This window comes from Phalangium opilio, unplaced genomic scaffold, assembly GCF_054372755.1.
Source record: "Phalangium opilio isolate 3A_F unplaced genomic scaffold, DU_Popi_V2 ptg000014l_1, whole genome shotgun sequence".
In the NCBI taxonomy this organism is placed as follows: domain Eukaryota; kingdom Metazoa; phylum Arthropoda; class Arachnida; order Opiliones; family Phalangiidae; genus Phalangium; species Phalangium opilio.
Genome location: NW_028324149.1, coordinates 3,012,981 through 3,234,886, shown reverse-complemented (window position 1 = coordinate 3,234,886; position 221,906 = coordinate 3,012,981). Strand labels below are relative to the sequence as shown.

The 221,906-nt window shown below is 37.5% G+C and overlaps 10 protein-coding genes and 3 long non-coding RNA genes across 22 annotated transcripts; 7 read left to right on the top strand and 6 right to left on the bottom strand.

Moving 5' to 3' along the window:
• The first annotated feature begins 6,931 nt into the window (after positions 1 to 6,931).
• On the top strand, positions 6,932 to 7,894 carry LOC149705115 (uncharacterized). The gene is made up of 3 exons (XR_016381444.1): positions 6,932 to 7,227; positions 7,284 to 7,436; positions 7,516 to 7,894. It is a non-coding gene; the product is annotated as an uncharacterized LOC149705115 (long non-coding RNA).
• Positions 7,895 to 25,583: 17,689 nt separating this feature from the next.
• On the bottom strand, positions 25,584 to 28,256 carry oaf (BRICHOS-like domain-containing protein out at first). The gene is made up of 4 exons (XM_089865301.1): positions 27,614 to 28,256; positions 27,421 to 27,555; positions 27,171 to 27,354; positions 25,584 to 27,106 (listed from the first exon to the last, which is right to left on the bottom strand). Exons 1-4 carry the CDS (start codon positions 27,845 to 27,847, stop codon positions 26,817 to 26,819), a joined length of 843 nt encoding a protein of 280 aa, XP_089721427.1. The 5' UTR covers positions 27,848 to 28,256; the 3' UTR covers positions 25,584 to 26,816.
• Positions 28,257 to 28,495: 239 nt separating this feature from the next.
• Positions 28,496 to 33,666, top strand: LOC149705113 (uncharacterized). The gene is made up of 3 exons (XM_089865300.1): positions 28,496 to 29,550; positions 29,633 to 29,732; positions 30,657 to 33,666. Exons 1-3 carry the CDS (start codon positions 28,978 to 28,980, stop codon positions 30,905 to 30,907), a joined length of 924 nt encoding a protein of 307 aa, XP_089721426.1. The 5' UTR covers positions 28,496 to 28,977; the 3' UTR covers positions 30,908 to 33,666.
• A 1,714-nt stretch (positions 33,667 to 35,380) lies between these two features.
• On the bottom strand, positions 35,381 to 43,924 carry LOC149705112 (inactive phospholipase C-like protein 2). Of its 2 annotated transcripts, none has more exons than XM_089865292.1 (23): positions 43,154 to 43,924; positions 42,944 to 43,093; positions 42,674 to 42,880; positions 42,568 to 42,604; positions 42,247 to 42,376; positions 41,787 to 41,899; positions 41,665 to 41,728; positions 41,394 to 41,599; positions 41,242 to 41,327; positions 41,053 to 41,153; positions 40,975 to 40,991; positions 40,717 to 40,885; positions 40,471 to 40,648; positions 40,227 to 40,406; positions 39,983 to 40,161; positions 39,634 to 39,919; positions 39,465 to 39,562; positions 39,304 to 39,384; positions 39,053 to 39,241; positions 38,867 to 38,989; positions 38,705 to 38,797; positions 38,539 to 38,634; positions 35,381 to 38,459 (listed from the first exon to the last, which is right to left on the bottom strand). In XM_089865292.1, exons 1-23 carry the CDS (start codon positions 43,467 to 43,469, stop codon positions 38,046 to 38,048), a joined length of 3,513 nt encoding a protein of 1,170 aa, XP_089721418.1. In that variant the 5' UTR covers positions 43,470 to 43,924; the 3' UTR covers positions 35,381 to 38,045. The 2 variants fall into 2 exon arrangements, with proteins under 2 accessions (XP_089721418.1, XP_089721419.1); XM_089865293.1 differs by having other exon boundaries at positions 43,166 to 43,924.
• A 523-nt stretch (positions 43,925 to 44,447) lies between these two features.
• On the bottom strand, positions 44,448 to 49,814 carry Pex23 (tectonin beta-propeller repeat-containing peroxin 23). 2 transcript variants are annotated; one of them, XM_089865288.1, is made up of 17 exons: positions 49,453 to 49,814; positions 49,122 to 49,374; positions 48,684 to 48,866; positions 48,199 to 48,625; positions 48,032 to 48,132; positions 47,836 to 47,958; positions 47,033 to 47,720; positions 46,858 to 46,979; positions 46,631 to 46,804; positions 46,429 to 46,563; positions 46,223 to 46,371; positions 46,029 to 46,159; positions 45,629 to 45,965; positions 45,386 to 45,569; positions 44,981 to 45,322; positions 44,808 to 44,927; positions 44,448 to 44,747 (listed from the first exon to the last, which is right to left on the bottom strand). In XM_089865288.1, the coding sequence occupies exons 2-17, from the start codon at positions 49,338 to 49,340 to the stop codon at positions 44,697 to 44,699; spliced, it is 3,486 nt and encodes a 1,161-aa protein (XP_089721414.1). In that variant the 5' UTR covers positions 49,341 to 49,374; positions 49,453 to 49,814; the 3' UTR covers positions 44,448 to 44,696. The 2 variants fall into 2 exon arrangements, with proteins under 2 accessions (XP_089721414.1, XP_089721413.1); XM_089865287.1 differs by having other exon boundaries at positions 49,122 to 49,812.
• Positions 49,815 to 70,493: 20,679 nt separating this feature from the next.
• Atpalpha (sodium/potassium-transporting ATPase subunit alpha) lies at positions 70,494 to 92,010 on the top strand. Of its 5 annotated transcripts, none has more exons than XM_089865296.1 (16): positions 70,494 to 70,645; positions 74,632 to 74,834; positions 81,902 to 82,018; positions 82,105 to 82,164; positions 82,232 to 82,435; positions 82,494 to 82,607; positions 82,676 to 82,928; positions 83,005 to 83,273; positions 83,345 to 83,543; positions 83,620 to 84,233; positions 84,316 to 84,927; positions 86,288 to 86,382; positions 86,575 to 86,749; positions 86,826 to 86,956; positions 87,481 to 87,582; positions 88,495 to 92,010. In XM_089865296.1, exons 3-16 carry the CDS (start codon positions 81,965 to 81,967, stop codon positions 88,613 to 88,615), a joined length of 3,003 nt encoding a protein of 1,000 aa, XP_089721422.1. In that variant the 5' UTR covers positions 70,494 to 70,645; positions 74,632 to 74,834; positions 81,902 to 81,964; the 3' UTR covers positions 88,616 to 92,010. The 5 variants fall into 5 exon arrangements, with proteins under 5 accessions (XP_089721422.1, XP_089721423.1, XP_089721420.1 ...); XM_089865297.1 differs by having other exon boundaries at positions 81,860 to 82,018; XM_089865298.1 differs by lacking the exon at positions 70,494 to 70,645 and adding an exon at positions 71,946 to 72,559.
• A 142-nt stretch (positions 92,011 to 92,152) lies between these two features.
• Positions 92,153 to 115,552, top strand: LOC149705109 (uncharacterized). Of its 3 annotated transcripts, XM_089865290.1 has the most exons (28): positions 92,153 to 92,966; positions 93,188 to 94,778; positions 95,172 to 95,567; positions 95,819 to 96,280; positions 96,694 to 96,954; positions 97,016 to 97,238; positions 97,304 to 97,351; positions 97,429 to 98,308; positions 99,213 to 99,335; positions 99,893 to 100,003; positions 100,064 to 100,201; positions 100,268 to 100,598; positions 101,738 to 102,043; positions 102,121 to 102,189; positions 102,465 to 102,529; positions 102,612 to 102,689; positions 103,405 to 103,611; positions 104,062 to 104,196; positions 104,280 to 104,565; positions 104,702 to 104,780; positions 105,657 to 110,620; positions 110,651 to 113,089; positions 113,148 to 113,357; positions 113,444 to 113,524; positions 113,587 to 114,089; positions 114,214 to 114,309; positions 114,396 to 114,463; positions 114,536 to 115,552. In XM_089865290.1, the coding sequence occupies exons 1-28, from the start codon at positions 92,799 to 92,801 to the stop codon at positions 114,639 to 114,641; spliced, it is 14,424 nt and encodes a 4,807-aa protein (XP_089721416.1). In that variant the 5' UTR covers positions 92,153 to 92,798; the 3' UTR covers positions 114,642 to 115,552. The 3 variants fall into 3 exon arrangements, with proteins under 3 accessions (XP_089721416.1, XP_089721415.1, XP_089721417.1); XM_089865289.1 differs by having other exon boundaries at positions 105,657 to 113,089; XM_089865291.1 differs by lacking the exon at positions 95,172 to 95,567 and having other exon boundaries at positions 105,657 to 113,089.
• A 913-nt stretch (positions 115,553 to 116,465) lies between these two features.
• Positions 116,466 to 221,537, top strand: LOC149705103 (uncharacterized). Its single transcript, XM_089865647.1, has 11 exons — positions 116,466 to 116,625; positions 116,747 to 117,325; positions 118,022 to 118,043; positions 118,160 to 118,281; positions 201,096 to 201,301; positions 219,168 to 219,303; positions 219,383 to 219,516; positions 219,942 to 220,155; positions 220,258 to 220,391; positions 220,488 to 220,722; positions 220,812 to 221,537. Exons 1-11 carry the CDS (start codon positions 116,466 to 116,468, stop codon positions 220,925 to 220,927), a joined length of 2,058 nt encoding a protein of 685 aa, XP_089721773.1. The 3' UTR covers positions 220,928 to 221,537.
• Positions 118,618 to 120,008, top strand: LOC149705108 (uncharacterized). Of its 2 annotated transcripts, none has more exons than XM_089865304.1 (3): positions 118,618 to 119,109; positions 119,173 to 119,273; positions 119,361 to 120,008. In XM_089865304.1, the coding sequence occupies exon 3, from the start codon at positions 119,420 to 119,422 to the stop codon at positions 119,816 to 119,818; it is 399 nt and encodes a 132-aa protein (XP_089721430.1). In that variant the 5' UTR covers positions 118,618 to 119,109; positions 119,173 to 119,273; positions 119,361 to 119,419; the 3' UTR covers positions 119,819 to 120,008. The 2 variants fall into 2 exon arrangements, with proteins under 2 accessions (XP_089721430.1, XP_089721429.1); XM_089865303.1 differs by having other exon boundaries at positions 119,173 to 119,282.
• LOC149705107 (uncharacterized) lies at positions 123,080 to 125,846 on the bottom strand. Its single transcript, XM_089865299.1, has 5 exons — positions 125,693 to 125,846; positions 125,513 to 125,629; positions 125,159 to 125,448; positions 124,921 to 125,097; positions 123,080 to 124,625 (listed from the first exon to the last, which is right to left on the bottom strand). The coding sequence occupies exons 3-5, from the start codon at positions 125,439 to 125,441 to the stop codon at positions 123,298 to 123,300; spliced, it is 1,788 nt and encodes a 595-aa protein (XP_089721425.1). The 5' UTR covers positions 125,442 to 125,448; positions 125,513 to 125,629; positions 125,693 to 125,846; the 3' UTR covers positions 123,080 to 123,297.
• On the top strand, positions 128,258 to 132,019 carry LOC149705106 (uncharacterized). Its single transcript, XM_089865302.1, has 2 exons — positions 128,258 to 131,228; positions 131,445 to 132,019. The coding sequence occupies exons 1-2, from the start codon at positions 130,697 to 130,699 to the stop codon at positions 131,726 to 131,728; spliced, it is 816 nt and encodes a 271-aa protein (XP_089721428.1). The 5' UTR covers positions 128,258 to 130,696; the 3' UTR covers positions 131,729 to 132,019.
• On the bottom strand, positions 161,093 to 163,715 carry LOC149705105 (uncharacterized). The gene is made up of 3 exons (XR_016381443.1): positions 163,438 to 163,715; positions 161,734 to 162,893; positions 161,093 to 161,583 (listed from the first exon to the last, which is right to left on the bottom strand). It is a non-coding gene; the product is annotated as an uncharacterized LOC149705105 (long non-coding RNA).
• Positions 195,919 to 196,388, bottom strand: LOC149705104 (uncharacterized). The gene is made up of 2 exons (XR_016381523.1): positions 196,285 to 196,388; positions 195,919 to 196,202 (listed from the first exon to the last, which is right to left on the bottom strand). It is a non-coding gene; the product is annotated as an uncharacterized LOC149705104 (long non-coding RNA).
• Positions 221,538 to 221,906: the final 369 nt, after the last annotated feature.

Below are 221,906 nucleotides of genomic sequence, written 5' to 3'. Positions count from 1 at the left end.
CAATTTGGGCTATAATTTTCATAGATTGGCAACCATGCTGGTCTTCCAATACAATACAGTTCCCTCGTCTACTTGAAGTGATCCCTGTGGCTAGGAATGTGTGATGGGCATGGAAAAACGGCCAACTGGGGCCGGACCACTCACACACTGCCCAGGGGTTTGCAAATTAATTCCATGCCCCAATACGTTAGACCTTATAACTTCCTTTTGATAGAAAGTCTTTCTTATATATATGGCCATATCTTTTTCGGCTAAAGTCAATACTTCAAAAGAACGCGCTCGAAGAATCTATTAAGGTCGACTCTCAATGGAATTATTAATAAATAATAGCCATTGACAAAATATACTTTTGTTCAAAGTTTTCAAAAGTTTCGCGACGCGATCGTGTTTTCAATTCAATATAGCTCTGTGTAGGTGTTCGACTTAAAGTTGTTTTCAAAATGGTGATATTTGAAATTGACCTTTTAACCCACGCTCTACCTGTACTTAATACTTAAATTAAATATAAGGCATACAAGCCTCTTAATCAATCAGAATAAATGATATAGGAGATTCGAAGTTTGATTTATTATATTATTTATACCTAGTTGCTCTATACATAACTTTCACTATTCATTTCCCAAAAGAGTTATATAAATTCTTCCATTAATATAGCTAGTCGATATATATTTTCAAAATTATTAGGTAAAAATATAAGATACTAAAAGCTGTCTAAATTCATGAATAAAATCCCAAGTTAAACCTGACTTTACTTTCCAAAAAAATCTTTTAAACCTGCCTAAAGTCTTGATGCTTACCTAATTTTAATTAAATAAACTGTACAGAAGCCGGCACTAATTAATCTATAGGGTTCAAAATTAAGGTTAGTTAGGTTATTTTTTTACAAATGTAAAACACAATGAAAACATCTGCCGTAAAAATTTCATTTTCTCAACAAGATGAAATGAAAATAAAAAAAAAAGGTTTAATAATTTGCTCCGCGTGCTTAACGGTGATTTTAAACGAGCACGCGCTTTCTCTATTAGACCAATTTGATTCAAAGAGATAGTAAGTTCATTCCTAGCTTTGACAACGCTGTCAATTTAAAAAAAATTAACTTTGCGAAGACCGGGCGAGTTTAGGCGATAAAAATAGTCTATCATAGAGACCTTAGAGTTAAGGTTCGTGTCGGTAAACGTGTTATGCAAATTCAATGATATTGGGAGGGATTTTGCCACGTCCCTTTTGAGGCAATATCACGTGTAAAAAGAAACGTCTCCCTTTTTTTTAGACAGGTTAAGAAGCTTTTTTACGCTTGAATGATAATTGAGCGTTACGAAATGGGGAAGCAGCTTAAACTCTCCATTTCTCTGGATCATATTCTATTCCGAGAACGGAGACTATTTCTACGATGTAACATAACCCTATAATAAAAATACGTAAGTATGGGTCTGCCGTAGGAGCTTATAGTATCAAAACTAAAGAGATTGCAGCGCCATCTCCACTTGAAAGACTAATCGAAATCGGAAAAGAGTAGAGGCGTGGTCTACCGCGATTTCCTTCCTCGGTCTAGTCGGGTTACGGATAGAGATCGCAGTAGGCTATAATGGTTTCCGATTCCGGTAAAAAATTCACCATACCACTACGGAAGACGCCCCGCCCCCTCTACTCTTTTATAAAGGACGCTAACTCGTAGCAAACACATTCTTTCAAGCCATACTTACGAAGATTACTATAGGCTTATGTCAATTCCCATCCCCAGAAGCCGAAAATATTCACTAGCACGATTTTGAATGTGCAAAGAAAAGAATTTTTCCGTTCAAAATAATAAAAAAAAAAAAACAAGAAACTATCGATATAGTTCACATAGCATTCCTTTTTGAGATATAACCCTTTTTCGATATTGAAAAAGATCGAAATTTATCGATAAGAATGCATTAAGAACTCGAATAAACTTGTGAAAATTTCGTATATATATGTGTGTGTGTATAAAGAAGAAATATAGTACCAGCAGAAGAAAAGCCAGACTTTGCTGTTAATACAACGGGAGCTTAAAATAGTATAAATTTGGAAAAATAGTTAAGCCTATTTCAAATTTAACTAGGCCTACAAAACAATTCGCAATTTCACGAGCTTTATCAAAACATCAATACACTCATTAAGCCTTTGCTTTTCAATTTTTGAAATGGCGCGAGATTTTAAACTATTTATAGAGTATTGTCACGTGCCCGTTCATGACCTGTATAAAAATTGGTCACGCGCAAATTGGCTAATGCACGAGGATTAAGGAAAATCAAAAACCCGCGTAAAAACATTGAACCGATTCGTGTCATGGGGAGAAAAAACCCCCCTTAAAATGAGGAAGGTTATAAGCCAAAAGCGAGCTGTAGGAAAATGGGAAATCGGGAGAAAAGGGGGAATTTCAAATTAAAGTCTGACATTGACTTTGATTACGTCCTTCGTAAGGTCGTGAAGGGGCAATTTAGATGGAAGGATGAGGGGGGGGTGGTTCAGGTGGCCTCCCAATAATTAAACTTAAAGGAGTCGGACACGCTCTCGTGAATCTCATCATCCCACCCAGAGCTATATCAGCATCATATATATTAATATCATACGTTATAGAATAATCTACGCTATAAGATGCCATCACTCTAAATTTCAATGACCTTCCGGCTCTTATTATTAATATTCGTATAAAGGAGGGGTCATACTTCCCGATTTTAAAAGGGATACTTAAGTAATTTCCTGACATGATTTCCTTTAACGGTAAGCCTGATTTTTGTCAATTCCTTGAAATGTTTTACTCCGTATCTTTTGATAAAATTATCCTTAACTTCCTTGACCAGTTATTTCGTGGTCAGTATCCGTTATTTCCTCTACCAAATATCGCGAATTTAAGCAGATCTTTATTCTCAAATCTCGTAAACAGAGATTTGGAAGATCAATATCAATTTGATTGGAATGCCTTTCATTTATATAGGTATCACTCTTGGCGATAATTTTAATTAAAAAAGAACCCATGGGCACCCCTTTAATTGCGAGTCCAGAGCTTTCTAAAATGATTAAAACAGAAGGTTAGGGATAATTCAACGAGCTCTAATCAATTTAACTAAAATTAAATTAGACTCGAATTAATTTCAGTACTAATTGTCTAAGACGAAATCATAAATAAATATATATAATCAAAATTGATTATTATACATCCATCTTTGTCTAATTAATATAAAACGAATTCGATTTCAAAATTACAAAATCCATCAAACCGGCAATTTCTTTTCTCCATGACAACTTTCTTATATCGACTTAGTTGTAATTTAAAAGCACTAAGCAATGACCCCTTTACAATTTAAATTCAAAAAAGCCCCCCTTTTTAACAAAAGTTTTAAAGAAACTTCGTTAATTGCTATAGTAAAACTCACATCAGTAAATTAAGTATACGATAAACGGTAAAAAGACTCGGGGAAAAATCCACCAGTAAAAGTTGCCAGTTTGAAAGCGTTCCCACTGGACAAAGCTGCCTGGCTTTTTGAAAAGGGTACGATATATCAAGTCTAAATTCGCGCATTTCAACCGCAATTTACATCGCAAGTAAACTTACGCTATTCTTACGAATTACAATACTGATTAACCAATGCTTAAGTATCTACGCGTTGCATTCATTCATTAAGTTCCTAGATCACCTGACGCGATACAAAATGAACTAGGAAGGCAACGCAACCTTTACCTTCACTGTCAAGTCAAAATAATAATCAATATACGCGGGCGAATTTCGACCAAATTCTGGTTCACCTTCCACTCTGTAACGTTGGTTTATCAAGGTAAAGGCTTACTAAAGGCGGGCGAATTCGATGTAGTGGTTTTATATCGAAATGGTCTATGGGAAAACGAAGGGATTTGCGGCAAATCGGTTCTACATTCTTAATTGAAGATGTTAGTTAAGAAAAGAAGGCGAGGCTTAACTGCACGAGAGAGAGAGAGAGAGAGAGAGAGAGAGAGAGAGAGAGAGAGAGAGAGAGAGAGAGAGTATCTTGTCCAAAGTCTGAAACATTTCTCGCACGTAAGAGGAAACCAAATAAGATTTAGCGAGAAGGAGAAAGTCTTGGATTCCAGAAAAAGGGAATTAAGTAAAAAGACCTCTCTTAGATAAATACAATATCGGACTGGTGGTTCTAGCGCAAGTACCTAAGAATTAAAGAGAAGGCGTAGCTACCTACTCCTAATCAACCCAAAAGTTCGGAGGAATAGACCCTTTCGAAAGAGGAGTGCGTCACATTCTTTGAAACGGTTATCTTCCCTTTAATCTTAGGGAACTGTAAGTATACATACACCGGCATTGAAGAAAATTTGATGGTGGACCAATCTTAGAGCTCTGGATTCGTCAAGGATCCAGTTTTCTCGCTGGATACCTTGAAGGAGGTAGGAATTCGATCGAATAGAGAAGGGGGGATCATAATTGCAATAACCAACAGGCCTCAATTCATTAGAGCTCTCGAGTCCTCTCCACTGAGAGATGCTAGGAATAGCATCCCGATGGAGAAGCCCGGCCGCCGTCGCCGCCGCATCATTTTACCTATTTGTTCACCGAATTAGAGACAATTGGTATAATAGGTCGACTCCATCGAAAGCGGGTTGCCAAGATGTTAACCGTATCTCTAGTTCCGTGAACTTCTCGCTATTAGCTCATAGTTAGCGGTCCTCAATCCTCATATTGACAATCGAGCCGCTCTCCAATTCCACGTTCGATCTCAAAATCAGTAAGTAATTGGTATAGCTTCTGTAGGATGTCAGATGAGGTTGGAAATGGGTCCAATAAAGGGTTAAGGGCATCTTTACCTTAAGGATGTTGTCCACCGAAATAGTGTACATAGTTAATGAAAAGGTTAAAACATGCACCAAATAAATTCATGATTTTCTTACAAAAATTGGTTTCTGAGAAACTTTTTCTCGAATGTACTGATAGATCATGTTGAGCTTACAAGTAATTACTACACTTTTGGTCCAAAGGTCATGACCCCTACGATTAACTCGTTGGTCCTAGATTCTAGATGAAAATAGCTAAAGGGGGTTACACAGGGTGTTGGTTCCATGGCCGATTTTCAGTCTTTTCCAAGTTATGATTGTAGTGTTTTAGGGATGACCCCTTAAATAATTAGCGTTTCTATTAATTCCATACTTAAATATAAGGGGTCATCCGTAAAACAGTCCAATCGTAACTTGGAGAAAATATCATAGATCTATTTAGAGTCCAGTCCTATATGCTTTGGTCCGACCATTCTTTATGGTACACACCCTGTGTATAGCGAGCGGATTAATCCAGAAGAACGTTACATATTACATACACTATCTATCGGAAGAGATACACAGTCATTCTATGATCAAGTTTATATACTTTGCTAGTGATTTAGATGAAGCAATGAGGCCTGGTGTTTACTTTCAGATATTTTTGGCTTCTAAAGACTGAGCCCTACGAGATCCCTATAGCTATAGTCTCTCGTCTTATCTTGATTTTCTTTACCCCCGTAAAAGCGAGAAAAAGAGGATATATGTCTAAGAGACTTCGCTGCTGCTGCTACTGTTGTTGTTGTTGAAAAAGACCAAAGTGTAAGATGTTAAGCAACTTAAGGCATTTTCCATCCACCCCTGAAACCCCCCTCCGTGTTTTTTTCTCGGCTAGTTGAGCGATGAGAGCTAAAAGATCGGACCTAAACCGAACAAGAAGAGCAAAATGGTACATTGACCAGAATGGCGACCTTCTATCCTGGTGCCATAACTTATGCACATGTCAACGAAATTAAATGAAATTTTGTAAAAAGGTTTAACATATTCTAAGGAAGGTGCGTGTAAAGTTTCGTTTAAATCGGCAGCCATCTTGCAAAATGGCGGAGAAAAATGCAAAATTACTTATTGTCCAAAATCGGGAACATTTCTTAATTCAGGTGTAACATTGGAAAATTTCAACGAAATTAAATGAAATTTTGTACAAAGTTTTACTATATTCTAAGGTAGGTACTTGTAAATTTTAGTTTAAATCGGCAGCCATCTTACAAAATGGCGGACAGAAAAGTAATTAAAATATTTAAGTCATCAGATCAATAAGTCGCGAAATAAAAAGGCAAAAGCCTGAAATAGAGTCCGGGGTTAGGATAAAGCGAAGCCTGTTTTTCATGTATTTCTTTTTTATTTCTGAGCCTTTTATCAGACACGAGGGAATTTCACCCGATAAGAACATCCCCTAAACTCCGTTTTCGCTGTCAGTGAAAAAGCTGTAGCGATCAGCCCGGGCTCTTCAGTCTTCACCAATCTTAAGTCCTTACACACCCTCGATAAAAAGTGAACAACACTGATGTACTGCAGCAGTATGCCTTGGCTAAATGCTAAGACTCACAGTATAACTTCAGAAGTTCATGGTCTGCAGTGCGAAACAAGTCGAGAGAGGAATATTGTAATCTTAAAATAAATTTTTATGGACAAAAAAAGATTTTTCCATTTTATAATTATAATTTTGGCCGAGCTTTGCATCGTTATTAACCGCGAGTCTAAAGCTAAGGTAACCCGTCATCATTATTTCAACCCTATTCATTATAACGTTTATTTTAAAAGCCTAGTAGATAAGTTACGCTTTAATATACAGGGTGTTTGTGAAAAGTCCATCAATAATGAAAGGGCGTATTTATTGGGCCATTTTGAGTCGAAAATGTTCTATGACATTTTGCCGTCCGAGCCACGGTTTTCGAGTTATGATTTGAATATTTTAGGGATGACCCCTTCATTAAATTAGCGCTGTCTTTCAATTTCTTAATTAAATTTAAGGGGTCATCCGTAAATTACTCCAATCATAACTTGAAAACAGTGGCCCGAACGGAAAAATGTCATAGAACATTTCCGACTCAAAATGGCCCAATAAATACGCCCTTTCATTATTGATGGACCTTTCACAAACACCCTGTATACGCTAGTAATTATACTTCCTTGTCAAGTTTGAAAGCGAATAACAATTAGGCGGGTTTAGGTGTAATTAGAGGACGCCACGTGTCCACGTGCTCCAGTTTTCCCACCAACCCGGTTATTACCCACCCCCTTTCCATATGAAGAACAAACGCACTTGCCACGTGGTTTTGAATAAGTTAGATAATATTGACACATATGAATAGTATAACGAGTTGCCATGGAAATGTTACATAGTTCACTCATTGTTTAACGACGCTGATTTAAATCCGTTTAATTAGGATTATATTAAATCACATTTAGGTAGGTTATATAAGAATATTATCATTTTGGGATGACCCTTAATATTCTGGAAATAGCCTTTGTGGCTCATCTTTTGTAGATCTACGAAATTTAAATACTAAATACACTGCATGAACTTGGGGAAAAAGGAGTTGTACGTGAATTGGAAAAGGAAATCATCGCGTTGTAGGATATTCTAAAGGATTTCTCTAGACTGTTCGCGATTAAAGGTTGAATAGAGATAAAGTATTTAAGAATACGTTCGTACGACGTCGACTTTCATTTCAAAAGGAGTATTCTTTGTTAAAGGGGTAGCTGCGAATAGAAGTACAAGAAGGAAAATGGATAATGATACGTCTCGTTAAAACGTCAGGCAAAGCGAACACATTTTCTAGACAGCCTTTCCGAGATTCGGGGTTTTTAGGTAAAGAAGAAAAAAATTTAAGAAGAAATAAGATTTTTCTTTTAGGAAGAAATGGCGGCTCAAGACTAGCCTAGCCTACCACGAGGATGAATAGGGCTTTCCAGTTGCTTCTTACGCATATCAGCCACGATAACTTGATTTTATGAATTACGTCTTCGCCTATTTACGCGGGAAAACAAAGTGAGAGTCTCTCTTTGTACCGATAACATAGGCATTAAGCCTTGGCAATCCCTTCTATACTTAGACGTAATGGCTCGCATTCGTCACAACGTCACGATTGATACCCATCAAATCAAACCCTAATAAAAGTCGAAGCTATTCGCTGCCACGCACCGGAAAGTGAGATTAGTCGATGCACTATTGAAAATATCTTTCCGGTCCTCCTGTTCTAGCCTAAAAGGCTAAAACACCAATTTGCCCCCTCTATTGGTAACCCTCTCCCAACCCTTTCGTTATCAGCGAGAGACTGTCTCGGGCGCGCGCTGCAAATTTAAATATTTAAACAACGATTAATAAAGAGCAATTTCACGGACAAAGACATAAATATAATCGAGAGGGCGAGCGCCAAAAGGGGTTTCGGTTCAGTTGCATAAACAAAGACAAATAGAAATTAACAGAAAGTGAGAAAAGATCTTTGCCTTTTGAGGCTTTGAGTCAACGAGGGAGAAACGTACAAATATCCCGCGCACTCTTTTAAATTCTATATATACTCTTGATAGATGGGATTATCCTTCCGCTCCCTCATGCAAAATAAAGAGAAAGCAATCGAAAGCGATCTACGAAAATAGAGGATGTACAATCATTCTATTTTTCACCCTCGTAAGTCAACCCAGAGCTAAAATTCCACAGTAGTAACTAAACTGCGAATGGATACCTAACACAAACTCACTATAAATATAAAAGTAGTTCGGTACCCTCAAAATGAGTTAGACTATAGTCCCGTACCAATACAATCAAAGTTAGTCCTAAATGGTCATGGTTTTCGGTGAATCACGCAATTTTGGGGGGTGGGGGTGCGTGGTTTCTAAAGAGAAGTGGTGTCAAGGGAAGGGGATCACGTGATTGGATATGGAATAGTCCCGGGAAAGGGAAGGGTTCCCAGAAGTTTCCGGTTGGCGGAACAAGGAGGATTTATATTAGGGGTGATATTTTGAAACCAATATCCTATTATATAAAAAAGGACTTGGTTTGCCCAAGCCTAAAAAACAAAACGATAAGAGTTTTTTCCAGTTGACTGAAGCGCGGATATTTTATTTTTCTATATAATTTTAAAGACAATCCGTATTTTACTACTCTTTAGAATTTAATTCAATCTCCTGATTTTACTGGTAATGGATTTATTTCCTATAAATTAATTGAAATAAAAAATTACTTATCTCAGATTTTTCAGGACAAAATTTTACGAAAATGGAATTGTTGAAAAATCTGAGATAAGTAATTTTTTATTTCAATTAATTTATAGGAAATAAATCCATTACCAGTAAAATCAGGAGATTGAATTAAATTCTAAAGAGTAGTAAAATACGGATTGTCTTTAAAATTATATAGAAAAATAAAATATCCGCGCTTCAGTCAACTGGAAAAAACTCTTATCGTTTTGTTTTTTAGGCTTGGGCAAACCAAGTCCTTTTTTATATAATATCTGTTCCTTCAGTCTGCATTTGTTTTAATCTATTATAAAACAATTTTTTGCCTGAAATGCGAAATTTTTCACTTCTAGGACGAGGTTAAAAATGGTTCTACACTTCTACTAATTCTTATAAGATACGGCTCACAATTCGTTTTAGAACCCGAGCTTAATAGTCAACTTCAAAACCAACATCCTGCCACGATTTTTAAACTATCAAATCCGTATCTTTTACAGTCCACTCTACGATTACAATTATCCATGACATTGCGTTCACTGCCCTTGTACGTTTACAGTGAGTGGCACCGTGGCCAGTTGTTTTAATAAAAATACCTAGGCCACAGGTCCAGTTTTAAAAAAAAATCCTTATTTCCAACACTGATCCATCTATCCTTATGCCTTACTGAAGGCTACAGTGAAATATCCATGAAGCGTAAGCTTCTATTATAAATCCATGGCCTAAGTAAGGCAACTTAAGCCTTGGTCGAAACTAACATCTAAAATATAAATTAAAAAGGTATCTTAAGTATATAATTTCAACCGAGACACATAATTAAACGAAAAATAGACCCGCCAAAGAAATTTTTAATAAATATAGTGTTATATTTATTGAAAAATATCAAGTTAAAGTTTCAAGGCGGTGAAAGGGCAAATTAGCGTCGTCTACTGTAGAGTAATGAACAATTAGCGTCGTCTGCTGTAGAATAATCTTTTGAGGTACTTACATTTTTAATTAAATTAACATACTTAGACTTAATTAATTTTGATGAAACTTGAAAAAGGCACACCTTGAATAGTTACTTGTTAATTTGAAAGTATTCCGAAACGTAACTTCGCTTTAGTTTTTAAATGATTCGATGTACAGGAGCACCAAAAACCCCATGTTATTCCTATGGGAAAATCGGCGAAAATCTGTGAATTTTCATTTAACATTACGGGAGGGTGTGGGATCTTATCTAGAAGGGCCTACCGGCCCTCTAGAATAGGGCCGCTTTACACTGAGCATTTGTAATTTTATTTTATTTATTTAATTTTTTTTTTTTTTTTTCTGTATGGTTCTCTTTATTGTTGTCTCGTGTTGTCCCGGTAACCACCACATATAGGCTTGCCTCTGTGGTTGCCAGCGAATTATTTTTGCGAAATAAATATTATTATTATTATTATTATTATGATGTTTAGCGTGGTAAACATTTCTACAGGGGCTATGGAAAATTAAGTAGAGATGCCACAGCCTGGATGTTGGCTTTCCATTGAGGATTCATTTTAAGTAAAAATTCAAAACTGACTGACCTATAATCAACACCCAGTTCAAACCCAAATTAAAATTACTTTACACTATAGCGTTAATTTGCAGGGACTAAAATTTAATTATTTCAAGTAGTAGCTGCGTACTATGGAAAGACTTAACTCTGAAACAGTTATAAGCGTATTAGATGGACACATCGGGGAGTAACCAAGTTGATTCAACGTTAATTTCAACCTTATACTTGTTGATTTCTAAAGCCTATAGACGAACTTTATGCTAAATAAACTATTGAATGTACCCTTGCTTCGTCTCCATCAACGGAGGGCAACTTAACTGTTACCCAGTTTCAGCTCCAACTATCCACATCCTCCTAGCAACTGTTAAACTCGAGCATCGCGCTGAATATGGTCGCGTTAGTTTAATTTATAAAAGCGAGATAGCTACTATATAAGAATCGGGGAAAATCGGGTAAAGAAAGGGGTCTCCCCCCCCCCCAACCCGGTCTATATTCTATCTTCAGTGTTTGCTAGCTGCTAGGGTGACGGCCTGGCCAGGGTTGTTAATTGAACGTGTGGCGAGGCAACGATAAGAACACAATGCGTAGACGAGTAAAGGCTATTTTCTATCAGGACCCACTGACTTGGGCACATACAGGGTGTTCTATAAAATGGGACGGTAATTATAGAAGTGAAGTACAAAGGGATATAGTTCCATGGGCAACTTTGAGGCGAAAATATATAACTTCTATGACCTATTTTGTTCTAACAAGGGACATCTTAAAGATTAAGAAATCATTGTCTTTCACTGTTTCTTACTTAATTTTAAGGAGGCATCGATGAAACACTTCAATAACAACTTGATTGGGGGACGTCCATTGTGGCAAAATGTCCAAAGAAGTTATTGATTGCCCAAGGAGTCATGTCCCACTGTACTTTGGTCCCATAATTACTCTCCCTTTTTGGAATACCCTGTATAGGATGATAAAGCCATATAGAAATAGGACTGGGGTGATTTTTATGGGGTTAGGCTATAGCAATCCCTTCTATTTTCATTCGACTAAAGACCTCTACGTTATTAGGCGAACGCGGAGAGTGTTGGTAGGTTGGTGCGCGCGGGGGGATTGGATTGGGATTCCGAACGAACCCAACTGATCGAAGGGTTCCGTTCCTTTAGTTTCAGCTGCTGGTGGAATTACGTATCGTTTTTCCCAACAAAATCGACTCACCATCAAAAGGGACGCTTACAAACCTTAAGGCATCGCGCTCGAAAAAAAGGTCAAAACTACAAGGAACTCTGGGTAAAGATTCATCTTGGCCAAAATATTACTAAGCCTAATGCGAAGCTAACACCGTGATAAAGGTGGCAACAAAACAAACCCATATCTGGGACCGAATTATGTCACCCTCTCTTTAAAAACTGAGGTTAACTCGTTTACTTCCGTATATTCAACTTGACACTATACCAGCTAGCTAATCTTTCAGCCCGATAGAGGGGGGGCTAGAGAAAAGAAAATTCCCCCGTAATGGCGTTGAGGGAGTCGAATTAAGCTCGTATATGGAGCAAAGAGTGAGTTAGGATTTAAGGCTGAACCGTCCCTTGGTCCATGTACGTACCTCAGTGCATTGTGGGTATACGAACCAATATAAACTGAATGACCTTAAGAGTCTAGACACCTTCATAGACGTTATCGTAATAAGAATAATCATCGTGTACTAGTAAATCGGGGATATCAATATAAACATCGAGCTGTTATCCTACCAGCCTTCAATAGGCATTTAATTTTAAAAATTAAAGGTCTGAAGCGTATTAAATTGAACCTATCCCTTTCGCTGCCACCCAGAACAAATTGGTCCCATAAGGCAAAGGCTAAGTAAGATAACTTTTCAACTTGGGACTTTACAATTAGAAAATCTGGTTGATATTAGTAGATTGGATGGTGAAGGTATAACCGTAACTTTGCCTTAGGATCCTCGATTTTTTAGCTTTTAACAGTTTTGCGTTATTTCAAATGATCTTGATATACTAGATCCCATATGTTATGCTTTTTACAATCGTTTGCCCAAAAAGGAAAACCTTAGCTATATTTTCTCTGCTTTAATCAACTAGTCTCTAATTTATTTTGTATTTCTTTGTACCAGTGTTTTCGTTGTTGTCTCAAATAGAATACAATTAAGCTAGTACTCAAATCTCCAAATTAACTTCCGAAAACTGCGTGACAAAAATTTTAATGACACCTTCAAGTGTTTTTAATATATTTTCTTTAAGTCAAAGCCCACAACGCCATACGTACTTCGAAGAAAATTAATTATTAACGCTATTTTACGTATTAAAAGTCCTGGAACAAATTTGCTTCGGGAATTTTTGAAGCTAATTTAAATAGTCAGCTAGGCTCATTTCCCGCGACTAATAACATCAACAACAATAATAATAATAATAATAATAATAATAATAATAATAATAATAATAATAATAATAATAATAAGGCCTCTATGAGTTATTGAGGCGTGTAAACAGGCAACTAGAAAAATGTCATTTTACCCCAAATTAAAGTCATCGCGCGCGCCCGAAAGCGGGCTTTCACCTCCATCCTTCTTTACCCCGTTTTCCCGCCTTTTATCCGGTTTGTCACGAGCGAATTCCCGCCAAAAGTTACAACGCGTAAACGATTAAAGACGAAGTAAAGCTATAACTAAAGAATCAGTTGGAATTTCCAGCACGTGCCAAACTTAAATCGAATGATTTCATTTAGATAGAGACGTATGGGGGGCTCTAGCTTTGGTCGTGTTGCAATTTCAATCCGAACTGATTGTAGTACAACTTTCCCGGAGCTAATATAGACTTTTCTGTTTTATAATCTAGTTCAACTCCAAAGGAAGGTTAAGAAGACACTACAGTAGAGTTGTAAACAAATGTGAATTGTACTTTCTACAGAATAATGAACTAACTGAAAAATATATAAATTTCTTATTTCAAACTCTCCATGCAGTTGGTACGTTCAAGTTTTGAGTTCTTCTTTCTCAGCTTTCTTAGGACCCTATTTCTTAAACTCTCTAAAATATTTTCGGGGGAAAGCGAATTGGAAGGAACGTCTTAAGACGTCGACGTTAATTAGGTACCGCGAGTTGTTCAAAAGGCTAACTTAACTTGGAAGAATAGTGGCGTGTAATTACAATGCTTAAAGGACCTTGGATCCATTTTGAATACATTCCGTTCTTACAGGAACGAAATTTCACGATATTCGTGGGATAAATGAATATTTTATCTAAAATTAAAATAAGAAAATCGCTTACCCAAATGATGAATCTTGAAGAGTCAAGGGGTCCCGGGTCAAAGTTGAAACGCGCGCACTATGAGAGTTCGGGAACCGAGGATTAACACTTTATAATCCTTTAGCTGCTGAGCTGGAGTAAATTTTGATTGGTGTTCCACGAGTGTCTTGTTCTTTCTTTCTTTCCTAAAAACTGAGGAGTCACTTTTCAGGGGTCAAAGTTGAAACACGCGCAATGAGAGTTCGGATACGAGAAACCAAATTCTGTTCTTTCTTTCTTTCTTCCCTAAGCAATTTTAACGCAATTGTTATAATTATTATTGCCATAAACAGAATAGCATTCCAGTATATTATAAACTGGAATACTATTTAAAAAGTAATTTAAAATTAATTTTCAATCGCAATTAATCCATAAAGTTAGCTGTGGCCTACTACTAGGCCTACGTCAAATGCGCCCTCGTGCACCCCGTGAGACTCACCTTTGCACCCATCCAGGGTAATTGCCACAGTTAAGTAGTGGCTACGCGCTTTTCACCGATATATGCGCAGCCATATTGGAAAATGGCGGATGGAACGAGCAACCAACAGATCCTACATGACCGGAAAATATTTTACAACAATTTTAAAGGTAGCTTTACACGAACTATACGCGGCCATTAACTTTCTATACTAGTTATCGTTAAATCTTTGAAGTTACATCATTTTAGAAATGAAACGGGACGATTTTGTAGCCGTTACGGGGAGAAAGTACGCCATTTAAAAGTCGCTTTTATTGAATACAAAATTCCCTTTAATGGACTTTTCGTTTCGATCGACTCCGTCCTATCCGTAATTGGATCCCAGAAGTATACTGTACAAGTATACGCAATAACCTATATCATTTTACACCACTACGAAAGACTGGATTCGGTTTCTAAACCACATCTTCCGTTGCAAAGATAAAATTGTTATACAGTATGGCACGTGGGGGAATTGAATAAATTGATTTTGTAGATGGCATAGTTGAGGAACATAGTAAAATTCGTAAAAAGCAATTCCTCCCGAAACGTTTATACTTTAAAAATAATTATAATCGTAAATAGAAATTTTCCTTAAATTTCAGGTGAATCAGGTACAACTTAAGCCTTTAATTCGCTAGATACATGGGGGAAAACCCGACCCTCGGCCACCCCAACTATTAAATTTGATACGAGTCTAACCCCCGAGTCGAAATTTCGTATCACGAGCCATTTCTCGATCGCAGTTTCGCATTTCCCCAAATGAATATTATATAGCCCGGATTTTCTATTGAAACTTATCCCTAGTTCTGATCAACTATTTCAATATAAATGTCGTCATTCGCTCGTGCAGTCTTTGTATTTCATTTCGATATTAAGCTTACTAAAGGGGGCGGTGAGATGGCCCAGGTTTTTGATAGAAAAGGTCGATTCTAAAGCCAATGTATCTATAATAAAGTTGAATTTCCGTTTTTGGGGTTTTTTTTTTCTCTTTTTACCTTAGATATAGAATAGAAATCGGATAAATTCTCGGGAAAGGGAATCCACGGAATATAAAGAAAGAACGTATGGGGAAAAGGAGAAAGCTCTGGTCACGAAAATCGACGTCTAAACGTTTCGCAACGCCACGTTCATGGACTACAAATGATAGCTGCTGTGAAAAATCTTTAACCCCTTGTCTTTTGGATATCTTACGGGGGTACCTATCGGTGTCCGTCTTTCTGCGCTTGGACCAACGATGGATACGGGCAATAGAGTGGTACTGAGAGGGGATGAGCTAAATTGTATGGCATAAGCTGACCAGGTGTGACGTCACGAGAAAGTTCGTAGAAGCAGACTACACGCTGGTGTTTTAGAGAGGATTTACACCGTCGGGTGCGTGGTTTTAAGCTTCGTCTGCTAGGATTTGAATGCGTTTTAACATTTGGGTTTCTGTAACCTAAACATATGGATAAAATTAAACCGAAAACTAACCTAACCAAACCTAAAATCTCACATTCTAAATTAGCCTTAAGAGTCTGCATGGGGCTAAGGAATGTTTAAACATACGAAACTCTGGTGTTAAGGCAAGTATTAGTTAGGGAAGGCAATGATGGGTGATCTAAAAATACTATTAAAATTCCTCGCCCCATGGGACGGAGTTTCTCGGTTATGCAGTTTCCGAAAATATTTTTTTCTTAGGACACTGGCATGACAAAATTTTATTGAAGTTAACATTCAGCTCTACTGTGAAACTAGTCTTTAGCGCATTAAACGCGTATATATTACTCGTCGCAAATTCAAACTGGGATTAGATAAAAGTATCTGGCGGCATCAGCTACCGTATCGAATTGTAAAAAGCATTTCCTTGCCAACTTCCGCTTTGTCGAGTTTTCCGAAAAGATTCGATATATGTAGCGTCATAACCCTGTATCGAGTAAGTATCAGACTGCCATAGGTGTTTATTGAGGTCACGTTAAAGAGAGTGCAGCGCCATCTTCGTTTTAAAAGTTAACTGTTCTTCAAATCGGAACCAAATAGAGGCATGACCTACTGCGATGATTTATCTTAGAGTAGGCTATCATGGTTTCTGTCTATGGAAAAATCCACCACCATAGGAGACGCCTCTCTACACTTTCATAAAAGACGCGCGCTAATGCCCTTTGACGCGTACTTACGAAAAGTATTACAGGTTTATGGTACCGTTATTTCAAAGAATTTAGGATCTAGCTTTCTACAAAGTGTCTTCAAATCAGCCTGTCAGGGTTGCTACACTCTACCGTAGTCGTTTCCTACAAACCATAGGGATTATTTTGCAAAATACAACGACTATTCCTGGACTTAATAAATTAAATAAATAAATAAAAGCCTGAAAAATGAGATCGGAGCAATTTCGAAATATGTTCTTTCCAATTTTTAAGCGAGTGACATTTATTTGTCACTGGAATTTTTGGACTTCACCAGGAAGGGTAGCGACCCTCTTTCAAAATGTGTTTCGAATGGGGGTAGTAGTAGTGGAACGAGAGGTATTTTTACATGAAAAGAACGAAGTTGAAATGAAAAGAGAGTTTTGGTAATGCAGTCGCCATTATATATCTAAAAATACGCTTCTTTTTTTGGGCGATTTTAAAAGGGTTTCAGTCGAGTCCAAAGAAGCCAGCTAGCGAGCAAGAGAGAGAGAGAAAGAGGGTTTCCCTTGGGCTAATGGAAGTCCAGAGCTTTTCTTCTGCCGCCCATTTCGAGACGCGGGATCTCACGTCAAATCAGAAGTAAATAAAAGTTCAATAGAAGTAAAGAACTTTAAAACAAATTTAATTTTAACGTAACTAACAAAAGGAATTACCTCTATTTGTCAGCCATTTTCCAAGATGGAAACCTATTGGAACGAATCGTACTAGTTAAACTATATAGTTTCAGTTTCCTATGTAATAGTATTTGGGTTTTAGGCTTGACATTCGATGCTCAATCAAGCGAGACTTTTACTTCAATTGATCTACATCCATTACGATCCAAGATCGCTCTGGAAAAATTTCCCGTCAAAAGACGCTCTAAAATATCGGCACGTGTTTAGGAGAAAATTACTCGCTGTTTTCGCGAAAACCAAAAGACAGAAAGGATTTTGGGGAAGGGGGGGCGAACTGCTATCAGTTTGTCATCAATTTGGCAAAGATTCCCGCTGGAATATATGTTTTATATAAAACCCACAAAATATCACCGAAGTTCCACCTTGGAAGGAAGAAGACAAGCTCGAGAGAGCTCTTTAATTCAAACCGAGAGCGGTTTCGCAGTTGCCTTTGATAGTATCATACTATCATTTCAATTCCAACCTTAAACAGAATGTACTAAAAAGATCATACTCAAGAACCCATATTAGACCCGAGAAAGTTCAAGATAGCTAGGAAGCCAACACAAATCTTCCTTACGTTGCTATAACGTTATAGACTTATAGAAATAAACTTAGGACGTCACTAAACGCGTCTCTGTCAACAAGCTACGTGTAAAATTGCCTTTGGATCCGCGAACCCTCTGGAGACTATCCAGAGTACATCACTCAAAGGGAGTTTATTGGCTAACAGCCCAATTGCTACGTAGGTTTTTTAAAACATTTTGAAAACAGTCGAGTCAAGGAAGGAAGGGCCGCACCACCCTCTCAATTCCACTCTGTCTCCCAGGGATCAACTCGGCAAAAATCTAATAACATTTGGGCCATCAAAACCTTACCAAGAATGTTTTCTTTAACAGTCAGCTATAAGAGGGTCGGGAATTTAAACTATAAACGATCTAATATCCCGTAAAAATGGTTCCCCCAAAAGTTATCTCTGGAACAACAAGATCTCCAGTACAGATAAAACCCTTATAGACCCGCTGATGCTTACCATTTCAGTGTGTATCTACGTTTTGTTGACACCAAAAGAAACCAAACTGTTAAAGAGAAAATTCAAAAGAAATCAATGAAAATCACGTGTATCGATGGTTTGTCTTGACCTTCGTAACCCCGAGGTCAAAACGCATCTACTAGAAATCATTTTCAAGCCAGATGACCTCAAACCAAAAGTATATAGATATAAAAACAAAAAATACACTTCGTTGAAAGTTGCTCGCGCCCCGTGTAATATGAGAAGCCCCCCTCTATCCAAGAATAATGTAGACTCCCCTCTGCGTATGATTACCTTTCCAACCAATGAAATGGCTCATGATGGTAGCTCTAGTACCGAAAAATAACATTTGAATCGTCTGCATCATGTATACTACTTTCTATAAACCTATGACGTCAAGAAGCTCTTCCCTGATTGGTTAGTTCCTGCAGTAGTTTGTTTCTCAGTTTACATGCTTACACATTGTTAATGAAGTGCATATTTTGTTTTTATATCTATACACTTTTGCTCAAACCAACAATCAAAAGAATACAGAAATCCCAAGGATACAATATATTAAATAATTTCAATAATATTTCAAAAACGTTATAGTAGTGCCATCTGTTAAAAGCGGATATTTAATACCACTTAAAATTACTTTTTCTTCCCCCCAGACGTTCTTATATAATAATAATAATCAATTTTATTCAGGGGGGAAAAAGGTTATGGGTGCTTTCTACGGTTTATACCTTGGGGCTTAAAATCGTTAATGCATTTTCGAGGGTCCTCATTCATCCTTAAGGTAATGGATTTTTTAGTTAAACTAAAAATTTGATGAAAAAAATTCAAAAATAATAAGAAGAGTTGAAAAAAAAAAACTTGAGATTACAATATCCGTAAGATTTTAATTTCCGTTTTAATGGAAACTTGAGTAGGCCTACTTAAAATAAACTGGCCCTAAGACGAATTCCCGCCTTTGAAACGCCGCGGAATATTGAAAAGTGTTACATTGTAGCACGCAAAACAAATCTGCATTGTAAACAACCCTAAATAACTATAAGTAAAACCTGGCAAATGAATAAAACATTGGTAAACCTTGTAAAAATAAGAGTGGACTGCCTAGAAAAATTGAAGAAAGAATTTTAGGGAAAAAAACTGAAAATATGTTTGTATACGCGTTCTTAAAAAGTCTGCTAAAAAGAAGGCCATAGCAGCAGTCTTATGCAGCAGCGTATTCTAATAATTCTGTTAGCAAAACATCTTTTTGTAAATTCAGGGTTGCGTTGGTTGCCGAACGGGACGGAAACATCCGCCAATAAAAAGATCTACATAAACATTACACGTTGAACACTCTCATCGTAAATATGTCTTCAAGAGTCCCTTCTATAAATATTCCTGCCTCCGACAATCATAAAAAAGAAACTAAAAATATACTGGGATGCGATACAAAAAGGCCGCACGTCTTCAAAGAGAATAAGTACTTATTACATGTACACGCGTAAACATCCCCCCTTTTTCTTAAACGCGTTGTTTGCTCAAGTCTTTACTTCTCGAAAGTGTGACAAATATTTACGATATATTTTGCGATAAACTAATTAATTAAATCAATTATTAAATATTTTCTAATCAACAGATTATTTTTTGGGCGAAGAGAAATTTCAAAAGAAGAGTTAAATTATGAGAACTTTATTATAGCACGATTGCCTCTTTCAAACAGTCTAAAGACAATGTTTTTACCTCGCGAAAATTAGTGGAAGATGCTGAGGGATGAAAGAAGTTCAAGAGCGAGGAAAGGGATAAGGTGTGATGTCGATAAACTTTTGTATTTCGAGAAGGTCCTTTTATATACCAGGTAGGTCTACACTATAGGTAACGCTGGAGGGTTTAGGCACGATTTCGTAATATGTTATACAATAGGCGTATTAGCCGGTCCAACGACTTCTAAAACCCCAAAGATCCAAACCCTCCTTTACAGAACGTAAATTGTAATAGAAAAAAAAATAAGGTGTCTCTCTAACCCCAAATAGACTTCTTCGATTAAAATAGTTTCTATTAATTTTTAACTTGGCGCATTTACAGCCAAAGGTAACCGTGAAGTGGCGCCGAGGCTGGGGCGAAATGGTCCAAAGAGGAGTTGCGCCACGGTGTTCAAATAAGAGTTCATGGAAGGTTGACTCTAGCTGTGGTGGATTCGTTGGGTTTTATGGACTAGAAACCTTTGATAAGACCAGCGTTGCAAAGGCTTAAGGGGGAATCGAAACGAGTACTCGTTTTACGGTGAAGTTTTTACGTTTTAGTCGCGTATAGATAGGAGTGGACGACGTTATGGACTATTTTTCAAACACGCGTGTTCGCATTACCTGACTTGCCAAGCGTCTTACCATATTTAGTCTACGTATTTCTCTCGGACCCATCTTGTTCTAGAAACCATACTTTTCTATTTAACCTTAAACTAAATAACTTACCGTTTCAAGGTGGTAGAACTTTCTGGCAAATTATAGGACAAAACGAAATGTCAGGATGGGCATAAAACACAGCAGGGTCTGTATCGCGTTCATTGATTTTTAAGTGGAACAAGCGAGGCTAACCCGACTAGTGTTCGAGACAAGAACCCTGATTGAAATACGAATGGGCGTGTCCTAAAACCGCGGGGAAAATCCCATCCTAACTCGGCAAAAGAGAGAGGTTAAAACAATTTCAACTATGGGTATACAACGAGAAAGTTTAAAATTTGGAAATATCTTTACTTTAGTATAGCGAGAAAAATATTTCAATTGCTAAGATATCGTGGTCAATTTCGGCGCATCTTTTAAAATTACGTATTTCTTAACCTCTCTAATCTACTAGAAAATTCTACATGGCACGCAGTTGGACTTTATTAGGGGGGAGTGTCAGAAATCTTTTCGGTTTGCAAGCACGATTTTGTTGGAAACGTTTCATGATGGTAGGACTGTCTTTTCTCCACTCTTCTCTTCCGGAAGATTTTGTCCAAGACAGACGATGATTTCTGTACTTCCCCCTTTGTCCCTACCCCTGTCCCTGTCCATCCTACGTTACTTAGTGTCTCAACAACGTAACTTCCCTTCCAGGACATATCTCAGAATCTAACCCTTAAAATTCGTTCATTAGCAAACTCAATCAACTTAATTCAGTCCCGAGTAAGTAAATAAAATCACGTGGGATATGCTAACAGCCAAACACTTTTCAATTCAAAGTTAGGCCCACCTGACTTTTCATCAAAGTAAAATAAGGTATTTTTGGGACTCCTAAGGAGTTAAAAGGACCCGTGTTTGATGCCGCGCATCATTTAGTTTACCATAATAATTCAAAGGGTTTTTGGCGGGATATCCCAAAGTAAGAGGAAGTCAATACTGGTACGGAGTTCTTTCAGCTCTAGACATCATTGAATGAATAGCACCAGCACCAGCACTCCAATTCGCTAATAAAGACTACGAAAGAGAACCCCCTGAAACCTCGTTTCCAAATAGCTTTGTTTATTTTCCGAGCGCGGGGTAACTAGGTTTAAAGAAAGAAAGAAAGGAGCTGCGCGGGAAAGTGCCCCTAGCGGATAAAAAGTTTTTATAGAAGTTTCTATAGAAGGGAGCCCGCCATTCCCCTAGCTTTCTGTGGAAATAATGAGCCCGGGATACTTCTAAAACGAGCTCTTATTGCATTAAGAGGACTTGTATGCTATCCTCTATTAAATTACCAGCTCTATACTGTTTCGCTAACTATGCCCCGTATAATACCGGGCAGAAAAAAACACCGATTTTATACTAGCGAAAGAACATACCTTGATGTAAAACGTCGAAATGGTTACGAGTATTACTTCCAGAACTAGTGGCTAGCTAGTAGCCTTCGTGCATTTCGCTAAGCCTAATTTGAAACTTAAAAATGCGTGAATAGTTGCGCAGACAGCTAATTTTCGTCCAACTGTACCCCCCTCTCCCTTTTGAACCTATTTTTTTCATTGACTATTTCACCGTTTTGAAGTAGTTTCCGGACCAAAATTAATTACACAATTCAAGCCCGAAACTTGTATTGGGCTATTAGGCTTAAAAATTTTATTTATTAAAAAATTTAATAAGTTTTAATCGAAATAAAATGTGTAAATTTAATCTAAGTTGACGAATTAATTGCGTTCAATTATTACCTCGAACTTGTTAAATACGAATTTTATTTAAAATAATGTTAATACGCGCATTAAAACTTGCATATTAACTCGCGAAACCACAACAGGCGCACATTTAGCCGCTCATATTTTGGTAGGATACCTAACCTATTCGGCCTCTTAAGTGAAAATGAGCCTATCAATATTTTGGAAAAGGTGGCAATTCTTATGGGGGATAAGACTTTTTTTTTGGAAATTTGAAAAAAGCGGCGGCCATTTAAGATCTAAATTTTACGCTCTATCGAATGGTGTGCTTGATTTTGCTCTAAAATGATTTTTGATCTTATTCACTCATACCGAAATTGTACCCATATTTTAATCGCTACGGGATAGAAAATTTAATAAATGTATAACTATAGGGAATCAGCACCAAGCAGTTAGTGACGTCATGAAAAAAGGGCGCGAAACTGTATTTTGAGATTGTGGATGCAAGCGCCATCTTGGAAGTGAAAAGATAGACAAAAACCAGTAGAAAATCGGTAAAAGGCCTAAATTATAGAAAAATGGTTAATTATTGTTGCATTTCGGGATGTAAAACGAAAAGTAAAGGGTTTAAAGTTCCGAAAATAATTTGTAATCAAGGAAAGAAAACCTTAGAACTATCGAAAAAAAGAAGATGCGGATGGCTTAAATGGTTAAAACCGAGGTTTAAGAATCTTGCTCGTTATGGTGACTGTCTGGTTTACATCATAGATTCTAACCATAATGTCTCTAACCCATCCTTTCCCATTTATTTATAAGCGTCTAATCCTTTGTACGCTTTAAAGTCGTCCAATGTATAGGCACTTTTAGTGAAAATCAAATAATGAATCAAATCTGGATATTCAATTGCTGGGAACATTTGGAGGTTTTCTAAGCCTTGCAACCAGGCTGATTTCGGAAGCGCATATGGATCATCACAGTTTATCACGTTTATTTTGTTTAAGTACCTTTCTTTAGCAGTTTTTTCAAGTGATAGAGTGTAATTCGATAATTTTCCGTCATATTCCATAGTTGAAATTAATCAGAAATAATAAAAATCCGAGAAACAGCCGCGATTCTGCGTTAAAATTATTTACATTGCCCTTCAAGATGGCCGCCGTCATTTTACCGGAAACTAACAAGTTTGGTTTCCATGGTAACCAGCTTCGCGCGCCCCTTGGTGCCGATTCCCTATTCATACTGTTTTTGGTAGATATTCTCGGGGCTTTTCTTCAAACTTCACGTTTTTCCTTTCATTTTCGTTCATGAATGCTAACATATTCATGGAAAATCATGCTTTTCAGAGTTCATAGTTACTCAACTAAACTCGCTGTATAATTAATAGCAGACAGAAAACTCGAATGTCTCATCCCGTTTTCAATTCCAATTGCCATTTTTCATGGAGTAGTTTTTTGGGAGTGATGAAGGCGTGCCTAAAAGTGCATTTGAAAAGGTATAGGCCTATTGCTCCATGGTGGCATATTGCTAGCAGCCAATGAGAATCATGTTAGATTTAGTTAGAAATTTTTCTTATTTCCGGCCCTGGGAGCAGAGTGACAGTTTTCGTTTTTCCTCCATTTTCAGTTTTCTCACAGCCCACTCGATCACGCATATGCACGCGCGTGCAGCTTGCGTGAACGAGTGCGCGGTGGTTTTCTAAAGAGTTAAGGGAAGGCTTGGCACTGTTGGCTTCTTTCCCGCCAAAAAAATTCGTTAGCCAACTTGTTGTTGTGACACCTCGCAAGGCTCGCGTATTTCGGGCTGTTTGACCCGCTGTAATTATGTTAATACAGTAATTAAAGTTTGGTTTTATTTATCATCAAGTGAATTAGAAGTTTCTACAAGTGTTGGAAAGCCAGTAGTATCTTTATGGTATGTTTTTGGAACTTCATTATGTCGTAAACTATACCCTTTCGTTACGTCGTAGGTGCCCCAAGCTAGCTTTGCGCAAGAAATATTTTTACGTCTTTGTTTAGCTATCATTATTGCTGTTATTAGACTAATATTGAGATGAAAGCGAGACCCAATAAGGAACAGTTAACAGCGAAATCGTTCATAATTGAACAAGACGTACTTTAAATTGTAATACAAAGCAATGGCCTTGAGCCTTGGGTTTGTTTATGCAGCGTCATTACATTAGGTCGTCTCAACTGAATAAATAGTGTTCAACTAGAACGTCTTAATTGGATAAATTGTGTTCAACTAGAACGTCTCAATTGGATAAAAATTATGTTCAACTAGATCGTCTCAATTGGATAAATTGTGTTCAACTAGAACGTCTCAATTGGATAAAAATTATGTTCAACTAGAACGTCTCAATTGGATAAAAATTGTGTTCAACTAGAACGTCTCAATTGGGTAAAAATGGTGTTCAACTAGAACGTCTCAATTGGGTAAAAATGGTGTTCAACTAGAACGTCTCAATTGGATAAAAATTATGTTCAACTAGAACGTCTCAATTGGATAAAAATTATGTTCAACTAGAACGTCTCAATTTGGATAAAAATTATGTTCAACTAGAACGTCTCAATTGGATAAAAATTATGTTCAACTAGAACGTCTCAACTGGATAAAAATTATGTTCAACTAGAACGTCTCAATTGGATAAATTGTGTTCAACTAGAACGTCTCAATTGGATAAATTGTGTTCAACTAGAACGTCTCAATTGGATAAATTGTGTGTTCAACTAGAACGTCTCAATTGGATAAATTGTGTGTTCAACTAGAACGTCTCAATTGGATAAATTGTGTTCAACTAGATCATCTCGGGAAAGTGGCAAGTGTTGACGCATGTTTTGTATTTTTGTTTACTTGTTATTTTCTGTAATTGTGCATGTTCGTGTTTTTTGGATGGGAGGGAAGTCATTTCATAATAATTTTGTCACAAGTTGTAATATCCCAACGCAAGTTGGCCCAACTTAACATATAACGCTGAACCAATGTAAAGTCCATTGAACTCCTTGATCCTAGTGGTAGCGTCTTCATTCACTAAACAAATTTGCCACGTGTGATACTTCGTTGCAATTTCCAAGAGCTCTGGTTGTTTCTGTTGGTATTAGTTCGTTAGTTTCACCATTTTGAGAATCCATTTTCCTCCAAGAATCCGTAAGCTTGCTGCTTGCATTACTGTTAGTATAGCTTGCAAAATTTTCGTCGGATTTCATCTTTGCCGCTACGACGATATTTGAAGAGATGGACTGAATGTGGCGACATCTAACAGTTGCTTTTGGAACTAGTACCTTTTTATAATAGCGCGGGAAAATTGAATCTCCGATGATTTCTCGATAAATATTACCTAAGTACCATAAAGGGGTACGAAAACATACCTTCAAATAAGTGACGCAACACAGTTCTATTAAACAAACGACATTTTTTTTATTGAAAAACTCGATTTTTAAAATTCAGCTTGATACAAACAGTAAATTTCAAATTTTTTTTTGTTCAATGAGCTTTCAATCTTCTTACTGTACTTCATCAATAATATTTAAAGTCGTACCTAAAATTTAATCTTCGTTAGCGTTTTCTCTCATAGGGTTACAGTTTTTACAGTTATAAATTTGATCGTGCGATAATCGTCACCGCCATTGACTAAAAACACTGAATTCTATGTTACTAAAAAAAAAAAAAATAATAATATTAAAAAACTATCTAAGCTATAACAAATAATTGTGAAATTAAGGTTTTGAGTATTTAAAAACTGTAAAAAACTTCTATCTGCCAAATTTACTATTAATTTAGTCCCCACTCTCTACTCTATGTATAAAGAATCGCCTATAACGGCTCGTTCAAATATAATTATTATTTTATAATCGTAGAAAATAGCTCTTTTTGTATATTATTTTCAATTGCAGTGGAAGCATTTGGGTCATGGCATACAGGAATGTTTTTACTTTATTTTTTGGTTGAAACATTTCTCTTGATTATTTTTAAGGGAAAGGTGCCCATTTTCATAGTATTTTATTTAAGCTTTTACGTTAGTTTGGTAAAAGTTTAAAAATTAAATGAAAATCTTTTAACCAATCTCGCGAATATTCAACTAAATTTAGCTTTAAACGTCTCCATTAATTATTTTCATATATTATTCATATATATATTTATGGTCATCGGTGACCGATGTGGTTACCTTTTGTAAGGATCAACAATGGCATAGTGTAACTGGTAATTAAAAAATAAATTTACCAGTCGCCAAAATTAGTTAAGAAATTAGTTTAGGTAATATGGTACATTTAATTTTTTCCAATTTAATTAATATATATTATTTGTTAAATATACTAACAGAACACTAATAGCGGCTCTAATATTAAAGTAAGGTAACGTAATATTTGCTTATATGCTTATGTATTTGTTAATTTTTATTGTTTTTTTTATCGCGGTACCGTTTTAATTAGAATTATAAATAAATTTATAAACTACGGTACAATATATATATGTATATATTTTCCAGAAATATTTCCAGAAATGATAGCTTTTTCGCAGCCCCCTTAGTTTATTATTACACAAAAGCGCTACACTAACTAGGACATTTTTCTTACTCGTTAATATAGTTCGTGGAAGATCATTGTACCGAATTTTTATTTTGAAATTTACAACGTGGTGCTAGATTCGTCCCACAAACATTGTTGTTTTTGGGCCGCGGAATATTCGAAAATGCGACATTTACGACAGGATTTTATACCGCAACGGTAACTAATAGTTTTGCCAAATGGGTCTTTGCCCCGGCAATATTTGAGGCCGCAAGGGAACCAGCCCACGCAAGCGTCTAGTTGACATTGGCAAGGCTGATACCAGGAAGTGCTGTTATTGCAACGGACGGGTTTGCTCGGAGGGAACCGTTTGACGGAGGCTATCAATGATACCACGTCTCGGTTCAAAGCTAAAAATAATTAAGATAACCTTAGCTCGGAATTTAAATTTAGGCCAATTAAGAATTGACCGACCTTTAGGGCTAGCCCAAGCGCGAAGGTCAACTTCCCTGGCAAAGGTTGCGTTAACCGCTTCCTGACAAAATTCAGGTAGGAAAGGTGATAATATGGAAGACTTGGAAAGCTCGACACTTAAGTCCATTTCTAGTAACTCTTTTGGTTTTTCCTCCTCAGGCTGCCTTATAGCCCCTGGATTTCTCTGTCATTAAAAAATCACCACGCGCGATTATTTAATTTTTAATTAAACTCAATTATATTAAATTACTTGTCTTAATTTGGACATGGCGTCTGCGGAAATGAACTCATTTTTAGCAAAACGAGTTACGAAACATAAAACTTGATACTGGCTCTGACCCCTTTCTTCTTCTCCAAGAACGAGTAATCGGAAAACTTGTACTTCCTAAAGTTTTTTAAATTAATTTTAATCAAATTTAAGCCGAATTTAAGTATAATCTTACCGATTTGAAGTCTATAAAGAGAGTTACTAAGGTGCCATCGGGTCTTTGAAACTCTAAGATGACCGTATCGGTTGTAGTGTTGGCTACTATTGATTCTTGAATGACCTCTCCCCCTAAGTTTTTTACATTTATAATTAATTGGCCCCTGATGTCTTGAATGATTATAAACAGAAGCCACCACGCGAGAAAGGCTACAGCCGCGGTACATCGATAAAAAGGAAATTCCATAGCCATTCTTAATTTGCATGCTATAAAATAGCTCCAGTTAATAATACAACTATGTTGGTTCTCATGTCGGAAAACGGAACAAAATTCAAGTTTTTCGTATATATTTTTACATTATTTTTCTATATATCCGGGTTGATATTATTTAATTTACTACCGTTATTCAAAATTTATACTAAAACCCGCGACCTAGGCCCTATCTTCCGTCCTCCATCTTGGTAATACGAATCTATCAGATGCGTTTTAGACGAGTATAGAAGCCCAAAAAAGGTATTAGGTCAATATAGCCTTGAAAATATTATAAAGCCCAATTTTGCCTATTAAGGAATATGAATTGCGTTGTTTCAATTATAAATTCATTAGCCCAAGTGAATTAATCAAATGTTTAAGCGTTCCTTTTGAGCCCAAGTGTAAGTAGGAACTCGTGTCGTGTTACTCGTGTGATATGTAACCACTATTGGCCCTGTCTTGCTACGTGTTTTTGGCACGATAATGAGTATATGACAACATGAACTTCAACCTCAAGGTTGGAAACCAAAGCAGTCTCGCGCTATCAGTAACGAAACCAAGTGGTCTATGCTTAACCCGAAGCGACAATAAACCTGTAGTTTTACGCGGCTAGCCCGAATTCCCCGTAGAAAGTAGCCCAATTGGGCTCGAAAATACTTGAAATGGTAGAAGCGACGACAGCGCTCATTAGTCATAGGCGGATAATTAGGAATTTATAGGGGGATAGCAACGAAAAAGAAATATTTGAGCTTGAAAAGTTGTGGAATGTTTCGTGTGTCTTTTGGCGGATGCCATTTTCCCTTTCTAAATATATTTCAGTTCGCGATTATTTATCATTCCGTGAATACGTGTTTTTTTTCTCTTTTCTTCCTTTGATAAAATTAAATTGTTGATTTAATTAATTGTGATGTTAATTGGTGATCGCTCGGTTTTTGGCGGGTTTTTGTGAATAATCGGGCGCTTTCGTGGAAAGTAATCGTGAGAAAGTGCGTGTGATTTTATAAGAAATCGCTCGAGGCAAGATCCGCGTTAGTTCGACAACTTTATAAGTTTCCCTAGACCAAGGCTTAGTCGTAGTGGTTAAATTCGTCGTAAAAGTTAAGACTTTTGTGGGTTATTTCGAAACGCCCATGGCTAATTCCGAATTACCCGCGGACGCTCCGGCTCCTAGATTATGCCATTTAGTTAAATGGCCCGATTTCGACGGGTATGGATTTAATTTACACGCCGAAAAGGCCAAAACTGGACAATTTATCGGAAAAGTCGACGAGGGAAGCCCGGCCGAGAAAGCCGGACTAAGAGAAGGTGACAGGATCGTCGAAGTTAACGGTGTTAATATCGCGAATGAAAATCATCGACAAGTCGTTGAGAGGATCAAGGCCATGGTTAATGAAACAAAACTGTTAGTTTTGGATGAAGGGGCGGATAAATGGTATAAGGAACGTAACTTGGTGGTAAAAGGAACCCAAGCCAATGTTATATACAAGAAAACCCCAGCCTCTCAAACAGAAACATCCAAAAATGAAGAAGTTCAATTACACCACGTAAATTCGACAAATGGCATTGTGGAAGTTGCCGCCGAAGTTGTTACACCACCCGTAAAAGAAGCCAAGAAGACGGAAGAAATCACGAAAACGTTATCTCAAACCTCCATTGAAGAAAATGGTGGTAACAAAAGAGTTGAGTCGGAGAAGAATGTCGTGGTAAGTTTAATCATCCTCCTACACATTGGAACTCGACAGTTAATTATTGGAAGTTGAAAAATTGGAAATTTGGAATATGTAGAATGGTAAAACGCCACCATCTCAACCGGCTAAGAAAGAGGAAGTCAAAGAAACGGCACCACAGGCAAAAGTTGAACCACAGAATGGAACAGCCACTAATGGTAAATGTTTCTCCATGGTCATCTCAGGGAGGGGGGGGGGGGTTTGTGGAGTTGCTAACCACTTATTAATTGTTTACGCGTAGTTTCCCACACATGTATGTACCTCAATCATAATGTAAATACATAATCATATTCAGACCTAGTTTTGTTTTTTAGTGATTAGAGATTATAGAATTATATGTAACGTACATGCTTTTATAGGAAGGTACTAGGCCATTTTCCAATTTCCATCACTAGAAAAGTTATTTGTTTCTATTAAATAGGGCGAAATGAAAGCTAGTTGTGATTGGTTGGTTAAAAATTAACCAGCTGGGCTGGTAGAAATATTGTTCATCAATGTCTTAATCATTGAATGTCACACTTATTGTTGTAATGTTACTTATGGTAAACTTAATAGGACAGCTGCCAACTCTCATTTAATTAATAATTAAAAATTAACAAGCGGGGTTGGCAGAAATGTTGTTCATCTATGTGAGAATGTTTGAGTGTCACAATTTTTGTTATAATGCATGGTTCATACAAACCTGGAAAACTCGTGGAAATAAATAGTTGACAAAAATACAGAGGGATTTTAAGAATTTTTAGTAAAATTCAAGCAAATCAGGGAAATTTTGGAGGGGTTCCCGTTGTTATTACTCCATATATGGGAAAACTCAGGGAAATCGGTTTTTCCATAAGTTGTATGAACCTTGTAATGTTACTTAGGACAAACTTAGTAAGACAACTGCCAACTATCATTTAATTCATTATTAAACTAATCAAAAATGTAATAACAAATGAGTGGTTAGCCTCCTCAAACTTTATTCATTTCAATTACTTTCCAACCAACCAACCCACACTCCCACGTAAATGTTTTTAAGCTCAGTGTGCTACGCTACTCCATCATTATAATTATGAAAAACATATACGAAATTCTTGCTGTAGGTTCAGGAGCGATTATCAACAATAATAACAACAGTCTTAAAAAAGCTAACAATGCCAGCTCCCAAGGGGCGCCTCTTTCTCAAAACACAGCCAGTCCACCTGCACCCGCTGCCTCTAGCGGAAAAGACGATCTAAATCTAAATATGAGCGCCGCTCAAATGAGGGAAATGTTAGCTAATCGCAAAAAGCGTGATCCCAGAAAACAAAACTTAGATATGAAAGAGAAATATCAAATTGTCCAGCAAATGTAAAAACAGGCCCCCAAAACCCCTTATTTTTTTTTTCCAAATTCTTTGTCAGGGTTTCAAAGCTTTTTACAGGACTATACTTCGCATATCGAACATTAAATACTTCTTATTATTATAGTTAAAATTAAATAATAGGAATTAGAGGTTAAACTTAACATCAAAATTATTTCTGTTTAAAAGGAATTATACATATATATATTCTTTTCAAGTTTAGTTTCGTTTCGTTTTTTTTTTTTTTTTTGAAGGTTGTAATCCCTTTGAGGAAGTAGTTTTATTTTTAAATAATAAAATTAGAGACCAATTTTCATAATTATACGAGTCTGGGATCAGTACTGTTAAAGAAATATCGGTTTTTATAATATATATTATAAGAATTGATAACGTATGCTCAAAAAAATTTTAATGTTTCATTATATATATTATATCCTGCCTAGCGGGCTCAAAGGTTAATTTTTTGGTTTCGTGCCTCATTGCGCGAGAGTCTACTGGATTATATCACATTTATAGTTATAGATTAAAGATTAAATATCCCCTAATCAGTCATATGAATAATTTGGAATTTGAAACACGCCCCCCTACAAGTTGTTCATTTACCAATTTTTGAAGTCATTTTTGGATTAAAGGTGTAATGTATTGTCATTGAAATGTTTTTATGATAAACTAAAGGGAATAAATTATGCACGTTGTTTTTGTTTGGTTTGAGGGTCGTCCATAAAGGTTTTTTTTTTGGTGGGGGTCATCCTTAAAGTGTTTTACGCGGGTTAAGGGGGCTTTTGTGGGGGTGATACATAAAGAACACGTAGGCTGTCATATACCCTTAAAATCAGATAACAGAATTAGGTACATAGAAAAATTAAATTAGCCGAGTTTAATTAGTGTTTTGGGAAGTTAATTAGCGAGAATAATTATTATTTTAAATTTAATTTCCGTAGTTTTGGGAAATATCAGAGCCCCTTTGGGTAAGTAATTTTCGAGGTTACCATTCAGTTCGTTTAATTTAATAAACCGTGACATTACACTACAACTTTAATTGCCAACTAAACATTCCAAATTATTGGTATGATAAATAATATTTTGAGGATGGTTTTTGGCGGGATATTTTTTTAGGCCAAACCTTATTGGTATTCGCAGTTATAAGGAAAAATTCCGCGCGGAAAGCGAAATACAGAAGAAAATGAAAAAAAAAAATACACTAATAATAATCTGCCATAAAAGATATAGAGCATCACAAAACGTTAGCTCTTATAAATAGGATCACTAACCTAACATCCCATACCATAAATAAAACAAAACGAACCCCCCCCTCCCTCCTCCAATACAAAATAAGAGATAATATAAACATTATTTGAACAGTTGGCTGCCACACCAATAAATTATTTGGTATTTTCTTAACCCCAATATAAAGAAAAAACAAACGAAAAATTTACACACGCCGGTGAGTAAACCGTAACGCAAAACGCAACGCGTATTGGTGCCATTATTATTATATATTGAATTGTTCAAAGTTAATTTTAAGGTAATTTTTTATTTTTTTTTTTTTTGAAAATACAGGGTGATACTGACAGTGGGATAGTTCTATGGGATACCCTAAGTAATTTATGAATGACCCCCTTAAATGTTAACTAAAGGTTTGTCCCTAAAACACTGCAATTGTTTAGGGTGTCCCTTTTACTAAAAATTGATTGCCCAATTTGTAACACCCTGTACTGTTAAATTTGCAGACTTTAAATTTAACGTAAGTTTAAATGGATCAATTTTAACATAAGTTCATAAGATACGTTAAATACTTATCTTATAAACTTATGCTTTTAATAAACGATCGCATAGAGCTGAAAAGCTAAATCGAAAATTTGTTTTGTACGAAAACTATATGTAGTTGAGTTAGGTTCCATCACCTTTTTCTATTATACCTAACATATGGTATTATATTGGCGACGTACCAGTAAATATTGCTCTAACTCGGGGCCTTGTAAGTTTACACTGTTATTGTGCAGAAATTGATAGGGTAATGGTGTTGCCCTAGCAATCTTCCGGCGAGGGTCCAATAAAATTTGTGAATTAAATATTGTACTTCCAAAAGAAATATATATATTTTCTATGTGTAACAAATATTTTCTTTTCTTTTTTTGTAATATTAAATAGAGTAATGGCAAATCTCTTACCAGATTCTATGGAAAAGATAATATGGGGTGCTATTACTCTATAAATTGGCCATACTTTTACGGCCATATATATATAAATATTTTAACTATTATTGGGAAATAATTGCCATGAAAAAAAAAGGTTACCAGGGAATTTTACTAATTATTATATATACATATATATAAATATTTCTATTAAATAATAAATATACCAATGTATTTTTTTTTAATAAATAAATTGATCAGTGCCTTAAATTTAATAAATGTTGGAAAAGTTTGTTAAAGTATGTGAAAAATAATTTTAAATTTGTGAAAAATCACTTTTAATTATTATTTTTTATTCACGATGAATGGAACAACTTTCAACCAAAACCTGCCTTATTGTTGTGTTGTTTTTTGGAATGGTTAATATGAAATAACTTTTTACTCGCGATTATTTGTATATCTACGTTTAAAAAACAAATTGTCTATTTCAATTTAATTTTTTTTTGTACTGGGATGAAATGACAATTTTTCCATCTTTTTTATGAATGATTCTCCGAATATCATTGATATATATTGTGTAATACGTAATAATCTACGTATTGTACTTATTGTTAATAAACCTCAAAGATAAGATAATTATTTTTTCTTCATTCTTTTAGGTGATGGTATGTTACTGAAAAAGTATGGTATATACTTGGGTGCTTTATGGATATGTAATGTTTAAAAGTGTGGGTTTTTTTTACGCCGTTCTTGCCCTTTTTAACCTCAAATACCTCCCAATAAAACACAGCGAGAAAACTGGTTACTGAAGAAAAGTGAAAATTCGTTGTGGTCGTTTTGACATAGAAAATTCGGGGAATTTTTTTTTGCGCCAGTAAAGAATAGGCCAAATACAGGGAGGATAGAGTTGATAGAGTAGAAACGGATTGTATGGAAGAAAGAAGGCGGTTTCGATGCACGTGCTTTCTCACGAAATACTTTAACCAAAAAATGACCACGTGGTAGGGATGGGCTTGAACTTCTTTGTTCGACGTTTTGGTCGTTGATGTATCATCTCTAGACGCGATGCTGTAGGCCCTAGCGAGGGGGTAGACACTTGAGAACTCAGGTGTACAATATGTCTTGAACTCAATGCACTGTCAAAGCTGAACTCTGAGTTCCGAAGGCTTTGAACTCAATGCACTGTCAAAGCTGAACTCTTTTGAACTCAGGTGTACAAAGAGATCCAAAGTGTCTACCCCCTCGGGCCCTAGCTACAGTAGGCAAATTTATCTAAGCCTTTTTTCGCCACATTTCGCAACCAAAACGTAATGTTTTTTTCTTGGGAAGGAAATATTGATCGAAGCCTCGTGGGTTCTAATTTTTATTATGGCGCTATGACGTATGTTGTTAAGTATATCATTTACATTTTGCATCATGCTCGCGAATTCCATATTCTCAAATTCGATTGTTTTACGCTCATCCTATTTTGCTAAGTTAAAAAAGAAATATAATAAAAACCTTTGCACCTCATCTCAATAACGCTACGTAGGCGTAAATGGCGTAAGGTATTTTCACGGATCTGTACCTTTGAATTATTGCCAAACGCTCGATTTGAGAAAAATAACATCGAATAAGGGGAATTTTTTTAACATACTTGGCTATAGGTAGTTTTTATTTAAATAGTCTTTCTTAAAAATTACGATATCTTTGTAAAATCTTAGGCAAGTTAGCAGTTACTAGCCCTTCAAATTGAAACAAAAATAGTAGAGTTGACTTACAAATATTTTCCCCGAGTCATATTTTTCCTTAAATTCGTAGCATCTGTTAATACTAGTTATTGAAATATTATCTGGAATTATTTCACAAGTCGTGAAAACCCAGACCTTAACTGTAACTTCATATCATTGGCCTTAAAGGGAATATGAAGCGAATATTAAAACATTAATTCGTAATTATCCCCTTATATCAGTATCGTTTTTGTTTAAATACTCCCTTTAGAAACATTTTACGTATGTGGAATATATTTTGTTTAATGCACGACTTCAGAATACAAAATTAGATATGACTCTACTTATTTTTATTGCGTAATTTAAACGGATATCCAGTTAGATATCGAAGAACTCGCGTCGTAATGAAGAGTTAATTTAGAAATTAGTTAATAGTTTTTTTTTAAATATTAGGTGTTTAGGGCAATAGAGGTTAAAATGAAGTTAGTGAACCGCGTAAATTAGTAATAGTAATGTGCCTAGACAAGGATGTAAAGGACCCATTTGAACAAATTTTCTCTACTTCCAAAATCTCTCTGTTGGCCTAACAAAACACAATCTTTTTAGGCCTAACAAAATACACCAAAATGAAAACACAAATATTGTAAATAATCACAGGTTCAAATTTTATTTTTCTATGCAATTTTTTTTCGGTTAGTTTTTCTTTCTTATAATTAACACATAATTTAATAATTAACAACGCTAGTTTATTAATTATGATAAGACTGAATATAGAAACACATTTCCCAACAACTGTCATGAGCTGAGGTTTTGATTCCTTAATTTTAATTACAATTGTTTTTAATATTATCTATAAACTATTTTCCAATATTAACATCAACGATAGTTTTATTTTAATCTATTTTTTTTTTTGGTTGCTTTGATCAATTTTATTTCATGGAGCAAACTTGACTATAGTACCATATTTTTTATTTTATTACTAGCTCAATCTCAATTAACGTTAATGAGATTCGTAATTAATTAATTAACACTTTATAATACTTATTTTCCTTTATTTTGAAAAGGGGCGGGGCCAAAATTTATTTACTTCACGGTAAAGGAGTGAAAGAGAACCCTTTAATTTACTTTTAGTAAAAATCATATAATTAACATTTATTTATTGTACTTTCAAGGTCAAAAGTTTAAAAAAACCAAGTAGGGTTACGTACACCTTAAGTAACCTAACAAAAATAAGTATGCCATTGAATAGATTTGATTAGATTGGGGGAATATAGCCTTAGGTTAGGTTAAGGTTAATTTAGGTTTGGTTGGTTAGGCTTAAGTTTGGGTTAAGGGAAGTGGCATACTAATCGCTATTACGTTACTTATGGAATACGTGTGTGCACGTGAATTTTTTTTAAATTATTCAAATTTTTTCATCCTATATACATAACTGAATAATAATATTACCGGCATAGAATAACTTAAATCGTAAAAATCGTGAAATAGTTGCAATTTTTTCGTTTTAATTATGGGATTGGATAAAGATAGCGCAAGTCGAAAATTAATTTGAATGATGAGTTTCTAGTTTTTTACTTTTTAAAAAAAAAAATAATTTCGTTTTAAAAGAAGGGTAGCATTGAATATTTGAAATTTACCTCTTTTTTTAAATATTTTGAACCATTAATTCACATTTATAACTTAGCATTTAAAACTAACAAAACCTTAGGTTAGTCAAGATTAAACTTTAATATTCCCATAAATTAATTAACATTACCCATGTTTAATTACCACTGTAAATTACGCTAAGCGCAATTACTAACACCTTTAAAATAATTATTTATCAATTTATCCAAATCCAATCCGCATAAATCTAAAAATCACAAAATTCCCTTCAATTATAACAATTCCTGTACATTCAAAAACAGGCACCATCCATAGATAAATCGAATATTTACAGGCTCCCGTTTTTAATTTAGAAAATTAACTCATACGCAATAATTGTTATCTTCCAAAAATTTACTTATTCCAAAACCATCGAAACTCCATCCCTTGCATTTGGTGTTGATTATAAATAGATTAAAATTAGGGCAATAACTTTGATAAAAAACGAACATTCGGGACCACCCTATGTGTGTGTATAAGTTTTGTTTTAAACCTCTAGATTACGGTACAACATTGCGATTGCCTTATCTATATATTACAATTGCCATTTAAAAATTTTTGGCTTATATAAAAAAGAAATATGGAAGAGTATTTTTTTTTTGAGATTCTATAATGTCTATTCAAGAACGTATAGTAATTTCCAGGATATCAAGTGTTTATTTATTTAATTGTTGAGTATTAACGCCGGAGTTAGCAAACGGCACCGTGCTAAAATTGCACCGAGTATTGGTTTTTTTTTAATGAGCTATGACTATTTAAAATAAAATTATTTAATAAATTTAAAGAATTAATAGCCTTATTATAGACGTATTTGATCTATAACTGTTGGCTACACTTTGTTGCTATTGCACTCTTTGCTATGAATTGCACCGCGTTCTAATATTGAACCTTAAAAATTAGTTTACGCATTGATATTCTGGAAATTACAATATTATACTAACAAATTTAAATACCAGGAACTTATGTATTGAAAAGAAGAAGGAATATCTTGCCTTACTTAGTGGCCACGCCTCCCTTACAAAGGGGGAGGGGTTGAATAATAGGCCAAACTTATTTTTTAGGCGATATTGGAGTAAATTGATAGTTATTCCTTCCTTTTCTTCTAATTAAACAAATTCCTGATTTGATCTAAAACGGAAACACCCAAATTTCGCTGCAATAACTTAACTTACAATACACGTAACAATTAATAAATTTATTCGAAATATATTAGTAATAGTAGAGACCTTTCACTAAATAGCGTCATCATTATTTGCATAGGATTGCATAAAACACTGCCTTTCTTTTTTTTTTATTTCGTTCCTAAAATTTTCCCTTCCCACGATAATTATAAATAATCTACAAGGACAACTAACTAACCATTAAAAATGAGATAAACTTAATTAACATTTAATTAAACTTAGAATTTAAAATATTAATATAAAAATCTTTAACTAGTACCTTTGGTAGATTTGAAAATTTTCCCCCACATTTCTCACTTTAAGAAATAACTTAGTTCACCGTATTTATTTTTAATCTCAATTAATTTCGTTTGCCCCTATTATTCTAGTTGTGTTAAAATACCATTGCCTATAGTAGCTTCTAGTTTTTACGTTGAACTTTGACCCTATTTACGATTTCTTAATTGAAATTTCACCCTAAATATGATAATTTTATTCAGTGTTACGACGAAGCTCTGTCATTATTACTATCAGGAGGCAATAAGGTATTGTTCGATTGTGTTGGTGGTGGAAAAAATTGAAACACTTTACCGTCTTCGTGGGGGCCTTCGTTAGGTTGAGGCGGCGCTGGGGGGATTGGTACCGGTGTTGGTAAAGGACTGTGTCCTTTTTTAAGGATTCCTTTCAATTGTTGACCGGAATCGCTGCCTTGTGAGGAAGAAATGGTTATAGACGTTGGTATTCGCTTTTCCGGGCTGCAATTGCCACTGGCCCCCATTGAACTGCCGCAACTACTGCCAGGCAAGATTATATCGTCCGCTGTTAAGACTGAGCAGCCCGATTTTTGACTAGAGACGGATTTAGAGTTTCGCTCGTTTTCAAAGAGCTTCACGACAGCCGGAGCAATGTTCTCCAACTATTAACAAAATTTAAATATATTTAAATATATTTTGTTAAGATTTCTTGACGCCGTTTCAATTTTCTTGACTCTTTACCTGCTTCAACATGGCTTCACTCTCTTTTTTCGCAGCCAACAATATTTTTGTTAGGTATCCAACTATGTTCACATTCCACAGAAAATTTTCCGTTGCCTAAATCACCAAGAAAGTTTAATTGTAACTCGAGTTTAATTCTGGAATAATTATGTTAGTTAAGTTTTACCTTCTCTGCTTTTTTCCCCTTTAATCCGGCTGATATGCAAGTAGCGCGAAAGTCTTGCCATATTGTAGTAGCTTGAGTAGTGCAAGCTTTAAGCTAAGGATATAATAATCCAATTGGTCTCTTATTCGTTTAAAATACGTCATGGGATGAACAATTAATTACCTTTTGAACAACGTTGTCAGTGTTTTCCTTGACGAATTTGCACTCCATAAGTACTTTTTCAAAGCTCAGAGAAACCTTTTTTAGATGCAAACTTACGTCGCCACTCAGAACTGGCAAGGGAATCTGCAATGGCAATTTTACGCGATTAAGATGCACTTTTTTTCTTACTAAAAGATGGTGATTTACCCCATTTGTCACGACGATTTCGCATGACGTCACTCCCGCTGAATTAGCAGCTCTCACGACAAAAACCCTAAGACATTGAATGATATTGGAACTTATTGAGAGGCCGCAATCCTCGCACAGTTCCATCATGGCTTGTTCGATGTCGTGGCGAAGTTGTTGAGCGTCCGCTAATCCAGCCAGTAAAGGCCCCTTTGTGTAGAACAGGATTTTAAGCGTTTGTAGTTTTATGTTATCAGTAGGTTTTGATTTACCCTAAATATATTATCAACTTCTTTAAGTCCAACAACTTGCATATCAACGGGAGGTCTGTTGGGTCTCTTCCTTTTACATTTCTGTAAAAAAATTGCGGTAAGACTTAACTAAACGTTATTCGCGAGTTCACGACAAGGCTTAGTTAACACTCGAACCTTACCTGATCGCCAGTTTTACTGGTTAGAGAAACGTGAACGAATAATGTGGCATTTTGCAAAGGTTCTCCGGTATTTGACATTAAAGAAATATGGTGGTAACCTATAATAAACATAAAGAACCTCTAAGTTTTGTCAAGCTTAGTGATGTACGCGTGTCAAGCGATTCTTTACCCGTTTGAATACAAGTTAGTGGAATTGTATTTTGCCCAATGAACTCATCACCGATAAATTCATCATCTAATATGACAAGTCGTAAGAGCGCCAACTCAGGCATTGCAATATCAAAACGGAAGCTCTCATTAAAAATGGGGCAATGACCATCGCTGGAAACACTCTTCGTTTTTCCTTCTCCCCAGTCAGAGGAAATCCCAAATATTTGAACTACGACGTAGGGGTCAATGGTTGAGGCCTTTTTGGAAGCTCCTTTTGGTCGAGGTAGTTGCTGACCACTAATGACCTGTAAAGAACAGTTAGGAACTTTTTTCACGGGAACACGTTGAATTCGGATGAACTAGCTTACTTTGATCTGTAAAGTAACTGGATCAGTGTAAAGAAAACCTTCTCTACCCGGTGGATGTGATAAAACCATTGGATCTCGAAGACCCTCTGGTTTCAGGACATAGCCGCAATTACCATTTTGGGCAAACCAACCAAGATACAAGTCCATCATTTGGCCGGATGTTTGGAAGTTCATAGAAACTGCGGAGTAATTAATAAGTTACGGGACCGTCTGGACTAATGGTTTTTCGAATGTGTTCTTTTACCAATTTGGCAACCGCAACGCCAAAAATCTATGGGATTATAGTTGGATGAATCAACCCGTGTACTATTAGGATATACGTAGCTGAGAAAATGTTTATTATGAGCACTGAAATCTTCAGCTTCGTTTCGGCAAAGTTTAGACGCCTGGGCTTCGTTCGATGAGCAAATATCACAAAATGTATCTGCGAGAAAAAGTAGTTAGTTTGCGCGTCACAACTTGCCAACTCGGAGCATTCGTCTACTTACGACTATTGTCGCAAACTGGGAAATCGATGAATCGAACCCTTGGAAAACTGATTAAATCAGATAGTGTTCGATTAAGGGCAATCTTCCTTAATACGTCCTTAGAGTTGACGCACTCGGCCGCGTCATCTTCGTCGGTGACGTCACCAACTTCGCGAAAAAAACTTGGCAGCTTCTTTCCCTAATTAAGTTTAGTTAGTGGACGAAAATAATCGAACACCATTCGCGATTTTAAATATGACCACTCACGGTAAATATTATTTTGCCCATTAATTTGCGAGGTGTAAGTTGAGAAAGATCGCTAATACCGCCGTCAATGACGTGTAGAGCTTCACCCAATTCGTCTCTCAATAACGTCAGAACTATATCTTGTTGCTGAATACTGCAGTGGTTTTCCAAATGGAAAAATAATGGGAATCTTAAAGATAAAAAGGATATTTAAATGAATGTGTCGGTTGAAATAGTGAACTGTTGAAAGTTAATTAAGTGAATTAAGACAAAGCTTACTGAGATGCAACAAAGGCCTGAAAAAGGATAAGATTTTATGTGAAATTTAGAATTTGCATTACATGTTTGTCGTTATACCTCGCGTCTAATGGTCTGAAGAACACTGAGCAAAGAAACCTTAGACGTTAGCGTATTTCCGTGATAAACTACCGGCCCACAAGGACCATCCCAACAATCAACTACCAGAAAACCCAAGAAAACAATCACCAAAGATCCAATTTTAAAGAACCAATCCAAAACGCGATTTAAAAATCTACTCTATTATACCTTTTACGTATCTACCACCAAGTCGAAGAGCCCTGGTGTATCCTTCGATACCAGAAGGACCCTTGAGTTGGTCGGCAAGAAGATACCTAAGGATATGACGTTACCATTTGAAGTATATTCGAAAAAAATATGGAAGCGTATTATTATATTACGTATTATGAGATGCGGCAATGAAATAATGTGAAAGTGGTTGATTCATGTCTTGGCAGACTCTTTTATGCGTAGCCAGCATAATATCCTCCGATAATAAGAACTGAGTGAAGCCATCTATTAGTAATCTGTTGTTTTTGCGAGCTTCTTCGGAGGGTTCAAATTTATTGATAATTTCTTGGCATTGAGTTAATGTGATTCCCACCATCTATGATGAAATTATAATTATTGCAATTAAGTGATTATAATTCGTAATTGTTTAATATCCATTACTCCTTGTTCACCCTCCAAGAAAAATTGTAAATCCTCACAATTAATGTAATCTTTTCCGGAGTACCTTTAAAATCAATCGCGATGTTAATTACTCGTTAAAGTAATTAGGGAAACGGAAGTACCTCAATAAAAGGAAGTATATTTCTGGTCTAGTTGAGGTTTCTTTAAATATATTGACAAAATCCGTACTGTCAATTTTACCACGTTCATCCGCAGTTTTGTCAAATTCACATTCCTACGTTTAGAGGTCAATTTTGTTTTTTTTTTAAAGGTCAATTAGCAATTGTTAAACTAAAGGAACACTAGACTTTACGATTTTAAAAGTATCTTAATATTTTTTCACTTCATTCATTACCAATTTTAGTGCCCCTTTAAAACCCGAATTCATAGGGGCTGTCCGACCCCATCTCCTTTTTTACCCACCCGCTATGCTAAGCTCTATGAGGAAGATCGTCGTTTGTGCCACGGCCCGAACAGCCCCTTTAATACCCGAATTCAGTGCCCCTTTAATATCCCAATTCACTGCGCCTTCAAAACACAATCTAGTGTTCCTTTAATTTATTTATTTCCGTTTAAACTAACCATAATTCTTTGCTTGAACCTGACAGCATTAACTTGACTGTTAAGCCTTTTTAGTAACGTTATTGTTTCTCTTATATTTAATTCTCCTTTTTGATCAGTGTCGGCTTGATCAAAAACTTCTTTTAACCACGTAACAAATCAATTAAGGATTTTCAGCTATATTTTCTTATTGCCTTGACTAAACTTTAAATGATAACGTTAAAATTTAAAATACAGGAAATAATTTCAAATCCTTGAAAACAATAAAATTAATATGAACTTCCTTATTATCTTTTTATTTTTCCATAAATTAAATAAAATAAAATAAAATATAAAGGATATCTTTCTCTAATTCTTTGGCTTTCTCCCAAACTATCAGCTTAAAGAAAAATAATTTTAAATTAATTAACATAAATTAAACACACTGATTTTAATTAAAACGGCGTACTTTTCGACGCCGCGATTAACATGGAAAGCCCCGTAACCCATATATTAGCTTCTTCCGAAGATGACGCGATTAAATCGAGCGATCCGTAGCTTTCCCCGTGTATTATCGAAAAAGCGCAATCGTCCGAGAAACTCCCCATGGTTTCCTTGCTCCTTAAAGCCTCTGTACATTTTCCAGTTCTTATTTCGTGAATCATATTGATCGAAACTACAAAACAAATTAGGTTTAATGATAAACAAACAACTGAAAATGAACATTTTCAATTCATACTTCGCGCTTTTTCCGCCTTTTTCGAAGATGGCATCCATCTTATAGCTGATAGGTCATCCTCGAGAGTAAAATAACGGTGATATTGCCTGGAACTATCCTTAATTTTAACCAAACTAGTACCATTAATCATGCACCGTAGGCAATCAACGGCTATTTGAAAATGGAAAACATTAATTAATTTTATTGAAATCTGAGTTTATAAATAAATACCATTTATTATACGTTTTTCTGTTGAGAGACTCGAAGCGCTATGAAACGAAACTGATTTAACGGGAGGGCTTTGTTGGATTTTTATTTCTAGCGTATTCGGTTTCTTCGACGGGATAGCGTCTATCGTCGTCGTCGTCGTACTTTGATTATTTTCCACCGCATCATTTTCATTCACGCATTTTTGATTTGTTATTGGCGTTGCGATATTATTGGAATTGCACGGTTTCACAATCACAATTTTCTCATCAGGTACAACCTGATTTTGATCCATTTTTGGAGGAGGATCGTCAGGTAAAAGCACCCGATTTTGATCCATCGAGATTCAAATACGCGTGGGTGGACACCACCACTCTCGAATCTCGATTCAAATTCAAGTCATTTTAATCATTTGAATTGATAATAAGGCATTAAAAGCATTAATTTACGTCTGGCGCATCTCGAAGCGAGGCTAAAACCGTAAAACAACTAATACTTCTTCAACCACTATACCGACCTTTTGCGATAGTTACGAAATAAATTGTTAATTAAAACGTTACGTATTATTTACAATGAAATTAAATTAATTTACAGCGACATTTTATAGTTAGTTTGACGCCTGGACTGGAGCTAGAGGCTAAGAACTAACTCTCTTTTGGTTTATTTAGCTTAACTCAATATTTTTCCTAAACAAAAATTACTGGGCTTGAAAAGCCTGGAAAAGGGGGTTTGGTTTTTATCGGTCCATAGGGGGAGAGAATTATGGGTCAGCGTAGCATAGCAATGGCTTCCCGTTGAGATTTCTACTCGATTGAGTAGGGTAGGCACTGAGGGGGTCTGTGATGAAAATAAATGTATTCAATATAAGGACTATACATACCCTGGGGTTTATGCTAGTTGTAAGTTTGGCTGTCAGGAAAGCGTTCAGACGTTCTGACTAACTGAATCAACGTCAAAACTGACAATTTAAACTCATATGGAAAGGTGAAACTAGCGTTACACGGACGTAGGTTCTAAGAAAGATTTTGCCCAATCCGTTTCCATCTTGAAAAATGGCAACCATCCAGAAATGTTAGCTTCAACTTCCATAGGAAACAACATTGATTGCAAGTTTCAACTGTCTATTTTTAGTATACTGGTTGATAGTTATACTAATTATACCATATACATGGGCTTTATTATTGGGTTATAGTTCAGAAACCAAAACTGTACTTGTGGACATAAAAACATTGACATTGCACAGTGCTCAACCTGTGCTTGAACAAGCGTTCTATACCTTATTTCTAATATGTGTTTGGGTGAAATAATTGAACACAAATGAGACGTTTAATTAGTTTTTAAATAAATTTATAAATATTACAACAACATCAACAACCATATTGACAATAGCGAAATGTATATATAGGCCCTATAGGGCGTAAATTACAATATTGCGCAAATTTTCTTAGTTCATGGTGTATTTCTTACAATTTATTGAATAGCAACCATTTTGTAATCGTGAATAAGTGTATATTTATATATATATAATTATTTTAAAAATTATCACAGTATATTAAGTTTCTAATATTTATATGGCAGTACTTGAAATTCCCCTACAACTGATGTACTCCAGACCTCCCTGCAATATACGAAATTGATTCTAATCAGAATTTTTGGTTACAAACTAATGATATCTTACCCCAATGACAGTTTCCCATGATGTACCAATTTTATTTTCATCCGTTATACCCTTCCGCCTGCATACTACACCATTTAGTTGTCCACTTGGCGTTTGGATATGTTCAAGTACCGCCCATAACTGCGTTAAAAGTTCATTACGACATCGTCAAGTTTTCGAAATGTTTCACTTACATTATCATCTTTATTAACTGAAAATGCTTGAACTTGTTCGGAGACTAATTTCCAACTTGTTCCTTCTGGAAACATTTTCACTATTTCATTACGATACCAGAGTTTGTTGTCTTCGTCCAAGGCGAAAACAGAATTTGAGCCGATTGATACTGATTTTAAGGGACAACCCGCTTGGGGAGCTTCTATTTGGAACCATACTTGGCCAGTTGGACACGTGACAGGATGGATTCCGTGTCGATAAAATGCGGTCCCTTCCCTAGCAATTGCCCAAACGCAATATCCACTACCGATACTTATGGCTTGTAACGGTTGTTCAGTAGGAACTGGTATCCAATGGTCCCCCTACAAGAACTCAATGTCTTGATCATCTTATACCATCAACAAAAAGTTTAGGTAGTTACTCACTTTTGGCGTTTTCTTCGTAACTCCTACTCTACAGAGAGCATCGCCATTAGCGGCAATCGCCCAAACTGCAATTGGATCTTTGTCCGATTTGTGAGTATCATCATAACCAACTTGGATGGATACGTCCAACAGACGCGTTGATCCAGAGGGAACCCAAGGACCCGTCGTTGTTAACTTGCACCTCCTTAATCATAAACAGTTAAAATTGGCAACAATACTTTTACCTATCTGTATTAACATTACCTAACCCAGCGACGTCTTCTAACATAATCCGTGAAACCTTTCGATCCATGATAACTTCGAGGAAAATCGGAGGCGTATTGCCACCCGTCATTATCAACACCACCAGGCGTTTTGTAGTCAATATCCCACTCTCCAATCCACTGCCAATGCACTGAGGGTAATTTTGTATTCCCCTTTGTACAGTGGTGGCGACCAGATTTGTCGCTCCACATGTACCGGTCAGTTGGCAAACCACGAGCCGTGAAACCAGTAACTGGATTCCATCTTTGGTTTTCGTAAATGTACATACATTTCGCGTCGACAATGGTATGGATATCTTTGTTTCGCCCAACAAGCCCTAGATTGTAAGCCTTGTTAAGTACTTACCCATGACTCAATTAGAAAAAGTGGTAATACTTACCAACGAACGGACCTCCACCAATTCCACCTGTGTAAACCCAACACATATTATTAAAACCCAATGCCCAGACTACTTGTAAAGGACTGGCTTCAATTTTTCTGAAATGTCCACCACCTAGCATTCTCCAAAACCTGAAATATCATAGTTTACGTTCTACCGTTTCTCTAACTCTGGAATTTTTTATGTTCAAGTACATTTTTGACGGATTTATTTGATTCAAATCTTTGTTCGTTCCATCCATGACGTATACTTCCCCATTAGAAGCAGTGACCCATAATGATGATTCGCGTTTTATGATATTAAAGGATGCCAAATCGCTACAAGCCGAGTTCAATGTCGCCAACTTAAATTTACTTCAATTAGTATTTAATTTTGAAGTAATTGACGAGCATTTATATACCCAATCTTCCAAATCAGCATTTGACATTAGCGCTAGCTGCACAAGAGGTTTACCAGCTACGTGTAAACCCAGGACTGGTTTGAAAGCATTGCTCAAATTGACAATGCATAGAATGTCACATAAGTTGATGACAAACTTGACGACATCAAAATGAAGTCATTTCATCAAGGAGTTGAGTACAATGTGTTCTGTTATCCCTTACCTTTCGTTTACCTAATTTACAAGTCAGCATTGCCCATTCGACATCACGGTCTTCGGTGGATAAGGATGAATTGTCTGAAACGGATGAGCTTTGTTTTTGTAGTTCCATCATACCATCGGCCCATGTTTTGTTATCAGTCCAGAACAGGCAACGACCCGACTTAACCCAGGCTCTCTAAAACATTTCAGTTAGCCAGTTCTACAGTTTTCAAATAATGTTAAGAGTACTTTTTCAATGGCATCAGGATACAAATGCTTGTACTCCAACATTTCTTTACGCGAGCGTTCTTGAAATAACTCAAAAACCTTCCTTCTCCATGGCGCATTTATGGATGCGACTTTACTGCCAACTACCATATGGTTTTAAGTAAATTATAATTCAAATGAAGACATTCATATTTACTTTCTCCACTTGCTAAAAACCATTGGTTCGGTGGAGCTGATCCGTCAATATCACATGCACCTGCACTGAACCATACCCAGCACGCGCTAGCTGGTTGAAGGAATGTTGTATCAACTGGGTTGAAATGATCTTGACCCCAATAATCTTTTGGGTCTGAGTCACCACCAACAGGCATGTACGATTGGAACGCCGTTTCCTCTAAATTTTCGTGTAAGTTAGTTTCACTTGACGACCGAGGTCCCACATCTGGTATGGATGTTTTCATTGGAGCACTGCTCGATAAGGTTTCGACAGATGTTAGACTAGCTTGTGGACTTGTCGTCGACATGAAATCGCATATTGTGTCTGACGCGACAGAGCTAAATGAAGAGTTACGCGTGTATGAAGCAAAACCCGTTTTCTTGCAGAGCATTAGTTTCTCCATTGATATGCCTTCATCCAGGTCTTTGAAATGGTGTGAGAAACCACTCGCGTGACTGTCATTCGACATTGCAATATCGTTCGTTGCCAAATGCAAGGAGGAATAGCTGCTACTCCTGCTTGTTTCTTTACTGCTAAATCCTTCTAGTTGAACCTTGGCCGTTCTGTTTGGCAGTTTAAGAAGCTTCCACGTTTTACCGCTTAAGTCCACTGGTAAAACCCCCGTTCTGAAGTACAAGTTGCTGTCCTCTCTTCCCAGCGCTAGGACCTGTATAAATGTTGCGTCAAATATATTGCCCTATAGTTAAATTTAAATGCGCAACAATTATCCATGCATACGCATTGGAAATTTTGGCGTAATTGCTGCGAGTCTGCAAACATACTTGGTCATTTTTCCCAACACTGACAACACTCATTTCACCAACCATCTCAACCCAGCCATTACCAAATGCGAATGAGTCTTCAGTACCCGATAATTGTCCTTTAACTCCTTTGCGAAACCACACCTATAGTTAGGGATTACTCAGCATGAATACAACGCCGAAATCAGCTTAATAATTTAAGGGTCGCTCCAATTACTTTTCCATCTGTACTCGTTGCCCATACAACGTTAAGTCCGACTGAGATTTGTAGCAAACGATGTAAACCAGGCGGCGCTGGTACCGTAACCCAACTCAACCCTAACAATGATAATAAAAGCCATTTCTACGCTGACCTCTGGTCATCCTTTCAAGACTTATAACTACCTTGAATGTTTTCCCTGGTGACGTTTGTTCTAACAAGGGCGCTTCCATCCCAACATATTGCCCAAACTAAACCAGTTGGTCCGACGGATATTTGATGAACTTCAGAGCCCCCTGGTGTTGGAATGTGTACCCATTTTACCCCTTCTGGACTATCATGGCTAACCCCTTGTCGAAACACAACCCTTCCTAAAACAGTCACTGCCCAAACACAGACAAAGTCATTTTCCGCCCTTGGAATCTCTTGTCCACCTATGGCAATGTCAATAAATGGTTCTTGGACAGGGTCGTCATAAATGCTGGGTACCGGAGACCAGACATCCATGTTAGCATAGCATCTATGTCTGACCCATTTTCTTCTTCGAACCATTGAATTCCAATGACTCTCAGGACCATATGTCATTGGAAAGTCCACAGAGTATGTCCATCCCTGTTAAGACAAGTGACTTTTTAAACCCAAGTTCTTTGTCCATCATGGATATTCATACTTCAGCTGTTAGTGGATGCCCTTTTAAATTAGTTTCTATATACCAGTCTTCCTCCCATTTCCAGTTGACCGTTGGAAGCAGAATATTGTCCTTATATCGGGTGGTTAAGCCATCTTTACTGCTCCAAGATGGTCGGTCTGTCGGTAGCAGTCTGCTTGTAAAACCTTCAACTGGATTCCATCTCTGTGATAAAATTAATTTTTTCATTTAGCTCGTCCCTATCAGTCGATAGATGGCGCCATGTGCATGAAGACTTTCTGATTGGTTGGAATGGTTTCCAGTAATAAAGGGGACATTTATGATTAGAGGTAGGGGTTTACAACGCAGCGCCATCTAAAATTATTTGAAATTCAAGCCCTTGTTGTATACCAGCGCCATCTAGTGACTCGTATTGTTACAAAAGCTAGTTTTATATCAGGGCAAATCATAATTACAAACCTGATTTTCGTAAGTGACTTCGCGAACTCTAATTGGCACTTCTTGATGAGGTATAAATACGTATATTTTGTGGTCCCCTCCGATAGCCCATATGGTCTCTTCTAAGGCTGAAACCCTCTTGACTTCTATACCATTGTAAGGTGCCAATGACCAAGATTGAGCTAATGTTGATAGAGTATAGACTCTACCTTCGCTGTCCGTGGCCCATAAAAGTGACATTTCATCGCATAATCATACTCAATACGTGAAAACCCTATTAATTTATTTTTTAAACCAATAACAATTGAGATTATATTGCGTTTATTATCACAAAGTCCTTGGTGTGTCGCACTTAGGGGTTTTTGACTTTGTTGATAAAGACGTGACTTGATTGTGCAATCAATGTTGTCTGCTTAAGTATCAAAATCTCTCCCTCCGAGACATTGTAATTAGTAGAACTGAACTGAATTGATTGATTTTTATGGGGTTTGTGATCAATACACGGCTCACTTATGAGTTGGTGTTATTTCTGGCTGGCTGGCTGTCTGGGTTTCTGTCTGTGTGTGTGTGCGTGCGTTTCAGCGTTTTCTTGTTTGTTATTAAATATTAATTATAATAAAAGATATTTCTTAATTTGATTATAAATTAGGCAAATGTTCAAAATAAGGAACCATGCCAACACGTCGATTATCGTAAAAGTATTTTTTATCTTGTTTTAGTCGATAACTGTCCCGTTAAGTGGCGCCACCAGTTCCGGTCTCGTACTTAATTTTATTATTTTATAAAAGTTTAAAATAATTATCAAATTAAATACTCAGACTATAAGAAAATATAAATTATTCGAAACGCTACCGACTCGCGATGCAATTATTAACTCGTAATTATTACTCGTAACCCTTTACTAAATTTTAGTTAAGGGAGGTCTAGTAAAATGTAGGTCAAACGATCGAAGTTTGTCCCGGGTCTGCCGAGTGCTGACCCACATTCTAACGGGAGTACCCCATCGATTCTCAAAAGCCACCAAAACCCTTCCCTTTACCCTCTCTCTCTCTCACTCGGGAGTTTTTCTGCCATTAATTTCGAAAAATGTTTCTTGAAGCAACGCCCGCCTACGATTATTTTTGGTAACAGCTAATAGTCAAGCTCACGGACTTAATAATAAATTGTGACAAACAGTAGCCCATATTGATATTTATCCATTAGTTTCGGAGATTCTGAAAAAATATTGCAAACTATCACTTTGTTTAAGTGAGCGAGGTTATCTTAATTCCCTGAAAAATTGGTAGTCTGACCTTACGATACGTTGTCTGTGCAAAAACATAAACCATGATACTCCAACCCAGTTCGACTTAACTAAGGTTTAATTTTAAATAAAGATGGCGCTGCAATCTCTTTAATTTTGTCTTGCACGACAATATAAGCCCCTAAAGCAGACCCATACTTATGTCTTATAAGGTTATGGTTCAACATTAGTGATTTATACGATTTCGCCAGTTGCTATTTCAGGTTTCTATGAATAGAAACATTCTTTATAATTTAAAATACCGTAATATTGTATCTCGTTATTACTGATTATAAAAAAATACCTTCTTTTTGAATTAAAGGTAACGGATCGCGTTATCGCGTGCGTCAAGTTCATCACGCGCCACTTAAAACGTTAAGAACCATGTATTAAAAAACATTAAAATAATGTTGCTATTATTGTACGCGTAAAGGGAGGATGATATCGCTATTTATTAAATAGGCAATAACAAACGTTTCATATTCCCTTTAATGCGCTTGGAAACATTTACCAAGACCTTAACGACATTTAAAAATAGCTTTTATATTCTGAACAAATAAATTTCTCTTCTATGAACGGCCCGGGGAAAAGCAGCAGCCTAGAGATATATACACTTTGCGTTATGTCAATAGCGAAAGAAATTAAAGTCAGAACCCGCTCTGCCATTTGAATTACGCCTCTATGGGCCGAAATAAATGTCATACGTATTGCAAATTCGAGTTGAAATGAACTTTGTAGTAGGAGAAACAATTTATATTTCTCCCCTAATCTCCGTACCGTTTCTCTGTAGCTCTTTCCTTCTTTCGGGAACCGACAGGCGGCGTTCTAGTCTCGTAGATGTTACTTGAAGCGTTGAAAAATATGCCTCAGTTCAGAACCGTATTCAAACTATTATAATTAACAAGATGAGCCAGTCTGCTCAAAACCATAAAGGTTTATTAATTAAAATAACATACTTAGAATTGATTGTTGCTAATGAAAAATGGGAAATACATACCTTGAATAGTTACTTTTTAATCTAAAAGTAATTCGAAACGTAACTTCCCTATAGTTTTTAAGTTCTTCGATGGAGTGAACCAGCAAAAACCCCATGCTATTTCTATGGGACGCTAAGCCTAAAATCTGTGGGTTTTTGTTTAAAGGTGTCAGGTCATATCTACAAGGGTCTAACGGCTCTGTATAATTAGTTCATTCGTAGGAATATATTAAGTTGGTTGAAGAAAATCAATTAGACTTGTTCGTGGACTCGCACCAACTCTAACGTAAGCCATCTCCAATAGTTCCTGCCATCCGGTGTCAGTTCAATAATCCTCGTAAACCCTCGTAAACCTAGGGTTTAAAAAGAGGCTAAACTAAAAATAGGTCAACTTTGAGGGCGGCACAACGAAGATAGCTAACCGTGGGGTTTACGGCGGCAGCTAAACTAACGTAGACGCGTAGACGCGCAGACGCCCGGGCCAAATTGTACTACCCCGGTAAAATTTTGGAACCCAAAACGTACTAAGTCTACCAGGCATACTGCGCCAAGATACAGTGTTTTGGGTGTAAAATATAAGTATATTTTTTGTTTTTTTACGGTTGCAAAACCCCTTTATTTTGCGCAACCTCCCCCCCCCCCCCCCCAAAGACCAAAGTGGATGAAAAGTCGGTCGAAGTTAGGTTCGTCTACTCTTTTCGACTCGATCTTTACTTCGGTTAGGTGGGGTTTAGTTTACGATGACTGCTAAAATGGATTTGATCCGTCTACTTAAAATGTTTTTCAGACAATTTGCCATCGTAATTTTCCTTTTTTTTTTCTTCTCGCCGCCTTATATTATTAGCTTTTGAAAGTTTTGATATTCGTTGATATCAAGAAAAGACAGTCAGTTAAAGTCAGGGTTTCTTTAACGTTTTAGACCGTTGTAATGTTTGTTACGCTCTTATACTACCTGAGCATTTCTAAGTGAATCGAATGTTTTTAAGACATTTAACGACTCCATTAGGTCATATGACAATTAGAATTTTGTAGTTTGAAATACTCATTTTGTTTTGCCTATATCTAGACAAGTATAAGTTACGACCAACACAAAAAATGTTTAACTTACAGTTGGAAAAGGAATTTAGTTTAAATTGACTTCAAAATCCAGACTGTTTGTTAAATAAAAACCTAACAATAGACCTTTTAAACGTAAAATAGGTGGTAGGCAATCCTCGGTACCGGAACGTACAAAGGGGTTGATACATTACTGTCTCTGCGCACTCTCATGATACGAAAAGACTAACGCGCAGGCGCCAAAAAGCGATATGAAGGCAGAGTTTTACCCTCGTGTCCTTTCCTTTTAGTTAAATTGAAATAGTCTATAGACTAAAAGACTTCAGTTCTCGAGATTTACCGCTTCAACAGTATAACTGTAACCCCTAATGATCTACTGATTTCTGTCTTTACAAATACGAGCCCCTGTTGGATCTTTTCATAACCACGTTCATCCTGTTTTTCGTGTATCCAATCTCCACTAACGAACAAACAGACAAACACACTCGTAACCCCGTTCCTATAAGCTACGTGCTGTAGTTTATAATAACGACACACGTAGCTAAAAATGATTTGGGTTTGGTTCGGATGGTGTATGTTATGTTATCGATTGCGGAACGATCCGTAGACGGCGCATGTCCAATATTCTTTCTCCTTTTAGTTCGTCGGTAAAATCGATCGCTTCCATATTTAGAGCGTCTAGAATCCACCCCCACCGCCCCCCCTCTTCTTCTCTATCTCTTCTTCACTCTGGCCGTTTTTGAAGACGACCTTTCGGAGGCTATACCCCCACTGACGTCGCCCCCGCCCCCTCGCCCTCTCTCGTGGCTCCCTCGCTCGCTCGCTCTGGGGCATCAGCCTACTCTCCCAGGAAAACTATTTCTCCGCGTGACCTCCTATCATTTCGCTCGCTCTACTCCTTCTCATATAGGATATCTACTTCATTTTTAAACCCTAGGAAAATATTAGTCAACTTGTCTATTGAAATGATGTGATCGGTTGGTTGGATGGATTTGTTTTGGTACTGAACACATATACGCGAACTGTGACCGAGGTTTGGGATAAAACTTTACTTACTTTCAGACATTATTGGTATTAGCGTAAGCCTATAATACTCTCTGTAAGTTAAGGGCGTCTCTTTTGCTTTTTTGTATTTCTTGAACTGAAGGAATCTCGTGGTGGAAATAAGCAAAAGTTCTCAAGTTGGCCCGCTCCTCTTGTTGTCCAGTTTTCATATTCGAGCACGCTTGTAAGACGAGCTATCCCATTTCCGTAATAAAAAGAGATATAGGGTAACTAGGCCTAGAAGAAGGGGGGGGGGGATGAAAAAATCTCGGGTCAGTTTTTCCCTTACCATATAGATTACGAGCAATTTCCCAAACGACCCTGTGATATTCCCGACTCGTTAAATTTGTCATTCACTTTCATAGAAATTGACTCCAATTGGCATAAAACATTACTACCCTCCTTTACTTCGCAGTTAACAGACCGATCTGGAACTCTGTGCTTTTAATTTCAGTTCATTTTTCACATGCCTTGCAATGTTTTCTTTATTTGTTAATTTAGACATATGGTTCCCCCCTTACTTTCCTACACAATAAAAGGTTTATTAGATCCATTTTATCGTAATAGTTTTATTCAAATCTAATTATAATCGTGTTCTTATTAAATTAGAAAACAATGTAGTACAAGAAATGTATTCCTACAATATTATAATTTTATTAATTTTTTTTTAAAACATTTCTTGGGTCGAAATAAATCGAACATAAGTCTGGATGAAAGAAAGAAAGTGTAGTGTAGTTGGTTGGGGCTTTTCGATTTGTCGGCCCCGTCTAGGCGGGCGAAAACCCCTTCCCAGGCGACGCCGAGCCCAGTGACCTATCTCGACAAACCGGCCAAACCCTTCTTACACTTATTCTCCCGGAAAACGAAGAAAAATCGCCGGTGATATTTTTAAAAGAAACTACCATTAGTAAGCTCGGTCACTAGTTATATCGCAAAAAAAAAAAGTAAAAGGGGGGGGAGAACTAAATGGAACATTAAGAGGCGCCCCCTAGTGGTGGTGCCGAAAATAAAGAAAAATAAACTTCACAAGAAATTGAACAACTTCTCTTCTCACCCCCTTATGTAAAGGGAGTATAACCAAATGCAAATAGAAAATAATTGAAAGTAATTTGGTACTGGGCGGGAGTCACTTCTTTCGCTTTTACCTCTTTGGTCGACCAATCAGTGATAACTCTACTGTCATAGATTCAGGGTAAAGCGACGCCTGGTGAGGCGCTGCTGTCAAAGGCTTAGTAATGCAGACTAAATAGGACTAGATGGACTGCAAAATTAACCACCGAGTGTAGTACTTCATTACTCGCTTAATTCGTTCTCGAACTAGATCGGGCTGTAAGTCTCTAGCATTACGAACTTGTAAATCAAGTGACATACTTATGATCATACTAAGATTTCTAAGTGCAAACCTATTGGGTAAATAATAACTTTCCCTTATTTCTATTTGCCATTGATGGTAGGGTATACGAACAGTTTTATCTTTACTTTCAAAATTACCCTCGAATTCTGGAAAACATTTTGGGCTAAGATCCAAAGTACTTTTTTTTAAACTAAAGAAAAAATGTGACTTTTTTTTTTTGTTTTTAAAGAGTGCGATGATTATCATGGAAAAGGGCTTTTTAATAATGAAGCTTTAGTTATTATCTCATCCGGGTTATCTTAAATGGACCATTTTGATTCAGTACACGAGATATTCCACCCGTAGGAGTTACGCATTGTCGTCAAAGGAAGGATGAGTTGTTCATAACGATTAGGATTCTAAATTATTGTTTTCTCCCCTGAGAATTTTGCTTTTGTACTTAAATAATCATTATATTTAATGACTAACAGTTGTATAGCTTTCTCCCTATCTTTCTTTGGGTTAAGAAAACTCATAATTAAGTAAATTTTTAATTGCACAATATTTCGGCTGCTGTATTTTTTTTTGTAATGTCCCAGTCATGTTTGCGTAAGAGGCTATAGCTATAGTGGAAATCATTTTGAAAAATTTAGGACGACCATGAACGATTGGAGGCAACGGGTTCATTAAAACGGGAAACGCCGTTTCAGCTTTCTTCCCCCGCTGTCGAAATTGTTATTAAAGCGTTCCTTCAACCCTTTCGCGCTGTCACGCGCGGTCATGTTCCGCTTTCAAATTTAACTTCACGTTTCGAACCTCCCCCCCCTGTGATACGACTTTTTATCAATTTTAAAACTGCCATGTTTCTTTTTTCCGTTGTGTTGCTGCTCATATTTTTGAATTTTTATTATCGTTCGTTGGTTTGAAGTTTTGAAACCTCTGGAAATCACTCAGTAAACGATTTGGGTATTTTTGAAGTTTATTTTTTTGACCTTTATTTTTTTGAAAAACAAAAGTCAATTTTTTGTACATTTCTGTTCTGGTTATCTGCCATTTGTAAATTCAAGATGCTAATCTTTCCTGATTAGTCTGTTTGTAGCTACTACTTAAAATAATTAAATGAACATCCCCAAAAAAAGACTATGGGTAAAGCAATTTGGGTTTTTGGGAAAATTATCGTTGATTTTCCATCGGGTCTTTTACTTGTATGTATAGATTTTAGAGAAAGTGCGCTACCCCTTGTTTGGACCTAATTGAAATTGAATTGACTGCTTGTATATCCGGTGTGTAGTCTCTTATGCAAGGTCGTTACACTCGAAAGTGAAAAGAATACGCAATTGTTGGTTCACTTACATTGAGTTAATGACTAAAAAGCCTTAAGTATAGGTGCTAGTTTCAAGTTTTCAAATTTCAACTATAAGTCCCTCTAACATTAACTTATTGAATAAAACAAGATGAACAAGGACCGTTGAATTTTGGCCCAGTCTAAACCGCTTGTGTCTGGTTTCAAACCCCTCAAACTGGCGATTGTTTTTGTCTTTTAGATAATATCTATTCTATAGTCGCGGCTAATGTAATTTGCCATTGAGGTTTAATGCCGCTAAAGCCAAAAGGTGCCGTTGCTCTAATACGGATGAAATTGTATCTTTACGAAGTCTGGGATTATAAAAGAGATACTGTTTCATCACGTGATACTACCGAGACTGTGTTAAAAGTCTGACGTAATTTAGATAATATTAAAAAAAGTTGTTTTTAGCGGTTTAGAAAGAGTTTTAAATTTTAATAATAAATTTTTGAAGTATTTTTTTTTTTGAATAATAATGATTTGACCTCGATTGTTTAGAAATTTAATAATTGCAGGGTTGCCATTATATCTGGTAATCCTTTGAAAGTCAAGGATTATTTTTTTTAAATGGGCGTAAGCGAATTCTAAATTTGTAATATTGAAAGTCACTGAATAAAATTTTTTTTGGTAATTTTTATATTAATTTTTATTTTAATATTACCATGAAGTAATATATTTTAAAGCTCATGGTACTAGTAATTTTTAAACACAACATTCTGACCTTTCTACAAATAAATAAAAGTGGAAATTGAACTGAAAAATATTGGGCAACCCTGAATTGTTTGTTTATTGAATAGAACATCGTTCTAGTAGCTAGCCATGTCTGCAAAAAAATAAACCTGTCTGGTAGAACTTACACTTCTAAATGAACAGTTACAGAACTCGTTTTTAACCTGTTTGCATGCAGTGTCAATTAGAAAGATTAAGCTACTTCAACCCCTACTTTACTTCCGAAGTTCCTTTTTACACTTGTAAAGTCGCTTAACGTCTCTAAAATAAACTAGCCTAAAATTATTTTTCTTTGAAATTTATGTGAAAGAGGTTTTAAGAGAAGAGAAACTTCTTAACGTTCAATTTAAAGTGTCGTGAAAATATATAGAAAATATGAAATAGTATGAAAAGTGCCAACTGTTTAACCAGAAACCGTTAAATTAACGCCTTCAGTTTATTTTTCTTGGAATTGTCAGCCATAGATTGCGCTAGGGTTTGGCTTCTTAAGTGTTACTTGGCCCGGAAAATAAACCAGTTTTGCTTTCTAGCTAACTTTCAATTAATATTATTATTATTCCACCGACAACTTTATTTTTTTCCTGAAATTATATTGCGCAAACTTGAGTAATATTTTTAATATAATAATATTTTGAATTATTTCCGTTTTATACGGCTTGATTCTTATTTAAATTTATTTGGCATTGTTTCAAACCTTTAAATTTGACGACAAAATAATAGGTGTATACTAATTTGTCACACGCTATTAATTATAAACACATTTTTATGCAAATTTTTATACCTTTACCTATCAGAATTTAAGACCGTACTAGTTGAATTAATTATTTATAATTTTAAGAAGAATTCCTTTAGAGTTTTCTTAGAATTATTTTAAATTAAAAATGTGGGTTCTTATTTATCAAAGAGATGCAATTTTCAACGGGTTAAACTAGAATTCTCCTTTAGTAATTTTCTTTGCTTTTTCTCTGAGAATTCTTGGGAGGAAGGTTTACGTTTATTACGTCATGTCATGTTATTTTTGAGAGTACACGAATACCTTATGGTTTGCTCGACTGGCAGGCCTTTTAATGCAGCAATATTACTTAATTTTTGTTTAATTTATTCTCAATTGTTTTAGCAATATTTAAATTAATATATTTAAAAGTTATTTTTGGTACTATTTATTTTTAAACCCACAACCTTCTGACTTTTCTACTATTCAAAGCTTGAAAATTAATCAGGTAGAATGACTTTAGACGATCAGGGAAAACGTAAAAAGTTAGGGAAATTTAAAATTAATATCTTTCATAAGTTCACACACGTATCCAAGTTCTATACCCCATCTCCAACTTGTTTCGTATTTCTCCTTAAAAAAAACCTATCTGGCACTGTGGCAGGCATCTCTGAGAATCGGATTTTTCCTTACTAGCACGTGAAACTCACGTGTTGACGCCCTTTTTAGCGTTACGGAGACGCGTTTGCTTATTAGCGTCGTAAACGGGTTATCTCGATCCTCGCTTTAAAAACTTACTAATAATCCTCGCCGCGAGAAGCCAATAATATTTTATGGGTCGTCATATAATTAGTATACATAATTATTGTATACCTTTTCGTTCTTACGTCAGCGCCATTAAACCCTTAGCTTCGCTTTCATTATATCGATAGCGCGTGGGATGTTAGTAGAGTAACGTCATTGAAGTTGCCTATTTTGAAGACGCGCGAGCTTTTATATTTATATATGCAAAATAAGCGCGCGCGCAATAATTTAAGCGGGAACACGAATATTCTTATTTTTCTTTGATTAAATACACGTATTGGCAATTTTCCAACTGGTATTTCGATAGAATGATTTGGTAGTTTGTAAAAGAAAGTGGGTCAAACGGGTGCTGTTAAACTTTTATTAGAAATTGTAGTTGCGTTTTTAAGGTTAAAGGTCAAGGCACTAATTACTCTCTAGACATATTTAGAATATATTTATTCACACACGTATTCGTTAAAATATGCAATCCATTTGTAACTAAAAAAACATACTTGGGATTAGTGTTTTTTTTTTTGTGAAGTATTACGTTTCAATTTTCATAGCATCATATTTTTTTAATAGTAATTTTAAACCACAGAGAGACATCCGAATAAATGATCTCACGAAGATATGTTCCTGTTGTTTATTATTTAAGATGACGATTTAGAGTTGTGGGGATCGTTTTTTTTTCTTTTCTTTATAAACTATTTCGTATTATCCGCTGCGCTTATCTGGTTTCAAAAACATTGCGTTATGAAACGACATAATCCTAGCATATCACAAGGATGCCGACCGCTTTCTGGAATCTGTTGTATAGGCCTAAATATTTAGAATTAAAAGATTCATACTTCCTTTTCTTAAAATTGAATAATAAATATTTAGGAAGTTGTTTTAAAGAAATAGTAAAGCCTGAGAAGTGCAGATTTCATTAGTATTCAATTTTATTCATTTATTTTATTTTATTTTATTTAACTGAACTGAACTGATTTGGGTCACGATTTATAATTTCCCCTCTCGCCATTTCATTATACATACGTATCCATATACGACATCTTGATCTTTATTTTAATTAAAACGTGTCTTTATAAGCTTTTGATAAATCTGTTAATTATAGTTGAAGAAATTACGAGAAGGGAAGATTTTGCGTCTTGGGAAAGATAAATTAGTTTTAATTATAATCGTAATTAAATATTAAAGCCGCGTATCCCAACCAACCTTTGCATCAAAACTGATTCAATATGTTTGGTAATATAATCCACCTTAGTTGAGATGGTTAAGCATTATCTCGCGTAATTCTGGTCCAAATTAATTCGAATTTTGGTAGGGTTTAAACAACAATATGTTTTTCATTTAGTTTTAAAATTTGGTGAAAATTGGTTCAATTCAAGATTAAAAATTACCGAAATTGGGGGGTAACCACCTTATCTAGTAACTGCAGGCCGCCGGTGCAATATCTGCAACATTATGTAGTTTAATATGACCAGCCAAATGTCCCACGTTTCCTCATATTAAATCGAGGTGTGGTATAAGGTTAAAGGAACACGATATCTTGGCATTTTATACACCTTTCCCTTGTCCCTTGGCACCGCGTACGAAGGTTAATCGTTCCTATACGTTAAGTGACTTTTCGAGACAGGTGTCTGAGGTGAAAAGGCAAAGGAGACCGAACGTTTAATTAGTTTAACGCGCTGATTCGACACGCGCTCCTTTTTGCCAGCCTAATTGAGATAATGTCGTGATCTAGCGATTTTTTTTCTTCTTCGCCCCATCCGAGTGTGTTACAGTTTCTTTAGTACAATTGCTTAATCATTCACTTCATTCTTTGATAGCCGTATTCACAGGCACGCATGCGCCCTCCAAAGAAACAGCCTTGTCTCTTAAAGATCTGCTCAAATATCTTATTTCGCTTTAAAGTATAAACTTTAATTTTCTAATAGGTGAAAATGGTGTTCTCACACACTTATAGATGACGACTAAATTTGACAGCTTTCAATTGGTGTATTTTGAAATCAGAATTGAACTTGGAGAATCGCTTTAGTACATCAAACCTTAGAAAGGGTACAATTTATTGTAGAAAATCTGTATTTCCAATGCGAAATTGAGCTAATTTAAAGGTTGTATCGCAATAATTATTGCTAGATGGAGACTTATGAAAATAATCTTATGTTAGTGCACCTAGAAAACTACTAAATATAATCGATGGACAGATATGTTTAAAGCTGTACGTTGTCTCGCGGTACACGTAGGCGTTTGAAACGGGGGGGGGGAAGGCCAAAAGAGCTTAAGCTGTCTATATACTTTGCAATTTCAAGCTTGAAAGCGGCAAGGTGCAATTTTCTAGCGAATAATAAGAGCTGTCATATAGTCTAGGTTTTCAATTTGTAAAGTAATTTGCGATTGATGTTCTAAAATGTTAAGCCCGTGGCACGATCTCGAAATAGGCGGATTAAGGGAAGACATCTCGAGCAATTTCAAATTTCTCCCTCAATTCTCGCGCTTTTGTAACGGAAAAGCTCTGTTCCCGGAGATCCCGGGAATGACGTCACTTAGTTACGGCCTTACCCGCCATTTGACGTCGGAGCTTTTACGTCTTCGGGTTCGTTCTACGTTCGTCCCGGGCTCGGACCAATCGTCGACGCCCGAGAGCGCCGGCAATCGTCTCCCGGTGACGTCACGCTTAATCCTTTTGAATTTTACTGTATCGGAATCAAGTAGAGCTAAGATTGCCCCGAAGAACTAGATGAGTTGCGACTCGAAATATTGCAACAAAATTCAATTAATATTGAGTTTGCACCTGAATATTGTAACTTGTAAATTCATTAAATCCTGGAATTGAATAATCAGGGATTTTTGAAAAGTCGTGGAACCTAAACCATGCAACAACAATAATCACTGGCCAAAATTAGATCATTCGTAGGCTTAAACTGCATTTTGGTAGACTAATATCCCTCTATGCATCGGGAAACGATACTTTTTTTGACCGCGCGTCTTGTTGAGTGCAGCGAGGAGAAGCTCTTTGGCGCCTGTACCATTCTTTTCTAGGCGTTTTTTGATAGAGATACCAACGTTGTAATTCGTGACATGGATCGAATTGGCTACCATCCAAAATGGTTACGAAAAAGAAGGCCTCCATAGCGATCGACGCGCTTACTTTACTTGCCTGTCTAGCCTCGTCATTAGTCCTTACTCTCTCGTATGATCGTATTAGACGTTGCTATAATTTTAAATTCATCTACTGTACTGCAAAAAAGCTCAGCTGGGTTGGTTCTGTTATTTCTACGTATAATGTTCCTCTTTCTGTGATTCTGCGTAGCTACGTTTATGTAAAACTTATTCTGACACGGGCGAGCTCCAGTTCTCTCTCTACTCAATCGATTTCACGAGCTAGGGCCGCTCTTAAAGGTTAAAGGTCAAATTGGAGAATGGCAAAGGGCTCTAGCCCGTACTCTCTCTCTCTCTCTATGGCCCATTTCTGATTTAGGTATTTTGACCGTACTCTTGATTGCTAAGTGATTTATAAGCGTTTAAGGATTTGTTAATTTAAAAAATTAAAAAAAAAAAGAAAATCAATTTTTATTAATAATTTTTCTTGCGCTTGTAATATATTTATGATAAATTTCGTTACACGTTTTAATTAAATTATGCCATAAATGAATAATTAACGACAATAAATTAGCGATATATTCTTTTTAATAATAATATTTAATAACCAATTAAGTATTTTACGGTAGAAGAATTTCACTTAGGTAATTAGATATTAAGCCAATTAATTTTTTTAAAATATAAAGCTCTTTGAAAATTTGACAGCCGTGGTTTTAAAAATAAATTTGGAGGCTTTGAAATCTATTTACGCTTCCAAACACGCGGGAATTATTTCGCGCGTGAAATGGATGACACGTGGAGGGTGCCTCGCGTTCATAGCGTGAAGCGAAATTGCAATAGTTAGGTTCTATTTTTATTGCGTGTGGAAATTTGAAATTGTCGCTCTGTACTGTAAAATAAGTTCATAAGATATGTTCCATAAGTTTGTCACTGTTTAATGAGAAGTTGTCATGAAGTGACGTAGGTGGAACGTCATAGATTCGAGGTAAAGCGACGCCTGTCAAAGGCTTAGTAGGGACTAAATATGAAGATGGACTGCGTGTACCCAATTCTGTCGTCGTTCTCGAACTAGCTGTCAGTAATTAGCCTTGATTTTGCATTGTTTTGTCATACTTATGGAACGTATCTTATAAACTTATGGTAATATCAAAGGGATTGCTTTTAGCGTTAAATATACAACCGTAACCGCCATCTTTTTAAATGGCCGCCCTATAACTAGTAACAAATATGTATACTAACATTCAACACCGGTTCCCTATATTACCGCTAGTGCAGATATAGAGGCCTTTAGAGATGTGGGAAAAAATCTTTTTTACAAGATGTAGGGGTGCGGACATTCTCGGCGAAATTCTGGGTCTTTTATATATCGGACCCTTTATTAGAGAGGGAGCGAACCCCCATTGGAATGTTCCAAAAATATCTTCTTATTCAAGGCGTCTTTCATATTATATCGCTAATACGCGCAAAAAGAGGGCTGCAGTTGTATGATGAAGCCGGGCCCGCTCTAGAAGTCCTAGCTCCGTTGGTTGAGCGCCCGCTGACGGAAGAAATTTAATAAAGGACCTTCCTTCAGACCCCCCGAGCTTGCCTTTAACCCCTAGAGTCTCCCTTTCCCCTTACCACCACCACCACCACCACGCTCTAATAATTTATTAAACGTCCCAACTTCTACCGACTCCAAAATAATTGGAAGGCTCACTCCGAAGCAATAATATTTAGCATAAATCAAGTCGATATTATCAAAAGTATACGCCGGAGATCGTTAACATTACCAAAAGCAAATAGGAGTAGCTGAAAGTGGGAACACAACACACGTCATGCGGTAAAACTCGGTTCTTAAATGTAATCATACGTTTATAAGATATGTTCTATACATAAGTTTGTCACTGGTTACAAACTGGAGCTTGTCATGAAGTGAGTGAGGTAGGTCATGGATTCGATGTAAAGCGATGTACGCCTGGTGACTGGGTGCTGTCAAAGGCTTAGTGAAAGCAGACTAAATAGGACTAGATGGAAGTGCTGCAAAATTAACCACCGATTGTAGCCATCAATTCTCGCTTCCGTCGTTCTCATAGGTAGTTTCTCATAAGTAGTGTCATACTTATGGAAGGAACATATCTTTCAAACTTATGATGTAATACATGCGGTTCTCACTAAAGAAAAGTGGGGAAGTAAGTGTAGTTTCTTATTTCTATTAAACTCAATTCCGCTTCAAACTTCAAAGACATACTTACAATTATAACCTTACTTATAGACATATCTAAGAAAATTTGCCACCCACGTTCGCTAATCTGATGATCGTCTTTATGCCCTTATCTTCAATGACAAGAGACGATGTATATATGTATATATATATATTTCGCTAGTAATTACCTAATATGTCGTTTCGTAAAGGTTAGGTTACGCTAAAATGATTCTGTACGCTTCGTTCAAATACGCTGACAATACAGTTTTTGTCGCGAGTAATTCAATTTGAAGGCCTATAGGCCTAGAAAATGAAATTGTTGAAAAAGAAATTTCAATGAAAGTCAAGAATGTATATTGTTATTATATATTATAGTTTAAGTTATTTAATTTAAAAATTAAACTCAGTTTAATTGCTGACAATATTTAAAAATTTTCATTGAAGACTATGAAAACGTTACTGCCATTTTAAATTAATTTCAAAATCTATTTGAAATGAAAAACCTTTTTAGAAGTTTACGAGAATATCGTTGCAAGCGCTAGGGACAATCTCTTTTATCTAGGTCCTAGAGTTGATATTTTAGGTTAGGTTTTGAAATGTCACGTATACCGTTAACTTATGATTGGTAAATGATTGCGTTTAATTGGTAAATTGCTTGGCAATGCGTAGCAGCAGTAGCAAAGAATAAACACGTCACTTTTTGAATCGGGTTAGCTAGGGCCCTGTTAGTATTGTATTTTACAGTATATCTAGAACTTGAGAGCTGAGCTGTACCCTTATGTGTGTCTAAAGAAATAGCACGCTATCTAAGTTATAGATAGTAAACAGGAACTGACCAACTTTTCTTATATAGGAAAGAGTCCATAGAAAAAGCAATTCGTTTTGATTGTACACTACCACCAGAATTCTATGGGCAAGTTTTATGGCATTTATACGAACCAAGGTGTCGGGAACTTAACTTAATTGCAAGGATCAGGGGCTATATTTTAATTCGAAATATTCCCGTTGGAACTTATAGTTAATTTCGAACGTAACACAGTTGAGGAAATTGTAGTTAAAATAGAACCTAATGATAAAATGTCTGATGAAATCTTTGTAAATATCCGACCCCTCCGAGTAAACGAGCCCACTATACTAATTCACGGTTTTATTCGAAACGTCGAATCGCGATAAATGGGCAGTCATTCAAGGAAAAGGTTGTTTATACGAGATTGTATCGAAAAGTCAACCTTTGGTCAATATTTTCGAGTGCTTTTAGGAAGTCAAAAGAACATTTTTGGCGCAGCCATCTTGTTTCTAATGGTTAGTTTTAGTGACATATTACGGGGCTGACATACGTATAGACAGGGACCCAGACTTACTCTCATTGTGATAAACTTACGCTCTAAATCTGAATTCTGATCAAAATCGAACATTTTCAGCGCCTCGTCTCGGTATGTTCAGCTTCGAATATCATTTGAAATATTTCAATGTATTTCACTTTTTCAATCTTAAGAGTACAATTACGGGTCATTCTTCCTCCCTCATCTCGCAGCGCAAACAAATCCTCTTAGACAATTGCCTTTGCCTTCGTAAATGGTTCAAACTTAGAGTCAAAATTTCTCCAAGATCGTTTCCATGGTGATAGTACAGCTCAGTCGAATTTCTGGCGTTTTGCCCACTTATCCCATAACGTGTGTGTGTGTGATACAGAGGTAATGTCGCCAACCAATTCTACCCAAGACGCGAGCGAAAATATTCTCAACCCTGACTTTTATTAAAAATATATCGAATTTAAATATAGGCCGACGCCACTCTTTTACCAAAATCGAAATAGTCTATTTGTATTTTATTATAGACGAAACAAACGTCGCTTTACATCATTATCTAAGCCTAGTTGACCCTCTTAGCCCTTTAGCATTAGTGTCAGGTATTATTAGTGAGCGTTTTATAGACCTTATTAAATATAGGTCAGTATAGGATCGAAGTGTTTCGTACCTTATACTCGATCTTAGATTGTTACTCGACCTTTGGGAAATTTTACTCTCGGATCTATTACTTTGCTCGTTACTACATAAATCGAAAGGCTAAAGGGCGCGAAGCTATTTTTAAACCACGTGACTCGGTGACAATTCTAAAAATAAATATATTTTCCCTAATTTTTAAGGAAGGGCTTTCGATACGAGCCAAGTAATTTTAATGAAGCTAAAACTTCATTAATTTGCGAATAAATATTAACGTATTCCTGGAAGTCAAGGAAGTCCCGGAAAAACATGGAATATTTAAGGAATTTTGGAAAGAAAAAAAATTATAATAAAAATTTGTGCCAACCAACTTTGCTTCTGACTTTCATTTCTGAATGTAAGGGATATTTTTTTATTTCAAATCAAATTCTATATATCCATGGACAGGGACAATCTCTGACGTCATCCGCGTATACGTCAGTCGTTTATCGTTTATATAAATAAATGAAGCGTATAAAAGAAGAGAAAACAAAACACGCTGTTCTTCTCCGAGAAACACTAATAAACTAAAAGATTCATCTCATTCCGAAAAACAACCAATTTAAGAGAGTTGAATATTTAATATACTTTGTACGCGTATAAATAAAAAGAAGTACTTTGTTAGAAATGTTACCTCATTTATACTCCCAGAGCAAATTTAGTATCGTCCACCATTACTCTAAGATAGTATACAAGATATCCATTATTCGAAGTATACAGCGTACACCGTACAAATCGGTCGAAATTTTCGGAAGTTATCGCGACACTAAGTTCAAGGATGATGCTAAATCTGAGAGGAATAGCCGAGCTAACTGTGGAACGGCTCAGGTTGGGTGGGACGCTAAAAAAGGGGTAGGAATAGTCGGGTCAATTGTAATTGGTTCGTCTGTAGCCCTTCTTGACCAATTACAATTGAATCCGACTATTCCTCCGCCATTTTTAGCGTCCCATCCAACCTAAGTCGTTCCACAGTTAGCGCGCGCCTTATTTCCCTCAGATTTCGCATCAGTTAAGGTTACTTAACAGACCGCCATTTTCCAAGATGGCCGCGGATTAAAACCAAAAAAAAAACTTATCTAATGCAAAATATAACGAACTTGTATTAAAAAATTCTGGCAAATCGGTTTAAATTCCAAACTTCTGATCATGGACCTTCGGTTGGTTTGAAAATGTATACCATACCATACCGTGTCGTGTGTACGAGTTTATTTCACGTTGTTTTTAAACAATGGAGCGGTATAACGTAATAGGATTTAGGATAGAGTGCGTTCCGGTGCGGGCTAAAAAATTGATTTATTTTATTTTTTCCGTTGGCCACGTTCCTATCATACCTAATACTCGAATTCTAGATTATATATCCCGGTCAGCTCGCGTGCTATCCTAGATTAAAGCGAGCCTCCATGCACTTTTAAATTGCTATTCGCTTTCAGGCTATCGCCCGCTATGGACTTATACCTTTTTACTTAATTCCTATATATAATTTTGGCTGGGTCTTTCTTTAAGTTTAAACGGACTATAAACAAAGGCTAACAAATGGGTACACATTTCCGAGAATGTAAAATGTAATTTCTAACTCATTCCCAGAATGCTTGAGCTTCAATAAATAATGTAAAATTAAAGTAGATCGGTGATTGGTCGACCAAAGAATCTAGAGAGAAGGAAATTGAGATTCAGAGGGTGTTGGTGTCATCATACTGGGCACTTTCATTATCATCTTCAGTGTATTCATATGCCTTTGGTATAAGACATATAGGCATACCAATAAGTTACCGATTAAAATTAAAATTACCATTACTCTCTCGTTACTATCACACACCCTATTATTTCTATTCGCTTCTGATAGCCACGGTAAAGAATAAAATATTCGATACTGTTAATATAAACAACAAGTAAAATATCATTTTATCAGCTTTGAAAAGTTCGAAGGAAGCGTCGCTATCTTTTAAAGGAATAGCGACGTGATTTAAAAATTATCTCAAATCTAAAAAAAACCTTACTTTTTTGAGAGTTTAAACTCTTCTGATTCCAAAAATATGCTTGATTAATATTTAAATATGAGGGAAAACACGGGAAAAACACTTTGAAAACTTGAAATTTGGGGGACAAAGGCAAATTTGCGGAGAAGATTTTTGGCGGGTTTTTCTCCTCGATACGTCACTCACGGCATCTCGCGGAAAAGCCAAGCGCGAGACTCCCGAGTCTACTAATGCTGCGCGCGCGCGAATCTGAATAAATTAGGCTTAACGCAGCGCGGCGACATTAAGAGGCGCGTCACGTGAGCGACATCTAGAGTAAAAATTTCTCCTTACTACGTCATCAAACGAAAGAAAATCTCAACTAGGCCTTTTCCAAACACATAACTTTGATTTCAATTTAATAAATTGCTACGAAACCAAATTCAAAAGTAAACATATCATAATAAACTAGATTTTTCAAGGATTTTTTTCGCATTTTAAGTTTGAGGATGACGAAAATTATGTCACTAACACTTTAAGTTTTAAACAAGCAGTGTCGAAAGTGTCTCGAAATGAGGACAAATCGATTCCATTGAGAAAATCGAATTTTGCAATAGAGTCGTCGTCGTCGTAGTGTTAAGTCGTGGCCCGCTAGTGACGCCCCTACTATTCAGATAGGGTATTTCGCGGCGATTGTCAATCTAGGCTTTCATCGTACATTACGTTAATGGGTTTCCTACGCGTCTATGTATCATCCCCTAAGTTGAGTTGAAGCGCTCTTTCCATGTTGAAAGTCCAATCGCAACAATGATAGCGTAAATATAAGAAATTAGTATACCATAACCCTATAATAATTATACCTATAAGTATAGGTCGTTCGCTATGAGCCATTACCCATTTCTAAAATGAAGGGGCGTCCCCTGGTGGTAGATTTCTAAAAAAAAATAGAAAATTTACCGTTGATATTTATATTTTTAATGAATGGTCGCCATTTTACAAGATGGCCGCCATAATAAAATAAAAAGCTACTCAGAACTGGTGTGAATTAACCTTTATTCAAAATTTAATCGGTTGAAAGAAAGTTAGTGCCTTTTAAAACACTTAGTTTTATTGAACTAATTTTGTACATGATATTTCAAATATCTATGATCACTTGAAACCTATTATATGATCATCATAAAAGCTACAAGGCGCGGACAAAAGATTTTGAACGACGATTTAGAGGCAATTTCTATTATGAACTTTAGCATCTTACTGATGATGCTAAAGACATAATAGAGGCTCGCCCGTTTTCGAGTGTTACTGGGTCCGTTAAATTTCTATTGATATGAAACGATCTCGTCCAGATATACTTATAAAAGCGTGTTCTTCCTTGCTTATATGACCGACCGTATTTAATAATCACGTGGAATATTAAAATGCGAAAACAAAGGCTTAGCAGGCTTATTAATAATTTATTCGCAAAGCACGTGACAATTTTTAAAGCGCGCGAAATACAAATTCAAAAATAGGCTTAAGGAATTTTTCAAATTGTTTACTCAAGATCTATAGTGAACAAAGAAACTAACTGAATTGAACTATTTGCAAGGTCAAACGACAATAATTCTCAAGACCTATGTAGTATTTTATTACACCGCGTTCGATGATAAGGCCTTTATAACAGACGTCGAATAATTTCTTCGAAATCAAGTTATCTCAATTTTATGACTAAGATTTGTAGTTAAAAGCTAACCCTTGGTTAAACGGTAATCCTTCCAACTGGCAATGTTTAATTTTTAAAAGACTGATAACAGAGAGAGAGAGAGAGAGAGAGAGAGAGAGAGAGAGAGAGAGAGAGAGAGAGAGAGAGAGAGAGAGAGAGAGAGAGAGAGAGAGAGAGAGAGAGAGAGAGAGAGAGAGAGAGAGAGAGAGAGAGAGAGAGAGAGAGAGAATAAAGCTTCCTATTTTTTCGGTCAAGGCTGCGCGGATTTTCAATGTTACCTAAGACTAAAACCAAGGCTTAGGAAAGCCTTTCATCTTCCAATGTTTCTTCTCCAGTTTCTTTGTAACTTTAGATAATCACGTGATCTTAACTAAATCTCTGATACATTTTATGCCCTGTAAGATACTAAAGGATTTTTATTAAAATTTGCGTAAAATCATCTTTCGTTTTGGAAAATTTATTGATATCATCAAATTCGAGTCCAATTGAAAAAAATGGTTATTTCAAAATCATAAGAAATATCTGACTAAATAATTTCTTCAAAATTATTGTTTCGTTTCCCGAACAACGGCGTATTTTTTTAGTAAAACATATTACAAAGAAAGCAGAGTTAACAATTCGTATTTGCATTGCAAATTGTTGAAATTGCGGAAGAAATAGAGAAAAAGCATATTTCGGTTTGCCCCTGTAAGAATACCTTTCCCCGAACACTTCCACTTTAATTTTAAATTAGTATAATCCTTTAAACTAATAGAGAATTTAAGAAATTGACTTCTCACGATATTAAATCTTAACTTTCTAATATTACAGTTTTGGATTTCAGTTACTAAAATAATATTATTGACAATCGTAAAAGAGTAAAATGAATTTTCCTTTTATAGAAGTAATATTCTTATGCATAAGTCTGCCACTAAGTCAGCGAGATTATGGGGTGGTTATGGTTGAAATCGAAACCCGTTTGGATCTTTTCAAATCAAAGTATCTAAACCCAAAACTAGGGATTGACATAAAAGCCTAAAAACTTAAAAGCCGTAACGTTACGTAAACCCTATGAAAAATTGAAAGACAAAAGAAACGCCCTTGAGTCTGGCGTTAAATTGGAACACTAGGTGGCGCGCGTATCTTATCACGAACCGGCGAGCGGGTTCCGCGCACACCCCCCCTCCATCCCGTTCATCTCTCCCCCCTCGCTCTTCTTTCCTCCCCCCGCATCTCGCGCGCTAAACTTGGTTCTCTGGATGTGATGTCACAAGCGCGAGCTCGCCACAGGATATATACACACCAATCTCGCGGCGCGTCGGTTTTTCTCGTTCGGCGGGGGTAAAAATGGCGTCCAAAGGGAAATTGGACGATCAGGTATGAAATATTTTACTTAAATACTCTAGTTTTAATCTATTTTAACTTTTAAAACTCGTAAGGAAACTCGAGTTATTTCGTTTAAACCACTTTTAAACGAAGTAAACCCCTAAGGTGAATAAAAAGGCGCGCTTAAGATAAAAGCCGCCCTAGTGAGCGCCGGCTCTAACATTTTGCCGCATTGGAACGGAGGTTGGGATTAAATGGCCGCCCTACAATACTCCTTGCCTTTAAGGCAATGCCTCCAATAACTAATTAAAACGTAATAACCCCGTTGAATGAATGAAACTGGTTCCGTTTTTCAACTCCAGTTATTATTCATCCGAGTTATAATATAAAAATATTTTTGAAAAGTAACTTTTTTTCGCGGAAAATTTACTTTCATCTAGGGGTAGCTATGGCTTCCCATCAACACACCTAAGAATTTTTAGGCTCGCTTCGCTGCTGTACGGAGCGCTTAAGCCTAGCGCTCTTTTTTAAATCTTAGAATTCTTAGGATAAAATTTGTATGGAAACAGTTGATACCGCATTTTTTTAAATTTATCCTAAATATTATCGAAAGAAGAAAATATAAAGTATTTAAAATTTTAAGTGGGGTGAAAATCCGAAGAGACTTTTGGACTCGGAGATACTAAACTCGGGGAACTGGTTTTTCTAGGCGTCCTTTCTTAATATTATTTAAGGAAGCTAGAACTCCAGGGGTCTGTCTGTAGAGATACGTTAAAAAATTTGAATTTAGGGCGGGGACTGTTCTAATATCTAACAACATGTATTTCGTTGTTTTTATAGGCCTAGGTCTAAATTTTTAATTATTTTTTGTTTTTCATTCTTTACTTGGACTATGATATTTAATTGCAATAAAAAATTGTGTAGAGTAATTAATTTATCAACTTGTTTTAAAAATGGGAGGAACCATGCAGACTGCAGTTCCGTAACATTTATAAATTAGGCTTAGCAAATACTAAGCCTAATTTTTTTCATTATTAAATTTCAAAATAGGCTTAGGTTCGTTTTCAACCATATTTTTATGGTTGTAACTATATTACTTAATACCTTAATTAATCTATTTATTTATTAAATACTGTTTATATCTTTTGTTAGTTTAAAAAAATAAAAGTTCGAGTAAAACCAGACCAAGGCTTAATTTGTCGCACAGCGCCATTACAATTGATTTTTTAAGCCTAGAAAACCCCCACCGAAATTAGGGTGGGGCATGAATTGATTTTTAGGGTTAGCCAAGATATCGTAACCCTTAAAAATCGAAGGGAAAAGGGAGGGGGGGGGGGCTAGAAGTAATCGGTTATCGCGAACCAGTAAAAAAAAATTCATTCTATTTTTAATCGAAAACGAATTAGGTTTGGTTTGTTGAATCGGAAAAGGCTCGATTTTCCGAGTTAGGCCTAAAAGTTTGTGCCGATGATTCAATAGCGCATGCGCGCCCGGTTTTCTCTTCCACCCCCACCTCTCCCCCCCCTCCGTTACTCGGTTAGCCTCCGAAATTTCGCTGGATTCGATCTATATTTTGCTTAGTCTAAAGCGTGTAGTCAACTCCGGCCTTTTAAACGTACGAGTCTTCCTCCCCCGCGCTTAGCAACCTTTCACATTTTGTCATCCTGACAAACATTGACTGCAGTCGCGCGCGGCCGAGCCGACTTGGACTTTGAAGTTTTTCGGGATTTTTAATATGCAAATGAGATTGAAAAACTTATAACGTTAAGTCGCGCCTTAGGAAGAAGTGATTAACGATATTGGTGGACCAATTTTAGTCGTGGTTTGTACGCCATCCGAGAAGGATATCCCCCTCCCTCAGTCCGAGTTAACTCGCAAAGTTAAGCGGACTTAAACAACCCGGTTTAAACTTAAGCCTTTTACGGGCCTCGCCTTGCTATCATCTAGATCTTTTATTTCAAATTGGTAAGCTTTAAACATTTTCATCAAACTATAATTATTAGCTTGAATTAGTTGAAAATATTATAAACCGAACGAGTTCTAATTTTGGAGAGTTGAATCTCGCCTAAATTCACCTTTGACCCTAAGGTAACCTTAGAGAGAGAACCCAATTCACGCTCTACCCGATAACCAAGGAGTGGCCCTTCCAATATTACACGTAATGCAAAGAAGCCAATCTTGGATATAGCTAGCTATAAACTGTTTTATAATTATGATATAAGCGTAGCAACAGTATCTGTATTTGTTTCTATTTAAAATATCTGATTATTTTAAAACTTTATAGCTTGATATATTGTGTAACGGAAACCACAAGCCTAGACGCCCCGAGTCTCGAGTTTATAACTAGGAAAAGTTAATTAAAAAATGGGGTTAAGATTTTTATCTTTTCTCTTTCTTTTTGAGATTATAGTCAATTTTAGAGTCTCATAACACGTATTTTATGACCTATTAAATTGCTTTGGAAAATGCTTGAAATTTAGATAAAGAAAAGACTAGGGGTTTTGGTTACGAATCGCCCTAGGGTGCTAAGTAAGGGTTCATGCTGCTGATAGCTTTTCCAAAATTTAAATGGACCACTCGTTTTGTGGAAATTAAATTGGGTGAACAGTTTGAGCGAGTTATTGAGTTAAGAGTAGCTAGTTTGAATTTATAGAGTTTGTAGGTTATATTACCGTTTCTAGCCTAAAATAACGTAATATAGATAAGTCTGCCGATTGAAATCTGCCAATACGATAGAAGTATGGGAGGGGCTTGGGTCATACCATTTGACATCACGTGACTCTAGCGTCCATTTAACCAAAGTACCCGCCCATATTTCAAAGGTGCATCCTTACACACAGGCAGAGTAAGATTTCCCGCGTTTCGCTTAGTTACTCGGGTTCAAAAGGTTAAGATTAAAGGTTTGTAATGGTTTTCTAGTTTTAAGCGTTATTCTTAGCCAAGGGTTAACTCTAGGAGTAATCTGAAATATTAAGGGAGGCGCGTTGAAGATGGCTTTTGGGTATATAGGCGGTTGGATTTATTGATTCTTTGGTTAATCGATGTCTTAAGAGAGAGAGTTAGGGTTAGGTTCTCCTCTCCAAGGACGCAACGAAGCTCCAGGTCGAATTGGGGTCTTTACTAAGGCGGTGTACCAAATTAATATTTTCATAATTCACGTCCACGAGTTCTAAGTGAAACCACTCATCTCCTCGTGCTGTTAGTAATCTTTAAAACGCACCTGCCAATGGCTCAGATAACGAATTTACATTGAGATTTGAAGATGGAAGGCTAAAGTTTAAATTGTTGTACACATTTGACCTTCCTTATTCGATAAAGGTCAAGGAATGGAAAGCGTTTCTGGCCCTTTAGGATAGGAGCTCGGTGTAATTTTACAGGGTTGCCACTGTACCGCGGGAACTTATGGAAAATTCAATGATTTTTAAAATGGTTATGGGCATAAGTTTATAAGGTATGTTCCTTCCATAAGTATGACGCTTCGTAATGCTACTGAGAGACTCACAGCCCGATCTAGTTCGCTAACGAATTGCAGAATACACTCGGTGGTTAATTTTGCAGTCCTATTTAGTCTGTACTAAACCTTTGACAGCAGCCCCTCACCACCAGGCGTCGCTTTGCGAGAATCTATGACTTCAGTAACCGGTGTCAAACTAATGGAACATATCTTATGAACTTATGGTAGGGAATTTTAATGCATGGTCCAAAAGTCATGGATTTTTTTTAAAAACGGCTAGGAAATTTTAAATAACAAGCCCTAATGTAACTGTAAAGTTCTTTCAACGAGCAAAAAAATTTATTTCGAATTAAATCGATGCCTTTCATCGACCTATATTTTCTAAAGCCGGGGAAAAAAGTATAGGCGGCGCATCTGTTTCCATACAAACATTGAAAATCTATCAAGCGTGCGTTGACGATTTAGTTCAATACGGGTATCCAAGGTACCGCGGTCGTACAACATTTAAACTCGTCGTGTTATGTAGTGTCGAGTTTTTCGGTCCATTTTTTAGAAACACTTGTGTATCTTTTTTCAAATTTAGTGAAAACGTTCCGTGGAGAATTTCGACGTTCGTTGCCACTTTTGGGAGCGAGTTCACGTGTTGTTTGTTTTTTCGACAAATAAACACCTTAAAAGAGAGGCGAGGGGGGTTTAAAGTCACCGTATTTTAAGTGTTACCGCAAATAAACCAACCAACCGTTATTGTGTTTAAACATAGCCCAGATATAAAAGGATTTCATAAAAGTAAGTGATTAGTTAGTGAATAAAGATAAACAAACCCGCCCGCTCGGCTCGCTCCTCTCTCATGTCGTTTGGCGCTCGCTCCGTCCATTTGAAATTTTTCGTTCAAATTTGTTTTTATTTATTTAATAATTAATTTTGTCAAATACCAGCTTCAGTTTTAGTTAGTAGAATGTAGTTATTTTCGTTAATTACTTATATGCAAATGAAAGCGTGTTACTTAATTGTCAGTAGTGTTTTAGTAAGTACGTCATGTCACAAACACACACGTGCATGTATTTATTTATTTATTCATGGTAATGTCTTCGCATGTATTTTTTTAATAATACGTTTCAACGAATTATGTTGAAATTTCTGGTAAGTGTTTAGTTTAATTGGATTGGATTGGACTACACGCGCCGTCAAGATTGGATTCACATGTTGGATTAATTAATGCGCGTGAAATGAAATACCGCACATGGATATACCAGATATCTACTTAATTTTAAAAATTATAAACTTGGAGTAAATGATTCTAGTACGGTGTTTGTAATAGCCCAGGGAAACCTAGTGCACATCTGAAACTTCGAACTACAGAGCTATAATAATTGAAATATTTGTAATTATATCCTCAATTAGTTTTTAGAAATTTCCGTATAGATGAACTCTGACCTCAACCCCTAATAAATCCACGTGATTATTATGGTAGTAAATCGTTAGGGTAACATTTCACAATTTGAAATAAGAAATTAGGTTGAGTTTTACAACTTATGTTCAACACGTTATCATCAGAAGTTAAAGGTCCGATAAACTAAACGCCAAAAAGCAACTGGAATGAAAAACACTTAAAAAACCTTGGCTAGATTCTAAATACAAGCCGCGATCTATTTCTTTAAATAAACAGCCATTGACGTCACTGAAACGGCGTCCTATTCAAGAAAGATGCTCTCGCTCTTGTAGCTGGAAGATGCGGCAACGCTGATTTCATAATCTTATAGCTGCTGATAAAGATGCCGTTAAGTGTTTGGTAGCTGTTGTAATAGAGAAGGAAAAATTCCACTCGTTTTATCTGAGCTTGGAATGATCCCAGAAAGAGAGAGAATTGAAAATTGATATGTTATTACAATTTTATTTTACTGTTTGATTGATTTCTATATAACAAATTGGGACTCGGTTAGAATTGATAGGAAATCGTTACACCATTAAATTTAACAAGAGCGAATTAACCAGGAGTGTAGAGCCAGGAATTAAGTTATAGATGTATCGGTCGAGTTTGCCACCAAACTCGGCAATGTCGAGTTATATCGAGTTGATAGTGTAGAGTTTAATTTAACTACGGTAATTAGATTGTAAGCATCGTTTTCTAAGGTATCTGCCATAAGTTAGATAATGGTAATTGAGAGCTATAGTTGTGGCTGTAATTAGTCAAATGTCTTTGGATTGGTTACTAAAAGCTAGTTTCGAAGTGACGTTGGTGGAACGTCATAGATTCTCGTAAAGCCCGCCTCTAGTTTCAAATGCATTTCTAAGCTAATGGATATTCGAGGGGCTATTCACTCCGTGGTATACCTTTGACTATGCATATGGAATCCTACCCATAATAATTACGCGTAATCCGAGAGCCATTAGCCCCTCATCTAAAAGGGAGAACGTTTTTTTTTTCTAATTGAGTATTTATGTAAATTGGCATTGGGAAATTCCGCTATTATGTAGTAACATCAAAGGATATAAACACCTCTCTAATTACGTGCAAAGAGGATTATCTTCTATCACAGTCTCAAAATTAATATTTTTCGTATTCAAAACCGCGTTTATAAATGCGTATTTAGGCGTATTTCAAGCTTGGAAATATGTATATGAATTGTATAGTGTTACGTACACTGGTTGACCCATATTTGGAATAAATAGTAAAACTCGTTTCACGGTACACTTTTTCTTTTTTCTAAATTGCTCAATAGTTTGAATGAAATTAACCCTCTTGTATTATTAATTTTTAGCTAAAAAACTGGAAAATTACCTTTATTTTTTTAACTAGAGCAACTTTATCTAGGTACGCGTAATTTAGTTAGGTTAATTTGTGATATTGTTTCACAATTATTATCACAATGTTTTGAAAAGTCAGGGAATCTAAAGACGTTTCACCAAAGTCGGAGATAATTTCAACGTTGTCCGATATATATGCTTTAAAACTTGATTTCCCGAATATTTAATTTATTTATAAACATTTTAACGGATATGCAGTTAACATTGTCAACTAGCTTTTGGCCTGAAAACATAGGGAAAAATCACGGGTAATAGTTAAGGGAGCCCTGGTTTTAACTATTACAACTGTACTTAAGTAAATGTAGATAGTTTAGAGTAAATGTAGATTGTTGTCTTTCATAAAACCATTTGAAAACGGTAAACAAGTTCCTAACGCAGCTTTTTAGAACGAGTATTTTATGTCAAAGATTATGTATGATGTCGAACTGTTTATGTATGTTTACGTTTAGGAGAAATATGCGTTCCAGATATTTATGTACGTGTTCAATAATCCCTAACCTATTTAAATAGCTGTATAATAATTCGAGGTGTTAACCACTGTCGATGAACTCAAATTGGAAATTTCCCAATTAATTTACAAGTCAAATATAAAACCAAAATTTGAAAGTAAGAGTTAAAATTTCGGTAATAATTTACTCAACTTTAAAAGCTCTTAAATTCTATCCTGTAACAATTAAGACATAGTTTAAAATTAAATACGTTCAATTATTAATTTGATACCTCATTAATTTCCAATTAGTAATCAATTAGTCTAATTATCTGTTGTATTTTGGAAAACGCCCGTACAACCTAACCTTACGCTGAAACGAAGCGCCGAAGTAACCCGACTTATCAAAGTCCTTAATAGTCAGGTGATATTGTTTCAATTACGTAAATAAAAGACCTTTAGACTTGAGCTGAATCCTTAAGGGCCGGTCGTGATGGTCAATGTAGCTCAATATAATATAATAGACTATGAAACTGATGGGTTTGTTTTATTGCAATCAAACCGTTGGAGAAACGGTACCTCCAAAAGATAGGGGTGCAATTTAATCTTGTTCCCTGTGTGTGTTGTTATCTTTCTACTGTTCCATTGTTTTCACCATCCTCGTGGTTTTTTTTTTACCTTTCCATCTCGTATAGGGAGGGTATAAACCACTTAGCTCTGATGAAATTCGAGCCCACTTTTAACGTTATTAGTTATTACCCAATACTTTGACCCGTTTAAAACCTCGGTTTCTTTTCAAATTAACTTATACTAACGACCTACAATTTAAAAGCGTACATTTGTTTATGAAACCTCGTGCCCAGCCAAGTGATTTTTTCTAATTCAAGGACGTCTAGATTTTTAGTAATTTAATTTTTCTCAAAGAAAGTTTTTGACCTAATATTGTTTTCGAGTTAAAAACATTTTTTTTCTTAGAAAATTTGGAAATATATTATGAATTTTAATCGGTGATAATTTTAATTAATAATATTTAGTCTTAAAAATGAGTTCAATTATCACGTGAAGTTTATTAAGTAATTTAGATGCCTAAATATATATAGATACTTGAGTGAAATTATTGCAACGTAGGTGAGGGATGTTTTAGTAGCTTATCTTACCGCCATTTTCTAAGATGGCGACTTATTAAGAATGGATTTCTTATTCAGAATATAGTACTTAAAAAAGCAACCGAATTTCCTTGCTGATATAGTTACGGTATCGTAGGTCAAGAGGTTATGGAGTCTTAACCATACATACGGAAGTAAAGAAATTGATAAAGTTAAAACGACAACTAGCTTATGTTTTACGAGTATTGTCCGTCTTGATCAGAGTTTAGTGGTTATAACAAAAGCCTCCTTACTTATTACCACACCATTTAAACAAAATATCCACGGTAAAGATGTAGAGAGGAGATCTTAGATGGCTTCTTTTTACCATGAATCAAATCAATAATTTTATAGTAATACCGTGAATTTAGGGTTTCTTCCATAGCCACACTAAATCGAGCGCTTTACCAAAGAATTAAGCGTCACTCTTTAAGGCTTTTCCGTCTCGAGCGCGTGATTCAGAGTAGCTGTGTCGTAGTCAGACTGATTACCACTTGGGCCTGTTTGAGGGTTATCCTTTTGACCTTCTAGCCGAGATGAAAACTCTTTTTGGCACAACTATATTAATTCTAAACCGGAAAAGGAAGTTGGGAAGTATATTGGCTTAGATTCGAAAGTGGGGGAAGTAATTCCTTTTGTTTTTTGAAAAGGGAAAAACGAGTACGGGGATATTACGAACTTACAACGAGACCTTACAAGTTTTGTTCATGACCTATACGTTAGATAATTTTTACGTTATGTGGAACTGTAGGCCAAGTACTAAAACGTGATCATTCTTTTTTCTTTCAAATATTCTTTGTCCAGTTGTTCCAGTTACTTGTTCTTTTAAAATTCATTAAAATTTAATTTTATTTGGTAGAAACTTGAAATATTTTCTAATTATATTAGAAATGTGGATTAATTTAATTAGGCGGTTAATCAAATTTTATTTCGATTAATATTACGTTTTCTCTAATGGAGGTTATTTTGTACGCGTACCCATAATACCTAGCAAAACCGTAATTACGTTCGTAGGAATACTCGATGTAAACGCTAGGTAGATATAAAAGTAGTTCTAGACGAAGGCAGGCAGCCGTCTTTCTACGTCTTCCGGTACATGGCGTCGGTTATATTTTGGCTGTTTATAAATAGAACCCGGCGGCATTATGTGGGCCAGCTAACGGTTAGGCTGGGCCGTTTTAGAAAGAAGTTGGCGCGAGTGATGTTCGATCCAGTCGTTGAGATAGGAGACGGTAGGTGTCCATGGTGCGCCCTAATTGAGTTAATAAGGTTGAAGCTGATGTTAGGCGTTTTGTTTATCGGTTGAACTACATTAAGTAGCATTAACGTATCGAAAGTGTACGAAGGTTATCTATAATATAATTCCCTTCATCGTTTTGGACTATTCCGCCAATTTGGCTCCCATTGCTGTGACGTATCTAGCAACTTTTATACGTGGTTTCATTGATTTATAAGCCAACTATAAGGATATGATATAACTGTAGTTATTAGGTTTTCATTCAGGCAAAGAACAGTTTTAGTATCTGTATACCTTGCATACGTAGTCGGTGAAAACAAATTACCATCCATTTCTTTTACGTAAATTTGAAAAACATCAAAATTTTTGAATCTGTTTGTAACAGCAGTTTACGATTTCGAATAAGGGTCGTCTTTGTTATCACAAGTGAATAAATTTGCTTAGGGGGATCTTTATCATTAGGCGTGGGCGTATAAACCTAATTTAAAAGCCTAAGAAATCTTTTAGGAAGCCTAAATCAGTTCGACCTTGAGGAGAATGCGTCGGGCTTTTCTTGGCGTTCGTTCGTCGTAGCCCGTGTTGGGCCAACGGTGTACGCAAGCGTAGTTGACGCTCGGCGTTTTCTCCCTTGGATTTCTGCGGCACACAGTGTCGATTGATGCTCAGACAGACTGTACGGTCCCGTCTTGGTGCAGTGCGTCCTTCGCTTGCCAATGGCTTTTCCTATAAACTCTAAAACCGACTCCGCTGACCGTTGCCATGGTTACCGGATCTCTCTTTTTTTTTCCTTCCATTTCTTCCCGTCCGTCGCCAAGGACGCTCTCTTGGCTAGCTCCGCGATGCGCTCCGGGAATTGATTTTACCAAGAAACCGAAGCTATCCACTATGTAGGCCAACAAAACGTCTCAACATTTCAAATACGTGATATTTGCCCCTCGGTTTTTCTTACATCGGGGAAAAAAATTGGGCTTGTCTCGTGTCCCTTTGTATGTTTAGAATCTTGTCTTACCAAGTCACGAAATGTTTGACTAGTCAATTATACAATGTTTTCTTTTTGGTAACGGTATGACCGTTTATCTATTTACTTCACTAGAAACCGTTTCCAATCTAAGAAAGTATGATAAAATTACCCTAAATCGAGTTTTATGTTGTAGGGAAAACATTAAGTTGACCATGGAGTGACCCATAGTATTAAGGTCTCGCTGAAATGCTTCAGATGTTGAACATGAGTTTTTACATCATGCCGTGTGAATTTATGAAATCCTCTTTGTGATTCTTTAGGCGTATTTCTTCATTGTTGGACAATTGAATTTTTATGATCTAGCCTTTCCGTAATTGATTCGGTTTCCATGGAGACCAAGAATAACAGGTGTTGTTTTTATTGTTCATGTAGGAGTATACGAAACCGCCGCGTACTTGACAAAACACGAGCCTGTAGAGCTTTACCATAAGCTTCGAGGGTTTAGTATAAGCACTCTGTCGTCTCGAGAGCTTATTCTTCTTCAGTCTGAGCGTTTTTTCTTCCACGCTATTATTATCTCCTACGCTCGGAGTTGATATTCCTGAAATAGAACTAACGAAAGCGAAAAAAAATATTTGGCACCAAACGGAAAAGAAGCCAAAAAGAAAGAACAACTTGGATTTATTATTTAACAAATGCTATAAGATAAATTTTCTTCCCCAAGTTATAAGAACGGTAGTTTGGGAATTCCTTAATTACACGTGTTTAAAAACTAAAGAATGTTTCAAACAAAACATCTTAGAATTTAAGAATTTCCCTATCTTATCTTATCTTCAATCTGATAATTCTAACTTTCGCATCGTAATTTCTCGTAATCGACGTAAATTTAAACTTAGTTTTTGATGTAAAATATTTGTTAACATCAATACGAATTGAAGTCCAACTGTCCAAGTAAGAACTGGTGTTTGTTAAGAAAATGTTTGTTTGGTTTTTTATAATTGACCTAAACAACGCGTCGCTTTTGTTAAGCACGTTGTTTTTATATTTTATTAACGTTGTAATTAATGAAGTTGATGGTAGTGTATGATGTATAGTAGTAGTAATAATTTTTTAGGCTTAAAATGCATTTTTGAGTTGATGGCTTGTGCATGACGTCTTGCCGTTTATTTTTTTATTTGTGTCCGCTTTGACTCGCCGCGCTGTTCTGTCCGTTTCGTTAAATTGGACGCGACGCAGTATGGCAGATCTGACAGCTATCGCGTTGCTGTAACACCTAAGGTTCCCGACGATAATAGAACAGCTGAAGGCTTACCTAAATCCAGACGTAGACGACCTAACATCATGGGGAAGAAGCCTAAAACAAATTTGGATGATTTGAAACAGGATTTAACGATCGTGAGTTTCGTTATTAACTAGTACCTCCTTATTGGTAAAAGGGCGTCGTGGAGTAACTAACGGTTCGCGTCGTAATTTCTTTAAAGGATGACCACAAAATCACGTTACAAGAACTCTATGCACGTCTTAGCACTAATCCAGACACTGTAAGTTAGGATAATTTGTTAGTTGCCACGGGGATTTCGTCAACCTAATTTATCCGTTACTCGAAAGGGTTTAAATTCACATCAAGCCAGAGAGGTGTTAGAGCGTGATGGTCCAAATTCACTGACCCCACCAAAGAAAATACCAGAATGGGTCAAGTTTTGCAAAAACCTTTTCGGTGGTTTTGCGCTTTTGTTATGGATAGGTGCTGTCCTTTGTTTTGTTGCCTACTCCATACAGGCGGGTACCTTCGAAGAACCCCCGGATGACAATGTAAGATAACGAGTAGGTCGTAGGTCTACCGAGATTTAACACCCGATTGTCCTTCCAGTTGTATCTGGGTATCGTATTGTCAGTTGTAGTGATTGTCACTGGATGTTTCTCTTATTACCAAGAAGCGAGAAGCTCAAAGATTATGGAATCTTTTAAAAACCTTGTCCCTACGGTAAGATCGCTACTATGATAGAAAATGTCTTGGGACTGTTCCTTACGGGTGGGTATCTTCGCGTGTAGTACGCTACCCTCATCAGAGAAGGTCAAAAAGTGACCATTCCCGCCGAAGAAGTTGTAGCGGGTGATATTGTCGAAGTGAAAGGTGGCGACAGGGTGCCGGCTGATATTAGGATAATTTCGGCCCAAAGCTGTAAAGTTGATAACTCTTCTCTCACGGGAGAATCGGAACCTCAAACAAGGTCGCCTGAGTTAACGAACGATAACCCGCTAGAAACTAGGAACTTGGCTTTTTTCTCTACAAACTGCGTTGAAGGTAACGTTTCGAGATCCTTTAAAGCTCCATTTACCACGTTCCTAACGCGTCCCGTCGCGTCTTGGTGTCAATGCAGGAAATGCTAAAGGCGTTGTAATCAATACTGGTGACCGAACTGTCATGGGACGAATCGCTGGTTTGGCATCTGGGCTGGAAATGGGTGATACCCCGATCGCTCGCGAGATTGCTCATTTCATTCATTTAATCACCGGTGTGGCTGTTTTCCTCGGTGTCTCTTTCTTCGTCATTGCTTTCATCCTCGGTTATTACTGGCTCGATGCTGTTATTTTCCTCATTGGTATTATTGTGGCCAACGTGCCTGAAGGTCTTCTTGCCACCGTAACTGTAAGTATTCCCGAAGAACCCTTTCAAGCGGACCAAAGCGACCAGCGTCATCACGCCTATGTCCTTTTCAGGTCTGCCTAACTCTAACTGCCAAGAGAATGGCCTCGAAAAATTGCCTAGTAAAGAATTTAGAAGCTGTGGAGACTTTGGGCTCTACCTCCACTATTTGCTCTGATAAGACGGGTACTCTCACGCAAAACCGAATGACTGTGGCGCACATGTGGTTCGATAACCAAATCATCGAAGCCGATACCACTGAAGATCAATCTGGTAAGTCTTAACTTTTAAAGGCTTTTTTTGACGAACGCCGGTTTTTTGACGAGTTTCTCATCAACCCCGAAAATAGGCGTACAATACGATAGGTCATCTTACGGATGGAAGGCGCTATCCAGGGTGTGCTGCTTATGCAGCCGCGCTGATTTCAAGGGTGGTCAAGAAAACGTTCCTATTCTAAAGAGGGACTGTACCGGAGACGCTTCCGAATCCGCTATCCTAAAATGCATGGAACTCGCTATTGGCAACGTTACCCAATACCGAGCGAAGAACCCCAAAGTATGCGAGGTTCCCTTCAACTCGACCAACAAGTACCACGTTACCATCCACGAAACGGAAGACGCCAACGACCCCAGTTACTTATTATGCATGAAAGGTGCTCCCGAAAGAATTCTGGAAAGATGTTCGACCATTTACATTAGCGGCAAAGAAAAGGTCTTGGACGAAGAAATGAAAGAGGCGTTCAACAGTGCCTATCTCGAATTGGGAGGACTCGGAGAGCGTGTCATTGGCTTCTGTGATTACATCTTACCCACTGACAAGTATCCATCTGGTTATCCTTTCGACGCTGACGAAGGAAACTTCCCGCTTTCTGGACTTCGCTTTTTGGGTCTCATTTCTATGATTGATCCCCCTCGTGCCGCCGTACCCGATGCCGTTGCTAAATGCAGAAGCGCCGGTATTAAGGTAAGCACTCGGCCTTCCTTAAGACTAACGGTTCCCCGATGAGGTGGCGTTCTTAAAACGGTTTCTAAATCTAATCAAACAGGTTATTATGGTTACTGGTGACCATCCCATCACCGCTAAAGCTATTGCCAAGGCTGTCGGTATTATTTCGGAAGGAAACGAAACGGTTGAAGACATCGCTCAAAGGCTTAACATCCCAGTCGAAGAGGTCGACCCGAGACAAGCCAAGGCCGCCGTCGTTCACGGTTCCGAACTTCGTGATATGCAAACGGACCTTCTAGATGACATCTTGAAATACCACACCGAAATCGTCTTCGCCCGAACATCGCCTCAACAGAAACTGATCATCGTCGAAGGTTGCCAACGATTGGGCGCCATCGTAGCCGTAACTGGTGACGGTGTCAACGACTCTCCCGCCTTGAAGAAGGCTGACATTGGCGTCGCTATGGGTATCGCCGGAAGTGACGTCAGTAAACAGGCGGCTGACATGATCCTATTGGATGACAACTTTGCTTCTATCGTAACGGGTGTCGAAGAAGGTCGACTTATCTTTGACAACTTGAAAAAATCCATCGCTTATACTCTGACCAGTAACATCCCCGAGATTACTCCATTCTTATTTTTCATCTTGGCTGACGTTCCACTGCCCCTCGGTACCGTCACCATCTTGTGTATTGATTTAGGAACTGATTTGGTAAGTACATACCCCTTTTTTTTATTAAAAAATATCTTTTTATATATTATATCAAATATAGTACTGTACCATGATAATATAGAATGTAGAATAAGTATCGTTTGAGCAGTTTGAAAGTTACCAATATTATTAATAAACCAGCCAGCCACCGTGGTCGTAGCGATACTTTTGCTAACCTCAAACGGGTCAAAAGCAAAAACTGGTTCTTTTTAACCTTTCAAACCACTCTAATACTATAATATTGGAAACTAAATTAAGGCTTACACTGCTAGGCTTTCTAACCCAAATATGTGCACCTAAACATAACAGCAGCTCAAACTAACATACCTACTACTAACCATCCATCAGTGGCGTAGTTCTCTAACGCGGCTTTCCATGCGCTTCATTATTAAGACCCTCCCCCCCCAAACGTTCCTTGAACACCCAAACGGAATTTTCATCCTGATCGCTACGCCACTGACGCTCAACTTTGCTTATAATTCTTCCCTATTAAAACTAATGCCATTTATTTGTGCCGTCATCTTTCCCCGTTGAATAATTCGCCGACTAATAGGTCCCTGCTATTTCTCTGGCTTACGAACACGCCGAGTCCGATATTATGAAACGGCGACCAAGAGACCCCAAACATGATAAACTTGTAAATGAGAGGTAAAACTTATCCCAACAAATATCAACCAAAACAAAAAAATAATTTTTTTGGTGCGAACGATCCATTTATGCCAGAGAAATTAACTTAAAGGACCAGTAACTAACACAGATAAAAATATTTCCCTTTATTACCTATGAATTTTTGACCTAATTCATAGTTTAGTAAATTTACTTGAGCTCATTGAGTTTTAGTTAGGAAAACGCATCCATTTCAAATTAAATATATTCTAATTGTTTAAGTTGTAGTTGCCAATAATGTTGTTTTAATAGTTGCTTTTCAATTTCGAACCCGTTGGTAATGTGGTATTTTTACTCTAATTTACTCTTTGACCTTTGTTTGACCTCTGCTCTCGTGATGTGTTTGCTTGTGCATGAATGGCACGCGTAATTACGTAAACCTTAAGTTGTTCTAGATTTTGTTATGAACCCATTTTGATAATTGAGAACGTCAAAATAGCCTTTGGTTTCCATACAACTCTTACTTCGCATCTTGCCAAAAATGGTGCCGAAGCGTCAGAAACCCGGGAATGTTTTAGAATTAGATAAAATTATGATCGTTCTCGGTCTTAAATGGGTTCCTTTATAATTTAAATTTAAATTTCACTTTATGTACATGGAACTAAGTTGATAATTATTTTTAGTTAGTTAAGTTTAATTTAAATTATGTTAAGTTTGTGTTGGAACGTTATTAGCATGTTAATACACTCAACAGGTACCCGCTATTTCTCTCGCTTACGAAACAGCTGAGAGCGACATTATGAAAAGACGACCACGTGACCCTAAAAAAGATAAATTGGTCAACGAAAGGTAATGTCTTCAACTTTAATTTTTTTTTTTTCCATATTTCGCGGATCTCCGTTCGGTAATATTTAAAAATCGCTTAAACTTCGATACGAAAACGAATTCTCTTTTAATAAATGGATAATTTAACCCGTACGCACCAACGGAAAATAGGCCCAAAATTAGTTAATAACAATTTGGGGTTGGATAATGTTTTAGGTTGATTTCCATCGCCTACGGTCAAATTGGTATGATGCAAGCCGCTGCCGGATTTTTCGCCTATTTCGTTATTATGGCTGAAAATGGTTTCTGGCCAAGTACCCTCCTAGGTTTGCGAAAATATTGGGACTCGAAAGCTATTAATGACTTGAAGGATTCGTACAATCAAGAATGGGTAAGTTTCTTCGGTTTAATTCTCGCTCATCTTGGGTTGGGAATTGTCCCTAACGTTTGGCGTTTTAATCTGACAGACCTACCAAAACCGAAAAGTTTTGGAATACACTTGTCATACCGCTTTCTTCGTGTCTATTGTAATTGTACAATGGGCTGATTTGATCATTTGTAAAACTCGTCGAAACTCTGTCGTTCAACAAGGAATGAAGTAAGTTATTTCGTATTTTTTTATTTTTTGCATCTTTTTGAAATTTATAGTCATACTTAGTAGTTGTACGTTACTTATGTATATATTGGTGATTTACCTCTTTCGGGGGAATTGGGAGCGGTTGTAAGATTTGTCTAAGATAAATCTTCTCTTGAATAGAGGAAGCGGTCAACGGGCACAGCGGGGGTCACCCCGTTTTAGAGTTTTTCAAAAAGTCTTGTAATCCTTTTTGCACGGTTTTATCAGTAAAGAAATCATCCCATTCCCAATATGCATTATGTTAGATACGGTTTGAAAGGTGGAATTTGTTTGAGTATAGTATGGGTTCTATGGTAGTTCCATAATGGGATGATAGACTCCAATTTATCGACTCAGTGTTAACCAACACTTGACTTTAATTTATTGACAGTTTAACTTCAGTATAGTACCAAAGGGATACTGAAATAAATAACAGAAGATGAATCTAGTTGAGTGTTCTGTTAGATGATCTAATTTTGTGTATTTTCTTATTTTTTTTTCTTAAGGAACCATATTCTCAACTTTGGCTTAGTGTTTGAAACCGCATTAGCCGCTTTCTTATCCTATTGTCCTGGTATGGACAAAGGTCTTCGAATGTACCCACTCAAGTAAGATTTTATTACCATTTTTATTGCTTGAACTCCTTAAATTTTGACCCTACTGTTAAACTACTTTAAATGTGATGATTTACAATAGAAAATGCGCGCTATATGGTCTAGATAAATTTCCTTCCTCCCCCTCCCCGGTTTCTTAATTTTAAGCGCTCTTCAGAGTTGCTAGTAATTTGTCAGAGCGTCTGAATGATATGAATTGAACCGAAGTATAAGCTAGAGTTAGGCCTAGGATTTAGCAAAACGGTATTCAATATGGCCGCCGCGCTTGAGTTGAAATGTTACGAACTTTTGTCAAAATGGCCGTCGTGCGAGAACTTAAATTTTGCAAAACGGTATTCAATATAGCCGTCGCGCTTGAGTTGAAATATTTTAAACCTCTTTTCAAAATGGCCGATGCGCTAGAACTTAAATTTAGCAAACTGTATTCAAAATGGCCGCCGCGCTGGAGTTGAAATATTGTAAACCTCTTTTCAAAATGGCCGATGCGCTAGAACTTAAATTTAGCAAACGGTAATCAAAATGGCCGCCGCGCTGGAGTTGAAATATTGTAAACCTCTTTTCAAAATGGCCGACGCACTAGGAGTTAAATTTTATAGAACGGTATTCAAAATGGCCGTCGCGCTTGAGTTGAAATTTTATAAACCTCTTTCCAAAATGGCCGACGCACTCGAACTTAAATTTTGTTAAACGGTATTCAATATGGCCGTCGTGCTTGAGTTGAAATATTATAAACCTCTTTCCAAAATGGCCGACGCACTAGAACTTAAATTTAGCAAACGGTATTCAATATGGCCGGCGTGCTTCAGTCGAAATGCTGCAAACCTCTTTTCAAAATGGCCGACGCGCTAGAACTTAATTGTAATAACTTTCCTAATTGCTTTTTCCTTGATATTTTCTTTCGATAAGGATCGGTTGGTGGTTCCCAGCTCTACCTTTCTCAGTTTTGATCTTCGTTTATGATGAAATTCGACGATTGATTCTACGTCGAAACCCCGGTGGTTGGGTAGAACAAGAAACTTACTATTAGTTGCGTTCGTTCATTAATTGCGTTTAAAAAAAAAAACAACCCAAAAAACAACAACAAAAACAAATTTCTTTCGTCCCAAAAAAATCTCTTCACCAAAAAAAAAAAAAGAAAAAAAAATACAGAAACAAGATTTAAAAAAAAAAGATATATATATATAAAAATTGCGGAAGAAGAGAAAAATAATAAGATAAAAACAAAACAAAAACTGAACAATTGTTTTTTGCAAAAAAAAAATATATATATATATAAATGGCTATTCCCGCCTTTTCTCGGCAAGTAATATAAAAAAAAAATATACAAAAACCACGCGGATGAATATCGAATTGAAAAAGTCCCGCACACTAACTTTTTCTGTTGACGACGGGCTAAATGGCGGGAACAGCGACTTAGTAGCGATTTATCATTCATTATAACCTAAACAACAACAACAACAACAACAACAACAAAGCTGTTAAAACCCTGCGGAAAGTTTTATTACTCCTCAGTAGATGGCGCTGCCAACATATTCTAGAAAAAAAAAGAAAAAATTACACTTAAAACCGATAAATACGGACATCTCAACATCGTGGTTATCAATTTTTTGTAAGCTATTTTTTTTTTTTTTTTTTTTTTTGAGTTTTAAGGTTTTGTTATTGCCGCTATTTGATTGGTTAACCGTTACGGTAAGAACAAAGAATTATGGGAATAAACATCTGTGTGCGCGCGCGCGGTAAAGGGTTTTTTTTCTGTTAAGACTTAATTTCTTTTTGTGTGGTAATTACACCTTAAGGCAGGGACTGAGAGAGAAAGAAAAAATCGCTAATTAGTTTGTGCGCGAATTAATTATAATTAGATTAAGATTGAGTCGTTTTTTTTATTTTTTTTTTCTGGAGAATGAGAAAGACAATTTTTGGAATAAAGTGATGATAAGGTTTGTAGAGGGAGGGCGCAGATGGCGCTACGTCAGGGTTTAAACAAAAATTGACACCGGTTATTTTCGTCTGCTAATTATTAAAAAAATATTTTTTTTTTTTTTTGAGAAAATCGTTTTAGAGAAATACACAAAAATATTTAAAAAATGATGATAAAATAAAATACAAAAAAGAAAATTTGTTGTGAAACAACGCTATCGTAGAAAAACAAAAAAAAAAAATATGAAAGGACATGTCGGTATTTTAGCTGTTTGACAGTTTATTTGGGAAAAAAAATACAAATTTAAACTAAAATACATATAGGCTATTATAATTATATAAATTAAAAAAAAAAAAATAAATAAAAAATTAATTTGGTGCGAATTTTCTAAAATAAATAATTACCCACCCCCCTTTCCCCCCACGGAAGATTTTTATTTAAACAAAAACCCCCAAATTATATTTACCAAAAAAAAAAAAAATTAAACCCAAACGTTCTTAGCTATTTAGAGAGAGAAAAAAAAATTAAATTAAAATATTATATCTAATAATTTTTGCACCGTTTTTTTTTTAGCATTAATAATTTTAATTTAGAATTTTTGCATGTTGTGGAAAAAATTATGATGAAAAAAAAAATAAAAAATAATTCTGAAAATAAATATAAAAGAAATTAATAAATTATCCCCGTAATTAATTCAATTATAACAAAATGATTTTTGCGGACCAGCTATTTAATATTTTAGACCTAATTAAAGAATTAAAAAAAAAGAAAAATATAAAATGGCATTTCTGGTTCTGGTTATGAGAAATAACTACAATAAACATAACAGACTATTTCCTACCCCTTTAATCCCCTTCGGCTCGTTTAAACACATTCCATTTGTGACCGATTTAATTAATTATGAATTAAAATAACAAAAAAGTATATTTAGAAAGAGTGGAAATTTAGAAAAACAAACAAACATTTTTCATTAATTGTACAGGCAGATTAAAAAATAATAAATTAAATTAAACAGAGGAGCACAGATCACAAAAGAACGCTACGGCGGTTTTTTTGAATTAAAACGACGTCGTGTTAGGTTAAAACTATAACAAGTTGGATGTAGGCTTTACATAAATACAAAAAAAAAATAAAAAACATAAAAACAAGTTGGTTCAGCACTGTTGTAGTTTTCAGAAAAAAAAAAAAAAATTCAGACATAACTTATAGCGTACTTTTTAATTTTTTTTTCCGATTTTTGAAAGAACAATTTTAAATTTAATTCAATTCAATTCAATTCAATTAAATTAAATTAAAATTAAGCCTAAATACAATATCCCCTTCGATTTAAAAAAAAAAAAAGTAAGTGGTAAATTAAAAATTGCTTGAGCCTGAAAAATAAAAATAATTATAATATTTAGGGGCCGTTGCATTAGACATTAAATAAAAAAAATAAAAAAATCTGTATCTATCAATATATTATAAAAGTTTGCACTGCGTAGGGGTTTTTCATTTTAATTAAAAAGAAAACTAATTAAATAATTTTAATGATAAAAAAAAGTAGCCATATCTGTGGACAAAAGTTGCTAATTGTGATTTTGTCAAAACACTAAGTTTCAGTACAAAAAAATTTGAAAAAAAAAAAATAAATAAATAAATATATATAGTCGGCTTTGAAAAAAAAAAAAACAAAAACGAAAATGGTGGCCGAGAAATTACAATTACAAGCCAATTTGGGTTTAAATAAATATTTACCTCTGTTTGAGAGGTGTAATTAATTAATTAATTAACAGCTATATATCACCAACAACAAAACATGGTCTAATTAAAAAATAATTAAAAAGTGTTGGAAAAAAAAATTGTTTTTTTCAATCTGTAGATAAAAATGCACTGTTTCGGTGGTTATTCGTGTCTCTAGGCCTCTATTCCCCCGCCCCCCCCCCGGTATCGAGTTACCCCCCCCCCCCAGTTTTTTGCTTTTTCATCAAACCCATCGCGCAGGTTTCCACGCATTTCCCGAAAGTAATATATTTAAAAAATCTACCGTTTAATTTTTATTCACGGCTAAAAAAAAAGGTGTAGGTTATATTAGAGAAAATAATTAAAAAACCAAAAAAAGTGGAATAGCTTAAAATAGTATTTTAAAAAAAATATAAAATCTGCGCTATTATCTCTGGGCAGTGGTTGTGTTAAAGGATACTGTCATACCGATGAGTGCATTCGACTCTCGCAGAATACGATTTTTAGTACTCTGAATCATTTTATTAACATTAACGATATTTTAAATTAAAAGGCAAATAAAAAAAATTAAAAAAAAAATACCAAAAAAAAAAAAATATTAAAAATATTGTAGGGATCATTTTGTAGAATATATTTCATGCCAATATTGTTTTGGTAAACAAAAAAACAAACAAACAGCATAATCAGGTCTTATTATTATTATTATTATTATTATTATTATAGTTTGTTTCATCTATTTTATAGCACATAATTTTTTGAGAAATAAAAATCTTGTTTTAATTGTTCGATGGTGGTATGTTATAATAATGAAAGAGAGAGAAAAATTAAAGAAGTTATAGATAAACACATTAAATAAATAAAATATTAATTAATATGGTTGGGGATGTGTACTATATCCATTTGCGGTCTTAATGAGGATAAAAAAAATTAAAAATAATATTATAATTATGCGATACTTAAAAAAAAAAGATAAACTGCTACAGATATAAATTAAATTAAAAACTGAAGAAATAAAGGCTTGTTTTCAATAAGAAGTGGAGTTCTACTATCGTATTTTAATATCTGGAACTTCAACAGTCAACTTGTGATAACCCCATTCTTATCGTTGTTTCTTAAGCCTTGGTTAAAACTAAGACAGTTTTAATTATTTAATTATTGGTGTGTTTATGTTAATTAATTTTTTTTTTCAGGTGTGTTTCGAAAGGTAAGTCTTACAAAATTAATTTTTATCGGGTTTCAGCTCAGCGTTTCAGTATCACTTTAAAAAAAATGGCGGTGATACAGTATGGATGGTTGAGTAGATGTGAACTGAGCCCTTTTTTTTGCTCCGTGTTTAGCCTTTAATAATAAAGTTTAATTAAAGTTTAAAGCTAGGAATATTATTTAATTTAAATATTTTAAGAAGAAAATTTTATTTACTACTACAGAGGGCGGTAAATAACTGTAAATTCAAGAATATTTTGGACATTATTTGAAGCTTATTTCCCTTCCTGTTCGAAAACCGTTCGGATTGGAATGAGTGGGATTCGGAAAGGCCAGAATATAATGTAGAGGTAAGCCTAAATTAACAAAAATGGCGCGTTTACATTTTCCTGGTCGTCCAAATCAAAGAATCGGGAAATTGTGCGTGAAATATGTTCGAAACACGGATAAAACTAAATCGGATCCTTCGTTTAAAACTTTGGATAACATTGTTAATGGTTGGAAAACGTTTTACGATAACTACGGCGTCTCTAGCGAGGTAAGAAACATTTTTTTCCTTAAGCCTTGGCCATTGGCCTTCGTTACGTTAAATTCTTCAATTCCGTTAAGATTTTACCACTGACCTAATAATGGCTTGTAACTTAATACATTAATTACTAAGCCTAAGACGCTTGTCAGCTGAATATTGTAGCGTTTAAAACTATAATTATTAAGCCTATTTTATTAGAAGTAAATGTCGAACGCGTCTGTAATTTTTAGGATGAAGAATTCGAGGGGTTTGATAGGCAATCTGAGGATATTCCCGTTGTAAATACAGAACCTCCTAAAGAATCCGCGCTTCCCCGTGAAACTAATAAACTTAATACGACTGAAAATACTGTTAATCCAATCATCAAACTATTGCCAGTTCAAGTTGGAACTGATATTTTGAAAGATGCCTCTCTTACAACAACTGTGTTTACGAGTAGTTCTTCTGATTCTGAGGGATCAGGGTCTAATTCTAGAGGTAGGAGTGGCATGAGAGCGATCGCGCGAAAGGCTTACGATAAAATTATTAGAGAGGGTTTGTGCGTGCCGTCAGAAACGGACGAAATTAGTTTAACACGCAAAGAACTAAACATCGGTGTAAACTCAGACACGTGTAAAAGTGTTCCGCGTAAAAAGGACCCAACCAAGAAATTAGTTGAGAAGGAATTAGCTATTCCGTTACTCGAGGATAAGAATGTTGACGGTAATAAAGGCGAGACGCGTAAAACCGTATCTAAAGAACATTCTTCAAAACATCCGTCAGAAAAATTATCAAAAGGTGTTGAAAAGAAAGAGAAATTAAGTAAAAGCGTTCTTCCCAAACACGTTAAGAAAAAATCGAAAATTTCCTCAAATGAAAGCGTTAATATCATCACGAGTAATATCGAAACAATAAGTAAGCACGTAAAGAAGAAGTCTAAAAATATCGCGAATGTTAATGCGATTTCTACAACCTCTGACAAAAGTGAAAGCGTACAAACCCCTGACCAAAGTCATTTACAAACCATAACGACATTCGGGAAAAGTATAAACCTACCCTCCGTTAGTTCCCATTCCTCGAGAAGAATAATCCCCAAGAAACATTTCTTAGAAGATTACGACTCGCCCATTCGTTACTACGACAAAACGTCAAAATTTGACGAAACAACACCGCTAACCAGTAAAGAATCTAGTCCCGAACCGGTATCGAGTTCGATGCCTGATAACGAACCACCGGTTAAAAAACTAGGTTCCCTAGAACAACCCTTAGTTGTCGAAGGGAAAAGATCGTGGAAACCGAGTTTAAAAGTTCAAATGCAATTTTCGGAAGTCTCTTACGACGAATTGTGTCTTTTAAATCGTAAAAACGAACAGAAAAGCGGTGGCGCCAATTCCGTTAAGGACGTTATTAAAAAGGATATGGTCAGTCGTTACGCCAGTATTATCGCCAAAAAATCGAGTAAAGATCGATTAAACGAATCTAACGCGGGTTCCGCCAGTCCCACGAGTTCCAGTAAAGAGGATGACGTTAAGTTAGAGGAGAAAGTCGCTGCCAAGATTGAGAAACTTTTGAAATCGCAATGGGAATCTAGATTAAAAACTGTCGATAAATGCGCGATAAGTTTACCTCTGTCGCGTAAGAGAGCGGCCCAACAAACTCAAAGACATACGAAAAATATCTTAAGGAAAGCCAGACTTCAATTAAATAAACGAACTTTAATGAAGTTAAGAAAGGCCGAGAGTTTTCTAAACTTACCACCCGATAATAATGATCAGGACAAAAGTACTACGGAACAATCGCAAAAGATGTCCAAGAAATCCCTCAAACTTATGATGGCAAAAAGTGAGTACCTTTTTGATGTTGTTCGCGTAAATACGCGAAAACCTCGTTTTCGTTTATTGTTTTGCGTTTTTTTAAGTTCCGTAAAACATCAAAGCCTCGCGTTAGTCGCTATGCAATAATTGTAATTAATTTTAATTTATCGCACGTATAAGTTCATAATCATCGCTGCCTAAATTAAATACTTGTAGAGTGCTTTGATTATATTTAAAAACTAGTCATTTTTTATCACGTGATTACGCTATAAGTTCACTTATATTTTTAAATGCAATTTTCACGCCCTAAGTTTTCAATAAAATTCAATATTTCAATGTATTCACGCAATTGCACGCAAAAAAGAAAAAAAAAAACAATGATCCAGGAACAAAACGTCCCCGTTTCATATTTTTCACGTAGACTCATCTACACTAGCGTATGGCAAACCAGGCAGCATAACATGCGTAATTTGTGGCCACGTAAAATTCTACGCTCACGTTCAAAGGCGTTACAAGCGGCTAAGTTGCGAATCTTGCGGCAAATTTTTCGCCAAATTTATACGAAAACCGCGTCAGTTTTATTGCGCCAAAGAGGGTTCTTGTCCTATTCGGCCTCTAGTCGAATACTCTGATCCTTATAAACCCAAAAGAAAACTGCTCGATGGAAATAATACCACACGATGCGATGCTTGCTGGTTGAAAATTTGCATGGAAAAATTTACCGTTGAGAGTAACGTCTGGGACGAAATTTCTCAGTATATTCCCAGATTGGAAAAAACACCTCATAAACCCCTCATTGAGCACATTATTAACAAAGGTAATCAAATCACTTACAAAAAAGGCTTTCCGCTTCTTTCATTCGACCTTTTCACCTTTTAGTTTAATATTAGTTAAGTTCCCATTCAAAACTTCACCATGACATCATCTTGAGATAGTTTCGTGACTTTGCTTGATAGTTTACACCCTGTCTAATTCTCCCCCCCCCCACCCCCACTTGTCGGATGACCTATTCGTGACCTTTATCGTCGTTCTGGTCCCCCATAAAATAATAAATCCAATTTTTGTTAGACTCCCCATCTTCTATGGAACCAACTTCAACTACTGGCTCAGTTTCCGCGTTTTTAAGCCCAATCGAAGACTGTCTTCATAAAGCTAATAAGAAAGACGAAAATAATTCGTTGGAAATCAAACTACCACCCAGAAAAACCCCTAGACTTCGAGAACAGATCGAAGAACCATCTGTTTTAATTGAAAATAACGCTGACAAAAAGAAAACTCCTAAAATCGGGAAATTACACGTTAATACTGGTTTTGGCGGAGTTGCTTCTATTACCAACGTGCAACCGGATAGCACTAAAATGAGCGCCGATATTAGGGAACAAAATATGACCATTTTCTCTCAAAGCGACCCGGCTCGAGAAGAACTACGAATTGAAATTGGAAAATTTCCTAATGATGATTCAATCAAAACTAAAAAATTCTCTAATAAAGCAACGCATTATCATAAAGATTCCATCAGCCCAGCATTGTGTACGTTTAATGTCGTGTCTAGTTAGCACTGCGGATGACGTCCTAATGTGACGTCCTCCGTTTGCTACCATAAGTTTATAAGATATGTTCCTTCCATAAGCATGACACTTCCTATACTTCGTAATGCTAGGGACTTACAGCTCGAGCTCATTCGAGTACGACAACCGAGAGTTGAAGTCCCACACTCCGTTAATTTTGCAGTCCATCTGGTCCTATTTAGTCTGCACTAAGCGGCCTTTGATAGCGCCTCACTAGGCGTCACTTGACCTCGAATCTATGACCTACCTGATTCACTTCATGACAGGCTCCAGTTTCTAAGTTACCAGTGACAAACTTATGGCCATCATATCTTATGAACTTACATTGCCACTTAATATGTTCCGACACACTTTCATAATGAATTGTTTATTTAGTATCGCCGGCTATCGCGGCTGGCAGTCCCACCCCACCCTTTTTAACATCGTCAAACGCTAGCCATATTCAAGATTCCACAAACGCCGTCACGTCGATTGAACCCCCACCAAGGGGTCCTAGAATAAAACACGTATGTCGTAGAGCCGCCGTGGTTTTGGGTCCACCTAGAGCCACATTTCCATTACCGACTAATAAAATAAATAATCAAACTGGTGCCATACCCAGATCGGGGAAACCTATGCTTAGACAACCAGTTAATGGTAAGATTAACTTTTAACGACGTTAATCAGGGAATTTAATCGTTTCCCCCCATCGTTTCAGTCGGTGATAATTTTCCATCGGATAATTCCAAGAATTTCTTTAACTATCCAAAGAGTATGCAGGGTATTAGAACTGGTATGGGTAAACCAGGAGCTCCCTTTCAAACTAAGTTAATTGAAAAGAAACGCGAAAGCGGCAAAACGCTTTTGAAGTTACGGAAAGTTAGGTGTAAAGAATGCGAAGGTTGTCGAGCCGAGGATTGTGGCAAATGTATTTATTGTTTGTAAGTATTAGTATTACTTTGCTGGTAAACCATTCACGGTCCTAACGAGAGTCGTGCGTAACTAGGGACAAGAAGAAATTTGGTGGTCCTAATTTAATGAAACAAGCTTGCATGTACGTATTATTATTATTATTTGTTTTTAGGTGGTTTTTCATCAATTACTCTGACAATTAACGTTCGTATCATTAAGGTTTCGTCGTTGCCTTAAACCGCAATTCCCCGCCGTTAGTAAATCCTTCAATAAACCTCCACCAGAGGGTGAGGAAGACGACGGTCGCTCACCGGGTGGCCCCCGTCACGGCGGAGGTGGTGGTGGTTTGTCCTCAACGGGGACAGCGGCCATGTCCCCTTCCGCGGGTTCCTGTTCATCCACAACGAGCAGCGGAGGTGGCGGCGTTGGTCAATGCAGTTCCACTTGCCGTTCGGCCACGTCAAACGCCCCCGCCTCCTCCTCCTCTAATAATAACCAGGCATTTTCGGTACAGACGGCCGCGCCGTCTTGTTCTTCCTCCGCTAATAATAAAAACGATACGGAAGAACGCGAACCATTTGGTTTCGCGGCCAAAGGAACGCTAGATGAACTAGCCGGTAAAAAATCATCGACGTCCGTTGTTAATTTCAGCCAAATTTTGCCTGTAGCTTCTTCTTCTTCTTCCACTACTCCCGCTGCTGCACACGGCGTATTTTCGTCCCAAACTACTACTACTACTACTACTTCTAGTACTACTACTACACCTACTACTACTACTACTACTACTAGTCGTATACGCAATGTTACCAATAATCGTTGTTTCGCCACTAACGGACCGATTTCTCGCTGCACATTCTCGTATCGCGCTGCTGGTTTGGGTGGTTGTAAACGTTTAAAACGCAAAATTCCTCCCCGACAACTTGTTACTAATGCCATTAAACCCTTTGGTGGTGTTGGTGGTGGTGGTGGAGGAGGCGTTTTACAAAATGGTGGTGGTGGTGGTTGTGGTATCGGAGGAAATGTTTCGAAAGCGCCTCCTAGCAAGATCTCCGAGCAGACAATAGTCATTCCCATGAGAGGGAACTTCGTCAACCAGAAGGTATAGTACATGGACAGGTGTTGATATTGATATTGATATTGATATATATTGCCTAGTATGAAAGAATATATATATATATATATAGCAAAAGCGAACAATTAGGGATTTCAGGAATTGTATTCGCTTACAGTTTGTTCTTTCTTTTATTATTTAACGTATATATTTGCGTTCATATTAAAGAAAGGAAATTAAAATACAAGACGCGAGATTAATAGCTTATTAACTCGGGGACTTAACTAAGAATAGCTTGGACATTGGTCATCTGACTGTAGTTATAGGTTTGGGTTTGCCGAAACGGAAATAACTTGGGCAAATACTTTTAGTGTAAGACGCGAATTTCCGCGACAATCTCCAACGTTCCTGTTGAATACAGCTTTTAAACAGTAGTAGACCTAGCTCAGGTGCAATTCGGCAAGTCCGACTAACATGACGTCACGCGAGACGTCATTTCTGTCGCGTGTTGTAGGAGGACATATTAAAATATTAAACGAAGAGCCGCGATCTAGGGAAAGAGATAAAGATAAGCAATCAGTTTATTGTATTTAATCCTTTCTTTAAGCAAATCTACTTTTAATTTCTCGATGTTTTAATTTTTAATTTTAATTTTTAATTTTCCATAATTATTTTATCTCATCTGTCCATGTTTCTAAAACTTTCTAGTATCAGGTTGATTTAAATTTTCTAAAATTGGTTCGAGTACATTTCCTGGCATCCCTTTTATTTTGGACGGTCCCGCTTTTGCTATGATTGTGTGCTTAATATTAATTAATTAATAATTAATTAATTTGCGCGTGCGTGCGTGTGAACGGCTTTGTTTTAAAAAATTTTAACGCTCGGCTCTTTTAAAACTAATTAGAAGTAATTTTATTTCTAAATTTGATGATTACGTTTTTAAATTCGTTAGGGAAACAATGTGTTTGCTCCTAAGTTCCTAAATATAACGATTGGTGGGAAAGAACCGACTAAGCAGCCTTCCTTTAGAAGTTCTTCTAGTTGTCAGACTAACAACGTTCTCGTTAATCTTTGGGTGCGTTCAGGAACTTCGCCGTTTTAATTAGCCATATGCCTGATCAGCGCACATGGGCATAGCGGCCAAAATTGGAACTATCATAAGGATGAGCTTAAAGTAGTGGCACTCTATGTTAACTCCCTATAGGGCATAATAAGTCAAACCCTCGGAGATGCCATTACTCCATTTTATACGAGCTAAGAGCGGAAAAACGTATTTTATAAATTTTACACCTGTAAAATCTTTTAAAAAACACTTGGAACTTGTATTTCTACTTACTTTCGAGGAAATACCACCGTTTTCTGAAGGTAAGAGTCTTTTTTTATACATTTATTAGTAATAAAAACATTTAAGGCGAGCTAAGCCTTGGTTCCGTATAAAATGGAGTAATGGCATCTCCGAGGGTTTGACTTATTATGCCCTATAGGGAGTTAACATAGAGTGCCACTACTTTAAGCTCATCCTTATGATAGTTCCAATTTTGGCCGCTATGCCCATGTGCGCTGATCAGGCATATGGCTAATTCGATGAGTTTCGCTAATGAATGCGAGTATTTTCGACGGTGGGTTTTGCAGGATGAAAAAAACTCTTTGTCATCCAAAGAGCTTGGCTATGCCCTTCTTTCATCCTTTCCTCTAAGAGTTCAAGCGGTTTGTTATCATTGCGGTAGTTCGGGAATAGATAATGTAAGTTTTTGTATTTTTGCGTCATTTAAGTACCATTTAAGCGTCTTTGCTATCCGTTAGGTTGTTTATTGTGCGGTTTGTTGTGACCCCTATCACACGTACTGCGTTGATAAGCGTTATCAACCTATCAAATCGGATCTTAATAACTGGTGCTGCGTAAAATGTCAAAGTTGTAAAATTTGCGGGGGAAATAATAACGTAATTGATCTATTTTCATCAACTCGGGTGACAAAATTAAATGAGCGTAATCTACGGTATTTGCAGCTCATAAAATGCTCAAAATGCTGCGACGCTTACCACGGACGTTGTCTGGGTCTTCGTGGTAGTTATCCAATGACCTTGTCGAAGAATCGGCAAATATGGGTTTGTCCTTATTGCATGAAATGCCGTAGTTGCGGAAGCGTTTCCTTCGCTCCCAGCGACTATATGTGGGATTTCGATAACTCTCTATGCGAAGCTTGCTTGTCTATTTTGGAAAGTGGCGATAAATGCCCCGTTTGCGACAAACTGTATGAAGTTGACGATGACGAGTTGATGATGATTAATTGCTTCAAATGTGAAAGGTGGATTCACGCTCGCTGTGATAATATGTCAGGTTAGTAATATACTACTTTTATATTCATTTTCTGCGCGGACCGGTAGTCTTAATAGTATCGTGGACGCGTTAATTGAGCTTCATTTTCGTCATATCGTGTGCGCGGACGCGTAAATTAAGCTTCGGTTTCGTCATAGCACTCGCGGAACGGTAGTCTTAATAATATAGTGAACGCGTAAATTGAGCTTTATTTTAGTCATAGTGGGCGGACGCGTAAATTGAGCTTCATTTTCGTCATAGTGCGCGTACGCGTAAATTAAGGTTTATTTTCTTCATATCGCGTGCGCGGACGCGTAAATTAAGCTTCGGTTTCGTCATAGCACTCGCGGAACGGTAGTCTTAATAATATAGTGAACGCGTAAATTGAGCTTTATTTTAGTCATAGTGGGCGGACGCGTAAATTGAGCTTCATTTTCGTCATAGTGCGCGTACGCGTAAATTAAGGTTTATTTTCTTCATATCGCGTGCGCGGACGCGTAAATTAAGCTTCGGTTTCGTCATAGCACTCGCGGAACGGTAGTCTTAATAATATAGTGAACGCGTAAATTGAGCTTTATTTTAGTCATAGTGGGCGGACGCGTAAATTGAGCTTCATTTTCGTCATAGTGCGCGTACGCGTAAATTAAGGTTTATTTTCTTCATATCGCGTGCGCGGACGCGTAAATTAAGCTTCGGTTTCGTCATAGCACTCGCGGAACGGTAGTCTTAATAATATAGTGAACGCGTAAATTGAGCTTTATTTTAGTCATAGTGGGCGGACGCGTAAATTGAGCTTCATTTTCGTCATAGTGCGCGTACGCGTAAATTAAGGTTTATTTTCTTCATATCGCGTGCGCGGACGCGTAAATTAAGCTTCGGTTTCGTCATAGCACTCGCGGAACGGTAGTCTTAATAGTATAGTGAACGCGTAAATTGAGCTTTATTTTAGTCATAGTGGGCGGACGCGTAAATTGAGCTTTATTTTAGTCATAGTGGGCGGACGCGTAAATTGAGCTTCATTTTCGTCATAGTGCGCGGACGCGTTATTTAAGCCTTATTTTCTTCATAGCGCGTGCGTGGACGCGTTAATCAAGCTCCATTTCCACTGTGGCTCTCAATTACGCGTAGATTTATAAAAGAAAAACATTTTGCTTCCGCAGTGGATGTTTATAGAATTTTATCGAGCCTATCGGAGGAAGCGTTTTTTACTTGCCAACGTTGCTCGACGGAAAACAAACCCGATTGGTTTATCAAAGTTCAGGAAGAATTGAAAGCCGGCTTTCTCGTTATTCTCCATCCTTTGTTGCGTATTTCGTACCCGGATTGTCGCTTGTTCCATTTAGAGAATAATACAGTTACTGATACGGAAATGGAAGACAGGAATTCGGAAATACCCGCCACTTTAGAGGAAGTTCTCGAAGTGAAGACGACACTCGATTGCTCGGAAACTTTGAAAACAATTGGTGGTAAGTTTTGAAATTTCCCTTTTTTTTCTCTTTTTACGCGTAATAGTTAAACTTAATTACGTTAAATGTAAATATAGAGGTTGAATGTGAAGCTTGTTTTTTGGAACAAATCCAACCATATTCGAACGAAAATATTTTTAATATAGGTATACTTAAATATTATCATAAGTTTATAAGTGATATGTTCCTTCCATAAGTATATCCACACTCGGTGGTGGTTAATTTTGCAGTCTATCTAGTCCTATTTAGTCTGCATTACTAAGCCTTTGACAGCGCCTGACTTCGTGACAAGCTCCAGTTTCTAAGTTACCAGAATTTATAAACTTATGGAAGGAACTTATCTTATAAACTTATGATATTATTGATTTATTTAGAATTTTAAGTACATTTTTAGTAACTTGTAAATATATATATTTATTAGACAGTCCGCCAAATGAAATGGTAGAGGTTTTATACAGAGTAGAATGTGATTTTTATACTTGCATTGTAAGTTTATATAACCTATATAATGTGAACGCAACCTGTTTAGAATAATCGGAGGTTCTTATGGTCTTTAAAATTTTTTAAGGCTGATTTTAAGAAAGATGTGACGCATCTTATCAATACTAAGCTAAATGATCGTAAAGTTAAGGAACTATTTTATGTGGTAAGATCACCCCCTCACCCCCCAAAGCTCTTCGATCATAACCCTATAATAGTTTCCATAAGAATGGTTCTTTACCCGTACCATAAGTTTATAAGATATGTTCCATAAGAATTTAATGCTACAGAGAACGACAGGCGAGAGTTGAAGTCCTACACTCGGTGGTTAATTTTGCAGTCCTATTTAGTCTGTATGTACTAAGCCTTTGACAGCAGCGCCCCACTCACCAGGCCTCCTTCGCTTTACCTCGAATCTATGACCTACCTCATTCACTTCATGACAAGCTCAGGGTTCGTACGGAACCTGGATAACCTGGATAAGTCAGGGATATGAAAATTAGGCGAAAAAGTCAGGGATAAGTCAGGGATTTTAAAGTTTTTCCTAAAAAGTCAGGGATATGTCAGGGATTTTGTTTGGCATATCAAACCATGCTTCGAGAAATGCTAAATATAAGACAGGTGTGATGAAGTGGGCTCTGGTAAGCACCTTAAAATGGTCAGGGATATTGCCAAAATTTGGTCAGGGATAACCTGGAAAAGTCAGGGATTTTCAATGTAAAAATTTCGTACGAACCCTGAAGCTCCAGTTTGTAACTATTGACAAACTTATGGTGAACGTATCTTATGAATATATGCCCATACTTATGGAGGATGTGATTGGGTTATGAGTCGACAATAAGTATTTGACTGGGAAATATATATACGCGTTCTTTTATTAGCAATTGCAACGAATTTTCCCATGGTACAATCAACTAAAAACGAATAAAAAATGTTTGGTATCCAAAACGTTTTCAAACCCTCCTTATCAAGATCACAATTACGTTTTAAAAAAGCGTAAAATTAAGGATAAGAATTCGCGAAGCCCCATTATAAGAGACGCCCGTAAATGCGTTCTTTGTGGCGTCGTTGGTGATCAAAAATTACACGTACGTTAATTAATTATGATATAGGGTATTCCTAAAAGGGTGGTAATTATTGGACCTAAGTACAGTGGGACATGGTTCTATGGGAAATCATCCATTTTTGAGTTGAAAATGTTCTATACTTCTTTGACCGATTTTTGCTCTGAAAGAGACAACCCCTGAACAAATTATGAACATTGGAGTGTTTTAGGGATGTCCCCTTTAGATTTAAGTAAGAAACTTAACAAGGGGGTCATCCATGAACACTTCAATGTTCATAACTTGTTTAGGGGTTGTCCCTTTTGAATCAAAATCAGTCATAGAACTAAAGAACATTTTCGACTTTCCCGTAGAACAGTCCCATTTTACTTCGGCCCTATAATTATTTACCCTTTCTTTGGAACACTTTTTATAGTTTAAGTAAGTACAGAGGTGCATTATGGGTATTTATTTATTTATTAATTAAATAAATAGGAATCTGGGCCTTTGATATATTCAGGCCATAATACTTGGGTTCACGGTAATTGCGCGTTATGGTCAGCCGAAGTTAGGGAACACGAAAATTGCCTGCAAAATGTTCATACCGCAATAAAACGCGCTCGTTTTCTGGTTAGTAATTTCGTCTATTTTTTGGCCTATTTTTTATAAAAGGCTAAATTGTCTTAAGGTTTAATTTGGATATGTTTTATTAGAAATGTGCCTTGTGTAATCAAGCCGGAGCTACCGTGGGGTGTCACGTTAACGAATGTTTAGCGAACTATCACTATATGTGCGCGCGCAGATCGGGCGCCAAGTTTCAACAAGATAGAAAAATGTTTTGTTCATATCATCAATCGTTTGTCGTGGGTGATCCGGTCCAAGATGAACAGTTTAGGTTGAACAGGCCCCTGTTTATGGAGCCAACTGATAAGTCCACGAAAATATTCAGGAAAAAATGGCAGGATGGGATACCGTCTAATTCTGTTAGGATTTTAATTGGTACGTTGGTTTAATTTCATTTAATTAAGTTTAATTATTGGGTGGACGCGTTTGTTTACTGTTTACAGTAAGGTAGGTGTTTAGTCTGATTCTTTTCGCGTCTTTTCGTGGCCTTTCTATTTTTAATCGTGTTTAGGTTCATTGATGGTTGAAAGTTTGGGTTACCTTACGGAAGCTTCCGCCTGGGAAGATTGCCTTGTTCCGGTTTTTTTCAAGTAAGTTTTAAGTTTTTTTGTTTGGTTCTTTCGCGTCGAAGTGGGGGGTTTAACGGCATCTGCGGTTAACTTAACTAGAGATAGTTTTAATTAGGCCTACTTCGGTTTATTTATCTTCTTTTTGGTGTAGGAGTTCGGTTTTTTTTTAACAGCGGTCCTATAATTTCTATAAAATCCTATATTTTTGAATCTTCTCTATGTTATCCTATAATTTCATGAAAGGTCTTATAGTAAATATATTTTTGACTTAGTCCAAAGTTTTCGCGTAGTTTAGCATCAAATTTAGCTCTTTTATCGAAATAACATTTGACTAGACACCGAAATTGCGAAGTTTGCTATATATTTTTTTTATATTATAATTTACTTAAGTTCCTCTGAATTTTCAAAGTAAACTCCAATTTGTTATTTTTTGAGATTTTCTACATGGTTTAATCAAAAATAGTATAATATATGAATATTTTTAGTCTTATATTTTCATACATTTTTTCTCCTACATAATCCTATAATTTCGGAACAAAATCCTATTTTTCCTATAAGGAATTTAAATTTTTGGCTGGACTTATGTTTCAATCGTAAAATATAGTTTGAAATGCAAATTATGAATGAAAGTTCCAAAATTAGTACTTTAAGGTTAAAACTTACGGTGTTATTAATAATTGACAGGTGAGAATTATTATACTTAGGTTTAAGAGTTAGTTTTAGAATCGAAATTGATGGGTTTCATAGTAAAAAGGTAAGTCGGTAGATATAGGAACCGGGCTACGTTTATATTATCATGTTTTACCTGTGAAATCAATAAAAACTACGTATCGGTACGTACTGCTACAAAACCGCCTCGTTTGAAAACAAAATCCCCCCTTTTCTTAATTTCAATAGATGCACCAAACAATTTTGGAGCACAAAAAACCCGTTGAAGAAAGTTTCGTACCATTTTCAAACTGTCTTAGTAACTCCCAAAAGTTGTAAAAGCCAAACACCAATTGGTGAACACGAAACGATCAATCATTGCCCGAAATTGAAACGCGTTAATAAACAACCCTACCCTATTGCCAATCCCTTAAGCGGTATCGACAAAATAAGCGTTTGTATCGGTGAAAACGAAATCGGTACCGTTTCTATCAGAGACTCGGCCAAAAAGGTTGCCCTTAAACGAACATCGAACAATAAGAAATACGGTGTTGATTATGATAAACTTAGTTCCGAAGAAGTTGCCGTTGTTAATAAAGAAATGTGCGCCGGAAATATTGAACACGTCGTTAGTTTAACGGAATTATTAACGACTGAAAATAAACTGAGTTCCAAAGATGTAGGCCTACCATCTTTGCAAAATTCACGCGATGTCGCCGAGGTATTAGACGATGTAGCCCGTATCGTTAGCGAATCGAATGAACTTTGCGACAATAATTTATCTAACTCGGATTTGCAGACTTCACTTGACGTCACGGAGTTATTAGATAATGTTACGCGAGTTGTCTGCGAATCGAATGAACTCGCAAACCATTTGCAAGATGAAACGGAGGTTTTGGACATACTCCATTTAATTTTGAACACGGTATGCGCCGTTGATGACTCCGTGACAGTTCAGTCGCGATGCAACGATATTTTGAGTTCGTCTAAGGTACTTGATGAGTCGCGAGTGAGTCAAGTAGTGAAATTTGATAATAAAGTCTCCGTTTCTTGCCAAACTGACTCAACACCGAATTTAACGTTCATTTTAATCGAAGATGTTGAGGAAGAGCGTACCGTTAAAGATATCGATGAAACGGTCGAGTTTTTATTGAACGCCGTTGCTCGGAGTAACGAAGTCAATTTAAACGAAACAAAACCAACTAATATTAACGAAATTACAATTAAAATTGAGGAGAATTCCGTGGTTAAAGATGGAAAAAATGGGTTCAGTAAAGTAAAATTGGAGGAAGATTCGAAAATTGACGATTCTGCCATTAACACGCTATCCGAATTGTTTATACAGAATAACTATAGCAGTGTTACTGAAATTGAAAATAAAGACATTTTAAAATCACCTACTAAAAATGGGACCAAACGGCGCAAACGTAAAAGAACGCTGGAAGATCTATTGAAAACATATCCGCTTAGGAGTAAACGTTACCAAGACACTTTACAGTATATAAAAAAGCATTGCGTACCCGCTGTTAAAGAACGCTTATTCACTGGATCCGTTGATAGCAACGAAACCAGTTCCGAGTGTTCCGTATTACCCATGACAATATCCGTGACTAACGGATATAGCGAGACAATATCTTCGGACGAAGATGGGGCCGTTGACGTAGATTCAGTCGTCACCTCACTAAGGTCATTGCGTAATACGCCATCGAGATTATGCCATTTGACAAGCGTACTAAGTAACACGAAGCACAAGTCAATGTCGTCGAGGAAAAAGCGGTTTAGTGATAGTAATAACAATAATGGTTACGTTAAGGGTAAATTGACAAATGGCGGGACGCTTTTGAATGACTCGATTCAAACCGAATCACCTCCTCCGCTATCGAATGGTGGAACTGATTACGTTAATTCGAATCGCGATCAACGTCATTTTGAGTTGAAGGAACATCGAGGGTTGAATATGCCCAATAGAAATGAAACTAGTGAAATGAACCATACCGAAACCGATGTCGAAGGTCGGTTAACTAAAGACAAAACAGGGTCAGCTTCTTGGAATAACAGGGTAGGCAACGTCGATGAAGCGTCCGAATTGTACAAGTGTTTCAAGTGTAAAAGGACGTATCGCACGAAAGAAAGTTTTAATAAACACGTTGAGTTTTGTAATTTTGAAGTCGATTCGAGTTCCAACGATGAAGATGATCAAACGGATGAAAAGGAAGCTGTCGCGCTTCCGGCGTCACAAAATGTCGTTGATAATAAAACGGAAGCTTATTCGCAAACGTATTCAAGGACTGTCGTGACGGAACCACGTGAAATTGTAAGGACTTCGGTGGCCAGCCCCACTGTTGAAATTCCGGCGGCTTCTGTTTCGTACACGCCACAAATTAAAGTGGACGCTGAAATGGTAACACCAGTATTGGCTGTAGAAGCGACAATTGATAGTATTAATGCCGTAAACGTTACGAGTCTTCCCGATGAAATTAGTAACTCTACTATGATAATTGATACGTCGATAAGCGAAAGTCCCACAACTCCTAAAGGCGCACCGTTTTATAAACCAACTAAACTGAAATCGCTACTTCCAAAACCTCCTCCGCCTTCCAGTGTCTCTACTTCCCCTAATAAGGTTCCCGCCACGCCCAAAGCAATTACCCCGATTAAACGATGCGAAAATACGGAAGGTATTCAAATGCAAGTACCATCCGATGACAAAATAAACGTCGCAACTCCCGAGAGGGTGACAAGTACCACACAAAAATATCAGAATCAGCATCAAAACTCGTCTCAAAATTCAGTTTCTTCGAAATCAACACCACTCGAAGAACTCGAAACTTTGTGCGGCAAGTCGGATATTGTACCTATTCAAGGGGGGACGTTAGTAATCCCGAAAAATGACTTCACTCCACCGCGAGAACCTTTGAATTGCGGCGGTGCAAATTCCACCGTTCCGTTGCCATTACCTCCCAATCAAAATTTATCGTACTTGGGAGCTTTGACGGTATCAAATAATGATACCATGAAATTTACCCTTAATTTGCCTTTTATATCTGACAATCCTAACGTGGTCTCGCAACTTCATACTCTACAACAACTTATGGGTGGAAACAACCATATTACAACGGAACATAATATGATGACGATTGATCCGTCACAAAATTCGGTCTTCCAGCAATTAGGTCTTTCATTCGCCAATCATCAAACGCAGTCTGTTAATTTTCAAACCGCCGCTCAAAATTCCATTCAAATAATTCCGCAAAATTGTATGAGTAACGCGATTTTTCCACAAACCGCGCAAATTACCCCGATTCACTTAAATCAAGTACAGGGGTTCAACCAGCAATTCGTAACGACCAACAACGTACACGCGCCAACGCAGTTTACGCAATTGCAACAAATTCAACCCAGTATTCAAGTTCAGAACGTGCAATTTCCTCAGTTTCAGGTTCAGTCTTTGCAAAATTATAACGCGGCTTCCAATCAAATTGAGTTTGCGGCGCAATCTCATGGTCATGGGCAAAATTTTGCCGGTCAAATTCAACAGCTTCAAGTGATGCAATCTGGCTCGGTTCAGCAAATTGTTCATACTCAGGATAACCAGCAACATTTGGTTAAGTTGAATGGCGGGCAGCAAGTTATTCAGCTAAAAGAAGGGCAGCAAGTTATTCATCTAAAGGAAGGGCAACAATTGTTTCAGTTGAAGGATGGACAGCTATTTCAGCTGAAAGGACCTGAAATGGTACAAGTCAAAGATCGGCAACATTTGCCGCACGTTTTGGAACGACAGCTAAACCATATACAGTCGGGGCAGCAATTAAATAATGTTTTTACTGGGCAGCAATTTGTACAAAGTCAACAGTTTGTTCAGAGTCAAGGTTTGGTGCAGCTGAGCCAGAATCAAGCTATAACTCATTTGAACCAGAATAATTCATTGTCGCAATTTAACCACATGAGTCAAAACCAAAACATGGCGCAATTTAACCAAAATCAAGCCCTTGTCCAGTTGGGACAAACTCAAGTAATGATGAATGTTAATCCAAATCAAATTCACGTTCAAAATCAACCTGTTTCGCAATTTAACCAGCAATTGCAAGTGTTGTCGCATTTGAACCAGAATCAAGTTACGGCTCAGTTTAGTCAAAATCAAAATGCTGTTAGTCAATATAGCCAACACCAAGGAAACTTAGAAAATCAAAGAACTTTACAGAATAACCTAATTCAAATGTCTCATAATTTGGCTCCGCATGTTTCTCAAACATTGCAAAAGAGTTCATTTGAGGCGAGTAACGGTGCGATTCAGAAAGCGAATCAAAGTCAGGGTCAAATTAGCCAATACCAACGGGCATTACAACAAATGACAATGAATCAAGGTACTCAAAGTGCCCAATGTCAGACTTCTCAACATACAAGTCCCCAGTGCCAAGCTTCTCTTCAGCCGAACCTTCAATCTCGAACTTCACTTCAGTTGAATCCTCAATGTCAGCCTTCACATCCCCAACGTCACTCTTCGACCCAACCGAACCCCCAACGTCACTCTTCGACCCAACCGAACCCCCATCGTCACTCTTCGCTCCAACCGAACCCCCAACGTCACTCTTCGCTCCAACCGAACCCCCAACGTCACTCTTCGCTCCAACCGAACCCCCAACGTCACTCTTCGCTCCAACCGAACCCCCAACGTCACTCTTCGCTCCAACCGAACCCCCAACGTCACTCTTCGCTCCAACCGAACCCCCAACGTCACTCTTCGCACCAACCGAACCCCCAACGTCACTCTTCGCACCAACCGAGCCCCCAACGTCACTCTTCGCTCCAACAGAACCCCCAACGTCACTCTTCGATCCAACCGAGCCCCCAACGTCACTCTTCGATCCAACCGAGCCCCCAACGTCACTCTTCGATCCAACCGAGCCCACATAGTCAATCTCCACGTCAACCAAGTCCTCAACGCCAATCTCCACTTCAACCTAGTCCACAATGTCAAGTATTATGTCAATCAGGTCGCCAACAACAAATTTCACTTCAACCGAGTCCCCAACATCAATCTCCTCTTCAAACGAGGCCACAACATCAATCTTCAATTCAGCCGAGTCCCCAACGTCAATCTTTTGTTCAGCCGAATCTGAAATGTCAGTTATCCTTTCAAGCGAGTCACCAACGTCAGTCATCACCGAATCCCCAGCCTCAGACTTCTCTTCAACCAACTCCCAAACTTCAACCTTCTCTTCAACCGACTCCCAAACTTCAACCTTCACTTCAGCCGACTCCCCAACTTCAACCGATTCCCCAACACCAGTCTACAGTTCAACCGATTCCCCAACACCAGTCTACAGGTCAACCGATTCCCCAACACCAGTCTACAGGTCAACCGATTCCCCAACACCAGTCTACAGGTCAACCGATTCCCCAACACCAGTCTACAGGTCAACCGATTCCCCAACACCAGTCTACAGGTCAACCGATTCCCCAACACCAGTCTACAGGTCTACCGATTCCCCAACACCAGTCTACAGGTCAACCGATTCCCCAACACCAGTCTACAGGTCAACCGATTCCCCAACACCAGTCTACAGGTCAACCGATTCCCCAACACCAGTCTACAGGTCAACCGATTCCCCAACACCAGTCTACAGGTCAACCGATTCCCCAACACCAGTCTACAGGTCAACCGATTCCCCAACACCAGTCTACAGGTCAACCGATTCCCCAACACCAGTCTACAGGTCAACCGATTCCCCAACACCAGTCTACAGGTCAACCGATTCCCCAACACCAGTCTACAGGTCAACCGATTCCCCAACACCAGTCTACAGGTCAACCGATTCCCCAACACCAGTCTACAGGTCAACCGATTCCCCAACACCAGTCTACAGGTCAACCGATTCCCCAACACCAGTCTACAGGTCAACCGATTCCCCAACACCAGTCTACAGGTCAACCGATTCCCCATCAGCTGCCTCAGCGCCAGTCTTCACTTCAAAGCACTCTCGTACGTCAATCGAGTCCTCCTTGTCACCAACCTTCACTCCAAGAAATTCCCCAATGCGAAACTACGCTTCAAAGAAGTACGCAATCAAACCAAGCTTCCTTCGAACCACGCACCCATAACCAAACTTCTCAACAACAAATTTCCTCCACTCAAACGTGTACTCCGAATTCGATACCAGCGTTGACGCAAAATCAAATTGATCAAAACCCTTTCCCTCAAGAACCTATCGTGCCTAACCATATCCAATCTAAATCGCAATCCCACCAAAACCTAACTAAATTAAAAACTATTCAACAACCAACTCAACAACCGAGTAAACCAGATTGGAATAGACTAGCGCAATTGATTCAACAATGCCGCAAAAGTCCGGAAAAACCAAAAACCATTCAAATTCACAATAAAGTCATCAAAAATCCCAATACGGTAGCTTATCGTCTAAACGAAATTAAATCGAAACAGCAAAACCGTAAAGTGGTTATTAAACCAAATGTAAACCGCCTCAGTAATGGTCAATCAAATAATCAAAGCGGCTTGCCAAAATCGAATGCGGTTCATGTTGGATTAGATAGCAAATCGTCGGTTAATAAAGTCAGTAAGCCAGACAACGAAGATACACCAGAAAACTTGAATCTCGTGCAAGAATTGGGTTCGGGAAAATTTCGGTTACCACCGATTACCCCTAATGAAGATTGCGATCAACAGATTGAACTTGGACCACTAAATAACTGTACTTCAAATGATCTCTCAAAAACAGAGCGGCCAGTTAATGGAGAGGCTAACGCGATATCTAAACCTAAACCAATTAAAAATAACGTAATACCGTATAACATTCATCGGATGAAGTATATGGAACATTTGAAATTGATAAAGAAAAATCGACCTGCTTCGATATCAAACGATACCCAAGAAAATTCCGACGATAATAAATTAAACGCTATCGAAAACACTGCGGATTGTAAATCGGTTTCTAATCAATATAATGGATTTGGAACCCCAAATTCCAATGGTGTCGATGTTCAGAGCGAAATTGGGGATCAGGCACAAAGTGTTCCCGACTCAAATCTTTACAAAAGTGAAGAAAAATCGAAAAATTCCGTTGAAAATGATGAACTGCTGAAGAAACTATTCCCATCCTTAAATAACGTTGGTGCATTTAACAACTCGAGTGTTAGCGAAGAAAATAAACAAGACTTAAAAACAACCGAAGAAGGAAACCGTACCGATGATGATAAAACTCTATTACTTAACGATGTCCCAAAGTTTCAAGAAAATTTAAATTTAAGCCAGGAGACCACTGATAAAATCTCTACGCAAGAGACGGTGCCCGACATTAACAGTAACAAATCAGAGAACCAAGAAGTCGCGACAGTTCAACAACAAGAACGAAATATCGAATTAGCTTCCGAACTTTCTAGACTGTGTTACAGCGAAACATTCATAACGATTATACGTAAAGCCGCTGAACAAATGCTGAAATTATCATCGAAATATTCAGCCGAAAAGAAAATAAAAGATACGCCATTACCTAGTCCCGATCTTAAGGCGATACATAACACCGCCTTGAAAAGAACGAAAAAACACTTGAAAAGAAAAGCCTTGAAGGCGTCCAAAAACGCCAAGAACGGTTTAAAACATACCGAAATTGACCTCAGCCTTGACGCTAATGAGGGAACGAACAATTTTGATTATAGTTTAAAAGGTATGTTTTAATTGATGGTAGTTACGTTAATTGCTAAATATGGTAATTGACTTCGCAGCGTCAATTCTACCACGCGGTCCACCACCCAAAAAAGCAAAATTATCGTCAAAAACGACAACGGATTACCACAATGACTTAGTAATAAACGATGCTGATCCAAAATTTTACCAGTCTTCCACGAACCCCGAGGAATTGGGTGATAAACCGTACATTATGTTTGAGATTACCAGCGAAGATGGCTTTCACGTTAGATCTACTTGTATCAAAGGTAAGTGAACGAACCGCGGCAATTACGCTTTTTACCTTGCAATGGTAATGATGGCCCACGCGTATATTTTTGAAATGAACGTTTAGAAGCGTGGAAAGCTGTTCTATCGCGTCTCGAAAACGCCAGAGCCGCTAAACACATGAAAAATATTAACTTTAGAAAAGATGGTAAGAATTTTTTAACGGTTAAATTTTAACGTAAATTCAAATTGTTTAAATTGTCTTTGTAGAAATAGATGGTTTGGCGATGTTGGGACTTAAACATCAATCAGTCGCGTATCTTCTTGAACAATTACCAGGCGCGCAAAATTGCATAAATTATAAATTTAGGTTTCATAAACCTCCGTCAGTTCAAGAAGAAAAACTACCCGAGAATCCTAGCGGTTGTTTGAGAACGGAACCGTTTAGTACGAGAAAAGAGTACGATATGTTCAACTTCTTAGCGTCGCATCATCGAAACCGACCCGACTTTGAACCAACTGGTGAAACTGAAGAAGTAACTGTTATGAAATCCTCCAGAAGAGCCACGAGTTTGGACTTACCAATGGCCATGAGGTTCCGACATTTGAAAGAGTCGGCCAAAGAAGCGGTTGGCGTTTTTAAGTCTTATATCCATGGACGAGGGTTGTTTTGCAAAAGAACCATCGAAGCTGGTGAAATGATTATAGAATATGCTGGAGAGGTCATTAGGTCATTGCTGACGGATAAACGAGAAAAATATTATGAAAGCAAGGTGAGCTCATTTTTCAAAGTCTTTTACATAGCGGACGATGTTTATCTAACGCGGTTATAAGCAACTATATTGTACAAGGCTTAAAGTTAGGACTAACGCGGCGTTACTGTCTTTGGGGTTACAGGGTATTGGGTGTTACATGTTTCGTATTGACGACAATGAAGTGGTTGATGCTACAGTTCACGGAAACGCCGCAAGGTTTATAAATCATTCTTGCGAGGTATTTTTCCCAAAACATTTCCTAAATTTAAATTAATTAATTTGCTCTATATTATTATTATTATTATTATTAAATATTTCCATCAGCCAAACTGCTTTTCAAAAGTTATCGCTGTTGAGGGTAAAAAACATATCGTGATATTTGCCTTAAGAAGGTAAATTTATAAAATTTTAAATAAAAAAAAAATACTGCTGAGATTTATATAAATAATTTTGATTGGCTGTAGGATATGGAAAGGGGAGGAGCTAACGTACGATTATAAATTCCCGATTGAAGTTGACAAAATCCCTTGCCTCTGTGGTTCAAAACGTTGCCGAAAGTACTTAAACTAACTCGGAAGTAAGAGTAAGGTTTTCAACATTTTAATGACGAAAATTACAAGAAATTGGACCAATTTAGGCCTTTTTTTATAAACATATAATTGAGCTTTTAACAGAAATTTGCGTGCGTTTTATAGTTACAATTTTAAAGATTCGCATTTATTTCTATGAACAAAATTAAATTATTATTTAGTCTTATGTAACATAATCAAAGCAGAGATTATTTTATTTTTGGTTTTTGTTTTAGAATTTTTATTTGTGAAATTGACATTTGTTTTTCTTTATTAGTTTTTTTGTTTATCGTAATTCAAAATGTTTAAAAGAAAACAACACGGACGCGGTCGATGTTCGCAAAGGCCTAATGCTAAGCCTTTAAACACTATTGAAAGATGTAGGAATATTCCTTAGTTTACTAAGCCTTGTCTAAAACGAATAAAAGAATCAACAAAGGCTTAGGATTTTAAGGTTATGGCATTTTTGACCTTAGTTAAGCCTAATTTAGTAAAATAGAGCTTGATTATATAAAACATAACTAAAAAGTGCCTTTACCAGCGTCTAAATTTGGAATTAGGCGCTTGGCGAAACTTTTAAATAAATAAAACTTGGATCAGCCTATTTCTACATAATTCCATTCGAGCTAATTAATTTTCGTGTTGTTTCGAGTATTTTTTTTACGGACATATTTCTTAAGCCTCGTACAGTGCAGTGTTTCAGTCATATTCGGCGCGCCATTGTAAAAAAAAAATAATAAATAAATAAATATATAACCCTACTACCCTAGGAAACACTGTGATGTGAACTATAACCTAACTTTTAGCACGAAAAAACAAAATAATAATAATAATATGCTTTGTATTTAAAATGGCGTCCCATTTGATGATAAAGTCACAAAAGTTGAAAAATTAAAGAAATTTAACTTTGCATTTCAATTTCTTTTATAATATTCCACGTAATATTTTGTTCATTAATTGAAAGGTAGGTGCCTTAATTATTCAATTTGTTTAATTATAAGCTTAATACTAATTTTTGACGAAATTATGATGAGTAGCAGACGACTTTAATCGTAAAATGTCCCATATTTTGTTTTAGCCTAATACTGATTTTTGACAAAATTATTGTGAGTAGCAGACGACTTTAATCGGAAAGAGGAATAGTCAAGGTCGGAAATAAGCACATTGTCCAATAAAATTTTCAAAAGTCCCGTATTTTTTTTTTATTTACCTTAATACAGATTTTTGCCAAAATTATGAGTAGCAGACGACTTTAATCGCAAAGAGGAATAGCCAGGGTCGGAAATAAGCACATTGGCTAATGAAATTTTAAAAGCTATATGTTTTTTAGCTTAATACTGATTTTTGACAAAATTATTACGAGTAGCACACGAATTTAATCCGAAAGAGGAAAGGTAGCCTTTAACTATTTAATTATAAACCTAATACTAATTTTTGACAAAATTATTATGAGTAGCAGACGCCTTTAATCGAAAAGATGAAGCAGGCGACAAGTAAGTATTGTGATAATATGATTGGCTAATAATATGATCCGAGTCGGGTGCCGTTTTAAAAATAGGGTAGTTTTACTGAAGTCTCCCGTACTATTGCTCCATGGTGAGAGAAATCCAGTTTAGCAGACGATGGGAAAACGAATTTTGAGTCTCGTAGTCCGTGGGTTTTAAATTTTGCCGCCAAAGTGCCAAATTATGCAAGAAAGTTGCGGTAGACTTGTAATTTCGTTGTTGCAATTAATAGAGGTCAGAAATTAAATCGTTTCGAGTCGAAAGCTTTACCCTAAGCCTCGGTCTCTATTTAATATCCGTTTCCATCCAAATATTTGAGTATGTATGCTCAAAAAACTAATTCTAAATGTGATAAACTATCAACGAACAATTATAAATGCGAATATTTAAATTGTAATGAAGAATTTAATAATATATCGAGTTTAATAAGCCACGTATCCGACCATGCACCGGTTTCTTCATGTAACCCTTCTACTAAAGGTAAGTTCCTTTAATCCAATTAATGTTAATTAACTTACAACTCCCTAATTATAATTATGTATTTATTTCTTAATTATTGAACTTATTATTTGATTTTTGAATGTTCTTACACTAATTATAGGTGCCGATTTAAACTGTAAATGGAAAGATTGTGATGCCACAATTACCCAAGGTTTGTTAATGATGAAACGTCATTTATTTTTTCACGTTCATCATTCTAAACTAAAACGATACGGAATTGAATATACGAGTGAAAAAAAACTGAACATTAAATGTTTATTTCCTCATTACGATTTAACTCAAATCGCGCCAAATTTTATTTGTAAATGGAAGAACTGTAACGTAAGTTTAACAGAAACATTTGAGATGCCAGAACAATATTACGATCACGTTGATGAACACGCTGAAAACAACCCAAAAGGGAATAACTTATCGATAAAAGTATCGTGTAATTGGTCGGATTGTTCATTGCAATTTTCAAGCGTGTACAAACTGAAAGAACATTTGAGAACACATACGAAACAACGGGTTATCGCGTGCCCCGTTTGTGGAACAATGTTCGCGTCGAGAACAAAGTTTTTTGATCATTTGAAGAGACAAGAAACAATCGAACACGCGTCATCCTCGGTGTTTAAATGCGAATATTGTTATAAGGCGTTCAGATCGGAAAGGCTTTTAAAGGAACACTTCATCAAACATGGTGAGATTATTTTCTTTCTTTTTATTTTGGGGGGAAAACAAGTTTAGGCCAACTCCTCCGCCCTGGGTGATGACGTCATAATGATAAAGATCCGATAGAGGGAGCCACGCGCGGCTCCGTAACTAAAGTCAAAGCAACGTGGCGACATCTTAACGGTGTCGCCGTCTGATGGGGAAAATCCTTAGTTCGCGACTGGTCTTTGCTTTTATAGAGAGTGACGTCATAAAGCAAAGAATAAATAAAATAATAAAATAATAAAAATAATAATAAAATAATAAAAATAATAATAAAATAATAAAAATAATAATAAAATAATAAAATAATAAAAATAATAATAAAATAATAAAATAATAAAATAATAAAAATAATAATAAAATAATAAAAATAATAATAAAATAATAAAAATAATAATAAAATAATAAAATAATAAAAATAATAATAAAATAATAAAATAATAAAAATAATAATAAAATAATAAAATAAAATTTGCCAAAATGTTTGTTATATTAGTTATCTTCTTGATTTAATTCTAGTTAATCAGCATAAATGCCCTCATTGCGAAATGACATGCGCAACGATTAACAATTTAAATCGCCATATCGTATTTTGTCATTCTAAAGAAAAACCGTTTCCTTGCAAAAGCTGCAATTACAGAGCGAAAACGGAAGATAATTTAAAGAAACATGTTTTAACCCACAAACAAACGAAACGTCCCCAGGTAAGCCTTTTTATTTACCTCATTATATAACACGTATTTATTTATAAGCCAATTAAACTATTTAAACTGAATTTAGTTTCACATTAAAATAATTATTTTGAAATTTTTAATCTCAGTCTAAACCAGCGAAATTCCGATGTCACATTTGTGACAAAATCTATAAATCCGGAAGTTATCTATCGAAGCATTTATCTGGACTTCATAAGCTTAAATGGCCACCGGGACATCGAAGATTCAGGTAGGACTATTTTAACGTATTCTTTCGCGAGCGCATTGATACTAAAAGTAAATCAAATAGGCCTACTAAAACATAGGCAAACAGACGCGTCCTTTCTTTCGCTTGTGACGTATTTGAAAAAACATGTTTACCGGTTCTTTAAAAATGTTTCGCATTATGCGCTGTGATATTTTTAAAGGTACGTCAAAGGTACCGATGACGTGTTCACGCTACTTCAAACACGTTTGGAGTTGTCAAACTTTAAAGATGAAATTGTGCGTGATCGTGAATCGAACGCGAATTATGAGAAAAACAATGACTCTAGTGACTCAACTTCGGTTGATTGTCCCAATTAAAACTCTAGTTGTTCCGTGACGTGTTTTTTTATTTGTATACAATCGTGATTGTGTCAACGGTTGACAAGAATGTACATAAGTTTATAAGATATGTTACGTAAGTTTGTCACTGGTTACAAATTGGAGCTTGTCACGAAGTGAGTGAGGTAGGTCATAGATTCGAGGTAAAGCTACGCCTGGTGGTGAGGCGCTGCTGTCAAAGGCTTAGTAATGCAGACTAAATAGGACTAGATGAACTGCAAAATTAATTAACAACCGAGTGTAGTAGTACTTCAATTAGCCTTATTCCTGATCAGCGCCACTAGGCTAGTGGCGAATTTTCGAACTATTAACTGACCATAGCCAATCAGAGGGCGCCAAAAACGGAAAGAAATTCTTTTTTACATTTCTGCTTGTTTTTACGAGTTAGCGGGCAAAAATCGTCGGTAAACGAGTTTTACGCGTGATTATTTCGTCCTAGAAGAGAAAACATCTTTGAAATGTCTGCTTTAAGGTATTTTTCACGATTAAAAACGATTTCAAATGACTGAAAATAAACTTTCGCCTTTAAAAACAGGAAAAAAGCAAGTTAACACGTTAAGCCTTGGCTCAATATTGACAGTTGAGTTGTCACAGTGTAGTATATTGCCACAGTTTGCAGAAACTGCATTATATAATGTACAATTCGTAAGCTTTAGTTTAAATATAGTAGTTGTAACTCAAGATTAGTCAAAATGTCCAAGATTAACAACCGTTGTATCATAGAAGCCTGTAGAAACAGTCAAAGTTACCTTTCTTACCACGCCTACCCTCGAGATAAAGTTATGAGACAGAAATGGTTAGGCGCTATAGCAGCTGGGGTAGGAACTAAACCACTAGACCTGAATAGTTCACGAATTTGCTCCAAACACTTTCTACAGACAGACTATTTTCCAACTATTGGTTCTCAATGTAAACGTCTCAAGCCATTCGCAATTCCATCAATATTTGAAAATACAAAAGTTTTGGATGCAATGCCGCATTCCCCTACTGATAGCCAAACAGTTCCTAAAGAAGCATTTGGACATATGAGTCCAGAAGATAGAACACAGTTGTTGGAAGAAATGGGAGCATTACATGTTGATCCAGAGGAACTTAATCAATTGCGTACCTATCCTAATCATCCTGAAGAACCACTACCAACTCCGGAAGTTCAACCCCAAGTTGGTGCAGCTGTTATTTGAGAGTGTCATCATCAACCGCAAGTAGTGGAATATCATTGAAATCCACTTATACACCATATACACCACGTAAACAAAAACTCCTAAGAAATGAACTGGAGTTATTGTTATTGCGTAGTAAAGAGAAGTTTACAGTAACGAAGTTTATTAATAGTGATAAATCAATAAAATACTACACGGGATTTGGTTCTTATGATGCGTTTTGGTCATTTTACCAACTTTTACTGCCAGAATGTTCTAAACTCAATTATGTTGGACAAGATGCTTCTCAAACTACTGACAACCGTGATAAAGAGTTTTTTGAATTGGTGAAACCGGGTAAAGTGAGAAAACTGAATACGATGGAAGAGTTCTTTATGACGCTAGTAAGGCTGAGGCGAGGAATAGAGGAACAGTTCCTAGCTGATTTGTACAACCTGTCTCAAGGCTATGTTTCTAGAATCATAAACACTTGGATATTGTTTCTTTTTAATCGTGTTCCACAATTACCAATATGGGCTTCTAAAGAAAGAGCGAACGAGCTAACATCAAAGAAAATTAAAAAAAAATATCCAGGCTTAAGACTCATTGTTGACTGTACAGAATTTACTCTACAAAGACCTTCGGCTTCAGAAGCGCAGAGAGAGTCGTTCAGTGCGTATAAACACAGCAACACAGCGAAAGCTCTTATTGGAATAGCTGGCGCGGGACATATTACATACTGTTCTAATCTTTACGCTGGAAGAACATCTGATAAAAAGTTAATACTTCATTGTGGTGTTCTAGACATGCTAGAAGAAGGCGATGCTATAATGGCAGACCGTGGATTTGACATTGCTAAAGAGCTAGCTGCAAAGAAAATTAAGTTAATCATTCCCGAGTTTCTTAGGCAACGGGACCAGTTCACTTCAACTGAACTGTCTGAGAGTCGTAGCGTTGCTGTGGCCAGAATTCACATTGAAAGAGCTATTGGTAGGATTAGAGAGTTCAAAATATTAAAACGAGACATTCCATTAACCTTGGCACCAATGCTTCAGAAAATTTACATTGTTTGTAGCTATTTGTCAAACTTCACAGGACATTTAGTAGCGAATGTGGACTAATAAATGAAGAAAAAAATGTCATAGCTTAAAAATTATATTTAATGTACAAAATAATGTCAAAACAGAGCTCCCATATGCTAAACCTTTTAATATGTTGACAAAGTTGATCTCACCAAAAACATCTCTGTAAAAATATGCCAAGTTGTTTGGCCGTAAAAAGAAGTGAGATCTAAAATACGGCCAAGTTATTATCTCCAGGTGAACCAACATTTTATTCGACTTAAGTTAAAACTTCTCAAGAATGTTTTTCTGACTTGGCCATTTGCATATCAAGGATTCGTTTAATTCCAGATATGGATCGAAATTAAAATATTAAATCAAATTGGTTAAATATTCTTGATAAGCCTTTGTGGTTAAACTTGTAATTTCCGTTATTAACCTTCACGGGTGCAAAGAAGAAGGATGCAAGTTTGGAATGCTAATGGCCAAGTCAGAAAAACATTCTTGAGAAGTTTTAACTTAAGTCGATTAAAATGTTGGTTCACCTGGAGATAATAACTTGGCCGTATTTTAGATCTCACTTCTTTTTACGGCCAAACAACTTGGCATATTTTTACAGAGATGTTTTTGGTGAGATTTCACTCCTTTTTGTACGTGCATGTTCTTGTAGGATTATGAAGTGAAATAAACATTTGTACTTTTAGATTTTTATTTGTTCTTTCCAAGAGTTTTACTTGGCTTTGCCTTTTTCAACTTTTTTGCATTCAACTTTCTTTTTTTTTTCTCAAGCTGTGATAATTGTTAACCGTATTTCTATTCGAAGAACACAATATTGTGGCAAGTAACACTTTTAATCAACAGAATAGATTTAAGAAAAACTAAATGAATCAAAACACGCTTAGAACCATTTCAGACGAAATGAAAAGGAAATGAGTAAAAAATTTAATTACTAAAACATTATGTAAAAAACATAAATTTTGCAATAATACGAAAGAATCATATTAGTAAAAAATATTAATATTAAAAGACGAAAAAATTAAATTATAATGTCCTATTACGAGGGGATATAAATTATAAAACCCCCATTTCAGGGGCTAACAGGGGAAAATTCCCGCTTTTGGGACTTTTTCCTTTCTTTGTATGCTAAGTCCTACTTGTATGCCAAATTTTATCATTCCCGCAACACCGGAAGTGCCCTAGAGGTTTAGATGATGACTCTAAATTTAATCCCCCATTTCAGGGGCTAAAAGGGGGAAACTCCCGCTTTTGGGACTTTTCCCTTTGCTTGTATGCTTAGTGGTACAAGTATGCCAAATTTCATCATTCTAGCACCACCGGAAATGCCCTAGAGGTTTAGATGATGACTCTAATTTTAAACCCCCATTTCAGGGGCTAAAAGGGGGAAACTCCCGCTTTTGGGACTTTTCCCTTTGCTTGTATGCTTAGTGGTACAAGTATGCCAAATTTCATCATTCTAGCACCACCGGAAATGCCCTAGAGGTTTAGATGATGACTCTAATTTTAAACCCCCATTTCAGGGGCTAAAAGGGGGAAACTCCCGCTTTTGGGACTTTTCCCTTTGCTTGTATGCTTAGTGGTACAAGTATGCCAAATTTCATCATTCTAGCACCACCGGAAATGCCCTAGAGGTTTAGATGATGACTCTAATTTTAAACCCCCATTTCAGGGGCTAAAAGGGGGAAACTCCCGCTTTTGGGACTTTTCCCTTTGCTTGTATGCTTAGTGGTACAAGTATGCCAAATTTCGTCATTCTAGCACCACCGGAAATGCCCTAGAGGTTTAGATGATGACTCTAATTTTAAACCCCCATTTCAGGGGCTAAAAGGGGGAAACTCCCGCTTTTGGGACTTTTCCCTTTGCTTGTATGCTTAGTGGTACAAGTATGCCAAATTTCATCATTCTAGCACCACCGGAAATGCCCTAGAGGTTTTGATGATGTGTCAGTCAGTCAGTCAGTCAGTCAGTCAGTCTCATAATTTGTCATTTTCACATAGGATTATCACAGAAACCAAATGAGTTAGAAAGCTGGAAGTTGGAGGACTTCCTCGGATTAACACTGTGCCCTTGAGGTGCAAATATGAGTGGTGTACTATTCCCCAGTACCGAGTTAAGAGGGGGTCAAAATGAGGCTGAAATGTTTCGGGTAAAGGATTGCTGGTAGTGCACGACAACTTGGCGGGTGCACTGCCGTGCACCCAGATATAAACAGTCATTAAAGAAGTATTTTATAACCAGAAAAGATTTATTTTGTTCATAGGATCAATATATCAAAAATTCGCGCTTGAATATTTCAAACGGAATACAAATGCTCCTAGCTTCTCAATATCCACATTGCAACTGTAGATAGTGAATCTAACTTGACTGTCAAGAGTTTGAATTAGCTTGACGGGTTGTAATTGTCTCCGACTTAAAGATATAACAAACACATAACACCAACCATCACTTAGAGGTTGTGGAAGGCTTATTAAATAATTCTATTGCAAAATAGGGTAAGAGAGTCATAAAATATTTGCTGGTAAGTTTAGGAAATAACTCCTGGTTGATGAAGTTGTTATCTCTCTCTATGAGCAGTATTTCCATGTCCTCCGGTGGCACATAAACAACAAGAAAACACACTGGAAGGTTGCATATCAAGAGCTGGCCTTGAATCTGGTGGTAGACATCAGACGTTTTGCGCAATTCAATTTCATTCGTCTCATTGTTCACAAAAAGATAAAAATCCCCAGCAATCGCTTTGTCCCTTATGCATTCCTTATTTTTGAAGATTGCGTATGGGCACTTAATTTCGACAATGTAGAGCTGATCTTCTATGCTTACTAGACGATCTGGGCTGGCACCTAGGAAACTGAACTGTGGGTTTACAACCAAACCTACTGATGTGTTTTGTTGAGTTTGGATTTTTTCTAGAAATAATGCAAACGCTTCTGATTCATGCCTTATCCCATGATCTAATAATGATTTGGCCTTAACAAATGATCTCTTTTGCAAAAAGGTTTTCACCGCATCCGTAGTTTCTCTCATTTTTGCGTATGTGCCAAACATAGACGCCGTTAGTCTGTGACTTCTTTTTTTATGCCAATAAAGAGACTTGCTTTGCAAGCGAGTTTTAATCTCAATGTATTTAGCAACAGCCAAATCAACTTCTATACTCTTTAAAACCTTGACTTCGTTTTCTGTTAAGTTGCAAACACTAGCGTTCCTTTCCCTTTCACCGGTTTTCCCAATCCACTCCCACAGTTTGTCAATTATATTTCCGTTTTGATTTATTCTTGGTTGAACTGGCACGCACCCATTTGACTTAATGGTGCCAATAACCGGTAAATTTATGTTCATTTGTTCGAAAAGTTTTACAAAATTTTTTAATTTTTCTCTTGATAATGGCTTAGCGTCAGCCGGCATAACATTGAAAGTGGAAATCTGACTTCCCAAAGTACCCTTTTTTTGCTTTGTGGGATCGTGTTTCACTATTTCTAAATCATTGAACAATAGAGGTTCGTCAGTTCTTGGTTTTTTCACATGCCACATTTGAAGGCGGGTTGTACAAACACCTCGTAGAGGTAATGTTTCTTCTCCTGCCCTTACGCAGTTCAGTAACTGATAAAGTAACGCGATAGAATGTTTACAATCACCATTGGTTCCGGCTGGGCATGAGCATGATATCCATTTGAGTCTATTGGGCTCTTCATCAATAACGAAACAACTAAATAAGTTATAAGAAGTTGGTCTTCTATCAGCATCACAAGTTGCACGGAAGTAAAGCAAGTTTCCTAAATCAGAAAATCGTGTTATATACATTATTCATAATTTTGGGGCTAAATATTTTCAGGCTAGAAGGGTTCATATCATTGGCGCTAGAAGGGTTCATATCATTGGCGCTAGAAGGGTTCATATCATTGGCACAAGGTTACATGTAGAAGAAAAGTGCAGACTACTTTTTCCTCGGAGTAGCCTGGTCTCCTGTAAATGGTATGAACCCTCCTAGCCTGAAAACAATGTATATAAACAAGCATGTGTAAGTATTATTTATGGTAAATTACTTCACATTTTATTTTATATACAAACCTTGAAGATTTGATTCAATGCCTAAAATCTTGTCCTCTTTATAAAGCATGAACCCTTGCTTTTGCTCACGCTTTGTTGTAGCATGAGTTTCCGCTATACCATCAGACAAGTCGGTCAGCTCTAATTTTTTACCCCAACCATTCTTAGGCGTTACTCGGCCTTGAAGTCTAAGCAAACCTAATTAAAAAACTGCATAATCAATTGACCAATTACCTTTTAGGCGTATTTATTGCCCTACCTTCTTTTGACATATTTGGATTAACCGCCATTACATCAATACATGCTTGACATAACCATTCATCTTGCATTAAATTAAGTCGTACTTCTTCCTCTAAATTTACGCATTTTGGATGATACCATTCCAAGCACGTCCCACATTGTAACATCTTTTGCGTAACGTCCTTTGGTTGCTTACATATACAGAATAAGCGCCTCGAAGATTCTTCAGCGAAACACGTTGAAGCAACAAGTCCACTTCGCTTCTTAGGCCTCACACTCTCTTCGGCGTTTCTTTTTGACATTTCTTAACTAAATTTGAGGATTAAATTTCACCGTCTTGTTTGAATGAGAAAAAATACGAGCTTTCTTTTACTTTCTCTGCTCAACCACTTCTCGAAACCATTATAGTATTCTAATGTCCATGGTCGAAACTGTGACAACTCAACTGTCAATATTGAGCCAAGGCTTAACGTGTTAACTTGCTTTTTTCCTGTTTTTAAAGGCGAAAGTTTATTTTCAGTCATTTGAAATCGTTTTTAATCGTGAAAAATACCTTAAAGCAGACATTTCAAAGATGTTTTCTCTTCTAGGACGAAATAATCACGCGTAAAACTCGTTTACCGACGATTTTTGCCCGCTAACTCGTAAAAACAAGCAGAAATGTAAAAAAGAATTTCTTTCCGTTTTTGGCGCCCTCTGATTGGCTATGGTCAGTTAATAGTTCGAAAATTCGCCACTAGCCTAGTGGCGCTGATCAGGAATAAGGCTAATTCTCACTTGTCGTTCTCGAACTGCGAGTCTAACATTACGAAGTGTCATACTTATAGGAGATATTTATAAACTTATGATTGTATTTATGTGAAATCAATACAATGTTTTAAAAATTTCCAAATAATAATGTACCATAAAATCGACTCCCAACCATGGAGTTTTCGACGGTTTAAAATATTTCCTTGAAAACATGGAAAAGTCTAGGAAAATGTATTCTAGACTTACTTACGACTGCATGCGCACTTACGAGTCTGATTCAACCTAAACTTTATTTTAACCCCATCTTAAACACCCTTTATTTTGAGTATTAAGAAGGCCACCATCACTGTTTACAAAATGTCTTACTGAGTACTCAATTTCACGTGGGACACGCGGCGTTCTATTATGCTCTAAAACTCACCCCCGAACTCACTATATTTAACGCCGAGTACCCTTACACAAAGAAGTGGGTAAGCAGCGTGCCTAAGTTTATAATACCCCCTTGAAGTTGCCAAAAATTTCGTTTCACAATGCTTTTTGAAGTTTTGAGTCGTACATAGCAACCTGACCCCCTATTGAGACTAAATTCGTAAAATCTAAACTTAACCCCAAAAAACGTAACGATAACCATAGGACAATGAATACAATAAGAGGTTGCATCATGCATGTCGTCTTACGGTATTCATGGTGGTTAACAGATGGCGCCACGAGAGATATTACTTGAAAATCGCGCCATCTATTGGTTAAAAAGCGAATCCAACTTAAACAGGGTTCATACAAACCTGGAAAACATGGAAAATTCAGGGAAATAAATAGTTGACAAAAACCTCAGGGAAATTTATAATTTTTAGTAAAATTCAGGGAAATCAGGGAAATTTGCGTCAAACAAGGGCCGAGTAATTAAGCAAAATGTTCGTCAACATACCATCCATAGGATTAACATTACACTATACTTTGGAGGCTCGTAACTCTGGTTCTACTAGAGATACGGAGATATCCTTTGAGTATGTTATAGTCCAATTTGTCCCTCACCCACCCCCACCCTCTCACTCGTTTAGCTAACCCACCCTGTCGCACTCGTTTAGCTAACCCACCCTGTCGCACTCGTTTACCCTCTGGTTCTACTAGAGATACAGGGATGTCCTTTGAGTGTGTTATAGTCCAATTTGTCCGCCCATCCAACCATACTATTGGTTAAAAGCGAATAAAACGTAAAACAGTGCCTGAAAAATTAATATTTGATTAAAAAATGCTGTTAGGCTGTTAGTTTCTACTCCTGATTCCATAATCTCTCTGCTCTGAAAGCTTACGCTATTAAAACGTGACTGGGAGTGGTAGGACGCAACTTATAGTTAAAATGGCTTTACTTATGATATGATACGTAACTGTAACGAGGGTTTGGCGCTCTTCCGCCTACTTTAACTAATTCACGCGACGAATTCCGCTAACTGGATTAAAAACGCGGGACACGAGCCACGCGCCACCTCACGTGCCATCTGTCCCGTAGCGTCGTTCGTTTTTCCATACGAATGAGCCGCTGTAACACGCTGGTAAGCCTCGTGTATGGTTGTCTACGTCACGGCCAATTCAAGCCCATTGAAAACGATTGAGTTCCCCAACTCTTAGCATGGTCAGTCCTTCACTTGTTCGATGTTGTATTTAGACATCTATTAGTATAGGCGAGGACCCCCTCCAATCGGGGTTAAATAATGCGCACGCGCGTTAAGCTTGTTATAAGATGGGTTGTTTGCGATCGAGGTTTGGATTAGAAGTCCTTTGTTATCGGGATTATTTAAAGAGAAGTTCGAACTATTTATATAGTGTATTAGTTATATATAAAAGTGTAAATTCATTCATTGTATATAGTTGGATTCGGGTCCGGTCCGGTAAGGTTGTTAGCATCTGTCTTGTACCGAAAGGGAATTTTTTCACGAATTGGTGATAGAAAACAAGTGCATAACATTCAGGGTTAACTAGTAATTTCTTCCAAATATCATTCGTGATAAAGTATACTTAATAAGTTAATATTATCTGCCTGTGTCATTCTGATATAGACAATATATTGAAATGTAGTGTCTTATGAAAAAGTATACATTTATTAATAGTTTTCCTCTTTTGGAAGGCTTCCAACTTTCTCGAGAAATTCGATTTTTTTTGGAAGGCTTCCAACTTTCTCGAGAAATTCGATTTTTTTGGAAGGCTTCCAACTTTCTCGAGAAATTCGATTTTTTTGGAAGGCTTCCAACTTTCTCGAGAAATTCGATTTTTTTGGAAGGCTTCCAACTTTCTCGAGAAAGTAGATATATTTGGAACGCCGCCAACTTTCTCGAGAAAGTATATTTATTTGGAACGTCGCCAACTTTCACGAGAAATGAGATATATTTGGAATGCGTCCAACTTTCAGAAGAAAGTAGATGTATATAAAATACTTCCAAGTTTCACCAGAAAGTAGATGTTGTCTTTTAAAACAAACTTAGATATAATATACGTCCCGAATGCGTATATACGATTACGAACACTATAGGTCCATACATTTTTTTCTATTTTTTTTTTGTAACTATATAAGTCGGGACACGTTGCGAGCATCTGCCTGGAACAGATTGGGAATGCAAATGAGGTACAGCACCGTAACACCTCCCTGTAGATCAGACACACACATATACAGGCTTCGGTTCGATTTATCTATGCAAAGCGAAGGAGATCCCCATTTTGCCTTAATACCACCAATTCTCTTTAGTCGGCGCGTCAAAAACGGGGGTTCTTTAAGCCCCAATCCAATTCTCTCTTCCGATGCAGGCATTTTGTTTGAAATTTATATCTACTTTTTGTTAGGTTTTTTTACTTCGCTCTCATTAATATGCCATTTTTATTCCCGCTGAGTTATATTATCACAGCGGAATATGAAAAACCTTTTGAAAAATAACATCTGTAATGTCAGACAATTGCCCGTAAACATTAATTCGCATCGCAAATATTTATAATACGAAACATGTTTATCACCTTATTATTTTAACAAAGGTTGTATCGAGCGTATAATTTACGTTTACAGGTGTATAATTGAGTATATACTAAATATTTCTATACGCTTTCCAAAAGAGCAACGAACGAAGATCATGCAAACTAAACTTTGCACGTAGGTTCTTCGCCTTAGGGGACGGGGAAAAATTTTGGGGGGATCTGTCCCCTCCGGTAAGTCCTTGGGGACCCAGTATATATATACGTCCGAAGGTATAGGGACCCTACCGTATATGGGTACTTTGCCGGGAATGGGGAGTCCGAAGACTCTTTGCAAAAGTGTATAAGATGACATCACTGATCCCTAAAACAAACATACAGACTCTGATTTAAACATTACGTGAATACCCAACCCCTCCTCTCTCCTATACATCAATTTCACGGTACATTTACTAAATACACTAAAAATAGCTAGCGTAGACCTTCAATGCTCATCTATTTTTCATTTGTCCATTACCGTATTATTTTTGAAAGATATACCCTAAATATTTCCGCATTTCAGGAAGCCCAGTTATCCTATATTTCCTATAAAATCCCATATGCTTTTCTAACCTATATATCCTATAAAATATTATTTTTGACTTTATACCAGTACAATTTTGTTGTTCAGTTTAGTGAAACAATTGTCGTAATATATGATGACCTTTTTAGGTAAAAAGTTAACTCGGTCCCTATACTGGTCATTCACGTGTCCGGTTGAATTAAAAGCTAGTTTTTCCCCAAGTTCCTTCAATTTAATTTCGGAGTTCAATATACTTTTTATATATATTTTTAGTATAAAAATAGTCCTACAGTTACGCAATATGAGGGATTTAATATTTTGACTTAGGTCCGATGTATAGTTCTGTCAAACTCGGCAGGCCCTTAAAAATCATTTTCGTTTGCCATAGTTTCGTCATCAGAGTAATGACGTTTCAAAGTTGCTTAAGATATTAGCCTACACTCTCATAAAAATATCAAAACTACATCGCAGCTTTAGCAATTATCCTATACGCGTATTACGAAAATTGATTAATATTTCGTTAGCTCCATCGAGCCATGCATTGTCTTCAATCTCACCTCTCGTTTCTGAATTTTAGACACGGCCCTCCTGGTTAAACCCGAAGGACCGCAGTTAGTCACCTCACTAGGGACCACTTGATAAAAACTTATACTCAGTTCCTGCCTTCCCTATATGGTATGGTAATTAAGAAACCCTCAGTTACCCCTACGTCAATATTGGAACCTTTTTTCATCCCAAACCGACTCAAATTGGAACGAAAGTGGAGCGTGATTGAAGGCAACTGTATCTCAGTTCTAACGCGAGTTTCATCCAAGGATAGTGTGATAAAGAGTATATGGTAACATTTTCCGCTAGTAAACTTAGTTGGTGCGCGGTTCTAGCGATGGGAGGAGCTACGGAGCTTTAGAAACCGCCTTCTATTGGTTGAGACACTAGCCGGAATCTAGTCTCGTCGCTCTAGCGGGGTTTGGCTAAACTGGCGGAGGTGGTTTTGTTTAAGCGTTTTTTTAAAGGGGATCCCCTGGTGAGGGAAAAATGGTTTCTATTGTTGGTGCCCTTTATACTCCCACGCCTTTCAGACTCTCTTCACCTCGGGATATGTCGTTTCGTTCTTATCGAAATCGGTGTTGATGTTAATAGTCTGTTTCGTATCGCTGTCATGCCGTGAAACGTATTGAGGCGTCCCCGGACTCTGTTTTCACGCAATAACTAAGCGTGTGAAATTTATATTCTAAATTGATACGTTAAATCATCTTTGAGACGATAACTTTGAAGTCATCGCGTTCGTCAATGTATCCACCGGAGTTCGCGGTCCAACAACCCAAGAAAATGCACGTTCAATTGCGAGGTGGTGAAGCGGACGGTGTAAATTTAGGTAGAGAAAATGACCCTCCACCTGGACATCACGCACCGGCTCACCTGATTCACGATAACTATCACCATTCCTTACAACTGGATGGTCTATGTGGATCACCGACGTCGCACCATCACGAAATGCAAGGAAACGGAACCACCGCGGGACATTCAATGGTGCCGTTAAGAGTCACCACTTCCGGCGGCCTGTTTCCGAGGTTTCGACCATCCGACAACTCGCAATATACCAACGGGATTGTGGCCGATAGTTCCTCGTCTAATTCCGAAATGTCATCACCTACTTCCGGTGGATTGTTTTCTATGGGTATTGCAACAGGAAGTAATTCAATTAGCGCCGGTTATCAAGGCTTTTCCACAACTACTTTGAATGGAATCGCGTCTCAGGGTAATGATTTCAAGGAAGCTTTTCCCAATGGAAATTCGAGATCGAAGAAAGATTCAAATAAAGGTATACATACCCATCGGTGTTTGTTTTCTTACTTTAATTTGCACGCTAAAGTGTGTTGCAAGCTTTCAAAAGAGACCAATTTCACCAAATTCGAACGATAAATAACGAAATTACGAACTAATTTGTTCAAAGAGGAAAATTTTGGGGTTTTTGGTCTGATTTGTAATCCTCTTCTATGAGGTTTCTTTTAATCAAAATTTGTATTGAAATTTTTAGCGGAGAACGCTCTGCACAATCACGTTGTTGGTAACGGCGTTAATTCGAACGGCGGAGTTCATTTAACGCGGGAAGAACGTCGTCGGCGTCGTCGCGCGACACAAAAATACCGTTTAGCGCACGCGACCCGCGAGCGAATTCGCGTCGAAGCGTTTAACGTCGCGTTTTCCGAGCTTAGAAAACTTTTACCAACTTTACCTCCCGATAAAAAGTTATCCAAGATTGAGATTCTTCGATTGGCCATTTGTTACATCGCGTATTTGAACCACGTACTAGACGTGTAATCAAATTGTACCACAAATAAAAATTAACGCGATCACGTGGTAGAAAAATTGATATTTTCAATTTGGTAAAGCCCAATTTAAGACTTGAATTGTTCGACTTCGTAACCATAATTTCAACCTATAGAGTTCCTATAAATAAAACTTGGAGAAATTGGACTTGAACGTGAAACAAAAATTCAGTTTCTCACGTGAAAAAAAACTTCAATCTCGCACGTGAAACATAATCTGAATTTCTCGCGTAAAACAAAAATTCAATTTCTCACGCGAAACAAAAACTGAATTTCTCACGTGGGGAGAAAATGAGTTTCGCACGTGAAAAGTACGAAACTTAAATTGTAATAATTCACAAATTATTATTCTATACAATCTATTTGACACGCTTTCTTTATCCTTACTATATACGCGTTGAGCGGCTTGGCTTTTTAATAAGGATTTTGAGAAGAAAGACTGTATAATGGTGCAATTATGAAAAGACAATCAGTCAATCAATCGATCATTATGATTGACAAGAATTATAAATTTAATTAGTGCAAATATGAATTATACCTAATATATGACTAATATAATTAATATTTAAATAAACCAGTGTATAAAAAGTATATCGCGAAAATTTTCAAAAATAAAATATACGGACCTTAATAAGCGGGTTAAGCATCCCTATACTTACTTAACCCTTCTATTACCTATTATTATAATGAGCGTTAAGAAAATAATTTGTATAATCAGGAGAAGTTCGGGAATCTCGAATTGATTAATTTTGCAATCGTCAAATATAGGTAAGTTTCATCGGTATTTGTTAAAACAAAAATGTATCTTTTATCTGATACCGCGTGAAATTTATATATACCCGCAGTTCATTGAAATTCTAGATAGACTGTCACGTGGCACTTTTAGTGCCGTATTTAATGTTTCAATCATTACACTTGAATATTTTTTCTCGTATTGGACACGCTCCGTTTTCCATATTCACAATTTGGGTAATTGTAACATAAGGTACCCCTTGGGTGTCGTATTATCGCCCGGGAAGGTACCATCCCTGCCCCTGGTTCGGCACTTTTTATTGCATGGGCTGCCCCCGATTGCTTCTTGCTAGCTCGTACGCGATCTAGAGTGCTGTAGTCTCTTCCTTCCCAACGATAGAAAGGCAATTTGGACCCACCCTGGGATAGGCTCGCTGGGAATCGCTTTCTCCGTCCTATAGTAATTGATTCCGGCGTGGGAAAAAACACCCGAAATGTTTATAGTGTTGTTATCCTTAATGTTCAGTTCAATCGGAGTGTCTCGGATTTGGAAATTATTGCGTCAAAGATGGCTTTAGTTAGGTATTGTCAGTAGCTTTATAAAGAACATGGGAATATCAGAAATTGGTTTGGAGTAAAAACTCTGGGAAAATTTTATTTACTTATCTCGAATTAAATTAATTAGAGAAATTGCTATTAGTAGGGTAAAATTCCTAGATATTGACGTAATAAATATTCTTTACTGGGACCTTGTAACTAAATTTATAGTACGTGCAATGACAATATTCGCAACCCTTTAACGAACCAGTCTTTCATTGTTGTACTGCAGGAAGCCATTATTTAAGAAAAGTCATTGGAGACGATAACATTTCCTTAATAAAAATAATTAAGGCTTGAAATTAACAGTCCGAGAATTGTTAATTGAGATTAAAATAATATTAGCAGAAGCGCATTCGTTATTTTTACTTCTGATTATTAGAAGTTTATTAACTGGAAAGTATAATATTTTTCACGAGAAATCTCTAGGGATAAATATGATACAACAAAGGATTTTGCCGACTTGATACATGTATATAAATTTATACATATAGGGCTTCCGTCTTTATTAGGGCCAATGACGTAAGGGAAACGCGATAACAAAGTGTCTTAGCACATTGTTACTACCGCGAAAAGAAATGCGGTAATTCTACCTAATTCAACCACTGAAAAAGGGCTGTTTTTTAGCGCGAGAACCGAGTCGTCAAAATAATTTTTGAAACGTATTCACAATGTGCTAAGTACGAAAAGCATCTCAAACGAGATGATTATAGCATTGGTGGCCACCTGAGCTCACTTTAGGTCTGGGGTGGAGGATGGAGGGGAGATGGAGAGAGGCGAGGAACGATGGGAAGGAGCGGTTTCCTTTGACTATATCTCTTCGCCAACAATTTAATTTGCGGTTCGCCGAAACTCGATGAAAAGAAACTATACTCGCTCGCTCGCGTTTGCCCCTTTTGCCTTCTTGAAAAATTGTAAAGAACCTTTTGCACTTTACGAACCCACTGGAGAAACAACCGTACCATCCGCATGTTAGTCTTGCGGTGTACGTAAGGTTTTATGCAAAATTTCTTCAATAAAAAAGTAAAATGCATTGAAGTTTAGGGAAAACACTCTTGGAATATAAAATAGTTCGTTCGGTTCGGCTTTCTAAAACTGTTTTAATATTTTTCACCTAATGTTTAATTCTGGGATAAAGTCAAGGAATTTTAGAATTGCAAGTTTAAGGTATGTTACATAAATTTGTCACTGGTTAATGAGTGGTTGTCATGAAGTGAAGCGGGTGAAACGTCATAGATTCTCGTAAAGCGACGTCTGGTGAGGCGCTGTCAAAGGCTTAGCAAGGAAGATGGACTACAAATGCGAGTGTAGTCTGCAATTCTCGCTTGTCGTTCTCGAGACTCGAACTAGCTAGAGTTGTAAGTCTCTAGCATTACGAAGTATGGGTAGTGTCGGCATACTTATGGAATATACCATATAAACTTATGCTTTAAGTTACCCTAACCAAAGAATAACTCTATCATATATTCAATCAAAGTTGTTCAACGATGAAACTTATCACCAATCTCAAGCTTCTACTCCTCTTGTCTTATTCTCTCTGGTAAGGTAGGCATACCCATACTTCTCTGATCTAATTATTCAGAGACAATACCAATACTTTAAGTAGATCGACTCGAGAATTGTTTCTGAGCTAAAGAATAGAATTTTCCGAAATTCCTATTGGCTGATAACAACAGTTCCATCAAAGCAGAGCTATTGTATAGCAGCATCAACCAAAGAAGCTTCTTGCAGCCAGCACCGATAAAAAAACTATACTTTCTCACGAAAGAGAGAGAGAGAGTCAGTGTATAGGATGTTTAAGTCCCGTTACATCGATTTCTCGCCTTCAATGTTCACCCAAAACCAATTGATGAAGTAACGCTATGGAGATGGGGTACAAAATTGAACCGGGATGACTTGGGACCCCATTAAGGTTTGTAAGTTGAACGTAAGGGTAAGTCTCGATGCAGCAGTCTTACGTCCCTGAATAGCTCGGGTAGTGGCGAAGGGTCCCTAAGGGAGGTCCCATCTGCGTCTTCGGCCCCGAGGATCAAGGGCTCGAATCCCCTCCCTAAGGCTCTTCAAACGCTCAGTCCAACCCCGACCCGGCGAGAGCGCCTCTGGGCCTGCAGGATACCTCGGCCAAATCTCCCTTTAAATTGAATTGCACGAGTTACGGCCAGTTTGGAATGGTCTGATATATCACCTCAGTTATTCTATATGTACCCCTAGAAGTTGGTCCTTTGAAGTTGAAAATATTTACAAAAAAACCCTATAAGATTCTATGTAAGTCTATGCGTTGAAGAACGCTTATTTGTGGTGAAAACCACAACCTTCCATTTTCTCTATCTCTAAGCAAAAATTCCCAAAACAAAATCTTGATGTTATCCAAGTCACTAAGTCAGCAACTTATGTTAGAATCGAGGCTCGGACGCTGGGAATAAGCTCACGAAGTTTGGGTCATGGTGACGTCATTAAAGGGTTATAATACAAGCTCCTCCCCTTTCTATAAGTATCATCGCGCCATCATGAAGGTTTTCTTACGTGCTTCTGATCTTTTTTTTTTTCAACTAAATATAAATAGAAAATCAATAGTGATAATTGATTTTCATCCGAAAACCGTTAAAGAATATGAACTTAGACTAGAAAATTACAGGCAATTTTATTAGAATTTAAACTAATTTAAGTTGTTGTTAATTTTATTCGGTAGAGGGCATAAGATAACACGTAGTTTGCCAGGCAGAAAATACATCGATTTCTTCCCCAAAATCGATCGTTGTATAACAGCCACTGAAACGATTTAATTTTGAGAACTCTGAATTATTCAGTAGGTTTAATTAATGCTACGTTTAAATATGTATTTAATTAAAACTCGCCTCACGTGACTTCAAATTAAGTTTCCTCTCTTACGGCAGTTAGATGGCGCTCTTGTCGTAAAACTAAAATGAATTTGAAACCACCATTAATCAATAGTCTGAGGTAGAACGTAAATAAGTCACTTTCTAAAATACTTATAAACTTTTGATGATATATTACATTTCAAAGCAGAACGTTCCAAATATCTTTAATCATTTATTTTCTTGTAAGTTGTATAGTTCAAGGGACTAATCACTTTTTCGTAATCTTTGTATGCAATTACGTAATCTCGACTTATCCGCGTAATCTCAAAATGATCCAATAGCGGATTAGGGGGTAGGTAACCTTTGTATAGGTGAACTCGAAGTGACCAACCCCTCGGTAAAACAGTGATATACGTTCGGCATTTAGGTCATTGTCGGAGTGAAAAGGCATACGCATTTATTTTTCTAAATTATGACCCTTTTAAATTGGATCCTCACGTAAATAGTGAAAACCTCTTAAATTTATGATAACTTAATTGCCGCCATAAACGAGTACAAAAAACACGCACGTACCTATGCTTTAAAAAAAAACAATTAAAACATTTGGGGTGGTTAAAAAATTAATAGCGAACCACTAATCATAAGTCATAGCATTGTTATTAATATATTTTTTGTATTACATATGGTCAAGTGTCCAGAAAAAACTGACGCGAATTAACTGACACTATTTTTGTACAAACGAGATGAGTAAAACAGAATAGACGTTTCGCTGGTCGCTAAAAATAGGTGTAAGCATAACCCTGTTATATTCTCCATAAGTAAGGGTCCTTTATAAAAGGGTATGCGTGTGTCTTAATGGTGGATATTCAGTAAAACAGAAATCACGATAGCCTACTGTGATCTGTCCGAATCGACAAAGGAATTAAGGAAATCACATTAGATTATGTTCCCTTTTATCAAATAGAAATCTTTGAACAAAGATGGCGCCACGGTATTATGCATCTCGAGCATGAAACTAAGTTGTTCAAAGAAATAGTTAAAATTTCTTTTTCTCTAACACTCTCTACCGACGCCATCTTTAAAGGTAGATCCGAATTATTTTAGTAAAAAGTAGTTTCTTACGTCTCTGTTTTTTCTTATTATTTACTCTTTAACTGCATTCCTTAACGCCAAAAAAACTGTCAAGAAAACCCAAAGTGCGTAAATAATCACTCTTCTTTTCAACGTGTGTGTATATATAGATTCAGTCAGAGTCGAAAAACGTAATTTGAAAAGTAAGTTTGATGTCGGATCTGATTTCTTACGTAATAAAATAAGGTTTGGTTAATGGCTTGAACGACCGGAGAAGATGATATATTTCGGCTTTCAGCCAGCGAGAGTATATCAATTACCATTTAACGAAAAACCTCGGAAACTTGTAAAAGAAGTCGTATAACTCTTTCTCTACCGTAAAGGGAATACTTTATTTAAAAGAAAACCCGACTTATTTTCGGCGCACCTTCCCAAATTTATCCCAACGAGTAGACTCCGAAGCGTTTCTTTACCCAAACTATTTTAAAACCTTACGAGGTTTTAGGTGCCACGGTTTATTAGCTTGATATTTAACGCTCAGTTAAGACGCCTCATAGGATACATTAAGGGGTGTTAGAAGGTTGTATTAAGGGCCAGAAAATTTAGTCCCATTTTTAAACTATAGTTAAGGAATAATAAGTTGACAAACTGCTTGTTGAACAATAAAAGTTCTACCATGAGTTCATAAGATATGTTCCATGAGTTTGTCACTGGTTACTGAGATCTTGTTTTTGAAGTGAATGAGGTAGGTCATAGATTCGAGGTAAAGCGACGCCTGGTGAGGCGCTCCTGTCAAAGGCTTAGTATAGACTAAATAGGACTAGGTGGAAGTCCCGCAAAATTAACCACCGAGTGTAGTCTGCAATTCTCGCTTCCGTCGTTCTCAAACTAGCTCGAGCTGTAAGTCTCTAGCATTATGTAATATAGGTAGTGTCATACTTATGGAACATATCACTTATAAACTTATGGTGATACCGATATAGTTTCCCGATCTTTTTGGAAAAGATCCTGTTCGCACTTGGGGTCCATTTCGCCCAATTATGGGACCTACATATGCATCGCCGTGCACTCTCGTGATACAGAAAGCCAAACAGCGCAGGCACCCATCTCTTACTTCCATCAAAATGTTTTGTACTAGACTTAATTACTTACGACAAGGCTATGTACCAACTATAGTTAACGGCGACTCTAAGTCCCGTATAAGACGTGCTAATCTTGTTCCTTCAATGATTCGAATAACAAGTTTCAAGATGAGACGTCTCTCCAAAGACATATAGGAGTGGGAAAGGGTTAGTCTTACCGCGGCAAGACGGAAGAATTTTGATCTATATATTATGATAAATAGCTTAGTTTGTTTCGAGTTACCGGGCCGACGCGTCTATATGGCCTAGAAGAGACTTTGCTATACAAAGATAGAAAACACGAGGAAATATTAACAAAAACTCCTTTGAAGAAATAATTCACATTTTTGACGGCGGAAACCTTAAGGCGCGAGAGGGGGGGGGCAGACGAGTTAGACGCTCGTAAAGGGGGTAACCACATTCCTGCTCATATTAGATTAGTTTTTCTCATAGTTCACTGCTTCATTTAACTAAGGGCCTTGTCACTACATGCAACCCCAAAAATGGAATTGCGTCTAATAATTTAGTCTGAACCGTGTTAGAAATTTGCCTGTGCTGGGAAGTAGTTAACAATTGATGTTATCAAGGTCATATTATTAATTATTTTAGTCTCCAGTGATATGGGTGTAGTTAAAAGCTTAGATCTTAATTTCCGGTAGTGTTGCAGAGTAGGAAGCGCAAAGGATCTTTTCTAAAACTTTCCAATTAACCCATCTCGCTTAGCGGAACATCTCTGATTCAATATGACCCTTATTAAACAACTTTGACCAGAGACAGAGAAGAAGTTGTTTAAGAATGTTAAGAAGTCACGAATTTAACTTCTTTCAAGTGACTAGCACCTCGAATGGTGGAACGGTACAGAACGGAAGCGACTCTGGGAAGAGTGGGCTCGTGCCCAGTTCCGCCTGACTCTAAGATATTAAGGGCTGGGTCGCGAGGGTGGGCCCACGTGACGCTACGCGGTCGGACGAAGAGATGTTCATAACGGTGATTAATGGCATTGGGAGTAAGGGACCAAGGCCCGCTTTCTCTCTCTTTCTCCCTCTGTAAAGAAGGAGCGAAAATAAAAACACCGGGAAAAATATGAGACGTACAAAGGTCGTTAAGTTTAATCATTAGGAATGCTGGTCCAGGCCTTCTCCCCGTATTTTGATACTTCCTCCCACGGCCATTACGGCTCCTTTTTACCGGTATATTAAAGTCGAATGTAACGTACGTGAGACTATTAAAAAGTAGCGCAAAATGATTTTGCTTCCCCAGAACCCCACGAAGATTCAACCACCATGGATCTTATAAAACCCGCTAGCGGATTGGAAAACTCCAGGGTGCTGACTGCTGAGCGCCGACTTCTGTACACAAATATTCCACTTCACCAGCGAGGACCTTTCAATTACCATGCTTCTAATATATCAAGATAATTTTAAAATCTTGGCCTGAAGAGGGATTTTTTTTCAAAGGTCGAGGGGTCAAACAATCTGGTGTTTATTTGTGTGTGGATAACCAAGACGGTGGCGGACATGACTTGAAACAAAAGGACTTCTGGTTAATTCGAAATCAAATCTAAGGTCTTTTTGTCCACATACCACCGGATGTACCGAATATCAAGGGGACCATACTGTTGCCCCCTTTTGAAATGTATCTCTTACAAAAATTAGTCCTCTTTAATTACAAAGTCCTTGATTCAACTACAGTGTAGAATTTTCTTCTTTTTTTTTCTGTCCATGCACGAAAAAGAAACTCATACCTGATCCAGGCCGCGCCGTACGAGTCGCCTACTAAGTAATTTCACTCATAAACGACTTATTTTTGTAACTTGGCAAAGTGTATGTCCCACTATGTTCTGAATACTATAGTAAGTTGTTCGCGGTTTCTCAAGAAGCTTTATTAATTTTAACACGTAAGGCGGAGAGACTGCATGGAGTTCTTATATATATAAAAATGCGTGAACAAATGAATTATATAAGCCGTGATATAAAACTAATACATTTCTGGCTTTGCTCCTATACATGTTGATAGTTAGAAAGTAAAACAAGACGCCATTTTGTTTATCGTGCGAAGGCAATGTCACTTCCAGTTCAAACGCGCGAAAATAAAGTAAATCAAATTTTGGATTTGGATTCTAAAACGAAAACCATTGGTTGAGAAAATAATGACGTCATGACCTTGTAGGTGAAGTTAAAGTCTTCGAAATTAACACAGAAAAATCCAAAAACCGTGTAGTTTTGAAAACCATGGATTTCTTGGCATATTTATCTGATTTTGAACGTTTTTCTCTAATTTTGAACGTTTTCATAGAGATTTATCCGGGAAAAAAGTACAAGTGACACTGGGAATGTTTTTCAAGAGTTACCATATGGTAGTACGATAAATATTCCTCGCGTCGCTTCCACGTTTCCATAGTTCTGCTACTAAAGTTGAGACTTTTTCATTTATAAAGGTGTTCGTAATTTTGAGTCTTCGTAATGTAGTTGAAAATTTGGGATACGTACTTTGTCGCGACTTTGTCAAAAATACGTATTGAAAGAATTTCGTATCGTTTTACGCGTCTTAAAATATATATTTTTACTCTAATGATCTTCTTAGCGAGACTGAAATCTTTTGTATTTTATCTCATTACTCGTCCTTTGCCTTAAGGCAGCGGTTCTCGTAGCTTTAATGAAGCGTACGTATTCCTAAATTTTACTAGTAAGCTAAAAAAAAGTACGCGTAAAGTCGTAGTCCAAGGCCTAAGGTTAAGTCAATGACAGAATTTTGCAAAAATATTTAACCAATCAGAATCGTACCAGGCGAGTATTGAATTTTAACAGAATTCCAGTTTGTAAAAGAAGACCGTAACGAAACTTAGCAAAGTTCTACTTTCGTTAATTTTAACACATTTTCTAAGCCATTAAGTTTAACTTTAGAGAAACTAACACGCGGGCTTGTTAGGTTATTTGCCTAGCGCCAAGAAGCAACACCAGACGGATCCCGAGTATTGCTGTAATTTGCCTCCATCTTGAAAAATGGCGTCCATAGCTAAACTAGTTTATTATCCAATTGTTCTTCGTGTGAAGGCCCCAAGCTAGAGAAGACCACGTGACGCGTGATACAACACTGTGTGATATTTTTCACGTACTCGATTCTTTAATTTCGAAAAATTCCTTGAGCATCGTATTTCTCTCTCTCTCTCTCTCTCTCTCTCTCTCTCTCTCTCTCTCTCTCTCTCTCTCTCTCTCACTCTCTCTCTCTCTCTCTCTCTCTCTCTCACTCTCTCTCGAATGCGAGAAACGTAATCCTACAAGCTGATATAACGCTGGAAAAAGTAAAGTCAGCGAAAATTTCTTGGGCGTTGAAGATTCTCGACTTTTCGTTTATTTTAACCTTTTAGGTTTAATTTCTTTGTCACTTTTCATCTCGAATTACTTTCTTAAAAGAGAAAAGCGCCTCCGTATTCTGTCCCATTGCATTTGTAGTATCAATGACAAATAAACATAAGGGAAAGTAATTTTACCGCGATTGGGCAGTAAATATGTTTTCGACGGTTTCAACTCGATCGAATCATACGTTGTGACGTCACTTTCCGTTATCCTTATTTGCTTTTGTTGCTAAGGAATTTTGAAACTTAATGGATTTTCAACCAGAGGTTTTTCTTAGAAAAAGAGAGACAAAAATCATTGTCTTTAAATTTAAGTTAAATGCCAAATGACAGGTGATTTTATTTTACTTTTTTTATCATTTAGTTCCGTTTTCTTACATCCTTGAAAAAAACCCTTGGAAAATTAATTGAGCGTTAAATAGAGTTTTTTATTCTTAAGAATTTAAAGAGCCCAGTCTTTTGGGATTAAGGAATTAAGCTTAAGAACTGAAGTGTACGTTAGGCTTGTTTTCAAGACGTACTGACGTACCTACATGGATATTTTAAAACCCCATAGGGGGTAGGACAAAACGGGGTCAGATCTTTGTCGGACAGGGAGAGCTTAGGATTCTAGATAAGAATATCAAGGTCATTTAATTTCAGAAATCACTTAACATTTAAAGCTTAGTGAGGGAAAAATTCAAATTGTAAATAAGCCTTGGTCAAATTTTCTTCGTTTTTTATACCGGTCTCTCTTTAGTTTCGGTATAAGGTGTTTTACATAGAAATCCTGACGTTAAACAAGACCAAAAATCCGACGAGGCTAGAAGCAGGCAGACGTTACCGCGATAAACGTCAAAGTTTCGCTGGTAAAGACTGACCTATCGCTAATTGTTTTGGTCCTAATCTAATTACCGCTAAGCCTAACTTAGGAGAGATTTGGGGTGGACTGGAAGAACAGGGCCTAACACTAATGAAAAAGCTCAGCAAAGGGATGTTGCTGCTGCAGAGTAGAAAAATAAAAACATTTGAAAAGGCACGGAGAGCTCCGGTACTTGGCGGAGTTACGTGTACTTCTTTGACTAAGGTTATTCTTCTCGAGGGAAATTACAAAAATTCTTTTGAAGTTTAGCTAGTTTTTGAAAGAAAAATAGCCAGAATAATTAACAGAGAGAAAAAGACCTTTTTCAACCCCTTCCAATTCCGACCGCCCTCCCCCTGTTTCTAGCTTTTCTAAATGAAGACATCTGCGGTTTCAATCTAGGTGTAACTGGACTAGAAACTAAGGCGAGCCTGTGTTGATGATACCGTCATTCTGCAAGGAATTTAACCTTCCAAAATTAATATTTCAAATTTAAATCATGAAAGTGTTTTTATTGGTAGTGGTTTTTCCGAACTTGATAACTTCGGTAAATTTCAACCGATTTGATTGAAACTTTCAATGTTGGTTCAGTATACCTTATAGAAGAGCTGTATGGATTTTGGTTTAGATTTGGAAACCATCTTGAAAAATGGAAGCCAAAAATGTAAAAACTTATCGATAATCTAAGGAAATTTCGACACCGAAACTTTGAATGTGCACTGGTTCATTATATCAATGACAAATAGAAAATAACTGAAAGTATGGCATAAATCAAGTCTTGAACTCTTTCTCTCATTCCTTCTTGGCCTTGTTGGCCAATCAACGCTCGACTTTAATTTTAAGGCATTCGCGAACCTCGTTCAGAATTGAAACTAACAACTGCATGGGTTCACTTCTCTTGAAATTTGAGACGTATCCCTTCCTCGCCTGTCTTCTGAAGGTGGTCCAGCATTGGCAAAGTGAGGGAGGGGGCAGGGGGGTCAGTCTGCGAGGGAGAGTTCCAGCTTTTTAAATATTCGCAATTTGTGTTTTCGTGTTTATTCATTTAATGAGTTCATGCTCACTAGTCTAGATTTCTCTCGGGGCTCGTAAAGGAATTTTCCAAAGGTTCGCTTCCCCCTTTTCCCCTAAAATTTTCCTCCTCTAATATTCATCCATTCTTTGTTCCTTCCTTCTTTTTTTCAACTCAGTTGAAATCTTTCTTTCTTTAGAATTATTAAGTTAGATTCACCGTGGATTCAATGTCTACCCTACCTGGGATACGTCATTTATCATGTAGTTTTATATTATTTTTAGTTAGGCATATAAGTTGTTTATACGAGCATGGAATGAATTAAAAAGGAAAGGCAGTCCTGGAAATTTCAGGGAATTTGGGTGACAGTATAGAGCAAAAATCATACTTGTTAAATAGAAAATACTAAAATTTAATAAATAACTAAATAAAAATCTGTAAGAAACTTGTGATACTATCCCTTGTTTTTTAAACAAACATATGATTCAGGCGTAAACAACATTGAGTAAACAAATCTTGTTAGCTAATTCATATACGAAGTATATAGAGTTCAGGGTATTTTTATGCTAAGTAGGTGAGAATTTTTACGGAGTCTACGAGTAAGAAATGAATTTCAATCTTTCATTTGAATTTTAAATTTAAACAAAAATACTCCAAAAAATTTCTTTGGAATTTTTTTTTTCTTTCTTTCTTTCCTAAATTCCTACTAGGTATATCACGTGACTCTTTCTCGTAATCTAAACGTAACTCCCATGGGAAGAAAGCTACTAAATAGAATGACAAATATTTCCCACTTTTAATAAATAATTTTGCTTTGATTAAAACTCGAGTATATATTTTTGTTTGTTTGGCTGCTGTATAGTCTATTTGAGGAAATATTTATAAGCGTTCCGTAATGAATAGTCTCTTCGTACGTTTCTAAATTTGGAAATAATTAAACCAGAAGTGGATCATATTACAGCTCCCTAGAAGTACTGGACGATATAACATCGCCGTGCATCAGCATTGTCTCCTAGCACTGAAGAGAAAACGGTATATGCGAAACGCAGCGGCGAATTTGTGAACTAAACCAGAGGAATGATTTTGGCGCGAAAGAAATTTTTAATAAGCGGGGCAAGCAAACGGAAGTAAGTGGTAGCTAATGAGGAAAGGTTTGAGAGAGAAGAGCGCGGAAGGAAACAAGTTGTTCCATACAAAGTGTTGGGTTGTGAATATAATGGTAAAAGTCCACTTTACTTTTCCGATTTTAAAAAATAATTGGCGGTCTATTTTTTAAATGCGGTATTTTTTGAACGCTTGTGTTGAAAAGGAAATTAATATGAATTCAAATGATCAAAATAGCCTTCATAATGCTAGAATATTTTTAATGTATCCCTAGTACAGCACTGAGCTTCCACCGATTTGAATGTTTTTAGCGATGATAGTTGGACCGATTTATTACTAATTATAGGTTATGTGAGTAGACATAGAAATTTGTTTTCGTTTTTAAAGTGTGGCAAGTCTTTTCAATGATTTAACGTTTTCTGTCAATATTTTTCTGTTTTAAAAAACGTTTTAGTTGCTTACGGTTTAGTGCTTTTAATATCACATAGATCGTGTTCAGATGTCTCTTTAATTTGGGCTTGCAACGATTGCAATTAGTTACATTGATCCTACGCGTTTTTTCTAATTAGCAAAGAAACATAAGCCATTCTAAATCAAAATTATAACGCGATAACAAGCTTCACACTAATCACGACACTGACGGTGGTCTGACAGACATTATCATCAACCGGAACTTCCGTAGGTTAACCTAACTCAAGATCCGGGTTAATGGGAAAACTATACTTGTAAAACTGGGCTATAGATGGCGGGCTTGGATGTCTTGGAAGAAAACGCTGTTCACAAAAACATAACCTACGTCCAGTACTTATAGGGAGCTGTAATATGATTCACTTATGATTAAACGAAACTGAATGGATACGAATCGACAGGTTGAAATTGACCCAAACACAATAATTGAATTACAATTAGACTCGAGGAGGGTATAAACATTAGCGTTATAAAGTATAAAGCCGCGTGGTTACAAACACAGACTCGGGCCATCTTCGATAAAGTCTCCTTTGAAATCGATCGTCGAGTAAAATTCCTTCAACGGGAGTTTAGTAATATTAGAGAGGCGTATACGTGTAGAAAGAGAATTTTGATATTTTTCCACCAAAATAGAAAGCATTTCGGGTAAGCTAAGCTAAGCCAAGCGCCGGAATTGCATCTAAAATGTATAACGTAGCTCCGGAGCTAAAGCTACCACCGCGGTTTCTAGTCTATGGTCGGGAAACATCTATAATAAATAGTCCGAGAATAAAGTTGGAAAATGCCTGCCCATCTAGCTATGTCGAGAATTTTGGCTGGTGCCGCCGAAAAATACAAGTCCTGGTCAGTCCCTCCCTAGCTGGACTAACTAATAGAAAGGTTAAGGAATTGGTGCTCCTATAGGAATATCAGTGTCTGAAACTGTCAGGATTTGTACATCAGTTCAGACCCAAGTATTCAGGTCTGTGGTAACTCTGATCAGGCGCTTTAGGTTTTAATTGGCAAAGCACGATTTCAGGATCAATGCTGGGAACTGTTCCTTAGCCAAGGGACCAGCAGAACAATCAGGACCACACATAGACCCAGGATCAGTACTTGTAACTGTTCCTTAGCCAAGGGACCAGCGGAACATTCAGGATAAAAGATAGACCAAGGATCAGTATTGGAAACTCGTCTATCCAAGGAACCAACAGAACAATCAGGACCACACGTAGACCCAGGATCAGTTCTGTGAATTGTTTCTGACACAAGGAACCAGTGAACCAATCCGGACAACCCGTAGATCCAACTTCAGGAGTTCCAGAAGCCTGGAAAAGGGCCCAATTCGGTCAAAACTATTTTCTGCAAACCTTAACCTTTCTAGAATACGATGTGTACTCCACCAAAGGGTTGTACGTTGTTGTATATAGCTACCCCCCCCCCTTTACAAAATTTGACCCATATACTAAAAGTAGTAGTTCCCAAAGAGGCAAAAAGAGGCACGTACTTTGGTATTGTAGCTTTTGCGGATGAGAGAGAGAGAGTGCAGCATCATGTTGGAATTATTTTTTAAAGTTACTCTAAAAAAGAAAATAAATAAAATTGGACGAATCAAAAATTCATACGCAGGTCCAAAGCCTTTTTTCTTTCGGATATTTTATCGGTCCCTTGGGATTCCGAATCTACGTGGGTAGACCTTCCCTTTCCCGCACTCAAATACTGACCAGTGTGGTTACTGGTTAGATCTCTTCTTTTTCAGCAATGAGCTACACTTTTGGAGAAAATTGTAGTACGGTGTTCCGAGTTGGTTCTTTTGTTATTAGGAACTGGAAAGTTATTTTTTGTTCATTTATACCTTACATTCTTAAGGAAATTAACGCGTATTTCCCCTCCACGCTTATTCATCCTTGTTTGAATAATTGTAGTGTTAAATTTTAAACCTTTTGAAACTTAGAAAAGATAGAATTTTCTTCCGGTTAGGGAAGATATGGTCTATAACATTGATTTTTAGCAAGTTGCGTGTTTATGTGGGCGTATTATCATAACGTAGCTTATGGAATGGAGTAAAGTTGTGGTCTTCGGTGTATGTGTGTTTGTGGGAACGAATACACGAAAAACCAGTTTGATGAGAAACTAGTTAGGAAAGTTCATAAGATATGTTCACTGGTTACAAACTGGAGCTTGTCATGAAGTGACGTAGGTCATAGATTCGAGGCCTGGTGAGGCACTGCTGTCAAAGACTTAGTACAGGAGACTAAATAGGAAGATGGACTGCAAAATTAACCACCGAGTGTAGTACTTCAATTCTCGCTTGTCGTTATCGAACTAGTTATCTCTCAGTAAGTCTCTTGCATTACCAAGTATAGGAAGTGTCATACTTATCATGGAACATATCTTATAAACTTATGTGACTCGCGTGTAATATTTAGTACAATTATAGCATTCAAGTGGCTAATCCCGTACCAAGGGCTAAGAACACGAGGATTTAGTTCACATGCAGAGTTAGGCGAACGCACACACACGTAGCTTCTAATATTAGGCAGTCGTAAAATCTTGTTAGTTTTTAAGTCATTTGCGAAATTGAAAAATGACTTTAGCAACAGGGTCCCGGCCGCCGCCGTGCCTTCTTACCCACCCTATATTTGGAAGATGAAAAAAGAACTAAGAATATAATAAAGAGGCTTAAAGAACATTAACGCGTCAATGAGTCTAGCTTGACCCTAGTCCTTAACAGAAGATAGCTTGACAAAAGCGATTATATCCCGTTGGCAGCTTGCTAAACCTTTTTTTTTTATTTTGAAAAAATTCTTCTAAAAACCTAGCCTGGACTATTTTTTAAAAATTTTATTATTGGAATTTTACGTTATAGAGGGCGTTCTTTGTCCATAAGTACGGAAAGGGATAATGGATGAGTTTTCTTAGTTCGTTTAAATTGGATTTTTGATGCCCCCTCCCCCCGCTTCACGCCGTGCCTCTCCCCTCTCCCCCCTGCGATCGAAATAGCATTTACTAAATGCTTTGAAAGACTTGACTAGGACGGCACTCGCTTTTATATCCCAACTCGCTGTCTTTTAATAGATGGTGATAAATTTGGATCCCAAAAATGTTTACTAAATTAAAAAGGAAAAATAAAAACTTAAGAGCGAAATATCAGCTTTTAATTAAATATCCCTTCTGATCTCAGATTCTCTCTCAACGTAAAATATTTTAATTTTTATTTTCCTTTTCAATATTTTAAAATTGAGAAATTTTTAGATGATAACGTAAGGGTATCATATTCTTCATAAGTAAAAGATGATTGATATGAAACAATCTTACCTACTTGTCACAAATAATGAAGAAGAAAATTAACATATGAAATAACTCTAATGCGTAATTTGATATTTTAATTCAATTTAAATTCAAATTAGTTTCGGTATGTTTTCTACAGGAATATTGCTAGATTCTAAGATGCTCAAGTATTAAGAATATATCATTATTAAATATTCAATATACGAACTGAAAATAAAGAGCTAAGTCAAGTCACTCTTTAAATATTCATAAAATAAAATAAAATGTAGAAATAGCATCTATCGCGTCATTGGAAGCTTTCAAAGTTATCTCAATTATTAATAGCACAAAAATAAAAATTAAAGTGCTGTATAAAGTCCTAATTACTAGTACTTTTAATTAACATAATCTTAAGCTGATAATCGTAAGTCTTCAACTTGATATTGAGTACTTGATCAGGCGGTAAAATGGATATACAAAATTATAAACGCTGGGAGGACTGGGATTGTTATCTCTCCCATATATCCTCGCGTGTTATCATAGACAATTTTTTTTTCTAAATTAAGACTTAAGATGATGAACTTATGACTTTATTTTTGTAAAGAAAAAAAAAATTGGTAGCGCAAAGCTATAATTAATTCAAGTTTTTTTTAATGCGAATAAGTTGAAGTATTTGAAAGGTAGTTTAATATATTTTAATGGAGTTTTTAAGGTTTATTAAAAAAAAATTATGATATTGCAAATAATATACAGTATATTTATATGTATATTATTATTTTCGTTACATTTCCGTAATCGAAACCAAAATGAGATTAGTTTAATTTTTGGACGCGCAAGAATATTTACATTAACGCGAATAAAACTAGTTAAAATACATTTCATTATCTTTTAAGTATTATATAGCTAGAAAATATGCGAATTGGCGTCGCTGCTGTATTTGGATAATGAGATTCTGCAACTCCTTTCAACGCTACTTTATATTCAAATAGAGCCGGCCCGTGCCAAATAGCCTTACCTATGAATAATACATGCAAAAAAAAAGGAAATATATTCTCTATGGACTTCATTTTTTTGGCCTTTTTATACACTCTTCCCTTAGTTTTCACGTTGCACCCTGCAACACCCCCCCCTCGCTTTTTTACAAAAATATATTATTTAACGCGACCAAGAATCAAAAGCTCGCGAGCCAAAGGTATTTTAAACAAGATCAGAACGACGTAATATACCCGCGACAATAAAATACGAGCGTATTGTTAGGTCTACGCTTTTGAAGCCTAGTCTTTATAATATGAACTCGAAACAGAATTCACGCGCTATGAGTCCTGCCATAAGTTTATAAGATGTGTTCCATAAGTATGACACTTCCTATACTTCGTAATGCTACAGACTTACAGCTCGAGCTAGTTCTGGGAGAATGATAAGCGAGAATTGAAGTCCTACACTCGGTGGTTAATTTTGCAGGGCTTCCATCTAGTCCTATTTAGTCTGCATACTAAGCCTTAATTGACAGCCTCTCAAAAGGCGTCGCTTTACCTCGAATCTATGACAAGCTGTCAGTAACTAGTGACAAACTGGAACGTATCTTATGAACTTATGATGATAGTGTTTCCTTGATATTTCCCTAAATTGTTCCCTCTAAACCATAGACCCTTTACGTAAGTTAGGCGTAAAATAGAGTCTCGTTTTCGAAAATTCCATGTCTTCCAAGTTGAAAATTAAAACTGCCTGCCACAAACATTCACACCAATATATCCTAAAACTATAAACTTTCCGAAGTTTAAAATTATCTAGTCCGTCTATATTTTTCGTCGAATGAAAAAAAAAAGAACCGTGCCTCTTTTAAATAGTAAATGGACACCAGGGATGGCTTTCGATACTTTCAACCCTGTTTCTTTTTGCCAGAGTTCAAGCGCGGTTAATATAACATGGAAAGCTGATGCGTATGAATTTGCAATGTTAAATCTCGTAGGAATGAAAGTAGCGCGAGTGTTACGTCCTTTCTGGAAGCCTTTAGAGAACCAAATTACGGATTAGAATAAAATCCGCTGATTCGGGGGCTGCCTGTACCCGTCGATTGAAAAGTGAACTCCGAACTCTCCCTTTTGACCTCTAAGTATCTTAGATCCTTGTATCTAAGCTCTACTACACAAAAGATTTCTTTCCCATTTTTCTCGGCGATTTCCCCCCCCCCCCTCTTTCTTGAATATAAAATATCATTTTTGAATACTCGAGTACGGAGAAGCTAGAAGCATAGAAGCGAAGTTCCGTTTCCGGTTTTTTTAAAGAATATATCTCTCGCTGAATTTGAAGTATTTTATAGACCCGCAACTGTTCTATAAAGATTGGATATAGCTTGCGAAATCCATATATTGGACTACTAGTAAGCCTACTAGATTTCCAATATAAAATAGCTATGATAATCCTGAAGAACCAAAATTATTTTGACTTCAGAATGTCTCAACTTGAAGTCAAAATCGCTATTTTTGGTGGAGAAAGGCTTAAACGTAATATTAAAAGAGAGCGTTGATTGGTCGACCACACATAACATATTATAACACCCGAAGTCGAACTAACTTCTACTTTCGTATTCTAGAGAAATTAAATTAACCACAGAGTGTAGTCTGCAATTCTCGCTTGTCGTTCTCCTCGAACTAGCTCGAGCTGTAAGTCTTAGATAGCATTACGAAGTATAGGAAGCGTCATACTTATGGAACATATCACTTATAAACTTATGGAGTAATAATAGGCCTAGAAAAAGTTAATTTATTTTTTTGATAAATTTTTATGAACAATAATTCAAATCAGTGAACAAATTATCAGAAAGTAATTGAAATTCTTAAACAAGAATACTTTGGTTACAATTTAAAAATACATTTGACATTTCGCCTTCCAAAACGATTTGTGTATATAAATATAATATATATATATAAATGTTTTTGGTTCCCATAGATGTATTTTTGTATGGTTTTCACTTAGTCGGGGATTCGTAACATCTGTTGCGGGCGCGTGGAGGCATTTTCGTGTCTGAAACCATTTTCTTTTCGTGGTCAAATCCATTGGTCACATCACGAAACCTTTTAAAGTCTTACGAGAAAAGAGGCTCGCCGCGGCCTGAGATATTTTAAATCCGGGGAAAAACTCTCAGAGTCTCTACAAATCGTTAGGTTTTTATGCCTAGCCAAAAATCCCCGCAACACGTTTGGAAAAAAACAACAATTTTAGCTTAAAATAACATTTAAATCTTTAGACCTCTCTTAACTTTGCAAATAGCGAAACTATTTCACTTAACAATTAATACTGAAATATTTACAATTAAAAGTCTCACTTATGGCTTTTATCTTACTTAGGTTATTAGTTTCTAATCGTACCGATAGATGTCGCTACAATCTCAAAGAATAATAATATAGTCTAACTAGGAAAAAAACTGACTCACGAGAAACACCTCCACGTGACGCCCCTCCTCTACCCCCTTTCATAAAAGATACCCATGCACTTGTAGCCAATAATCCTTTACTTACGCGAAGTATAATAGGTTTATACTAGATCTTATTTGAAACGCGCTTTTCTCGCAATATATTTAATTTTTATCATAGTTTTAAACAATAGTAAATGAAAAATGCTAAATAAAGAAAACCGTATCGTTCCGATCACTTTAAAAATACCAGGCAATTGAAAAGTTATCAGAAACCAATCTTTAGCGCTACCATCATGCCTGCGAATTGTTAACTGGCAAATAATATCCTCTTCAGTTTTTAGACTGTTCAGTATTCACGCCTCGAAGTGGTTGTAACAATACCCTAACTGCTCCCCCGTCCCTATCAAAAACAAATTTGAAAGAGACTTTACGTGACAAAGGACCACTCGAAAAGCGATGAGACCAGCGATGCCTTTAGTTTGCGAAAATGAAAGCCCGGCGCCTTCCCCCATCTTTTAGATATCGAAAATAGCGACGTAAAATGTTACCCTTCGTCGCAAAGTGGTGATTTTCGTGGCAAGCTGATTTGTCATTGCGCCTTTAAGGACGACACCGAAAATTATCTAGATTGCTTATTTTTATAAAGTTAGAGAAGTTAAGAAACGACTAGTTTAGATTTTTCTCGACTGGATACTTTATCGTAGAAATTTCTTAATCTCTCTATTTCCGTGCAAATTCGCGGTTTTGAAACTGAGATAATGTAGCGAAGGAGTAGAAGCTTGAAGTTTTCAATTTAAACATAAAACAGGATGTAGGCCTAGTTCTTTGAAAAGCGAAGATGCTTTTTCATAGTAAATTGGTAAAGATATGTTTTTTTCATTCCTTTAGCTATATTTTCTCTGATTGTAGCTATAAAGCTCCGAAAGGGTTGTAGGATCGTTTGCAAGCTTGAAATAACCGGATGTAAATGACTTTTCTTCGCAAATGTAAGGCCTTTAACGACTGCTGGAGATTAAGGGTATGTAGTTGCCGAAGGAACGTAATACTTTGGTTGATTAGCCGACCGGTAAAATAACTCCAATACCGTAATGGTCATTTTTATTTTGAAAGTTACGAAAAGCAACGTTGAAATTTTAATAAATCAGTTGGAGCTCCGTTCGCGCTTTACAATTGAGAAGAATATCTTTTTAATGCGGAAAAAGAAATTAAGATATTTAGAAGCAAAGATTTTTTTCCCTTAAAAAATTTACAGAGCCACGATGGAAAATCAACACTATTTAAGAATTTAAAAAACTAATATTAAACTAGTCCATAAATTTTTAAACTTTAAAAAAATTCCAGGTTTTACTGAAAAATCGCCTCCACGAAACGTCCTTTTAAGTGATTTTTTTGGTATCCTAGTGACTTAAACAATTTATTGCTGCTTTGTGGCATGAATTCAACGCTTACTTAGCGGACCAAGGCGAGCTTATATCGTGTCTTCCACTCTCCAAGTCTGTGAAATTTTATGGTAAGTCTCGAACCATGCACTTTCACGTAAGGAAACTTAATTTTAAAATATCTCGTGTGAACTAATACCACTCAAGGTTTGAATAATATTAGCACGGGGAAGTAAGGTGTGAGAATATATCGCGGGACTTGGTCGCGTTACGGGATACGTAGAGACCCCATTCCCCCAATTACAATAGGGCCTTGGCTCTCTATAGAGGGGGGTAGGGGATCCGTATCAGTCGACGTACGACCACTATAAATATGTGTTAATGACGCCAAAATTTGTTCGTCGACTTGATTCTGAATTTAATGAGGTAGAAGGAATACTGTAACCGAGCTCGCTGCTTCCCTAACCTTGGCGTGAGTCGAATGATTAAAGACTATCCCGAAAAGGTTTCAGGGTTTGACCATCGTGTATACGTTCTCCAGGCCCCTCCGCTTCGGTTTCTATTACATGGGCGTATTCGTTAAACGCTAGGCCCTAACACGTTCTAATAGCGGTCGGTTATTAGGTGAGAAAGCGAAATTTAAGCCTGGCCAAGGCCTAATTACACTTAAGTTAAACTACACCTACGATTATGCCCGGCTACAGGATATTGCTCGCCATGTCCATCCAGAAAGTACGTTATTTGAAGTAAATTTCAAGTATTTATCGTGGTATGTTATTTACATTATTTTCATTGAGAAAAATTTGAGGATAATCCTATTCCTATAATGCGTAAGTGTGGGTCTGCCGTGGGGCTTCTCTATGCGACAGAATCTCTGCGCCATCTATGTTTAAGCTTCTCAACTCTAAACCATAACAGATTGGAAGCGTGACACTGTGATATCTATATGCTGATAAAGATAACAGTAGGTTATCTGTTTCATGTACTTCATCGAAATTTACTTCTGGGGTGCGCGGGGGTAATATAACCACGTTTTATTTTGTCCAAAAATTTATTCGTTCAATTTAATGGAGCATAGTCGGAGGTAAACCGATACCTTTTTAGAGGTGCTACGCCTAAATACGAAACGTGATGTTCTAACAAAATTTACAAGCCATCTTCAGTGATAAATAAGGGAGGGTTAAAAAGTATGATTGATTTAAATGACGTCCCTCCCCCTTTAGTTTTAGTATCATATTTTAGAAAGTAATTTCGTGCCCATTTTAAATAGGCATTAATATAAAACTTTACGAGCCAGCTACGGAAAAATCAAAAATTCAGTAGCTTGTAGGAGGAACATTTAAATATAGAGGGCGCTGCCGTCTCTAATGGGCAATGCCCGGTGCTTCCTATATTATTTTAAGTGGACAATTTCGACGTTTAAGAGCTAGCGACGGAAAAATCAAAAATTCAGTAGTTTTTAGTAGAATAATTTAAATATAGATGGCGTTGTAGTCTCTATAGGATAATCCAGATACACTCTTATGATAGACCCATACTTAGGAATAGGGTAATGATAATAGATGAACTGGAAAAGCCCGCCGTCAAAATTCTCTACAGGACAGTAACGGTTAGATCTAGTGTGTCCATTTTTTATCAATTCCGAGTCCAGTATCTTTCTCTAAAATATCACGCGCATGGCGTATCTATCAAGTCACTTTAAAGCTTTCCGCATATTTTACACATTTTTTGACCCGGCTTTGACTTAAGTCCAAAAATAGCAACCTTAAGTTGGGAGAGGAGAATCTATCCACAAAAAGATTTAAAGTACATTATTGTATTTTCAAACGCAGTTGATAAAATATGGGAAGCTGAGGCGCAAGAATACGCAATGTTAAATATAATACGAAATAAAGTAGTTTTTATCATTTTTAAGGGTTTTTTTTTCTACATCTTGATGTGGAGAACCGTTTACTATCGGCTGGGGTTTTGCCGAATATTTCATTAGATCCGTGCTAGACTAGCTTTTGGTTACGTAACCCGGCAGGTGATTTTTTAAAAATATTGGAGAAGTGGCTTTGATGGAAATTAGGCGGTTTTCCAAGAAAGACATACTTCGTCTAATTTTATCGAAAAATGGACAAACAATGGCCAAGGTACTTAAGACGACTGTCGTCCAACCCAACTTTGCTGTCTTCAAAAATCCATTCATTCAAGAAGTTCTTGCAACTAATCATACCAGACCAGGCATTAGGGAGATAATTCCTTATCTCCCTCAAAATATTAATACCATTTGAAACAAAATCCTCAAAAACTAGGCTTAAAAAGTGAATTTACTAAACATTGAACATGATCCAGTGTGTAGAGAGCTTTGGCGATATTATCAAAGTTGGTATTTTGCCTCCGGGAAATCGAAACGTTGGGCCGCGAGTAAACTAAATCACTCATCTATGAAATATTCGGAAAAGATCATTTTAATATAACTTTGGAAGTTCCCCCCCCTCCATCCTCTCCCCCCCAACAGAACCTCCCATCAAATATAATACCGTTTTCCGATGGCTTTTACCGTGGAGTAATTTTAACTGGAGTCGTAACGGAAAGTTTCCTTAAAAGCGTACAGCGTCGAAGATGGGTCTCCTACCGTATTGATTAGTGCTCCATGTTTGGAAGATTGCTAGCAGCCAATGGAAGAGATGTATATGGATAGGACGCGATAACATCGAACTAGGAGTGCGGGGGAGGGAACGGGATTGCATGAAGATGGGAAGAGGAGAAAGAGGAGAGGAGAAGGAAAAAGATAGAGAAATGAAATTACGGTTGAAAAAATATGGGCCTAATGAAAATCGATTCTTGGATGTTAAGCGGAGTCAAGCACGCTTTAATTCTCGATGGAATTAAAAACGCAATTTTATCCTCGCTCTGTTCATTCTCCTAGACCCTAAAAACGCGAACAGAAAAAATAATAATTTTCCTTGGAAATAAGGTGCGCAATGAATGCCAAACCCTTTCTCGCTATTATCATCCTTGTTGCCTTGGGATTAAAGAAAGATTTTCTTCTAGAAAAAAAAGCTGTGTATTTGAACGCACTGAAATATATGACTTTATCCCAACAAGGATGCATGGGATACGAAATCTGTGAGAATTAGGCGCGCTAACTGGGGAACGACTCTTGTTGGGTGGGACGCCAAAAAATGGGTGAGAAATAGTCGGACTCAATTGTAATTGGTTCGTCTTACCAATGCGTCCGAGTATTTCTCCCTCATTTTTGGCGTCCCACCCAACCTGAGCCGTTCCACAGTTAGCTCGCATCCTTCCCTCCAATCATCCTTGATCCCAACGCATTTGCTCTTTATCTGCAACAACGATTCTAATGATATTTTCAACTGTATTAGAACCAATCGTGTTTTATGCCATGTTGAAGTCGAACTTTTAATTTTAGCTAAATTAAAAAAGTAATCGAAGATTAAGTATTATGGGAATTACCTAAAGCAATTCACTTTAGTTGGGTGAACCCAATAACCCCTTTAACCTTTTGTCCCTCGGACGGATTTAAAATCTGTTCTGGATCGTATCCCACTCTTCGGGAGGAAATCGATGGTTTCGGAAGTGATTTTTTTTTGGAAAAGTACTACCAGGCCCTGATTTTTTTTTTATTTTATTCCCTTTTTTGGCTAAACTCATAATTTGTACAAGGTCGGCAAAAGCATCCCGAGGCGCTATGGTTACTTTTTATTGGGGAAAACCAGCGAGGTTCATCAAAATCTTCCGCCCACCGTGTAACTACTCCCGCTAGCTAGCGGTAATGGCCTGCCAAGTAATATTGAAACGGCAATTAGCTCGGCGAGCTTCTCCTTATTAGAAAAATAGAAAAAAAAAAAGAATTTGCGTTGGGTGGTAGGAGAGAGTCGCCTTATTGACGTACACCCGAGAAATAATTTAGTTTTCCCTAGAATCTCCGACCACCGTTCGTTAATATTCCCGCTAAAAACATAACCGTATAACGCCTAAGTATAAGGGCCCGCTATCCATGCTACACAAAATTTAATTGACAACTGCGCCATCTTCCTTTAAAGGTTGATAAAACCCAAACCGACACAGAATTGCAGTAAAAAGGCGTATTCCCACTAAAATCATAACCGTATCATGCCTAAGTATATGAACCCGCTATCCATGCTACACAAAATTTAATTGACTACTGCGCCATCTTCCTTTAAAGGTTGGTAAATCCCCAACCCAAACCGAATAACAGAATTGCAGTAAAAACTCGACTACGTGCATGGAGTAGTCAAGTTATGATCAGGTACAGATGGAGACAACAGAGGGCTATCATGTTTTTCTTTTCCTCAAATCCGCCACCAGGAGACGCCTCTCTACGAGAAACACCCCCCTTACTTACGCGTACTATGATATGGTTATGCGAGAAATCCAACCAAATCTCTTCAGATTATTTCATCAAGGCTATTTTAAGTAGGGTCACTGCTCTCAAAGCCCGCGCGAAGATTGCGTTTTTGGGGGGAGGGGGGATGAAGAGTAGAAATTGTTTTTATTTGGATATTGATAAACCTAAATTAGATTTTGATCGAAAGTCTAGACCTACACGTGTAATCATTAATTAACTGACGAAATATTACTAAGCCTAAGACTCTGACTGACCTTTAACCTTGGAAGCTGAACACTATGGTTAGGTAGTTTTGCAGAAAAGTAAACTTACTTTTAAGTAGTAGGTACATGGGAACGTTTTTGGAAATCCGTGTCCATCTTTAAAAATGGCATCCACCCAAAATTTTAACCTGTATCCCCTTAACGTTGATTCTATACGTTAATTTCAACGGTTACATCAAGTATTTTTTTGGAATCGCCAATAGTTGTTGCAAGGAGACAGTGTCAAATTCTTCGCCTTTAGTACTTATCTTCCAGACCAACCCTAAGTAACGATCGGACCTCTAACGTGAATAATCGAGGGCGCCAAACCGAAAGAATAACGCGAAAGAAGCAAAGATACTAAAGTACATGTGTGTGTGCGGCGCGTTCGGTAGAATGGTTTAATTAGATGGTCTGAAAACCTTTTTTTTTTTTCTCAGTTAATTACAGTGGCAAAGAAGACTTTACTTCCGTTCCACCCCCAAATCGGGCAAAACCCGTTGGTACAAGGCCCAACCAGGATCCTCATAAACCGCGCCTATATAGTTTACATTGTGTCCAGACTGTGTCCACCAAGAATATATAAAGAGAGGCTAACCTAGATTTTATTTATACACAGTGTCAGTTTCAACCTTGAAGATGTGACATGCAGAATTTATTATTATAATCTGAGGAAAGGATTTAATTTAGGTTTAGCAAGTGTTTCATCAAACCTGGTTTTGACACAAAATGACCCCATGAGTTGTAAACAACGATAACATTCATGTTATGTTTTATTTAATAAGTTTTATCATAGGGTATTTGTTGACTAGTTCAAAAGAACATAGATTTAGCACACGAGGCTTAGCATTAAAGTGAAAAGGGGTAGTTGCATATAAATGAATACCTTTTTTCTATGAGCTACTATAACTATCCTATTCTTTTAAGAAAATTCACGTGGAATTTTCAATTCTCACGTGGTTTTTCTCGGAAAAAAACTGCCAGAATACTTTTACATTTCACAATATTAGTGTCATACTTATGAAATATAAACTTATTTTTTAAAAAAAACCAATTCACCCAAATGTTTTTCAAGCAAGTTTTTAAAACCTTAATTTAGCGGCTGCACTTTAAAAGTGGTCTCTGTTTTTCCGTGTTGGTTGAAGGGATAGGAAGTGAGGCTGAGGAAGTAAAGTGTAATTTCATTTCCTGAAGGCTTTAGGGATATAAGTTACGTTTTATAGGGCAACCACGGACCCCAGAAACAAATGAGCTTATTTCATCGCGATATTTAAGGCCCACGCTTTGAAATAATTGAGTTTGGGTACAGTGGGGTGAAAGAGGAAGAGAAGAGAGAGTGAGAGGGGGGGGGGAGTAGTCGGGAACTGATCGCTTAGGTTTCGGATCTTGCTACTTCCGCATCGTCACCATTTGCCTGGTAAAAATGACTGTGCCAACCAGAACCTAACCAAGCTTACCTTATACGCGAGTGACAACGAGGATTAAATCAAGGAGAGGTAATACGCTCAGGGGTTCTGTATTAGTTACAAAAATAAGTGGTAGTATGTGAAAATCACGTTATACTCTTTATCAACAAAATGATTATGTACATGTATGCTTTAATGGTATTTAATTAACTGGTTTACTACGTGTTTAAACATGAAAACAAACTTTAGCTCGATGACAACTCCAGTAGCGATTGCTTCTTGGTTTTGAGTGAAGTCCCGGTCTGCCGCAAATGCACTAAACTCAATTCGTAGCGGCGTTCGACTAAGAAGAAACATTTTCTCCTTTCGTCGTTGCGAGCTAAAAGGAGAAGGGAAGGCCCGGCCGCTCGGTGGCGTTAGAGTTGGCGTTCACTTTATTTAACCCGGGGGGAAACGGATAGCCATTACTCTTTGCCAACGGGAAAATTCCCAACACCACACTCACACACATACACATACAGTATACGTTCTTATCGTGGGGAGCTACCACTCCGTATTGCTTCTTGGAACCCCATTGCACCCCTCTCTAAACCATAGATGTTTGACCAAAAGAGGTTAGGAAACGTAGGACTAGTCTTTAAATACCCTTTAAGCTTCAACTTGCGAAGAAAATTAATTCATAAAATCACTTCACATCGATCGAGCCGCCATTTTTAAAGATGGCGTCTATTTTCAATATAAATAAACACGAATTTTTTATAAGCTATAATAAGTACGCGAGCAAAATTTCATTTGAATCGGTTCAGTTTTACGAGAGATATTACGTCAGAAAGCAAACCTAACCTAGAAGAACAAACAGTATTTATTTCGTAGCTGGACAACCATAACTTCAAGTAGCGCTTCCCTTAACCCTGATAGTGACGGAGACGGGTACTGACAGAGCTAAGTAGGCATATATTCTCCTTTGAAAAATTATGATTAAAAATTCGAAGGGGAGCAGGGAGCTTCCCACCGAAACTTCGAAATTTTCTTCATAGTTGCTTTCTAAGATTGGTCGAATTAAATTTAAGCTAAACAAGCTTTCACAGCGAGGATAATGAGCTTTCTAAGGGTGAATTTGAACCGTAAAGCTTAAGAGACAAACAATACTCCTCGTTCCCCATGGCTAACTGTCCTCGAAAATATGGCTTGTTACGACTGCATTCCTTAGTTGTTCTATTCAAGATTATACGAAAATACTTTGATAGAAACGATAATACACATTCCAGTTTTGTCCTTGTATAACTTGAGAAGGAATTCGGTATTAGCAAATTGTCATTTTTATTCATTTTCTGAGAAACTTTTCAAGGAATATTAGACTATTCATTATTATATGGAAATAAAGTATTTATATGTTCCATACATAAGTTTGTTAATCTCTGGTAACTTAGAAACTGGAGCTTGTCATGAAGTGAATGAGGTAGTCCATAGATTCGAGGTAAAGCGACGCCTGGTGTTTGCTGAGGCGCTGTCAAATTTGGGCTTAGTATAGACTAAATAGGAAGATGGACTGCAAAATTAACCACCGCGTGTAGTCAATTCTCGCTTGTCTTTCTAATTGAACTAGCTCGAGCTGTACGAAGTATCATACTTATGACGTTGGAACATACCTTATAAACTTATGCTTTCATTAATATCATCAGCCTTAGCAAACCTATTATAAAATGACTTCAAGTCTCTGAGTACTTACCTTTAATTCGGTTGTTTACGTCTGCTTTTAGGCCCCGAAGCTATTTTTCCAACGCATTATCTTAATCTGGAGATAGAATCAGTTTAAAAATTGTCCACTGTCTGCCAGCGTGGGTTAGCTATTAGACTTCCATAGCAATATCGCTTCTTAGTAACGCTATCCATACTTACGGAGATTATTATAGGGCTATGTGTAAACGCAACATAGAGGGAAATAAATAGTTACGCAACAACACCTTATAGAACGAGTATATCGAAAGATTTTCTATTTGCTGATGCTAACCCATCCAGCGTTATAAAGGTTTGATTACTACATTAAGGGTTCTATTTTTGTAAGACTAATATGTCGACGCTCGAAAATTGCTTCTCGCTTCCGGCGATTGAACAGCAGCCAAATCGATACTATGATATTTTCCAAAGTGTTATATATATATATATATATATAGATTTTCCAGGAAATAAATTTTTACGGCACGCTCAAAACTTAAATATCTAATTCACAATTCGAGTCTGCTCTCCAGAGGCGAGATGAGAGGGGTTGGACATTATTTCAGTATAGTAGGGCTTATTGCAACCCATAATAAATTACTCCAGTTCCGATTGATGTAGGTACAAGTACTTGGCACTGTAGGAAGGTGGGTAATTGTACCTATATGACATCTCCAAAACCTTTATTCTCATCCTTTACATTGCGAGAGGTCTGCGTGGCGTTCAAAAGCTGGTAACTATCCGAAGCCTCGGATCTCGAAGCTGAAGTAACGTAACATAGCGCCACCTTATGTAACATAAAGAAGTATTGGAGTTTGTCCGAAGATACTGAGATAGTACCTTGAATTTTGAGAAGGCCGAATGCCAAAAGCTTTGCTAAATTTCTATTTCAGGCTGAGATCTCCGTTTTGTTTCAATCCCAGTTTGCTTCTAAATATTACCCTGTAGGAATACGAGGTTGTAGCTTTGGGCTGTTTGCAAATTCGGGCTGATTTCCGTGAAACCTTGACGCTTTTCCGTTCGTCGAAACGCTTTCTTTTACGCGATCTGAATATTTTAAGAGTGGTTTTTTTTTCTCGAGGTTTTTCTTACCAATGTAATAGACGAAGTGACAATAGGTTCTTAGAAACGTGACGTTGCCAATTCTCAATTTTCTCGATCGCTTATTGGACTATTAACTGGTTTTGGGCCACTGCCTTATCTGACTAAAAGTCAAAAAATAATCAACTTTTATGGGTTTTATTAAGTTTTAATGAATTACGATTTCAAGTTCAACTTCTTGAAGTTGGCCGTGGACTGACTCTACTAATTAATGAAAAAGTAAGATTTAATTTATTAATTCGATAAAATAACAAAGATTTGATTATATTATATTTCAAGTTTATATTATTTGCATACGATTTCAAATCATATTTCAGATATTGAAAGTAAACGATCTAAATAAATTTAGAATCAAATTATAAATTAATTTCCAAAGTTCGAAAATGCAGTTTCGAAAAATATTAATGTAGAAGCAAGAACCCATTTCAGTTCCGAGAACTTAAGAATAGCCATTTTACGTTATCATCATCTTATATTTTCCCAAATGGATGTGAAGGACTTAACCAGGAATAGTTAGCAGAAAAAGAGAAAAAACCTAGTTCAATATGTTCTTGGGACTTACGTATGTTCTTGATAGCTCTTTACACAGTTCAAACATTGTACCTCTGCCCGACAGGGGAATGAAAATATGAAGAATCGGTTGCCCATTATCAAACAACAAAAGATACTTGTACCAACTTAAGCCTCGGTTATTATCATGTAGATTGATACGCGTATCGCGTAAAAGTAAAGAAAATATATCCGAACCCCTATTCCCTTAACCGCCTCTATTCGACAAACAAACAGAAGTACGAGAGAGAGACAATAGACACTAAACAAATACACTTTGAACGAATGTTTGTTTTATTATCGCGTAAACAGACAATAATACACTGCAAATTGAAAAATGATCATTTCATCATCACGAATAATCTATTTTATTTTATAAAGAAATTAGATATAATTTAAACTAAAATAAACCATAATTCTATTATATTTTAAATAAGTATAGGTCTTTGCAGCGAGCGGGCGTCTTTTATAAACTGGTTCAAACGCGTCTCCTGGTGGCGAATTTACCGGAAACCACGCCTGCCTACCCTACCATGATCTCTACCCGTAACGCGCCAACTCGATCCAAGAATGAAATCTCACCAGTTAGGAGGGCCATGTTCCTATTTGTAAGAGAAACATTTAAACTAAGATGGCGCTGTAGTTTCTTAAATTTAAGATAGCGTCGTTGTAGCGGGATATACGGGGGAGGGGGGGCGATTTCGTATCCCCTATACACTATAGTAGGATTTAAATGGTGGTGCGTAGTTCGGAAATATCTCGCTTATACGTCTATAAGCTTTCTTAGCCACGAAGAAACTTTGAAAAAGCATCTTAGAGGTACTTTACTGGTAATAGGGCCTAATAATAAAGGCTTAAGTACCATCATTCTTGTTTAAGCGATGTCGTTACAATGCAAAAAGAAATATAGCAATTTCCCTTCTTATCCTTATAACCCCATACCAGCATCGGACCCCTAACCTTTCCTTCCACAGTTCGACGTAAAACAGGGAGGATTAATAACTGGATTTGTAATTTTTTGGCCCCTATTTCTGAGTTAATATATAATTTTATCCAAAGATATAACTGTTTTCCACGGCTCTAATTAACTCGCCTGGTCTAAAATACTCCAATACAACCTGTTTAAATTAATAACTCGATATCTACCTACAGTGGTTCTTAAAATCCAGTCACGTTATAAGTACTCCTAGTGCCCGTAACTCTCGCTTCTTTTACAAGACATCCTTTCCTTTTCTCTTTTGGGGGCCCCGGATATATTTTGGGCTTCTTTTCCTTGGTTGGGGCCGTTTGTATATAACTATAAAAGTAGAAAATAGAGAAGAGCTCGGCTCGGTTTATTTCTACAACGTTAATTCATCACCGGGGTTTTTTTTTCTTTCGCCAGCAAATACAAGTGTATACGTATAAGCAGAAGGAGTCCCGGCTATAACTCTTTACAAAAGGAGCTTCAAGATCGTTACTTCGCACTTTCTCTCGCTCGCTCTTGAAAGCCCACCACGAGCACCCCTTCCTTTTGGTGCGAACTCCTCATATATATCTCGTGAAAACATTTGATCTTTGCAGCGCGAGATTATGTTAGTGGCTTCAAAACAACCACGTGGTTCTTTTGAAATTTTAAAGAAATCGATTCGAGATTACAAATCCTTTCAATTCGATACGAGAAAATGATCTTAGCTTGTATCTTAAGCAAAGCATGCAACCATTAATATTTTTTATTTAAGAACAAATTCAACACGATTTTACTATAAAACCAAGGTGCTCGCTCAAATGAATGACATAAACTATTTCCGAACATACTTCAATTAGCGTAATAAGATTTAATTTTCATTTAAACGCCTTGAAAGAACGAGATGCAAATGATGCGGTTAAATTTGGTTGTTGTATTTTGATTTGGTCTCTGAATTAAAAATCAAACGATTTTATGTGTTTTTAAGTAGCAAGAACTAATTATAATTAAAATTAAATAAAGAAAATTGCGCAGATCCGCTGCTAAAACAAACTAAATCACGTAAAAACCATTTCAAGATCTGTTAATTTAGGGATACTTTGAAATCTAAATTTATCCGTATCACTTTGCCATCTGAACTTTATCATCTTCAAGGTTCATTCCTCAATAGACAACCCAAGAATCTAAGAATTTCTACATCTAAACCAACCAACGCCACTATATATATAGTTCACTAGCCTCGTATTTTGTGGTTCCTATCTGGCGACTAAAATCGATAGTTTTGAGGGCGAATAATTTTTAAATATATTTCACTTTCGGCGAGGTTTGGCGGCGCTTGCTTGCATGGCTCGCTTGTTCGTTTCTCGGACTCAATTCGCTGCCGAGAAGATCACGCTCCGAGTTAAGATGCTAAAGTTTCCGGTTTTAAGGCGTATACTCGGTGGAGACAGATGCCACAATATGATAATGCATTTCAACGCCGTCTATCAGTTTGAAATATACGCTGAAATCTCGGGATTGAACCAAATTTGCACCGGCAGGACTCTTACGTTACGAGTTTGAATTTGGCAAATATTATTATTGAAATCTATAAATTTTAGGCACTGAAAGATTGATTGATATCTTTGCTTATGAACTTCATAGGGCATAGGTCAATTTGTTTCGTTATTGGGTTAGTTTATTTCTCAATACTTACGTAAACGTTTTAAACATTTAAAGAAAAGTAATTTCAATTACAAAATATTTTTGTATTAAAATAACCCAAAAAAATTCCGAGATTTTCTTCTTTCGAAAAAACACAATATTTAATTCAATCGAACGAAGTTAATATTTTATTATATTGAAAAATCCTTGGCTTACATAGCGTCGGGTCAAATACCTTCGGAAGGATTTTCTTACGATAGATTCTTCCCTTTTCTTTGAAGCTGAGGCATTTTTCAAAAGGTATTTTCACCATATGTTTTAATATAATAACTGAAGTTTCGCGCTGCAATGTTCCAAGATATAAAGAGAGAGAAAGAGAAATAAAAGTAAAATTTCCAAGAATTTTTTTTGCTCCTCTCCATTCCTTAAGGGCAGTATGCCAAAGCCTTATAACCTTTTCTGGAACACCTTTGAATTATACATTGGTTTTCGTACTTCGATTCATACATAACTTGATCCCGCAAAAATGTAGTAACTCGGATATTTGCCGAGATTTGAAATTAAAGCCTGGTTTATAGGCAAAAGGGACTATGGAAATGCAATATTTTAAGGAGTACAAGGGATATGGTAGCGATTCAATCCTAAATTCGCCGGATTTTGCGGTTTCTAAGAGCGATTAAAGCTTTAAACATCTTCAATGACCCAAGTTGTGGTTAAAATGAAATGAATTTTCTATTTTAGTTTGGTTTGCGTCTAAAATTAGGTTTCAGAGTTCGAAGTAATTAGCCAATGAGCTATAGAGTTGGACGGAATGAGGCTTACCAATCAGAGAGCCCTGGAGAATTGAGTAGCACTCCTATTGGACAAAACCCTTTATCGCGAAAAGTTTTCCCAAAAAAATATTTATTAGTTTTAACTTACAATATTTTGCCACTCCGTTGATGCATCCTGTATACGGGTTTCGCAAAATATCCCGAGTCCGAATTCCATAAGTCCTTCCTCATATACGCGCCTACCTTCCAACGTTTAAATAGAAAACAAGATGCGCAAGGCACCTTAGCCCTTTTCGCTTCCAGTACGCTTTACGACGTACACCATCCCTTTCTATCTCTAACTTCTTTCTTTGAACCAATCACTGATCACTCTTCTTTAATATTATACGAGATTTATGTTTTAAAATCAGTTTCCCACTGACTGTTACTTATATTTTGCACGTGCAAAACCAGCCTTCCAGCCGGAAGATACCAATGTTGGAAACCTTTAAAACCACGAAACTAAAAAAGAACCATGTATCACTGGTATATGATATCGAGTACCGGTCGGCCCAGCTACAAAAAGAATGAAACAAAAAAAGAAGAAGAAAAAATCAAAAAGTGAACAGAGAGATTCCTCGGATGTTTCGTAGAAATCCCCTAGAAGACTCTCTCTCTCTTTTTGGATGAAAAGTCCATTGTCAAAGAATATACGCGCAAGATGAGACAAACGGGTGAACTTTTCCAGGGGAAAGGGAATATAGTTGAGGTGGGGATGGGGCAGGAGCAGGGGGAGTAAACCCCACAAAATCAATACTTTTATTTGCTCTTAACTTCCCATACTGTATTTTATTTATTGTTGTGGGGGAGTTTCCTTTTTTTGCCTTCTCTATTGTATATTTATGAAGTCCAAGAATTTATGACGAAGTTTGGCTCCCTATTTTTTTTGCTTTTCGGGTCTCTGAAGTTCCTTTCCGACTGATAATACGATTCAACGCTCGCGTTCTTCTCTCGCGAGCAACAGAATCGGCAAATAACCAATTGTTCTCTATTGAAGGGAATGGACAAGTCGACTCTGTTGATGCTATTCGATTTGGTTCATTTCAGTTCAATTCAATGTAGCGTCAGTCTTTCCTGAAAACGCAAACTGGAATAAGTATTTTGTTTAGGAGGCTGCTTTGAATGGAGTTCAAATCAGTGAGAATGTATTAAGAGGAGTAGAAGATTAGGGTTTGTTTACCAGGCTCCCTTTGAATGGAGTTCAAATCAGTGAGAATGTATTATGAGGAGTGGAAGATTAGGGTTTGTTTTGGAGGCTCCCTTTGGATAGAGTTCAAATCAGTGAGAATGTATTATGAGGAGTGAAGATTAAGATTGAGAAGGTGCCCTGTATGAGGTTTCTGTTTAGTTATAATTGTTTTATTAAGCATTATTTTTAGTTGATTTAATTTTGGTCCTTTGCGAATTTTCGACCAATTCTTAAGTTCGTATTCTTGGGGCTGGTAGTGGGCAGATTCTACTAGAAGATAAAATGTTTAGGGCAAAAGACATAACACCGGGCTAATAGAAGTAACAGAAAGTAAAGATATTACAATGTTTAATTTTTATTTTATTTTAATGAATTTGTGTAAATAATTTCTTAATATTCGTGGCGCCTGAATGGAAAACACCGTTACAGTGTCCGACCCCTCTACGGTTCTATTTTTCTAGTTTGGTGCAGTATACGCTGGCAGAAAATATCTAGCCATTCGTTTTTTATTTGGACGAAAAACGTATATAGAGTACGTAATTCTATTAGTGGCCGAGTGGGGGCGATTTGGACATAATACGTAGACGCCAACGGTATCCTCCCCTCGTATTGTCTACTTAGCGTCCATCAGTAAAGTTATAAGTTTGGTTTTTCGCCGTATTAAGGTAGGTATATATATATATATAGAGATGCCAGCTCCATTGTCTGTTTTGACCGCCGCCGAGAGCCCGCCTTTTAAAACCCTGAGGAATACTTTCAGTTTTTAGTTATCATGATGTAAACCTATCAAGTTGGAAATTGCACCAACCAAAATATGGGATAGATGTCATAAATACTTGCAAGGAAATATAGATACTGCCAAGTGGGGGTACGCGGGCATCCCAAATTACAAAGATAACGTAGAGCACTGATTGGTCGACCAAAGAAAGTAGAGATCATAACTCTGAGAGCGTCCATCCCAATGTCCAACTCACTTTTAGGTTATTACTATTATCATATGTTCATAGGATATGTTCCATAAGTTTGTCAGTGGTAACTTAGAAACTGGAGCTTGTCATTTAGTGAGTGACGTAGGTTATAGATTCGGGGTAAAGCGACGCCTGGTGAGCCACTGCTGTCAAAGGCTTAGTAATGCAGACTAAATAGGACTAGATGGAAGTCCCGCAAAATTAACCACCGAGTGTAGCCAATCAATTCTCTCTTGTCGTTCTCCCTCAAACTAGCTCAAGCTGTAAGTCTCTCAGTAGCATCACGAACTTGTAAAGGTAGGGTCATACTTATGGAACATATCTTATAATAAACTTATGCTAATATCTCGAGTTCTAGTTTGAACTTGGAGAGGTGACGTAACTGTCTGGCGTATCTTGTTTGAATAACACTTTGGATTAAGCTTCATAGCTTCCATAGAAACCTGGCGCGTCGTTAAAAGAACTCGAATTAGGTAACGTGGTCGTAGACTAACCCTAAATTCACCCCCCCTCCTTTTTTTCTCCCGCTCTCATGGGTGATTTAAGTTCATTCGGTTATAATATAACGCCGCGGGAAAAGAGCTTGGCTCTATGAGCGAAGAGGGCTTTAACAAAAATTACGAGCTTTATATAGCCTTTATGGAACATAATTGTCTCCATTCAAGTCGTTGCTTTTAAAAGCTTTAGCTTCTGGGCTTTGAGGCCAAGGCTTAGAAACCAACTTGTCTTTTGCTTACCTATGGAATACCAACCATATATAGGATTATGTGGATTAGAGATGCTTTATTGTATGAAGTACGTCGTAAAAATGCTAGATTTTATTAAAAAGGCTCTAGCTATGGAAGGTTTATAAGGATAAAATTATCACTATGATATTTGAATTATACTTAGCGATGTTACGTCTGGTTTCAAACAAAGCGAATCTTCAAAGAGTGAAAAATAAAATGAAAAACTTCTTCAACCGAAGCCCAAATCTTTTTAAAACCAAGAATTGCCAGATTTTATTGAAGAAAAGAACTGAAATCGGAGAAACAAACACAAATTTAAATATCTTGTAATATACAGGGTGTTTGTGAAAGGTCCATCAATAATGAAAGGGCGTATTTATTGGGCCATTTTGAGTCGAAAATGTTCTATGACATTTTTCCGTTCGGGCCACTGTTTTCAAGTTATGATTGGAGTAATTTACGGATGACCCCTTAAATTTAATTAAGAAATTGAAAGACAGCGCTAATTTAATGAAGGGGTCATCCCTAAAATATTCAAATCATAACTCGAAAACGGTGGCTCGGACGGCAAAATGTCATAGAACATTTTCGACTCAAAATGGCCCAATAAATACGCCCTTTCATTATTGATGGACTTTTCACAAACACCCTGTATGTAAGTGATTAGACGAATTCCAGAGATACGTAAATCTGTAACAGACGTTTTACAAGCCATAATCTCGACTCATGAATATTTATTAAATTTCTAAAACAAAACCTCAAAAATAAAAAAAATCCCTTATAATTCTTTATCCAAATATTCAAAACTGGTGTTAGAATATAGACGCTTGGTTTTAAGAATAAAAATTTAAAAAGACTGGGAAGTATAGGGGGGGGGGAGTTGGCTATTGTTTAGAGACACTAATATTGTCATCATCCCTCCGGCTATGTTCAAAAGTAAAAAGAAAATTCTGTCCCGACACGCCGAGTAGATGCGCGAGGAAAAACGAAACAAAGGCTTAGCGAAGAATACAAAACGCGTCTCTCCTAATTATTCCAAATTTTCCCTAACGCAGCTAACATACTTTTCTTCGCGCATATTTTAATGCCAAGGCCCGTCCGTTCCGCCCGTTTTAAAACATTTTTAAAATTCGAAAAATCTCTCGCGCGCGTTCGTTCAAAAATACAGAGTGTTTCAAAAAGGGTGGTTCTATTTGCATTTGCGATTTTGAGTCTTCTTACTTAAATTTAAGGGGTTTACTCCAATGATCCTAACTTGTTTCGGAGGTGTACCATGTGCATTTTGCTCATAGAACCAACCATTCCACTGAAATTCCGTCCTAGCACCCACCACTTTTGCTACACCCTGTATAGGTGTAGGTAAAGTCGAGGCCTGAAGCTATACGCGTAAAAGCTCGTGCCCAGCTTCGTGCACGCGAGATCTGGTTGGTAAAGATTGAAACAAGATGATCCAAACGTATTAAAACCCCTTTTCTAAATCGCGATACTACCCAATGATTTCAGTCAAAAAAATCTCAATCTCAACCAGCCTTCCGGTATCAAGTCAATAAACCCCGAAATAACTAATTTTGAAACGAGTGTTAAAAAAACCGTTATTTAGAGCTTAGGTTATTAAGAATTCATTATGTCAGGAGCATTTATTTTTAAGACATATGGAGGAAGGCCTGGGTACGTATAGGCCCGTATTCCATTAACGTTGCCAGATAATAAGTAATTCATTTTAAACTTTCTCAGATAGACTTAACCATTAACCTTTTAAGTTAAAAAAGCAGTGAAAATAAAGTTTTCACTCGCAACACGAGGGGAAAAAGTCTCTCCGAAGCTCATCCCACAGCTTCAAAAATTAATGTAACCTCATTAAAACTTTAATTAGTGGAGAAGCTAAGAAATTTGGCTGGGGGGGGGACCTTAACTTTATTAATAGATGATATTGTTGGGGACAAATCTTTTAAATTAATTAAAACATTTTGATTGAGAGTTCGAAATGAAACTAATAATTAAAAGACTCTTGGATACAGCATACAGGTCTCTTTATTTTTTTCATTTCCGCAAGGACAATACCGAAACTATAGGCCCATACGGTAGACCCATAAGAGTATAGGGTTACGATAATATGAAAATCGGTCAGAAAATGATTTAGTTTTTTATGTATGTATCTCTTTCGGAAATTCGTGGAAACAGAATTTTCGTAAACCATCTTATCTGATAAATTAGTTCGGGTTGGAAAATCTAGATAGATTCCAGACTGAATAACGGATTTGTTCGAAGATTAAGCAATACCAATTGGATTCACTTTATTCACTTGGGAAGGCTAGGCTATGGCTATAGGCATTTGAAAAGTTTCGAGTATAGTTGGGAGATAAGGTACGTAGCAGCAGCGGCAGCGGCGTACGTCCTTCCGATGACTAATTTGAAGATTTGTTCATCCCCTATAGAATCACATTCGTAATTGACTAAAATCTTAAGCCTTGTAAGTTTTAGATAGTGTTTTATTGAGCCACTGATTTATATTCCAAGCTTCCAATCATTGTAAGACGATACGATACAATACGATTCCAACAAGAAAGGGGATTACTCGGAATTACGCCTACTAAACTTTCCCTCTGCTTACCTTAATTAAATAATTAAATTCATCTATGTTATTATTCGATGCGAGGCACTACGGCTTCAGTCATGGCTTCGTGGAATACATTATTTGCGAGAAAGAGTTGAAATTTCAAAAAATAATTAAATAAATGAAAATAAAACCCAGTAACGTAAGTTTTGGCGCCTGAAAATTCTCGTGACTTTTTTATTTTTCAATTCAGGCTTTACACGTGCACTTTTCAATTTTCAATTCAGGCTTTACACGTGCACTTTTTAATTATCAATTCAGGCTTGGCACGAGCACTTTTAAAATTTGAAATTAGGCTTAGTTTAGGTTTACAAGTTTTGTTTGTGTAGTTTCAAAATAGTTCAAGTTAGGTTCTACGAATTGAAATTGAAGTGAACCGCGAAAGTTTCCATCATGTAAACAAAGCCGAAATTGTTCAAAGCGAGTTAGTTGTCTTAAACCCGTGAAAAGTAAAACGATAAGAGACTGTAAAATTCTTCGTAAACTTGTACCTATAAGATGGTATAGGGTGGAATAATTTAGATATATTAAACATTCATATATGTATATACAAGGAAATTCTATCCTGAACGAAATTCTCGCACTTCCCGAACTTCCTGAAACGTGAAACTTACAAAATTTCCATTAGACTCCTTTAGAGCTCTTTAATCGTTTCTCCGCATCGCCTCATTGGCGCTTCGATCGCCGCCGCGTTTCCGGTTACATTTGTTCCTACATTAAAAACCGAAACCGATTATTCTAATCTAAAATAGACTATATTCATAAACGTCCCGAGGAAATTATCATCCGGCTTTACACGTACTCTTTAACGTATATTTCGAAAAATTTAACGCATCATTCAATCGAAATGGTCCATGTTGGTATTGTTCGTTCGTTATACAAAGAGGAATACGGTAAGCGCCAGGAAACCTTGCGTGAAATTTAAGGGTAATATTACCTTTAGATCAATTAATCTTTTCGTAGGTGAACGGGTAACGAAAATATATACTTTTACTTGGGCGTGGTCTTTTCCTTAAACGAACAATTAGTGGTTAGAATTAGGTTAAGCGTATAGCCGAATGGAGTAATTAACCCGATATCGGTAAAGGCTAAGGCCGGAAAAATTCCAATACGTGAATACATATATTTTCTCGGAAAATATTAGCGAGAACGACGTGAAGTAAATAAACAAGAAAATATGAAAAATAATATTATTTTGCGATAGATATTATACAGCTCATGGTAAATCGCACGTTGTCAAGCTTTGATTGGGTATGTACCTATAGTTCAATTCTACAACTAGCCTTCTAAATTCTAGTATTAATACTTGGTTTTAAGTCGACTTCTTTTAGTGGAAAGGTCAACGCTAGTATGGGTGCGGGTAACTTCTGTAGAATCTATTTCGTCGTTTACCTATTTGGCGGCGTTAATTTCTAACTTCAAAGGATATTCGTTTTCCGCTGAACAGTACGACTCGGTACGAGTACGAGTTGTGTGCCGGGAAAGAAATCCTTTGTACTTTACTACAGGTTCTTAATAATAAGTAATCTTGCAAGTTCTCACGACCTTTGAACTACGATTTATCCATCAACTCCAGTTAAATATTGTCGCGGACCTTACACCTAAACCCTCCAAAAGCACCCCACCGATCGCTGGGTTTTCACCTACTGATAACAACGCAATAATAGACATCGCAACGAACGGCCTTATCTCGACTCCTCCCTCCACGAGCCCTATAAAACGGAGCGACCGTCCGAGATTCGACACACAGTCTCGAGTAGCAGCGATAGAGGGTCCAGCCACCAGCCATTGCGACGAAGCTCTAGCCGCCAGCCGATATCTGGTTGGACCGCTTGCCCCAGTTGCCGAATCACTAGCTCCCGCCGACAACCGCGCAGCCGTTTCCGCCGACAACCGCCCAGCCGATACCGCCGATAACCATCAAGTCGATTTTGCCAACGACCGTCCAGCTGATCTCGTCGACGACCATCCCGCTGACCCCGCCGAAGAACAGCCTATCGCGGCCATCCACCCGCGCTACTCATTACGACCGCGGATCGCGATAAACTATAAGTGTTAAGCGGGAGTAACTATATTTTATCATAAGTTTATAAGAATAAGGACAGTTTATACAATAAAGACATTTTATACAAACAAACCGTTTCATTGGTGGAGGCGCCGGGCACACAGCTACCCGTTCACCATCGCACGAGTTAATTACCATCATGGCTGCCCCTTCGATGATACCGACTTTTAAAGGACTCCCATCCGAAGACATAAAGAACTGGCTTCGCCGTTTCGAACGCGTGGCTACCCTAAGCAACTGGGCCGCCGCAAGCTGGGCCAACTATGCCGCACTTTACCTCGAAGGAACCGCTGCAGAATTTTGGGACGATGTTCTAGAAGCTCAGCCTCCCGCCACTTGGGCCGCCGCTAAACGTATTCTACGTGAAGCTTTCGAAAAACCCGTTGACGTCGCCGATGTCGAACATACGCTTTTCCATCGCCGACAGGGCGTTGATGAATCATACCCAGTGTACAGCACGGCAATCCTGGCACTATGCAACCAACTTGGCCGAGAAGTAGCCGAGGACGAAAAAATTCGTCACATAACCCGGGGACTGCATGCGGACCTTGTCGAAGGCGTATATCGCACAGAGCCAACAAGTCTCGACGAGCTTTCAACTGCCGTAAATTTGATCACCGAGGCTCGACGTATAGCCTCTCGGAACCGGGCCGCTGCCCGACATTCCGGCACGCCAACCCATCGACCCGATGCCAGCCGAATGCTAAACTACCAGACCCGACTACCAGTCACAGTACCCACAAACACGAATACTGCTTTTAATCGGTCTAGGATTCCTGAATCTCAGTACGTCTCACAGCCTATAATAGAAGAAGCCGGGTACCATCGCGCCAATCGAATGCGCACCGAAGACAATCGACCAATTTGCTTCAATTGCAATCGACCAGGCCACGTGTCCCGTTACTGTAGAGAACAACGTGCAATTGCTTCCGCGCCCTCGACCTCGGGAAACTTCAACGCGCGGACGTGAGGGGGAGCTCGTCCGTGGCCTCTGAAATAACAATCTCTCCAAGGAACCAAGCTACCAACGGAATAAACTCACTTAAAGATCCAGTCGACAACATAGAACTTTCTTTAGAAGATACTGTTTCTCGCGATAAACAATTATTGTGGGTACCGTGCCTCGTGAATCAGAGACCTACTACGGCCCTTATTGATCCCGGGTCCGTAATCTCGTCGCTCCATGAAAAATTCGTTGCCAAGCTGAGAATAGACCTATCACCGTCAAATCAACCTCTACGGTCCGCATTTGGACACATCGCTTTTGCATCCGGTAAAGCTGACGTCACCTTAGACATTCTTGGAAGGACCTTCTCACACGAAGCGATAGTAATGCCTCACTTGCCTGCCGACGTGGTCCTTGGAATTGACTGGGCGCGCCGGCATCGAATCACGCTTGACTTTGGTACCCCACAAGTAATTCGTCTCCCGACCTCGACACTGATAACTTGTGAAGACGCCTCTGAAAGCCGCCAACCTCCGGAGAGCATCCCGACAATAGCGAAGTTTCCGGACTCCCCGTATGAGGAAGAGCCGGCCGCTCTATCGGCATACGTTGGTTTAGCCGAACCAATGACCATTCTCCCATGGACAGAGACCGTTATCCCCATCAGTATTCCGAGGGAAGTCAAGTTCTCGACAGCCGTACTAGCCCCGAACCAAGAATTGCGTCAAAAGACCGGCATTTCCGCCCCCAACGCCGTAATAAACATCAAGAACGGGAAGTCGCACTTAGCTATCGCCAATTTATCATGGCAGGACCAGGTTATTCAACCTGGCATGAATCTCGGAAACATCGAAGAACATGTGGAGCCCCAAGCTACAGCAGCTGCTTTCAATCATCTTAGCACAATCGGCGAAGAAGTTTGGCGCCGCTCTACTATCTCGGACCAACTGTCAACTGCTGATCGGAGTAGACTGGATAATCTTCTGCGAGAATTCAATCATTGCTTTCACCCCACAGATACGCCCGTACGACAAGCTAGATTACCGCCGCACCAGATCAATACCGAAGGCCACCTACCCGTCCATCTTCCCCCAAACCGGACGTCGTTTGTTGAACGAGACACTATCCGAGATGAAGTTCAGAAGATGGCAGCTCACAACATTGTCCGCCCATCCTGCAGTCCCTGGTCATCCCGAGTCGTATTGGTTCGCAAAAAGGATGGAACCACGAGGTTCTGCGTTGATTTTCGCCGCCTGAACGCTCTCACTAAGAAAGACGTCTACCCACTTCCCCGAATTGACGACGCACTTGACCGGCTTCGTGGTGCCAAGTTCTTCTCTACGATGGACCTTGCCTCTGGGTATTGGCAAATCCCAGTCGCGAAGGATGACCAAGAAAAAACAGCGTTCAGCACCCCGGATGGGCTTTACGAGTTTACCGTTATGCCTTTTGGACTTGTCAATGCCCCGGCTACATTTCAACGGACAATGGACGTCGTCCTAGCAGGTCTCAAATGGAACACTTGCCTCGTTTATCTGGACGATATTGTAGTATTTTCCTCAACCCTGGATGATCACCTTATCCGCCTACGCTTAGTACTGGAGCGGCTGGACGAAGCCGGACTATCTCTCAAGCCTGAAAAATGTCACTTCGCCTGTCCCAGTATAAAATTCCTGGGCCACGTTGTCTCGGGAGAAGGAGTAGCAACTGATCCAGATCTAACTAAAGCCGTCGAGACCTTCCGTTTACCAAGCAACCGAAAAGAGCTACAATCTTTCCTGGGACTATGTTCGTATTACCGTCGCTTCGTTAAAAACTTCGCCAAAATCGCTCGCCCTCTGACGGAGCTCACCAGCAGCAAAGTTCCTTTTGCCTGGACCAAAAAACAAGATACAGCCTTTCACACTCTAAAAGTCAAGTTGATCAGCCCTCCAATCTTGAGTCACTTTGACCCTACTCTTCTTACCGAAATTCACCCAGACGCCAGCGATAAAGGAATCGGAGCGGTATTGAGTCAACGCGAGAATGGCATGGAAAAAGTCATCGGTTATGCGAGTCGTACCCTCTCTGCGCCCGAAGTAAACTATAGCACAACGGAAAAAGAATGCCTGGCGCTAGTCTGGGCTTTGGCTCGGTTCCGACCCTACATACATGGCCGATCCGTACGTATTATAACGGACCATCACGCCCTTTGTTGGTTGCGTAGCCTTAAGGACCCTCATTCCCGCCTTGCCCGATGGTCTCTCGACACACAAGCCCAGGAGATGGAGATTTATCACCGGAGCGGCAGGCGACATTCCAACGCAGACTGCCTAAGCCGGCTCGTCGACCCAGAGCCTCCAGAAGCCCCGCTTCCGGCTGGACCATGCTGCTCCGTCGTAGAGCTCCCTGACATAGGCAAGCTGCAGAGGGAAGATGCACTCTGGAACCCGATCATTGCCCACCTAGAAAGACCAACCAAACCAGTCGAATCAGCGTTTCGCCGCAAAGCGAGTAAATACATCTTGATCAACGCGATCCTTTACCGCAAATCAAAGAATCGGGCCCTTCTAGTCATTCCAAGTACACTTAGGAATGACGTACTACACGCCTGTCACGACCATCCCACGGCCGGTCACTTGGGAATCTATCGCACATTTCGACGGCTCTCTGACCGGTATTACTGGCCGAAACTGCGCCGCACTGTCCAGCTCTACGTCATGTCATGTACACTATGCCAGTCTAGGAAGATGCCGACGACTAAGCCCCTGGGCCTCTTACAGTCACTCCCCTGTCCAGATGAGCCTTTCGCCCGATGTGGAATGGACTTTCTCGGCCCGTTTCCTAAATCACGCCTTAATAACACTTTCATCATCGTCTGCACGGACTATCTGACTAAATGGGCTGAAACTAAAGCCGTCCCCGCCGCCACTGCGGCTGAAGCCGCCGCCTTCTTCGTCGAACAGATAGTATTCCGCCATGGTGCTCCCAGGGAGCTATTAACCGACCGAGGTTCCCAATTCATGGCCACTCTGACTCAGGAAATCCTCAAACGAGTTGGCACCTCCCATGTCCGCACAACGGCCTACCACCCCCAGACGAACGGCCTCACTGAGCGACTAAACAAGACACTCGCTGACATGTTATCCATGTACGTGAACGAACAGCACTCTGATTGGGACGAAGCCTTGCCTGGCGTTACCTTTGCGTACAACTCTGCCATCCAGGAATCTACGAGGGATTCTCCATTTAACCTGGTTTATTACCGCCCCCCAGTTATGCCCATCGATCGCCTACTCCCCGTCGCTTCCGCTTCATCTCCACGCTATTCGGCCCAAGACGTCCGCTCCGCCGCTCGCGCCAACGTTTCCTTGGCCCAAGCCAAACAAGCACGCCAATACGACCTCCATCGCCTACCTGATGCATTCTCCGTTGATCAATGGGTTTACGTTCGCCGCCCTACCCGTAAACGGGGCCGATCGGAAAAATTACTGCACCAACACCACGGTCCTTTCCAAATTGTTCGACGTTTAGGTCCGGTGACATTCCTTGTCCGCACCAAGCCCGGTAGCCGCCGACCAATGGAACCAATCCACGTATCCCGCATGAAGCCCGCTACGATCCGCGACGTTGATTCACACCCTGGCGAGCCCGAGACGGGCCCTTCGAGAGGAGGGAGCAATGTCGCGGACCTTACACCTAAACCCTCCAAAAGCACCCCACCGATCGCTGGGTTTTCACCTACTGATAACAACGCAATAATAGACATCGCAACGAACGGCCTTATCTCGACTCCTCCCTCCACGAGCCCTATAAAACGGAGCGACCGTCCGAGATTCGACACACAGTCTCGAGTAGCAGCGATAGAGGGTCCAGCCACCAGCCATTGCGACGAAGCTCTAGCCGCCAGCCGATATCTGGTTGGACCGCTTGCCCCAGTTGCCGAATCACTAGCTCCCGCCGACAACCGCGCAGCCGTTTCCGCCGACAACCGCCCAGCCGATACCGCCGATAACCATCAAGTCGATTTTGCCAACGACCGTCCAGCTGATCTCGTCGACGACCATCCCGCTGACCCCGCCGAAGAACAGCCTATCGCGGCCATCCACCCGCGCTACTCATTACGACCGCGGATCGCGATAAACTATAAGTGTTAAGCGGGAGTAACTATATTTTATCATAAGTTTATAAGAATAAGGACAGTTTATACAATAAAGACATTTTATACAAACAAACCGTTTCAATATGCATGTCTTAATTCACGCCCTAATTACTTGCTCCAAGGACATGTAGAAACATCGGAAAGAGAAAATCTGATGAGGTTAACGAAAACCTTTTGAAGTCATTCTTGGATCTTCGGTCTTCTAATCAGAACTTATAGGATGAAATCGAATTGCAGTAGGTCATTCCACAATTCTATAGTTCTTTTTAAATAAATATCACGCTCTCAAATTTTTAATAGTTGAAGCCCTACGGTAGACCCATACTTACTCATTATTGGGTTACGGATCCATTCACCCTGCGACATCCACGGAAATATATCAAAATTTGATCCTCTATGAATCCACGCTTTTAAAATGAACTATACCGTTCTTTATTCATAATTGAAAAGGCTTAAAAAAATAAAGTACGTTCAAACCATTAGAGGTTTTTAAGGGTCAGAGTTTTTAAAAACTGTTATACGCGTGTCAAAAAGGTGAGATCTCAAATTAGCCCGCGAGTTAAGCCCCGAGCCGAACTTCTTAAGACCTTTTTATTCTTTTTAGGAAAATGAATCTCGCTGCGTGCTACGTCCATGCGACTTGTTAGGCAGCCATATCCTATAAAGAAAGACGCTTCAACCGCCCTGTACCAGAAAGAGAGAGACTCTATCGTAAAAATCCACCACAAATGATTGAAAATAGCAATTATGTCTAAGAAGCGTGAAACTGTGTTTGGTGACATTAAATAAAATTAATCCAAACCCCTTTTTCTCTTCTTAGCGCGCTCTCTCTCTCTCTCTCTCTCTCTCTCTCTCTCTCTCTCTCTCTCTCTCTCTCTCTCTTGGCGGCTTTGTATATAGGAACCAAAATCAATATCATTTTTGGGGCGGGAAACAGGGGTCTTAGTAGATGAGGTAGTTTAACTGATACAGAAAATATTAATTTTAATATTAGGCCTAATATTTCAAAATAATAAATGAAAGGTTTTTCTTTGTTCACGTGCGTTTTCGAGGATCGGAGGCACATGCAATATTGCACGCGCAAGTTTCAATTTTCCCACGAGATCTCTAAAAAAAATTTAAGATTGTTAATTTCAAATAGCCTCGTGTTCTCGTTGTATGAAATCGTGTTTTCTAAATTTAAATTAGCCATCTCATCTTTCTTAGGATGTTATCTCGCTGTATCTTAGAGAATAAAGAAAGAGAGATGTCCGGTGAAAAGAAGAATCTCGGGTGTTTTTCTTAAGAGCTCAAGCGTATAGAAACCTCTTTTCTTTTATGTTAGAGGGCGAAAATACCGTTGGTGGGAGTGGTTTGTGTGTTGTAGTCCCATTGTTTCTAGCGCGAGGTTAGCGTCTAAAATTAAAGGATAATTTGCTTTTAATACAAAAGAGCCTCTGGAAGTTAATTACATCAAAACCATAGACTATAATGATCAAGATGAGACTGTTTGCATACCTTTTTTTACCATTATTTTACTCGAGGAAATTTGCCACACCTATGCCATCACGTGATATAGTTTTTAAGGTGATGTTGAACTTCAACTCGTGACCTGAAATCACCACGAGATACTAAGCCGGTGAATGACGCTTGATTGTACCAAGTAACCTTTGACCTATACTTATGGATAGTATAACAGGCTTATGGCTACCCAATACCGCGGCAATACGACGTAGTGATTTGGAATATGTAGTTTTGTTTATATAGAGGGATTACCTCGTGCATTTTTGTTTGGCGACTCGGGCGTACATCAGGTGGCGTATTTAACCACCTCGTCCACCTAGCTTCCCTGAACACTGCTCAAAGCTGAAATAACCATCCTTAATCCCTAGGCTATCACCTTTGTCCATATTCGGAGACTTTGGAGTGGACAGACTGTGTTCTAGAACAAAAATGTTTCTGTTAATTGGGAAGGGATGAAAGTAGAGACAACGAGTAAATCAGATGAGAGATTACGCTAGGTTACAACGATATCTCACTTGGGAATGCTGACAAAGGCTTAACGTACCCCTTTAACTCTCTTTTCTTAGAGACATGTAACGTTGTCTTCATCTTTCTCGCGTAAGGAGCGTTTGAGGTCTCGAACAAGACAGTTTTTCTTCTCAAGAAGGAACTTTGATTTATACAAAACGTCGTTGTTTTTGGCGCCTGCTTTTACCCGTAGTCGTATTTTCTGTATAGACACTAGAGAGGTTAAGAATAAGAAACCGTTTTGGACGATGATTTTAATAGAGAGGTTTATCATAAAATCAGTCTATAGTAACAGGTATCAACCAGAAACCCAGAATACTAAATATTAGGTTAAATTATGGTTGATTATTGATCAGTCAGTTCGGGACTTTTACTTGGGTATATAGACATAGAATTGAGAAAACTGACAAAATATGATTTATGCGCCTCGTAACACTGACTTTGGAATATATAGAATTATAATATAAAGTCTGCCCGAAATTATATAATCCAGGTAAACAACATTTGCATATATATATATTAGGATAAACTCTGGTTTCTTGTCTATATTTGAACTGCAACAATAGCTTCTATTCTAGTGGTTTTCCCTAACTCAGATTGTAGAACTTTGCCCTGAAACAATAGTTCTGTAGTTTAAAATGGGGAAAATATGAAAAGAAATTGCTATAATCCCTAGTTTTTTAAAACTTTAAGGAAAGCCGACTTACAGGGTGAAGCCACCTAATGTATTTTCCCATAACCCCTGTAGAAATGTTTACACTGCTAAACTTCGATGCTTACACAAAACGTTTTATTTACCTAAAATGTTTCAATATTGATTTAATTCGCTTATTTTTTTGCTAGTGTTAATATTTATAAACTAAAAACATAAAAAATAACTATTTTTAGAACAAATTTCTCGTATAAGAAATACAAATTCGAAACCGTACATTACCTTGTGTTTCTTTTGTAAAAAATAGGTACATAGCCAGGTTCTTCTTTTGTTGTAGTTGACACTAAGATACGGAGAGTCCAGTTGAGCTTGGTAGGTGGGGGGGAGGGTAAGGTCTAGTATTTCCTTATTTGGCTACCAGAGTGCGCGGCCTTTTCGATTTGGCGCGCTCCGTTGTTGGAAAAGGCGTTATTTCGTGCCGCTAGCTAGAACACTCGGGCTTTAGTCAGTGACTTATGAAGCTCGTCTCTGGATCAATCCCGTATAACGTACGCTAAGAGCATAGCCCCCTCGCGTCGAGTGTGCTACAAAAACGCTTTCTGCTGGCGGTTCTAGAGGGAAAAACATGCAGTGTCATGATCATTCTTTTACTTTTGATCGCTGTTATCAAAGGTAACGTTCAATTTTTTCCCCATTTTACTTTAAAATTGCTTTTCGATTTGCTTGCTACGGAAAACGGACCAGCGTCGGGCCCCTCTTTTTTCTTTATTTATTTCATCTTCTCTCCGAGATTCAGGAATCTTTGAAGTAATGGTTAAGAACGCGTGCATTTCCATTCCATATCGAAATGACACTAGAAACTGTTCATCCCTTACCAATTTTAACGAATACTATTATTATAATTATCATTAAGTTAATAAATAGATAATTTATTTTTAAATTAGGGCCTCATACGTTAGGGGAAGACAATAGGAGAGTATGATTCCCACACTACTCTTAATTATTCACGCTTTATTACCACTCCATACTTAATCATCCGTGATTTTACGCTTCGTGACGTAAATGGTAAGCGATAAGCGATGCGCCGGCGCAGAAGCAACCCGCGGACTTAGGTCCGCCCATTAGTAATTTTCTTAATTAACATGAAATTACTAATCATGTTTTCCAAGCTAAACCCTGTAAGAGCGTTACTAATAGACAGACTATTTTTATAATTACACTCCACGTGACTTCACTGGAGGAAATGGGCAATGGTCCTAGCTCGTTTAAAATTTCAAACCCATGACGCAGGAGTTCATTCCCAAGCATTTAATTCAAATATCTATGATGTATTCAAAATTTTGTTTTTCGGTGATCTGGTTGGATATTGAGGTTGTTTTTTTATTATTTCCTTCTCTGATCTCGGAAAGTTAACGTATACAGAAATGATTCTTAGATTTTTGTCGTATTTTTTTCTTACTCTCAAAAACTAGCTGTGTCTCGAGTTAAACTTTGACCGGCGAATCTTCAATAAGGTTCATTTCAATTTCTTTTATTTGTAGAGTTATATACTAAATGAAGACTTATTTGCATGAACTTACGTTTTAGTTTGCGTTATTAATCATAGCTCGCGGCTTATTAACATTAAGGCAAATTAAGTTTAGATTTCGTGGAATCCAAACTTAAACTGAACTAGTTTAATATTTAACTAGTATTTTAGCAGCTAGCAAAGTACTTCAACATTAAGTAATTCTAAAGCTAGTGTTGATATAAAGGGCGTTTTGAATCGTTAAAAGGCGTACCAAATTAGATTTGCTTTAATTAACTAAACACTGAAACTCCTCGTAAGATAGATTCCAAGTTTCTAAACTGAATTTTAATTAAGTTTGCAATTAAATTCTTGTCTAAAAACTTGACATATTTGAGCCATTTGCTAAAATAATAAAATCCCCCACTTTCTAATGGAGTTTTAGTAAGGACAATTTAATTTAACGTAATATAATATCTGGACTTTTAAAATGAATTTAAAACAGTTTTAGGCATTTATATTTTGTCACAAGGATAATTTGTTCCTTAAAACAATCGCTTAACTAATGTATAACTACAAATTAGTTAGCGCTGGTGCGCCACGTATACTGAAAGGATGGAGCTATACGTGTAAGATGAATTTAATTTATTGATAAAACGTCTTAGAGGCTCGAAACAATTGTTCTACGAAGAATTTAGGCTTCGGTGAAAACTAGGCTCGGTGCCGAAATTTGAATTGAGTGTCAATTATCCGTATAGTTTCGCGGATTGCTGAATAATTAGAATCGGGGAAATCCCGCGGTACTCGCGCCCCCTAGTGCCCGTAAAGGGCGGTGACAATTGAGAGAAACTCGGTGGCCATTTACAGCGGGAAGCTACCTAGCTGCTGACTCGAAAGATTCAACTCTCAACTGACTTGGTTGGCAGCCAGAGCTTTAAATGCTTGATTTGAAAAATTCTTTTAAGCCTTTGTTTCTAAATTTCTTAAATTTCAGAAGCCACGTGCTTTGTAAATAAATTAATATTCATTAAGCCTTTGTTTTTGAATTATGAAGTTCCACGTGCACGTGCTAACTTTTCTAGTTGCATACTAGCAGAAAAGGCACCCGGCTTTCTCAGTCAGTCCCTCGTAATCGTTACATTTGTAATACTTTTCAAGCCGCCATTTTTCAAGATGGTGGCCATTAGGAAATAAATATTTCTTAGTACGTGCCTACTATTTAAGAGTAACGTCCATGCAAAATTTTAGTCCTCTAAATAAAGCCATTTTGGGCTGACGGTTCATATCAGTCCGTCAGTGAGGACATTGACTTATACATAGATTTAGGCCTACAAGATTTAGCAAGATCTTGGGGCAGAAGTTGTTATTGGAAATGTGAAGGTTAGGTTTTAGACCTTTAGCAAAGTCGTCGGTCGAAATCTCGTCCGTGAACTTCGGGTCTTATCCCTTCTCTATCTTTAATCCCACTGGGACCAATACCTTTCTATCTCAGTATATTGCGAAGGAATTCGCTTTGTCTCGCTACAAACTTCAAGCTCCGATAGATTTTTGTATAAAATAAGATCCCGCTGCTTTTTATAGAGAAAGAAAAGGTGAACTTTTTTTTCTGTTTTGCTTCCTATTGAAATCAAAGATGCTCCTGTATTGATTGATAAGTTAAGTTAAGATAAATTCAATCAGATTTGATACCGATTTAGTGTGACGCAATTTCTGTTTCGTTTCTGTTGAATTAATCATAATTAATATTATAGTTTAACTTAATCAACAGTGACGAAGTTGAGTTGTTTTTTATTCAAACGGATATTACCTACGTCACTTCATGGCAAGCTCCAGTTTGTAATCAGTGACAAACTTATGGAACTCATCTTATGATCTTATGCCATTTATTATACAGGGTGTTTCTGAAAAGTCCATCACAAATTAAGGGGCGTGTTTATGGGACCAAACTGAGCGGAAAGTACCAAAGAACATGGGGTGTACAACATTTTGTTACGGAGATATGGCCTTCCAAACATTCGCCCCTAAAACAAGGAAATATCCAAAAATGAGGAGTAACACTTAAGACCGACTAACCAGCTTGTTTAAAATTACTAGACAATTTCAATAGCCTTTAATCGAACAATTGATTTCTACCTTTACTAATCAGAAGCGTATAAATGAGTAGAAGTATGCCTACGGTGGTAATGTAAAATTAATCCCAAGTGACATGATGTTTCAAGATCTTCCCAGCACCAAGTAAAATGGTTCTGATTGAAGGGACTTTTATTAGCACAGCGTAAACAACGTTATTTTCAGGAATTAGTCCAAATGTCCACGGGCGGCATTACAAAAACGAGGCAGTCTTTCGAATGATACTTGGACATGTTGGAAGATCCCTGGCTTGTTCCTGTTATCTCAAACCGTAAAAAGCTACGCAAATCTTCATCATCACGGACAACACTCTTGTACGTTAGGTATGACCTTGAGAAAACCTAAAAGGACATCTCGAATGTATTTGAAAAACCCATCTCCAATTAAGGGGCGTGTTGTTTGTTTCCAACAGAGTAAACTCGCCCAGAGAACAATTACAATGCAGAGCCACGTTTCGGCGTTAATGGCCCACAAAGGTGGTCCCAAACAAAAGAACAAACTTTAATTTGTTTCGTTCAGTAAGTATTTCATGTGTCATAGATAAAACGCCATGATTAATGCACAAAGAAAATGTTATTGACAAGTTTTCGGACCGCGATGCTGAAATGTGGTGGTGCACCATCGTGCATGAACCACATTCTGTTTATTAAACCTAAGGGTACGTCTTCGAGTAGTTCTGGTAAATCGTCCCGTAAGAACTACAAGTAAGCCACACCGTTTAACCTGGGCTCTAGGAAATATGGCCCAATTAAATTGTCACCCACAATACTACACCACACGTTTAAGCTGAATTGTACTTTGTGAATTCTAACGCAAGTTGCGTGTGGTTTTTTCTTAATCAGCAAACCAATTGGCGGCTGCTTGTTTTTGGATCGTCCTCGAAAATAGTGAGAACTTCGCCTATTCTTAAAAAACAGAGCACTAAAACAGAGCACTATGTTTTTTAAGAAAGGAATAAAAGAGGTTTCACGTACATGTGTTTGTTTTATTAAACTCATAATTCAACGAAGTCTGTTACAATGCCTTTCTTCACAAATGCCGAATATGCGGATATGCACCTAATGTATGGACTAGCCGAGGGGAATGCCGCTGCAGCTGTACGCTTGTATCAGGAAAGATTTCCGCAGAGGCGACTACCAAATCGACTGACGTTCGAGGCTGTGGACAGACGTTTGAGGCAAGATGGACGAATCCAACCGGCTGGACCTCAACCTAGAGCGAGAGCCATCCCAGAGGCCGTAGAAGACGAAGTTCTCACCATTTTCGAGGACGAGCCTGAATCAAGTACCCGCCAAGTTGGTCGCCGATTAGGCGTAAACCACACGCTCGTGTGGAAAATCCTCAGAAGCCACCGGTTTCATCCTTTCCATGTTCAAAAAGTTCAAGGTTTGAATCCAGCGGACTACCCACGACGCACGGCGTTTTGTCAGTGGTTTCTGGCTAAAGTAAACGATATCGATTTCCCACGGGATTTGTTGGTTACTGACGAAGCTAACTTTTCACGGGATGGTATTATTAACTTACATAATAAACATCAATGGTCCCAGCTAAACCCCCACGCAACTTGCGTTAGAAGTCACCAAGTACAATTCAGTTTAAACGTGTGGTGTGGTATTGTGGGTGACAATTTAATTGGGCCAAATTTCCTAGAGCCCAGGTTAAACGGTGTGGCTTACTTGCAGTTCTTACGGGACGATTTACCGGAACTACTCGAAGACGTACCCTTAGGTTTGGTAAACAGAATGTGGTTCATGCACGATGGTGCACCACCACATTTCAGCATCGCGGTCCGAAATTATCTTAACGCGACCTTCCCTTTGCGGTGGTTAGGTCGAGGTGGACCTGTGGAGTGGCCTGCTCGATCACCCGATCTGAACCCTTGTGATTTCTTTCTTTGGGGCCACCTGAAAGACTTAGTTTATCAGACTGAAGTGCCCGATGTTGAAGAGCTACGTCGACGAATAATTCACGGCTGTCAAACAATTCGCGAAACTCCAGGCATTTTTCAACGTGTAAGGGAATCATTTGTAAGACGTGCTAATGTGTGCCTTAACGCGGGTGGTGAACACTTTGAACAATTTTTGTAACTAGTTGCAATTAAATGTTAAAACTTGTCAATAAATTCATTTTCTTCGTGCATTAATCATGGCGTTTTATCTATGACACATGAAACACTTACTGAACGAAACAAATTAAAGTTTGTTCTTGTTTTTGGGACCACCTTTGTGGGCCATTAACGCCGAAACGTGGCTCTGCATTGTAATTGTTCTCTGGGCGAGTTTACTCTGTTGGAAACAAACAACACGCCCCTTAATTGGAGATGTCCTTTTAGGTTTTCTCAAGGTCATACCTAACGTACAAGAGTGTTGTCCGTGATGATGAAGATTTGCGTAGCTTTTTACGGTTTGAGATAACAGGAACAAGCCAGGGATCTTCCAACATGTCCAAGTATCATTCGAAAGACTGCCTCGTTTTTGTAATGCCGCCCGTGGACATTTGGACTAATTCCTGAAAATAACGTTGTTTACGCTGTGCTAATAAAAGTCCCTTCAATCAGAACCATTTTACTTGGTGCTGGGAAGATCTTGAAACATCATGTCACTTGGGATTAATTTTACATTACCACCGTAGGCATACTTCTACTCATTTATACGCTTCTGATTAGTAAAGGTAGAAATCAATTGTTCGATTAAAGGCTATTGAAATTGTCTAGTAATTTTAAACAAGCTGGTTAGTCGGTCTTAAGTGTTACTCCTCATTTTTGGATATTTCCTTGTTTTAGGGGCGAATGTTTGGAAGGCCATATCTCCGTAACAAAATGTTGTACACCCCATGTTCTTTGGTACTTTCCGCTCAGTTTGGTCCCATAAACACGCCCCTTAATTTGTGATGGACTTTTCAGAAACACCCTGTATATTTGATTAATTAAAAAAATAAATAAAATAATCGGGGATAAATTTAATAATATATTGGTAAACCCTAAATTTATTCATTCATTTTCGAAAAATGTTCAGTAAATACAAAATAGAATTATGCATCCGATATTAAATGGTTTTAGTTTTTACTGATGATAGATTTTCATCTAAAAATTACACTCGCATCGTCTGCTATTATTTTTTTGAAAGCCTGGCCTAATTTTCGTTTGCCGAAGCGAGAGTAACTTTTAGTAAAGAGCAGTTGAAGCGTGATGCCTCCGATCTGTTCATTTCGCCTTCCCAAAATGATAAATGAACGCCAGGTTCAACCCCGATACATTTTACAAGATCCTGTCATCGCCCGCTGTAACCAAATTTTTGACACAACGGTTTTTTATTTTATTTTTTTTTAATTTTTGACTTGTTGCCACGGTTGACGGCACTGCTCCGAGAAGATTTTTGAAATATTCAACGGAACGATAAGTTTTAACAACGAAACATGGATCTCATTAACAAAATCCATGGTTAGGCCTTTTAGTTACGGAGGTATTTGATTGGGTTAGGGTTTATTTTGAATAATGGTTTCGAATTTCGCTTAATTTAATTTTGGTCAAAATTTAGTTTCATAGATTTATAAAGGTAGATTCAGTAACCCGCTATAGTAATATACGCAACAAAAATATTACGGATAAAATTATAGCCATAATGTTTAGATGGAATTATTTGACATATTTATTAGAATTAATATAAATTTATACCAATTAATTTCTAAGGCAATTGCTTGTTACTAAATAAATAAATTTTGATTCGTTAAATTTATTGGTTTTATTTAAAAATTCTACCTAATTAGGGTTTTAAAATATAGGCTAGTGGTTCGTGTTTAAGATTTTAAACTTGAGATTTAGTAAACACTCCCCCAATCCAAACTGGACAAAATCGGTCCTAGATGCATAGAGAATATACAATAGAGGAGTAGATAGTTGTTGTATTCAGCTCTCGTTCAATTTTTTGGAGAGCGCCTACATCCGGATGAGCACTTGGTTTCTTGGTAGACACGTGGTTAACTTTGTCTAAATATCACTCTGCGCCTTCATAGAGGATATACACAGTAAAGCGGACGACGTTTTTCAACCAATAAGAAGGTAATCACCCAATGAGAAAGACCGGAAATGGATATAAATAAAGGCTACAGTGTCTACTCTTATCCACTATGATAGAAATATAGAATATTTTCGACTCAAAGTTGATTGCCCATAGAACCATCCCACCCTTTATGGAACACACCCTGTACAGGATTCGATTAAAAATGCAAGTATATTCCCTTTCTCTCTAACCTTGAGACAAAGAACAAAAAAAAAGAGAGAACACCCCTTCTCCCTTTTCAATTTAACTTTCTATTAAGGATTGAGAAGGGGTTGGTTGGAGTCTCTCGAGTTCTAGGAGCGCGCGGGCTGAGTGATCCACAGAATCGCGCGGGGTTAGCCACAAAAGTTTAAAATTGCTTTTCTTCTAAAACTTCCGCTCGGGACCACAATATGCCCAATTCTATCTGACACGCGAGCTTCTCTAAGCCTCGGTCTTTCTCCTAACGTCCCCACCCCCATTCCCCGCTAAACCTTCGGCTGTCTGCTTCACGATGGATGAGAGATCTACAGACAGACGAATAGACGGCTCTATAAATGTTTGTACTACTTCAACCGCGCGCTGGTGGACTGGTGGTGCTATACTAAACTTATAAAGTTAACAATGTAGGTACTGGTTTCGAATTGATTTTTCAACATTCGTGAAATTTTTCACGTTGAGCATGGGGGGGGGGAGCGAGATATATAATTATTTTTCACTCTAAGGTAAATTATTCATAACCCTATAATACATTCTAAATTATTGGTTTGGCGTTGGGGCACATACAAATTGTTTTACACGCGTTTGGTTTAGTGTTTTGTTGACGTTTAGACGCGTTCAATTGCTGGTACCGAAAAGACTGGTTATATATTTATACCAGAAGTAAGATAAGGGACTAGAATTAACGAGCTTGCCAAATTCTTCACTCGGCGAAAGTGAATATTCTTGATAAAACACCAACGGTTGGCCCTCTGGTAGCGGTTTCGGAATTTTCCCTCCAAAACGTGAGACGATCGCGGTGGTAGACGGCCGAACTAGATTCAAGCACCCGCGTCCGTGTTCCTCGGCTTTAGATTGAGGGGAACGGGGTAGGAAATTTTTTTGGAACTCGACCAATTTTTTTTCTCTCTAGTGTAGGCGCGATGGAAGCGGCATAAAATCCTCAAATTTGTTCATTAGTGCCAGGATCTATTAACAATGCTAGAGCTCTTTACTTCTAGTACCTTATCCTACTTCTGTTTATACTTAATCGGTTTCTTTCACTGAACGCCTCCAATATCATCGTTAAACTTCGTTCCTAACTTTGAATCGAGTCTTAGCAAATTAATTAAATAAAATATCAAATAACCCAAACGTTTAAATTAAACCAAAATTGCATCAATTCCTGGTAGTTGAAACGTCAAGCCACGTGGGCCCAAATGTTATTTACTTCTCCGGAAACACGAACTTTCTAATTCATCTAAACTGGAAAGCAGTAAATAGTTCTAAGATATTTGACATGGTCTATTATTATAAAACAATCAACTAAATGGGGTATAGGTATAACGGGAAACTAATAGCCATTACTCGAGTCTGTTTTATTTGATTAAGGTAATAGGTAAATAAAAATAAATAACAAACAAAATTTCCCGGAGAACATTTATTTTATTTGTTCAAAAAGTTATCTTCGGCGAAATATTTTAGGCGGCCCAAGTTCATTTTGTTGTATTTTCTTTCTAACTCGATGCAATTTGTACTCCCTTACGTATCGCTATATCCATTACACTAGACTCTGAAAAGAAAGGAAAAATTATTGCCAAACCCCTCGGACAGTTTTCCGACAACTTTAACCGAAGCTACCCCCCCCCCTAGTATGTCGGCATTTTCAAGGAATTTTAGCGATCCACTAGGAATTTAATATGCTCCCCCTTGCTTGATACTACCGTACAGTCAAGGCTTAGCAGTATGGCTTTCTATCATTTTACCAAATTACTTAGAAAATTAGCCAGTGAACTTCGCTACAGAGCACCGTGGGGTTCTCCCCCCTCCCCCACCGAACGAAAGGAAAATTCGACGTTAAGTTACATTCATCGAAGCTATATTACTAACTCGTGAGTTTATTAAATATTCACGAGAATATTGAGTTCCTAACCGGCTTAATCGCTGGCAAAACCATTCCAACTTTACCATAAGTTCATAAAATATGTTCATTCCATAAGTTTGTCACTGGTAACTTAGAAACTGGAGCGTGTCGTCGTGAAGTAAATGAGGTAGGTCATAGATTCGAGGTAAAGCGAGGGAGGCCTGGTGAGGCACTGCTGTCAAAAGCTTAGTAATGCAGACTTAAAGTGGAATTCATAAACGTCGGACGCAACGCAATTTAGTACAGGCAAAGGCTGGGCGTCGTGGGCAAAAGTCAGGACTTTGCGCACGACGCTCTGCCTTGGCCTGTACTAAATTGCGTTGCGTCCGACGTTTATGAATTCCACCTTAAATAGGATTAGATGGACTGCAAAATTAACCACCGAGTGTAGTCTGCAATTCTCGCTTCTCGTTCTAATTGAACTAGTTCTAGCTGTAAGTCTATAGCTAGCATTACGAAGTATAGGTAGTGTCATACTTATGGAAGGAACATATCTTATAAACTTATGGTGTTACTGATAACAACTACGCAGTTTGGTCAACGCTTGAACCAGCAAACGACTTTATGAAATACGTTTTAAAAATATAAAAAATAATCAAATGATTGCATTCAGGTGAAACTTGAAGTAATTCACGGGCCGATGTAAGCTATTAAGGGGAGACCCTATAGTGCTTAATCGATAATTTGTATACGCCATCCTTAGTTCCCGCCAAATTTGAAATTCGTCCCGCCATAACTTATTCAACCTCCCATCTCTTGTAAGTTTCCTATTACGCAACGCAACGCAACGCCCGAGACCTAGTGTAGGTAGGCCTGTTTGGGTTATAGATAAATTGCTATCGCAACTGAAATTGATAAACAATTATTAACCGTATTCCACGTACATACATACATATACGTAGGTAGGTACAGTACAAGTGGGGGGGGGGCAATCTTGAATATCTTGAGTATGTAGATTGAGGTTAGATTTGATCAAACGCCGTTAATCTTATATATCGTGTCGTATCTTGCCTGGTTTGATTATTGAATAGAAGTTTTAATTGATGATTAAGTTCATTTATTTACTAATAATTAACTACTTAAGATGATTATAGGCCTGGGAAAGGGATAAATAAGTTTAAAAGGATTCTGGGAAACTGAGAGCCATAGCCTACTGTTGTCTCTTACAGTAAATCATGACTCTATTCTACTCAGGTTTGGAAGAGAAACTTTTTTTTACCAAAGATGGCGCCACAGTTTCTTTCGCTTACAATAACGATACTAGTATATGAACCCCGAAGGCAGTTCCCCATACCAAAAACGGATTTATGGGATAAGAACGTCGGAGTTAGCGAATTCACCCCCCATCATCGCATACTTTATTGAGAAACTTCGTCTGCTTATATTTTGACTCCACCCACAAATTCTGTATATAGCTACTTCTAGAGATCGAATTTGTGGGTGGAGTCAAAATATAAGCAGACGAAGTTTCTCAATAAAGTATGCGAGGATGGTACTAGAGGCTAAAGCTACGATCCGACGTTCTTATCCCATAAATCCGTTTTTGCCCATACTTATTGATGCGCTATAGGGTTATGCCTTAACATAACCGAGAAACGACACGCTAAACTTCAAGTAGAAAACGCATTAAGTTAAATAGTTTTTGAAATTAATTCGTTTAATATCGACTTGCATTGATTATAAGTCGATACACTCTTTCGTAATATTTTTTTAGTTTTATAAAGCTAGCAACTTCCTATTTTTTGTTTTTATTTATGAAATGAATTCATCATGAATATAACGCGAAGAAAACTGAGGTAATAAATAATTTATTTTTTGTTTCGTGTTCAGAATTTTTGGAGGTTTATTGCGACCATTGTTTTTAACGTATCGCAATATTTTATAGGAAAAAAAAAACAACCCTTTTTCGGGAAAAATGTGATCATAACCTTTCGTTGTTTTTATTTTCCCCGCGTCATATATTTCTTCATAGCCTTAAAAACAGGCGGTATTTTTTAACCATTACGTTAAAATTCACTATGTTAAGGCTGGACGTTAACTGACATAAATTACAATTTAACTTAAATATCTTTTTTATAATTTCGTAATGGATATATAGAGACATCGCCGGATATACAAGTCTATAAATAGTTGTTTTTGTTTTAACTTTGTATCGTTATCGGCTTTAAAATCATTGGAGTTCGAATGAAGTCGAATAAATGATTTATTTATAAAATATTATGATAATACGTCTAAGTTACATAAGGCTATCTTACTCTGAGTAAGTATGGGGCGTCGAATATTTAAAAGAAAGCGAAATAAATTTTTTTTCTTCTAATTTCATCTCGTGATCGATATTCAAGCACGTGTTTGAGAAAAATATTAAGCTTCTTTGGTCACGTGCTTAGCTAATATATACATGTTTAAGTAGTAAATAAAAAGGTCATATCGTAACTCCATTAACAATATTATCCTTACACTGACAGACAACGATCTTGAGCACTTTCTTGATTTCAAAAAATAAAAAAAATATTTACTTAAATTGAAAACCAAACCACTTTCTTTATAAAAAAACCAAGAACAAACAATTACTCACTTAGGTAATATTAAAAAAAAGCCTGATCCTTTTTGCTACACGCAATTCGAAAGCTGTACTTTAAAAATCTCTCTAGATGATTTAATAAAAGATTACGAGAGAAAAAAAGTAAAGAAATCCCATTTCTCCACCATGGCCAGCTTTCTACCTAGCTTGTTCTTTACGGATATTATGTGCTCTAGAACTTGCGTCACTCGTACTCGAATAAGCTCGGGCCCGCTTCGAGGTTTTAAAGTTTAAAATATTAAAAATTCAGTATCTGGGTAGCTAGCTTTATTTTTAGATGAAAGCGGGCTATATCTACCATTACCGAGATTTTAAGCTCAAAATCCGAGCTTCAAAGTAAAAAATTCAGAGAACGATATATCTAAAGCAACTTTCCGAAAGCAAGGCTAATTTTGATCGGATGAAACAGTTTAATTATTGTAGCTTTGTAACTTCTTTGTCATAGGTAGTGTCATACTTATGGTGAATAAATGTTTTGAGCTTATGCTAATATTCATTAAACAGCAAAATTATTTCTATTTTTTTTTTTAGATTAAATGGTTTTTGATTGGTTTTATTATCGGTTTATTAGTCTAAATATTTTCATACCAATTAAATGCAATCTCATTTCTGACACGTCAATTTCAAAAAGTTTACCTTGTCTAGGCCTAAAATCAACATTTAAAAAAAGCTTCACCTCTTGAACCTTTCCCTGTATTTGCTACCCACATATGTCTAACCCTTGCACCGTGAACTTAAGATTTCCCAGTAGAATTAACCTATTATCGAAAAAGATAAATGTATGTGAAAAATTTAGAGACTCGCTCGCTCTTCGTGCCTTACCAAGTTATTCCCAGAAATTATCGATAATTTACTGGTATCCGAACATAAACCTGATAGCTCATTACTCTCCCAAAATTGCAGATGCGGACCAGCTTCGGGCTTCATCTTATAAAACTAATATTATTCAACAATCATAACCCTATAATATCATTCGTAAGTACGGTCCCAAGGATATTTGCTACGAGAAAACGCGTCCTTGGTAATATTGTAGAGAACCGCGTTCCCTGGTGGGGATTTTTTACCTCTCCGAGTGACGTATGTCACGGAGAGGTTCTAATTTCGACGTGTCTGTGTGTCTGTGTGTCTGTGTGTCTGTCTGTGTGTCTGTGTGTCTGTCTGTCCGTTGTTACACCCACGTGACCGCGTTCGCAGTTTGCAAATCGGAGCAAACGTATATTCAATTTCCAGACCGCATTTACAGTCCCGGAAATTGTATTCGACTTACAGGCTATTACTCCATTGCCTGTTTAACAACTCTGTTCATTTGTCCACCCCACATGGACACTAGTCTGAACTTATTGGCTTCTAAACACCACCATCTTCTAGTTTTTCGCCCATTCCACATGGACGGACACCAGTCTGTACTTACTGGCTTCTAAACACCACCACCTTCTCGTCTTTGTCCATTCCACATGGACACCAGTCTGTACTTACTGGCTTCTAAACACCACCATCTTCTATTCTTTGTCCATCCCACATGGACACCAGTCTGTACTTACTGGCTTCTAAACACCACCATCTTCTATTCTTTGTCCATCCCACATGGACACCAGTCTGCACACCTGGCTTCTAACACCACCATCATCCTTAAGGTTAAGACATACGCGGCGATCGGCTAGGGTTACGAGAAACGTCTAGCCTTCCATTGACGGGGTCTTCCGCCAAGGTTCACGCAATTGCGATGTTCTTATCCATAGCTGCGATTCGAAACCCTTATATACTACCTATTTGAGTAAGGCGACGCAACGGGCGTATGCTTCATTTCAAACGCCAATATTAGTCAGGTCTCTCAAGAATGTTTAATTGTTCTTTTTTAAAACGATGTAACGTTCAATAAGGCGAATAACTAACGAAGAAAATATTAAATATTAATTATATTTATTTTAATATTTAAGATAATCTTGTTTCTCAATTCAAAATTAATACGGAAAGAGTTAAAAAGCAGTCTATGTTATTGTCTGTGTGTGTCCGTCCGTTATTACACTAGTGCCGCAGTGCGCTGCGTTAGAAGTTCGTTTTGTTTTGATGTGTAAAGAAATCCTACAGAACCATAATATTCCCTTTATCCTTAATATAAAGTGAATATGATGAAATATTTTTCGTAATTATGATGCATTTAGTGCTTTTGTAGCTTTAAAGCTCTGTTTCATTTTAATATTCCAAAGAGTTTTACTAATATTATTATTTGAAATGGCTGTTTATAAATTACTAAAGCTATACTACATCTGTATATAGAATAATCCTTGGTTTAGTAATTTTATGAAGAAAGCTAAGAACTAGACTCCGGCGGGTATATCTAGTACTACTTGCAATAAGCTTAGTGAAATATAGAGTAAATAATTGAGGCCTGAGGTGATGTAAACTTTGGGTTTTGATTTTCGTGTCTGAAATGAAGAGACATGAACGGTTCAGAGTGAGCCGAAAGTTAAATACACTCTTAAATAATCAGGTTAAGATTTTATAATAGAAGAAAAGATCATGTTGGCAATTAGATTAGTAGGGCTAAGCTACAGAGTTTTTATTCTCTTTATGGTGCGCATTGACTATCAGTGCGTCTAGCTACAATTTAGCTTTGGTATTATCATAAGTTAATTATTTAACGTTAACACTCATGTTGGCAAACTAAGAATATTGTTTAGGTGAGACGAGACGATAGTGTTTACACTGCTAACCAGTTGTGAATGTAGCTATCAGAATATAGGGTAAACAGCTGAAGCGTAGACTTCATTTCCTGTTCTTTTTGCCATTAACTGATTTCCATGGGTCCAAGATTTATCCTTATTGGATGTAAAATGTCGTCTGCTTTACTGTATATTCTTTATGCTTGGAATACTGCTTCAATATTTCGAAAATTTTTACTTCAAAAAAGAGAAATAATTCCATATCTAGGTAAATAACTTTGTAGTAGTAGACCTCTTGACTCGGAGAGGTAATATTTTGGTTTTCCCAACTTGTTTTTTTTTGGAAAACGAACCCACGACCTACTGTGATCTATATCTCTATACGTAAGCCAACTCGAGTGCGGTAGGATATGCCTTTTATTCGTTTCAGTTTATAGGTTAGGTTTTTTAAGTGAAGATGGCGCTGCAATCTCTTTATTAATTGCATTCTCTCATCCCGATACTTATGGAAAGTATTATAGGGTTATGTCGTAATCTATACCCTACTCCCAGATCGAGAAAATGTTTGAGAAAAATTATCGATAAAATATATGCAAGGATATAAGTGAAATAATAACCATAAGTAAGCCTTAAACCTAATTTATTAATTAACTTACTAGTAAGCGCATTAAAAAGTTCTAATTTAGGTTTTAGGAAATTTTCCCCGTCTCAAATATATATACTAATTAAGATAAAAAAGAACGGGTTAATATTTAATTAGATTGGCGATATCAACTTGTAGCTTAAATCCTCGCAACTGAGTGTACCATCTAAATAACGGATTTGTTAAAACACCCCAAAGTTTCTCGTTTGTACCTAACAAGTTTAGTATATAATCTTTATGGCGTTACAACACCTTAGATGAAATGGTTAAGGTATTTTTGTAAATTATAAAATTACTTGGGCTGGGGCGCTAACGGTCCCAAAATGATGGCAAAAACCCAGACTGGACATATATTGTATCTCAACCGCTTCATCTACCACAACGACTGTAGTATTTTGTAATCTCTGAAGACCAAATCCATCGCGTGGTTAGATATATAGAACTTTGGCTTATAAATTTCTCAGATAAAATAAAGTCAAGCCAAGCCAAGGCTTAGCGTGGATAATGGAAAAGTTTTGGACATAGAGCGAACGTTCCCTGTAACATTGTCGGCTCTTTTAATCCGTAAAAACAACTAGTATCCATATCCTAAAGTGTATCGTCACACACCCTCCCTTGGCGACCCCCCCCCCAACCTCCGGAACTACCACCGTTTTGTTTATAGTTAAGCTTTAGAAAACTAATGACGCACTCTAGATATTTTCTACCTATCTCGTCTCGCTGGAAACTAAAGACGAAGGTAGAACGAGGCTCTTCTTTCTAATAACTTATAGTCAAGCCATACCAGGAAAAATCCCCTGGACTTTTTAAAATTATCACCATTTTTGAAAAGCTAAGGAGTTGTTTTATACTTTTAGTGGATGGACTCCAATCCCGAGATCAATGATGGCAATGTTACCAAACTAACAAAGGCTTAACGTTCATCACAAAGGCTTAGGGATGGCCGGCGGAATTCCCGTAGGAATAAATGGAAATTTTTGAAACACTATTTCAACTTCGTGAATGGGAGTAATTGGAGTAGAACGTTCTAATTTTACGATTTATATTTGAAGAAAAAAACTAATTAAATTTATATTTATGGTAAAAACGAGGTTACCAATTATTTCCGAGTGTTTTGAATTAACAGTTCAATTGGCATTTGCGCTCAGAGTCAAGCGGAAGCCGGACGTTACAATGACAAATGTAGCCTATTCCCTTATGAACCGCGTAATAAATTCCTCTATACTACCATCCGTTTGTTAGGCCTTTGCCAAAATTCGTGTTCTTTTTAAATTTCAAAGGCTTAACTTCTCGCCTACAAGTGGTATTAATTTTAACTCTTGTTTGCTATCCACTTTCATCATGGGCCTTTTCAACGGTAGACGGAAATAGTCTTAAATATTCTACGGAAATTGTTATTAAGTGGCGAGGCTTTAACGTGCTGTTACAATCGCACTCGACTCTCATCGAAATAATCTATAATTTTGGAAACTCGAAATTCTCAAACACGCGAATTGCGTTCTTTGCGGTTTTGTATAATTTATCGCACGCGCGTTGTTCTCGTCGACTATTGAGGTGTCGGATACTTTCCAAACTGGTGTTAAGGAGCGAGTTAATTTGAAAAGCGAAAGACTTCTTAATTGGTAACCTACCGAAATCACTAGCTGACGGTAATTTAAAAAGTTTAAAAACCAATATTAATGTACTCGCGAAGGAAAGGTTCATGATGTTTCAATATAATATCCGACCTCTCATTTTCCACTAAAATTTTATACCGCTGTAAATGCCTAAAAGCAAACGATATTTTGGGGTTTTGCAACTCGAGGAATATTTTTCCTTTTTCGACGTTTTATAAAAATACAAGCCCCCCCCCCTTCCTATTTCCCTTTTGAAAATATACACGTATATTACACGCAACCAAAATTAAAGTAGATCTTCAAATTTTAAGAGAGACTACGACTACACGAACGTCTAGAAAGGAGAATCGTTCAATTTAGGACTTCTGCTGCCGCTGGGTGTGGCGAGGAAAATTAACTTTATAATATTCAAAGTTTTTAAAGATGGATACGAGAAGTTTCAAAGACTTTCAGACGCCCGCATTTAAATATTAATCCCGGAGTTACGAGCTAATTCTAAAAATAATTTTTCAAACGTACATAAGTTAATGACGTAATAATACGTTAATAAAGTACTTGTAAAGATGATTGGGCTAATTAGCATCGGAATAAGTTTTGAATAATGAGGATAAAGGGTTTTGTTTTAAATGGACCATTTCTATTAAACGAGATATTCAACCAGTAACTAGGGCCTATGGGTGTCTGATTTTAAACCGAAACGCATTGTGTTTTATTAGGATTAATTTAAAGTGTGGTTAAAGCAGGGGAAAAACGAGGGTGAGGGTGTTCAGTGGGACTCAACATAGTAATCGGTTTGTTGAATCTACGAGTGTGTCTGCGCGGTAATGTTCGTATTCGGAGGGTCACTGCGCAGGTTCAGCTTTTCTTTGAATGCAATGAGAAGCTATATAATACCTCAGTAAACCTTTTCCTATTTAGTCATGTGGTAAGCGAGAGCGGAAATAAGGGTTAGCGATTGGTTGTGAGCTTGCATAAGAATTTTTGTCTCCAAACTTATACCTAGTTACCTTTCTTTACGAATTAATCTGTTTAAAGTACACTGACCGGTCGTAAAAATGAAGGATTTTCATTCGTCGCCCTGCAGGACCCGAGTGTTTTGATGGAGTCCATCATTAAAATATAACGGCCATGTAACCATTTTCAACGTTTTGCTCTAGTTAGCCGTGGCTTAGTTCATCTACGCTGTTTGTCTCTTGGTTTGTTTGTTGAAAACAAGATGAGCCAGGCAATTTACTTCACCTCGATATAATGGTTTGAAATAATATCTTGTCATTTGGGTTCATCGCGAGAAACCCTGGGAAGATCCAAGTATTTCTTAAGGATTAAAAACGTTGCATTTGCAGCGGCCAGGGTCGATAAGTAGGGACAGCTTGAGTTTTGGCCACGGAAATGGAATATTCTAAGTTGGCAAGTTTTCATTTTTATTTTTCGTCAGAATTAATATTCTGTACAGACGTGACGCGCTTGCCCTATTTACTCGCTGCCAACTTTTGTGTTTTGAAATATGCTTCCAGCATCGTGTTAAGAATTAAGAATTTAACTAAAATATTGGATTTCCTTTATGAATATCTAATCAAGAAACTCTTTAATTAAATATTAAATTATTTATGTTAAATTTTAGTCCCAATGTAAGAAGGTTTTTCAGTTCATCTTCCTTCTATTTAGTCTGTACTGAGCCTCACCAGGCGTCGCTTTAACCCTAATCTATGACCCACGTCACTTCATGACAAGCTCCAGTTTCTAAGGACCAGTGACAAACTTATGGAAAACATATCTTATGAACTAGTATTCATTGGCGACAAGAAGACATAACCAAAAAAAAATAAAAACACAAGATGTTTTTATGGGTGCTTGGATTTGAAGTACAATATATCACTTGATATAGGAATAGTTTTGAAATATTTTATTCAATGAAGTTGTTGTTGACAACACTTGGTTTGAAAGTCGTATATTTCCTGAACTGCCAACTGTAGTTTCTAGGTTCTCGATGCGTGCGAAGGAACGCGAGGTTCAAGCCCGTATTGAATGAACTTTTTACGATCATATCCGTATATAATAAATAATGTAATCTTGTTGGCCGTTTCTTCATTGGATCAGGAACTTTTATTCGATTTCTTTGGTTTTTATAACTTTTTCAGTTTGTTACGTACGCCTTTTTCTATCGGTTGCATTAGCGTAAACTTCAAAAAGATGTAGGATAGCCAAGTACATATATAATATTCAATAGGTCGCCTCAGTACATGGCGTACAAGAATTTGAACTTTAGAAATATTTTCAAATATTTAACGGCAAAAACAAACTCGCGTTAAAAATAATATGTAGTTTTTTTGCAAACTTTATTTTACCGCTTTTACATTGAAACTTTTTCAATTCTTTATATCTTCTTTATCATCTTCTTATTCGGTTTTTCAACTTTTGATCTATTTTTGGAACTTTTTACCTAAAAGGAGACATTAATCTATTCTACACTAAATTTCTTAATACCCTATCACTTTATAGACAGGGATATTTTATCAATTGCCTGAGGTACCATGCATGGGTTGCTTTCACAAACATTTTCAACAGTCATACTTATACTTGTGTTGTTACTTATAATAGTTCGTAAAGAAACTTGGCTTAAACGTAGCTCTTACGTTATGTCTAAAAATCGAGGTTTTTTCTCGAGTTTTCTTTTGGAGTATATAGTTTTGTTCGAAGGGTGTATTAGTAGAGGTGGAGGATAAGAGTTTGAGTTTAATCTTGTAAATAGCGGAATACTTTAATGGTCTTTTATTTATTTCTCTCTTACAGGAATCTTTGGATTGCGTTTGGTTCGGATCGACGTGCCGACTGCAGTCATCTTAGGCAATCCCTTTTGGTTGAACTGCACTTACAATTTGGAGGGAGATCTTCTCTACTCGGTCAAATGGTATAAAAATAACGTCGAGTTTTATCGATATCTTCCGAGCGATTATCCTCCCGCGCAGAAATACAACTTGAAAGGAGTCAACCTAGACGTAAGTCCACTATTATTTTATCAATAGCGAATGCAAATAACGGAAAGTGAGGTATTGCCACGTACGCCATGTTGTCTGCAAACCGGAAATGTTTGTATTTCATAAGATATGTTCCGTAAGTTTGTCACTGGTTACCGAGAGCTTGACATGAAGTGACGTAAATCATAAATTCTGGCGCTGTCAATGGCTTAGTACACTGACTAAATAATAATAAGATTAACTGCAAAATTAACCGAGTGTAGTTAACTTTCGCTTGTCGTTCTCGAGCTAGCTCGAGCTGTAAGTCTCTAGCATTACAAACTTGTATAGGAAATGTCATACTTATGGAACATATGGTACTACGAAACCCATCATACTGGGCACTAAAGTAATTCACCTCATTTTCTGTCAATTCTATTTGCCTTTGTTTCTTTTTCTTCAAAATATACTTCGTCGAGATCTTAAGCGACTTGGTATTCCGTAAAATTAAGTACCCATTGAAAGATCAAAGATAGTTAATTTGAACTTAGGTTTAATTTAAAGGGAGCGTATTTTTTTGTTTTATCTTTGAAACGCTCGCTAACCTTTCAAAATATCATTAACAAATTCTTATTAATTACTTAATTAAATTAAATTAAAAATGGAGTAAAGCCATGAATCACGACATGATTTTTTTTAAAATTTAAAAATCTCTCAACAAGCTGTTCTAGTTATGTTTCTTTTTATACGTACACAAGCCACGCGGTGTTAAAGGTTAAGCCTTGTTTGAAAGTTGAAAATGCGCGCGCGGGCTACTTGGGCTTCATTTATCTTAGTTTTTGTCGCGCGTCTAAGTATGGTATAGCCTGAAGTTGAGTCTCGAACTTAATTGCTTAACGCATTAAGCCAATCTTTCTCTTCTCGTATCGGGCCTATCAGAAGCGAGAGCTCCCTTGATCCACTCTCCACGCGTCTTCTTTTCTTCCTAAGCATTTAGGCGGAACGCGCTTTTTGCGTTTTTGCACCACCGACCCATAGCTATAGGCGCGCGTATTACTATATTCAAAAGTCTATTACTCGATGTGACTCGGCCTCTTAATAAACCCTTCTATAATCACTCGACACCCGAGAAAATTTCGTATTTACTCTAAATGGACAGACATTAACGCAATTTACGATTAGAGTCCTTTTTCTGATAAGGTTTAATACTTTTAAATATTTACAAAATTGTTCTGGAAAGCCAACTTTTAGGGGAAAACAACCTACTGTTGTTCCAATGAATGAATGGTTTATTGACCCTTTTGATTACAAATCCCTTTTGGAACAGGGAGGAACCCTCTAACGTGGGTTCACAGGTCCGAAAATAAAAAAAACTAAAACAAAGCATTAAATGTCGTACAATAAAAAAAACACTAAATTAATATTTACACGTTACAAAGTCAACAAGAAAACTATTTACAATTATGTACAATGACAGCTGATCGACATATGATTCAATCCTTTAATAGGGCATGGGGCAGAGAAGGCGCAATTTCGCCCAATTGGCTAAAATACTTTTTGTGATAGTTATGACTTCCATATTTGACCTATCCCCGAGAGATAGGCTATCCGCCAGGGTAATGGGCCCAAACCTCAGGTACGGGGCTCTTGCTTGTGCCAGGGCCGGACAAAACAGCACTACATGCTCGATGTCCTCTAAGACCTCCCCACAGAGAGGACAGCCGGCCACCTCCTTATCAAAAATGTGGGAAAGACGAGCGGATGTTGCTAACGCCCCCGTCCGGGCCAGGAAAAACATCCCACTAGCAAGGGAATTATCATAGAAAGGTTCTATGCCCGGTGTTTCCTTTAACGAATACAGGTTCAGACTCGGATGGTCAGCAACATCCCTCCGCCATTGTGCTTGAGAATACTCAGCAACAGCCTTATCTACCTTGGCATACCACTCATGTAACGATTGAACCGCGCTCCGGGACACTCCGGCACCATAGTTTTCGTGAAAAAACTCAACGCGCTTTAGCCAGGTAGTTTTCCTGGGCATTGCTCGAATATAGCAAAAAACCCGCTGTGCAATGCGCATGTCGTCCATAAACAATAACCGACCCAGATAGCGGAGCTTACTTTTAGCCTCCCTCTCCTCGAAGGCAGACCAGGCCATTTCACCCTTGACAGCGGCATACGATGTAATAAAGTTACCCCCCAACGCGGCCTTACCCACGGTAAATTGAGCCTGATTAAGACGACGACTCGTATTAGACGAGAAACACATAACCTCATTCGCGTAGGTTAACGCCGGAACCGCGACAGCCTTCCATAGTGTCCTCATAACATTGTACTTATTGTACGAGTGGTACCCCTTGTGCTTTATGGCACCAGCCAGACGGTTGGCCTTAGCCATCACAATACTTTCCTGCGGTTCCAAAAACTTCCCCCTATTCGATACCTTTACACCTAGGTAGGTTACCTCAGTCACTTCTGCTAATACGCAACCTTGCAGGAAAACAGGATCGGACCCCCTCTCAAAAGGCAAACTATTTTCGAGGACTACACATTTATCTGGGCTAAAAGCCAACCCATATTCCGCTGCGTAGGACCCACAAATATCCAAAATGGCTTGCAGCCCTACCCGCGATTCAGCAACAACAAAAATATCATCCGCAAAAAATCCACCCACTACCCTGTAGAAATGTTTACACTGCCGCGCACCAGTGCTCAGGGAGAAGCTACCCACCAGGGTAATGCTTTTCCTACGGGACGAACTTCAAATTTTAAAATTACCGTAACTTCGTAAATTGTGGTGCGATTTTAATTTAATTTGTACCAGTTTGTAGCCCTTAATTAACTCTATATATTTTTAATTTATATTACTGTATCTTAAATAATTTTAATCGAAATAGTATCCTTTAATTTAAATTATGTATTATTACTCCAAGAAAGCTAGTTTTCGTATTATGTTAGTACTTCTTATGACTTTCTTCCGGTGTAAGCGGGAAGCGAATAACGTAGGGATATATAGTTTCATCTTAACGTTGTTGATACCTTTAAGGCGCGTAGGAGCGAAACCGAAGAGTCGAGCAATAAATTTCTGGGTCCTGGCACTTCTGGCGAACAATTCATAACTCGAGGCATGTCCTATAAACGTTACGTCATCGATCAAAACCCCCTAGATTGTCACTGGCAGCCTCCCAAGCATTATATATAACCCAAACACCTGAACGGAACGGAGAGCGCGAACCCCCAAAACATTGTAAGCGAAAATATGGACGCTATAGATGTATACATACATCTACAAGCACTCTTTGGAACCCCCATGAGAAACCTCTCGAAGAAAAAAGAAACCCTTTTTACCCCCACCAACATCTAAGCAATTTGATCATCAGGTTTACCTAGATCAGATGGTTAAATTGATTAATCCAGCTCACTAGGCTAATTCTCTTCCAATCATAAAATCACCATTCCACGGTTGTAAAATATGAAGATAGTTTTGAACAATAACCCTATGATGTGTAAGTATTTGTCTACCGTAGCGAATTATCATTGGCAACAAACAAGAACAAAATGGGCATGCAAATAGGGTCAAGGGAGAGATACAGTAGGCTAGCGTGGTTTCAGTTCCCAATGAATTCTCCACGAAGATGGAAAGTTTGGTGAACCGGATTGAACCAGGTTCAACCATTTCATCTAGCGATTGGTGGATGTAGGAAGCATCGAAAAAAATGAATTTCCCGACTGGCATCGCGGAAGAAAGTAATGGAAATAGGCGCGTTATAGGCTAAGGGACTTTATTATTGGCGAAGCAGCCGCAAGTACGTTGTAGGCTTAGAGACGCTTAAGTGAACCCAAATATTTCTTAAGACGCGCCTAAGCTTTCAAAAGGTTTTCTTTTCGCTTCAACCAACGACATACGTGATAGAAAACGTGTCTTACAATAATTATATAGATAACCTTATGGCGTACAGCGCCCTTTATATCGTCAGTAAAAATTTGTTACGCGCCGTTTTTACCTCAAAGCAACATTTGTAACAAGGCACTTTTGCCACTTATTATATACTTCTGATAAAGCTTTGGTTCCTCCCATGACTCACCACGAAAATCTTCCGATGTTTGTAAGATTCACGTTTCCTATTTTCCCCGGGTTTTAACACGGAAAAACACCGCTGAGGTCCCCCTCATCTTAGACCAAGCGAAAGGGTATAAAAGGAAACGTGGGTCATAGGAAGAGGAGATTCCTTTTTTGTATATTGAAAGAGATGCACGCTGGACCATGTAAATAAAGTTCTTTGGAATATTTTACCCCACGGCTTTTCATTTTTAAATTCGTTTGTATCCGGTCGACGACGGCATAGCCAACCGTCCCGGGGCCTAACAACCCCAACGCCCGCTACAACTTTGGTGGAGGCGCCGTTTGCTTCGTTTTCGGTTACCCGAGACGCCTGCCCAAATGAACTTTTTCGCCGGACTCTTCCGATGGTCCTGAGGTTATGCAGATTGTCGACGGTGATCCCATAGCGCCGTGTCTGTCGTCTTTTTCTGTCGCTGATCGAAGATCCGCTTTTTTTCGTTGGGAGGTGACCTGCGGGGCTCCTCAGCTACGACGCATCTTCACGACTTAACTTTGACGAGGCTGCTCACCATCGACGATTCTCTGTTGCCGGACTGCGGGACGGTATACAATAATAACCTTAAATTCCTGACGTTGGACTGCGGACCAACTCTTCTCATCTACTACCGGACTGCGGGACGGACGTAGACCCCCTGGAATCCAGAATTTCCGACGTTGCACTGCGGGACAACGATGCTATCTTCACGTAAAAGAAACTAAGAGACTGTGATCATAAGAAACTAAGAGACTGTGATCATAAGAAACTAAGAGACTGTGATCAAGATCCTTCCAATTATCAGCGGACTGCGGGACGCTACAAGAACATCAAATCAGGTTGGACAATACTTTTTACCAAAGGTTTTAAGTCAAGGACAATTTTTTATACATGTTTATGGATAAAGTTAGGCCTTGTACGCGATCACAATCTCGTTCTGTGACAAATCAAGATAATTTAGATTTAGTCTCGTCCGAAGATACGGAAATTTATTCTCTCTCTAACGAGAACTTTGATCAAAATTCAGATCATAATTTAGATTTAAATTCTAGTGTAGATTCAGAACATAATTCTGAGTTAGATTTACGCGTAGACCCAGAGCTTAACTCTGATTTAAATCAAATTATAGACTCAGAGCGTAACTCTGATTTAAATTTAAGTAAAACGAATTCCCAGAATTCATTAAAACATTTAAAAATGTTTAATAACAATGGAGCCAGTGGTTCTGGAAACGGAAATGTTAATCAGACCAATAACGTAACTACGGGTACCACTAGTTTAATTACGGTTGCTACACCGACTTCCCCAGTTACGACTCAATCGTCCCTTGCCGACGACATAGCTAATCGCATGGGTTCTTTAATGACGACCTTAGTCGCTCAACAAAACCAGCAACAATTGAACCTGATAACAGCTTTATTAAGCGGTCAATTTCCGTCTGGTATTCCAGCAACCACTGTACCCAATATTAGTACTAATTTTAGTCCTAATGGTACTAATGTACCGTCCAATGTTTCAAATAATTCAAGTAATGCTAGTCCTAATGTACAGCCAAACAATGGCACCGGTCAAATGTTGAACAATTTGCCCAATTTAAATGTTCCCCCACCGACGTTTGTTCCTCCTAACGTCTACGCCAGACCCGAAGCTCCCCAAATTCCCAAATTTACACAGGGAAAAGACCCTTTAGTTTTTCTGTCAGAGGCAGAACGGTTTCAGAGGATCTGTAACTTAACTGACCCTCAGTTAAGGGGACTGGTTGAAAGGATGCTTGAAGGCGATACCCTTTATTGGTTTGATAGAATGGCGCGCAGTATCCCGACGTGGGCTGAGTTTAAGGAACATTTTTGTAGAGCATTTATAGGAATAGATTATAAGGATCAGCTTCTTAACAAGCTAAACAAACGTAAACAACGTGAGGATGAACCTGTCCTAAGTTTTATTCTTGAAATGGAACGTTTATGTTTACAATATGACCCTATAATGACCCCTAAAGACGTAGTGACTCGCATTGTTGATAGTTTAAATCCACATTTGATTCCGTTTATGAAATTGGCAGATAATCCTCGATTAATTGATCTCCAAGAAAGCGCTCAGAAAGCGGAAAATCTTTGGAAACGTTGCCAGGCTTTTGATAGTCGTTCTTCACGAAATTCTAGGGTACAAAATCAAAACAAAGCTAGGCATACTCCACAACCCCCTCCGGTTGCAAAGAACTCTTCTCAGGGTACATTTCCTCCAAAAGATAGTCATTCGACTCAAGGAAATAGAAATCAAAACACAAACCAAGCTAGGGATGCCAATAAGGTAGTTCAGTGCAATAAATGCCACGAACTTGGACACAAATCGTTTCAGTGTCGTAATAAGCGTAGAAATGGCTCTAGGCCAAGCGAAAATAACCCTAGATCCTCAGGAGCAGTAGCTACTATAACTACGACGCCTTTAGATTCGGAACCTACGTCACAGATTTCGGGATTAATTCAATCCGCGCTCGATAGCGCCGAAATGACGCCGCGAAGTCATTCCTTTGCCCCTATAGGTTCTTCTCCTCCTGACGACACTTCTTGGCATAACCTCCCGTTAGAATATCCCAGTGGCCCTGATGACCAAACTTCTCCTAAAAATACAGTGAGAGTAGCAGCGCACCGCCCACAGGTAGAAATCACTTTAGGAAATTTTAAGGGATTAGCAGTCTTAGATAGTGGCGCTGAAATATCGGCCATATCCACTTCATTATGGGGAAAAGCACGTGGGAAACATGATAAGTTGCGCCCTTGGTCGGGACCTAAGATGAATAATGCGGATCTAACCCCTTTCCACATTATCGGTGAAGCCGCGCTAAAAATCACAATAGCAGGACGGTCTTGGAATTACGTTTTCGCAGTATCTAATACCGTTGACAGCGATGTTGTGTTGGGATGGGATTTTTCAGAATTCACGCTAATATACGCGAATCCCCATTCTAATATGTTTTATTTTGGAAATGATCCTACGGCGTACCCAATGGCCAACACACAAAATTTATCATGTTTAACACAACCCGAACTGCTTTTGTCGCGAAACAATGAGGATCCCTCCGCCGCTTGCGAGGCCGTTTCAAACACGCCCATTTCCCCAAAACTTCCCGCGTTGGCGAAGCCAGTGACCACGTCATTTGAATCCGAAGTAGCCGAGCTAATCTCGGACTTTCCCGAGGTTTTTACGGGAGAACCTGGTCGATGCACCCTATTGAAACATAAAATTGTTCTCAATTCACCCGAACCTTTTAAATCCCGAGCTTACCCTTTATCCCCAGCTCGCAAAGCAATTGTTGACACTCAACTTGAAGCCATGCTAAAGAAAGGTATCATTCGTAAAAGCTTTTCGCCCTATTCATCCCCTCTTTTGTTAGTAGGCAAGAAAACTACCCCGATACCAAGAGTTTGTGGGGATTTCAGGAAACTTAATGAACGCACAGTACCCGATGCTTTCCCCCTACCCATAATTAGGGACGAAATTAATTTACTTGAAGGCGCTAGTTATTTTTCAGTTATTGACCTAAAAGATGCTTTTTGGCAATTAGAACTGGACGAAGCCGCGAAACCTTTAACCGCAGTAGTAACACATCGCGGATTATTTGAGTTCAATGTTTTGCCTTTCGGCCTCAGAAATTCCCCGGCTACCTTCCAACGATGTATGGGTCTAATCTTTGAGGACGATTTGGGTAAATTCGTGTTAATTTACATTGATGATATTTTGGTTTATTCCAAAACCCTAAATGAACATCGCGTTCATCTTCGTCATGTTTTAAACAAATTGCGTGACTCTGGTCTTACTTGTAGGCCCGATAAATGCCAATTTTTCCGCGCGGAAATATTGTTTTTGGGACACGTGGTTTCCGCCTCCGGTATACAAGTTGACCCCTCAAAGGTACGCGCGATTTCCGAATATCCTAGGCCCTCAAACGCCACTGACGTTCGCGCGTTCCTCGGTTGTGCTGGTTGGTACAGAGAATTTATACGCGATTTCGCTGACCTTTCTGACCCTTTAGTTAAGTTAACTAGGAAAGATGCCTTATTTGAATGGACCTCGTCTCACGAGGAGAGCTTTCAAACTCTGAAACAAAGGTTAATTTCTGCCCCTATTTTGAAGTTACCCAACTATCAAATGCCATTCTTTCTACAGACTGATGCTAGCATGATAGGCCTAGGAGCTGTTCTATTTCAGACAGACATAAAGGGAACAGAACAAGTAGTCGCGTACGCTAGCCGCAAGCTTCAGCCAGCCCAAACTAGGTATCATGCCACAGAACGCGAACTCCTAGCTGTAGTATGGTCAGTAAATAAGTTCCGACATTACCTTGAAGGTATTGGATTCACCCTAATCACAGATAGTAGTGCTCTCCAATGGTTACGTCGTATGAAAGACTCTTCGTCTAAACTCACTAGATGGGCTATCCAGCTACAAGGTTTTACGTTTGAGGTTAAGCACCGGAAAGGTGTCGATAACAAAGTCGCAGACGCACTTTCCCGACACCCAATTACAGACCCTAGAGATCTAGACGATGCTGATGACCCAGACGCGTTTGAGGATAACATTAGCCGGCCTTGCCCCTCGATTTGTATTTCCGCTGTCAAACGAGCTGATTCAAACTCTGCGGTAGTAGACTTTAATTTGACAGAGATTTTCGATAGGCCTCAATTAGCCAAAGCCCAAGACAATGACCCAAAAATATTTGCGCTAAAAACTTACTTATTATCCTGTGATTTACCAAATGATAATAAATTAGCCCGACGAATTAAAAGAAACGCAGACCGCTACGTGGTTTCCGAAGATGTTGTTTACCGACTACAGGAAACGAGACCCTGCCGTCACGAATTAAAATGCGCGAAACCCATTGCCTGGCTTCCGATTATCCCCACAGCATTACGTCCACACCTATTGCGTGTTATTCATGACGACCCTACTGCTGGACACATGGGGATAGATAAAACCCTTTGGCGCGCTAAAACTGTAGCTTATTGGGATACCCTAAATCAAGATGTTCAACATTATGTAAAATCTTGCGAGAAGTGTCAAGCCTATAAATCGGAAAATCAAAGCCCAGCAGGATTATTAGGTACCCTAGGAGCCACTGAACCTTGGGAAACAATCGCCCTTGACCTAATGGGACCTTTTCCCAGAAGCGCTAAACAAAACGAACACATGTTAGTCGTTATTGATAATTTTTCGAAATTTGTAGAAATTTTTGCGTTACGTAAGGCTACCACACCCGCGATAACTAAGAAACTCACGGAGGAAATTTTCCCTCGCTATGGAGTCCCTAGAGTTATAATCACGGACAATGGATCTCAATTCGCAAGCGAATCATTTCGTTCCATATGTAATGATTGGGGCGCGAAGGTACAACATACCACGCCCTATCATGCCCAATCAAACCCCACTGAACGTTCTAATAAAACGATAAAACAGATGGTTGCAACTTACGTTGAAAACGAACACAAGCGTTGGGACGAACAATTGCCCAAATTAGCTTTAGCTATACGTTCCGCTCCGCATGCGTCTACTGGATACTCGCCGCACTTTATGTTAACTGGTCGCGAGCTCAAGCTGCCTTTCCACCGCTTCCTTGAACGCAACCCCTCCGCGGACCCCGTAAATGATATTTCTGAATACATTCAACATTTGACCGACAAAATGTCCGAAATTAATGCAAATGTTAAATTAGCTAAAGTTAAGGCTCATGAACATCAAAAGCTTAATTATGATAAGAACAGACGTGATGTTCACTATCAGATTGGTGATTTAGTAATGATTCGAACGCACCACCAATCTTCAAAAATTAAAAATTTTACTAAAAAGCTCGCTGAGCGCTGGGTTGGCCCTTATCAAATTTCGGCTAAAATGCATGATCTGAACTATGCCTTAGTTGATCCAAAAACTAAGAAGGCCCATGGCGTCATTAATGTCACTAATTTAAAACCTTATATACAAAGAGACGCTTCGCTAAGCCTACCGATTAATTCAGTTCCTAAAACTGTGAAAAATAAGAAAAATTTGGTGCCAAAACGATCGAACCCTCGCCCTCAGCGATCAACCAAACGACCTAAGAAATACTCTAAATGAGATATCATAAGACCATTAAATTAACGTCACTTTACAATGCATGTTTACATTTGTCTTAAATACAAAAAAAAAATTGTCGTTAAGCCTTTTTTCATATTTGTTATGACTTTAAACTGTAAAGATTTCAATTTTAAAAACGAATTTTTCTTGTCTTCGCATTGTAAATGTATATTTTTTTTTCTCTCTCATTTATTGTTAACTGTGTATTTCTAACGTTTATTCTGGAGAAGCCAAAGCCCTTGGTAAACATGGTTTCGCACCCGTTCTCATCCCTTGTGGGGGGGAATTGTAACAAGGCACTTTTGCCACTTATTATATACTTCTGATAAAGCTTTGGTTCCTCCCATGACTCACCACGAAAATCTTCCGATGTTTGTAAGATTCACGTTTCCTATTTTCCCCGGGTTTTAACACGGAAAAACACCGCTGAGGTCCCCCTCATCTTAGACCAAGCGAAAGGGTATAAAAGGAAACGTGGGTCATAGGAAGAGGAGATTCCTTTTTTGTATATTGAAAGAGATGCACGCTGGACCATGTAAATAAAGTTCTTTGGAATATTTTACCCCACGGCTTTTCATTTTTAAATTCGTTTGTATCCGGTCGACGACGGCATAGCCAACCGTCCCGGGGCCTAACAACCCCAACGCCCGCTACACATTTGTACTACAGTTTATGAAAATAACGTTAATTTATACAGAAAACTGGTAGAAAAGCCTGTCGTGACTAATGATAGGGACACTAGCGCGTATAAATTAAGGCATTACTTAAGCCTTTGTTTTTGACTGGCGCCTTTAAATTTTGATACATTAAGCCTCTACGGTAGAACCCTACTTATACGTAATAGGGTTATTACGGTATACTGATATTTTGGCATTGTTTTTCAATTATGTTTATCTAATATAAAAGTAACAACTTTTTTCAGTAGATGTAACGAAAACCTAATTCCAACCATAGTTGAAAAAGCGCGTGGTCCCATATGTAATAAAGCTAAATTTTTAACCAAAGTAGTCTGGCCTTCTTCAAGGGTTTAAACCAATTTTAACGCAGACTTTTTTCCCTTCAAGACCGAAGAAAAATGATTTAAGAACCTCCATTATTCGCACCCTTTACCGGTTCTTCTTAAAAACTCGGGGAGTTCCCCCCCCCCCCTAAAATAAGAAAAAAATAATAGTTTTTATACCCTTTGCATGAATTTAAACTTTTATCTTTCTTAGGGTTGGTCCTCGTAAATTATTTTTCTTCTACACTCCTCTCTCTCACTCTCTCTTCATTTCTTATTCTCTTTTTTTTCAAAGGCGAAGGAAAAACATAAACCAAGTTGATCAAGGCATACTAAATTTTGGAACGAAATTGTATTAAGTTACAATAGCAATACGTACAGATGATAGGAATAATTGTTTAGCCATTTTATCAAGGTATCTAAGTGGATTTTGCCGGAAGAACTAGACTTTTCATCATTTATTAATAATAGAAATTAACCTGTAAGATATCGGTACACAATGATTCCTTTTAGCTCTATTTATTCCTGAAAATGCACACGACGCTATTCTAGCCAGCCAGTTAGGTTCAGAACAATACTTTTGGAAATCAATTTTTTTCTAAAAGATAAAAATCTCTAAATGAACGCGTTTTCTTACTTCTCCGGATAAGTTTATCTAGAAAGACGTTTATTATACATCAGTGTGTCTAAAACGCCAAAGAAAAAATGAAAATCAATGACAATGATCAATATAATATTGCGAAATGATGACAAAAGTGGGACGAGTCTAACAGGTTCGTAATTGAAAAAAATTTCAAAAGCTTTAGAATGTGTTTGGAAAAGAGAGAGAGAGAGGGAGAGAGAGAGAGAGAGAAAAAATATAAAACGGATATCGGGTCGATAAAATGAACACCCCCCCCCCCCCAAAAAAAACCTTTTGTTCTATAGATTATTTATAGGCGCTGTCAAAATGATGGACAAAATTGATTGTTTTAAAAGGAAATATTAGCTTAACTTAAGATTAATATTGATGTTGATTGTATATTCAGTTTTTTTTTTACGCGAAATCTCGCGGTTCCGAGTCATATTTTGGGTCGTGTTCGGATACGTAACATTTTTAATATTAGATAAATGTTTATAATTACGGAATTGGTATATGTAGAGAGAATATAGCGTGAGGAGTAGAAGCTCAAGGTTGAGAAATTTTATTAAACATGAATTTTATTTGTTTCTTTGATATTAGAAAGCCATTTATTGATTGTTTATTTAGTTATTACAAATATTGGATTCGTGTATCGGCCGCTGACTTGAAATATAAATATTATTATTCAACACGTAGATGAACTACACTATATTACTATATAGTTTATTTGAATAACACTTGTACCGTTCAATTTCAAAGAACTATTCCCCCCACCCCCCAAAAAAAGAAAAACGCATCAAAGAAAATTGAAAGATGTGTTTCTGTTAAAAAGAAAAACACCTTGTCAACATCAGTTCCTCGAAGATGCTATCACTCTTTTTTTACTCCAACTTCAATATCTATAGAAAGAAAATAGAAAACGAACCGAGGCTTAGAAAGAAATACACAGTGCAATTGTACACTGTACAGAAAAGCCGCGATGGCATCTAGCCCGAAGGTATACGGTTAACTTTAGCCATAGCACGAACTTCTTACTGATTTAATAGCGGTCCAATCTTTGTACAAATTCTCACGAGGTTTCCTTCACAAATTTTTACAGAAAGGTTCAGATAGGAAATTCCTAGTGAATGAAAAGAAAGATAAATAATTTTTACTCCACGCTTTTTTAATCCGAATAATGTATTTTTGCTCGATGCCTAAACTCTATAATATCTATTAGAATTTAAATTACTTCTAAGATTGGATTTTGAAATTCCCATTTCTTTTACGTGTAACTCTTTGTTTTAGCTTTAAAGTCGGGATTAATTTTGAAGTAGCATACGTTGTTATAACTAAATTCAACTAGAAAATTGGGTAAATATTGACGTTGGTATAAGCCAAACAGTAAACCTAGACGGGGTAATTTTGAGACGTGTATAAATTAAGTACCTCTATATATATATATATACAGTATAACCTGGTCTGGAATTCATCCATCAATTATTACGTTATCACTAACCATTTGCGGTTGGTTTCGGGATGGGCATAATCGCTAAGTACGCGAGACACCTGCCCTACGTATCTCGCGTGACGCGTCTCAAGTCTCTCGACCAACAAGCACTGACTAAATAATCCATTCACTGTCTAACCTCAATTGACACCAAGGTACAAAATCGTGGCATTTACTACGAACACGTCGCGAGCCCCGATGTACAGTCATAATCGTAGACTTATGACTATACTATATAGCCTTATGTACGTATCAATAATTATATTATAAAGAGAAAATAGAAGAAGAATAATATTACAAATAGTTTTACCTCTTTGTCTATCCATCTCAAATGGGTGCATTATTTTTAGACGGCTGTGTTTATTGTACATCGATACGCCACTAGGGGGGAAACCCCCGTGAAAAGCAATTAAAATTTGCTCTGATCCATTCTTTTTTTTATTCTCGCCCCTGTTTTACGTCCGTCTAGTTTTGGTTCGTGTTCCGAGATCAAAGATAACCGGTATTTTTTAAAGGGAAGATGAAATAATAGCGAATTAATAACGTTATTATAGTATAGGGTATGCCATGACATTGAAAAGTCGATTATATTATGATAATTTCGGTTTATATCACGCGTTACTGAAAGGAGTTTGTGTCCCAAAGGTTCCTTTCTTCTACTTACGTGTCACGTCACACTTCCCTTAAATTATGCCACTCTTACCCAGAAACTATGGGGTAGGGTACCAACAACAGCAAAGTTTCGCGCGCCATGTCCAGACCAACGACCCCCGAGTTTCCGGGGTGCAAGAATGGTGGTGGTGGTGGTATACGGGGTCCTAGCTGGTAAGGGGGATAGTATTTCTTATCTCGCTTCCTGAGTGTTAGGTACAGTACCTCGAGTCTCATCGGTTCGCTCACCCAAATTACCTTTCCCACCTTTACCTGCAGCCTACCAGTACCGGTGGGTGCCTGCCTGTGTCTGAGTGTAATAGATGAAAAGGTTGAGCGTCGTCATGGTTTTTTTTTCAATTATTTTAGTTTTTATCAAATTCTAGCGAAGTCTGCTGGGAACTTTTGAAGTTTGATGGCGCGGTTGATTGCCGCCCGTTGAGGACTGGTGAAATTTTCAATTCGCAATTTTTGGTGTTCGGTTTGAACTAGACAAAACTTGGTTATCTTCGCTGCAGAGTGTCTTACTACTCTGAGAGGGGTGGAAGTTTCTCTAGCCCCTTCGGAGAGATATCTTAGGTTATATTTCGAAGTCAACCATCCAGTCTGTGGTGTAGGAGTGGCATTGGGTTGCGAAGCGAGCAAGCGGGAGTTACGACGGGTTTCGCCCACATTATTACGCCTCCAGATTAATCTGGAACAACTTTAAGCGCGGAGGAAGCTCTCTCGTTGGCTGTCTTTCGCTTTGCAGATCGATTTCTCAGGTAGAGAAGCTACTTCCTAAGCGCATTACGTATCACTATCGCGAGGTGGGGTCGGCGACAAGGGTCCCCGGCTTTCTCTGTCTTTTTTCCTCCTCTTAAAACACCTGCTACGTTACACGTTCAAGCGATTAGCCTCTTCGAGTATGTACGCCCTATCCCGCCGCCGCCGTCGCCTTTCACTACTTACCATGATATTTTAGTTCATTGAAATCCGAGATCGAGTGTTCAAACTATAAGTGACTAGTTCTCTCTTCTCTATGTATGTATGACACACCTGGTCAAACCCTCAATTTACTGTTATCAGAAATTCATTACGCGAAGTTCTTTAATCTGACATTAGGTCAAGTGCAACTGCAAACGTATCTCTATACCCTGTGTCTGACGTCTATAACAAAATCACTTCGGTAAGAGGTTCCCAACCAGCTTAAAAATGAGGTCTTGGTGCAGTGACACAATTTTTTTTACGTTGCAGTGTAATCATACGAGGCCATGCGGCGCTTCTTACGTCCTTGTTTTGTAGGCTAATGTTTGGGAGCTCGTATCTCCGTTCTGGTGACCCTTTCCACTCAGTTTGACCCTACGAATATGGCTTTTAATTTATCAGAAACACTGCAGTTTGATACACCCTGTGTATCTGTTTTGCGAGTAACGCGGGTACGCAGGTAGGGCAAGAAAATATTGAGGACCTTACACCACATAGATTGGTGGCCTAAGATATGGAATGGAATAGTAATGCTTTCTTTCCGTCTAAAGAGGCTTCTGAAAATGAATAATGCCCAGGCAGAGAGTTCCGAGCTTTCTCCCATAGGAAGTTCTAAAGAGCCGCTCCTCGCCGCCTTATGCCCATATTCTTAAGACTGCCTGCGATACAAATCAATATATTTCTTCGCCCAAAGTCTTTCTTTGACATTATTCACACTAAAGGATTTTTTTTTTCATATACGGAAGTTAGATATATTTATATATACAGTTGCAATCTACGAATGGATATCATTTCTATACCAAAATATGGGGATTTCTTCGAGAATCTCTGTAGTTTTCAAGGGTTATCTTAATAATCGCCCACGTTTTTGTACTGAAAAGCATTTTGATTTTCAAGTTCATTACGAATACATTCATTAAGCCTTTGTTTTTGAATTTTGAAATTGCGCGCGCTTCAAAAAATAAAACTTATGTCACGTGGTTAGTAAGAAATTTTTTTGTAAATATAGTTCCCATTTGTTTAGTGCCAGTAATTTCATTGGTTAGTGGTTTAGGCGCGCGACATCTCGAACTAATAGCGTTTTCCTTTGTGTCCTCGTGGAGCGCTCCCAAGGAGCAATAAAAATGGTATTAGTAGTTTCCAGCTGCGTTAAAGACTGTTTTTGAAGAATAGGATCTCCTAGTTTTATTCCTCCATGGGAGCGCTCCGCGAGGACCCAAAGGAAAACGCTATGAGCCAAGCTAACCAAGGTCCAAGAGAGAATTTGAGCCCGCGTTGTAAGACTGCAAGCGTATTTTCCAAGAGAAGATTCTTGAAAGGTACTAGTGACTGATGAGAGAAATATTCTGGATGAGCTTAAGCAGTTTTGAGAAGCGGTGAACAAACATAGAGCCAATACTTGGATGATATTTGTACTATACTTCAACCGCCAAGGTGGCTTACGCTTATCCCCCCCCTCCCAGTGCGGGTGACCCCCCCCCCGTGCGTATGTGTGTGTATGTCTTGAAAGTCGTATATCGTTCATATACCACACGAAACGCGACGGAAATCTTACCCATACCGTAATGCATCGCTTATTTTTTTTTTTGTAAAGTCAAAGTAGTTCTTAGTTTCAACATTAGTTCATAAGATATATCCATAAGTTTGTCACTGGTAACTTAGAAGTGAGTGAGGTAGGTCCTAGATTCGTGGTAAAGCGACGCTTGGTGAGGCGCTGCTGTCAAAGGCTTAGTAATGCAGACTAAATTGGACTAGATGGAAGCCCTGCAAAATTAACCACCGAGTGTAGTACTTCAACTCTCGCTTCCGTCGTTCTCGAGCTGTAAGTCTCTCAGTAGCATTACGAAGCATAGGAAGTGTCATACTTATGGAGGGAACATATCACTTATAAACTTATTTTTTCAAGTATACTGCCACTATGCGTTTCTCTGCTGAATTTATTATGGTATCATTTCGCTATAAGTTGCAAGAAAGGCTGAATGGTACGGGCACGGAGCATCACCCGGCATAGAGTAACTAAAATTTTAAGGAGTTTAAACTGCAAGTATAACGGTTTAAATCTAGCTCGGTTTGTTGGTCCCATTATTATTATTATTTAAAGAGGAAAAGTGCGTTTCGAGGTAAGTCGCTTGAGAACTTAATTTCTTATTTAGCTCCTAGATGTGTGTCTGTTTTTTTTCCTTTGCTATTGGGAATAAAAAAAAATCAAGTCATTGCAGGGGTTTTTTTTAGTGAAGAAACAATTCGGCACTTAGACTGGAGTGTTTTTCAGGGCGAAAACAAAAGAAACAGGGCTGATTGTAAGTGGCAGCTAAGGGTTCGAATCTAATTCGAGGGAAATGGCCCGGTAAAAGCAGCTGCCCTACCCCGCTAGTCCCAAGCTCAGCTTGATGACCTGGCATTCGATCTAGTTAAAAAAGGCAGCCTACTCTAGTGCAGCTCCAGGATGCTCCCGCCAGCTAGTGCTTCCAATAGATTAACTCTGAAGTTATGAAATTCATAAAAAACAAGTGGTTGTATATAAGTTTAGATCGAATAATGTACGAGTCAAAACCAAGAGCTAAAAATATATAGTTATCATTAATTTCTTATATGATTTTTAGCTACTATCAAAAGATTAAACTTTAATTTTACGGAATAACCAGTCAACCTTACGATTTTAATGAATGCATTACGCTCAAATTTATGCCTAGTACATTAAAGAAATTAGATTCATTTGAAAGATAAGTTTAATTAGATAAATTTTGGGAAATTTTGAAAGATTTCATCGTGAGTAGAACGAGATATATTACCCCATGTTTCGGAGTTTTCAACGAAATTAGACTCATTTAAAAATCAATTTAATTGCATTAATTAGTGTAAATCATGATTTAACATGTTTTTATTGCGTTAGTGAACGCGTTTTATTAATAGTTAATTTTTAATATATTAGACGATGGATTTATTTGATAAATTGCGAATCAATTATTTACTTTCAGTTGTCAAAATCGAGTTTCGGCAACATTTTCGTAAATGGCTCGAATCTCAATACCGAAGGCAATTACCGATGCGAAGTTTCTACGGAATCTCCATCTTTTCAGACAGTTCGGGAAAGCAAAGATCTGAGCATTTTCGGTATGTTTTCCTATACCAATATCCAACCAATTTTGATAACGGTTCACTGAAAAGCGTATATATGTATTTTTAATTTCAGTGTTGCCTCAAGAAGGACCCACCATTACGGGAACCCTTCCTCAATATTTAGTGGGTGATTTAGTCAACAAAACATGCGTATCTGGTCCTTCGAAACCAACAGCTACATTGAAGTGGTACATAAATTCAAAGCCGGTAAGATGAATTAAAATATGAGTTGAAGCATATCAAAAGTTATGTTCCTTAAGTTTGTCACTGGTAACTGGAGCTAGTCCTGAAGTGAATGAGGTAGGTCATAGATTCGAGGTAAAGCGACTCCTGGTGAGGCGCTGTCAAAGGCTTAGTACAGACTAAATAGGAATATGGAAGTCCTGTAAAATTAACCATCGAGTGTAGGACTTCAGTTCTAGCTTGTCGTTCTCGAACTAGCTCGAGCTGTAAGTCCCTAGCATTACGAAGTATATCAAGTGTCATACTTATGGAACCTATCTTATAAACTTATGGTTGTTTTATCGTAATTCTTTGTGTTAAATCAGGAATTAATTTGCTTATAAAGAGCGGGAATGAATAAAGGTTTCCTTAGCCATAGAAATGTTTTGGTTTTTTTTGTCAATACTTAGGCAGACCCTGGATGGGAGAGACATTTTAGTCCGGTGCGTCATTCGGAAAAGCTGGAAGGGTCAGTTGTTAGACTGACCTTCGTGGTCAAGCCGGATCACTTCATAAACGGAATTATGAAGCTCCGATGTACCGCAGTCATATCTCAAGCGTATTCCATGAGTAGCGAAGAGATTATTGTCGGAGATAGCGTGTCCCCCAATGGCGTACAATACAGTAAGTTTACATTGCCTAAATTTGTTCACGAGTTAATTGATTGGCGTTAGATATTTTAGAATTAACATAACAGTGCCTTTATTTTGATCACTTTCTGTATAGCTGAAGACGTAGATGGTCCTTCAATATCAGGTGGACTACCCCGATATGAAGTGGGGGACACTGTCAATGTTAATTGCACCGCGTCAAGGTCGAAGCCACCCGCAGAGTTGCGCTGGTACCTTAACGACCAAAAGGTATAAAGACTAAATAAAACTAAAGTTTAATTATTTCGAAACTGGCCGTTTTCGATTTTAAATTAAAAATCTCGTTTTTATTCTGATTTTTCTCAGGCTCCGACGGAGCATTATATTAATTATCCGGACATAGCGTACAAAGATGGGCAAAAATCTTCCGTTCTCGGACTTCGGTTTTCCGTTCTTCCTGGTCATTTTGACAGCGTTGGCGAGATGAGACTCAAGTGCACGGCCACTCTCTCCAACGTTATAAATATGAGTAATGAAGAGCAAGTTATCGGGAACAGTCAACAAAGTTCCTTGTTACATATCTACGTAAAAATGGGATCTAGTAAGTACATATTACACTAATATAACCGTATAACGCGTAAGTATGGGTCTCCCATAAGGGCTTTCTTCTTTTCTTTTCTCTCATTTCAGCATCGAATGGTTCTAGTAATTACATTCGGTTCACCATAAAATGGTTCTATCCCTTAACGTTACTGTCAGTGTTTGGCACTTTACCCCTCGTGACGTCTAAGAAATATTTAAATTGAAAATGTCCGACTAAAATTTTTTCAGATAATTAAAAGGAGAGAGAAAAACAAAAAATGCAATATCACAATTTTATGTTTTTAAGCAAAGACAAGTAAAGGCGATATTAGAGAAGTATAAATTGAAATTGTATAAATTTCGCCAGTATTTCGTTGTGCCTACCGTCAATTATTTAAAATAATTATTCAGATTACAATAAATTTCAAGTTTAACGCGCTTTTGCCTCAATAACATGAACTGAAATTAATTTTAATAATTGCTTTTCAATTAATTTTAAATTAGATTAAATAAATAAATACTTTAATTTTATTAATTTTTTTTTATTAAGATCTTAAAATTGAAAAAAATGTTTATATTTTAAAATGAAAAAAAATAATATAAATAAAAATTACGTAATAAAAATTAGAAGAAAATAAAAAACCACGTAATAAACTTTGCTCTTTCAAAAAGTGATATCGGAATTGTTGATTAAAAAAAACATGTTAATTGCAAAAATTGTGACGGTATTTCAAAAATAATTTCCTTGAAACTGTTAATCTTTACAAAAAAAATTAAAATATTTTTACCTCGTTGGTGGACGTCTCGGAAGAACCAAATAAAATTCCTTCCAAAACAAATAAACATCCTGTAAATCAATTGGCAAAATTTCCTACTATTTATTACGAAGTTTTATCACTAGATTTCCTTCACTACCTTTACTTCATTATGCTAGGGACTTACAACTCGAGATAATTAGTTCGAGAACGACAAGCGAGAATTGCAGACTACACTCGGTAGTGGTTAATTTTGCAGTACTTCCATCTAGTACTATTTAGTCTGTTCTAACCCTTTGACAGCGCCTCACCACCCAGCATCTATGACGTACCTACCTCACTTCATTGCAAGCTCCAGTTTGTAACCAGTGACAAACTTATGGTGGTAATATATTTTATAAACTTATGGTGGTAATATATTTTATAAACTTATGGTGGTAATATATTT

Excerpts from the sequence above, each read along its gene's own strand:
- oaf (XM_089865301.1), bottom strand. The coding sequence starts at position 27,847 with ATGGCTATGGAATTTCCTTTTTATCGATGTACCGCGGCTGTAGCCTTT. Across the intron at positions 27,556-27,613 it reads TCTTTATAGACTTCAAATCG|GAAGTACAAGTTTTCCGATT; the intron begins GTAAGATTATAC and ends AAAAAACTTTAG. Across the intron at positions 27,355-27,420 it reads CCATGTCCAAATTAAGACAA|AGAAATCCAGGGGCTATAAG; the intron begins GTAATTTAATAT and ends TTTTAATGACAG.
- LOC149705113 (XM_089865300.1), top strand. The coding sequence starts at position 28,978 with ATGGCTAATTCCGAATTACCCGCGGACGCTCCGGCTCCTAGATTATGC. Across the intron at positions 29,551-29,632 it reads AGTCGGAGAAGAATGTCGTG|AATGGTAAAACGCCACCATC; the intron begins GTAAGTTTAATC and ends TGGAATATGTAG. Across the intron at positions 29,733-30,656 it reads GAATGGAACAGCCACTAATG|GTTCAGGAGCGATTATCAAC; the intron begins GTAAATGTTTCT and ends TTCTTGCTGTAG.
- LOC149705112 (XM_089865292.1), bottom strand. The coding sequence starts at position 43,469 with ATGGATCAAAATCGGGTGCTTTTACCTGACGATCCTCCTCCAAAAATG. Across the intron at positions 41,154-41,241 it reads TGGTGGTAGATACGTAAAAG|TTGATTGTTGGGATGGTCCT; the intron begins GTATAATAGAGT and ends GTTTTCTGGTAG. Across the intron at positions 38,990-39,052 it reads AAATCGTCGTGACAAATGGG|ATTCCCTTGCCAGTTCTGAG; the intron begins GTAAATCACCAT and ends TTGCCATTGCAG.
- Pex23 (XM_089865288.1), bottom strand. The coding sequence starts at position 49,340 with ATGTCACTTTTATGGGCCACGGACAGCGAAGGTAGAGTCTATACTCTA. Across the intron at positions 48,133-48,198 it reads CACCAGGGAAAACATTCAAG|GGTTGAGTTGGGTTACGGTA; the intron begins GTAGTTATAAGT and ends TATCATTGTTAG. Across the intron at positions 45,570-45,628 it reads AGAAGACGTCGCTGGGTTAG|GAGGTGCAAGTTAACAACGA; the intron begins GTAATGTTAATA and ends TTTATGATTAAG.
- Atpalpha (XM_089865294.1), top strand. The coding sequence starts at position 70,616 with ATGGCGTCCAAAGGGAAATTGGACGATCAG. Across the intron at positions 70,646-81,859 it reads AAGGGAAATTGGACGATCAG|TATGGCAGATCTGACAGCTA; the intron begins GTATGAAATATT and ends GACGCGACGCAG. Across the intron at positions 83,274-83,344 it reads GTCTTCTTGCCACCGTAACT|GTCTGCCTAACTCTAACTGC; the intron begins GTAAGTATTCCC and ends TGTCCTTTTCAG.
- LOC149705109 (XM_089865289.1), top strand. The coding sequence starts at position 92,799 with ATGGCGCGTTTACATTTTCCTGGTCGTCCAAATCAAAGAATCGGGAAA. Across the intron at positions 95,568-95,818 it reads TGAGCACATTATTAACAAAG|ACTCCCCATCTTCTATGGAA; the intron begins GTAATCAAATCA and ends AATTTTTGTTAG. Across the intron at positions 96,955-97,015 it reads GCTTAGACAACCAGTTAATG|TCGGTGATAATTTTCCATCG; the intron begins GTAAGATTAACT and ends CCATCGTTTCAG.
- LOC149705103 (XM_089865647.1), top strand. The coding sequence starts at position 116,466 with ATGTATGCTCAAAAAACTAATTCTAAATGTGATAAACTATCAACGAAC. Across the intron at positions 220,156-220,257 it reads CCCCAATGGCGTACAATACA|CTGAAGACGTAGATGGTCCT; the intron begins GTAAGTTTACAT and ends CTTTCTGTATAG. Across the intron at positions 220,723-220,811 it reads CTACGTAAAAATGGGATCTA|CATCGAATGGTTCTAGTAAT; the intron begins GTAAGTACATAT and ends CTCTCATTTCAG.
- LOC149705108 (XM_089865304.1), top strand. The coding sequence starts at position 119,420 with ATGAGACAGAAATGGTTAGGCGCTATAGCAGCTGGGGTAGGAACTAAA.
- LOC149705107 (XM_089865299.1), bottom strand. The coding sequence starts at position 125,441 with ATGTCAAAAAGAAACGCCGAAGAGAGTGTGAGGCCTAAGAAGCGAAGT. Across the intron at positions 125,098-125,158 it reads TCCAAATATGTCAAAAGAAG|GTTTGCTTAGACTTCAAGGC; the intron begins GTAGGGCAATAA and ends TTTTTTAATTAG. Across the intron at positions 124,626-124,920 it reads CATTGAATCAAATCTTCAAG|GAAACTTGCTTTACTTCCGT; the intron begins GTTTGTATATAA and ends TTTCTGATTTAG.
- LOC149705106 (XM_089865302.1), top strand. The coding sequence starts at position 130,697 with ATGTATCCACCGGAGTTCGCGGTCCAACAACCCAAGAAAATGCACGTT. Across the intron at positions 131,229-131,444 it reads GAAGAAAGATTCAAATAAAG|CGGAGAACGCTCTGCACAAT; the intron begins GTATACATACCC and ends TGAAATTTTTAG.